The sequence below is a fragment of the Vulpes vulpes genome, chromosome X, assembly GCF_048418805.1.
Source record: "Vulpes vulpes isolate BD-2025 chromosome X, VulVul3, whole genome shotgun sequence".
Classification (NCBI taxonomy): Eukaryota; Metazoa; Chordata; class Mammalia; order Carnivora; family Canidae; genus Vulpes; species Vulpes vulpes.
The window spans coordinates 104,369,798-104,658,155 of NC_132796.1; the positions used below are offsets into that span (position 1 = coordinate 104,369,798).

The following is a 288,358-nucleotide window of genomic DNA, read 5'->3' on the forward strand; positions in this document are numbered from 1 at the left end:
AAGGTTATAACCAACTTGTTTCTCGCAATGTGACTTTGCTCTACCTGCACTGGAATCAAGTGGGATATTTAATAATACAGGTTCTTTTGCTTCATTGAAGATCTTCTGAAGTAAGCTTAGCACTGGGGACTAGGGCTCCCAACGCTTCTTTTGAATTGTCCCAGTAGATTTAAAATTTAAAAATCAATTATGGACGTTCCAAATATGTAAAGGAAAATGGTATATATAAACAGTTACCAGTGTACCCAGCAACTAGTTTTAGCAAATGTTAACATTGACCTTACTTCCTGCAGATCTTTTTTTTTTAAGTTTACTTTAATTGAAGTAATCCCTATACCCAATGTGGGGCTCAAACTCACAGCCCCTGTGGGGAGCCCAGTGTGGGACTCATCCCAGGACCCTGGGATCACGACCTGAGCCAAAGGCAGATGCTCAACCGCTGAGATACCCAGGCATCCCACATATTTTTATTTTTTTATTTTTTAAAAGATTTTATTTATTTATTCATAGAGATGCAGAGAGAGAGAGAGAGAGAGAGAGAGAGAGAGAGAGAGGCAGAGGGAGAAGCAGGCTCCATGCACCGGGAGCCCGACGTGGGATTCGATTCCGGGTCTCCAGGATCGCGCCCTGGACCAAAGGCAGGCGCCAAACCGCTGCGCCACCGGGGCTGCCCTCTTTTTATTTTTAATAAAATGTTACCTATTTTGGCTCAAGTTTCACTCTTCATTCTTTTTTTTTAAAGATTTTATTTCTTTATTTAAGAGAGAGAGAGACAGAGAGGAGGAGGCAGAGGGAGAAGGAGAAGCAGACTTCCCCCTGAGCATGCAGGGAGCCCGACATGGGACTCAATCCCAGGTCTCCAGGATCAGGCCCTGGGCTGAAGGTGGCACTAAACCACTGAGCCACCCAGGCTGCCTGCTTGTTCAGTTTCCCTCATGACAACTATCCCTTAATCTTGCAGTGATCTTCAAAGCATTGTTTTCCAAAATGATTATATAATTTTACATTCTTGCAATCAGGTTCTACTTTCCCATTGCTCCATATCATAGCTATTACATATTTCAGACTTTTAATTTTTATTTTCGTGGGTGTAGAATTTACTTTTCTATGATTCCTAATAAGGTTAAAACATTGAAAAAAAATTTAAAGAGGGAAAGAGAGAGGGTGGGTGGGGGGGGTTAAAGGGAGAGAAGAATCTTAAGCAGGCTCTACGCCCCGCATAGAGCCCAACCAGCACTCCATTATACAACCCTGAGATTATGATCTGAGCTGAAATCAAGAGTCAGATGCTTAATTAACTGAGCTACCCAGGTGCCCCTAAAGCATGTTTTCATATATCGATTGTCCATGCATATTTCCTCTTCTGTGAAGTACTTGCTCATTTCCATTGTCTACTTTTCCACTGGGTTGTCTTTTTGCTATTGATTTGTAAAAGTCTATAATACATGATGGATACTAAACCAATGTTAGCTATATACATTCATGAATATCCCCTTGTACTTTTTTTCAAAGATTTTTATTTATTTATTTATTCATGGGAGACACAGAGAGAGAGGCAGAGCCACAGGCAGAGTGAGAAGCAGGATCCAAGCAGGGAGCCTGATGTGGGACTCGATCCCGGGACTCCAGGATCACGCCCTGGGCCAAAGGCAGACACCAAACCGCTGAGCCACCCAGGGATCCCTGTACTTTTGTTTTTCATCATGGTGTAAAATGTGGTGCATTTTAGGAAATAGCAGTTCTTGATCTTTAAAAGTAAAATATTTTATCTCACTCTCATGTAAAATAAGTCCAGAATTTGGCAGCCCAAGGCTACCATGAAGCTTCACAGTCATTAGAGACCCGGGATTCCACTCTCCTGTTACTTCACCATCTTTAGCTTCCCACCTCATAGTTCAAAATGACTGTTTGTGTGAACTTGGACTAGGCAATAATGGTTTCTTAAATATCAGACTGAGGCCACAAGCAACGAAAGAATAGAAACAAATTGGTCTTCATCAAAATCAAATATTTTGTTCTTCAAAGGACATCATCAAGAAAGTGAAAAGACAACTCCAGAATGAGAGAAAATATTCGCAAGTCATATGTCCAATTAGGGACTTGTATCCAGAATATATAAAGAACTCTTATAATTCAATAACAAAAGGATGAATAACTAAAAATGGACAAATTATGAATAGACAATTCTCCAAAAAAAGATATACAGGGGCACCTGTGTGACTCAGTCAGTTAAGTGTTCGCTTTCAACTCAGGTCATGATCCCAGGGTCCTAGGATGGAGCCCCATGTCAGGCTCCCTGCTCAGCAGGGAGTCTGCTTCTTCCTCCCCCTCTCCCTACTCAGTATTTCTTTCTCATTCTCTCTCTCTCTCAAATAAATAAATAAACAAACAAACAAAATTTCAAAAAAGATATACAAATAGCTAATAAGCTCAAAAAAAGATCCTCAACATTATTGGTGTTCAGGCAAATGCAAATCAAAACCACAATGAGATTCCACTTTACACCCACTAGGATGGCCATAATCAAAAAGACAGATATCGGGGCACCTGGCTGGCTCAGTCAGAAGAGCATACAATTCCTTTTTTTTCCAGATTTTATTTATCTATTTATTTTAGAGAGAGAGTAGGAGCACAACTAGGGGGAAAAGCAGAGAGGGAAGGAGAGAGAATCTGAAGCATATTCCATGATGAGCACAGAGCCTGACAGAGGGCTCAGTCTCATGACCACCAGATCTTGACCTGTGCTAAAACCAAGAATCAGACACCTAACCAACTGACCCACCCAGGTACCCCAAGAGCATGAAATTCCTGATCTCAGGGTCATAAATTAAGCCCCACACTGGGTTTAGAAGTCACTAAAATTTTTTTAACTAAAAAAAACAACAAGATAATAACTAATGTTGGTAAGGATGTGGAGAAACTGTAACCCTCATACATTGTTGGTGTGAATGTCAAATAGTGTAGTTGCTATAAGAAAACAGTTTTACAGTGCCTCAAAATGTTAACAGAGTCACAATATGGCCCAGAAATTCCTCTCCAAGAGGAATAAAAACATATGTATACGTGAAAACTTGTATGCAAATATTAATATCAGTATTAGTCATAACAGCCAAAAAGTTCAAACAATACAATGTTTATCACTTGATGAATGGATAGATAAAATGTTACAGTCAAATATTACTCAGTCATAAACATGAATGAAGTCCTGATACATGCCATATCATGGACAAACCTTGAAAACATACTAACTGAAAGAAGCCAGATACAAAAGATCATATATTATATGATTCTATTTATATGACATGTTCAGAATAGGCAAATCCATACAGACACAGTAGTAGAACGGCAGTTGCCCAGGACTGGGGTGGGGGTTGAGGGGAAACTGGGAGTGACTGCTGATGGCTATGAAGATTTCTTTTAGAGGGAAGTGAAGAAAATGTTCTAAAAATGATTTGGTGATGGTTGCACAAATCTGAATATACTAGAAGTTACTGAACTGTACATTTTAAGTAGGTAAGTTGTATAACATCTGAATTATGTCTCAGCAAAGTTGTTTTTTTTAAGATTTTATTTATTTATTCATGGAGAGACACAGAGAGGCAGAGACACAGGCAGTGGGAGAAGCAGGCTCCATGCAGAAAGCCCGAAGTGTGACTCGACCCTGGAACTCCAGGATCACACCAGCCATCATGTCTGCATTCCAGCCATCAGGAAAAAGGAAGGGGAAATAAAACAACAGTTCACACACACACACACACACACAGTTTATTAGGAAATATTTGTAACATACTAAAAAAATTGAAAGAATAGTATGATGATCTCCTTCATACCCATCATCCAGATTAAATAATTAGTAACATTCTGCCATATTTCACTTGCCTACATTCGTACAGTGGCTGTATTTTTAAAAATAAAATGAGGTGGCTCAGTCAGTGGAACATCTGACTCAGTCTCAGAGCCATGAGTTCAAACTTCATGTTGGGTGTAGAGATTACTTTTTAAAAAATGAAATAAATAAACTGTGTGTAACTCACACATCTTATCACTTCACCCAAAATACTTCAGCATGCCTCTCCTAAAATTAAGGACCTTTTCAACATAACCAAAAATCTATATCACAACCAAGAAAATTAACAATAATTCACTAATACCATCTAATTCTCAGTCCGTGTCAAGACTTTTCAATCATCCCTAAAAATGTGTTTTAGAGATTTTTTTTCAAAGCAGCATCCAATCAAGTTGTCCTTCCTTGAGACTGTAATACTGAATCTGTTTTGAGGCAAAAAAAATCTGAGTGACCGTAAGGTTCTCCATTTGTTTCCCTTCTCTTGGGGATCAACATCCTGCACTGCTTGTTGTCTCAATGTCTGGAAAGAGTTGTTCCATATATTTTATAAAGTTTTCTAGTTGTTTACATTAGGGGAAAAAGTCTATACTACATAATCTTTCATGGGCAGAAGCAGAAATTGGCTTAATCTACTTTTAATTATTCTTCTATATCATGCAACAAGTGAGACCTAATACAATTCATTGTTGTTATAAGGGCTCTTTAGATAATTCAGGATATTGACCTTTTGGTATATATGTTTTAATTTTTTTCCTAGAGGGGACGCCTGGGTGGCTCGGTGGTTAAGTGTCTGCCCTCAGCCCAGGGTGTGATCCTGGAGTCCTAGGATCGAGTCCCACATTGGGCTCCCTGCATGGAGCCTGCTTCTCCCTCTGCCTATGTCTCTGCCTCTCTCTTTGTGTGTCTCTCATGAAAAATAAATAAAATCTTTAAAAAAAATTTTTTTCCTAGTTGTTACTTGCCTTTTATATATTTCTTAACAACTACTATACAAAAGCTTAAAATTTTATAGGTAATGAAATATACCAATCTTTCCCTTTAATATATATACCTTTTATATGCTTAAAATCCTACCTCAAAGTCACTTTAGAAACTTATCCTAGGGAAATTATGGCAAGTTCAGAAGATATATGTTGATGACAATAAAATCAAAATCTGGGGAATCTAGGTGGCTCAGTTAGTTAAGCATCTTCCTTCGGGGCAGCCCAGTGGCTTAGCAGTTTAGCGTTGCCTTCAGCCCAGGGTGTGATCCTGGAGACCCAGGATCGAGTCCCATGTCGGCCTTCCTGCATGGAGTCTGCTTCTCCCTCTGCCTGTGTGTCTGCCTCTCTCTCTCTCTCTTTCTGTGTCTCTCAGGAATAAATAAAATCTTTTTTTTAAAGCAAAAAAAATAATAAAAATTAAAAAAAAAAGCATCTGCCTTCAACTCAGGTCAGGATCCCAGGGTCAACGCTGCCTCAGGCTCCCTGATCAGTGGGAAGTCTGCTTCTCCTCCCTCTCACCCTGCCCCCCACTCATGCTCTTTCTCTCTCTCAGATAAATAAATAAAATCTTTAAAAATAAATAAAATTACAATCCGTAATTTTATTACGAACAACAACAAAAAAATAATTAGGGACACCTGGGTGGTTCAGGGGTTGGGCGCCTGCCTTCAGTTCAGGTCCTGATCCCAGGATCCAGGATCAAGTCCCGCATCTGGCTCCCTGTGAGGAGCCTGCTTCTCTCTCTGCTTGTCTCTGCCTCTCTCTCTCAGTCTGTGTCTCTCATGAATAAATAGATAAATCTTTGGGGGGGAAAATGAATTAATCTAGCCTCATCAAAATAAAAACAGTTCTTCTGTGAAAACCCATTTGAAGAGGGTGAAAAAACAGGCTATAAACAGGACGAAAACATCGCAAACTACATATCTGACGAAGGCCTACTATCTAAAGTACATTTTAAAACTCTCGAAACTCCATAGTTAAGGGGCAGCCTGGGTGGCTCATTGTTTTAGCGCTGCCTTCCGCCCAGGAGGTGATCCTGGAGGCCCGGGATTGAGTCCCACGTCGGGCTCCCTGCATGGAGCCTGTTTCTCCCTCTTTGCCTCTCTCTCTCTCTCTCTCTCTCTCTCTCGTGTCTCTCATGAATAAATAAATAAAATATTTTTAAAAACTCAACAGTTAAAAAAAACGGAATCCAACAGAAAATGGGCAAAAGACATGAACAGATATTTCATGATCTAGAATAGGTAGATGGTAAATAAACACATGAAAAGATAATCAATATCATTAGCCACTAGGGAAATGCAAATTAAAAACCATAGTAAGAAAAAAAAAAACCATAGTAAGATATCACTACACACATATCAGAAGAACTGGAATAAAAAACACTGACAACACCAAATGGTGCTGAGGATGCAGAGATACTGGATCACTCATAATTGGTTGGCGGGAAGGTAAAATGTTGCAACCACTCTGGAAAGTAGTTTGCAGTAGTTTGTACTTGCCATACAACTCAGCAATTACACGCTTGGGCATTTATCACAGAAAAAAAATAAAAACCTATACATGAACCTTCTTAAAAGCTTTATTTGTAGCAGCCCCAAACTAAAACAACTCAAAGGTTCTTCCTCCAACAAGTGAATGGTTAGATAAACTATGGTATATCCAGATCACAGAATCCTACTCAGCAATGAAAAGGACAAATTATTGATACACATGACAACCTGGATGGATCTCAAGGAAAATATTCTGAGTGAAAAAGAAGCCAATCGTAAAAAGTTACATACTGTATTATTTCCTTTATATAACATTCTTGAAATGAGAGGTGCCCAGGGGTCTCACAACACCAGAGGTAAAATACACACGGGAAAAGCTTGACGTCGACAAACAATACAAAGACACATAGTATTATATAGTCTGCTTCTCCAAGAAGTGGTTTTTCTCCTTCTGGAGGAACAACTTGAGAAAACTCATCATATTGATCCCCAATTGAGTCATTAACTTTGCCTTGAAGGTCAAATTTCAGCAGGTACTCTTAAGATGAATGCACAAGCACAAAGTTTTGGAGATATTTTGCTGACAATCTGGCATCCTGTGGTACTTTGGGAGTCACATCTTTCAGCTGTTTCTACTTAGATTTTACCAGAACCCACTTGGCAGCCAATATTGGGAAATCTGTCAAGGAAGGAAAACTCTGCTCTCTCTCCCTTTCTCCACCATCATGGTGTGTGTGGTTGACTATGTTCCTTGCCATGTTTCCTTGCAAGACTTTTGAGATCAAGCAATTCCTGGCCAAGAAACAAAAGCAGAATCGTTCTATTCCCCATTGGATTTGGATAAAACTGGTAAACAAAAAAATCAGGTACAACTCAAAAGGGAGACATTGGACAAGAACCCAGATGGGTCTATAAGGAGTTGCACATGAGATGGTCCACATATCTATGCTGCATCAAGGTCACTAGTGTCTTACTGTATCAAGCTGGAAACATCAGTACTATCTGGACAGCTGGACATGTTTTATTGGGGAAATGATTATTCTCTTTGTTTCTATGCTTCTGCACTCACTAGTAGGTTGTTTCAGCAATAACTAGTGAGAACTTTTGTTTTTAAAAAAAGAAAACTCAGAGGCCTAGAAGACTGACTTATGAAAATCACCAAATTGGATGGCCAGTATGGTCTCCCCATCCCATACTGTAAAGCAGTAGGTGATGATGCAGTCTGGTCACAAAGAATTGACATCATATATGATGGGACTTTCATATATAATGGGCAGAAGATTTTCAGAGATGAATGTGGAAAAACTTTTAGCAAAAGTATATGGTCCAGGGGTGCCTGGCTAGCTCAGTCAGTAGAATATCTGACTCTTGATCTTGAGGTTGAGTTTGAGCCCCACACTGGGTATAGAGATTACTTGAAAAAAAAACACAAAAAGCAAAATACAAAATAGCATATATGATATGACCCTCCTTTTTAAAAATAAATGCTTAAATATGCATAAAATTGAAGACTATGCTGCACCAGGGTGGTTCATCAAGTTAAGCATCTGCCTTCCACTCAGGTCATGATCCCAGCGTCCTGGGATTGAGCCCCATGTCAGGCTCCCTGCTCAGTGGAGAACCTGTTTCTTCCTCTCCCTCTGCCCCTCTGTCCCACCCCTCCACTTATGCACATGTGCAGGCTCTCTACCTCAAATAAAATCTTTTTTAAAAAATTGAATACTGGGGGATCCCTGGGTGGCTCAGTAGTTTAGCGCCTGCCTTTGGCCCAGGGTGTGATCCTGGAGTCCCGGGATCGAGTCCCACATTGGGCTCCCGGCATGGAGCCTGCTTCTCCCTCCTCCTGTGTCTCTGCCTCTCTCTCTCTCTCTCCCTATGTCTAAAATAAATAAATAAATAAATAAATAAATAAATAAATAAATAAACCTTTTAAAAAAATTGAATACTATACCACAGCTATTATCACTAAACACTCATTAGATATTTCTTCATCTTCAGATGCAGAATGTACAGTTAATCATACTCCTCACTTTACCACGCATGTAATCCTACATGAGGACTCTCCTCATATTTTTCCTTCATTCACAAACTCTCCTCACAGACACCCATTCCAATGTGTGTGATAAATCTCATTAAATATCCATGTTCTCTCATAAAGTTTGTAGTGTGCTTTATATGAGTGATATCATGCCATAAATCTTGTTCTCTTTCTTATTCTTTTTTTTTCATTTAACATAATAGTCTTTAGCATCCGGCTTGCTTTGCTGTCTTTCCACCACTACGACTGCCACAGTTCTTGGTAACTTCCATATCTATATGGATGATCAGTCCAACACTGGCTTCTGATTGCCTTGACTTTTCATTTCCAATGATCTTGGTTTTCACTCTCCCCACCCACTCTCATAAGCATATTCGAATACATATCATTACCAAAACTGCACCACCTCTGAAATCTCAAGATCAAATATTCAGCACTCTAAACAAATCTTATAGCTTTCCAGATCATTCATTTCGTACCCCATCCCAACCATCTTGTTTTTTTTAAGATTCTTTTTTTTTTAAGATTTTATTTATTTATTCATGAGAGAGAGAGAGAGAGAGAGAGAGAGAGAGGCAGAGACATAGGCAGAGGGAGAAGCAGGCTCCATGCAGGGAGCCTGATGTGGAACTTGATCCTGAGACCCCAGGATCACACCCTGAGCCGAAGGCAGACGCCCAACCGCTGAGCCACCCAGGCATCCCCCCAACCATCTTGTTATCCACTTAACCCAACACCTCTTTATGGTCCACCACTGCCCTCATGTCACCACTCTCCTTGTTTTCTTTTTAAAGATTTATTTATTTTGAAAGAGAGGCAGCATGAGTGGGCAGAGGGGCAGAGGGAGAGAATCTTTCAAGTATATTCCCTGCTGAGTGAGGAGCCCACCACAAGGCTTGCTGAGGGGCTCGATCCCACAAACCATGAGATCATCACCTGAGCTGAAACCAAGAGTGGGATGTTTAACTAATTCGGTCACCCAGGAGTCCTACCACTCTCCTTGTTAACCAGCCTAGATCCCATGGTCCATTGTTAGAATAATTTCCTTGCAAATTCCCTCACCTTTCTTCTGCCACTCTCCCTCTGCCATAATCTGCCAAAATCCCAACTCTGGCTAAATTCAACTTTATTCTAGCTGAATGTGACCAGAGAAAAACAATAGACTGGATTCATTTCAACTTTACTACTTTACACCTCTCCCTTAAACTTCAGACTCATATATTCAACTGCTTACTTGTCATTTCCACCTGATTGTGGCACATATCTGTGAATATACTAAAAACCATGAATTGTACACTTAACACGGGTTAAATGTGTGGTATATGAATTAGATCTCAATAAATTTGTTGTGTATTTTAAAAAGAAGGAGGAGATAAATTCAACCCATCTCACCACCCTCAAATAGCTGAGATTATTTTTATTTTTAAAAAGAAGGGATGTTACCCACAAGATACCAAGACATACTCTAAGGCTACAATAAGTAAATAAGTGTGGTACTGACTCAAGATTAGGTGAAAACAAATCAGTAGGAAAAAATTGAGGGCCACCCAGAAGCTAATTCATGCCCATGTGGGAATTTGGTATATGATAGCCATGGTATTTTAGATGAATAGGGAAAGATTGCCTCCTCCATAAATGATGTTGAGACAACTGGCTATCCATTGAGAAAAGAGGTAGATCAGCAATTCATACCACAAACAAAAATAAGATTCAGAAGAGATGGATTAAATCCTTATATGTATAAAACTGAAATAAAAACAGAAGAAAATGTAAGAGGATATGTTTGTGCCCTTGGGATAAGGTATTCCCAAAAAGGACCTCTCCCCCAAAAAAGAAATCCAAACCATAAATACAGGGTTCCTTTATACTGCATCCCAGAATCAGGCAGACTCACTGGCATAGCCAAAGCTGTTTTCCCATCTCCTGGCCAGCACATCCTATCATCCAGTTGTGAGGAGAGCTACAGCTGACAGCTTACATCTGCAGCCTTCTCCTTAGACCTGCTCTAGCTGCTGGGGACTCCCTTGCTTTGTAACTTTTTGTTATGGCAGTACCAGAATAGCTACAATTTTACAGACTATCTTCTAGCTCTATAGGTCAGAAGTCCAACATAGGTCTCAGTGGGCTAAAAATCAAGGTGTCAGTAGAATTATGCTCCTTTCTGGGATCCCTGGGTGGCTCAGTGGTTAAGTGCCTGCCTTCAGCCCAGGGTGTGACCCTGGAGTCCTGGGATCGAGTCCCACATCGGGCTCCCTGCATGGAGCCTGCTTCTCCCTCTGCCTGTGTCTCTGCCTCTGTGTATGTGTGTCTTTCATGAATAAATAAATAAAGTTTTTTTAAAAAAAGAACTATGCTCCTTTCTAGAGACTGTAAGAGAGCATCCATTTTTTGGTCTTTTCCAGCCCTTAGAGGCCACCTGCTGCTATGGTCTGAATGTTTGTGCCTGCCCCCTCCCCAATGGTTCACCTATTGAAATCCTAACCCTCAAACATGATGGTAGTAGGAGGTGGGTCCTTCGGGAAGTGAAGAGATCATGAGGGTGGAGCCCTCATGAATGTAACAAGTGTCTTATAAAAGAGACCCCAGAGAGGGGTGCCTGGCTGGCTCAGTTGGTGGAGCATGCAAATATTGATCTTGGGGTTGTGACTTCAAGCCCCATGTTGGGTACAGAGATTACTTGAAAAAATGAAAATAAAAGAGGCCTCGGAGAGCTCTCTAATAATCCCTTCCACCAAGTGAGGACATAGTGTGAAGGCACTGGTGATGAACCAGAAGGAGGGCCTTCACCCAACCATGCTGGCATCTTGATCTTGGACTTTGCAGCCTCCAGAACTGTGAGAAATAAATTTCTGTTGTGAGAAATAAATTACTACCCAATCTGGGGTATTTTACTATAGCAGCCTGAACAAACTAAGACACCTGCATTCCCTGGCTTTCAGCTCTCTTTCTCCATCATCAAAGCTAGCAACAGCAAGTTGAGTCCTCATATCATATCTCTAACCCACTCTTCTGCCCTCTTCTTCCATTTTTGAGAACTTATGTGGCTAGATTGGAACCACCTAGACAATCAAGGATCATTTCCCCATCTTCCTTAATAATATCTGCAAAATCCCTTTTGCCATGTAAGGTAAAAATTCACAAGTCCCAGAGATTAGGACATGGACATCTTGGGGAGGGGTCATTATTTTGCTTAAGCTGAAGAAATACAATTAAAAAAAACAAAAGTGAAGTATTCTCCAAACCCAGAAATCTTTCCCGTAATGGTAGTAGAGAAAGATAACATTTTTATTATTGAACAAACATTAAACCAGAATGTGATGTGCATCATAGGTAATCTACTAAAAGACTGCAAAGACAGAAAAGAAATATCCCCATTTTATATAGCCAAGCAGATACAACCTATTACATACATGTTCTCAAGATTAATGATGGACTACTTCTTAAGGAAGAGTGCCTGACAGCACCATTTGTCACACACACAGCTAATCCTAACTTTACTTTGTAATTGGTATGAATATTTGTGTTAGCTAAATGGCTTTATCAAGATAAGAAATGAACTTTTCAGGGGTACCTGGCTGTCTTAGTTGGTGGAACATGTGACTCTTGATCTTGGGGTTGTGAATCTGAGCCCATGCTGGGTGTAAAAATTACTTAAAAATTTTTTAAAAAACAAAAAATGGGATGCCTGGGTGGCTCAGTGGTTGAGTGTCTGCCTTTTGCTCAGGACGTGATCCCAGGGTTCCGGGATCAAGCGCCGCACTGGGCTCCCCACAGGGAGCCTGCTTCTCCCTCTGCCTATGTCTCTGCCTCTCTCTCTATGTATCTCTCATGAATAAATAAATAAAATCCTTAAAAAGGAATCAGGGGTGCCTGAGTAGCTCAGTCAGTTAAGCATCCGACCCTTGATTGTAGCTCAGGTCATGATCTCAGGATTGTGGGGTGGAGCCCCATGTAGGGCTCTGTGCTGGGCCTAGAATCTGCTTAAGATTCTCTCTCTCCCTCTGCCCCTCCCCCATCTCTAATAAAAAAAAAGAAAAACACAAAAACCAATAAACAAAAAGCCAACTTGTCATATCTTTATGACAGGAAGTGGTTTTGTAACTTGGAGCAAGGTGCCCACTAAAGTTAGGCTTCTACCCACCCACAGAAGCTAGGACATAGCTATCTCTCTAAATATTTTCAAAATATGTATTTATTTACTTGAGAGAGAGTGTGTGCATGTGCACACATAAGCAGGGGAGGTAGGGGCAGAAGGAGAAGGAGAGAAGCTGACTCCCTGCTGAGCACAGAGCTGCATGTCTCCTCTCGGGGTTCAATCTCACAACCCTGAGATCATGACCTGAGCAGAAACCAAGAGTCAGATGCTTAACTGACTGAGCCACCCAGGAGTCCCAGGGGTGTTATCTCTAACTGTTCACATCAAAGAGATATTCCCAGTTCCTTGAGAAAGACACTCCTGAGTCACAAAGCTGACAAAAGGTCTACGTAGTCTTCAAAAGGATTTACATACATTTCAAAGAGATGAGAAATGCTTAAAATTACAAGTTTCTAAAGTAAATGCTTTGAGAAAAGAGAGGGGAGTGAAATCTCATATTTTATTTTCAACAGGGAAAATTTAAGCCCTTTTTTTACAAAATGTGTATTTGTCCCTATAATATCCTCCCTGTGTTTACTATAAAGTAATCACATTAAAAGTTTTTTAATCATCTCCATTAGTTTTTTTCCTTTCTCTGGGGAAGCCATTCTCTGGTTGTAGCCATTGAAATCAAGCATATGCATAGAAAAATACAAAGCAAAGCAATCATTTAAAGTGTGATAGAATAACGGAATTACTAAATTTTTGGAAAGTCAGGATATTATCCACCTTAAGAGAATACTTTGAATATCCTCATACTGGGATCCCTGGGTGGCTCAGCGGTTTAGTGCCTGCCTTCGGCCCAGGGTGTGAGTCCGGAGTCCAGAGATCAAGTCCCACATCGGGCTCCCCGAATGGAGCCGCCTCCTCCTCCTCCTTCTTCTTTTCTCTCTCTCTCTCTCTGTGTCTCTCATAAATAATTAAATTAAATATCTTTTAAAAAATGAGTATCTCATACTATGGTAAACGGTTAAATCAGATTCTTGATCGGCAACAACAAAAAAACTTTTTTGTCATACGTTAATTTTATAAACTATTATGATGCTTTTATTGCTTGTGCTTTCACATTTTTTAAGATTTTATTTATTTATTCATGAGAGACATAGAGAGAGGCAGAGACATGCAGAGGGAGAAGCAGACTCCCTGCGGGGAGCCTGATGCGTCATTCAATCCCAGGACCCCAGGATCCAACCTAAGCCAAAGGCAGACACTCAACCACTGAGCCCCCCAGGTGCCCCTGCTTGTGCTTTCAAATGATTAACTACTGAGTATTATTTTGTAGTTCCTTATGAAATCTTTCCCAATCCAAGACTAAGAGGTTGCTTAACTCAGGAGCCTGATCATTTAAAATTTTAATTAAGATTTTTCCTTTTTGGAGCACCTGTGTGGCTCAGTTGGTTTAGCACGCACCTTCAGCTCAGGTCATGATCCCAGGGTCCTGGGATGGAGATCTGCCTCAGGCTCCCTGCTCCTGCTTTTCTCTCTCCCCCTCCCCCTCCCGACCTCCACTCATGGTCACTCACTCTCTCTCTCTCTCAAATAAATAAATAATATCTTTAAAAGAGAAAGAGTTTTCCTTTTAAGACCAATACATTTCTCCTGAGGTACATCAATTACATATGCAACATCACACTTACATGATAATTTAGGCCCTTTGGTAAATGTTCCATCTTTCCAAATAATCTTTTTCAAATATGAAATGCAAAGATTCCCATGTCCATCATCTACTATCAGTCTTATTATTTTTTAAAGATTTATTTACTTTATTTATTTTAGAGAAATGGGGGGAGGGACAGAGAGAGCGAACCTTCAAGCAGCCTTTCCCCCACTGAGCATGGAGTCCAATGTGGGGCTGGATCCCACAACCCATGAGATCATGACCTGAGCAGAAACCAAGAATCGGATGCTTAACCAAATGAGCCACCCAGGCACCTCTTGAAGTCTTATTATGAGGCACCAGTTCAAGAGCATGGATGGAACTTCTAGTGTTTACTGTACATGTCTCTGATGTCTTAAGTCTTGAGGACACACTAATCCTATGGATCATTTTTCACATTGGTCTAAGTCAGTACTTGTCTTATTATAACAGTCAACTGAATCTATACATAACAGGCATTCATCTTTGTTTATCCATCTATACTGGGACTGGAGAGAACTTCCCTCCCAATGTTCATCTAGTGATATCATATCTGACTTCTGCAATTTCTACCTCTAGATGCCAGCTTTCTGTTTGTCTATTAATTAAATGTTTTGCTTTTCTATTTTCTATATCAACTTTCCAATCAACCAGTTAACAAAACATTTCTGTGTTAAATTTAGAGCTTGAGTACATAGATGCATACTAATCACTTTTACTTTGTTATAATAAAAAATTACTAATAAAGATGGTGCCACTTGTACCACGCCAATAATCAGAATGTTGGATTTGGGGATTCCTGGGTGGCTCAGTGGTTTGGCATCTGCCTTCTGCTCAGGGCATGATCCTGGAGTCCTGGGATCGAGTCCCACATCGGGCTCCCTGCATGGAGCCTGCTTCTCCCTCTGCCTATGTCTCTGCCTCTGTGTGTGTGTGTGTGTGTCTCTCATGAATAAATAAATACAATCTTTTAAAAAAATGTTGGATTTGTTTTTTTGTTTTGTTTTTTTTTTTAAATGTTGGATTTGTAAATCCAGACCATGGCCATACCAAGAGTATGATGTAGAGCGAATCATTACTTGGGAGTGCAGAAAGAAAAACTAGGGTAACGATTCCTGTCTTCTTATTAAGTGGGATTCCTAAACTGAGTGGAATAACCACTGCCATGAGTAGGAGACCTATTTAGCCTCTGAGAATACTAATCAATTTTCTAGACTATCCCTTTTCAGTTGAGTTCAGTATCAATATCCCTTACTCTAGAAAGGTCCTTTGTGGGAACCACAATGCAGCCTTCTGTGTTGCTGACTTCTTGTTAGAAAAGCATGAATACAGCTACATTTCTCCTTTACTTTGAAAGCCATATGGGTGATCAGCAACACTTGAAAGTGTACCTTTCAGCTAGGTGACAGCCCATCTTTCTTTTAGAATACCTTTACAAAGATAAAGTTTCCTGATTGATAGAAATAGACATCTTCAGGCAGGCCCTTCCAGGTTCTATGACCTCAAGTCTTGAGGTTTCTAAGAAAGAGAGGAGCCCTTTTAAGTATTGAACATGATTATGAAAAGCTTCAGTTAAGTCAGGCACAGGACCTGGCCTCAGACCCAAATTCACAGACCTGCCAAACTAAGTTCAAAGGGAGAGAGTCCTTGCTTGCTCACAGAGGTCTCTTTAATTTTTAATTAGGTTCTAGGCCATTTTAACCTGGTAGATTGCTGAGCCTTCCAAAGAGTTTGATTCATTTGCTCTGCATATCCAGAGGACTGAGGCTTACAGGAACCTGCCAACATTGGCATAATTCCTGGACAACAGTAGAAAGAAATAAGATGACTTCCTCTGTCTTAGTCCATATGCTCCAATATCCCAAAAGTGGGAATTATGTGCATGAGGTGAGCCTTTGCCACTGTCTGTACATCAGCTTTTGAAATGGGATAAATTTCATGCCATCTAAACATCATACATATCATAATGAGACAACATCTCTTACTTTCTGCAAACATTAGTTCTATGAAATCCAACTGCCACTAGGCTCCTGGTAAAATTGGTTAGGGAGATCCTCCTGTGCTTACCTTGGGAGTTGTCTGTAAAGAATTCTACAGATAAATAGCACATCTCTTTAATAGATTTTAAATAATTTCATCTTTTTGGTAGACATAGTAAGAGTCAAGTGCCTTTAAAATGGCCTTTTATTCAGATGGTTTTGTTGATGACACCACACTAACTGGGGCATAAAAAGTATTGTCAGGTAATTCCCATAGCCCGGTCAAATTCAGCTTCTTTTTCAATGCATTTGCCCATTTCCTTTTTCTGAAAAACATTATTTATTTCTCACATTTTGTGACTTAACAAAAGTTTCTTATTGTAGGAAGAACAGAGCTTCTAAACTTGGAATTTGCCATGTTTCTATAGCACTTTTGCAGCTGCAGTCAGCAAAATGAACTATTAGGATCTGCACATTCAATTGTAAAGCCCCTAACAAATCAGCTATCAGTTTTCCAGGAGATATTTTTTTTTCCAGAGATAGTTTTATTCCATGAGATTTTTTTTTTTAGCCTAATAAAGGAAAAGTCCTCTACTTTTTTTCTAAGTTGTGCTGTTGCATGACCGGCACCAAATGGGATATCAGATTCATCAATACAGATTAATTAGTGGTAGATTTTATTTGTTGATTTTAAGTCCAGAACTAAGAATTAAAGCTGTAGCAACTGATATTAACCCATCTGTCTGTGTAGGTTTAACTCCAGGCAAAATGTGAGCTTCCAAAGCTGTCTCATAAGTCATCACAAAAGAGGCCTCATGCAGGCCACTTTTAGGCACAGCACATTACTCATTGGTAAATATTATTACACCTGCATTTTGACAAGAACATATAAATCAGGTCAGAGTTTTCAATTTTTGGACTCTCTGATGCTGGGAGAGAGGGTATTATCAATTTCAGTTGTTCAAAAGCCTCTTCAGATTCTAGAAAACAAACCAGAAGGTCTGGAGGATTATCATGCAATTGTTTCATCAGAGATTTTATCTACTCTGCAAAAACTGGAATCCACTGTCTACAGTATTGTACTGGCCTCAAAATTGTCTGAGTTTATTTTAGTAGGCTGTTTTATCTGCAAAATGGGTAGACTCCTAGATTGTCACACTCTGTGGCCAACAGCTGACAAAAGATACACTAAATCTTCTACCTTGGATGAGCAATACTGCAATTTGTCTAGTGAGGCCTTATGCCCTCATAAAGCAAAAAAGTATGACAAAGCCCAAGCATCAATCAGTTTTACATTGCTCTTTGGTTTCTGAGGCTGCCAGCCAACCATCTACATTTTGAAAATTATAGATCCCTCTAGTGGAACAAATTTCTCTAACTTTTTCTGTAAATGATTAGAAAAACAGCAGGGGAGTTTCAAAACCCTTGAGGAATTCTTTGTCATAAATACCAGACTCTCTCATAAGCAAAAACAGACAAGAATTTGGATTCTTCTGCTACTGGAACAGAAAGAAGAAGAAAGGAAGGGAGGAAAGGAGGAAGGGAAGGAGGAAGGGGGAAGGGAGGGAAAGAAGGAGGGAGGGAGGAATAGAGGGAGGAAGGGAGGAAGGGAGGAAGGGAAGGAGGGAAGGAGGAAGTGAGATGCCATGTCAGGTTGCCAGGAGGAAGCACCCTACAACATGACAGATATATTGGTAATGACTTCCCCAAGCCTTTCTCCAAAACCTGTCTAGCTTTTTATTCAGATAGCCAGGGAAAGGGGAATACACAGAACTTTTGAGGTGTATGGCAACCAGGAAGTTAAGTATTCATTGATACCAAGCCCACAGTACTATTGCACTACCCTGTTAGAGAGGGCTTTTTGGGGGTTCAGGCGAATAATAAGGAGATAAGGAATATAAACTCAGATTTCATAATGGGTCCAGCAGTCATCTACATAGCTCCCAGATGAAGAGTTGGAATGAATATATTAGCAGTTATCAGAATCCTTTTTTTTTTTTTTATCAGAATCCTTATATCAGTTCTTGATGTACAGAGTAAGAGCTACTGTAATAGGAAAGGCCCTAGAAGCCCCTGAAGCCCTCCTCCCCCACAAAAATCCTCCAATGATCAAGACAGTAAATAAAAAACAACAACGCATCCCTGGGCAGTGGTGGTGGTGATGACAAAAAAAGTAGTGTCACTCTCAAAACATTAAATGATGCAAGAGTCATGGTCCCCCATCATATCCCCATTTATCCAGTCTGGCACCTGCCCAATAAAAGTCCCAATTATATTTACTGAGCTGGATGTAGTACCTTTACTAGAGCAGATTAACATAGCCTCTGCCAGGTGGTAGGTGGCTATGCATTTGGGAAGATTTACTCTTTCATGCCCAACTGGAAGAAAAATCGAAAAGTTTCCATTCTCATGGAACAGACACCAATATAGACTCACAGTTATATCCCAGGCCTATGTTATTTCTCCTGTCCTCTCTCATAATATAGCACCAAGATACCTACACCATCTAGATATTTCATAGAACATTGTATTGGTCCATCATATTGATGGTATGTTCATTAGATCTGGTGAGTGAAAAGCAAAAGTTCTTTGGATGCCTTAAGACATATGCACTCTAGAGAGGCAGAGATAAACCTTACAAAGATGCAATGATAAGCCACATGAGCGAAGTTCTTAGAGATCTAGTGTCTAGGGAAGGCTGAGACATTTGCTCCAAAGTGATTTTGAACTTTTTTTAAGACTTTATTTATTCATGAGAGAGAGAGAGAGAGAGAGAGACAGAGAGACAGAGAGGCAGAGGGAGAAGCAGGTTCCATGCAGGGAGCCCAACGCGGGACTCAATCCTGGGTCTCCAGGATCAGGCCCTGGGCTGAAGGCGGCGCTAAACCGCTGAGCCAACTGGGCTGCCCTGATTTTGAACTTTGAACCTCCTCCAAGAAAGAGTAAAAAAGCGGACTTCTTCAGGTCTGGAAGCAACTTGTTCTATTCTTGGGAATACCACACTGGTTCATTTATTGGATGATCTACAAGGCCACTAGTTTTGAATGAAGCCCAGAGCAAGAAAGGGCTCTGTAGCAAGTTCAAACTGTAGTAAATGCAAATCTGCCACTTGGGTCAGATGATCCAGAAGTAGTATCTGTGAGGGTTTTTTTTTTTTGTTCTAGCTTGCTTGTTTTGATTTTTTTTAAGATTTTATTTATTTATTCACGAGAAACACACAGAGAGAGAGAGAGAGAGAGAGAGAGAGAGAGAGAGAGAGACATAGGCAGAGGGAGAAGCAGGCTCCATGCAGGGAGCCCAACATGGGACTCGATCCCGGGACCCCAGGATCATGCCCTGGGCCGAAGGCAGATGCTCAGCCACTGAGCCACCCAGGCGTCCCTGTTTTTTGTTTTTTGTTTTTGTTTTTTGTAAGCTCCACACTCAACGTGGAGCTTGAACTCAAAAGTCACATGCTCTTCCAACTGAGCCAGCCAGGTGCACCAAAATGTACCTGAGGTTTAAAAAAGTGTGTGGGACACCTGGGTGGCATAGTTGGTTGGGCGACCGACTCTTGGTTTCAGCTTGGGTCGTGATCTTAGCTCAGTGTCATGGGATCAAGCCCCAAGTCTGGCTCCATGTTCAGCACGGAATCTGCTTGGGATTCCCTCTCCCTCTCTGCCCCTCCCCCTGCTCACTCTCTCTCTAAAATAAATCAATCTTTTTTTAAAAAGTGCTGACCAAGCCAAAAAGGAGCAGTGCAGTGCAGATCCTTAGGGCTCTGGAGCAAGGCCATGCCATCTGGAAGCAGAGAACTATGTATCATTTGAAAAGGAGCTCCTGACATGCTATGGGCCCTGGTAGAGATTGAGCACTGACCTTGGGACATCAAGAGACATCATGTTCCCAGAACTGCTTATCATGAGCTGGGTTCTGTTAGATCTACCCAGTCATAAGTTTGGACAGGCCCAGCAGCAATCCATTGTGAGATAAAGTGATACATGCAGCAGGATTAGGTTCAAGCAGGCCCAGGGGGGCACAAGTAAGCTGCAGGAACAGGTAGTCCAGACACGTGAGTCACCCACCATTGCACTGGTACCTTTCCTTCAACTCGTACCTATGGGCATAGGGAACATGGAGTATCCCTCATGACCATCTGATGTAAAAGGAAAGAGTTCAAACTTGGTTCATGGTTGGGTAGGCTGTTTGGGTTCAAGCTGAAAATGGGCAGCTTGAAAACCCACACTCGAGGAGTTCTATAAAAGCCATGGGCTGAGCTTTTGGTGGTACACTTGATCATCCACTTTGTGTAGAAGTGTCCTGGGGTCATAATATATATTGGTTTATGGTTACAGTGAATGGTTTGAGGTTGGCTGGTCAGGGGCTTGGAAAGATGAAAAGATTGGGGTCAAGGAGGTCTAAGGAAGATGTTATGTGGGTGGACTTAGGACAATAGGCACAACATGAAGGTTTCTGTGTTTTCACATTAACATCCACCAGAGAGCAGAAGCACTAAATGACCAAGGAGACAGGATGACCTGGCCAGTTGATCTCAGCCACAGTGCCAGAGATGGAGGCTACGCATGGGCCAAATAGCACGGTCTTCCTCTTACCAAGGCTGATCCATATATTGTAATGGCCAAATATCTGACCTTCCAGCAAGAGAGACCAACGCGAAATCCCCAATATGGCACCATTCCTTGATGATAGCAACCATGGACTTGGTGTTAGCAACCATTGACTTGGTGTTAATTATATTTGAACCCTTCCCTTTGGAAAGGTCAGTGGTTCATCCTGACAGACTGACACATGTGCCAAGTATGGTATTGCCTTAAGTGCCCACAAGGAAGGGGTCAGCCAGCACCACTATCTACAGGTTCACAGAACATCTGCTCTATCAACATATGCCAAATTCCTAGTCCCAAACTCACAATTCAGCATGTCACTCCTCCTCTCATGGAGGAAAGTAAGTGAAGGACACAGAGAAGCCTCGAGTTTTACTTTAATAAATGTCCCTCTACCTGAAAACTGGGGAATAAGGAGTAACTCCCCTTGTCTCAGGGTGGGTTCCCCAAAAGCAGATGCTGAGATGAAAACTCATGTGCATGCAATTATTTTTTTAGAAATTTATTTTTTTATTTTAGAAAGAATGAACACGGGGAAAAGGGGCAGAGGGAGAGGGAGAGAGAATCTTAAGCAAACTCCCCAATGGGCAGGGAGCCCAATGTGGGGCTGGATCTCACAACCCTGACATCATGACTTGAGCTGAAGTGAGACGCTAAATGTGGGGCTGGATCTCACAACCCTGACATCATGACTTGAGCTGAAGTGAGACGCTAAATAAACTGAGTGCCCCCAGGCGCCCCCATGTATGTGCAATGAACTTCAAAGAAGTGTTCCCAGGAGAACCTGGTAAGAGACTGGAGAAAGCAGAGCAGGAAAGGGGGAAGAAGCTACACAAATGTCTAATGTCTGTTAACATCCCTGTGGAGGATTGCTTCAGCATGATCCACCAGGCGGACTCAAGTGTAATTTTTGCCTCAGTTTGTCTCTACTTGAGCCAAAGGAACCAAGGCTTCATACTCCCACATCGGTCAGTCACCAGGTAAAGACTGTCCATGGCCTGCAGGTGAGCAGGAACAAGATTGTGTCACAGTGAATGTAGATCCATAGGCATTGCCAGCTGTCTGCATGTGCAAGCAAAGCAGCTCCATTAACACTCACAAACACTCCCACAGATGTCTGATTATTTATCTGGGCATCCCATAGCCCAGTCAAGTTGACACGTAAAATTAACAATCTCAAGTACCTTGTGATTTGGAGAATTGGTACTTTTACCTTAAGTTTTCAGATTTATGAGTGACAAGTTGTTCCTGATACTCCCTTTTATCATTTCGATGTCTATAGGATCTAGTTATATCCCTTTTGATTTATGTCTTTTTATCTTTGACAAACTTGCTAGATGTTTATCAATTTTATTATTTTACAAGGATCACTGCTTGTTTCACTGATTTCTCTATTGTTTTCCTGTTTTCGATTTCAGTAATTTTATTTTTAGAGAGTGAGCAGATGGGGGAGGGGAAGAGAGACTGTGAGAGAGACAATCTCAAGCAGGCTCCACGCCCAGCAGAGTTCGATGAATCCCTGAGATCATGACCTAAGCTGAAATCAAGAGTCAGACACTCAGGACACCTGGGTGGCTCAGTGGTTGAGTGTCTGCCTGTGGCTAAGGGCATGACCTTGGAGTCTGGGATCGAGTCCCACATTGAGCTCCCTGTAAGCCTGCTTCTCCCTCTGCCCGTGTCTCTGCCTGTGTGTGTGTGGGGGGGTGTCTCTCGTGAATAAATGAATCTTAAAAAAAATAAAAGAGTCAAACACCCAACTAAGCACCCAGACACTCCTCAATTTCAGTGATTTGGGTTTTTTAAATATTTTATTTATTTATTCATGAGAGACACAGAGAGAGACAGAGACACAGGCAGAGGGAGAAGCAGGCTCCATGCAGGGAGCCCAACGCAGGACTGGATCCCGGGACACCAGGATCACACCCTGGGCTGAAGGCGGCGCTAAACCCCTGGGCCACCAGGGCTGCCCTATTCGTGTTCTTATTTTTATTTCCTTCCTCTACTTCCTTTGGTCTCATTTTGCTTTTTTGTCTTCTAGTTGCTTAATCAAGGAAACTTGTGCTATTGATTTGAGAACTTTCTTCTAGTTTTAAAATTTTTATTCCATGGGACTGTAGAACGGTGTAGTCACTTTGGAAAAGAATTTTGTATTAACTCAAAATGGTACAAATGAGTTACTATATGACCGTGGGTGTATATACCCAGGAGAATTAAAAACGTTCACACAAAAATCTGCACATGAATATTCACAGCAGCATTATTCACAATAACCAATAAAAGTGTAAACTATTCACTGTCCAGCAGTTGTTGAATGGGTAAACAAAATGTGTTATGTCTAAACAATAGATAATTAATAAAAGGAATGAAGTACTGGTAGATGCTACAACACGGATGAACCTTGAAAACATGTTAAGTGAAAAAAGCCTGTCACAAAAAGCCACATATTATAAGGTTTCATCTACATGCAAGAAGAATAGGCAAATCCATGGAAACAGAAAGTAGATTAGTTATTTCTAGGGCCTATGGGCAGAGAGGAATAGAGGGGATGGTAAGTAACTACAAATAGTTAACGGGGTTTGTTTTTGGGGTGATGAAAATAAATTAGTGGTGATGGTTGCTCAACTATGTGAATATACTAAAAACCACTGAATTGCACACTTTAAAAGGGTAAATTATACCTCAATGAAGCTACTATATAAAAAACATTTCCTTTCCAGCACTGCCTTAGATGAATCCCACGTATTTTGGTATGTTGCATTTTCATTTTCATTCAATTCTCTGTATCTTAAAAATTTCTTTGATTTTCTCTTTGGCCCATGGATTACTTAACAGTGCTATAGTTTTATTTGTTACTGATCTCTAGTCTGGTTCCATTATAGTCAGAGAACATACTCGGTGTGGGAGACTGAACAATGCCCCCCCCCCAAAGATGTCCGTCCACTTCTTGATCCTCAGACCCTGTGAATGTTATGTTACATGGAAAAAAAGAGTTAAGGTTGTAGGGGGAATTGAGGTTCCTAACAGTTTACATAAAATAGGGAGATCATTCTAGATCATCCAAATAGGCTCAACTGAACTACATGAGTCCTTAAAAATAGAAGATGGGAGCAGAAAGGCCAGAGATACAACGTTACAAGGACTGAGTCTGCCATTTCTGACTTTGACATATGTAGAAAAGGGGATAGAAATTTAAAAGATTGGTGGCCTCTAGAAGCTGGGAACATCCCCCAGTTTACAGCCTACAAATAACATGGACGTTAATTCTATAACCTATAAGGAAATGAAATCTGTCAACAACCCAAATGAGCACGGAAATGGATCCTCCTGGTTGTTTTCGTTAGTTAGTCCAGTTTTACAAATTGTTTATGGTGGGAAAGTAGGTTTCATACCAATTACTCCATCATCATCAGAGGTGCAAGTTGCTTGGTTTACTATTCTGTTTAATGTTTTAAAAAGTTAAAAATTACAACACACAGGTAGAATCACTAGGGCTTAGTGCTCAGAAATAAAGGTTTAGGTCATACCACCAAGTAAATACCACTATTAACTGAGGTAAAGGGAATATAAAATGGAGATCTAAAGGGAATATAAAATGGAGATCTGGGGTGCCCGGATGGCTCAGTGGGTCAAGCATCTGCCTTCAGCTCAGGTCATGATCCCGGGATCCTGGGATCTAGCCCTGCATCAGGCTCCTTGCTCAGCAGGGAGCCTGCTCCTCCCTCTACCATTCCCCTGCTTGTACTCTCTGGCTGTCACTTTTTTTTCTAATTAAAAAGTAAAAATAAAATGGGAGTCCTAGTTTGCAACAATGTGGCTAAATGCACCAAGATCAGAATCATGGGTAAATATGGGACCTGTTGTGGTGCCTCCCTCAGAAAAATGGTGAAGACCGAAATAAGCCAGCACACCAAGTACATTTGCTCCTTCTGTGGCAAAACCAAGATGAAAAGATGAGCTATGGGGATCTGGCATTGTGGCTCCTGCATAAAAACTACAGCCAGTGCCATCTGGACTTGCAACACTACTTCTGCTGTCACAAAAGCCTGTCATCAGAAGACTGAAGGAGTTAAAGACCAGTAGAAGGTCCATTTGAAACACTGCTAGCCTATAATAAATGGGTTAATTTATAACAAAATTACTTTGGCTTGTTGTTAATTTATTAATTAGATCTTCCAATTTCTTTAAAGATTTTATTTTTCATGAGACACACACACAGAAAGAGGCAAAGACATAGGCAGAGGGAGAAGTAGGCTCCATGTAGGGAGCCCGATGTGGGACTTGATCCCAGGACTTGAGCACTGAACACCCAGGTGTCCCAGATCATCCACTTTGGATTGCATTAACTTTGCTTTCTCAAAGACTTGGAAATTAAAAATCCCTCTAACTTTTATTGGGAAAAAAAGGGAATAAATACCATGGTCTCATGACCAGTTTGCAAAGCAAGTGTTGTAGATTCCATTTGATTTTTGTCCCTTAGCCTATCATATTCCTGTTTCCTCCCACTATTTTATATAGAATATTTGGAGATAGGGGTGTCGGGCTGGCAGTCGATGGAGCATGTGACTCTGGATCTCCAGATTGTGCATTTGAGCTCCACACTGGGTGTAGAGATTACTTAAAAAGGAAATCTTCAGGGACACCTGGGTGGTTCAGTTGGTTAAGCATCTGCCTTCGACTCAGCCCATGATCCCTGGGTTGTGGGATTGAGCCCCGCATCGGCCTCCCTGCTCAGCCAAGAGCCTGCTTCTCCCTCTCCCACTGCCTGCTGCTCCCACTGCTTGAGCTATCAAATAAATAAAATCTTTTAAAAAAAGAATGTTTGGAGATAAATTCAACATCTTTAGTCCATATATTAGAATATGAAATTCCCAGAGATTTTGCACTTGGGAGTGGAGTAAATTATTCATGAAACTCTGAGGTATCTTTCTTTGGGGTGGCCATGAAGCAATAAATTTGGAGATATATGCAAAATAAAGTGTGTTAGGCAGACACATTTCTGGAAGAATATGAGAAAAGTGTATTCATACATTCAACACAAATTTGTTCAACTCCTACTGTCCCAGGCACTCACTCAGGCTTTTGGGATACATTAATAAAACAGGCAAAGTTCCCTGATCTTATAAAGATAGTTCTAATAAAGGAAGATAAAATAAACAATGGGCATAATAAACAGATAAACTATATGGTATGTAAGAAAGTAATAAGCAGGCAGCCCGGGTGTGATCCTGGAGTCCCGGGATAGAGTCCCACATCGGGCTCCCTGCATGGAGCCTGCTCCTCCCTCTGCCTGTGTCTCTTCCTCTCTGTGTGGGTCTCTCATGAATAAATAAATAAAATCTTTTTTATAGGGGAAAAACTAGAGCAAGGCTAAGGTGGAGGATGGGGTAACTGGGTGTTATACTATATATTGGCAAATTGAATTTAAATATTTTTTAAAAACCTAGAGCAGGGTAATGAAGTTCAGGCATGCTGGGAATGGGGGGGGAAGATGGAATGGACAGATGCAGGATAGTCAGGGTAACCCTCATTGAGGGGATGGGCAAGATTTGAGCAGACCTGAGATGAGGGAGTCAAATGAGTATCTGGGGCAAATAGTGGGTCAAAAGTCTAAGCAGGCTCTACTGCGTTCTTTGCTTTGGATAACATGAAAAACTAAAATCAAGGTGTTGGCTGGGCCAGGCTAGTCTCCAGAGCTTCTGGGGAAGAATCTGCTTTCAAGATCATTTGGACTGATGGCAGAATGGAGTTCCTTTTCATTGTTGGCTATCAGCCTGGGGCTGTCTCAGCTTCTAGAGGCTACCTTTATTCCTGACGTGCAGCCACCCTTCCACTTGCAAAAAAGAACACGTGAAATCCTTCTCATGCTCTAACCTCTGATTTCCTCTTTTGCTACCAGAGACAATCTTTTTTTTTTTTTTCTCAATCTTTGCTTTTAAAGAGCTCATGCGATTATAGTGAACCTACCCAGGTAATCTCCCTTTTGATTAACTCAAAGTCAACAGATTAGTAACCTTAATTATAAATGCAAAATCCTTTTTACCTTTATTTTAGTAATCTCCACACCCAATGGTGGGGTTTGAATTCGCAACCCCAAGATCAAGAGAGAAGAGATCTTCTAAAGAGAAGAGCATGTGACTGAGCCAGCCTGATGCCCCCTGCCCCTCTCTTTTACCCTGTAACAGAACACAATCATGACTGTATCACATTCACAGAACTGGGGATTAGGGAGAGAAATCTGGGGAGCCACGCTAGAATCCTGCTTACCAGAGACACAAAAAGTAGAAAACCTGAAGAGACCTAGATCTACTCAGGAAATTAAAACCACCACCAAAAAAACCCCAAATTAACAAAAAGCAGAATCAGATTTAAATACAGAAAACAAACTGATGGTTGCCAGAAGGAAGGATGGGAGGCTGAGCAAATTGGGTGAAGGGGCGTGGGAGGGACAGCCTTGCAGTATGGAATGAATGTCACAGGATTAAAAGGCACAGCATGGGGAACATAGTCAATGACATTGTAATAGCAAGAGCTATGCTTGTGGGAAAGACAGCATAATGTATAAACTTGTCCAATCACTAAGTTGAACACCTGAAACACTGTGTGTCAACTAAAACATAATTTTTAAAATTTTAAAATAAATTTGCAATACAAAAATCTTTTCACAGAGAATTCCAGTCCCAGATTTTAGTGACTTCTATCAGACATTTAAAGACAATACCAATCCTAAACACACCCTTTTGGAAAAGAAGAAACATTTTCTAATTCATTTTATGAGGCCATCATTACCCTTCATACCAATTACCGATTTATTGCCTCTCATCTCCAAATTCACCTTTTGCTTGCTCTATGAAAATGAATCTGGGGGGATGCCTGGGTGGCTTAGCAGTTGAGCATCTGCCAGGGCATGATCCCAGGATGCTGGATCCAGTCCCACATTGGGCTCCCTGCAAGGAGCCTCCTTCTCCCTCTGCCTTTAGCTCTGGGTCTCTCATGAATAAATAAATCTTTAAAAAAAAATGAATCTAGGGAGCCTGGGTGTGGCTCAGTTGGTTAAATCTGACTCCATTTTGGATCAGGCCATGATCTTGGGGTTGTGAGATCAAGCCCTATGTTGGGCTCCATGCTCAGCGGGTCATCAGCTTCAGGATTCTCCCTCTATCCCCCACTCTTTCTTGGTCTCTCAAATAACCTTTCAAAAAAGGAAAATAAATCTGAACCCCTTAAATATTTTCCCTTTGCCAGTTGGTGTGTTAACAGTATGTAAAAGGAAAACTTGTTTCCTCTGTACCACTTTCAATATCTCAGGCCACCAAATGTGGGTTTTTTTCCCCCCACATTGATCCATTCTCTGGCAACAGCTGGGTGGCTGGCAATTCAATTCCATCTGGAGTTAGCGTCTACAAGGGCTCAGTCCCACACAGCTGCCCCACTTAGGATGCCAATCCTAAATCTGGGCCTCCTATACACCAATCAGATTCCTGCTACTCCCTCCTTGGGTTTGGAAATTATCCAGAGCAGCTCACAGAATTCAGGGAAAAAAACTATTCGTGATGAACCATTTATTATAAAGGATAGAACTTAGGAACAGCCAAACTGAAGAGCTGCCTAGGGCAAGGTATGGGAAAGGGCCACGGGGGTATCCGTGCCCCCTCTGGCAGGGTACACCCCCACCCCAGCAACTATGTGTTCAACAACCAAGAGGTTCTCCAAATCCCCTCCCCATTGCATTTTTTTGTGAAGGTTTTACTATGTAGGTATGACTGACTAAACTTTTGGCCACTGGTGCTTGGCTCATCATCCCTTACCCTACCTCCCCTAAGGTCAAGGAGGTGGGGCTGAATTTTAATCCCTTCTAATCACATGGTCAGTTCCTCTGGCAATCAGCTCCCATCCTTAGGGACTTCCAAAATTTTAATATCAAACTTGGGTGTGGCTGAAAGGGGTTTATTAGGAATAAAGGAAAGGCGTTCTTTTTCACCCTTATCAACCTAGAGCTATTTCAGGAACTGAGGACAAAATCCGAAAGATATGCCTTTAACCTTTATCACTCCAGAGCGGTTTCAAGAGCTGGGGATGAAAACCAAAAGATTTCTTAATGTATCATAATACATTAGGTTTTGCCAGTAAAAGGCATTAAACACTACAGGAAGCAAAAGGGTTTTGCTTCCTGGTTCAGGTAGGCTCGTTTGCAGGCTTTTTACAGACTGCTTCTCTGGCATGGGCAACTCCTCCAGGTCTGGCTCCTTGCAGCCTTGGGCCCTTACTGTGCTGAGGCTGTCTAGTGCCTGGCTCCTACAGGGTGCAATGTGCTGCATCTTCCCCAGAAGGCCTCCTGCTGTTTTCTAGCCCAGTACCTGAGACCACCCTCCCAAAGAACAACCTTCTCCATGTACCCCAGAATAGAGTTCTAGTAAATTCTGCAGGTTGGGAAGGGGGACCAGTGACATCTCTAACCGTGGCTCTCCAACCAGGTCTAGGTTTCAGCCCTGGGGCGGTGGCGGGGGGGGGGGGGGGTGTCTATCACTGTCCTTGGTAGGGGGGAGGGGTGTCTTCCTGAGTACTCCATCTCTGCCTTAGTGATTTCGGTCATTCTATTATATCTGGTATTCTTTTATTCTTCAGAGTTCTCTCGGTAATCCCTCATTTCCCCCATCCATGTTAAAACTTTGTTATCAAACCTTCCCTGTTTGATGACGGTGGTTTCTCTTCTGACTGGACCCAAACACCAGACTGACCTAGAAATAGACCCTGGAGTAACAACTGGAGATAGACCCCACAAAAACAGAATTTGAGGATTAGTTTGTGCTTGAGTTCCTTGCAAATGGTAGTAATCCATGGCATGTAGGAGCATCACAATGAATCAAGAAGTGCTAACTTAAACGCATGCTTCACGAGCCCAAATACCTACTACACTTAACCCTTATACTAGTAAGATGACCATAAAGACTGTGGTGTTGGGTGGATTTTTTTTTTTTTTAGTTCACCTGAATGCTTGCAAAGAAAAAAATTACAAGCTCAAGCCCATTAACTGACAGCTCCCAGTCATAGTCTGAGAATCAAAGAACTTCCATGGCAAAAAAAAAAAAAAACTTAGGTCTTGTAGGGATGCCTGGGTGGCTCAGCAGTTGAGGGTCTGCCTTTGGCTCAGGGCATGATCCTGGGGTCTGCAATCAAGTCCCACAATGGGCTCCTTGCAGGGAGACTTTCTCCCTCTGATTCTCTGGGTCTCTCATGAATAAATGAATAAAACCTTTAAAAAAAAAAAAACCTATGTCTTGTAGTCACAGCCGATATTCCTGAAAATCACTGTACAGGGTGCTGAATTACAACAGTCAAATTCAGGCTCACATTAAAGTGCACGCATTGGTAAGGAATGAGACCCTGTGGAACCTCCTCTGTGGACCCAGATAAAACTGACAATCTTTAATGTCCAAGTCATTCTGAATCTCCTCCCATACCAGTTGATGCAGACTACCCTGCAAGGTCTACAAAGAGGCCTTCCTCTGCTTAAAAACCCTATGATAACCTCATGTGGGGCACACTCCTTGAAAGGGGATGCCATTCTCCTCAATATCCAGCACAACCACCTCCGACTGCCATGAGAGTTCTATAACTAGGGTCAAATCTCAGCATGCTCCAGGCAGCCGGCCAGGTATACACCAGAACCCACAAAGAAATCGCTTCCACACCAAACTGAAGTGGATAGACAAAATACGGGAATGCTGACCATTAAATACTATACTTAGAAACAATGGCCTATATACTTGTAGTCTTCAAAAGATGCTGATGAGAAGTCACAACAAAGACATTTAACATAATACCACAGCATTTCAGTAAATTAAAAATACATGCATATAAAACATCAATATACATAAAATGCACTAGAATGGTTGCCACTGGAGAGGGGTAAATGGGAGTGGGAATAAAATGTGAAAGTGAAACGAGAAGGGCACTGTATAGATTAATCATCATAATGTACCAAAAAACTAAGGACTATGACTCAGGAAAAAAAAAAAAAGAACCTTGGCTTATAATAGGGATTTCTAATTCTTCCCCAAGATTCTAACATAAGGTATTGGGCTCCTTCCCCCAATTCTAGCCCTGAAGATGACAGATGATGAAATCTACTACTTGTACAGCATTCACCATGTGCCAGGCACTATTAACTCAACTTAATCCTCATGTTCTGAGATATCCTATGCTAAGAAATAGATCCTCTTCTCCCCATTTGACAGGTGAGAGAATATGGAGAGGTTAAGTGAGGTTAAGTAAACTGCCTAGGGTTACACAACTGGTAATGCTGGAGCTTGAATTCAAACTCAAGGTAGTCTAGATATAACTGAAGAATACCTAAAGACTGGAGAAGGGGAGTCTAGAGCAGAGATGGAGGTCAGGAGACAGCGATCTAAAACTAAAATGGAAGAGGAACAGCACCATGAAAGGCTAGATAAGAAATTTGTCTCCTTTCCCCTCCCCCAACATTACTCTGAAAAGATCCTTCACCTCATTACCATGTTAAGAACAGCGGTGCTGGGATGCCTGGGTGGCTCAGCATCTACCTTCGGCCCAGGGCATGATCCTAGAGTCCTGATTGAGTCCCTCCCCCCCCAATCAGGCTCCCTGCATAGAGCCTCCCTCTCTCTCTCTGCCTATGTCTCTGCTTCTCTGTGTCTCTCATGAATAAATAAATAAAACTCTTAAAAAAACAGCGAGGCCAAGCCAGCTGGAAGTGGATTACATGATGGTAGCACTGAAGCCACTGGGGTTGACAGCATACGTGTACTAAGAGCACACGGGTCCATCAGCTCCCAAAACACACACACACCCCCCAGCCTGACATCTTGAACCAATAAATACACCCTAGACCCTCAAGATAGGAATGTGGCCAAGATTTCCTTGAGGAAATGGGACTATCCCAAGAGGAAAAACATAGTCACTGGCACCAGGGGTTCCCCAAACAGCCCCAACTTTTTCAGAGTTGAAAAACCCTCAGAGCTCATCTCCTACTCTTAAAATCATGAGCATAAACTCACAATTTCCACTTAAAAAAAAGTCTCTAAACATAGAAGATGGAGTCTGAAGTAAAACAAAAACTCATCAACAATAACTTTGAGGTAAAAACATTTCACAGAGGGAGGTGTGGGTGCCTCAGGGGTTGAGCGTAATGCCTTTGGCTCAGGGCATGATTCTGGAGTCCCAAGATCAGGTTCTGCATTAGGCTCCTTGCATGGAGCTTGCTTCTCCTCCCTGTGCCCGTCTCTCTCACAAATAAAATCTTTAAATAAAAAATAATTCTACAAAAAATAACTTTTAAAAATTAGTATTTTTAGACAACATAATATGGAGCTACAATAACCAAGATCAGACACATTAAAAAAAAAAAAAGTAATGGACGTAGGTATACCTGGTTCCTACAAAGACATGGAGATAGTAATTCAACGAAGAGCAATCTTTTCAACAGACTAGAACAGATCCTTATTTTTAAAAAATTCCAACTCTTACCAAAAAAAAAATTCAAATGATTATAGACCTAACAAAGTTATAACTACCAGACTCATAAAACACATACCAATGATAATCTTAGTTTTGACAAATACATCATAATTATGTAAGACATTAAAATTCGGGTGAACTAGGTGTAGATATATAGGAACTCTATGCTATCTGTGCTTTTCTATAAATTTAAAATCACCCCAAAATGAAGTTCATTTTTTAAAAAGTGCTTAACATTAGTCACCAGGGAAATACAAATTAAAATCTCAATGTGATACCACCCCACCCACCCACCAAAAATGGGTAAAATGAAACAGCAGCCAATGTTGGAAAGCAACCAGAAAACCCATAAATTGCCTGCTAAGAGGGCATAAAAATAGTACTCTTGTAACACTATTCAGCACTTTAAAAATTAGAGTCCACTCAGGTACCTCATCAATTTTACTCCAAATTTTATCCAAAAGAAATGGAACTATATGCCCAAAACTTGTATAATATTCATAACATTATTCATAATAGCCCCAAAATAGAAGCCTAGGTGGCTATCAGAACAGATAAACTATATATACTGTAAGCTACACACTGGAATTCTCTGCACCAAAAAGAAACTAATACAACTACATGGCTAAATCTCAAAATCATGCGGACAGTAGCTAAACACAAAAAGTATGTTGGTGTGAGACTGAATTCATAAAGTCCTAAAATATGCAAATCTACCCTGCAACAACAGAAACCTGTGGTCAATGTTTCTCTGGGCCTGGGAGAAGAGACACTAGTAAGGGGCACGCAGGCACTTTTTGGAGGGAAATATTATGCCTCTTGAATAGGTTATACAACTCTTTCCTAACTCCTCAAACAAGATCTATATGCATTACGTTGAAAATAAGTTTTATCTTTTTAAAATACAAATGCTCCTCACCTATCAGAGACACAAATTTAAACCACAAGGAGATACAACGTACCCACCAGAATGGCTACATTTAAAAGTACCACATACTGATATGGGCATGGAGTAAAATGGTACAACTTTGGAAAGGCAACTCCCTAAGAAACTAAGCATCTGTCATAGGATCCTGTACATCCAGCAATTCCACTAAGTGTTTTCATCTGATATGTATACAGACTTGTGTGTAAGAACATTCAATTAGCAACTTTAACAATAGCCAACTGGAAAAGGCCTAGGTCTCCATCAAAAGGTAAACTGCACCAAGCTGACACTTGGCAATAAGGGACTACAGATACACACACAGCAAAATCTCAGAAGCATTTTGCTGATAAAATAAAAAGCCTTATACAAGGCTTCACTTTTGATTGCATTTAGGCAAAACTTGTCTAAATCTTTGAGAAAGGAGGGCAAGAACGGTCTAGGAAGAGTCACAGGGTAACTGGTTAGGTGATAGCAATGTTCTGTGTTTTGCCAAATTTCATGGTATGCCTATTTGAACACTTCAAAGGTTTATTAACAGATTAATCTTCAAAACCTGTAAATATTGAGCTTATTATTGATGCAGGTTTTTAGGGAAGCACAGGTTTTCCTAGAATAATTGGTACGGAGCTAAGAAGTTTATTTACAGGACGATACTCAGGGCTTTATTCTCATCCTAATGCTCAACAGACCTTACTTTCCCACGTGAGGACTTCTCTTCAACTGGCTTTTAATAAGCCAAATACAAGTTTTAGGTGCAGATGAATTTAATGCATCTAACAAGGACCCATAAAAATGGAGGTTGCTCCAGCGATCTGGGCCCATGTCACTAATCTAAACCTGTCAGATGTTTAGATGCACTTAGAGCAAACCTAATACACCAAACAATCCAATTCAGCTTTACCTCCCATACCCTAGGAAAATAAGACCTTATAGCCAACAATATACACCTTTCTGCACATCTTCCAATTCTCTGAAACTCAGTCACGCTTCAAACCCCCCAGAAACAGAGCCTCCACTGTTTTGAGGCCCTGCACTCCAATCCATGGGGTGTCTTCCTTTGAAAAAAGGACAAGTCACTACATTTTTAGTTTTAACAAGTACACCAGGAGTCAGATGTACATAGAACAGTCAATAAAAGCAGAGTTGTCAACACAAAGTACATTAATCAATCATATGGTGCTGGATTTAAACAGAATTGCTAAAGGCCCAAATTGGGATTTCCTACCAAACTGAGCTAAAATGGACTGTTTTTTTCCCCAAGAGTTAAGCAGAAGCACCAGAGTACATCTTTAGTCTTTCAATTTCTAGTTCTTTGATGTCCTTGCTCCCATTCACCTATGCAGGGATAAAGATCTTAAAGGCAATCACCTCAAGATCTACACCTGAAGCTCTCTCCCCTAATAAAGGGGGCCTAGTCACAAAACAGGCCACCTCGATGACTGTTCTATGGCAACTGCTCAAAAGTGCCCTCACTGCATGAGAAGTAGAGTTTGGGGAGGAGGACATATGGAGACCATACTGAAAAGTCTGAAGTCCTTATTACAAAAACTAAAAAGAAAAAGAACCCAGGGGTCACAAAAAAATGCAGGTTAAGTTTTATTAAGTTTCAAATACAAAACATTCCAAAAAGAGAAAAGTGATCTATAATATCTACGTTCTATAATCAACTACCAGTTAAACAAAACATTTTATCATTCTGTCTTACAACCAGTATAAAGCCAGAAGAATGAAGACGGATTCTTTCTTTTTCCAATGGGAGAGTTAAGTCTGCTAGGTCAGTAAACTTTGCCAAATAGCTGAATAGTCGTTTAGGTATGCTTAATTCGAATTTAGTATTTTATGTTTACTATGATTAATTTCTATGTTCTACACTATTTTCAAGATATCTAAAAATCTCCAAAGCCAAAGTCATCAGAAGCACAATCCCAATTAGTTTACATTATTGGAGGATTGAGGAAGACAGCTATGTAAGTGCAATAGCTACTTAAATTTGGTCAATACCCTCATCATGATCTGCAATTACAAGAGCCTGTCCAATGAGGGTTATTACAGTTTTTGGACTATTTCCTACAATTGCCAAGATTAAACATGATAAGCACGGATTTTACTATGAAAACAAAAATCTCAGAAGTTTTCGTACTTCGTTCTAACGCAACAACTCAAATCTTGTTCCTCTGAGAACATTAGCTTTTTATATATACTCAGCTCGGTCTTCAACATGACTGGTTTGCTTCCAAGACAGGTGGTGGGGTTATAGCAGGCTTACAAAACAATACTTAAAAGCCAAGTGGCCCAATTTTGTTTCCAGTCATTTTAGCTATGTTTCCAGTTACTTTAGGTTCCAGACACTACTCCTCCCCTTCTTTTATGACTGAACCCCACTTCTGGGTAAACTACAAATATTCCACTTGCTGAAAAATCCGTTTACTGGATAAAGAGTTACCACTCATGCCTTTCATTTTTCTACTTCAACTTTCTGACAGTCAGTGATAATTAGGAATTGCAGAGTTGTCCCCTAGGACTTTAACAAAATGAAAGCCAAAGCTGTAAAATCCACATAAAGAATCACAAGAACTTACTACCTCCACTTACCAATTTCCTTAACTGCTCCCCTTTATCTGGTCAATTACTTTTTTGAAGTAACTACCACTCCCTAGTTAAGTGCTAACCAACACTGATGCCTTCCCTCTTTAGATCCACAGGAACCCTCGAAGGCAAAAATCTATTGCCTGCACCAAACCAATTCTGATGAGTACTGCTTATGCAACTGTTGTGCCTTATCGACAATCAGCATTCTTCTGCTTCAACAACTCTGTAAAATGAAAAGCATGTGATCAGGTCACAAGACATTGTTTTATACTGGAAATCACTCCCCCTCCCCACCCATTCTTTAAATATATACTTTTTTGTTGCTTTAACTGGCAACAAAACATTCGCTTTAAATTACAAGCTCTAAAATGCAACCAAAAACACTCATTACAATTCCTGCATCACTTTGGGTAATACTGAGTAACTACATCATGCCAACGACGTTACTCCAAGTGGGAATTGAGAACAGTGGCATCTGTTATCCCATTAGTCAATTTGTACTGCGGCTGAAGAGGCACCGTTAATAAGAAGGGTATCCTCTTATAAAATGCACGAAGTTGAAACCTCATGCAAGTGCAGTTTGTTCACATACCAAAACAAACTGTACAGCTCCAATCAATCTCTGCTTATGGGGACTGTATTAAACAAGCTTTATACATTCAAAAATAGCTAATAAAGGGGATTAAGAGGTACAAACTTCCAGTTACAGGATAAATAACTCAGTTGGAAAGTACACCCTAATATAGAAAAAAATGCTAATATTCTGACTGAGCCGCTAATGGAAACATACCTGTTTAAGATAACCTTGCCCTACATTCTAATGGATAAGTTAACCACCAAGTGTTACACATTAGAGCACCTAATTTTATCCTAATCCACAAGACTATACCCCTTCAGAGAAATTTACAAGTATCAGATATGCAAAATGGAAAAGCTATTAAAGCTATTATTACTTACACCTATAAAGGCCACCGCTTTTGAAACTTACCTTAGCATTTGATTTCTCTTGCTGCCAGCTTTATCTAGTGTGAATAAATCAGCACTCCAACCATAATGACCAAAATCCTCAACCTGTAAAAATTAAATAGGTAACTAGTTATCTCCCTTAAAGGAAATTCTTCAAAACTTGCCTACAACTGCTCTTTTCCAGAAAGAAAAGGCAAGTTCAGACTTGCAGCTTAACGTTATTTCATGTTCTACTAATTCTCAAAGTGGTGGAAGATTCACTGGCTTGGGATGGACTGGAATGGCTTAAAATGGTTTAAGTCGCATGGCTTATGGATTCTCATTCTGTTCCAATGGTGCACTGCCATGTTAAATCCATAAGTTGAACGGACAAAACTTATTTGAAGGAATAAGTGCAGTGTAAGGATTTTAGTTGGAGGTCTTCAAGTTTACTATATTCAAGAGCATCTTTTTCAACTTCATGGCTGGACCTGGGTCATGCTGCCTCAGGTTTTGCTTTTTAAAGACCACTTGCAATAGATTTTCTCCATACAGTGTAGTTTCATAGAACTAAAAACAAGTCAGGCATCCAACTAAATGTCAAGTTTGCAATGGCTTACAGGGGCAGAGTGGGACCCCAAACTTAAGCCATTTCCTAAATTGACTAAAAGGCTATTTTGAAAAATGTTAAAACATATGAAGCATGTTTAAAGGTCTTCATCAAAAATACTTAAAAAAAAAAAAGACACCCCCTCCCAAGCCCCAGATCGCTATTGGTAAACAACAGCTGTTATTATTAAGGCCTTTAAGTGTCATACATGCTTTAAAAAAAAAAATCCATGTGTTGAATTTGGAGGACTTCTAATATGCTATCGAACACTTTGCTTTTCCAAAGTTTTTTTTAATCTAGAAAGCATTTCCATTGCCATGAGGTACAGTATGTCTCACTGTACTATGAGGAAGGTAAGTGTTCAATCTCGACTTAGACGGAAAAACTAGTTTGCTTTGCTTACCATCTTTGCTGTTTCACAGGCATTTGATGCTTTAAATCTGATGTGGAATGCTGATAGATTCACTTTTTAGAAGTCATAAGCCTTTGAGAAGTTGGAGATAACTTCATTGCTTATCTATTTTCTCCTTTGCAATCAAGCTGTTCCTTAAAAGTGAGACACTACAGAGTTGCAAAAATTTGAAACAGTAAGAGCAAGCACCGTTTGCAGCTTCATGGTTGGTTTTGGCCAAACTTTTTATTTAGTATTCTGTAGTTGCTTAACACACACTTAAATGGTCTTATTGGGGGAGGGGATAGGGGAGGTTCTTGTAGATTCCCAAGGAAATGTCAGAAAGGCAAAATATGGCCAGCATTATCCATTTGCTTTTTTTGGATTTACTGGGTGAATAGCACTTTCCTTACATAAGCATCTGATCTCAGGTTTTTCATTACTGAGAACATTGAGATTTCAGTTTGAAGACACTCTGAAATCCTAAGAGTAGCATACCCCGACCACCCTCTAATAGCTAGCTTGTTTGTATAGGCAGAAGGATTCACCTCTCCATTTTAGAAGGCTAGATGTTTGTGGAAGGTCTTAGAATTGCTTTGCCTCATTTACTGGGAAAAATCAGATATAGGAAGTGGCCTTTAGGGACACTTTTAACTTGAAAAATTACAACACTAGTACACAAGTCAAGTCTTAACACATTTAACATTTGCTTATTGAAAGCAATGTCATAAAGTCAAATAAGATTAAACAGGTTTTACTTTTTTCCCTCACAAGAACATAAAAATTATGGAAGGGGAACTTAACAAGAAATTTAAAAAAGATAACACAATTTTTCCTTTTAGTAGTCCTTGGGTAGTTATGACAGAAAAGGTTCCACTTTTTTGTTTGTTTTCTTTGAACGGGGATTTTGGTCCAAAGTTTTGTTTTGTTTTTAATATCTGCTTCTGCCTCCCCCTCTATCAGATCGGCTTCCTCCACGGCCACCACCTCTTGGTGCTCCGCGGCTTGAACTGCTGTAGGAATCACGTGGAGGAGGGTACCCCCTTTCCATAGAAGGGGGAAGCCCTCTTTCTTGTCTGCCAACCCGATCACGACCACTTGAGTAGAGATCACTTCGGCTGCTTGAGTAACTGTCTCGACTTCCACCATATCCGTCACGTGAGCTGCTGTAATCATCATAGCGACTGCTTCCACCATAAGATGGCGGGGGCCCTCGTGTAGGTGGAGCACTACGTGAGTTACCTGCAGGGTCAATGGTCAGGTAATATGGCAACACTATAAATTGTATATATACAACATTTAAATCTGAATTTACAGAATTCTTGTATTAAACGTTTACTTTAACTGGGAGGTTTTAAACTCTGCCATTGCTGGCCATTAACAGGGATTTGCTCATCTGCTGAGATACGGAAATTGGATGGGTTTTAATGTTTGTTTGAAAAGATTGAAGACGGTGTGTATTTCAAGAGGATATTCCAGACAGCTTGTTATTTTATAGTAGACACTCAGACACTTTCCAGTGATAAGTTGCAATTTTGAACTGTAGACTTTCCTTCATATTGCAATGGTAAACATTTGATCTTGTTAATAAAATTTTTAAATTGTATTTTCACTGTTGGGGGAAAACACATAAGGCTGCCAATTTAAGCAAGCAAAATCCCCTCCAAAGCAAGCAAACAGCCTCAAAAAAAAAACTTAGAAAAAAACAAAAGCCCCTCACGAAACTAGGAAAAGCCCAGCTGATAACGTTACCCCTTAAAAGCAAGCAAATATCCCTTAAAAAGCAAGCACCACACAGCCTAATAAAGTGGCTCATGAACCTAAAAACTCAAGCTGGTGATATTCAAAGACCCTCAATCAGTATCTTACCATAACTCTCATATGAATCTCTGTAGGAACCTCCACTTGGATGATCTGAATAGTCACGATCACGACCATAGCCATCTCTATCACTAAAGAGAAAAACTTGTTAAGTCACAGGGCAATTTTCAGAGCAATTTTATCTTTTACAGCCAGCTGTGGCAGGCAACAATTATTACTTTACCTATAGCCTCTTGATGGGTAGTCATCACGTGAACTGGAATGACCATAATCACGGTAAGTATAATCTCTTGGTGGTGGTGCATAATCTCTTGTATCACGAGAACTTGGGTAATCTCTGCTTGAATAGCTACAAAAACAAAAAATAACTTGGTTCACGCTTTTGACAAGTTCTCCTTTCAACCTCAATTATCTACTACTACACTTGTCTGTTACCTGTCTTTAGTAGAATATCCATCATCTCTTGGGGACAAATACACATCTCTACGAGAGGGCAGGGGTTCCCTTCGAGGTGGGCCTCCATAACTATCTCTTCCACGTGACACAGGAGCTTAAGGGAAAAAAAATTAACCATTTAAAAAATATATCCAAAAATGGAAAGCTAAAATATGAATTTACATTCAGGCACTGAGGGCAGAGATTCAAATAGGACAGTACAACTAAATCAGAAAGTTTCTTTAAAATTTCCTATTCACAACTTTATTCTTTTCAGTGCTTGTAACTTTATGTACCTAGATCACACCTCAAGTCCATGAGTCCGTTTCATTAACATTTTTATACTTAACATTTAATTAGGTTTTTAATTTTAAAGCATCATTTTTTAAAACTCACTAATCAATCTTTTCTGTTATGGTGGTAGAACATATTATTCAATAAATCTAGCACTTACCTCTTCCTCCCATTCCACTGCTGCTGCGAACTGGTCCTGAAGGGGCAGATCTTTTAGGAGGAGGACCACCACTTCGTGGTGGTGGTCCTCTTTTTACTGGAAGTGGTCCCCTGGAAGAACTCATGTTAAAATTCATGGAATAGCCACCATCATCTGCATTGAAAAAGAAAATAAAAAATGTTAATTCTCACATCAATGAAAGTCATAAAAGTTTCCTTTGCTGTATCAATGACCATTTTGTTTAGTTGGGAAATCTTGCTTTAATTTGCACTTGTCCAAGGGAGTCTATATAGACTAACAAAACTAAGAGTAGTCTAAGCTCCTTCAAAAAAATGGTTTAATTCTTATACACTTAAAATATGTGTTCTGAGAAGTTTTCTGCAAACTTCTTTCACAAACTACCCATATAAGTTGGTTTTCTATGGTTTTAGTTTTTAATATTTAAGTAATCCCAGTGTGGGGCTCAAACTCATGACCTGTGATTAAGTTGTCAGCCAGGCTCTGGTCCATTTTTTTAAACACTAATTTGACTTAGGTAAATGATAAAGGAGTAGGTGTGCTCAATATCAAAAGCTGGAGAATTTGTACCAGGACATAACCAATGCAGATCGGTGTGGAGTTTGCAGTTCATAAATTCTACAAGCCTGAAGTAGACCCAAGTCATTACCCATGTGCCCTCCACGTGAAGGAGGTCCCCTGGTTCCTCCACTTCCTCCTCTTCCGCCTCTAAGACCTCTTGGAGGGCCTCTGCTTCTTGGAGGTGGAGGTGGTCCACGTCTACCACTTTCAAATGATGGTTTTGTGGCTTGTTCTACCTTGATGGCTTTTCCATCTAAGGACTAAACATCAAATTGGTTAATTGCATTAGTATTTAAAGAAATCTCGCAGATATATTCACTATGCATTGTGCCACCAATGTGCCCTCCAAATTCAAGTTTTTAGGTAAATTTAGCTCATCAACTAATCTGAGAAAAGTGATAAAAATATATGGTCACTTTTCCATTGAAAGTTTTTTTTGGGGGGGGGCAAGTATCTTAGAACAGTACTGGTCAGTTGAACCCCAACATAAGGTGACTATCACACTGCTGGTCAATAAAGTTTAAACAGCCAGACAGTCAACTTGTTACCAAATGTGATAACCGAAGAAAAGCCAAGTTGTCAACTCATTTTATGGATTCCAGATAACAATCAGATAATTTTCTGATTTGAAAACACTTAAAAGAGTTTAATCCACAACTTCCCAAAATTTGAAACTACAAAAGGCGAAAATTAGAGGGTTCTGGAAAGGCATACATTCAAACACAACTCAAGACCTACCCTAGACCAAACTTCAATAACAGCATTAAGTTAATTCATTAAGAAACTTTCATAGTGCAATCTCACCTTTCCATTCATGTCTCTGGCTGCATCCTTAGCGTCTGCTGGACTCTCAAAGGTGACAAAAGCAAATCCTCTTGATTTGTTGGTTTCACGATCTTTCATCAATAGAACTTAAAAAAAAAAAAACAGGTTTTTTTTTTTTTTAAACTAGGTGTTACTGTAGTTCAAATTAGGTAAGACAAGTGCACCTACAAAATGTAAGCTCAGAACTTCTTAGAGGACAAAATAATGTATCATTTCAGACAATCAACGCAATTAAATACATCACAGCTTACATTTTTAATTCTAACAGCTCCCTATATAGTTTCAGATAACTCACCTTCCACTATTCGTCCATATTTGCCAAATACTGCTTCAAGGGCTTTTTCATTTGTTTCCGTATTGAGGCCACCAATGAAAAGCTTTCCTGGGCGATCTGCTTCAACCATTTTTCCCCCTGGTGAGAGTCTGTTGAAAAAGAATAGTTTTACCTCCCTATAAAAAGTTCAAGTTCACAGGACACACCTATTTACTGGTACATCTTTCTTGTTTTACTAAAATCATCATTCGTTTTCTAAGCCTCAGCAGGAAACCAATTTAAGTAGTTTACGGATACAGCAGTTTACACTAAACTAGTTAAAAAGGGCCAACTTGGCTAATGCCTTCATCCTTAATCCACCTCGGCAATTTTAATAAAGCAACAGCCACTCAGCATTTGAAAAAGCCATTTTAGTTTAATCCTAGATGTGTTTCCTTTTAAAGATTCAATTATCACATCCCAATTACCCTAATGGTTTTTAAAAAGTGTATCGCCTCATTCAAGGTCACAGACCAGAGGCAAGTCCTCTTCCAAGACCTTTGCCTTTTCTCAATAGGATTCCCTAGTAAATCTAAAGAGAAATTTAAAGTTTGCGCCAAGTTATACCTCCTCTTCTTTACCAGCCCCTGCCCCGCCGAAAAGGTTTAAAAGAAAAAAAAAAAAAAAAAAGGTCTCAGTCTCGTTTCATAATAACGGAAGGTGGAAGCGCGCATCGTATCACTCAACACTCCATGACTGCAGCAGAATCCAATTAAAACCCGTCATTAAAAACCGCGTGGAAAACACAAAATGGCGACACTTGGATTCAACCCAGAAAAACCCACACCGGTCAGGGGAGTAACTTTTGCCATCAGCAGTGGTTGGGAAAATTCAAAGGGCTTCCTTTCCAGGCCGCCAATGAACAAGGACCCGCGTAAAAGCGCACGTGCCCATCCGTAGCGCCAGCGCCATCCCAATGCAGGTACCGCGGCGGTCTGCCCTCGTCCTGTTCCAGCCCCGACCTCCGGCACCGACCCCGCAGGCGGACAGCCAAACTTTCTCGAGAGGCACCGAACGGAACGGCGCTCCCACGTCTGTTTTCCCCGGACGTGCTCGGCTTTAACGAAATAGGTCGGCACCTTTAGGCTCTTAAAATGGCGCCCGCCACCCCCATCTCCAGGGAGATAATCCCAAGTTGTAACGTGGCAAGAAGGTACGAGAAACGGGTGAAGGAAAGAGTAACACGTACCGGAGGGGTGACGACCGTTCCAAGCTCCTATGAGCTCGCCGGCAGGGGCTTCGCAGCAGCTCAGCACGAGTGAGAGCCTCCGGCTCTGAGAGCGGAAGAGGGAAGCCGCTAGCACTACTGCGCAACGAGGGCGAACAAAGGAGACAGCAAACTTTATACTGCCCGGGAACGAGGCTGAAGGACCCGGATGGAAACCGAGCTTAGAATTTGAAACGCAAAGGGAGGGGGAGCGGTTCCCAGCCTCCCATTGGCCGTCCTCTCTGTCACTCACTCCTTGCTCCTCCCCTTTCCCCAGGCCCTCCGCGTTCTGGCCGGCGCCCGTTTCTAACCGATTCCCCAGCCCCCACCCGTGCTCCACAAACCCGCGTTTTTGCTTTCCGCTAGAATGGTTCACGGGCTGCATTTAATACCGAACTGAAATTTATTGCACAGTCTAGGGGGCCAGACACGGTGCTGAACTTTACACTCATGAACTCATTTAATGCTCAAAACAATGTGATGAAGGTACAGACTCCTAACTATGCTAATTTTGCATAAAGGGGAAACAAAGAAGTTTCGATAATAAAATACATCTTCCCAAATATCCTCAACAAGAATTTTTACTGAATGGGGAAAATTCTGGTGAGTGAATATGACTTGGGGGGGGAGTACAGATAGTTACTTCATATAGAACAATTACTGAACACCTACAAATCAAAGGCAGGATCTGGGCTTGGCTGTAAGGATGCAACGCAGAACAAGTGAGACAAGGACAAGGCACGCACTTCGAAGGTAAAACTACCAAATTTGGCAAATAAAATATAGAACGCCCGGTTACGTTTGAATTTCAGATAAATTGTTTCACTCTATGCCCCAAAATGATATACAAAAAAAGTTCTCGTTTAATTCAGATTTAACTGGGCATTGTGTATTTTATCTGTGCCAATCTACTTGTGTTGGAGGGAATTACAAAAATTTAAAATTTTTCTAATTTAAAAACTTACGAAAATATTTTAATACAAATAACAAAACAATATGTGTTGTAATTAGTGCTACAGAGGAAGTAAACTAGGTGCTTGGGTGGACAATGTATGGGAGACTTAGTTTGATTTTAGACGTCACATCAGATCTGAATGGAGAAAAACTAGCCATGGGAAAGCTTTTCAAGGAGAGAGAGAGCATTAAGCAGAAAGTGGAGGAAAGGGTGTGCACATATCAAGAGACAGAAAGAGATCCAGGGTGACAGGAATTTCAGGAGAATAAAGAGAGGGAGCCAAGGAGGTAGATAGAATCTTCGAACCCATTAAAAGACTGCAAAGGGTTAAGTGTGAAAGCAGGGGTACCCCTGGGGCTGTGCCAACAGACCTGGAGAGGATAGGGACTTGAATTTCGGTGGTGGCAGTGGAGATAGGGAGGAAGGAACAATTGTTAGGCGTATGTGGCAGATAGTGTAGACAGAATTTGCTAATGGATCAGATGGGAAAGGGCTGGGATGGAATTAAGGCATCAGAAGTCAGTATGGATGACTAAGTAAGCATCTGGCATAAATGGTGTGGTGGCTACTTACCAAAATGTTTGCAGTGGAGCAAGTTTGGGATGGGGACTGGAGAAATTTGATGCTTAGAGATCAGGGCTAAATTGTCGCTTACAAATGATAATGCAACAATGAAACCACCAGAAAAGAGAACACTGGGGAAAGAAAGCTTAAGATCACACATTATTTTTTTAAAGATTTTATTTAGGGGATCCCTGGGTGGCTCAGCGGTTTCGCGCCTGCCTTTGGCCCAGGGCGCGATTCTGGAGTCTCGGGATTGAGTCCCACATCGGGCTCCCGGCGTGGAGCCTGCTTCTCCCTCCTCTTGTGTCTCTGCCTCTCTCTCTCTCTCTCTCTCTCTGTCTATCATAAATAAATAAATAAATAAATCTTTAAAAAAAAAAGATTTTATTTATTTATTTATTTGAGAGAGCCTGGGCGCGTGCACGAGCAGGGGGGAGGGGCAGAGGAGAGGGAGAAGCAGGTTCCCAGCTGAGCAGAGAACCCCAGGTGGAGCTGGATCCCAGGACACTGGGATTATGACCTAAGCTGAAGGCAGATGCCCAGCCAATTGAGCCACAAAGACGCCCCAAGATCACACATTATTAACTATAAAACAGGTAGAGTGAGAGAAGCAACCAGAAAGAAATCTACTAAAATGTTACCAGTTTATCTTGGTGGGAGTAGGATCTTTTGACAATTGTTACTTTTCTTCTTCACAGTTATAATTACTCTGCCCATGGTGTATTACCGTGTATATCAGGCAGGTGGTAGTTAATAATGTTCAGGTCAGGGCTCTCTGGGTGGTGCAGCGGTTTGGCGCCTGCATTTGGCTCAGGGCGCGATCCTGGAGACCCAGGATTGAATCCCACATCGGGCTCCCGGTGCATGGAGCCTGCTTCTCCCTCTGCCTGTGTCTCTGCTTCTCTCTCTCTGTGACTATCATAAATAAATAAAAAATTAAAAAAAAATAATGTTCAGATCACGGGTAAAAAACCCCAAGGAGTTTTTGGAACCAGCTCTGAATTATTGACATTACTGAAGGGAATAGTACTCAGTAGGGCAAGAATATTTGTTCCTTTATTTCCTAGTCAAATAATGACAAATAAAGCAAAAGTCCTGTCCATTTGTCTTCAGGATTGAGTTATGTAAATTACTGTCTGTGGTGATAGTTGGGAATTGGCTAGTCTGGCAAAAAACACTTAAATGCCAGGCTCAGCAAGCAGTCTGCACCCCCAGGAGGAGTCAGGAGAAATCCCTCCCCCTGGATTGACATGCAATCTCTGTCTCAAATCCAGAGGACCTTAGGACCTTCCCCTAGGCTCTAATTCTCAGCCAGGCCTCCGCCAGTCTAGGGCAGAACGGGGCCAACTCTACAATAAATGTGCCTTTCTCCCTGGGTTTCAAAGAGGGAAATGTGCATCTATGTGGACCATATCAGTCTGGTCGTTGCAATTAGTGCCCAGGAGTATGGGGGTAGAGACAGGACTTCCAAGGACAAGAAGCCAGAGTGGGAACAGTGGGAGGGTTAGTTGAGAGAATGGCAGGAGGGCATCGATATGGCTGTAGTGCATCTTAGGACAGAGAGGACAAAAGAAGAAACTGGAGAGGGAGATGCAGGGCCTACTGACTAGATCCAGGTAGCAATGAAAAGGGGAGCCTTTTTAAGAGGAGGAAGGAGATAATCAGATTTCATCTTAAAGAGATCACTGTGGCTGCTACCTGGAGACTATATTAGGGGAGGGAGGAGCAGGAAGCAAGGTATTACTGATGTAATTCTGGCGAGGAGAGATGGGCCAGCTGAGTGTGAGCAAATCTGGCCAAGGGACAGTCCTCAGAGAAGCAGGTCTCACAAGGCCCAAAAATAATCTCTGAAACCCACCCCTTCCCCTCATGGATCCTCTAGATTTTTCCCTTTGTTTCTTTATTTCTACTTCCTCCTTTGGATTATCATTAAATATAGTTGAATGTTCTCTGTACTATTATTTTTCCCTTGGTCTGGTTGTTTCTCTCCAGATGCCATCTCAATGATGGACTGATAGACAGTCAAGCAATATTACTTCACCATTAGGTATCCTTGAATATGATCAGTGCCAAATAAATGTTGGCTGAATGACTTGCAGGCTCTTTTTATTCTCCATGGCACTTAGTATGAGATGGGTGCGTAACAAGTATTTAATGAATACTATGGTCTTGTCTTAAATTTCAACCTCCCCGTGAAGGGCTCACATTTTTTTTTACTACAACAACCAACAACAAAAAGCCCTCCATAGGGATCCCTAGATGGCTCAGCGATTTGGTGCCTGCCTTCTGCCCAGGGCATGGTCCTGGAGTCCCAGGATCGAGTCCCACGTTGGGCTCCCTGCATGGAGCCTGCTTCTCTCTCTGCCTGTGTCTTTGCCTCTCTCTCTCTCTCTCTGTGTGTGTCTCATGAATAAATAGATAAAATCTTTTTTAAAAAAGCACTCCATAGTTTTAAAATCTTCAAGCAATTGAATGATTAAGAAATAACTCAATTGGGATCCCTGGGTGGCGCAACGGTTTGGCGCCTGCCTTTGGCCCAGGGCGCGATCCTGGAGACCCGGGATCAAATCCCACGTCGGGCTCCCCGTGCATGGAGCCTGCTTCTGTCTCTGCCTCTCTCTCTCTCTCTCTCTCTCTCTCTCTCTCTCTGTGACTACCATAAATAAATAAATAAATAAATAAAGCTACAGCCAATCAATTTAAAAAAAAAAAGAAATAACTCAATTAAAAAATTGTATTTAAAAATCTTTAAAGATTTTATTTATTTATTTGAGAAAGAGAAAGCACAAGCAGGGGGAGGGACAGAGGGAGAACCAGGCTCTGCATTGAGCAGGAAACCCAATGTGGGGCTCCATCCCAGGCCCCTGGGATCATGACCTGAGCTAAAGGCGGACACTCAACCAATTGAGCCAACCAGGCACCCCCCCAAAAAAAGCCTCTTATTTTTTTAAAGATCTTATTTATTCATGAGAGACAGAGAGAGAGAGAGGCAGAGACACAGGCAGAGGGAGAAGCAGACTCCCAGAGGGAGCCTGATGTGGGACTCGATCCCAGGTCTCCAGGATCACACCCTGGGCTGAAGGCGGCACCTGAGCCACCTGGGCTGCCCAAAACTCTTCTTTTAAAGAAGAAACTTCTATCATCAAATTAAGGCTACTCTGAGATGAGTAAATTGAAGCTCTCTGGGCAGGCTTGCATTTTTACATGAAGGGCAGAGGTAAGGTCTCTCTGCATCCACTTGTGCCTGTTTTCCCAATGACAGAAAGATATCCTGCCACATGTTCTAAAAACTTGTTATCTTATGTCAAGCAAGGAAGAAGGGAGGGAAGAATTTTATGTGATTAACGATTGGGAGACTTTCCAAACCACTTAAAGTAGCCACTGTCCAGAAGATAGCCAACTTAGCTACGATAAGCAAGGAACAAAAACTTTTTAAACCAAAGTATAGCTCTAGTATCTTTTTTAAGGGGTTTTTTAAAGATTTTATTTATTTATTCATGAGAACACACAGAGAAGAGAGAGAGACAGACAGAGACAAAGGCAGAGGGAGAAGCAGACTCCATGCAGGGAGCCTGATGTGGGACTCGATCCTGGGTCTCCAGGATCACGCCCTGGGCTGTAGGCAGCGCTAAATCGCTGAGCCACCGGGGCTGCCCTAGCTCTAGTATCTTTACAGAAACTGGCTGATGGGACGCCTGGGTGCCTCAGTGGTTGAGCGTCTGCCTTCAGCCCAGGGTGTGATCCTGGAGTCCCAGGATGGAGTCCCGCATTGGGCTCCCTACATGGAACCTGCTTCTCTCTCTGCCTATGTCTCTGCCTCTCTCTCTGTATGTCTCACGAATAAATAAATAACATCTTAAAAAAAAAAAGAAACTGGCATGAAGGAATGAAGATCCAATTCTACTGGACCTTTCTCCACAATGAAGGAGATAATGAGGTTTGTTTGTTTGTTTTTTTTTTAACCACCACTGAGATCTCATTTATTGCCACAGATGCACAAAATAAATAACTCAACATCACAAAACGTGTTAAATATGGGCCCATTTATACATATGTGGAAAGATGTGAAGCTATATACAAGTATGAGTTTGGGAGTCTGGGCCATTCCCAGGTGGAGGAAAGGAGAGGTAGCACCATTTGTTCCTTACTGTGAGCATGTGCAGAGGGAGCCCTAACAAGGTCCCAAAGGGGAACAGGCTATGAGCTTAGGAAGCAGTCACCATGGAGTAGGGCTGGCCTGTCCCCTCCTAGAGGACACTGGAGCCAGGCCAGAAGCCAGAGCCCTAGAACTGTGGAGGAGGACCAGGCCCATCTGGAGAGGAGGCGAGGTGGGGGCCAGGAGAAAACTACTGCGAGGACCCATCCTGTCTACCTGGTGGCCAGGGCTGGTGTGCTGGGTAGGGATCAGGTGGGAAGAAGGGAGGGGACAGGTGGATGTGCTCCCGGGAGGGAGGGAGGCTCCCTGGCACAGGAGGAAGCCTCCCCGTGGTGGGGTGGTGGGGTGGTGGGGTGGCGTGGCATAGGCGTGGCGGGTGCAGAGCAGCGGGAAAACACGCTCCCCCACGGGGTCCGGCCCCTGGAAGGCGAAGAGTAGGTCTAGGGAGCGGGCGTCAGAGAAGGCTACGCGCCCCGCTCCCAGTCAAGGTCTATGCGGATGCGCCACGGCAGGGGCCCGGCGCCACTCAGCAGGGTGGGGTCAGGGGCGGTGAGGGCCCACAGGTGGCCGCGGGGGTCCTCCACAGCCCACACGGCCCCCGCGGGGCACAGCCCCACGCGGCCCTTGCGGCACAGCGACTCCCCGGCGGCGCCCAAGGCGTAGTGGCCCTTGGCTTCATCCTTGTCCTCTTGTCCTCCCCAGAGGAGTCTGGGCCGCAGGCGGCATCTGCGGTCTCCACCTCCCAGCAGTGCCCGCCAGCCCCAAATCCCTGTGTGCCCAGTACGGGCCGGGCCGGGCCGGGAGCTGATCAAAGCGCGCAGGACCATGGGGGGGGGGGGGGGCGCGGGGGGGCTAGTTGGACACTGCGGTGGTCCGCGAAGACAAGTAGGGGGCGGTGTGCAGTACCCGGGTCCAGGGTCAAATCCACTGCCAGTCTGTGGAGCATGTTTTTGACCACTGGATAGTCTTCAGGGAGGTCATCATCTGAGTTAGATGACTTGGGTGTTGGGACATCAAATCTCCTCCACGTCTTCCTTACATCCTCTCCGCTGGGGTCCAGGCAGCCCATTGTGGGGATGCGGCCCCCTCGGCGCCGGAGATAATGAGTTTTAACCAAATTTAATACGGAGATAATGAGTTTTAACCAAATTTAATACTCGATTAGGGATCCCTGGGTGGCGCAGCGGTTTGGCGCCTGTCTTTGGCCCAGGGCGCGATCCTGGAGACCCAGGATCGAATCCCACGTCGGGCTCCCGGTGTATGGAGCCTGCTTCTCCCTCCGCCTGTGTCTCTGCCTCTCTCTCTCTCCCTCTGTGACTATCATAAATAAAAAAAAAAAAAATTTAATACTCGATTAAAAGGAACTGAAGTATGTCTGAGGAAACATTTCAAATGATGGGATGGAAAACGATGGCTTTTGCAATAAATTGTATTGAGGCACTTACCCATTTGAAGGGGGGGAAATCTGAATTCCCACCATATTTTTTGCTCCGGAATAAATTCCAGCTTAAAGGTTTTTTTAAAAAAAATTATTTATCCATGAGAGACACACAGAAAGAGGCAAAAACACAGGCAGAGTAAGAAACAGGCTACCTGTGGGGAGCCGGATGCAGGACTCCATCCCAGTACCCCAAGATCATGACCTGAGCCAAAGGCAAATGCTCAACCACTGAGCCACCCTTGTGCCCCTAGCTCAAAGATTTAAATGTAAAAGGTAGAACCATAGAAGTAGTAGAAGAAAAATGGGTAGGTGCTTTTATCATCTGGTCAGAAAGACCATCCGTCTATTCATTTATACGCTTCGCAAATACTCATTCAAACACGGTGTCTATTCTGTGCCAGCACTGTCTTAGGTGCTAGGACAGCATCACTGAACAAAAGGCTAAGTAAGAGTGCCTGCCGATCTGGAGCTAACATTTCAGTTACAGGGAAAGACAGTAAACAATCTAAATCAATCAATCCATCAGTGTGTTTGAAGTTGAAAAGTGCTACGTAAGAAATAGAGTGAGGAAGGAAGGTCTGGAGTATGGAATGAAAGGGTGCAACGTTGAAACGGTGGATCACAATGGGCTCCATTAAAGTAATATTTGAAGCAAAGATAAACAAGGGAGTAAACCATGTGGATATCTGAGGGAAAGTATGCTAGAAAGATGGAAGCCTACCAGCCATGTTGTTTTTGTGGGACCCAAGAAATTCAGATAATGTCCCCCACCCCGGCCCCTAGATAAGCACGCCCTGAGGCCTGTAGCCCAAGTCAGTTCCAAGAAAAACCGCAGAGCACGTCCTATATTGGAATGAGGAACTAAGAGCTTGAGAAACTCCCCCACCCTTACTGGAAATCCCCTAGACCAGCCCCTAAAAACCCAGCTATAACCCACCTCGGGGTCCAAGTCCCTGCTCCGCTGTGACGGGTATACTTGGACCCAAGCTCGAGCTTGCTAATAAACCCTCATGTGCTTGCATTGGTGTTGGCTCCTTGGTGGTTTCTCGGATTCGCAATCTTGGGCACAACATTTGGGGGCTCGTCGGGGATCTGAAAGACCCCCAGGACCCCACCCGGAGGGTCCCATGCCTGGTGAGTGCACTCAACTTTTTCTACCTTTTGCGCACATATTTTCTGAGAGTTCCATGCTGTATTTCTACCTGTAGGAATTCCAAACTGTTTTAGGTCAACATTGGCTTAGGCGGACGCGCTGGCAAGCTGTCGACCAGGGGTCTTGGGAGACATCCCTTGCCCCCGCCAGGAGGACGAAGTCCTCATCTGTGAGGAGGGCTGACTGCCATTACGGACAGACAGCCCTTCAGTTTACTTTCTGTTTTGTCTCCGTGGCCGCATTGGAACGTTTGTCTGTGTTACTGTGTCCTTGTTAATCGTCATAACTGTCTGTGCCTTGGTGTGGACTGGGGACATAAGGGGACAGACACAAACCACCCCCCTGTCTCTTATGCTCTCCCACTTCTCGGACATTAGGGAAAGAGGTCATAATCTGAACACAGACATACGGAGAGGGAAATTTCAAACTTACTGCATGTCAGAATGGCCAACCTTTGATGTGGGACGGCCCCGAGAAGGAACTTTCCACCTACAGGTTAAGGCTGTGATCTTCAGTAATAAACCGGACAGCCACCCTGACCAGGTGCCCTACATCCTGGTCTGGCAGGACATGATCGAGAATCCCCCTCCTTGGATAAAACCATTTTTACCCCCCAAAGCAGGACCTACCAAGATTCTAGCCCGGCAAAAGGCAAGGCCGAGAAGGAGACTGACTCTAAGACCAAAACGCCCCTTTATCTGGTCTTGCAGGATCCCTCTCCAGAGGACCTGATTCCCTCGCTGCCCTACCAGGCACCCCATCCCCCTTCCGCCCCTCCATTGAAGGCACCAGGGGCTGCAGAAGGGGCTCCACCCCTCCCTGATGAGGGAGTTCCTGTGCGCTGGCCAGTGGCAGAGACACACCAACAGAGCCACTGGGTGGCCCCACCTCCAAATGTGGGGCTGACTCCACTGCCCTTCCCCTCCGCGCCATGGGGCTTCCCACAGAGAACAACCAATGTTATATTGGCCATTCTCCACCAGTGATTTATATAATTGGAGAACCCATAATGCAAAGTTATCTGATAACCCGAAAGATCTAATCAGGCTTTTAGATACTGTTCTCTTTACCCACCAGCCTACTTGAAATGACTGCCAACAGCTCTTGCAGGTTCTCTTCACCGAAGAGAGATAACGAATTCAGGTGGAAGCCCGGAAGTCTGTCCTGGGAGAGGACAGACAGCCGACTCAAAACCCAGACCTCAGAAACGCTGCCTTCCCCTTATCCCACCCTACCTGGGACTACAACTCCGCTGAAGGTAAGGAGAGACTCCGGGTCTACCGCTAGACTCTAATGGCAGGTTTCAAGGCTACCGCACACAAGCCTACCAATCTGGCCAAGGTATATGATGTGAGAAGGTAAGGATAAGAGTCCAGCAGCCTTCTTAGAGAGAGTCATAGAGGCTTTTAGTCAGTACACCCCTATGAACCCAGAAGCCCCAGAAACAAAGGCTGCAATTATCATGGCTTTTGTTAACCAGGCTGCTCCAGACATCAAAAGAAAATTGCAAAGAGTAGAGAGACTAGGAGAGAAGAGCTTGCAGGACTTAGTAGCAGAAAGACTTTATAATAGAGAAAGTCCAGAAGAACAACAAACTAAACTAAGCGACCGGCAGACCCGAAACCTGGCCAAGATCCTGCTGGCCACAACCATGGATGACCCAAAGGAAAAACAGAGGCACCTCAAGAAGCTGGCTTCAGGGACAGGTAAGGAGGATGGCCCTGGTCCCCATTGGGAGCGCCCTAAACTGAACAAAAACCGATGTGCTTATTGCAAAGAAGAGGGCCACTGGGTGAAAGACTGCCCTAACAAAAGACCTAAGGCCCCTACCAAGATCTTGAAAATGGAGGACCTGGACGACTAGGGGAGTCGGAGTTTGGCACCCCTCCCTGAGCCCAGGGTAACTCTCAGAGTGGAAGAGACCCATAGCCTATCTTTCCAAAAAGCTGGACATGGTGGCTGCTGGGTGGCCCCCATGCTTAAAAATTATTTCTGTGGTGGCCACTATGGTCAAGGATGCAGACAAGCTGACCATGGGGCAAGAACTGTATGTTACCACCCCACATGCTATTGAAGGGGTACTCAAACAGCCCCCAGACCGCTGGATCAGCAATGCTCATCTGACCCATTATCAGAGCCTACTGCTAAACCCCACCAGAATTTTATTCAAGACACCGACAACCCTGAATCCGGCAACGCTACTCCCTAACCCAGACTGAGACCCCGCTCTGCATGACTGTCAAGAAATTTTGGCACAGGTGCACGGAATCAGAGCTGATCTCCAGGACCAGCCACTGCCGAACGTGGATGCCACCTGGTATATGGACGGCAGCAGTTTTGTCCAAGAAGGAATCAGATACGTGGGGGCAGCCGTAACCATGGAAACGGAGACCATCTGGGCAGAGCCATTGGCAGCCGGAACATTGGCTCAATGGGCAGAACTGATCGCACTGGCCAAGGTGCTAACCATGGGAGAAGGTAAATGAATAAACATTTACACCGACAGCAGGTACGCCTTTGCCACCGCTCATATCCACGGAGCCCTTTACAGAAAGGGCTTCTGACAGCAGAAGGAAAGACTATTAAAAACAAAACAAGAGATCCTTGAACTCCTGAGGGCCCTCTGGCTGCCCAAGGCACTAGCTATCATCCATTGTCTGGGACACCAAAAAGCAGATACACTAGTAGCTAGGGGAAACTGGCTAGCCAATTCAAAAGCAAAGGAGGCAGCCCTTTCAGTGACCCAGATCTTAACAACCACACTACCCGATCCGGGGGCACCAACCCTGCTGGACACCCCCAACTATACTGATGCTGACTTACATTGGATCAAACGCTTGCCTATGACCCAATGCTTGCGTGGCTGGTGGAGAGCTGCAGACTCCAGCATCATCCTGCCAGAGGAACTAGGACGGCGAGTCCTATCCAAAATGCATCGGAGTACAGAGGTGTTCCCCACCAAGCACAAAACAGCGCAAATTGTGACCAAAAAGCTGCTGGAGGACATTCTGCCAAGGTATGGATTTTCTTCCAGGATCGGATCTGACAATGGACCAGGGTTCATTTCTAAGGTAACACAGGGAATAGCACAAATACTGGGGGTGGGGGGGGCAGATTGGAAATTACATTGTGCTTACAGACCCCAGAGCTCAGGTCAAGTAGAAAGGTTGAATAGGACATTAAAAGAGACCTTAACTAAATTAGCCTTGGAGACTGGCAGGGACTGGGTGACTTTCCTCCCCTTTGCCCTATATAGGGTGAGGAATTCACCATATAAGATGGGACTGACTCCCTACAAAATCATGTTTGGTATATCCCCACCTATCATTCCTACCCTGAAACCCGAGGTGCTTGCTGAGTTCAATGACCAACAACTTATTTTCTCCCTCCAAATGTTACAAAGAGCCCATGAGCAGGTATGGCCTAAGCTGAGGGCCCTCTACGAGACTGGGCTGCTCCCGGACCCCCATCGATATCAACCATGCAGTTGGGTGTACATGCGGAGACACCAACAGCAGATGCTCCAACTTTGCTGGAAAGGACCCTACATTGTGATCCTGACTATGCCCACCGCTCTCAAGGTCGACGGAATAACTCCCTAGGTCCACTACACCCACATCCGGCTAGCTGATCCACACGCCATGCTCAAGGACTTTGTTCCAGAATGGAAGAGTCAGCCCAACAAGGACAATCTGTGTCAGGCCAGGGGCTCTGCATAGGCACTCCTCCACGCCACTACTAGTGGCTTTTGTCAGGGACCGGGTTACCAGATTCTGTGCGTTACACAGCCTGTAAACAGTACTGGGTATCATCTACCGCCCCAAAACAGTTGGTGGGCCTGTTCTGAGGGATTAAATCCCTGCGCTCATGGACAGGTTATAAACAGAACTGGGGGCTTCTGTGTGCTGGTTCAACTACTCCCTAGAATCATCTCAATGGATGGACCCGGGTACCCACGGGTGAAATCCCATCTCTGTTGTCACCATCGCCACCCTACTAGGAATTGGTTTGGCTGGCACAGGAACAGGTATTGCTTCACTGGCCACCCAAGCTTCCCACTGCAATGGTCAGGGAAGGACTGGCCAGGCAAAAACGAGAGCAAGAGCAGCAACAGGGGTGGTTCGGATCCTGGTTCAATCATTCCCCCTGGCTAATTACCTTGTTGTCCTCCCTAGCTGGCCCCCTCCTCCTCCTCCTCCTCCTCCTTCTGAAGGCAGCAATACCAATCACTGAACTTTCAGGACCCATGATTGGGTCCTGCATTGGGTTCCTCTGAAAAAGGGGGGAATGTGGGACCCAAGAAATTCAGAAAATGTCCCCCACCCCTGGCCCCTAGATAAGCACAGACTTGATCCCAGGACCCTGGGATTATGACCTGAGCCAAAGGCAGAGACTCAACCAACCACTGAGCCACCCAGGTGCCCCAAGTGTAAGGTTCTTATGCAGATTTAAGTCATTACCTTCTCCATTAATAAGAATTTCTAGCAATTTAGAGACATCCTTTTCTTCCTGGTACGCAGTGGGAGACACCCTAACGAATGGAGATTCCCTTATAAATGTTAATATGTCTGGGCCCCTGGGTGGCTCAGCCCGTTAACTGTCTGACTCATGATTTGGGTTCAGGTCATGATCTTAAGGATCCTGAGATGGAGCCTCACATCGGGCTCTGTGCTCAGTCTGGAGTCTGCTTGTCCCTCTCCCTCTGCTCCTCCCCCCATCCCACCCCTGCTCTCTCTATCTCTACAATAAGTAAACAAAAGATTTTTAAAATAAGTAAAAATAAATGTTAATGTGTCTCACAAAAAGGCAACTTCTACTTGGGTTTTTATTTTATTTTTTTATTTTAAAGATTTATTTGTTTATTCGTGAGAGACAGAGAGAGAGACAGAGAGAGAGAGAGAGAGAGGCAGAGACACAGGCAGAGGGAGAAGCAGGCTCCTTACAGGGAGCCCAATGCGGAACTTGATCCCGGATCCTAGAATCACACCCTGAGCCAAAGGCAGATGCTCAACCTCTGAGCCACCCAGGCATCCCCTACTTGGGTTTTTAGAACTTCTCTTGACTTTGCAGTTCTTAAAAAATAATCATCTTAAAATAACCCTTTTGCCAAAGAGGCCTATTTTGAGGTGGCAAATTCTGCTCCTTCGCCTTCTTTTTCTTTCTTTTTTTTTTAATGATTTTATTTATTAATTCATGAGAGAGAGCGAGAGAGAGCAGAGACATAGGAAGAGAGAGAAGCAGACTCCATGTAGGAAGCTGTGTGGAACTCAATCCCAGTACATCAGGATCATGCTGTAAGCTGAAGACAGACGCTCAACCGCTGAGCTATCCAGGTGTCCCTGCTCCCTCACCTTCTACTTGGACTGAAATCAACAGGCTTGAGCAGAGGAGTGACTTACCTATCTTGCCTCATAACAGTATCACATTGGTCACTCTGTCCAGAATACACTGTAGGGAACAAGAGTGAGAACAGGGACCAGTGAGAAGACTATTGTGATAATGCCTGGGATGGAGGTGACAGCAGTGGAGGTGGTGAGAAGTTGTTATGTTCTGGATATACTTTGAAGGTTGAAGCAAAAGGACTTTCTGACACAAAATCCAGGTGGCATGAATAAAAAGACTGATTTATCTGAGTATAAGGGCATTCATTCATTCTCAAATGTCTTTGACAGGCTCATTCTTTTCCAGTAGGTCTTTAAATATTAGAGTTTTTTCCCTCTTATTGCACGATCCTCTCACCTTTTCATTCTGTCCTCTCTCCTTAGGCAATGGTATCCATTACCAGAGTGTCCACTACAATAAATATCCTTATGACTCTGTATTTATATTTCCATGCCAGATCTCTCACTTGAGCTCCTCAACCTGCACATCCAACTTCCTGTCACACATTACCACTTGGCTGCCTCAGGTTCATTACTTCATTCCCTGGCTGAATATTCATCAGATACCTACTATGCATTAGTCACCAAGATTGGGACTTGCATTGTTGGGGAGGAAAAATCTCTGTTCTTCAAGGTTTTTCTGGATGGTTTAAGAATTAAATTGACACGAGACATATTAACAGGAGAAAATCTAATTTAATTATGTCCCTACAGGGAATCCACTAAAAGAAAAAAAGAGAGAGAGAGAGAGAGATTCCAAAGACAGGAAAAGGGAAGTAGGTATGTCATTCTAGACTAAGGAGAAGGCTATAGGAGTCTGGGATTTCAAAGGGAAGGCAGGCAGTTCACAAGGAGATGAAAAAGAGCAAATGTTTGGTAAACAAGTGTTTGCCAGGCTGTACAGAAATGATGGGGCACAGAATTCTAACAGGCTTCACTAAGTTCCTCTCTGTCTCCACCTAGTTCTGAGTTCTACTCTAGTCACCTATGGTGATAGCTCCCTTCCTGGAGCAGGTCCTCTATTTAGATTCTTTTTTTTTAAGATTTATTTATTTATTTATGATAGACAGAGAGAGAGAGGCAGAGACACAGGAGGAGGGAGAAGCAGGCTTAATGCCAGGAGCCCGACGCCGGACTCGATCCCAGGACCCCAGGATCACGCCCTGGGCCAAAGGCAGGTGCTAAACCACTGAGCCACCCAGGGATCCCCCTATTTAGATTCTTTTAAGCAGTTAAGGGGCCAATAGAAAAAAACTTCCTAAGTCCTCTGGTTTTTAAAAATTATTTAGGATCCCTGGGTGGCTCAGTGGTTTAGTGCTTGCCTTCAGCCTAGGGCATGATTCTGGAGTCCTGGGATCGAGTGCCATGTTGGGTTCCCTGCAGGAGCCTGCTTCTCCCTCTGCCTGTGTCTCTACCTCTCTCTCTCTGTGTCTCTCATGAATAAATGGGTAGAATCTTTTAAAAAAATAAAATAAAAACATAAAAATAAAAATTATTTTTTAAAAAAGATTTTGTTTATTCATTTGAGATGAGAGAGGGAGAACAAGGAGGGAGGATGGACAGAGGGAGAAGGAGAAGCAGACTCTCTGCTGAGCAGGAAGCCTGACATGGGGCTCCATTCTAGGACCCTGAGATCATAACCTGAGCTGAAGGCAGATGCTTAAGTGACTGAGCCACTAGGCACCCTGAGTCTTCTGTTTTTGTTTTTGTTTTTTAATAATCAGCACCTGGCTGGCTCAGTCAGTAGACCATGCGACTCCTGATCTTAGGGTCGTGAGTTCAAGCCCCATGTCAGGCATACTTTTTTACTTAAAAAATAAAAATCATCAGCCTAAAGTAACCCATATGCCAGAGAGACACATTTTGGAGTGGCACATTTTGCTTCCCTACAGTATACAGTGGTGAATAAAATGGACTTTGTCCCTGCCCTCATGAAACCTATATTTTAGTTGCAGTGTGTGTGTGTGTGTGTGTGTGTGTGTGTGTGTGTGAAAGAGAGAGAGGGAGAGAGAGAATGAGAGAGATAAAATAGACAAAATAGTGAAAACCACTATGAAGAAAACAGTTGTAGTGAGAGTGAATTTTTTGAAAAGTACATGTGTGCAAGGGGAGGAAACCTACGTACTATAGCCAGGGGAGATCTCTCTGAGGAAATGACATGGAAGCTGAGTATTCTTAACGGTGAGAAATAACCACCCATCGGAAGAACTGTTGGAAGAACATTCTAGATAGCAACAGCATGTGCAGAGGCCCTATGGAGGAAAAGAATTTGATGTGTTTGAAGAACTTAAATGAAGCCCCTTTGGAAAATAGAGATTAAGGAAAATGATGACAAGTGATGTACTTGGAAGATTGGGAAAGTGTCAGATCATCCAGGACCTTGCAAGTCATGCCTAAGATTTGGGGGGGTTTATGTTAAGTACAATAGGAAGCCACCAGAGGACTTCAGTCCAGAAGAAAAACTTGAGCTGATTTGTAGTTTTGAAAGATCACTCTAGCAGCTGAGGAGAGAATGAATTATAAAGGGGCGAGCACACAGGCTGGAAAACCACTTGGGAGTTTAAGGCAGTATTCAGAGCGGCATAGGACACAGTGTACGCTGGGGTAGTGGTTGAGGAGATAGAGAAACGTGGATAGATCAGAAAGATGGTTAGGAAGCTGAAACAATGCAGAATAGCCTACCTAAGTACTAGACCCTGATGCTAAAACGCCTGGTTTGAAGCCAGGCTTTGCCGTGTCCAAACTGTGTGAATTTGGACCAATTACTAATTTCTCTGTACCTCGGTGTCTATATTTACAAAATGAATATAGGGCAGCCTGGGTGGCTCAGCGATTTAGCGCCGCCTTCAGCCTAGGGCGTGATCCTGGAGACCCGGAATCGAGTCCCACATCAGGCTCCCTGCATGGGGCCTGATTCTCCCTCTGCCTGTGTCTCTGCCTTTCTCTCTGTGGCTCTCATGAATAAATAAATAAAATCTGTTTTAAAAAATGCACTTATAAGAAGTGTCAGGATTAAATGAATTTATTTATTTATTTTTTTTAAATGAATTTAAAAATTTTTTTTTATTTATTTATTTTATGATAGTTACAGAGAGAGAGAGAGAGAGGCAGAGACACAGGCAGAGGGAGAAGCAGGCTCCATGCACCGGGAGCCTGATGTGGGATTCGATCCAGGGTCTCCCGGATCGCGCCCTGGGCCAAAGGCGGGCGCCAAACCGCTGCGCCACCCAGGGATCCCATGAATTTAATATATACAATATATTTATAACATTTCCTAGGGAATGGTAAGCATTATATTAAGTGTTAACTATTGACATTGTGATGATTGGCTTTGGGAGGAAGGAATCCATGGTGATGCCATGTTTCTAGCATGAGATACTGGATTTCTTTTTGAGACACTAAGGTGGCAAAACCCATCTTGGGTGAAACCAATAATTTACTTTCCCCATATCTACCGGGAAAAGTGACACAATCCGGTCTGTTATAAAATTCCTGATTACAGACCTCAAGTGATACTTCAGTATTGCCCAGTAATTTTACTACATATCTTTAGCCAATTAACTATCCTACCTACTGATCATTTTTTAGAACATTCTTCACTCTTATCTAACCTCCTAACCCAGCACTACTTCCCTCCTGTCCCAACCTGAACAATATTTGACCTCGGGGTGCCTGGATGGCTCAATTGGTTAGGTGTCTGTCTTTTGCTCTGGTGGTGGTCCCAGGCTCTTTGTTTGGCAGGGGGGCCTGCCTGCTTCTCCCTCTCTCTCTGCCCCCACCCGCATATGTTCTCTCTCTCAAATTAATATATAAAATATTTTTTAAAAACAAAACATTATTTGACCTCAACAATTTTTTGTTGATTTTTTGAAGATTTATTTATTTGAGAGAGAGAGTATGCATGTGTTTGCTAACGAGTGGGGGGAGGGGCATAGGGAAAGAATTTCATGCTGGCTCCCAACCCAGCATGCAGCCGCATGCAGGGATTGATCCCATGACCCTGAGATCATGACTGAGAGCTGATGGCTCAGCCAACTGAGCCACCCAGGTGCCCCAATATCTGACCTCAATTCTTCTTTTGTAGACAAACTAGAAGGCAGTAAATGAGAAACCCCTCATCTTTTGGTTACCAATCATGCATATCTCTACATCTCGACCCATCCTACCTTCCCTCCCTCCCGCTAAATAGGATAGAAGCTCCCACGGAGTAGTTAGCCTCCACCCCCAATAGCCCCATTGACAATGGCTGGGAACTTGTTAGAAATGCAAATTTGCAGACTCCACCTCCAGACTTGCAGAATCCCAAACTGGTGGAGGAAGGGGCAGCAATCAGCGTTTTGACAAGCTCTCCAGGGAACTCTGCTGCACAACCAAGTTGGGGAACCAATGTAATGAAAGAATAGTGGCTCTTCTCATTTAATAAGGCCAGTTCTTCTGCCTGTGTTTTGGACAATGTCCTCCCCTGCTTTCTTGGGGATTTTATGTCATTAATTCTTCTTCTTTTCTTGTGTACATTCATCCATTCCTCAACTGGACCTTTTAATGTGCACATTAAAACATGCACCAGCCTTTCTCATATAGAAACCCCCCTCTGGGGTGTGTGGCTGGCTCAGTTAGTGGAGAATGTTTACTCTTGATCTCAGAGTTGTGAGTTCAAGCCCCACATTGAGCATAGAGGTCGCTTTTTAAAAAAAAGACCCCCCCCCTCCACTCAGTCTTTCATTCTGTTCTGGCTACCACTTGATAATTTTCCTCCTCTCCACAGCCAAACATCTTGAAAGAATTGAGCGGCTGGGACAGTGGGTCATCAGTAGCCGTGTGAGACTCCCATTGCTGGTGGGAAGAAAACTTGGTACAGTCATTTGGGGAGGGAGTTTGGTAGTATCTATGAAAATATTGAAAGGGCAAGCAGTGTCTATGAAAATTTATTTTAAAAAATTATTTATTTATTCATGAGAGGCACAGAGAAAGGCATAGACACAGGCAGAGGGAGAAGCAAGCTCCCGGGGACCCCTGGGTGGCTCAGCGGTTTTGCGCCTGCCTGCCTTTGGTGGGGGGGGGGGGGGGGGGAGGGGTCGTGGTCCTGGAGTCCTGGGATCCAGTCCCGCATCCGGCTCCTGGCATGGAGCCTGCTTCTCCCTCCTCCTGTGTCTCTGCCTCTCTCTCTCTCTCTCTCTCTCTCTCTCTCTCTCTATGTCTATCATAAATAAATAAAAATAAATCTTAAAAAAAAAAGTAGAAGCAGGCTCCCTATGGGGAGCTTGATGCAGGACTCAATCCCAGGACCCAGGGATCATGTCCTGAGCGGAAGGCAGATGCTCAAGGTTGCACTGAGCCACCCAGGCGCCCCTCTATGAAAATTTAAATGAACATATCCTCCTTGTTGCCTTCTCTCCCCAGGCCATTGCATATATGGAGTTTTTTGTGCAGAATTGTTAGTGACTGGGGAAAAAGGTGGAAACAACTTAAATGACTATCAACAGAGGAATGCTGAATAAATAATGATATACTTGTAGTATGTGATATCGGTAGCACATTTGTTAAAACATTGAAGTTGGGATGCCTGGGTGGCTCTGCGGTTGAGCACCTGCCTTTGGCCCGGGGTGTGATTCTGGAGTCCGGGGATCGAGTCCCGCATGGGGCTCCCTGCATGGAGCCTGCTTCTCTCCCTGCCTAGGTCTCTGCCTCTCTGTGTCTCTCATGAATAAAGAAATAAAAATCTTTTTAAAGAAACACTGAAGTACATCATTCTATACATCGTGTTATACTATATGTAATATAGGTACATGTAAAATATGCATAAGTATATGCGTGTATGTATATGCTTGTACATATGTAAAATTATACTACAGATAACAATAACATGTTAATACATAGAAAGGCCAGACCAAACAATTAACAATGGTTGCCTCTGGAAGGTGGGGAATACCAGGATTGGTGGTAGTGGTCAGAGGATTTTAGTCTTCTCTGTAATGTTCTAATTTTGATACAGGAGAAATATATTTCTGTATCACTTATGCAATTAAAAGTTAATCAAATTAAAGAAAGAGTTGTCTCTAGCAACTACCTTCATTTCATCACCTGTTACTCAATGCTCAATCTGCTCCAATCTGGCTTATGTCCTGGTAATTTTCCCTCAGATAGCTCTCTCTCTCATATCTGTGTCACCAAATCAAAAAGATAAGATGTTGCCTGCTATTTTATTTGGCCTTTTTTGTTCTTGACCACTTTCTCCTTGAAACACTCTCTTTCCTTGGCTTCCAAGCCCTTTTATATTTAACATCCACAGTTCTGGTTTCCACCTACCTCTCTGTCTGCTCCTTCTCTAGCAACTCTGCAGCTTATCACTTTCTACTAGATCACAAATTGTTGATATTTTTCAAAGACTGGCTCTAGATCCTCTTCTGCTCTCATTCTCTACTCTCCTATTATGTGATTTCTTTCTATCATCCATAAGCCATCAATTTCCAAATTTGTGGCTGGAAATTTCCATTCCAGAGCTATATATGCATGCTTGAAGTCTCCTTTTGTGAAATCTTGTCATTTGCAAAGACGTGATGGAGCTAGGGGGTATTATGCTAAGCGAAATAAGTCAGTCAGAGAAAGACAAATACCATAGGATTTCACTCAGATGTGAAATTTAAGAAACAAAACAGATGAACATAGGGGAAGGGAAGGAAAAATAAAATGAGATAAAAACAGAGAGGAAGGCAAACCATAAGAGATTCAACTATAGAGAACAGACTGGGAATTGCTAGAGGGGAGGTGGGAGGGGAGGTGGGGTAACTGGGTGAATGGATATTAAGGAGGGCACTTGATGTAATGAGCACCGGGTGTTATATGCAACTGATGAATCACTAAATTTTACCTCTGAAACTAATCATACACTATGTTAACTAAATTGAATTTAAATTTAAAAAAAGAAATCTCCATTTGTATCTCTCAGGGTCTCCTCAGAATATAACAGTTACAAAAAGAACCCTCCTGATCTCTCTCTGTTACCCCAAAACCTGGTGCTCTTCCAATGCCATGCCTCAGTGAATGGCTCCACCATACAGTCACTTGTGCAAGTCAGCAGCCTATGAATCAGCATGACACTTCCCTCTCCCTCTAATCCCTGATATAATCCATCAATCATCAAATCCTATCAGTTTTAACTCCTAAATATTTCATTATGTCCATGGTTAACACTAGGTTAATGCTCTAGTCAAAAGGTTCCTAAAGTTTGTTTTGAGAACTCTGGGGGGATCCGGACACATATCTGGTGCTTAAAAGAAGGTGAAAATTTTGCATAGTACCAAGATATTATGTGCCTTTTTCTTTCTTTCTTTTTTTTTTTTTTAATTTGCATTTATTCTATGCAGAATTTACTCCCGGGCCATAAGTTTTTATTTCTTAGTTTCTTCTGGGATATCTTTTACTTCTGTGCAATCTCCTCTTCTGGTTTAGGAACAATCTGCTCTTTTTCAGTAAGAATCATCTCGATGTGGCAGGGAGAGCCCATGTATGGATTAATCCAGCCATGAGCCCTGTAAGTTCTATGTCACATCTTGGGGGCTTTGTTCATCTGGATGTGCTCAATGACCAGAGAATCTACATCTAAACCCTTAAGTTCAGCATTACTCTCTGCATTTTTAAGCATATGCAGTAAAAATTCAGCACTCTTCTTGGGCCACTGACCCTGTGTTCAGCCCCACTGTTTGGCCTGTGCACATTTACCAACTCCACCATTGTAGCGACGGAATGGCACACACTGCTTCTGCAAGGTGACATCTTTAAGATACTTGGTGGCTTTTTGGATATGCATACCCTTGATGGCCTGGGCAGTTTCACACATGTTCTTAATATGAAAACGAATATTTGAACCTCTCAATTTGCATGATTTTGTAGAGTTTTCTGCGTCCAGCGAGTAGCAAACAATTTTCGGAGGTCACCTCAGGCCACTTGGGGGAAGAATATTATATACCTTTTTCATTCTTATTCTCTTTTGAATATGCAGTAGTCCAGAGGCTATGTGACAGGTGATATCACAATAAATTGAATGCAGAAGTAAGTAGGAGAATCTGGCTATCTTCCATTAAGCCAAACATTAAAGAGATTTTCAAAAATGAAATACAATACCACTCTTCTCACTACTTTCTTTTGTTTTAGAGAATATATGGTTTTTTAAGAACCACTAGGCAATAGTACAGTCAATCCTAATATTTGCATAAGACCATAAAACCCAAAAGAGCCAAAGCATTCTTGAAAAAAAAAACAAAGCTAGAGACCTGATACTCCCTGATTTCAAAGGATACTATAGAGCTACAGTAATCAAAACAGTATGGTATTGGCATAAAAACAGACACTTAGATCAATGGAACAAAATAGAGAGCCCAGAAATAAGCCCAAATATATGTGGTCAATTAATTTATGACAAGGGAGCCAAGAATATAAAATTAGGAAAAGACGGTGTTTTCATTAAATGGTGTTGGGAGAATAAAAGTAGATCACTATTTTACATCATACACAAAAATTAACTCAAAATGGATCAAAGATTTGAATGTAAGATTTGAAACCATGAAACTCTTAGAAGAAAACATAGGCAGTAAGCTCCTTGGCATTGGTCTTGGCAATGATTTTTTGGACCTGACATGAGAAACAAAGGCAATAAAAGCAAAAATAAATAGAACTCGAACTAAAACGCTTTTACAGAGCAAAAAACAAAACAAGACAGAAACCATCAACAAAATGAAAAGGAAACCTACTGAATGAGAGAAAATATTTGCAATTCATATATATATGATAAGGGGCTAATATTTAAAATATATAAAGAACTCATGTAACTTAATAGCAAAAAAATCACAAAACCACTCAAATAATCTGATTAAAAATGGGCAGAGGACTTGAACAGACATTTTCCAAAGAAGATATACAAATAGACAACAGACACATGAAACGATGTTCAATACAACTCATCACCAGGGGAATGCAAATCAAAACCAAATGAGATACCATCCTATACCTGTTAGGATGGGTACTATAAAAAAACCCCAAGAAGTAATAAGTGTAGGCAATGATATGGAGAAAAGGGAACCCTTGTACACTGTTGGTGGAAATGTAAGTTGGTTCAGCCACTGTGGAAAACAGTATAGAGGTCCCTCAAAAAAAATTAAAAGTAGAATGACCATATGATCTAGCAATTCTGTTTCTAGGTGTTTATCCAAAGGAAATGAAAACACTAAAAGATATAGCCCCCCTCCAGTATTCATTGAAGCATTATTCACAATAACTAAGATACAAAAGCAACCTAAATATCCATCAATGGATAAAGAAAATGTGGTATAATATATACAACGGAATATTATTCAGCCTTAATAAAGAAGGAAATCTTGCCATTTGTAACAACATGGATGATCTTGAGGGCATTATGCTAAGTGAAATAAGTCTGACAGGAAAGACAAATACCATATGATCTCACTTGTATGTGGAATGCAAAACAAAAATCAAGAACAACAAAAAACAAACACAAAAAAAAGGCAATAACAAAAAAAAGCTCATGAGTACAGAGTACATATTAGTGGTTGCCAGAGTTGGCGATGTAGGGGTGGCTAAAGTGGGTGTAGGGGGTTAAAAGTACAAATGTGTAGCTATAAAATTAAAAAGTCATGTGGATGTAACTTAAGCATGGTGACTATAGGTAATACTGTATTATATACTTGAAAGTTCTAAGAGAGTAAATCTTAAAAGTTTTCATCATAAGAAAAAAATTTGTTGTGGGGCGGCTGGCTGGCTCCATGGTGGAGCATGTAACTCTTAATCTTGCGGTTGTGAGTTCGAGCCCCATGGTGGGTGTGGAGATTACTTAAAATCTTTAAAAAGATTAAAAAAAAAAAAAAGTAACTATGCGTGGTGATGGATGTTGACCAGATTTATTTTTGTCATCATTTTGCAATGATTTCTGTAATACAGGGATATATGTGTCCTTTGATAACAAGTTGACAGTGCAAAAATATGATTCTTGGTCAAAAACTAAAACTAGGGACGCCTGGGTGGCTCAGTGGTTAAGCGCCTGCTGTCAGCTCAGGGTGTGATCCTGGAGTCCTAGAATCGAGTCCCACGTCAGGCTCCCTGCATGGAGCCTGCTTCTCCCTCTGCCTGTATCTTTGCCTCTCTCTCTCTTTCTGTCTCTCTCTCCCTGTCTCTCTGTCTTTTATGAATAAATAAATAAAAATCTTTTTTAAAAAAACCTAAAACTATTCCCTTTCCCAGAGTATATAAATTACAAGAACAATTACTCAGATGGGGAGCCTACCCTTCAAAGTGTTATACCTGTGAAGTCAAGCTATTTTAATGGCTGCCTTGCTATATGAAAGTGGTAGGTGTGGATAGAAAGAGAAGATCCAGAGTTAACAATTGAATCAGTGCAGGGGTCGGGGGAGCAGGCAGGACTGTAATACAGTGTGAAAGTGACAAATCAGAAGTGTACATAGAATTCAATGGGAACACATTCAAGGGACACTCGATCCAACTCTGTGTGTGGGGGTGTGAAGGAGTGGGATATGTGCAGTGTAGGGGGTTGTCAGGGAACATAAGCTGGGAAAAGTAACTTCCAAATTATGAGCTGAAATACAGGATTTCAGCCAGACTGGGGCACTTGGGTGGCTCAGTGGTTGAGCATCTATCTTCGGCTCAGGTCATGATCCCAGGGCAGAGGAGCCCAATGCGGACCTGATCCCAGGACCCCGGGATCACGACCCGAGCCAAAGGCAGAGGCTGAACCGCTGAGCCACCCAGGCACCCCAATATATAAAATCTTTAAAAAAAAAGATTTCAGCCAGGCAAAAGATGAGAGGCGGTGAGCATCAGCAGAGCATACTAGAACAAGCAACACCAAGGATCAATTTGTTCAAAGGCTAGGGAGAATGGTGTCTTCATGTAACTAAAAGTGATTCTCTGGAGCAGGATCAGAGTGATTGTGGGAGTGGAGCCCCATCCACGCCCCTAGCTTGATGCTGGAGAGGTGTGTGTTGGGGACTGGGGGTTAGGCGGAGCAGGCCTTGTTAAGCAAAATTTGGACTTAATCCTTAGGACAATGGAGAGCCAGTAGGAGAGTTTCTCAATTTTTTTACTTTGAGATAATTTTAGATTTACAGATATACTGCAAAAATAGTACACAGAGGTCTCATATACCCTTCGCTGAGCTTCACTTAATGTGAACATCATACATAACTATAGTACAATGATCAAAGGAAGAAATTAACACCAGTATAATGGTATTAAGTAAACTAAGACTCTATTAGGCTTTCACCAAATTTCTCACTAGTTAAGTAAACTAAGACTCTATTAGGCTTTCACCAAATTTCTTTTTCTATACCCGGGTCCAATCTAGGGCCCCTGCATTACATTGATTTGTGCAGCAAAGGATTTTTTAATTTTAATTTTTTAGAAGTAATTTATAGGGGTGCCTGGGTGGTGGTTGAGTATCTGCCTTTGGCTTAGATCATGATCTCCAGGATCCAGCCCTGCATTGGGCTTCATGCTCAGCAGGGTGTCTCTCTCTCCCACTGCCCCTCTCATCCCCACCTTGTGCTCGAGTTCTTTCTCTCACTTGCTCACTCTCTCTCAAGTAAATAAATAAAATCTTTTAAAAAATAAAGTAATCTCTACACCCAATGTTGGGCTCAAACTCATGACCCTGGGATCAAGAGTAGGATGCTCTACCAACTGAGCCGGCCAGGCACCCCAGTGCAGCAAGGAATTTAAGGGGAGGACCTGATAAATGATTAGATTTACACTATCAGTTTGAAATAAATCTGTTTAGATTTTGGGGAACTGGGAAGGAAAAAGTAAGTCAAGGCAAGAGGCCTAAGGGATAAGCTATACTGACTCTGACAACACACTAAGAAAGGTATAATGTGGTCTCTGGAGCTGGCACCATGGCCTACCATGGCACATTAGTTCTTTTTTTGATGTTCCAAACATCAAACATGGTTTGATGTTAACATGGTTTAAGTAGAACATGATTTCACTGGATCACAGTACTCCTTTGTTCCACTACTTAATTTTGGTATATACACATTGGAGTGAACTGGAAAGAGGATGGGAACTGTCACTTGGATGTCTTTAACTCCAAATGGTTAGAACTGTGGGGAAAATATTAACTATTAAAGACAAACTATTAAAGACCTAATAGTTGTATTCATCTGTTTTACACATTTTCTTTTTTTTTTCTTAAAGATTTTATTTATTTATTTGAGAGAAAGAGAGAGAGAGAGAGAATGAGCTGAGCAGGGAGCCCGTCATGGGTCTTGATCCCAGAACCCTGAGAACATGACCTGAGTCAAAGGCAGATGCTTAACCAACTGAGCCACTCAGCCGCCCTATTTTACACATTTTCTTTTCTTTTTTTTAAAATTTTATTTATTTATTCATGAGAGACACAGAGAGAGGCAGAAACAGAGGGAGAAGCAGGTTCCATGCAGGGAGCCTGATGTGGGACTTGATCCTAGGACCACGGGATCACACCCTGAGCTGAAGGCAGATGCTCAACCGCTGAACCACCCAGGCATCCCTACATTTTCTTTACTGCAACCTGAAGCATCCACTTTGGGGAAGTGCCATTCCTCTCCCTTTCACACTTGTTTGAGTGACACTGGATATCACAAGTTTCATGGTGAAATCTCTCTGTGCACCATTGTCAAGGATAGCTCCTAACTTCAGGAACTTCAGGTTCACCTGCTTCACTCAGTCTTTTACTTGCTTCTTTCATAGTTGATGTAGCTGGAAATTTGACAGCTATGTCATAAAATGATTTTATTTCCTTTTTATTGCCACTGTGCACTTCCTTTTATTTATTTTTTATTTTTTTAATTTTTATTTATTTATGATAGTCACAGAGAGAGAGAGAGAGAGAGGCAGAGACACAGGCAGAGGGAGAAGCAGGTTCCATGCACCGGGAGCCCGACGTAGGATTCGATCCCGGGTCTCCAGGATCGCGCCCTGGGCCAAAGGCAGGCACCAAACCGCTGCACCACCCAGGGATCCCTGCACTTCCTTTTAATACCATTGTATTTTAGAACTAAATTAGATTTCAGGGGACCTGTTTCCTACCCTTGACTTGGTCTTCTATTAGCTGTGTGACCTTGGACTAGCAAACCAACTACTCTTGGCCTCTGTTCCCTCACATAAAATAACTACCCTGCCTACCTCACATGGGCACTGGGAGGATCACATACAAAGGTGGATAGGCAGGCAGCCCGGGTGGCTCAGTGGTTTAGTGCTGCCTTTGGACCAGGGCCTGTTGCTGGAGACTTGGGATCGAGTCCCCTGTCAGACTCCCTGCATGGAGCCTGCTTCTCCCTCTGCCTGTGTCTTTGCCTCTCTCTCTCTCCCTCTCTCTCTGTCTCTCTCTCTCTCTCTGTCTCTCATGAATAAATAAATAAAATCTTTAAAAAAGGTGGATAGGCAAGAACTGTGTAAAATTTACTACTACATAAATAAAGGGGGGTTATCTTGGTTATCAACACTCCCATCTTTGGATTGCATCCTCTTTTGACTTCTAAATGAGGTAAAATATAGAAAAATCCCTGTGGGGGAGCCTGGGTGGTTCAGTCAGTTAAGCACCTGCCTTCTGCTCAGGTCATGATCCCAAGGTTCTGAGATTGAGCCCTTCATCAGACTCCCTGCTCAGCAGGGACCCTGCTTCTCCCTCTCCATTCTGTGCTCTCTCTCTCTCTCTCAAATAAATAAATAAAATCTTTTAAAAATTTTTTGAAAAGAACAAAAGGAGTCAACCTAAAATAATCCACATGCTAAAGACATGCATTTTGGAGTGTCAAATTGTGCTCCCCCAAAAGCAGAATACATTGATTCAAATAAATGAAAAGATGGAAGAATGAAAGCCATGTAACTTACACTGTAGCAGGGATTTTTCTTTTTTCGTTTTCTTTTCTTTCTTTCTTTATTTGACAGACAGAGAGAGAGAGAGAGAGAGAGAGAGAGAGAGAACACAATCAGGGGGAGCAGCAGGCAGAGGGAGAAGGAGAAGCAGACCCCCCTGCTGAGCAGGGAGCCCCATGCAGGGCTGGCTCCCAGGATACTGGGATCATAACCAGCCAAAGGCAGGTGCCCAGGCTCTCCCTTCTTCTCTCTCTCTCTCTTTATAATTGAGTCTTTTTAAAAAAGATTTTTAATTTATTCATGAGACACACACACACAGAGAGGCAGAGACATAGGCAGAGGGAGCAGCAGGCTCCATGCAGGGAGCCCGATGTGGAACTTGATCCCAGGACTCCGGGATCACGCCTTGAGCTGAAGGCAGACGCTCAACCGCCTAGCCACCCAGGCGTCCTACCCTCTTTTTTTCAAAAAAATTTTAAAAGTTTTATTTATGTGTAAGTAATCTCCCCACCCAACATGGGGTTTGAACTCAGGACCCTGAGATCAAGAGGCACATACTCTTCCATCTGAGCCAGCTAGGTGTCCTAGGAAGTTTTTCTTCTTTTTCTTTTTACCTTACCCTTAACCACCTAAAAGAAGCTTGGGGCACCTGGGTGGCTCAGTCAGTTAAGTGTCTGACTATGTTTCAGCTCAGGCCATGATCTCAGGGTCATGAGATAGAGCCGTGTTGGGCTCTTTACTGGGCATGGAACCTGCTTAAGATTCTCTTTCCCTCTCCCTCTTCACCCCCACAAAAGAATCTAGATAGAGGACCTGTTCTAGAAAGGGAGCTATAGCCACAGATAACTATAGTATAACATAATCTAGGCGTGGAAGACAGAGAGGAACTTGGCAAAGTCTGTTAAAATTCTTTTCTGTGTCATTGTTTCTGTATAGCCTGGCAAATGTTTGCTTACAAAACATTTACGCTTTTTCAATTTCTTGTGAATTGAGTGGCTTCCTTTTGAAGCTCCAGGCCCCTACCCCCTTCTCCTTAATTCAGAATGACAAATATACATCATTTTTCTTGTTTTGTTTTTGAAATCTCTCATGTTTTTGTGGATTCCCCGTATGTATGTAATTAAATAAGATTTTTCTCCTGTTAATCTGTTTTATGTCAGTGTAATTCTTAGACCAGTGAAAAGAAACTTGAAGGGTAGGGGCACCTGGGTGGCTTAGTCAGTTGTGCGTCTGCCTTTGACTCTGCTCCAGTTGTGGTCTCAGGGTCCTGGGATTGATCCCTGAGTTGAGGTCTCTGCTTGGCATGGAGTCTGCTTCTCCCTCTCTCCCTCTCTGTCAAATAAGTAAATAAAAAATCTTAAAGAAAAAAAAGAATCTTGAAGGGTAGAGAAAACATTTCTTCTCCAGTATGCTCCTACCAAGTGTCTGGGTCCGTGTTAGGAATATGAAGACAAAAAAAAAAAAAAAAAAAAAAAAAAAAAGGATCCTGTGCTTAAGAAGCTGACTTTCAGTAGAGGGAGAGAGACAAGTAGGCAAATAAAATGAATAATGTATTCTTCACTTTCCACTAAAATATTCCTAATGAAGGGGAAACCCATGTCTCCCTGGAGTTTGGGGCATAGACTACATCAAGAAATTACTTTCTTTGATCTTCTTCTATTTTAAAAGTTTTTGTTTTAATTCCAGTTAACAGAGTGTAATATGAATTTTAGGTGTACAGCATAGTGATTCAACACTGTCACACAACACTTGGTACTCATCACAACAGGTGCCCTCCTTCATCCCCATCACCTATTTCACTCATCCCCCCCCTTCTTATAACCATCAGTTTGTTCTCTATAGTTAAGCCTCTGTTTCTTGGTTTGCCTCTCTCTCTCTCTTGAATTGTATCTTTTAAAAGACTTGCAAATTTTGCACTCCACACCACAATATAGCCTCATGTGCTTTGTTGCTGCCTTTTCCGCCCCCCTCATTATCAAACCAAGGGAGGTTTATTCTGGAAATGCATGACTGATTCAATATTTAAATATCAATGTAATGCATCATATTAATAGTCTTAGTAAGAAATACTGCCAAAACATTGGATAAAGTTCAATATCCAGTCATGATAAAAACGCTCAGTGAACTAGGAAAAGAAAGGAAATTCCTTAACATGATAAAGGGACAAATATAAAAAGCCTATAGCTCTTACCATACTGCATTCAGTTAAAGACTGAATGCTTTCTCCTTGAGATGGAGAACAGATATGGATGTCTTCTCGTACTTCTATTCAATATCCTATTGGAAATCCTATTTAGTGCAAGGCAAGAAAAAGAAATAAAAGGCATAGGGACCGGAAAGGAAGAAATAGAACTGTCTCTAGTTACAGGTGGCAGTCAGGCCTCTGGAAGAGGTCTTCGAATTGGCACATGGGGGAGGGGAGCCTTGGAGTTGGGCAAAGCCAGGCCTGCCTAGTGAATGGTTTGCACAAGGCTGCCCTGGGGCTTCTGCATCTTAGGGGTGGTGGGGGTGGGGAGTAGAAGACAACTCCTAGAGTGCAGGCAGCACAAAGAATCCACCAGAATAAGCCACTTCATTTCAGGCCCAGCAGGTGGTTGGAGCTGGCGAGGATCACACAGTGGGGACACCAGGAGGGCTGCATCTTATTGCTGAGAATGGGGACGTAGCCCTCGGTGATGCTTCATTTCTTGAGTTTAACAGACACGGCCCTGCAGGGAGCTTTAATGGAAGACCTCAGAGCCACAGTCGGAGCTGTAGATGAGGATGATGATGAGGGAAAAAAGGATCACGAATAGGCTGACTGCTGCTCTTTCCTGCTTCAGTCTCTGGCATCTGCGGAGGGGAGGGGGCCAGCGTCCTGTAGGTGAGGTGGGTGGCACACCGGCCCCGGCGGCGGGGAGCGGGGGAGCGGGGTGGGGGGTGGGAGGGTGGCGTGGTACCATCTCCCGCGGTCCCCTCACGAGGCGAGCCGCCTTTGCTCGCTCAGTAGGGCGCCCAGTCCCGCCGCGTACCCGCTCTCGGGGCCTTAGCGCAGCCGCTAGATTCCCCGGGCCCAGGCCGAGGAGGCTGGCGGAACATCCCGTTTATTTTAACACGTACACTTTTTCCATCCAAAGGCTACCAGAGAGGGGTAGAAATGCAGTGGTGAAGCGCAAGATTTTTATTTTTATTTTTATTTTTTTAAATTTATTTATTTATTTATTTATGATAGTCACACAGAGAGAGAGAGAGAAGCAGAGACACAGGCAGAGGGAGAAGCAGGCTCCATGCACCGGGAGCCCGACGTGGGATCCGATCCCGGGTCTCCAGGATCGCGCCCTGGGCCAAAGGCAGGCGCCAAACCGCTGCGCCACCCAGGGATCCCGAGCGCAAGATTTTTATACACGCTCTGGTTCCTTCAAATCGTGACCACCCTACCGCTTCCCGGCTGCCCTTTCCCGTTCCTCTTCACAAACGTGGTGCCCCTTCTGATAACCTTATCCGGTTTTCTAAATCTTTACAAGGGCTGCTCCAGTCCGTGTAGTCAAGTTCATTCTCCCTTCTCGCACAACGCTGCGAATTCTGATCACTGGTACATTTTCTCCTACAACGTTTCCTGCCTCTCTAGTCCCAAGAGTTCACTCGCTAAATTCTGCAGGCCTCTGCTAACCGCCAGCCCTCTCTGCCTTTGTTCTGCCTGCATTTGCCGCCCGCCAATCACCAGAGGACGTAGACCTCTGCGAGTGAGAGAGCCTGGACACTCTGGTGAGGCGCAGTGATCTCAGGAAACAAGTGACCTCTTGTTCTCCAAAGCTCTTGACAGACAAGGAGGAAAAATGATCGGCTCTTCTACTATCTTTGTTGGATGATACCTACAATACTGTCTAGATCCAAATACAAGCACTTTGCATTATAGGACAGCACAAGGAGCAGAAATGGAGGTCGATGACGATTCTTACAGAGGTCGAAAAATAAGATCCCTGCCGCTAAGAGAAAGAAAATTTTCTTTCAAAGACTAAGAGCCACCCTTCCCTCCCCCTCCCTCTTCTTTGGTCTTATACCCTTCCATCCTCCTTCCTCAGACCTGCGCTGTCCAATAGAAATACAGTGCCAGTGAACTGTGGACTTGTGGAATCACTGATGGACACCCGGAATCGATGTAATATTGTGTGTCTACCATACTTCAACAAACATATTTAGGATCAGTCCATCTGGCATTCTCCAGAATGTGATTATTGTGGGTTTTTTTTCTTTGTGTGTGTGTGTGTGTGTGGTTTTCTTTCTTACGTTGATTTTTAAGATTTTTCAGATTATCATTGAATCATAATATAATAAACATATTCTACTGAAATCATAAGTGTAAAATAAATGTTGTGTCTCCCAGATAGGAATGATGCCAGAACTTATTTTACATTGAGTGATACATGTATCATCACAGACAGCATAAAAATATTGAATAGCTGAACTGGTTCATTTGTATGGCTGCATTGCTTTGTTTTGCTGTATTATTTTTGCAGCATCTATTTATATTAAAGTTGCCTTAACAGATAAAAAAAGAAATATGATGCAAGCCACGTGTCATTTTAAATGTTCTGCCAGCCACATTTTATTTTTGTTTATTTATTTTTAAGTAGGCTACAGGCAGTACATGGGGTTTGAACTCACGACCCTGATGTCAAGAGGCTCATGCTCTACCGACTGAGCCAGTCAGGAGCCCCATGCAGCCACATTTTAAAAATAAACAGTTGAACTAAATTTTAATAGTGTTTTATTTAACGCAACTGACCCCAAATATTATCATTTCGACATGCAATCAGTATAAAAACGCAGAGGCTTGCGTTCTTTTATCCATGCTGTCTGTGATGCTGGGTGTGCATTTGACACTTAACGGAACATCAATTTCGGACTGGCTGCATTTCAAGCGCCTAATACCCACCATAGTGGACAGCCTGGCCCCGGAATTCCCCCCTCTCCCCCCTTCTTGTCCCACCACCTGGCAGGGAGAAGTGAGGATGGTGGGGGGCGGCTAACACTGCTACTTTGGGACTGAGGCAAACTCGGGGAGGGCACGACAGCCTATGATGCTGTGATGTTGCGATTATGAGACCTCTCAGCCGGTCTATCCTGTCCCCCTCGCCCTCGCCCCCGCTCCGAGAGTCACCTCCAATCGCGGGAAAGTGCCCGGCTGCGGGTGGGGCACGCGGGGGGGGGGCAGTCTGGGAGGTAAGGTGGAGCGTGGGCTGGGGGAGACTCAGGGGAACCGTACGCATGCGTACTCCGTGAGTTCACAAACAGCCTGGCGTCCTAGCAACGGGTTCCAGGCCACCGTCTCGCCGCAATAACTGGCTTTCCCCAGAGTTCTAGTCCCACTAGTGGTCTCGGCTCGTCCCGGTACGCAGCTCTTCCTTATCGTTTCCTTTTCTCTCCTCTACTGGTTCGATCTCGTCTGTAGTGTGTGTCCCCGAGCCCTGAGCCGGCTCCTCAAATGAGTACTCGTGGTTCCCAAATGGGAACCAACCCTTGCCGCCTCAGGCTCGCCCTCCCAGGGCTGAGGTGGCTCCTGGGGTTGGGCCTGTTTCTGGGGCTTCAGGCCGCCCGCAGCGAGGCCTTCTACCTCCCCGGGTTGGCTCCAGTTAACTTCTGCGAGGCGGCGGCCAGAAAGAATGCAGCCTGCAAGGTGAGGACCAGTGGGAGGCAGTGAGATGTGAGGGGAGGGGTTCAGGTAAGGGTATGGGGCACACCGGGGGAGACCATAGTCGCGAGCTCTTTGCCTCTGACCCAGAACGCCAAAGCCCTCTCTATGACCGTGTGTCTCAGTGTCGCTATCTTTGAGCCTCGCACTTAGAGGATCCGGACCTCTCTTTTTCCCAGATTCTCTTTCCTTCCCTTTTGGCTCCTCCCCTTAGTCTCCGTTCGTCCAACTCCCGCTCAGCTCTTCCTCCGTCCTCATAACTCCTCCTTTCCCCCCAGCATAAAAGTTCTCCTGGCTCTGTCCCTTTCATCTCAGCTTTTCCTCTCCTCCCTCTTGGCTCCGCCCCTCCCTCCTTCCCTTCCCTAAGGCCCCTCCCCTCCCTCCCTCCCTTCCCTCGCAGTCCCTCCCCTCCCTCTCGGACCCGCCCCTCCCCCTAGGCTCCGCCCCATCTCTCGGCTCCACCCCTCGGTCCCTCACTTCTATCACAGCCCCTCCCCTCCCTCTTGGCCACGCCCCGTATCTAGCCCCCGCCCCTCATTCCTCCCTTCCCCTAGACCCCGCCCCTCCTTCTAAGATTCCCCTCTGGGCCCTGCCCCTCCTTCCTGACTCCAGGCTTCTTTCTCTTCCCTCTGGGCACGCCCTCTCTTGCTTCCTTCTAGAAGTGCTCCCTCTCCAACGCCCTTAGGTCCTTTTCTTCCGCCTTCCTCTGAGCTCCTCCCTCACCTCTCTCCTATGGGCTGCTTCTCCATCTCCCTTAGCTCCTCCTCCTCTGTCGCAGCTCCGTACCTTCCCACGCCTTGGCTCTTTCCTCCCCCTGTCTTCTTCCCTTTCCTATTGTCCCCCATGTACTCTCTCCCTTTCAGGACTCACACACTCACTGTGGTCTTTTGTTTTTTTTTTTTTTCAGTTTTTATTTAAATTCCAGCTAGTTCACATACAGTGTTTTATTAGTTTCAGTTGTACAATTTAGTCATCCACACTTCCATGCAAAGACTTGGAGCTCATCACAGGTGCACTCCTTAATCCCCATCGGCTATTTCACTCATTCCCTCACCTACCTCACTGTAGTCTTAGTTACATCCCCACCATGTTTCTGTCACTCCTCACTCCTTCGGTCTCACGCTTTTTACCTCCTTAATTCTTGTTAATGCACTTTGTCTCCCCTGGGCCCTTTACCTGCAAACACCAAGATATTATTTACCGCTCAGACTTGTGAGAATAAAATGAGACAATGTATTGAAAAGCATAGACAATTACACCTAGTGCTCAGTAAGATTTAAATAAATGGTAACTATCATCAGTATTAGGTTTTTTAGGTTTTTAGAGATATCTTTTTTTTCATTAATGTTTATTTAACTCATCTCTACACTCAACTGGAGCTCCATCTCAAGACTCCAAGATCAGGAGTCACATGTTCCTCCCGCTGAAGCTGCCAGGTGTCCCTAGGCGAAGATTTTCTCTCTCTCTCTTTTTTTTTTTTAAGATTTTATTTATTTATTCATGAGAGACACACAGAGAAGGGCAAAGACAAAGGCAGAGGAAGAAGCACGCTCCATGAAGGAAGCCCAATGTGGGACTCAATCCTGGGAATCCGGGATCACGCCCTGACCCAAAGGCAGACACTCAACCTCTGAGCCACCCAGGTGTCCCTTTATCTCATGTATTACCAAGTTCATAGTCAGATTTTCCTAGCTATCCCTGAAATAACTAAACTAGAATCCAATCTAGGACCAGGAATTGCATCTCCTTATTATAGTCTGGTGTTCTTATAAAAGAGATCAGTCTGTTTTTCCTGTGCAATGGCCCTTCTCCTGGGCTTGTCTCTTTGCTGCCTTGTGATAGCATTTAGATGGATTTAATAGTTAAACTTGAAGCCTTTGAAAAGTAATTTGAAATATATATGCCAGTCTAGGGCAACCTGGGTGGCTCAGTGGTTTAGGGCTGCCTTCAGCCCAGGGTGTGATCCTGGAGAGCCGGGATAGAGTCCCACAACAGGCGCCTTGCATGGAGCATGCTTCTCCCTCTGTCTGTGTCTCTGCCTCTCTCTCTCTCTCTTTCTGTGTCTCTCATGAATAAATAAAAAATCTTAAAAAAAAGAAATACGTATCAGTCTACAAAAATGTTCATCCTCCTGATTGTAATGATCTCACTTAGAATCATATACAAGGATAGAGACAGATAAGAGATTTTTTCTGTGAATGTCTCATCTACCTGGGTTTTTTAGTCACATAGTAACCCTCCCTGAAGAGCACCAATATTACCAGTTTTTCATGTATCCTGCTAGGGACTTCATGAATAAATGAACAACTATGTATTTATATTATTCTTTTCCTCTTTTTCTTTTTTACACAAATGGGAGCATACTGTTCTCATCTTCATGTGCCTTTATCATTTAACAATATAGCTTAGAGATCAATTTATATTATTGTGTAAAGAACATCCTTGTTTTTTTTTTAAAAAGATTTTATTTGTTTATTCATGAAAGAGAGAGAGAGAGACAGAGAGAGAGAGGCAGAGACACAGGCAGAGGGAGAAGCAGGCTCCATGCAGGGAGCCCGATGAGGGACTTGATCCCGAGACTATGGGAACATGCCCTGAGCCGAAGGCAGACTCTCAACCGCTGAGCCACCCAGGCATCCCTTTATTTTGTATTATTAATGAGTGCTTTCTTTTCTTTTTGTAGTCATCCATACCACTATTTGTAAATAGATTGGACTCAGCAGAATCTGTTCTACCTTATGAATATAATACGTAAGTTATAAGTATTATAATTATATCTGATATAATTGATATAATTTTGGTTATATCATAACTCCAATATTATTGTGTTAAAATGTGTTTTAAGTTTTTAAAGATAGTGAATGAAAGCCCTGGATATACTAAGAAACATGGTGGTAATTTTATAATAAAAGTAACAGGAACAAAACAATTAGGATAGAAAGCTTTCAGAGTGAGACAAATGCTTAAAAATTTAGGAAGTTGCTTCAACGTGGTTGGAACTGGAGGGTATTATGCTGAGTGAAATAAGTCAATCGGAGAAGGACAAACGTTATATGTTCTCATTTATTTGGGGAAAATAAATAATAGTGAAAGGGAATAGAAGGGAAGGGAGAAGAAATGGGTAAGAAATATCAGAAAGGGAGACAGAACATAAAGACACCTAACTCTGGGAAATGAACTAGGGGTGGTGGAAGGGGAGGAGGGCGGGGGTGGGGTGGGAGTGAGTGGGTGACGGGCACTGAGGGGGGCACTTGACGGGATGAGCACTGGGTGTTATTCTGTATGTTGGCAAATTGAACACCAATAAAAAATAAATTTATTATTAAAAGATTTAGGGAGTTGCTATACTTGATTATTCTAAGAAAAGCAAATCAGAAATTTACTACATTTTGGGCTTTAATAAATCATTGCGGAGTTGTAGTTTTTTTCTAAAACATGGGATATGAAGGTTTATACTAATGTTTTTAATGGATGCAAGTGCTTGGTTTAGTGGTGAGCCAGTATCACATCATCAAGATCAATATCAAGCATTTGAGAATAACAACAGGGATCCCTGGGTGGCGCAGCGGTTTAGCGCCTGCCTTTGGCCCAGGGCACGGTCCTGGAGACCCGGGATCTAATCCTACGTCGGGCATCCCGGTGCATGGAGCCTGTTTCTGTCTCTGCCTCTCTCTCTCTGTGACTATCATAAATAAAAACCACAAAAGAAAAGAGAATAACGACAATGTACTTTATCGAAAAATAATTGTAGCTCCCCTTGGTATTACTTTATTTCCAGTAATTAAACAGAAGTAAAGTCAGATCTAATTTCCATTAAAATACTAGGTTCATTTTTTTAATTTTTATTTATTTATGATAGAGAGAGAGAGAGAGAGAGAGAGAGAGAGAGAGAGAGGCAGAGACACAGGCAGAGGGAGAAGCAGGCTCCATGCACCGGGAGCCCGACATGGGATTCGATCCCGGGTCTCCAGGAATGCGGGCCAAACTGCTGCGCCACCCAGGGATCCCAAAATACTAGGTTTAAATGTAGGGTGTAAGCATGAGCATTTAAAATATTACACAAGCCTACCATTGATTTTTATCTTCTACCATTTTATTTATTTTTTATTTTTAAAGATTTATTTATTTATTTATTTATTTGTTTATTTATTTATTTATTTATTTATTTATTTATTTATTTATTTATGAGACACAGTGAAAGAGAGGCAGAGACACAGGCAGAGGGAGAAGCAGGCTCCATGCAGGGAGCCCTACGTGGGACTTGATCCCTGGTCTCCAGGATTAAGCCCTGGGCCGAAGGCAGGCGCTAAACCGCTGAGCCACCCAGGGATCCCCACTTCTACCATTTTATATTCAATTTTATATATTGACATTTACTTAAAGGTAGTTGTAATTCTTTTCATGTAGTAACCATTTGATTTGTGTGTGAATCTGTGGGCATGTATTTGAGGAGGGATTATGTTGTTAAGTTCCCCTTTGATCTGAACTGATAATAGCAGTTTCTCAATGTCTCAGGTTAGAATTAGTACAGATTTGAAACTGCTCTTTGCTTATTTTTATGTTATTTGAACTTTAACCCTGAAAATACTGTTAGTTTTTTTTAAAGATTTGATTACCTACATTACAAGCATCAAGAGCAGTACCATGAGCTATTTATTTATTTATCCATTCATGAGAGAGACACAGAGAGAGAGAGAGAGAGAGAGGCAGGGACACAGGCAGAGGGAGAAGCAGGCTCCATGCAGGGAGCCCTATGTGGGACTCGATCCCAGGACTTCAGGTTTGTACCCTCGGCAGAAGGCAGGCACTAAACTGCTGAGCCACCCAGGGATCCCTACCATGAGCATTTTAAATAATGAATTCATAGCTATAAGAGGTTAAACAATTTTAAAAGGAATCTATAGTGAGGTCTTTAAATCATAATTAGACACTTTCTGGGTCATGTTTTTAGAAGTATCTACCATTAATGGTGAAGAGGCTTGACAAATTACAAAGATAGATTTCTTTGCTGATTTTTTTTTTAACCTTACCTAAACTTCTCCTCTAGCTTTGACTTCTGTCAAGCATCCGGAAAGAGAAACCCTTCTGAAAATCTTGGACAAGTACTATTTGGAGAACGAATAACATCATCTCCATATAAGGTTATTCAGCGGATCTTATTAAATATTATTTTAAATTGAATCTTTTCAAAACTGTCTACTTAAAGTTGTTGCAGAGTCTTTGTTTTCAAAGGAGGTAGAAGAAAAGGAAAGATAGGATGTGGTGTTGCCAGAAGAATGCATGAAAATGTGCTCTTCAAATTCTCTGCAGTAGGTAGTGGTTCCAGATAAAGATTTTGCCTTTCAAATTTTATTTTTGCTTTGTAAAGAAAAAAAAGTTTACTTTATTGTTCCTGCATATTTTGGGTATGGTGGTATAAGCAGATGTCATTGGACTGTCATTGTCTATTGATTTTACCTTCAATATCTTAATAGATATGAGGATAGAGTAAGGATGTTTTCATAAGCAGTATGATTATGAAGGCATTAACTTTTTTCTTCTTTTTTCCAAATTCATTGAAGTCTACTTGAAGTACAAAAAACTGCACATATTGAAAGTATATGCTTAAAAAAAAAGAAAGTATATGCTTTAGGGGAGGCTGGCTGGCTCAGTCCAAGGAGCATGGGCCTCTTGGTCTTGGGGTCATGAGATTGAGCCCATCATGGGGTGTAGAGATTACTTAAATTAAACTAAACAAAAAGAAGAAAGTATATAGTTCACTCAATTTTAATTTATGTATGCATTTGGGAGACCATCAGGCTTTAGGTTCTTTTTTTTTTTTTAAATATTTGTTTATTTATGATAGACATAGAGAGAGAGAGAGGGAGGCAGAGACACAAGAGGAGGGAGAAGCATGCCGGGAGCCCGACGCGGGACTCGATCCCGGGACTCGGGAGCCCGATGTGGGACTCGATCCCGGGACTCCAGGATTGCGTCCTGGGCCAAAGGCAGGCAGGCGCTAAACCGCTGAGCCACCCGGGATCCTCAGGCTTTAGGTTCTTTTAAAATTATTTATTTTGAAATAATTCTAGATTCACAGGAAGCTACCAAAAAACCATGAACAGGGAGCTGTCATTCATTGTACCTTGTGCCCAAGTTTGCCCAATGATAGCCATCTTGCATGACTGCAGTACGATGGCAAAACCGAGGAATAGGCATTGGTACAGTGCACAGAGCTTATTCAGATTTCACTAGTTTTACCTGTACTCACTGGTGTGTGTATGTATGTGTGTGTGTGTGTCTGTGTGCATGTGTGTGTGAGAGAGAGAATGAGAGAGAGAGAGTGGGGGCGGGGTAGAGGTAGAAAATCCTCAAGCCGACTTCCTGCTGAGTGCAGAGCCTGACAACAGGGCTCGATCTCCCAACCCTGACATCATGACTTGAGCAGAAACCAAGAGTCCGACGCTTAACCAACAGCCATCCAGGTGCCCCTGTCTCCTCTTTCCCCCATTTTCTATTTGGATTGTTTGTCCTTTTACTATTGAGTTTTCAGAATTCCTTATATATCCGAGGTGTGATTCCTTTGTTGCAACAGTAGCTTGCAAATAGTTTTTTCCCAGCCTGTAGCTTGTGTTTTCATCCTCCTTTTTTTTTTTTAAAAGATTTTATTCATTTATTCATGACACACACACACACACACACACACAGAGAATGAGAGAGAGAGAGAGAGAGAGAGGCAGAGACACAGGCAGAGGGAGAAGCAGGCTCCATGCAGGGAGGCCGATGTGGGACTCGATCCCGGGACTCTAGGATCACGCCCTGGGCGGAAGGCAGACACTCAACCGCTGAGCCACCCGGGCTGCCCTTCATCATCCTTTTAAAAAAGATTTTATTTATTTATTCATGAGAGACATAGAGAGAGGCAGAGACCTCGGTAGAGGGAGAAGCAGGCTCTCCGCAGGGGAGTCTGATGCTAGACTCAATCCCAGGACCCCAGGACCATGCTCTGAGCCAAAGGCAGACACTCAACCCCTGAGCCACCCAGACATCCTGCATCATCTTTTTTTTGTTTGTTTGTTTTTAAGATTTTATGTTTGGGGCACCTGGGCTCCTCACTCAGCATTGAGTCTTCTTTTCCATCTCCCTCTGTCCCTACCCCTGCTCATGCTCTCTCTGTCAAATAAATAAAATATTAATTTTTTTTTGTTTTTAACTAATCTCTATACCCAATGTGGGGCTCAAACTCATGATTCTGAGATTAAGAGTAGTATGCTCTACCAACTGAGCCAGCCAAGCAGCCCCATATTTTCATCTTAAGTCTTTCACAGAGCAAACATTAATTTTTATAAGGTCCAATAATTAAGTTTTCTTTTTATGGATTGCGTTTTTGGTGTCAACTCTAAGGAGATGTCATAGGCTTTAGGTCTTAATAAATATTTTCTTTCATGTTTTCTTCTAAAACTTTATAGTTTTAAGTCTGTATATATTTAAGTCTGTGATCTATTTTGAGTTATTTTGTACGAGGTATGAGGTTTGGATCGAAATTACAGGTTTTGGGACAGCCCGGGTGGCTCAGCGGTTTAGCGCCGCCTTCGGCCCGGGGCATGATCCCGGAGACCCCGGATGGAGTCCCACGTCGGGCTCCCTGAGTGGAGCCTGCTTCTCCTTCTGCCTGTGTCTCTGCCTCTCTGTCTCTCTGTCTCTCTGTCTCTCTGTCTCTCTCTCTCATGAATAAAATAAATAAAATCTTTAAAATAAAAAAAATGAAATTACAGGTTTTGTTTTTGGTTTTGATTTTCAGGGTCTTTTGTCTTAAATGTGCAGTTGCTTTAGCACTATCTGTTGAAAAGACTCTCTATCCTTCCTCCACTGAATTGCTTTTGCACCTTCGTCAAAAAATCACACTGACATAGTTGTGTAGACCTATTTCTGGGTTCTCCACTGATCTATTCCTTTGCTCTGTGTGTCAGGCATTAGCTGTTTGATAATTAAAGTAATACAAAATACTCCCATGCAGTACCATTGTCCTAATAGATAAGTGAACTTTTTCAAGAAATGCTGTTCCTTGGAATGAAGAAACATGATGGTATTTAAAAAAAAAAGAAAGAAAGAAAACAGTGTTCTTTTCAGTTGCCAAGAAGAAACTTTTTGGTTAATATTTGTATGATTTCAGGCTATGAGGTGATAACCATAACTATTTTTCATAGTTTCTTTTTGCTCATTATTTCCTGATTGATAACAGTGCTCCTTTACCCTGATAATCCCCCATAGCTAGACTTGTACATGAGAGGTTTCGTAGTAAAAGTATCAAGTATTTTATTATCACTTCTTTGGTAACAGCTCTATTGAGAGACATTCATATGGCAAATAATTCATCCACTTAAAGTGTCCAATTTTTTAAAGTAAGCTCTACAGCCAAGATGGGGCTTAAACTCATAGCCCTGGGATCCAGAGTTGCATCCTCTATTGACAGAGACAGCCAGGCGCCCCTTAAAGTGTCCAATTTAATGTTTTTTAGTATAATCAGTGTTGTGTGATCATCACTACAATGGATTTTATTTCTACTTTTAAGTAAAGGGTTCTATATATATCAAGGTGCTTTTAGGAAGCTACAGTGGATATTATATCCCACCTTATATGTTCTTGAAGAAGGCAAATTCTGCTTAGTGGTAAAAGTATATTATGTGTGTGCGTGTGTGTAGTATAATCATTTCAGATATGAATGGAAATTCAAAGGAGATAGTATTGAGCATGATGGTACACTGAAGTCTCTGAGGGAAAGTTTTATCTATAAGATAAAGTGCTTATTTTGTGATACTTGTTTCATAAAATTTACTCAAATCTTTTACTCTTTTAATACTTTCTTAACAGTTTTCTTTTAACAAAACGGAAACATGTACAAAAGTTTGTGTAAAATCCTATGATACAGAAAATGACAACCACATGAGAAAGCTGGCTTTTTTGAAGAAAGGAATGCAGCTAAATTATCAACATCACTGGTAGGTTTGAGATAACACTGAGATAACATGACTTAATTTTTGAAGTCTTTTCTGAAGTAGTTTTGTTTTTTATGAAGAAGTAGTTTTAATAGATACTTGAAATGGTATGCTATTCTTTGTGACTTTGACTTAAAATTTGAACTTTAATATATGCCAGAAGATATTGGTACTGCTTGGCGTGAAATGGTTGTTAAATCTTTTATTTTTAAAATATTTATATTTAGGATTATTGATAATATGCCAGTAATATGGTGTCAGGATATTGAGGATGGAAGAAAGTACTGCTCACCGGGATTCCCGATAGGATGTTTTATTACCAAAACGGGTGTATCGAAAGATGCTTGCATTATCCATGTAAGTGTTGAGAACTTGTTATAGAAATATAAGAATGTTGCTTCACTTATAATTTGCTTTCTATTATTGTCACTTAGCCAACATTAATGGGACACCTACCATTTTCTAGATTTTGTGCTAGGTGTTGGGAATACAAACTCAAGTACACATGGTCTCTGCCCTCTAGAAGTTCACAGACCTGAGTAAGGAGACAGACCTGTAGACAAATCAGTACAATAAAATATTCTATGATAGGAGACTACAGACAAGGAGGATATAATGGAGAGAATGAAAAAATATTTGTGAAATAAATGGATGGGTGAGCATTTATAGTAGGGGAAATCAGTGTGATCAAGAACTTGGAAATCTGAACCAGGATGCTATGATTGGGGAGCCGAGCATGTCTGTGGTATAAGGTTTAGGGTTTGGGAGGTACAGCTAGAAATGAAACTGAAACAGGGAGTAGTAGGCAGCAGCCAGGTCATGGAGGGAGATCCTCTGTGCTGTGGTAAGGGAAATCGTATTGAATGCCTGTTATGTGCCAGGAGCAATGTTATATTACTTTATACAGTGACTAATTTAATCCTTAGAACAGCGCTATTGCTAGGATCTACTGCTGCCATTTTACGGATGATGAAACTCAGTCTCTGAGAGGTTGTGACATGACTAGAGGCATACAGCTAGTTAAGTGGCAGCAGTAGGACTCCACCTCAGATCTTCTTAGCTTAGCAGTCCCAATCACATTGTTTTGCCTTGTGGTTATCAAACAGTCTCCCCCGGGGCCCTAGACTAACAGGAGTGTCTTGGGGTTGTCATGGAGGATGACTAAAAGGCTGAGTGGCCATGAAAGAGCTCAACCGGGACAGCACTGCTTTCAATCTGCTTTATGTGTGGAGACTTGATGCAGGTCAGCGATGGGGACAAAGTAGACGGGAGAAGGAATAGTATAGGATGACTGCCCAGTTTCTGGCTTGGTTATCTAACTGATGGTACCCTTAACTATTTCTTTCCAGAAAAAAGGGCAATACTTCTTAAATTTCAGTCATTTATGCACTGTCATCTTGACGATTTTTGCCAAATCCGAGGCACCGTATATTATTATTTATTAAATTTTTTGTGTTTATTTTATTTACTTTTATTTATTTTTATTTATTTATTTTTATTTTTTATAATAAATTTATTTTTTATTGGTGTTCAATTTACCAACATGCAGAATAACACCCAGTGCTCATCCCGTCAAGTGCCCCCCCTCAGTGACCGTCACCCATTCACCCCCACCCCCTGCCCTCCTCCCCTTCCACCACCCCTAGTTCATTTCCCAGAGTTAGGAGTCTTTATGTTCTGTCTCCCTTTCTGATATTTCCCACACATTTCTTCTCCCTTCCCTTCTATTCCCTTTCGCTATTATTTATATTTCCCAAATGAATGAGAACATACAATGTTTGTCCTTCTCCGATTGACTTACTTCACTCAGCATAATACCCTCCAGTTCCATCCACGTTGAAGCAAATGGTGGGTATTTGTCGTTTCTAATGGCTGAGTAATATTCCATTGTATATATAGACCACATCTTCTTTATCCATTCATCTTTCGATGGACACCGAGGCTCCTTCCACAGTTTGGTTATTGTGGACATTGCTGCTAGAAACATCGGGGTGCAGGTGTCTCGGAGTTTCATTGCATCTGAATCTTTGGGGTAAATCCCCAACAGTGCAATTGCTGGGTCGTAGGGCAGGTCTATTTTTAACTCTTTGAGGAACCTCCACACAGTTTTCCAGAGTGGCTGCACCAGTTCACATTCCCACCAACAGTGTAAGAGGTTTCCCTTTTCTCTGCATCCTCTCCAACATTTGTGGTTTCCTGCCTTGTTAATGTTCCCCATTCTCACTGGGGTGAGGTGATATCTCATTGTGGTTTTGATTTGTATTTCCCTGATGGCAAGTGATGCAGAGCATTTTCTCATGTGCATGTTGGCCATGTCTATGTCTTCCTCTGTGAGATTTCTCTTCATGTCTTTTTGCCCATTTCAGGATTGGATTGTTTGTTTCTTTGGTGTTGAGTTTAATAAGTTCTTTATAGATCTTGGAAACTAGCCCTTTATCTGATACGTCATTTGCAAATATCTTCTCCCATTCTGTAGGTTGTCTTTTAGTTTTGTTGACTGTATCCTTTGCTGTGCAAAAGCTTCTTATCTTGATGAAGTCCCAATAGTTCATTTTTGCTTTTGTTTCTTTTGCCTTTGTGGATGTATCTTGCAAGAAGTTGCTGTGGCTGGGTTCAAAAAGGGTGTTGCCTGTGTTCTCCTCTAAGATTTTGATGGAATCTTGTCTCACATTTAGATCTTTCATCCATTTTGAGTTTATCTTTGTGTATGGTGAAAGAGAGTGGTCTAGTTTCATTCTTCTGCATATGGATGTCCAATTTTTCCAGCACCATTTATTGAAGAGAGACTGTCTTAAAAAAATGAAGAGTCTTTCTTTCTTCCAATGGATAGTCTTCCCTCCTTTACCGAATATTAGATGACCATAAAGTTCAGGGTCCACTTCTGGGTTCTCTATTCTGTTCCACTGACCTATGTGTCTGTTTTTGTGCCAGTACCACACTGTCTTGATGACCACAGCTTTGTAGTACAACCTGAAATCTGGCATTGTGATTCCCCCAGATATGGTTTTCTTTTTTAAAATTCCCCTGGCTATTCGGGGTCTCTTCTGATTCCACACAAATCTTAAAATAATTTGTTGTAACTCTCTGAAGAAAGTCCATGGTATTTTGATAGGGATTGCATTAAATGTGTAAATTGCCCTGGGTAACATTGACATTTTCACAATATTTATTCTGCCAATCCATGAGCATGGAATATTTTTCCATCTCTTTGTGTCTTCCTCAATTTCTTTCAGAAGTGTTCTATAGTTTTTAGGGTGTAGATCCTTTACCTCTTTGGTTAGGTTTATTCCTAGGTATCTTATGCTTTTGGGTACAATTGTAAATGGGATTGACTCCTGAATTTCTCTTTCTTCAGTCTCATTGTTAGTGTATAGAAATGCCATTGATTTCTGGGCATTGATTTTGTATCCTGCCACGCTACCAAATTGCTGTGTGAGTTCTAGCAATCTTGGGGTGGAGGCTTTTGGGTTTTCTATGTAGAGTATCATGTCATCGGCGAAGAGGGAGAGTTTGACTTCTTCTTTGCCAATTCTTTGCCAATGCCTTTAATGTCTTTTTGTTGTCTGATTGCTGAGGCTAGGACTTCCAGTACTATGTTGAATAGCAGTGGTGAGAGTGGACATCCCTGTCTTGTTCCTGATCTTAGGGGAAAGGCTCCCAGTGCTTCCCCATTGAGAATGATATTTGCAAAAAAAAAAAAAAAAAAAAAAAAAAAGAGAATGATATTTGCTGTGGGCTTTTCGTAGATGGCTTTTAAGATGTCGAGGAATGTTCCCTCTATCCCTACACTCTGAAGGGTTTTGATCAGGAATGGATGCTGTGTTTTGTCAAATGCTTTCTCTGCATCTAATGAGAGAATCATATGATTCTTGGTTTTTCTCTTGCTGATATGATGAATCACATTGATTGTTTTACGAGTGTTGAACCAGCCTTGTGTCCCGGGGATAAATACTACTTGGTCATGGTGAATAATCTTCTTAATGTACTGTTGGATCCTATTGCCTAGTATCTTGTTGAGAATTTTTGCATCCATGTTCATCAGGGATATTGGTCTACAATTCTCCTTTTTGGTGGGGTCTTTGTCTGGTTTTGGTATTAAGGTGATGCTGGCCCCATAGAACGAATTTGGAAGTACTCCATCTCTTTCTATCTTTCCAAACAGCTTTAGTAGAATAGGTATGGTTTCTTCTTTAAACCTTTGATAGAATTCCCCTGGGAAGCCATCTGGCCCTGGACTTTTGTGTCTTGGGAGGTTTTTGATGACTGCTTCAATTTCCTCCCTGGTTATTGGCCTGTTCAGGTTTTCTATTTCTTCCTGTTCCAGTTTTGGTAGTTTGTGGCTTTCCAGGAATGCGTCCATTTCTTCTAGATTGCCTAATTTATTGGCGTATAGCTGTTCATAATGTGTTTTTAAAATCGTTTGTATTTCCTTGGTGTTGTAGTGATCTCTCCTTTCTCATTCATGATTTTATTAATTTGAGTCTTCTCTCTCTTCTTTTTAATAAGGCTGGCTGATGGTTTATCTATCTTATTAATTCTTTCAAAGAACCAACTCCTGGTTTTGTTGATCTGTTCCACAGTTCTACTGGTCTCGATTTCGTTGAGTTCTGCTCGAGTCTTTTTTTTTTTTTTTGAATCTTAATTAAGTCTCTTCTTCTGCTGGGTGTAGGATCTATCTGCTGTTTTTTCTCTAGCTCCTTTATGTGTAGGTTAGCTTTTGTATTTGAGTTTTTTCCAGTTTTTGAATGGATGCTTGTATTGTGATGTATTTCCCCTTAGGACTGCTTTTGCTGCATCCCAAAGATTTTGAACGGTTGTATCTTCATTCTCATTAGTTTCCATGAAGCTTTTTAATTATTCCTTAATTTCCTGGTTGACCCTTTCATCTTTTAGCAGATCTTTTAGCAGACAAAAAAACCACTGGGGAGTATCTTCTGTTTCTGTATACTTTAAGTCCCTTGACTTCCCCTGAACTTGTCAGTTAGTTGGTCTTCTGGGGGAGGGGCCTGCTGTGCTGATTTTCAGGTGTTAGCACTTGGGGGAGCTGCTCTGCCCCCTGCCTGGTGCAGGGCTCAGTGGGGGTTGTTTACTCCGTGAGGCCCCAGGAGGAACAACCCCAGTGGCGGGGTCAGCTCTGGAGCCCTGGATTCAGCCCCCGCAGTAACTACCGAGCTCTCCATCTGCAGGGCCTGGAGGCTCCCGGGCGGGGCCGCTGATCTGCTCAGCTCCAGGCAGGAGCGTCCTTGCTGTCCTGGGCCCTCCCGGCCTCTGCCTGTCCGGGGGGGGAGTCCGGATCCTGGGCTGTGTCCCGGCGCCCTGTGCTCCGGAGCCTGCGCTGTTGGATTCGCGCTCCCGCCCCGCAGCCCCCTCCGCGGAGCCGCCGCCCGAGCCCCTCCGAGCTGCTCCGGGTCCCGCTGTGCGCGCTGCAGCCCTTAGGGAGCTCGGCGCACTCTCCCGGGGCGCAGTTCCTCTGTTACTGTCCCAGGGAGCCCGAGGGCATCCCCGCCCTCCTGGGTCCTGCTCTAACTCCCTGCGGGCCCCTTTCCGCCCGGGAAGGTTGGTGCAGCTCCTGCTCCTCCGGGCCGGGCGGGGCTCTCCTGTTCTGGGGACACTCGCCCCGGCCTCAGCCCGGCTCCTCGCTGGGCCCCTCCCCCTTGGAGGCCTTTTGTGTCTTTATTTCTTTTTCCCCGTCTTCCTACCTTGATAGAAGCGCGAACTCTTCTCACTGTAGCATTCCAGCTGGTCTCTCTTTAAATCTCAGGCCGAATTTGTAGATTTTCAGGATGATTTGAAGGTTATCTAGGTAATTTGGTGGGGACAGGTGATTTGGAGACCCTACTCTTCCACCATCTTGCCCCTCCCTCTGTGTTTAATTTTAGTAATCTCTACACCCACATTGGGGCTTGAACTCTTGACCCCAAGATCAAGAGTCATATGCTCTTCTTACTGAGCCAGCCAGGTGCCCTTGAATTGTTTTTAAAAGATTTTTATTTTTAAGTAATCTCTATACCCAAAGTGGGACTCAAACTTGCAACCTTGAGATCAAGAGTCACGTGCTCTACCAACTGAGACAGCCCAGAGCTCCATTATTTATCTAATTTTGATAATCCATAACAAATTTACTTAGAAAGGAAACTATAATATCCCAGAAAATATAGGTTTAGTGTACTAATATTTTTTTGTTCATCACTTTCAAATATGTAGATATAAAAGTAGAGTAGAAAATACTTTTTCACCTGCTACCTAAAAATCATCTCATCTATCCCCAATGATATGTATTCTTCACAATAGGAAACATTGAGATAGGGAATATGGGAGGAGAAGCAACAAACAACTGCTTAATTGATAATTGATAATTCTTTTAAAGTAAGGGAAAAGGGGTACCCGGCTGGCTCAGGTCATGAGTTCAAGTCCCACGTTGGATGTAGAAATTGCTTAAATAACTAAATAAACTTAAAAAATAAAGTAAAAGAGAATTGGCAGAAGAGAGGAGTTAATGAATAGGAGAAATTTTGATTAATATAGTCTGTGTTTGATACCATATATGAAAATGGGTTCTTTGGGATGATGTAAAAACCACATCTTTGAAGACCAGGTGTGTGAAGAATAAATGGTCCAATAGAATTAAAGAGCTACAGTTGGCCAGGGTAGCAGTGACTTTTATCAACATTTATACATTCACATTGTGCAACCACCTCCCCCATGGTTACAAAATACATGTTTATAAAAACCTCATACTAGGGGATCCCTAGGTGGCTCAGTGGTTTAGTGCCTGCCTTCCGCCCAGGGTGTGATCCTGGAGACCCAGAATCGAGTCCCACATGGGGCTCCCTGCATGGAGCCTGCTTCTCCCTCTGCCTGTGTCTCTGCCTCTTTCTCTCTCTCTAGGTCTCTCATGAATAAATAAATAAAATATTTTTTAAAAAACCTCATACAACCCAGAGGTATAAAGAGTACAAAGTGAGAATCTCTCCATAATCCACCTCAATTTTATTTTATCTTTTTTATTTTATTTTATTTTATTTTATTTTATTTTAAAGATTTATTTATTTATTTATTCATGAGAGACACAGAGAGGCAGAGACACAGGCAGAGGGAGAAGCAGGCTCCATGCAGGGAGCCTGATGTGGGACTGGATCCTGGGTCCCCAGGATCATGCCCTGGGCTAAAGGCAGACGCTAAACTACTGAGCCACCCAGGGATCCCTCCACCTCAATTTTAATAGATTCTTTTTATGGATATGTAATTTCTTAATCTAAGTGGGATTATTTTATATACATATGTAAATAATATATGTATATATATATTTCTGTAATCTACTTCTTTGTTTGTTTTAGAGGTTTATAATGAATTTCTTTCCGTGGTCAATATCTATCTACCTATCTATTCATATATAGATGGAATACAAGAACAAGAAAGGTGCTTATGCTTTTTAGCAGTTTCACAATATTTCATTGTGTGGATGGAACATAATAATTTTTTAAAGGCTCTCTTTTTATTCATTTTTAAAAGTTTATTCACTGGGACACCTGGGTAGTTTAGTCAGTTAAGTGGCCAGCTCTTGATTTTGATTCAGGTCATGATCTCAGGGTGGTGAGATCAAGCCCATTATCAGGCTCTGTGCTCAGTGGGGAGTTGGAGCCTGCTTGAGATTCTCTCCTTCTCCTGCCCCCTCCCCTATTTATTTATAAATAAATAAATCTTTTAAAAGAGTTTATTTATTTTTAAGTAATCTCTACACCCAACGTGGGGCTTGAATTCAAGACCCTGAGATCAAGAGTTGTGTGTTAGACTGAGCCAGTCAGGTGTCCCAATTTTTTTTTCAAGATTTTGTTTATTTATTCATGAGAGACACAGAGAGAAAGGGAGAGGCAGAGACATAGGTAGAGGGAGAAGCAGGCTCCACACAGGGAGCCCGATGTGGGACTCGATCTTGGGTCTCCAGGATCAGGCCCTGGGGCGAAGGCAGTGCTAAACTGCTGAGCCACTGGGGCTGCCCCCAGGTGCCCCAGTTTTTTCATTTTTTGGTAAATATTGAGCCAGCCTCTGGAATGTAATTTTTATCCACTTCATCATGATTAGATGTTTTCAATTTTTGTTATTTTTTTTGTATATTTTTTATTGGGGTTTGATTTGCCAACATATAGCATAACTCCCAATGCTCATCCCATCAAGTGCCCCCCTCAGTGCCTGTCACCCAGTCACCCTATCCCCCCGCCCACCTCCCCTTCCACTACCCCTTGTTCGTTTCCCAGAGTTAGGAGTCTCTCATGTTCTGTCACCCTCTCTGATATTTCCCACTCATTTTCTCTCCTTTCTCCTTTAATCCCTTTCACTATTTTTTATATTCCCTGAATGAATGAAACCATATAATGTTTGTTATTTAATAATGCTGCAGTGAACATTGATTTTTTATTTTTAAAAGCTGTTTTCTTTCTTTAAGATTTTATTTATTTATTAGAGAGAGAGCATGCAGGAGCAGGAGGAGCAGAGGCAGACTCCCCACTGAGTAAGGAGCCTGACGTGAGGCTCGATCCCAGGACCCTGGGACCTGACCTGAGCTGAAGGCTGATGCTTATCTTACTGAGCCACCCAGGGGCCCCTATTTTATTTTTTTTAAATTAAAACATGGTTGATACACAATATTATGTTGGTTTTAACATTGTTTTTTCTCCTTGAGTCTTATCTGTAAAATGGGAATAAGAGTAGTATATACCACATAGGGTTGTTGTGAGGATAGATAGGATGCTACTTATAAAGTGCTTAGAGGGGCACCTGGGTGGCTCAGTGGGTTAAGGGTCTGACTTCAGGGCAGGATCTCAGGGTCCTGGGATCAAGTCCCAGTCGCTCCACGCTCAGTGGCGAGTCTGCTTCTCCCTTTGCACCTCCCTCTACCCCTCTGCACACTCCCTCCTGTCCTCTACTCCTGCTTTCTCTCTGTCTCTCAAATAAAAAAATAAAATCTTAAAGAAAATGAAGTGCTTGGAGCTGTGTCTAAAATATAGTCTGCACTCAATGAATGATAGTTATTGTTGTACAACCATCTGTATACTCTTGTCTAATTATTACCTTAGGATAAGTTTATGTAAGGGTAATTGCTGAGTCAAAGGATATGGGCTTAAAAAAAGCCTTCTTGCTGTGAAATACAGATATGGAAAACCACATAGAACAGATATAAAGTATGATGAATTATTGCAAGGGGGAACACCTTTGTCAACCTCAAGCAGGTCAGGAAGTCGAATGTGGCCAGCCACTCAGAAGATATCCCTACCCATTTACAATATCCTTTTCCTAAAGTAACCACTATTCTAACTTTTATCCTAATCACTTCCTTAAGTTTCTTTTGTAGTTTTAGACACTAAAGGCTAGAATTGAATATATCATATATCTTTTTAAATCTTTTATTATGAGCAATTTCAAACATGTAGAAAAGCTTTATTCATTATATAATGGACACTCATATACCCAGCACCTAGATTCTACCATGAGCATTTAAATTATTTTAGAGTTTTATTTATTTAAGTAATCTGTACACTCAACGTGGGGCTCATACTCATGACCCCAAGATCAAGAGTTGCATGCTCTTTCAACTGAACCAGCGAGGTGCCCCCAATTAGCATTTTAAAGTAGTTGATTTATCACACTTCTATTCATTTGTCCCTGTGTCTTTCATCCAAACAGTGCTGCATGTTCTCTTTTATTTCTTGCAAATTGGCAGATGGATCCAGTGGCCTGATCAGATTCAGGTTTGATCTCTTTGGTGAAGTAAGGTAGTGATACGTTCTTTCATCAAGAGGTGAATGATGTGTCCTTTTGAACAAATGGATTTATTATTATTATTATTATATTTAAGATTTTATTTATTTATTTGAGAGAGAGAGAGATGAAGGGAGCAGGACAGGGGGAGGAGTAGAAGGAGAGGGAGAAGCAGACTCCATGCTGAGTGTGGAGTCTGGCATGGGGCTCAATCCATAACCCTGAGACCATGACCTGAGCTGAAACCAAGAGTTGCACCCCTAACCAACTGAGCCGCCCAGGGTCCCCCCCCCCAAATAGATTTATTATTTAGATCATTTATAAGTTCAAAGAAAAATTGAGAGGCAGATACAGAGATTTTCCATTGACCCCTTGCCCCTACACATGCATAGCCACCCCCCCATGATCAACATCATTTACCAGATTGTGATACATTTGTTACAATTGATAAGCCTATATTCCTATACCGTTATCACCAAGAGAGCAGTTTTCAGTAGAGTTCACTCTTGTTGGTGTACATTTCAGGGGTTTAGACAACTGTATAATGACGTGTATCTACTGTTACATTATCATACTGAGTAGTTACACTGCCCTACAAAGCTTCTGTGTTCTGCCTTCTGCCCATTCATCCCTCCCTCCCCAACCTTGATGTCTTTTTGTCTCTCTTTTTGTTGTGACACATGGATTCATGAATTCTTTTTTTAATTTTTATTTTTTTGATATATTTTATTTAAATTCAATTTACCAACATACAGCATAGGGTTGCAGAAGGCCAGGAGGATCCATGAATTCTTTAGAGGTTGTGTCCACTGGTAATATCTGTCCAGCGCCCTCTACTGACAACACTTCATTCAATGCCTTCTTGCAAAGGAAACATTTTTAAAGGGCCTACGTAATTTTCATAGAGGTGGAAACAATGAATTTGGAGAGGAGAGGCAGTAAGTCAATGACTGGCACACTTTATACCCATATAGTGATGAATGCTGGGATGAAAGAGCCCTCTGCATAGCTCCAGAAAGCTCTGTGAAGTTCTCTTCTTTCTGTAGTCTACCCCACACCATCTCACCCCTGGGTGTCCCTGGACTGTGAACTTTGTCTCTTCCATTCCGGAATACTGCAGGGCTCTGCTTGGGTACCCTTTCCTTGCACCGCAGCCTTGAAATTCTCCCTCGGAAGTCGGCATGAATCAATAGTCGGGCTCCCCTTATTTGTTGCCTTTCTCTTGGTGATCAGTCTCTCTCTTAAGATTTGTTTATTCATTTGAGAGCGAGAGAGAGCACAAGAGAGAGAGGAGGGGCAGAGGGAGAGGGAGAGAAAATCCCAAGCCGACTCCCCACTGAGCTCAGAGCCCAGTGTGGGAGGCTCAATCCCAGGACTCCGAGATCATCAACTAAGCCCAAACCAAGAGTCGATCACTCAACCAACTGAGCCACCCAGGTGCCCCAGTGATCAATCTCTTAATGTTCTTTGTTGTCTGAGGTCTAAAAACTGTTGTTTTAATGTATTTTACCCGTTTTTTAGTTGTTTAAAGTGAAAGGATAAATCTGGTCTTGCATTAGCGTATCATGTCAGGAGGAGGAAGTCTAACTCCCTTGCTTTCTTTTTGCCTACATTTCCTTGGTGTAGCTTTGCCTGTCCCTTCCTAACTTTTCAGAATCTCTTTGTTTTAGGTGTGTCTTTTGTATACAACATATTGTTGAGTTTTGCTTTGTGGTATCTTCTGAAGGCCCCTTTCTTCTTAATAGATGAGTTAAGCCCATTTACATTTACTGATATGACATTTGGTCTCACTTCTGTTACATTATTTTATCATTTGTTTATTATTTTTATATTGCACATTTTATTGATTCTAAAACTCATGTTTTCCCATATTTTAACATTTTTGAAATCAGGATGTGTCCCTTTCAGTTGATGGCTTGTCAAAGTTTAATTGGCAATGTTTTTTTCTCAGCAGTGCATAAAATAATGTTTTTAAAAAATTTATTTGAGAGAGAGAGAGAGAGAGAGAGAGAGTAAATGGGGAAGGGAGAGGGATAGAGGCAAAGGGAGAGAGAGCTCCAAGTAGACTCCCTGCTGAGAGTGGAGCCAAGCTTGGGGCTTGATCCCACAACCCCGAGACCATGACCTGAGCCAAAACCAAGAGTCAGATGTTTAAGTGACTACACCACCCAGGTGCCCCTAAAATAATGCCTTATAATTAGTGGCATTTTAGTTTCCATGAAATGGAATGATTAGTCACCTCTTTCTTTAGAAGGGCTCATGGAGTTTCATGATTATGTGTCTAGTTATAGATTTTTGTTTTGCTTTGTTTTTAATCCTTGTAATTTTTTGAGTTTCTTGGATTGGTGCCTCTTATCAGTTCTGGAATTCTCAGCCATTGTCAGATACTTTCTCCTTTCCTTTTTAGATTCCAATTAAAGCTGTATTAAATGTTTTTATTTTTCTCCTCCATGCCTCTTAATCTCCCTTCTGTATTTTCCATTTTTTTCTGTGCTGTGTTCTGGCCTATCTTCTAGTCTATATATTTTTTTCTTCACTTGTCTCTTCCCGTATAACCATAGACATTGAGAGCACTTGTGATGAACACCGAGCATTTTATGTAAGTGATGAGTCAATAAATTCTACTTCTGAACTAATATTATACTGTATGTTAACTAGAATTGATTGGTTGATTTATTTTTTAAAGGATTTATTTATTTATTTATTTATTTATTTATTTATTTATTTGAGACAGAGACAGAGAGAGAGATGGGGACATAGACAGAGGGATCCCAGGACCCGTGATCATGACCTGAGCCAAAGGCAGATGCTCAACCACTGAGCTACCCAGGTGTCCCTCTAACTAGAATTTAAATAAAAACTAGACAAAAAGAAAAAATGTGTTAATACAGTAACATTCATATCAAACCTATTGAGATTTTGTTCTCACGTTTTCATTTTTTTGAAAAAATATTTTATTTATTCATGAGAGTCACAGAGAGAGAGAGAGAAGCAGAGGCACAGGCAGAGGGAGAAGCAGGCTCCATGCAGGGAGCCTGATGTGGGACTCGATCCTAGGATTCCAGGATCACGCCCTGGGCTGAAGGCAGGCGCTAAACCTCTGAGCCACCCAGGGATCCCTGTTCTCACATTTTCAAGCCCTTTGCCATGATGTCTGATAATCAATTTATAAGTTATTTCATTCATAAACATACCTTGAAAATCCTGACAAAAAAACCTATAGGCATTTAATTTTCTAAAAGATTTTTATTTATTGAAGAGAAAGACAGAAAGAGTAGCAGGCAGAGAGAAAGGGAGAAGCAGGCCCCCTGCCAAGCAGGGAGTCTGATGCGGGACTCCATCTCAGGACCCCAGGACCATGACCTGAGCCGAAGGCAGAGCCCAGCCAGCTGAGCCACCCAGGCACCCAGGCATTGAATTTTTAATTTCAGTGATTAATTTTCTAATTTCTGCAAGTTTTATTTTGTTCATTTGCAAATTTGCTAAGTCATGATTTAATACTTTTCTATTTCATACACATGCTGTCATGGTTGTATTTTACTTCTTTTCAGTATAGTAAATGTAGTTAATTTTAAATCTGCTTTTAATGAGGCGCCTGGGTGGCTCTGTCAGTTAGGTGTCTGACTCTTGATTTTGGCTCAAGAGGGCTTGTGGCTTTGGCTTTGGCTTCCACAGGCTTGTGGAATGGAGCCCCAAGTTGAGCTCCATGCCAGGCTCCATGCTGAGTGTGGAGCCAGCTTGGGATTCTCTCTCTCCCTGCCCCTCTGCACCCCCTTCCTCTCTCTCTCTCTCTCTCTCAGTAAATAAGTAAGTAAGTAAGTAAATATATTTAAATCTGCTTCTGATTATTCCTGGATCTGAAATTTTTGCAAGTTCGTTTCTGCTGGTTCTTGCTCTTGATGCCCTTTTTCCTTGTGTGCTTCATTATTTTGACTGCATATACATGATTCTTAAAAATTGTGGAGGGGCGCCTGGGGGTCTCAGTTGGTTAAGCGACTGACTCTTGATTTTGGCTCAGGTCATGATCTCAGGGTAGTGAGATCGAGCCTTGCATTGGGCTCTGTGCTGAGGGTGGAGCCTGTTCTAGATTCTCTCTCTCTCTCTCTCTCTCTCTCTCTCCCTCTGCTCCTCACCCCACCCCCCAAATTGTTTGTGGAGTTTCTTTGAATCTTAGGATCAAAGTCCTTTCCTCCGGAGAAGATTTTCATTTACTTGTGTAAAGCATCTTTGGAAAATACCAGTCTGGGACCACCTTAAAGCAAATTCACAACTTGAATTTCCTGGGGCCCCTTAGGTGATGGGAATCCAAACTACAAATCTCTGTTAGGGCTGGCTTGTGGCCACAAATGTTCAAGGACAGTTCCCCCACTCCTCTTTTCTGTTTAGCATCAAGGCCGTCTTCCCTACAGTCCCTTGGGAGTGTGGAGAAGGCTTACTTCTGGCTCATCTTTACCCTGAGGGTATTGGTTTTGTGAGGAGTGGGTGGTCTCAGCTTAATGTGCAGAGGGTCTCATTAGCCTTCTCACCTGGGAGGGCCCTTCCAGAGTCCTTTCCTCCTCTTTTATCTAATGAGGCTACCCAAACCTAAGTTCAAGTTTGCCCAGATCAGCAGGTGTCCTCAGGGCAAAAGCAGCATCTGTGCTCCCTCACCCAGCTTACCTCTCTGGCTTCTTTCGTTCCTCCAGAAATTTGGCAAATAGAATTTGCCATGATAGTTCCTTACTTTCTTGTCAGCTCATGTCTTGTTTTTGTCTTTAATTTAAAAGACTTTATTTTTTAGAGCAGAATTAGGTTCACAGCAAAATTAAGAGGAAATGTACAGAGAGTTCTCATACACCCCTGCTGTCATATGTACACAAACTCCTCCATTATCAACCTCCATTACCTGGGTGGTACATTTTTTTAAAGATTCTATTTATTTATTCATGAGAGACACACAAAGAGAGGCAGAGACATAGGCAGACGGGGAAGCTGGCTGGCTTCTTGCAGGGAGGCCAATGCGGAACTTGATCCCGGACCCTGGGATCACACCCTGAACAGAAGGCAGAGGCTCAACTGCTGAGCCCCTAGGGTGGTACATTTTATTTTATTTCTTAAACTTTTTTAAAAAAAGATTTTATTTTATTTTTAAGATTTTATTTATTTATTAGAGAAAGAGAGAGAGAGAGAGAGAGAGAGAGAATGAGCTAGGGGAGGAGCAGAGGGAGAGGAATAAGTAGGCTTTGTGGTGAGCAGGGAGCCCAACTCAGGGCCCGATCTCCCCACACTGAGATTGTGACCTGAGCTGAACTCAAGAGCTAGAGGCCTAAATGCCTGAGCCACCTAGGTGCCCCTAAGAAGATTTTATTTTTAAGTAATCTCTATACACAACATGGGGCACAAACTTATAACTCTGGGATCGGGCGCTGCATCTCTACCAACCGAGCCAGCCAGGCCCCCCAGAGTGATACATTTAATACATTTGATGAACCTATATTGACACCCAATGTCTGTAGTTTACATTAGGGTTTACTTTTTTTTTAAAAAGATTTTATTTATTTATTCATCACACACACACACACACACACACACACACACACACACACACACACAGAGGCAGAGACATAGGCAGAGGGAGAAGCAGGCTCCATGCAGGAAGCCCGATATGGGACTTGATCTCGGGACTCCGGAATCATGTCCTGAGCCAAAGGCAGACACTCAACTGCTGAGCCACCCAGGAGTCTGTAGGGTTTACTTTTGATGTTGTACATTCTATGTTCATGTTGCTTTTATGAAGATCTTTGTTGTATTTACCATTTGTAGTTTTCTGCAGGAGATTTAGCCCAAATTGGATTGGAATTGGAAATCTAGTTGAAGTTTTTAAAGCATAATTTCATTTTTATTCATTTTTATTTTATTTTTTAAAGATTTTATTTATTTATCCATGAGAGACACAGAGAGATGCAGAGAAAGAGGCAGAGACACAAGCAGAGGGAGAAGCAGGCCCCATGCAGGGAGCCCAACATGGGACTCAATCCTGGGTCTCCAGGATCATGACCCGGGCCGAATGCAGGTGCTAAACCACTGAGCCACCCGGGCTGCCCATTTTTATTCATTTTTTAAAAAGATTTTTAAACCTTTACTTATTTGAGAGAGAGAGAGAGAGAGAGAATGAGTAGGAGGAGGGGAGAGGGAGAAGCAGACTCCCCATTGAGAAAGGAGCCCAAGGTGGGACTTGATCCCAGGACTCCGGGATCATGACCTGAGTCAAAGGCAGATGCTTAACTGACTCAGCCACCCAGGTGCTCTTAAAGCGTAATTTTAACATCTAGTAGGAAGGAAACTAACATCTGATGATCTCCTTATTCTGTGCCAGGTGTTGTGCTAGTTCCTTCCCTATAATTTCTCACTTAATCCACGTAACAGTTTTATGAAGTAAGTGATGGTACCCCATTTTAAGAAAACTAAAGCCAAGAAAGACAGACATACAAAAGACTATATGTGGCAAAATCTGAATTGCATTCCAATGTTTTTGTTTTGTTTTGTTTTTAAATTTTTATTTATTTACGATAGTCACAGAGAGAGAGAGGCAGAAACACAGGCAGAGGGAGAAGCAGGCTCCATGCACCAGGAGCCTGATGTGGGATTCAATCCCGGGTCTCCGGGATCGCGCCCTGGGCCAAAGGCAGGCGCCAAACCGCAGCGCCACCCAGGGATCCCCGCATTCCAATGTTTTTTTATCCAAATTCTGTTCTCTTTGCAACATACCAAACTACCTCTTGTATTATTTGAGCCCCTGTAGGATATTAGCTCTTAGGGCATAATTAAGAAGTGCTTGGCACATAATAGAAGTTCAAAAATATTTGCTGAATGAATGAAGCAAAGTTCCTAACCTTGTGATCTACTGGAGAACACAATTGACTAGGGGATGTAAACATGGAAATACACCCACTACAATGTGGTCAGTGACTAAGCTATGAGCTGAGTGCTATGAGAGCACAGAATAAAGAATTCTTTGTAGTCATGTAGCTGACTCTGGAGAGACAAGCAGCATCCAGATCCTAAAGGGCCTTGTTACCACTTTACCTACCATATTGGGTGCTTTATGCCCAAGAGTGGTTGAGATGCTTTCCATGGGTTGATTTAATCTTTACAGCAGCCATTAACATAATAAGTACTGTTATGATCTCTACGTTATAGATGTAGAAACTGAGGCACCGAGAGGGTAAGCAACTTGGTCACACAGGCTAGTACATGCCATACCTGAGCTTTCAGCTTGACTGTGGAGACCACATCCTTAACCACTCTGCTGGGCTGCTTCTATTAGTATATGTCATGGACATCCAATACATGATATACTCTATATTAGTATCTGCAAATCTTGCTGCATTTTATTTCTCTATATGGTGACACCATGTTTCATTTAACTATGTTGATAGTCTTGGTGGTTTCTAGCTCTTTGCGATTATGGACAGCACTGCAGTGAGCAGTACTTACTCTCCACCCCAAGCTGATTGTGACATTCCCCCATAGGATCACTCTCACCCTTTCTCTATCCATTGTACTAAAGGATCTCTAAAATTCCTTCAGGGCCATCACCTTTAATTCTGGAATTTGTAGAGCCATAATTCTTAATCTAGGCGTCCTGCATGTTGTAGATTACTCAATGTGGTAATTGACAAGGTTCATTTGGACTCCTTTTCTGAAGATTGAAGGGCCTGGGTAGTGTAATAGCTAATATTTATTGAAGGTTTCCTATGCCAAGCACTGCACTAAGTACTTTACACACATTGTTCTATTTAATCCTCAACAATTCTATGACCAATCCTATTATGCTCCCCAATTTTTTTAGTTAAAATTTTTTTATAAGTAATCTTTACACCCAATGTGGGGCTCAAACTCATGATCCTGAGATCAGGAGTCACATCCTATACCAACTGGACCAGCCAAGCACCCATATTGTTCCCATTTTTAAAAAGAGGAAACTGAGGCTCAAAGAGGTTAAATAACTTGTCTGTGGTCATATAGCTAGTAAACGCTGTCTGATTGCAAAGCCCTTTGTTTTTGCTAGGGCTGTGCTAAAAACACACTACAAAATGGGTAGCTTAAAACAACAGAAGTTTGGGGCACTCTAGTGGCTCACCAGTCCACTAAGTGTCCGACTGGCTCAAATCATGATTTCAGGGTCCTGGGTTCCAGCCCTGTGTCATTTCCCTGCTCAGTGGGAGTCTGCTTAAGATTCTCTCTCTCTGACACCTAACTCTGGGAAACGAACAAGGGGTGGTGGAAGGGGAGGTGGGCGGGGGTTTGGGATGACTGGGTGACGGGCACTGAGGGGGGCACTTGACAGGATGAGCACTGGGTGTTATGCTATATGTTGGCAAATCGAATCCCAATAAAAATATACAAAAAAAAAAAAGATTCTCTCTTTCCTTCTCCCTCTGCCCTTTCCCCCACTGTGTGCACTCGCATGTTCTCTCTCTCTGAGGTAAATAAAATCTTAAAAGAAAAAACCCAAAAATTTATTGTCTCACAGTTCTGGAAGCCAGAAGTCCAAGATCAAGGTATAGGCAGAGGTGGTTCCTTCTGAGGGTTCCAAGGGAGAATTGGTGGCTGCCAGAGGGGAGGGGAGTGGGGGATGCAAAATAGGTGAAGGGGATTAAGAGGTACAAACTGCCAGTTATAAAATAAATAAGTTATGAATATAAAAAGCATAGAGAATATAACCAATAATATTATAGTAGATCTCATTTTGATTCAATGGTCAGATTTTATATTTTTTAGTTTCTTAGAAAAGTTCAATCTTCTTTAAAATTTCCATTTCTTTTTGCAGTCTGACTTCAACAAAAGTAATACTTTCTACCTCTTCAACCACATTGATATTACTATTACATATCACAAAGAAAGTGAAAGAAATTGGGGTGTTGTAAGATTGGTTGCTGCTAGACTTGACCCCCAAAGGTAATTATAGAATATCTTTTTAATTAGCTTCTTTAATTTAAAAATTAATTCAAATGTAGAAGTTCTCAACTAGAATTTTCATTTTTAAGATACACGTGTAATGTAACCTTAGACGTACAGTTTGAAAAATCAAACAGGCCATTTATTCTCTTCTACCTATAATTAGCATTTGAATACCATGCAGTGTGAGGAAGAATTGGCAGATCTAGAAGGGAATAGACTTATTGAGGGCATCCTGACACTCTTTTCCTTGCTGCCATATGACAAAGAGCTCAGCTTTAGATTTGTGTTTCTTCAGAGGACAGGTCTATTACTGGAGTCTGTTAGGCAGGTATCAGCTGAGTTTTTTTTTTTAATTTTTTATTTATTTATGATAGTCACAGAGAGAGAGAGAGAGAGAGAGAGAGGCAGAGACACAGGCGGAGGGAGAAGCAGGCTCCATGCACCGGGAGCCTGATGTGGGATTCGATCCCGGGTCTCCAGGATCGCGCCCTGGGCCAAAGGCAGGCGCCAAACCGCTGCGCCACCCAGGGATCCCGTATCAGCTGAGTTTAAGGAATAATCTACTAACAGAATTCTCTAGCAGTTAAATAAGCAATCTCAAGAATTAGTGAGTACCTTATCCCTGGAGATTTATAGGAAGAGCCTGGATGGCTCAGCTATTAGAGAGTTTATAATTAGGCATCCATTATAGCGTGTGGTCACTAGTAAGTAAGTGCTGAATGAATTTAATGGACAATCAGCATTGGATAAGAGACTAGACAGGTGACCTTTAATGTTCCAACTAAGATCCTTTGAAACTTCAATTAGAGTTAGAACTCTTCAGACAGAGAGGGAAACATAGCACACAATGTATAAAATCATGGTCCATTATGGGCAAAATATTATAAAACCTAAAGTACTAAGATAGAGGAAAGAAGTTATTCCTTGAAACTTATGTGAGTATATTAAAGAAGGCACATGTTGTATAGTGTTCTGAACTATAGGAAAGGAATTTCTAACTGAAGGAATTAGGAAATTTGGATTTTATTCTCATCTCTCCTGGTTCCATTTTGCAAGCCAACCCTAAGTTCATAGAAATGAATCAGATTTCATTGTTTTTAAGGCTAATGCCTTATTTGACTTCAGCCAAGTTTGTTCTGTCACAGATGGTTCCCAAAGGGAGAGATTAGAGACTGTATTGCACCAAGCTTTTTGACTATGAGTAGGTTAACTTGATGTGTCATAGGCTTAATTTCCTCATCGGTGAAAGGATAGAACTGAATTAGGAGTTTAGAATATGGACCCTGATGTATCAAACTCTGGAAATTTTTATGCGTATTTTATGTGTATTTTTCTAGGCAAAAGTGCCTATGGATTTCATTAAATAGACCCCAAGAGGTGAGGAACGCTGGTACTTTCCAACTCCGGTTTGTCTTAGTAAAAGGATATTCTTTTCAAGTTAATGTCTATATTAAACATTTTGAAGATTATTTACCTTCACAAGGTGTTACACTTAGGAAGTGAAAGAAGAATTAAAGGAATCAGGACATATTTGTGAACAATAGGGAATAAAGATAGTTGCCAAGAGAGGCCAGGAAATACTAGTCATTGTCAAAGGCAATCCCCTATGCTTTTTTTGTGTATGTCACTGACATACATAATGTCAGAATGTCAGGATGATGGACTGCGAGGTCCAACTCAGGATGGCTGCTCATATTCAAAGTCATTAGGTAGTAAACAGGCAAAGTATGATCATCCAGGAAGCTAGTCTCATCAGCTATATGAAAATCAAACTTAAGCTTTACAGTTATATCTCATATTGTCAGATTCAGGTGAAAAAGCCAAGAAAATAATTTTTAGACTTGTATTTATTCTACACTGCCCATAGTAACAGTTTATGTATGCATGCAATAAAACTTTTATCTAATCATTGTAAAGCATTGTAAAGGTCATTTATGTGGGTCCCTTGAGAACAAGGACTATGCTCTATAATTCTTTTTTTTTTTTTTTTAGAATTAGGCAATCTGCTCAAGGTCATAAGAAGTGAGTTAGACCTAATGGCATTCTAGGCCTCCAGTCTTGTGTTTTCTGTTAGGGACTGTACCTAGCTAATTTCCCTGATGGTTACCATGGTTGATAATTTATTTTTCCTAAAATTACTTGCTTCATTTGGCTTTTGGATTACCATACTTTACTGATTTTCTCCTGTCTCACTGGTTGCTTATCAGTCCTCTCATTTCTCCAACATCTTCATGTTGGAAGGCCCCAGAACTGAGTCTTTGAACTTCTTTCTTCTTCATATATACTAACACATTGGTAATCTTATCCTGTCTCATGGTGTTAGATCCCACAACAACTTAGATATGTAAACTTGTATATCTAGCTGTCAACTTGACATGACCATGTGGATGTCTAGTAGGCATTTGAAATTTTTAAAAAATATTTTATTTATTTATTTGGGAGAGAGAGAGTGTACAAGTGGGGGGTGGAAGCAGAGGGAGAATAAGAGGGAGAAGCAGGTTCCCCACTGAGCAGGGAGCCTGACCCAGAGCTGGATCCCAGGACCCTGAGATCATGACCTGAACGAAAGTCTAAAGCTTAACCCACTGAGCCATCCAGGAGCTCTGTCATTTGAAATTTAACATGACTGAACATGAACTTGTAATCTTTCCTCCAACCTGTTTTTCCTGTTGTCTTCTCCATTTCAGCAGATAGCAACTACATTCTTCCAGTCGTTCAGGCCTCCCAACTATGGCAGCACCCTTAACTCCTCTTTATCATTCTTCACTTATACCCTGTATCTATTCCAATCCTTTGGCAGACCATGGGACTCTACTTTTAAAATATAGTCAAGATCCACCCCTTCTCTTCACCTCCACCACGATCATCTTGTCCAGGACAACATTGTTTCTTACCTGACTGATGGCAAAACTCTCCCCAGTCTCCCTGGTACCATCCTTGTCTTCCAGCAGTCTGTTCTCAAGATAGCATTCCTTTTGAGATGTCAGTTCATGTCAACTCTCTGCTCAGAATCTTCCAGTGACTTTCCATCTCACTTAGTAAAGGCCAACATTTTGAAAATGGCCCAGAAGGCCATATATAAGGCCGGTGGTTTAAAATAGGGCTTACATTGATTGGAGATCTTAATACCCTTTTTGCGGCATAATCTCTCTCTTTTGAAATGCAGATATTTCCTATGCTGGATTCAAGGCCCATATTTAAACAGTAAACCTTGATGTGCATTATTATGACATATGTTTTTCTGTAGATGTTAAGTTTTTATCACAAGCCTTCATAGTGATAGTTTCTTTAATTCATAGCTGTTTTATTTTTTATTTTTAAATTTTTTAAAAAGTAGGTTCCACACTCAGTGTGGAGCCCAACGCAAAGCTTGAACTCACAACCCCAAGATCAAGACCTGAGCTGAGATCAAGAGTCGGATGCCTAACTGACTGAGCCACCCAAGCGCCCCAATTCATAGCTATTTAAAAATATATTTAGGCTTTAAATAAAATTCACCCTACAAACACTTAGTAGGAGCATATCATGTGCCAGACACTAGGGTTACAAAAATGAATAGGAGGAGGAGCATGCCAATAACTCCCCAAATTGTGAGTGAATGGCTTTATTGTGCATAAACATGTAGAAATAACAATCCTGTAAGGACTGCATATTAGTCTTTAAACAGAAGTCAAGGGATAAGTTGTATGTTTAGTAAATAATTGAAAAGGGAAGCACTGCTGTTTTCTCCTTTTGATTTCTCTCTCTTTATTCCTCTTTTATTTTTTAAGTGATATTACAGTCTTTTTTTCCATGACCAGGCACTTGTTTGCTTCATCAGTTCTGTCTAATTTCAAACTTCTTTAGTTTTTGTTTTCCACCTTCTATTTTTTATAATCATCCTTTTCAAATACAAAAGGCTTGCATATATTATGTCTTCACTACCTTTCATCAGCTAAGCATGGCATTTTACACAGAGTAGGCCCTCAGATCTCTGGCTGCTTATAAATATGATTCCTGCTTCATCTGTTTGATTTTCTAAGCCTACAGCTAAGATTACAAGATAGGATGTTTAATATATCGAAGAGGGATGAGATGAAAGGTGAGAAATAAAGCCATTTGCTAATAGGACTTTTTAAAAAAATCTATCCACAGGCAAAGAGATAGTTCTTTTTTTTTTTTTTAAAGATTTTATTTTGGGATGCTTGGGTGGCTCACTGGTTTGGTGCCCGCCTTCCGCCCAGGGCGTGATCCTGGAGACCTGGGATCGAGTCCCACGTTGGACTCCCTTCATGGAGCCTGCCTCTCCCTCTGCCTGTGTCTCCGCCTCTCTCTCTCATGAATAAATAAATAAAATATTTTTTAAAAATAAAGATTTTATTTTAAAGTAAACTCTACACCCAACATGGTACATAAGCTTACAATTTTGAGATCAAGAGTTGCATGCTCTACTGATTGAGCCAGCCAGGTGCCCCATGAGAAGCTTCTTAGGGACATGTTTTTCCCTGCTATCCGAAGGTAGAGTGTTCCTACAAAAGCTTTTGGAAGCTGAAATGCCAAAGTGAAGAAGCAATTGACATTGATCTATATGGAAAATTTTGTGAGCATTCTCAGACCCCCCAAGTCACTTCTCTTAGGCTTTTTTTTAAAGATTTTATTTATTCATGAGAGACACTGAGAGAGAGCGGGGGGTGGGGGTGGCAGAGGGAGAAGCAGGCTCCATGCAGGGATCCTGATGTGGGATTCGATCCTGTGTCTCTAGGATTACGCCCTGGGCTGAAGGCAGGCGCTAAGCCGCTGAGCCACCCAAGGATCTCTCTTAGGCTTTTCTGATACCTTAAGACACATCTTGCTAATGGATACCACAAGATAAACCTGAGAGAAAGCACAGGTACTCACATAGTTCAAAGCTCTGGTGGCTTGATAACAAAATGCTGAGTGTGCCATTAGAAATGACAAATACCCAGGATCCCTGGGTGGTGCAGCGGTTTGGCGCCTGCCTTTGGCCCAGGGGACGATCCTGGAGACCCGGGATCGAATCCCACATTGGGCTCCCAGTGCATGGAGCCTGCTTCTCCCTCTGCCTGTGTCTCTGCCTCTCTCTCTCTCTCTGTGACTATCATAAATATATAAAAATTAAAAAAAAAAGAAATGACAAATACCCACCGTTTGCTTCAACGTGGATGGAACTGGAGGGTATTATGCTGAGTGAAATAAGTCAATCCGAGAAGGACAAACATTATATGGTCTCATTCATTTGGGGAATAAAAAATAGTGAAAGGGAATAAAGGGGAAAGGAGAAAAAATGAGTGGGAAGTATTAGAGAGGGAGACAGAACATGAGAGACTCCTAACTCTGGGAAATGAGCAAGGGGTGGTAGAAAGGGAGGTGGGCGGGGGTGGGGGTGACTGGGTGACGGGCACTGAGGGGGGCACTTGATGGGATGAGCACTGGGTGTTATTCTATATGTTGGCAAATTGAACACCAATAAAAAATAAATAAAAAAATGAGTGTGAAGGGGCTTGGGGGGGTGCCACTCTCACTGTTGGGGTGCAAGCTGCCTCTATAATGTCTCCCTGCAAAACCAGTGCTGAATTTTCTTTTTGATTTTTCATAAAAGTGAAAATCCTCTCTGCCTTTCTTTCAGTTAGTGAAAACAGGTGCAAATGTGAATCTTGCATAAAAGTGAAGTGGCATAGAGTGGGCCTCAGAAAAGCGAGGGTACCTGTATTCTGTTTTGAGCAGTATATTGATTCCCATCTGACTGTTAGGGGCATTTAGAAACAAAGGTATTTGAAGTCATAAGAAGTTTTAAATACGAAATATAATGAAAGGCGTATTTTTTCAGTCTGCTATCGTTATGAGCCTGAGTAGCCATGAATTGGAAATTCACAGTGGCAGTTTGGTCTAAAAATACCTCCCCCCTCTTTTATTAGCTATAAGCATTCAGATGAAAACAACCTAACTTGCAGTGGACCCCCTATGGAGATTTCTGGAGAAAATACAGAGAAGTTGAACATAACCTACACTTACTCTGTGAGATTTGAAGTAAGTATTCCCTGCCAGCATCTTGCTTTCGTTCCAAATCAAGTATTTAAATACCATATGCTTCATTAATAGTAAAGCCTTCGTTTTTCATAATCAAAGTTGTATAACACAGCAAAGAGCCCAAGAAAGTAGTTAGGTTCTTTATATTGAAACCCATGAGAGGACAGTCGTTTCAGGAATTCAGTATGAAATCTACCACATTTTAGGAACTGTGTTAGGTAATTTGCTTTTCTCTTATTTCACCTGGAGGTTTGAAAGAAGTACCTGGGAAACCAGAGGGATGGTGCCTGGGGTTGGTGGGCTGGCGGGCTGCTTAAGTGGGACCTTAAATAAAGGACGAATATGTTGTGGAAGAAACAGAAGATAATGTAGTGAAAAAAGCATCCTTTAAAAAAAAAAGATTTTATTTATTTATTTATTTGACAGAAGGCGTGAGGGCAGGGACAGAGGGAGAGGGAGAGAGAATCTCAAGCAGACTCCATGCTGAGCACAGAGACTAATGTGGGGCTCGATCCCTCGACCCTGAGATTGTCACCTGAGCCAAAACCAAGAGTTGGATGCTTAACCATCTGGGCCACACAGGCACCCTGAAAAGAGCATCTTTATTGGTCTCAGACTAATCTGTGGTTCAAACTGAGGCTTGGCCACTTACTAGCTGGGTAAGCTTAGGTAAGTCATCTGATCTCAGGTTCGATTTTTTTCCTCCTGTCATTTCACACTCATTTTCAGAATGAAGACCCTAGCATGACACAGAGCAGGTCCCCAGCATATAGCATTTGTTATTGTTCCTACATCTGTCATTTTTCTCTTGTAAGTAGCTGTTTTTAAGTAGTGGTCTGGATTTTGGGTAGCTAGATAGATATACAGAGTGACTATTGGCATTCTGGGGAATAATCCATCAGCTCTCTGATGCCCATGTTTCCCAAAGGTTTTTCTGGAAATTCGTTGCTTTGTGTTTAATTTATTTCTGCTTTGTATTTTTTTTTAATTTTTATTTATTTATGATAGTCACAGAGAGAGAGGCAGAGACACAGGCGGAGGGAGAAGCAGGCTCCATGCACCAGGAGCCTGATGTGGGATTCGATCCCGGGTCTCCAGGATCGCGCCCCGGGCCAAAGGCAGGCGCCAAACCGCTGCGCCACCCAGGGATCCCCTCTGCTTTGTATTTTAAAAAATGTTATGTGAAAAAAGGATTCTATGATGCAGTTAATTTGGATAATGCTAAGTTAAACAATATGAAAACAATGGCATCAAGAGTACTCATGATGTTAAAAGGCACTGTGAATTTTCCAAAGATGATTATAATACGTGGCATTTCATAGACCATGGCAGGACTCATGGGGTTATAGTGTTCTGTAGAATATACAAGGGAAACACTACACATGGTACCAAAAAATATGCAGCTATGTACAGATGAGATATTACATCTATTGTTTTTACTCATGTGTATGTCATGGACATCTTTCCATGTCAATATATATAGAGTCACATCCTTCTTTTTATTTTATTTATTGCATAGTACCTTTATTTTTTAATTTTTTAAAAGATTTATTTTAAATTTATTTTAGAGAAGGGCATTGGGGAGGGGCAGAGGCAGAGGAAGAGAGAGTCTTAAGCAGACTCCATGCTGAACACAGAGCCCCATATGGGGCTCGATCTCATAACCCTGAGATCATGACCTGAGCTGAAATCAAGCTGCACTACCCCGATGCCCTGTACTCCATTTTATTCGTAATTGATTTAGTTAGTGCACTATCAATAAGAACAACTCAAATATCTGATTTTTAATTATTATAAACAATGCTTTAATGAACATTCTTACTTTTTTCCTTGTGTGATTATCTCCTAAAGTTAACTTCCTAGCGGTAGGATTAGTTAGGTAAAAGAGTGTACATATTTTGATAACACATTGTCAAATGTGTTAAATTCTTGTCCAGACAAATTGCTCAGCCTGAGGATCTGCTGTTTCCTCACACACTCAGCAGTACTAAGTTTTTGTCAGTCTTTCAAAATCTTGCTTCAGAATTTTAATTCTGTGAGTATATCAAAAGAAGATTGATTCATACTAAACAAACTGCTATGGGACCAATGTATAAATCAGAATACCAATTTATTAATTTACACGAAGAACTATACATGCCTAGAGGACCACACCATTCATGTTATCCGGTTAGCACATCTGCCTGTTATAATGATATGTGAGAGAGCAAATATGAATAGGATAGAATAAATGGAAAGTTTCTTGGTGAGCATAGGATCCCCAGAGCAAAGGGAAATGAGTATTAAAAGATGATATTCATGGCACTCTGGTGCTCTGCTTGCCTATGAACTATGGGTTAGGTTCTCTTATCCCTGGACAGTATTAGAGGTGCTTCACCAAAAGATTAACTTTGGGGACTTCCTTTTATAGGGAAAACCTAATTATGATTATATAGATCTATGCATTTCTCTTTTTAATTTTAAAGGACTATATCTCATATTTTTGATCCAGCTTTGATGATACTTGATTTTTGTATAAAGGGCTTATTTCTTAAAGCTTTAGATGTGCCTTCTTGAGACCAAACCCTAATCATATTATTTGGGATTAGATCTCAAATTTCTTTAAACATTTACAAATTTTCCTCGGTTTGTGTCATTTCTATAGATGGCCTGACAACCATTACAACATGATTTTTTCCTAATCTCATTCTTAAAGCCATTCCGGGTTGGGGATACCTTGCTTTTGTCCCTATGTATCACCTATGTGGTTATATCCATTTTATTTTTCTTTAAAGATTTTATTTATTTATTCATGAGAGACACACACACACAGAGGCAGAGACACAGGCAGAGACAGAAGCAGGCTCCATGCAGGGAGCCTGATGTGGGACCTGATCCCGGGACTCCAGGACTACGCCCTGGGTCAAAGGCAGACGCCCAACCACTGAGCCATCCAGGGATCCCCATGGTTATATCCATTTTATAAATGAGGATACCAAAGCCCAGCGAGGGGAAGTAATTTTCTCAGGATCATAGCTGGCAGGAGGTGGAAGTGATATTCAAACTCAGGTCTGTCTAGCCCCCAGACTCATAGCTTCTCTACTCTACCATTCTGGCTTTTTGTATTAAAGGTCTATTCTATTTCCTGTCTGCAGAGTTACTGTGAAGAAAATTAGAAACGTTTATGTTAGAGACGTGTGTGTGTGTGTACTTTAGATTGTCCAGCTAGAGATCAGGATTACCTGATCCTACATCCCGAGGTTTACCCAAAGTAGTATAGTCCAGTCATCCCTCTGATCTCTGGATGAAATACGCAAGTGTAACCTGGGGGAAGAAAGTGAAATACACCCTGAAGAAAGGAAAATAACCCTTCTCCAGTGATTGAGAATATTATTGAGTCTAAGCTACTATCAGCAGTTGATCAAAAAACTGAAGCCCAACATATTTATCACTTATTCATCAGCTGTTAAAAATTTAAATGTAGGAGGACGCCTGGCTGGCTCAGTCGGTAGAGTGACTCTTCATCTCAGGTTTGTGAGATCAAGCCCCACGTTGAGTGTGGAGTCTACTTAAAAAAAGTTAAATGTAGGAACTTTTATGTTTATAGTATAGTAAAAGCCAAGGGAGAGCACATCTAAATTGAGGTTCAGGTTCATACCAGGAGCCTACATGGTACAGTGCTAGTAGACTGTCTGCCTGTCAGGAAGCAACTGTGGCTGTTAAAAGTTGAAGTACAAGTTCAGATGTAGCTATGCCAAAAGGGAGGATTGGGGAAATTTCCTTATTTTGGTTAGGTCCCAACCCCTTGTGTCCTAACAGGTCCATATCCTGGAAGCTCTTCCAGGAGAGGGAATTATTTCCCTCTCCCATGGAAGCTCCTTTAGGGTGCTTAGAAGGCCCTTGGCTTCAAGAAGTGGCACTATGGAAAGAACCAGACATTCCTGAGTTTGAAATCTGGCTCTGACATGTACTCGCTGTGTGAACCTTGGACAGGGTACTTCTCACCTTTTTTCCTAACCTGTAAAATGGGAATAAAATAATCGCCTCCTGTGATTACTATCAGAAATGTGTGAACTAACATAAAAGGTTTAGCATAGGGCCCAGCCCATAGTAGACACACAATGTTTCCTATTCCTTCTTGTGGATACAGGAACATGTGATTTCTTTATTTCTTTATTTATTTTAAAAGATTTTATTTATTTAATCATGAGAGACACACACACACACACAGAGAGAGAGAGAGAGAGAGAGAGAGAGAGAGAGAGAGAGGCAGAAACATAGGTAGAGGGAGAGGCAGGCTCCCTGCAGGGACCATGATGAGAAACTTGATCCCAGGACCCCAGGATCACACTCTGAGCTGAAGGCAGATGCTCAACTGCTGAGCCACCCAGGTGTCCTGGAACATGTGATTTATAAATGTCTCACACAACAGTAGCTCATGCATGCATCTGAACACCAGAATGTTGCTGTTGTAGGTGGAGGAGGTCAGGAGGAGTGGTGATGTATATCTCTAGTGCTGTTCATTTTATTGTCTTGAGTTGAAAAATGCTTTTTTGACCCAGTGATAATAATGATAGATATCAACATTTCCCAAAGTGCATTCCCTGGAACACTAGTCAAATAAGTTTGGAAAATGCTACTTTCTACTACTTCCTTTTTTTAAAAAGATTTTATTTATTCATGAGAGACACAGGGGTGAGGGATGCAGAGGGAGAATCAGGCTCCCCAAGGAGCAGGGAGCCCTATGCAGGACTTGATCCCAGGACCCCAGGATCATGACCTGAGCTGAAGGCTGATGCTTAACTGACTGAGTCAGTCAAGTGCCCTTCTACTACTTCCTTTCTAAGCTTCACAAAGCACATTAGTAAAATATTTAAAAGTCTCCTAATAAAGAAATCTTTTGACTGAGTCTAACTCGGCATTTTACAGCCACACTTGGCTCTGGAGTACTCTTCTGGAGTATAATTTATGTTGCATTGTGGATGCCACTTTGGGTCTCCTAAGTGTATATGGTTGTTGCATCTTAGAGTAGCTCACAGAATCTTATTTAACCTATAACATAGCTTGAGCTTTCAGTAGACAAATAAGAAGCAAAGCTTCATACATTGGTAACTGTAATATAAAAAATAAACTGCATTACGGCTTATGAAGGATTTTGTCAGCTATTCTGTCATCATTTGTTGAATACCTTCAGTGGTAATGACTATTTGAAGTGGAAATTGAATTTGAAAACCACTATTTTTCACCCTCCAATTAAATAGTCGATTCAGGTCAATGTTATCAATGGATGTTAAAATTGGAGGTGAACGGGGATGCCTGGGTGGCTCAGTGGTTGAGCATCTGCCTTTGGCTCAGGGCCTGATCCTGGATTCCTGGGATTGAGTCCCGTATCAGGCTCCTTGCATGGAGCCTGCTTCTCCCTCTGCCTGTTTCTCTGTCTCTCTCTGTGTCTCTCATGAATAAATAAAATCTTAAAAAAAAATTGGATTTGAACAGTTATTGGGAAAACTGGTTCTCACAGTTTTCTCACAGTGGCAAAGTATCACTCCACAGATGACTGATTAATCACAAATGGGAAAGTATAAAAGTAAGTGAGTGGATAATGAAATAAATGAACATGATTTCATACCAGTATCTGTGACTGTAAGCCAGCACTGCAGTGTTCGGGCTAGCCCTCTCCCCTTGTGCATTGGTAACTTTTTTTTTCTGACACTGAGAAACCTGGCCCCTATCATCTACAATATGTGGACTTATTTGTTCAATCTTAGCATACATGTAGTGTCATAACTGATAACCTATACCCCTGTGAGGAACACATTTATTAACGAGAATGCTGCATTTGTATAGCACTTGTTTTGGTAAAGAAATACCTTAGGTTCTCTTATCTTGTACCAAGTCTTTGAAATGTGGCATATATTTTACACCTGCATCTCATCTCACTTAGGACCAGCCACATTGTGAGTGCTGAATAACCACGTGTGATGAGGGGCTACCCCACTGGCAAAGATCTAGACCTTCACATTTCCTGGGAGTTTCCCCTTTGGCCTGTGCTTGTCCATGTTTTCCCTCTTTTTGCTGCTTCTCCATCCCAGCACGGAAAATGCTATCAGGTCCTGCAATATGGATTGATTTCTGGCCCTGGGTTGGGTGAACGACACTGTCTCACCCTCGGGCAGACTGTGGAAGCCTCCCATGTACCTCGGGCACACAGAGTCATTCTCGGGGTCAGCGGGGGAGGGGAGGTGTGATCCTGACACAGGGACCAGGCCCTGGGGGACATGGATGGGAAGCTGAACTTCATGCACGTGTCAAGCCACTTAGAGATATTAGTGCCATGCAGTAGCTGGGGCTCCTCAGCCACCTTGGTTGTGACCTTCATCCTTCTGGCCTTCCTCTATCACCTTAGACCTCCTTGTACCTTCCCTGCAGCCACCTGCAAGCTGCCATTTGGAAGCAGAGCCCATGGTCATCAGCTGAGATTGTGGGCCTGAGCCCCTGGTCAGGCAGCCACTAGCTACAGAAAGGTCCAGAGGCAATATCATTTTTAGTTTAAAAAATTCTGCCTTTTTGGTTTTTTACACAAGCATTTTGTGCACTTTATGCTTTCAGAAAGTGATTCATTTTCCCAAATGGGTATAAAGTTTGGGGTTTGCATTTCAAATTTGTTCAGCAGTTATGGCAGGATGGGTCGTAAAGATTAACATCTGAATGAAAAAAAACATCTGAATGAAGACCTTTTATTCATCCATTTATATGACAAATATTTATCGAGTGCCTGTTATATGCCTGGCATGGGAATTTTTATAAAGTACCTACTTTAACTTTGTTTCTCATAATAGTCCTCTGAAAGCAGGTACTATTTTAAATCTCCATTTTATAGAAAATAAAACTGAGACTCATAGGGGGAGTCATTTGCCCCACATCACCAATGTAAAGGATTATAAACCAAGTTTTGTTTGACTAGAGAGTCCAGGCTCTTAATACCGCATCTGTAATATATGGTGTGACTTTAAAATGGGAAGGCATCATGGTGGGTGAATTGGCCAGGAAGGCTTTATAAGAGAGAGGCCTTGAGCTGGACTTATTTTTTTTATTTTTTAAAATATTTATTTATTCATGAGAGACACAGAGAAAGAGGCAGAGACATAGGCAGAGGAAGAAGCAGTTTCCCTGCAGGGAGCCCGATTTGGAATTCCATCCCAGGATCCTGGGATAAGGACCTGAGCTGAAGGTAGACACTCAACCACTGAGCCACCCAGGTGCCCCACTTACTGTTTTTGTACTACCAACCAAATATTTTTTTGTTTCACTCTAATCCCAGTATTTTTGGCCATGTATGTGAGTTATATAAGCTTTATAGGTGGGGCATCCTGGGACCCTCGCCACATTTATAGCGTTGTTCCCCCCCCCCCCAAAATACATTCTTGATTTGTAGGCAGCATGGGCCACTAACTGAATTGAGAAGCGGAAAATTTTGGAATTTTGGTGCTAGCTGGCCTCAGACTCATAATGTGACCTTGAGTAAGTTCATTTGCCTCTCTGGACTTCAGTTTCTCCATAATAAAATGAGGGCGTTGAAATGGATCAGTAGTTCTCAACCCTATCACATTGATGTCCTTATTTATTTGTTTATTTATTTATTTATTTATTTATTTATTTAAAAATTTTATTTATTTGCCAGAGAGAGAGAGCGTGTGTGTGTATGCAGGGGGAAGGTGGGGGGAAGCAGACTCTGTGCTGAGCTCGGAGCCCCATGTGGGGTCTTGATCCAATTCTGAGTTCCTGACCTGAGCTGAAACCAAGAGTCAGACATGCTCAACTGACTGAACTGCCCAGGCGCCCCTGACGTCCTATTTTAATATCAAATGTTTTTGCAGTTTCCCTTTACTACTGTCAATTTGTATTTATAGGTACTGTATGATTGAACCTGTCTATATGTATGGTTTTAATAAACATCAGTATAACACTGTAATTATAACAAAATAAAAAGAAAATAATTTCAAATAAAATAGCATGTAGTTCATATTTCAGCCCATGTCTGGTGCCTGCGCCAATGTGTATGATCACTGTAATGTGACAGCTGTGGATGCAGATGAATACGAGACTTGTACATTGGTAGCGCAAGTACCACATATTTCCAAATGATGGCATGATATCTTGAAATGTTGATCAATTTTGGTAAAGTTTCAATCCAGGGGTGCCTGGCTGGCTCAGTCGGTAGACCATGCTACTCTCGATCTTGGGGTTGTGAGCTCTATATTGGGGAGAGAGATTACCTGAAAAAATACTGTAAGAAAAGTTTCAAAGCAAGCATAGCACCCTTTCCCCTCAATTTACATGGTAGTTGCATTCCACGAAAAAGTCAATGTATATTAAAAACGTGTAAAGAATACTTTATCTGTGCAATGGAATTAGAATCCAGGCACGGATAATAATCAGCAGCAGTTTTTCACTCACACTACATTGGATGGTGCATTTTGGACGTTTTTCTTAATTCTTTGTGGGGCTGGTCTCTGAGGGCACTGCAGGAAGTCTGGCATTGTATGCTGCATAATTCCAGAAGCATCCCTGCACATTTTCATTATGCCCTCTAGGGGGTGCTGCTCCCCCTGTTGAAAACATCTGGACTAGAAGAAGCCCTAGCTGACTGCCCATTGGATTCTTGGAGGCCCTGCATGTTTGTTGAGTAAGATCCATGGTGAAATATTGTGTCAGGACTCGAGTCCTGTCTTTGTTTCTACCTCTGCTGCTTGTGCCTGTAATATAAACAACACCGAAGACTTGTTTACCTCGTGGGATTTTATGAGAATTGTTATGTCTTATAAACGATTTTGAAACTCTGGTGTGTAAAGAAGCAGAATAACTCAGGAGTTTTTGGTGGGTTACGGAAGTAGGTTCCACCACTTAGTTATCTGTCTGCATTGATCAGTTTGTTCTCAAAGGTGCCTTAGGATCTTTCAGTAGTTTATTTTCTTAGGGAAGAGTAATATGTGTTATGGCCTGTTATTTCCAGCAGATGGCAATGTTTGGTGCAGAACTGTTAGGTTTCACCACTGCAGATTTCTCTAGGCTTTTTTTGTTATTTAAAATCCAAACTGTGGAAGGAGCCTCGGTGTCCATCGAAAGATGAATGGATAAAGAAGATGTGGTTTATGTCTACAATGGAATATTACTCAGCAATTAGAAACGACAAATACCCACCATTTGCTTCAACGTGGATGGAACTGGAGGGTATTATGCTGAGTGAAATAAGTCAATCGGAGAAGGACAAACAGTGTATGTTCTCATTCATTTGGGGAATATGAATAATAGTGAAAGGGAATATAAAGGAAGGGAAAAGAAATGTTGGGAAATATCAGGAAGGGAGACAGAACATAAAGACTCCTAACTCGGGGAAATGAACTAGGGGTGGTGGAAGGGGAGGAGGGCGGGTGTTGGAGGGGAATGGGTGACGGGCACTGAGGTGGACACTTGACGGGATGAGCACTGGGTGTTTTTCTGTATGTTGGTAAATTGAACACCAATAAAAGTTAATTAAAAAAAAATAAAAAAAAATAAAAAATAAAATCCAAACTTCATGTTGCTTATTTGAAAGCATCTCTCCTTTCTGAAAGGCTTGATATGAGTTATCTTGCTTAAGGCAATAGATAGGCTGGTGAAGAAGATGCCTGTAATTCAGATTCATACAAATCAAGTCACATTTCTATAGAAACGATATTAGAATGGTTAGGATACATTCTTTTATGCAATGAGTATTTATCCCTTGATTTGTCTATAAATTCTGATTTCATGATAGGCTTTACATAATAATTTATTTTGAAACAATTTCAGACTACAGAAAGATCGTCAGAACAATACAAAGAACCCCCATAGTCCCTTTGAATCAGATGCCCCAATTGTTACCGTTTAACTCATTTGCTGCTTTGTTCACCCTTCTCTGTGTGTACATTAATATTAGCCTTTTTCTGAATCTTTAGAGAGGTAGGTGTTCTATCATTCCTAAGCACTCCAGTCTTTCCCCTAAAAAGATCACTTTCCGGGCAGCCCGGGTGGCTCAGGGGTTTAGCGCCGCCTTCAGCCCAGGGCGTGATCCTGGAGACCCGAGATCAGGCTCCCTGCGTGGAGCCTGCTTCTCCCTCTGCCTGTGTCTCTGCCTCTCTCTCTCTGTGTCTCTCCTGAATAAATAAAGTCTTAAAAAATAAAAAAATAAAAAGATCACTTTCCTATTAGCATAGCATATAACTAGCACATAACTCTCCAAATCATGCATTGGTATCACATTACCATCCGGTCCACATCCATCCATTCAAATGTCACTGGCTGGCCAACAATGTCACTTTTTCCCTTTGTGGTTTGAGATCCCATCCAGGATTATGTGTTGTTTAGTTCTGATCTCCAATCCAGACCAGTTCTTCCATCTTTCTCTGTCTTTCACATCCTTGAAATTTTTATAAAGACTTTACAATCTGCAGGATGACCATTAATCTGGGTCTGTCTGATGGTTCTTTATGACCAGGCTCAGGCCATACATTCTAGGCAGAGATTATACTGCAGAAGTGATACTGTACATTAGAAGGCACTTGATGTCAACCTACCCCGTCACTGGTAATGTTAACTGTGATCACCTGGTCATTAGGTTTTAACTAAAATCCACTGTTGAATTAAAACCCAATGAAAATCCATCATTTAGATTATTATAAATTTATATATATTTTTAAATTTTAAGATTTTATTTATTCATGAGAGATACGGAGAGAGAGAGAGAGGCAGAGAGACACAGGCAGAGGGAGAAGCAGGCTCCATGCAGGGAGCCCGATGTGGGACTTGATCCTTGGACTCCAGGATCAGGCCCTGGGCTGAAGGCAAATATTAAACTGCTAAGCCACCTGGGGATCCCTAAATTTTTATATTTTTAAGTAGGCTCCACACCCAACGTGTGGCTCAAACTCACAACCCTGAAATCAAGAGTTGCATGCATGCTCTACTGACTGAGCCAGCCAGGTGCCCCTTAGGGTCGTTTTTTTAAAAAGTTGTATACATTAAGGACACCTGGCTGGATGCAGCTCTTGATCTCAGGGTTTTAAGTTCAAGACCCATGCTGGGCATGAAGCTTACTTATTAAAAAAAAAAAAAAGAAAGAAAGAAAGAAAGAAAGAAAGAAAGAAAGAAAGAAAGAAAGAAAGAAAGAAAAGCAGTGCACATTGAGTTTCTCCATCCTCCAATTCTAAACTTCAGAAAAAACACCTAAAAAACACCCAGTTTCAAATAATAAGTCATTTCAAATACTACTTGGTCTATTTGTACCAGCATTTTCCTTTTGCTAAGAGCATGTTATTGATTTGAGGGGTGATTACTCTGTATTAATGGTGTAAGTATTTACTGGGGATTACCAGTTAAGATTTTCATCTACTGGGGATATTTTATAAGAATGCTACTGATATGGGATGTCTGGGTGGCTCAGCGGTTGAGGACCTGCCTTCAGCCCCGGGTGTGATCCTGGAGTCCTGGGATCTAGTCCCGCATCGGGCTCCCTGCATGGAGCCTGCTCCTCCCTCTCTCTGTGTCTCTGCCCCTCTCTCTCTCTCTCTCTCTCCCTCTCTGTGTCTCTCATGAATAAATAAATAAAATCTTTAAAAAAAAGCTACTGACAGTTTGAATTTGATCGCACATCAGGAAAAACAGCCTGATTGTTTAATTGTATTTTTTTGTGGTTTATTCAGTATTGAAAATTACAAAAGTTGAAAACAAAGCATCTTTTATAAACTTATTGCTACTACATCTCAAAACACTTAACATAAAAATGTAGAGTTGCCTGGCTGGCTCAGGCAGAAGAGCACGGGATTCAATCTCAGGGTTGTGAGTTCAAGACCCACATTGGGTGTAGAGATTACTTTAAATAGATGCTCTGTTTTATTTTTAAAATTTTCATTTATCTGAGAGGGAGAGTACGAGCAGGGGGAGGGGCAGGGGGAGAAGGAGGCTCCCCACTGAGCAGAGAGCTCGATGTGGGACTTGGTGTGGGTTCGATCCCAGGATCCTAAGATCACAACCTGAGTCGGAGGCAGAAGCTTAACGGACTGAGTCCTCCAAGTGCCCATAAATAGTCTGTTTTTTTTTTAAAAGATGCTACTTCTGGTGAACAGCAGCAAGCTAAAATTTGTTTCTTCCTAGTCCCTTTCTGCAATGAAAAATACCAGCTAATAAAAAGAAGATAAAATGCCAGGGTTTATCTCATTATTCCATGAAGTGAGCAGTTAAACAACTGGAGAAAGTACATGCAGAATAACTTTCTGTCTGTTTTAGGATTATAACCAGCAAGAAGTCAGTGAAAGTTTGGTCATATAATTGTATATTTTTGTCTTTTTAGGAAAACAAAAACATCAGGTGGGCATCTAGATGGGATTATATTTTGGAGTCCATGCCTCATACTAACATTCAGTGGTTTAGGTGAGTATTTTAGTTAGATCTTTTATTTTTAAGTTTATTTATTTATTTTCAGTAATCTCTACCCCTAACATGGAGCTTGAACTCATGACCCTGAGATCAAGTCATGTGCTCCCCTGACTGAGCCAGCCAGGCCACCCCTAGGTAACATACTTTATGAAATGAAGAATATGTAGCTTGAGTGGGGGAATATATAAATATATAAATATATATATATATATATATATATATATATATATATCTGTATATATAATACAGATTATATAAAATAAAAAAATAAAAATAAATAAATAAATAAAATATTTTATTTATTTTAGAGTGAGAGTGAGCAGGGGGAGGGGAAGGAGAGGGAATGTCAAGCAGACTCCCTGGTCAGTGTGGAGCCTGATGCAGGGCTCATTTCCAGGACCTTGAGATCATAACCTGGGCAGAAATCAAGAGTCAGATGCTTAGCTGACTGAGCCATTAGGCACCCCTGTACATATATATCTTTATTTAGTTTTTATTTTTTATAAAAGATTTTATTTATTTATTCATGAGAGACATGCCAGGAGTCTGATGCGGGACTTGATCCCGGGGTTCAAAAAGTCTGAGTGAAACCGAGAGGGGGCAAAGCAGTGAGCAGCTGGGGTACATGCAGGTTGGGATGCCTCAGAGTTGGAGAAGACAGCCAGGAGAAAGGGCAAGGGATTACAGATGAGAAACCAAAACTCGTCAAGGGGACATTCTGCCAGCAGGTCAGACGACAGAGAGGACTGTGTGGAGATAAGGTGTGCGAGTGAAAGGGGGCTCATTCGGCTGGCCTTCTTGCCCAGGGTCTGTTAGGGGGCCGGGCGCTCTGCTGGGCCCTGGGACAGTGAGAGAGGCCTGCAGGCTTCTGCTCCCACGAAGCTCACTACGCTCTCTGGTGGATTCAGAGTGAAAGTGTTGGATTCCTCAGGAATCTGGTCCAAACCAGAGTGAGACTTTTCAGCCTGAGACGGAGGGATGGACCAGCTGAGAAGGTGGTGATTGGGCATGACTGTGGCAAAGGGCTGAGCAAAGGGCTGAGGTCAGGGTGCTCGATGTGGGATGGAAGATGACTAGAAAAGTAAAACTGTAAGTGAGGAAAGGTGTGATTCTGAGTATGGGCTTTCAAGATGATTTTTTTTTCTATTGCCATTGCCTTTAAAGTGAGAATAGCGGGGTGCCTGAGTAGTACAGTTGGTTAAGCCACAGATTCTTGATTTCAGCTCAGGTCATAATCTCAGGGTCGAAGGATTGAGCCCCATATTGGACTTCATGCTCAGCGGGGAGTCTGCTTGAGATTCTCTCTCCCTTTCCTTCTGCCTCTCCCCTACCCTCACCTGCACTCTCTCTCTCTAAACAAAGAAATCTTTCAAAAAAGTGAGAACAGCATCTCACACTCCTATTTTTCTAGATTTGTTCCTTCTTCTCTTCCTGCTCTCCCTCCTCCTTCTCATCTTCATTATTATGGTCATATTGTAGCTTTTCCACAACGTCTTTTGTTTGGGCAACTGTCCAGGTCCCATTTTGTTACACCCCCAGAAGTCTCTTCAGATAAAATTTATGTAAATGGTTTCTCCAAAGGGACTGTGAAAGCAGAGGGCCTCCAGATACATTGTGGGGACTAATGTCTAGTACTATTGATATTTATAGTGTAATGAAGAACATACTTTAGTTTCTGTCATGAGCTAATTTACTTACATTTAACAGACATTTTAGACATCAATCATATTTTTAGAAAATTTTAATTGAAGTTCAGTTGACGTACAATATTATTAGTTTTGGATGTACCACATATTGATTTGACAGTCCTATACTTTACAAAATGCTTACCGTGATGGGTGTAGTTGCCATCTGTCACCATACGCAGTTATTACAATATTATTGACTATATTCCCTGTACTGTACCTTTCATCCCCAGGGATTGCTTATTTACTTATTTATTTATATCAAAAAGTATAGTTGACACACAATGTTACACTAGTTTCAGGTGTACGACATGGTGATTGGACAAATCTATAGGTTATGCTGTGCTTTGTTCAAGTGTAGCTGCCATCTGACTCCATAGAGCCCTATTACAGCACCATTGACTATATTCCCTATGCCGTACCTTTCAACCCCATGACTTATTCATGCCATTAACTGGGAACCTGCACCTCCCGCTCTCCTTCACCCTTTTTGCCCATCCCTCTAGCCCCCTTCCCCTATGGTAACCACCAGCGACCTGTTTATTTTATAACTGGAAGTGTACCTGCTTCACCTATTTTGGCCTTCCCCACCACCATCTCTACCTTGGCCATTGTAAACCTCAGTCATCTTATTGGCACCTTTCTAAAAACAATGCTGGTCTTTTCAGAGATTCTGGTGAAACTTTGTTGATGTGTCTGGGTTTGGCTGGGTGGTGGGATGGCAGAGGCACTGGTTTTGATTTGGGGATAATTTTTAAGTTTTAGTTTTATTTATTATTTGTTTGCTTATTTATTTTTAAAGGTTTTACTTATTTATTTGATAGACACTGAGCATGCTCGAGTTGGGGGAGGGGCAGAGGGAGAGGGAGGAAGCAGACTCCTGGCTGAGTAGGGAGACAGATGTGGGGCTCGATCCCAGGACCCCAGGATCATGACCCAAGCTGAAGGCAGACACCTAACTGACTGAGCCATCCAAGTGCCCCTAAATTTTAGTTTTAGAAATAGTAAGAGCTGGTACGTAAGTTGTCCATGGGATCATTACCCTAAGCTCATAAAATGATAAAGAGAGTACAACCTTGGTCTGTCAGCTAAGAAGTTAGTCAGCCATTATTTCAACCTTGATTCCTGAATTTTCATTCTCAGTTCCATACTCTGGAACTGAGTTTCTGTTATTGATCTTATACACTTCTTACTTCTTTTTGCGAATGTACTCTTAAAAATAATTCTAAAATCCCCTTAAGAATAATAGTGTTGCTTCTACTGCTTTATTTGTAATACACTTTTGTGGTAGAGCTTTAAGTTCATTTAATATATTGATATATTCAGCACTTGATTTTAAGTTTAACCTTGGAAAACTGATCGAGATAATGATAATTTGAATGTCTTTCTTTTATATGTACACACATTTTCTTTGTCCTGTTCAGGAAAGGAACTTGAGATTTAACTTCTGTCTCTCTTTTTCTTCCTTAAATTTTCCAGTATTATGAATTCCTTTGTTATTGTTCTCTTCTTATCTGGGATGGTGGCTATGATTCTATTAAGGACTCTCCACAGAGACATTATCAGATACAATCAGATAAATCCTGTAAGTAAAAATGCACATATTTGATTCAGCACATATTTAAATGCCTACTCTGCCCAGTTGTCAATATAATATATATATAAAAGATTTTATTTATTTATTCATGAGAGACAGAGAGAGAGAGAGGCAGAGACACAGGCAGAGGGAGAAGCAGGCTCCATGCGGGGAGCCCGACGTGGGACTCCATCCCGGGCCTCCAGGATCAGGCCCTGGGGTGAAGGCGGCACTAAACTGCTGAGCAATCCGGGCTGCTAATATTATATTTTTACTTAGAGTAACACCTTGAATACAGCACATTTTCAATGTCTAGTCATTTTGTCTATTATACCAAATCAGAAATTATGGAGTTGTATAGATCCTTAAAAAGTACAAGTAAGGTTATTAGAGAAGTATTTGTTTTTTTTAATTTTATTTATTTGAGAGAGAGAGAGAGAGCATGAACAAGGGGAGGGGCAGAGGGAGAGAGGGGGAAAAAGACTCCCCACTGAGCAGGGAGCTGGATACAGGGCTTGATCCCAGGACCCTGGGATCATTACCTGAGCCAAAGGCAGTTGCTTAACTGACTGAACCACCCTAGAGAAGTATTTGTTATCAACTCTGGTTCTATTCCTTTTTATGTGTTTCTGAACTTCCAAAATATTATTATTTAAGGTTTTCATTAATTTGGAGCATGAGATAAATGTACTAAACATTGCAAAATACTGTCCTTTAGGTTAAATTTATTTTATCTCATTTATACTGTTTTGACTTATAATCATTTGCATATTGGTGAATTTTAGATCTCTGTAAAATTGGTTGAATTCCTTCTGTATGTTAAATCATTTTGCTTTCTTCATGAAATTAAGCCAGGTATGTGCCCTATATGATCAACACATTCCCCCTAGTGCAAACCATAGAGCTAGGGAGCAATTTATCTATGGCAGGATCACTTACCTTCCAGAGTATCCAAAGTGAGCTATTGGTTTCCAGTTAGTCTGTCTTTAGAGGAAAATTAATTTTCATCTAACTTTCAGAGTTTCGGTAACTTTCTGTAAATAGTGTGTGTTTACCAAAGACTTTCTCATATGCAGGAAGACATCCAGGAGGACTTTGGTTGGAAGCTGGTTCATGGAGATGTATTCAGACCTCCAAAGAGAAGAATGTTGCTGTCGGTTTTCCTGGGCCAAGGAACACAAATTTTGATCATGACATTTGTTACCTTATGTGAGTAGGCTAAGATCAATAGGTATTAAACATTCTTAGTCAACTGCTGGCATATGTTCAATTTTGATCGATGTGCACAAAATGACTTTGAAAATACCTAAAGTTTAAGAAAATGTGGGTTTTATAGTACTTATATTTTCATTTTCTCAAATTAAGGATACAAGTCTGAATGTATTCCTATGTCAAGGACCTTTCAGGGCTTCTTCAGTTCTGAATAATTTATTGTAATGTCCAATACACATATACCTTGCTTTGTAAAAAAGATGCTTTCTTGAAAATCAGCATGAGGGTAGAAGCATATTTTTTATGTGGACTAAGGGAATTCATAATTAACGACTAGCATTTTGAAATATGGTAAGCCTAGGTGCTGGTCTTTAAATGTCTACACAGAATGGCCTCTTTAGTAGTCTTAGAACAGCTGATGAACCCTGGCTGCCTTCATTTATAAGGTAAAAATGGAGCTTGTCAGTTTTTGATAGCCAGAGTGGTGATTTTCATAAACAAAGCTGCTGTAAAAAATATGGCTTATTAGGTGTTTCACATGTCAGTGATAATTTCAAAATTTAGCTCTTGAGGTTACATTTTCCTAAGGTGGAGTCTTGCTTTGATTCTTTTTTTTTTTTTTAATTCCTCACCTCGAATAAGAGGAAGTGGAAGGAAATTTTGGTGTGAAATATGGTTTGCCGTTTAGGGAGTGATAGTGGAGTAGAGAAGAGTGAGTGAGTTTGTTTAATTTGTATTTAAACAGCGAGATTAAAGACTGGACCCAAAGTCTTGGGAACAGACTTCATTTATTTGCCTGCTATTGAAAATCACACCTTTTTCGTTAAGAAAAAATTGTTGTTAGCTAAGTAGGTAACATTCATTCACAGTGTCACTGAAATACTCATACCACAGAATTTCCTTGTGTGCTGTTACACATAATGTGTCTTAATAAAGTGGACCTTTAATTTATTATGAGGTCTTGTGTGCTTCTGAGGCTGTTATTGTCACTGCTTTGATATTTCTTTTCTGTACCTTTAGTTCTGGCCTGCCTCGGCTTTCTTTCCCCCGCCAATCGGGGTGCCCTAATGACCTGTGCTGTTGTGTTATGGATCCTCCTGGGAACTCCTGCTGGATATGTGTCTGCTAGAATGTATAAGAGTAAGCACTGCAACTGTTATCATTCCAGTTAGTTGGTGTGTTAAATGTAGAAATTAAGAGGCCGTAAAAGAAAACATTTAAAAATTGCATGGAGCATTTTAGTTTATTTTTGAAGATTTTATTTATTTCTTCATGAGAGACATAGTGAGAGAGGCAGAGACACAGGCAAAGGAAGAAGCAGGCTCCCTGCAGGGAGCCCAATTGGGAACTCGATCTCAGGACCCTGGGATCATGCCCTGAGTGGAAGGCAGATGCTCAACCACTGAGCCCCACCATGCATGGGGCATTTTAGCCAGCCTCTCAAAATATCATTGTGCTCTAGGTATAAAGTAGTTGTACAGTGAGCTGCATACGTTGCTATAATAACTATTTCTGTCTTTTACTTCCCCAGCCCTTAAAGGTGTTAACTGGAAGACAAACTTTTTGTTGACAGCACTATTGTGTCCTGGGTTAGTATTGCTTCTTCTTTTTTCTCTACACAATTAGACTCTTAGACTCCATCTTGGAAAAATCACTGTACATGATAATGACGAGTAGAAAGGAGATGGGTAACCACTGTGTTTTCTTTAGTGCCAGCATTCTCTCCCTTTGTGGTATCTGCATTCCTTTCATTTATTTGTACATTATAGCCTCCGGTACAAGGAGATGGCCATGGTGCTGCTGTATTTAATTTTGATCTTTGGTTTGGAAGCAGATTTCATAAATGCACATCTTAGTTATACAGCTCACATTATATATTATGTTAGAATGGCAATTTATTTTTTTAAAGATTTTATTTATTCATGAGACACACACACACACACACACACACACACACACACACACACAGAGGCACAGACACAGGCAGAAGGAGAAGCAGGCTCCATCTCATGCAGGGAGCCTGATGTGGGACTCGATCCCAGGTCTCCAGGATCACACCCTGGGCTGAAGGCGGTGCTAAACCGCTGAGCCACCCAGGCTGCCCAGAATGGCAATTTCTGCACTCCCTTGTGTTATTCCCCCTTGTCACTGGCTTCTGTGATCATTTCTTCCCGTTCCCCTAGTTCCTGCAGTGTCGTCAGTGACTGCAGTTCCCAGGTAGAGTCACTGTCCAATTGGGAGTGGGTGGTGCTGCCAGTAGCTCAGTCTGGCCCCTGATTATAGAGATGTGGGACCAGTGGTCACATCAGGGAGCAAGTGTCCGAGGTCACATGGGAAGTCAATGACAGACCCCAGGCTATAGATAAATGAATGTCCCCTCTGCATCCCCTCCCACAGAACCTCACTGATGAAATGCCGACTCAGTTTGGGAGTTTCATCTCCTTAGTCAGCCTGGGCTACCATAACAAAATACCATGGACTGGAGTTGGGGTGGGGTTCAAGAAATAGAAATTTGGTTGCTCACAGTTCTGGCGGCAGGGATGTAGGAGATCAGGGCACCAACAGGGTCTGGTCCTGGTGAGAGTTCTCTTCCTGGCTTGCCGATGATGACTGCCTTACTGTTTCCCCACATGGCAGGAAGAGATGGTGAACTCTCATGTTTCTTCTCATAAAGGCATCGATCTCATCATGAAGGCCCTACTCTCGTGACTCATCTAAGCTTAATCACCTCCCAAAGGCTTGCCTCCAAATCCCATTACATTGTGAATTGGGGCTTCAACATATGAACTGGGTGGGGTGGGGGGGACATAATGTAGCCCTTAGCATGTTTCATTTCCAATATTCTTTCCTTGATATGTTATGAAGGACAGGTTGTTTTTTTTTTTTTTAAGGAAAAATTAGTGGATTATATCTTATTTGTCACATGGTACTTAAATTCCTATTTGTTATGAAATTCCCATGTCCGTGATGCTAGGAGTATGTCACAATAACTGGAAGAGGTCCTATAATGAAAGTTAGACATAGTAAATTCAGTTATATTATATTCTGATCAGTGACAAAGTGAAAGAAAATGCTTTAATAATGTTCTGTGACTGAGTATCATGCAATAAATCATGCAATGCAGTGATGGGTTCTGTAGATCCATAATCATTCATCTCCACATGGCTGGGTTCCCTCAAAACTCCAGGGAAAAAGATATGATCATTGAAAGGATTGAACATTACAAGTTTGCACATTAAATAGAGAAACCTCAGAATTTTTTACATATTTAAACTAAGGACAATATACTCCCTGTTCCCCACCTTGAATAGAGCCATCTGCTTTCCCTATAACTCTTTTCAAGGGGACTGCCAAATTTCTATTCTTTTTTATGGGTGGTCTTTTCTGAGGTGAATGCTTTATTACATTTATGTAAGAAAGTGATGTCCTTGACAATACTTCAGATATTTGTTGCTTCAAGTTCAAGACTCAGATGAATCCAAAACTGAGTAAATTTGGCACAAAGTGCCATTGTGCAAAAGTCATTATACTGGATTGTAATACAAGGGATATTAAATCAAGAGCCAATCAATAAGCCATTCACTATTCTCTGTATTATTTTGTTACTCATTCAACATACTTATTGTGTTTTTGTTTTGTTTTGTTTTTACTAAATTTAAGGCATTATGCTAGGCACTATAGAGGAAAGAAACACAAATTGCCCCTGAAACTCTGCCTTCATGGCTTAAGATGAATAATGACCATTTTTCATCACACAGATGTTCCATCTTATTGTAAAAAGAAGTCACATCATTGAAATAGATGTAAAAGAATTAGAATATGCCATATCACTAAGCTTGATTAGCCAAATTAAATAATTAATGTCTGAAAGGCATTAGCATTTGCAATGCACCAATAGCTGCTTTCATCATGTTTTCTATGGGATCAATTCTGAAGAATGTTTTACACAGAAAAGTTTCAAAATTTGAGAAATCCATAATAACACAGCTCAGGTTTACATGGATTGTGAAATGATGCAGTGTCAAGCCACAGCTTTGTAAAAGTAAAAACAGTTTTGAATTTGAAAAGCAACTGGTAATGGTCGTTGTGTCCTGGGTGGGTTTTTGGGTGTCTGGGGGACAGTAGTGTGAAGGAGACTATTTATATTAGACTTGTCATTCTTTTTTTAGGCTTTTGCATCATATACCACATGCACATGTTAACTTTTTATTTTTATCACTATTATTATTATTATTATTATTTTAAGTAGTCTCTACACCCTAAGATCAAGACTTGAGTTGATATCAAGAGTCAGATGCTTAACTGACTTGCCACCCAAGCACCCCACATATTTTTATTTTTTTAATTTTTAATTTTTAAATTTTTCTTTTTTTGTATATTTTTTTATTGGAGTTCGATTTGCCAACATATAACACCCAGTGCTCATCCCACCTATTTTTAAATAATTTCATTATAAATAACAGTAACAACAACTTATAACTATAAAAGTGGAGAGGTAGTGATAGAAGATACTAGCACAAGCTTTAGCATCACACACACATACACACACGCATATACATGTGCACGCGTGTGCTTGCATGCACCTATGCTCTGCACTCTGGACACACACAGCAGTTCATTTCCCAGTTCTGCCTCCTTGTAGTTACCAGGTCTTGAGCATGTCGTGAAAAATACTGCAATGAACACAGGGGTACAGGCATCTCTTTGAGATCTTTGCCTTCTATTGTGTTCAATAGAGATTTTCTACTGCACCATTTTTATTCCTATGACATTTCTTCTATTTTTTTGAATTATTTTCTTAGTGGTTCCCTTACAGATTACAATTAATGTCTCGATTTATACCAATCTGGTTTGGGTTAATACCAATTTACTTTCAAATTTATATGAAAACTTTGCTTCTATATAGCTCCTTTCCCTCCTCCCTTCTTTTTGCTGTTATTGCCATACAGTTTACATCTTAATACTTTGTATGCTTGTCAACACAGATTTATAATGATTACATTATGCAGTTGTCCTTTAGAGGCAAAAAAAGAGCTTCAAAAATATTTACTGATTATGGGATGTTGGGCAAGTGATTTTACCTCTCTCATCTTGGCTTTCCTCATCTGTACTATGCAAATCATGGTATTAGCTACTTCAAGGTTGTTGTGAGGATTAAATGGGATAATGTGTGTAATGGATTGGAAATGGTGCCTAGCATTAGTGCTAGGTATAAATGGTAGCTGTGGTTATTAGCTACTCTTGACTTCTGCTGTCATGCCTTTGCTCATGCTGTTCCATCTTTTTGTAATCACTTCTTTCCAATCCTCCAATGCCAAATTTTTTTCTTTTTTATGTCCCAGCTCAAATGCCATCACTTCCATGTTCTGGAATGTACAGTGTCTATTATCATTACTATAACACTTATCACAGTGTTCCTTATATTGGAGTTATTTGGGATATGCTTTATCTAATTGTGCATTCTAAAACTCACGAGGGTGAGTACTATGCCTTATTCTTCTATATCTTTCACAGTGTGCAACCAAGTGCCTTATATAGAGGATAAGTCCCTTATATGGAGTAAGTGCTCAGTAAATATCTACTGTATGACTGAATCAAGTGAATAATTTAAAAATGCAGAACAGATTCAATTTCCTAGTTCTGTTAGTAGAACTGAATGCTATTTTAAAGCAAGGCAGGCATGATACAAAGGACATATTTCCCTGAAGTGGCTTAAGGGCTCTCTTAGGTAGATGGGAGAGAGAATCACAAGGTACTGACATTTCTATTTCTTAGAATGTGGTAGATTGACTCATAGTATATAAATGTGCAAGTAGCTCATACACTGCCATAACTGTGCAGTGTAAAAATTTCTTTAGATTTAAAAGTAGAAGCATTTAGGCTAAGGAACACATATGCTCCCTAAAAGAAATTGAAGAAAGGAAGACTATTAAACCATATACTTTTTTTCATGTAACCCCAAAAGTGGTGTGTAGGAAAAGGAAGAGGTAGCATACTTTGATGCTATTTTACAATTAGAAAGAAACAAGTCTGAACTCCAGCACTTACTATTAGGCCCTCAATTTTAGGCAAGTGGCTTTGGGGAAGTCCTATAACCTTCATGATTGTGCATTTCCTTGTCTGTCATGCCTGTGTTGCAGAGTCGTTCAGAGAAGTAAGTGAATTAATGGATTGTGAAATTGTTTTGTGAGCTATAAAGGATGTTTGGTCACTCTTCTGTGTTCCTACTGTTTTATGTTTATCATCTGCTATCGCATTTCCCATGTTGTATTGTAATTTATTTGTTTATCTCTGTCCCCCACTAGGCTGAGCTTTTCAGAGCAAAGGTTTTCATTTATCTTTGAATGCCAGGGCCTAACACATAGGTACTCAATAAATGTTTGATGAATGTGTGAATAAGTGGTTCAGGTAGGAGATGAACCCAGATGACCTCTTCGGTTTCCTTTTAGTTTTGCTGTTTAAGATTCCATGGAAAGGTCTAGAAATAATTAGATATCAACAAAGGAAGAACCATTTAGAATATAAAAACTTGAAACTGAAGGGCAGTCACAGAATTGTTAAACACATATTAACATTCTAGAGTGTACTTTCAAAAGGGAAATTGTTGAGACGGGTTAATTGAGTTTATGTATAAGAAGGGAGGTTATGATTTGTCAAGTGAGAAGTAATTTTTCTGGCCATGGGATGATAACAGCTGAAATGAACCTCTCAAAAGCTAGGAAATTTGGCAGAGGAATATTGTGGCTGAACAAATTCATTAGAGCAGAAAGGTATTAAGAAACATTTGAAGAAGTATGGTTAAATCATAGGAAACCAGACTCCCTTATTAAGATGCCAGAAACTAATGAGACCTAAGGTGGAGGTTTACTGTTGATGCATTTGTTGTTGTTTGAAAAGGCTCCAAACCACAGGAGCAAGTGTGAGCCTTTAAAAGCACAATAGAAGTACCTACTGACATAGGTTTAGTAGGCGGAAGAGATCATATGCCCAGGGGGGAGGGTGAAGCAGATATAGTAAAATGAAGGAAGAAATGGCTGAAGTTGGTTTATAATGAAAGATGCAGAACATCCAAAAAAATGATCCTGAATGAGAAATTGGAGAAAAATAGCAAATAGGAAGGCAGCATTAAATCCTAGAACTGGAATAGACCTTGAGAGAACTGCCAACTAAAGAATTAACCAGAGATTCCCTAAACAGGAGACCTCAGTGCCTTACCTGGTGCATCATGATGTGGCTGATGCCACATTCCCACTCTCTGGTCTTTGATGGAACATCTTGGGGAAGAGAAGATAGATGTGACTGGCAGGGTGGGTTCCCACCATGGAGGCTTTAGGATAGCACAGTGGAATGGAAACAGCTTGCTCTTTAAAGAATCACACACACCTGAATTAGAATCTCAGCTCTGCTTCTTTTCAGCTGTCTGACCTTGAACAAATCACTTAAATATCCCTAAAAGACATTAAGAAGCCTGTGTATTAAAGTAACTCCTATTTTTCACGTGCCTGGGTTGTTCATCTAATTTTTCTTTATTTTTTACCTGTTCATTTTTTTCTTTTTTTCCTCCAGTTCTGTTGAGAAATAATTGACATCCATTACTGTATAAGTTTAAGGCATACAGCATGATGGTTCAGTTTACATATACTATGAAATGGTGACCACAATAGGTTAAGCTCACATCCATCATATCATATAGATACACTAAAAAGGAAGAGAAAGAAGAAAAAGAAAAACAGTTCTCTCCTTGTGATGAGAACTCTTGGGACTGATACTCTTAACAGCTTCTCTATCTATCACAGAGCAGTGTTAGCAGAAGGTATCATGTTGTACATTATGTCCCTAGTATGTACTTATCACTGGAAATTTGTACTTTTGACTAACTTTCTCCCCCCACCCTGGCCCCAGTTGTACCTTTTGACTTACCTTCCTCCCCCAACCCTGGCCCCAGTTAACCACAAGTCCTATATTTTTTATTTATGAGTTTGGTTTGCTTTTATTGTAAAGATTTATTTGAGGGCAGCCCCGGTGGCTCCGCAGTTTAGCGCCGCCTTAAGCCTGGGGTGTGATCCTGGAGACCCAGGATCGAGTCCCATGTTGGGGTCCCTGCATGGAGCCTGCTTCTCCCTCTGCCTGTGTCTCTGCCTCTCTCTCTCTGTGTGCTTCTTATGAATAAATAAATAAAACCTTTTAAAAAAAGATTTACTTGAGAGAGAGTAAAGGGTGAGAGAGAGCGAGCAAGCAAGCGAGTGAGCAGGGGACAGGGAGAAGGAGAGAAAGAGGAAGAGAATCACAAGCAGACCTCCCGCTGAGTGCAGGGGCCCACACCAGGCTGGATCTCACGACCCTGACATCATGACCTTAGCTGGATCTCACGACCCTGACATCATGACCCTAGCCCTAGCTGAGGCTAGGGTCATGATGCTAAACCAACTGAGCCATTCAGACACCCCGAATTTGGTTTGCTTTTTTTTTTTTTTTGTTTGTTTGTTTTTTAGAAAACAGCACTTCTTTTTTTTTTAATTTTTATTTATTTATGATAGTCACAGAGAGAGAGAGAGAGAGGCAGAGACACAGGCAGAGGGAGAAGCAGGCTCCATGCACCGGGAGCCCGACGTGGGATTCGATCCCGGGTCTCCAGGATAGCGCCCTGGGCCAAAGGCAGGCACCAAACCGCCGCGCCACCCAGGGATCCCGAAAACTGCTTTTGTTTTTGTTTTAGATTCCATGTATAAGTGAGATCATATGGTTTTTGTCTTTCTCTAATTCCGTTAGCATAATGCCTTCGAAGTCCATCCATGTTGTTGCAAATGGTAGGATTTCCTCCATTTTTAGGCTGAATAATATTCCTGTATATATATATATACACTACAACTACTTTATCCATTCATCTTTCGATGGGCGCTTAGGGTTTTTTCATTTCCTCTTCTCCCCCGCCCTCCTCCTAATCCTCCTCCTCCTAACACTGTTAAGATATATAATTAGCTTTATGTTCCAATCCTTTTACTGAAATTTTCATTCCCACTGTCATATTTCCAATTCCAAAGAGCTCTTGTATTTCTCACCAGTCCTTAAAATGTCCTCTTGCTTCATGGTTGCAGTGGCTCCTCTGATCTCTCTGAGGTTGTCAATCATAGATTTTTCTTTCTAAAGTTTTTCTTCTGAGCTTTAAGGACCTTCTCTAAGAGACTAGACCTTCAGTCTTCTGCTGGGGCCAGGAAGTTCTTTGGCTCTCCAGGGCCGGGGAGAGAATCTGAAGGTCTGTGAGTGCCTTGGGCTGACTTTCCCGCTTACAGGGGCTTCTGGTTCTACAAACACCTGAACCTTTTCTGGAGTTCTGTAGTATAACTTGAGTTGCCTCTCAGCTTTTCCTACAGACAACTTGGGGTACAGGTTTCCCAGTTCTACTACCTCAGTTACTACTTGTCCATCTGCTGTCTGCTTTCCAAAATTTGTTCCTAATGTCTTCTCTCCTGTATCAGACATCCTTATGTATTCGTGCCCCTTTATTTTTTTTTAAAGATTTTATTTATTTATTCATGAGAGACAGAGAGAGAGAGAGATAGAGAGAGAGAGAGAGAGAGGCAGACAGAGACACAAGCAGAGGGAGAAGCAGGCCCCATGCAGGGAGCCCGATGTGGGACTCGATCCTGGGACTCCAGGATCAGGCCCTGGGCCGAAGGCAGGCACCAAACCTCTGGGCCACCCAGGGATCCCCCTATTCATGCCCCTTTAAAGCTTCTTTACTTTTTTATCAGAGTTTTGAGGAGGGGGCAGAACCGAATGTGTGGTATCAATCTGCCATCTTTAACCAAAGGACTCTCAGTGCTTCATATCTTTTACAGACATAATTTACATTTTAACCATCACCACATCATACAGATGCTCACCACTATGTATCTAGTCTCCTTGTCTCTAGTTTTTCTTCCCTCAGGTCTGTCCTTGGCCATCCTGCAGATCCATCTGCCAGGAAAACTGCACTATGTACCCCAGAGCTTTGAGTGTAAAAACCCTTCAGCTGCTTCCTGATGCTGCCAGCATCAAGTCAACATTCCTTACCCTGATGTGCAAAGCCTCCCACAATCTAGCCTCTGCCCACTTTTTCAACCTCATCTTTTAGGCTTTCAGAAACACTCACATCCATACCCATACCCATACTTACCTGTAGCTTTGACCAAACTTGCCTGGAACAAAACAGGGCACAATAGCTGGGTGTGCCTGGTGATTTATCCAGTAGGTTGAGCAGCTAACTGACATGTTGTGTTTGAGTGACTCATTTAAGCTCTCATTTTAAGTGAACACATGTTGGGCTTGAGGCTCATAGCCCATTTCAGTCTAGGATTCTAAAATCTGTTTTTAGTATATGCATGCTCTTAATCATGTTCACTATATTGCCCATTGAGTTTTTCCATGGTGTATTACTCCACACCTTATTTATTTTCTGCTAGACTCTGGAGGTGCAAAGATGAGTAGGATGTGGAGGTTATGTCTCATAATACACTGCTGTCTTATTATATGGTATTGGGTTTAAGCCCCTGCTGAATGGCTGGGTTTTCACAGTGAGATTTAATATTCTCCTAGGGTTTAGCCTTGTCATTTATTATATCCTTCCCACCAAGAAATGTTCTGACATTCACATCAAGTATGATTATAGCATTTTCCTAAAGGTGTATTGTTTCCTGACAACATTTTTTTCTCCCTAGTATCGTCTTTGTCGACCTCTTCATTATGAACCTGATCCTTTGGGTGGAAGGATCATCAGCCGCCATCTCCTTCAGTACTCTCATAGGTATCCTTGCGATGTGGTTTGGAATTTCTGTACCATTAACATTTTTGGGTGCATACTTTGGAAGCAAGAAAAAGGTAAATTTGTGAAATACTGCTTTTGACCATTGATGTCTGAAATAATACCTCAATGTGTATATACATGTATATACATGGAATGGAAAATATACCATAGGTGAAAACTGTGAAGACTGATCATTTTGGAATAAAAGATTAAAAAAATTTTAAAAATGAAACACAGTAATGCTTCAAAACACACTATTTAATGGGCTTCCCACTTTATGGGTTGTTTATATTTCTGTCTCTCTCTGTTGGATGAAATTAAAGGGATATATTGTTGGAAGGCTGACTAACAAAGTCAGAAAAGTAATAACATTATATAGCAGGGGAAGAAAGCCAAGATACAGTCCGAAAAATGGAGCTGTTCAGTTTATAGATTTGAAGTCAGCCTATTCCATGCATAGGGTAAAGGAGCAGGATACCAAAAAGACTAAATGAGGCCACACTGCAAAAGGATTGTACAAAGATATAGTGTGTTTGCAGGGGAGAAATCAGACAAGATCAAACAGGAGCTGGAGTTCCACACAGAGCAGAAAAAAGAAAAAGGTCTGAAAACTGACACATTTTAAGAGAAATTCTTTTTTTTTTTCAATTTTAATTAAATTGTAGTTAGTGAACATATACTGTAATATTGGTTCCAGGAGTAGAATTTAGTGATTCATCACTTACATCTAACACCCAGTATGCTCATCACAAGTGCCCTCTTTAATGCCCATCCCCCACCCGCTTCCCCCCAGCAACCCTCAGTTTGTTCTCTATTGTTAAGAGTCATGGTTTGCTTCCTTCTCTCTTTTTCTCCTTCTCCTATGTTCATCTGTTTTGCTTCTTAGATTCCACATATGAATGAGATCATATGGCATTTGTCTTTCTCTGACTGGCTTATTTAGCTTAGCATAATATATTCTAGCTCCGTCCACATGGTTGCAAATGGCAAGGTTTCATTATTTTTGATGACTGAGTAATGTTCCATTGTGTCTGTCTATATATATAAAGAGAGAGAGAGACAGATGAATGTCCATTCATCTGGGTTCTTTCTATATTTTGGCTATTGTGGTCATTGCTGCTATAAACATTCAGATGTATGTACCCCTTTGAGTTCGTATTTTTTCTATTCTTTGGGTAAATACCTAGTAGTGCAGTTGCTGGGTTGTAGGGTAGTTCTATATTTTTTAAGATTTTATTTATTTATTTATTTTTATTTATTTATTTATTTGAGAGAGAGAGAGAGAGGGAGCACAAGCAGGGGGAGGGGCAGAAGGAGAGGGAGAAACCGGGAGCCTGATGGAGGGCTTGACCCAGGACCCTGGGATCATGACTGGAGCCAAAGGCAGATGCTTAACTGAACCATCCAGTTGCCCCGGTGGTTCTATTTTTTTTTGTATTTTTTTTATTGGAGTTCTATTTGCCGAAATATAGCATAATACCCAATGCTCATCCCGTCAAGGGCCCCCCTCAGTGCCTGTCACCCAGTCACCCCATCCCTCCGCCCACCTCTCTTTTCACTACCCCTTGTTCGTTTCCCAGAATTAGATGTCTCTCATGTTCTGTCACCCTCACTGATATTTCCCACTCATTTTCTCTCCTTTCCCCTGTATTCCCTTTCACTATTTTTTATATTCCCCAAATGAATGAGACCATATAATGTTTGTTCTTCTCCGATTGACTTATTTCTCCCTCTCCTTCTGCCCCTCCCCCTGCTTGTGCTCCCTCTCTCTCTCTCTCTTAAATAAATAAATAAATAAATAAATAAATAAATAAATAAAATCTTAAAAAATATAAAACTACCCTACAATCCAGCAACTGCACTACTAGGTATTTACTCAAAGAATGAGCTCAGCATAATACCCTCCAGTTCCATCCACGTTGAAGCAAATGGTGGGTGTTTGTTGTTTCTAATGGCTGAGTAATATTCCATTGTATACATAGACCACATCTTCTTTATCCATTCATCTTTTGATGGACACCGAGGCTCCTTCCACAGTGTGACTATTGTGGACATTGCTGCTAAAAACATTGGGGTGCAGGTGTCCTGCCATTTCACTGCATCTGTATCTTTGGGGTAAATCCCCAGCAGTGCAATTGCTGGGTCGTAGGACAGTTCTATTTTTAACTCTTTAAGGAACCTCCACACAGTTTTCCAGAGTGGCTGCACCAGTTCACATTCCCACCAACAGTGCAAGAGGGTTCCCCTTTCTCCACATCCTCTCCAACATTTGTGGTTTCCTGTCTTGTTAATGTTCCCCATTCTCACTGGTGTGAGGTGGTATCTCCTTGTGGTTTTGATTTGTATTTCATGATGATGAGTGATGTTGAACGTCTTTCCATGTGTCTGTTGGCCATCTGGATGTCTTTGGAAAATGTCTCTTCATGTCTTCTGCCCATTTCTTAACTGGATTATTTATCTTTTGGGTGTTGAGCTTGATAAACTCTTCATAGATTTTGGATACTAGCCCTTTATCAGCTATGTCATTTGCAAATAACTTCTGCCATTCTGTAGGCTGCCTTTTAGTTTTGTTGTTTCCTTTGTTGTGCAGAATCTTTGTATCTTGATGAAGTCTCAATAGTTTATTTTTGCCTTTGTTTCCCCTTGCCTTCAGCGACATGTCTAATAAGCGGTTGCTATGGCTGAGCAAAGAAGTTGCTGCCTGTGTTCTCCTCTAGGATTTGATGGTTTCCTGTCTCACATTTAGCTCTTTCATCCATTCTGAGTTTATTTTTGTGTGTGGTGTAAGAAAGTGGTACATTTTCATTCCTCTGCATCTTGCTGTCCAGTTTTCCCAATACCATTTTGTTGAAGAGACTGTCTCTTTTCCAATGGATATTCTTTCCTGTCAAAGGTTAGTTGACCATAGAGTTGAGGGTCCGTTTCTGGGTTCTCTTTTCTGTTCCATGGATCTATGTGTCTGTTTTTTTTTTTTTTTTTTTGTACCAGTACCATGCTGTCTTGATGACTACAGCTTTGTAATATAGCTTGATGTCTGGAACTGTGATGTCTCCAGCTTTTCTTTTCTTTTTCATGATTGCTTTGGTTATTTGGGGTCTTTTGTGGTTCCATACAAATTTTAGGATTGTCTGTTCTAGCTCTGTGAAAAATGCTGTTGGTATTTTGATAGGCATTGCATTATATGTATAGATTTCTTTGGGTAGTATAGACATTTTAACAGTGTTTGTTCTTCCAATCCATGAGCATGGAACATTTTTCCATTTCTTTGTGTTCTCTTCAATTTCTTTCATCAGTGATCTATAGTTTTCAGAGTACAGATCTTTTACCTCTTTGGTTAAGTTTATTCCTAGGTATCTCATTGTTTTTGGTGCAGTTGCAAATGGGATCGATTCCTTGATTTCTTTTTCTGCTGCTTCATTATTGATGTATAGAAATGCAACCGATTTCTATACATTAGTTTTATATCTTGAAACTTTGCCGAATTCATGAATTAATTCTAGCATTTTTTTTTTGGTTGAGTCTTTTGTGTTTTCCACACATTATGAGAGGACTTTTTGAAATTAATTACTTCATATTGGAATAATCACCACAAAACCTTGTCCAGTCTCTCCCTTGAAACTGATAGGAAAGCATAAACATCCTTATTGTCTAGTTGTGTGCTCTCTAGTATCATGGTCACTAGCTGCATGCGACTTTTGAGTGCTTGAGATGTGGCTAGTTCCAAATTGGTAAATGCTGTAAGGAAGTGTAAAAAACACAGTGGATTTTAAACAGAACAACAGAACATAAAACATCTATTTAATAATTTTTATATTGATGACAAATTTAACTGAGAATATTTGGGCATGTTGGAGTGAAATGAATATTTCATAAATTAATTTCACCTGTTTCTTTCACTTTTTAAAATGCAGCTTGTAAAGTATTTAAAACTGGAAGTATGGCTTGCATTACATTTCTATTTCACCGTGTTGGTCTAGCTTCTGACCACATCTCCTGTCCTGATTCAGGATTTCTTATTGTGATTATATGTATATAAATTCACTTCAATTTCATGTCATTCTGATTTTCACTTGATTTCTTTTGGAGCAGTTTAGGTGTCCAGTTCACACAAACCAGATTCCCCGTCATGTTCCTCAGCAGACTTTCTTAACGAAACCACTTTTTGGCATCGTCATTGGTGGCATTTTACCCTTTGGCTGTATTTTCATCCAACTCTTTTTCATTCTAAACAGCATTTGGTGAGTAATGTATCTTCAGAAATCTCTAAAAATCTTAACTGTTGATCAATCAATTTTCCTGTATTTCAAGGAGATTAAATTCTGGTGTGGTAAAACTTCATTTGCTCTCCCCCCCAGCTTTATTCAGGAAATAGCGATCTGACCCCACAGGAATTTCTTAGGGAACTCAGACTTAATTCACAAGTTTTAAAAGACACTTTTTGATGGAAATTTCTATGCGAGTTTCCTTTTTTAAAAGTAATAACCTCTTGTTAAGCCTTTCCAGATGACTTAAAATTGGCTCACACTCTACTTCCCTGAGCCTTTGCAGGGGGTGGGGCAGGGGTGTCCCTTGAAAGGAGGCGCTGAAAGTGGGAAAAAGCAGCCCTGATGTGTATCTCTTTTCCATACTGACCTTCCATGCACGATTTCAGAGTTCCTCTGCTAAAAATACTTTGGGTCTTCATCTGTACTGAGCCGTAAGTAATGTTTTTTTGCTTTCCTTTCTGTCAACTGTTGTTAGCTCTGGTGTCAGGATGCCTACTCCTTACAGCTTTCCTCTTTTTATTTGCCACTTTGAACCTGTCGTGGTTTAAGGATTTTGATCTGTAAAGTAAGAACCCGTACTCTCTGATGAAAGCGCGACAGCTTCAGCTTCTCCAAGTCACTTTTTTCTTAATTCCTGATTCTTGACTGTATTCTGGTTTCAGGAGCAGGTCGAGTGGGGTGGTACTGCAGAGGGAGTTTTGGAGATGGGGCAAAGGCACCATAAAATCAAATGCAGTATCCAGCTGTGTGTGTTTAGGACATTTTTCATCCCAATGCAATCTTTCAGATACAGCTTTCAAGTAATCAAAAGTTAGGCTTAATCATATCATGCACATTAATTGCTCACCTTTTAAACAACATTGTGCCAAATTTGTTTAAAAGATAAGCAATAAAATCTGTCACCTTGTCAGCAAATAAATATTTAACATGCTGCAAAATAGATTATAGCAACTGTGTTTTCCAGATGTTTTTGGTGGGAGAATAATTTTAAAGTGAAAACTGGAAGTCTTCAGACAAGCTTTGTTTCAATGAAAAAGAGTGTGCTGCTGTATGCAACTTTGTATATGTTCATTATCTATAGAGATGATTCTCCCCAAGTCCTGTCCCTTGGCCTTGTGCCCAGGTATATATTCTGCAGGAGATTTTAAAATGGGATATTGATTGGTTCCTCAGTTTCTTTTCTTCAGGAGGCTTTTAAAATTACTCTTCCCAGTTTAGTTAGCTCGGCTCTATAATAACGGGGAAAAAAATGGCTTTCTTCCTCCCAATTCTGACATAAATATAATCCACACATGAAGCTTTAAGAAGAGGTGTGTATGAAAGTATATTTAATAGAATTATGTGTGCTGTGCTATCAAAACCTATTGGGGAAGGCTGCATGTCAATAGACCTTCAAAGGCCAAGGATTTGAGTCTGTGGTTTTCTGTTGTGTAACATAGTTGCTGGTATTCATGGCATTTGCAATTTTCCATTGCTAAAGAGAAAGTGTGGATTAAAATGTGCAGAAAGAAAATTTTAGAGATAATGATGGGTCTCACGTGAATCCTGAATTGCATGAGCAGGGAATTATGGGTAAGTAGCCACACAGATGCGCACCGGACAAGATCTGGCAGAAGTCTGAAGCCACACGGGTCAGGGCATATGTTTTGGGCACCGGATGTATAGATAAAGGTTGGGAATGCATGGCTAAGTTTCGAGAAGTGTGGTCATGTCCTATGTGGATTCGGATCAGGCTTTCCGTGTATTGTGAAGTCAATTTTAAAGCTGTCATTTTCATTTTCAGGTCTCATCAGTTGTACTTCATGTTTGGCTTCCTTTTCTTGGTCTTTCTAATTCTCCTGATTACCTGCTCAGAAGCTACAGTTTTGCTGTGTTATTTCCACTTGTGCGCTGAGGTAAAGACCTAAGAAGTGAACGCATTTTCTGTTTCCAAAACTCGCGTTATTGGAATTAGAAGCCTGTGTTGAGCAAGAAATTGAAACAACTGCTAACTGCATGGTTTCTACAACATGGGATCAGTTTTATATTGTGTTTTACTGATGACACATTTTGATTTTGATGCAGCTATCAAGTTAATGCGACTTTGATGGAAGATTTAAACAGAAAGCAATTTCTCTCTGGCTAGTTACAATAATTGCTGCATAATATTCAGTTAGCATAGAAAAATATAGGGAACTGATTTGATATTTAGACATATAAAAGATCTGGTTCAATGGTGTTTTTTTCTTAACAATTAAAATTTTTACCACGTAGGCTGGCAGTGTGTTTTATGGGTTTGAGATTGCTGCTAAAGGCCCTTTCTCTAATTTTCATTTCATTGCCTTTTGGTTACCATGGACATAAATAACTCTGTTTACCCCACTCCACCCCCATTTTTTTTCTGATGTCATTCTGTATAACTAAGGTGGTAGTGAAAATTATTTTCTTAAATCCCCTACATTTTTCTTGTTTTGGTAGTTAAATGAGACTCTCTAAAGGTGACAATACAAAGTTTAGGGAATGATTATCATATACATGATGTCTTAGAGCATTTTCTTCTTGAGCGATAGGTAAAAGGATTAAAAACTTGAATTTTGTATATGTTATACTTAGCTTCTCATTAATTCTATGATACATTTTTGTCATAGAAAATCTGCAACAATCATGAATGAAATATACACTCATAGGCATATGATGTATATATTTCTATGTCTTAGGTGGGGTACCTGGGTGGCTCAGTCAGTTAAGCATCCAACTCTTGATCTCAGCACAGCTCTTGATCTCAGGGTCATGAGTTCAAGGCCTGCATTGGGCTCCATGCTTTATGTGGAGCCTACTTAAGAGATTAAAAAAGAAATGTTTTGGAGGTTCCCAAGACCACACATACATTTGGCGGTTCACTGGAAGGACTCATGGGACTCAGCACAGAGATGTATGCATGGCTAGGGCTGTTAGAGCCAAAGGATACACAACAGTATCAGCAAGGGGAAAAAAAAAAAACAGGTGAAGCCTGGGGAAATCCATGTACAGTCTTCCTAAGCATTCTCTTTTCCACAAGAAGTTATATCAGGTGTACTCCTTTCTCCAGCAGTAAAAAAATATAGTAATGTATGTGCAATGTTTGGGCCCAAGGAAGCCCATTAGAGACTCCGTATCCAAGGTCTTCATTAGGAGCTAGTCACATAGGCACCCTTTGCCTACCAACTACAAAAATTCCAGACTCCCAAAAGAAAAGCAAGTGCTCATCATAAATCACATTGTTTGTACAGTTTAGGTATAGCAAGTCACTCTTATCAGTCAGGGAATGATTAAATGCCAAATTCCCAGATGTAAGCCAAGGGCCAACCTTGCAAGCAGGCCCCTCTAAAGATAGTAACTTCAGACCTGCTATGTTAACTGTCTTCTGCACTGTAGGTCCCCTTGACCCTTGCTTTTACAAGTGAAATTTCTTTCTTTCTTTCTTTCTTTCTTTCTTTCTTTCTTTCTTTCTTTTGTAGGCTCCACACCCAATATGGGGCTCATACTCATCCTTGAGATCAAGAGTCGCAGGCTCGACCCACTGAGCCAGCTAGGCACCTCTCCAGTTAAATTAGTATCAGTGGGAGTCTGTGGGGCAGGGTGAGGCTAACCTGTGTATTGACCTCAGTCATGGTTCCATGGGTCCTGAATTGAGCTGGGTAAATCAAATCACATTTGCCATCAAGCTCTATCTGAAGTTTCTATACTAACCTATTCCTACCTGGCCTGAGCCATCAATTTAGGCCCAGTGCGGCTTTGGCAGGGAAATTGAAGCGACCTGAAAGCCTTCCAAGGTGGAGGCACTGTCCTGATAGAAAGGATGTGTGCATTACAAGTGCAGACCTTGAGGGCACATGTGGTCTCCCTGGAAACAGAGGGTTTATAAATGTGAAGGCACCCCATGCAGACATATATTAGTCAGTGTCTACCGCATTACATTTCTTATAAAACTTCCCCTTTTATTTCTTTTACTCCATAATCTAACAGGGCCTGCTTTTTTTTTTTAAGATTTTATTTATTCATTCATGACAGACAGAGAGAGAGAGGCAGAGACACAGGCAGAGGGAGAAGCAGGCTCCATGCAGGGAGCCCAGAACGGGGCCTGTTTTGTGTGGTTTGTCATTACAGTAATTGCTAACCCTTTTATAATTAGATTTCACCTAAAAAGTTGTTTTTTTTCTGCTTCTTTTGGCAGGATTACCACTGGTGGTGGAGAGCTTTTTTTACCAGCAGTTTCACGGCTGTTTATCTTTTTATGTATGCGGTTCATTACTTCTTGACCAAACTTCAAATCACTGGCATTGCAAGCATCATTTTATACTTTGGGTACACAATGGTTATGGTCCTGATTTTCTTCCTTTTCACAGGTAACCATAGAATTATTTCGCACATTTCAGACTCTCTGAAGAGACTTGGAGATAGTCCTAATGTAATAACCATCAATTAGCAATTAATGGAAGGAATAGGGAACAAAGTCATCATGTTCATTTTTATGCTTTGGGGATAAAAGATTGCAAAGCCTAGGGAACTGGAGGGACCTTATGTACTTAGCTTCCAGGTTGTCCCTTGTGAATGTCTTTAAACAGTAGGGATGTCTTCCAAAGCACAGAAAGGGTTATGTGTAATCACCTTTGAATAGCCTCCAAGCATAAACATTAACTGGCTTGAATAACTTTTAAATTAGCAAAAATAGATTAAGTAAATGTGTGGTCATATAAGCAATTAGAGGTGGGGGACAAGATGTATACCTCTCAGGATTACTCATTTGGGGTTGTTATTTGGGTTTCAGATGAGATGGCAACTCTCATTTAGATTAATGCTTAACGTAGGTGACAAATTGAATGGTTTTTAAGATGATCCAGTTAGATAAATAATTAAGTTGGAGAGCTTGGAATCCTTTTCAGGATGAGCGAGGCAGCGTTCCACTCTATCTGCCTCACTTTTTTTAAAATATAGAGATTTTATTTTTAAGTAATCTCCATAAACCACATGGGGCTCAAACTTACAACCCCGAGATCGAAGGTCCCATGCTTCACCAACCCAGCCAGCCTGGCGCCCCTCTACTTGCTTCACTTTTAAGTTCTGGTTTTTGCTCAAGTCATATGATGTATGTAGGTCACTTGGACAAATTTCAAGTATTGTCTCTGATTTGAACTCTCAGGTTCAACAGATACGTAAAAATCAACAGTGGAAATTTGTCAGAAATTAGAGACTTAAGTGTAAGTGTTACTTGAGAAACCAAGGCATCTTGGAGATGGCTCATTTTTAAATATTGTATTACCTGTGAACTTCCAGTCTCAACTCCTCAGTACACAGAAGACTGTGCAGGATTCCTCTCATCTCTCCGACACCAGATGTTCTATTTAAACCTGAAGGCCTGAGAATGTCTCACCATTCTAGTCTAACCAGGCTCCTCATATGTTTTGCAGTTTTTCTAACTTTGTATTGAAATAGGCATACAGAGAAGTGCATACAACATATGTGTGCAGCTCAATGAGTTATTGCAAAGTGAACCTACTTTTGTAACTACTGCCAGTGTTAATAAATGGTACATGATCAGCACCCTGAAAGCCACTTCTCTCCACTCACCTTACTCAAAAGCAACCATTCCCCTGACTCTTAGCAGTTCCCCTGACTCTTAGCAGCATGGATTAATTTGACCTGTTTTTGAATTGTGTGTAAATGGAAACCTATAGGATGTACTCTTTTATGTCCGCTTTGTTTTCCTCAGTATTGTCAGTGCGGATCCTCGTGATGCTCTGTGTAGATGTTGTCTACACCCCTCATGTCTTTTTAAAAAGATTTTATTTATTTATTCATGAGAGACGAGAGAGAGAGAGAGAGAGAGAGAGAGAGAGAGAGAGAGAGAGAGAGGCAGAAGCAGGCTCCATGCAGGGAGCCCGATGTGGGACTCGATCCTGGGTTTCCAGGATCACACCCTGGGCCGAATGCAGTGCCAAACCACTGAGCCACTGGGACTGCCCACCCCTCATATCTTTTGTTTTGGATTACTCTCCCAGTGAGTGACTGGATTTTCTATTTGGGTGATGTGCAGTTGGATGTGTCTCACACGGTGATTTCAGGCTTCTGTTTTCTTCAATACTGAGCACTTTGACTCAGGTTGCTTTTTTCTGGGAGTCTTGGATGACGACAGCTTCTTTCCAAAGGTAGATAGAATCTTGAATGGTCACACTGCTGACAGAAATGTCCCATTGGTTGGCTCCACCACTTGCCATCTCTTCTGTCACACCCTACTGGATACTGACTCTTAAAGATTCCCAGTGATCCCTTGACAGATCTAATGGCTTTCTCTAGCTTTCAGTCTCCTTGGATTCTGCAGCTAACTACTTAGCACCTATTCTGTGAAACCCAATGTGATTTGCATCACTCTGGGACTTCCTTTGCTTCCCTTCTTCTTCCTATCACCTTTTTCTAACCTTTATACAAGGTTTAATCTTTAGCGTTTCAGTACCCTCTTTATACCCTCTCCCTTTCAGAGCTCACTAAGTCCCATGGCTTTGTTTACCTCCTCAATGCTGACAGATCCTAAGTCTGTATCCCAGGATATAACCTCTATGCGGTTAGATTCTGAACATTTGCACGTCCCGTTGGTACCGCCAACTCAACACACCCACTCCAGTGAGTGTAGCACTTCCTTTCCACAAGACTGACTCATTTTAATTTCTTTCCATCTTTGACGATTATCTTTTTTTTAAAGATTTATTTATTTATTTGAGAGAGAGAGAGAGAGAGAGAGAGAGCATGGAGAGGAGGGACAGAGCGGGAGGGAGAGAGAGAAGCAGACTCCCTGTGAGTGCAGATCCCTATGGGGGGCTCAATCCCACAACTCCAAATTTACAACCTGAGCTAAAATCAAGAGTCAGATGCTCAACTGGCTGAGCCACCCAGGCATCCCTTTGCCCATCATCTTTTTTTTTTTAAAGGTTTTATTTATTTATTTGAAATAGAATGAGAGAGCAGGAATCGGGGGCGGGGGGAGAGGGGTAGAGGGTGAGGGAGAAGCAGGCTCCCTGCTGAGCAGCAAGCCTAACATGGGGCTTGATCTCATGACCCTGAGATCATGACCTGAGCTGAAATCAAGAGTCGGACACTCAATAGACTGAGCCACCCAGGTGTCTCATGAAGTGTGTTTTTGACATCTGATTTCTAGAACTGTTCTTTAAGAAGCCCTATCTGCTTATAGACCCTTAAATGGCATCTTTTTACATTTCATCATTGTATGTATTTTTTCTATTGAATTACTTTTATTTTTTTCATCATCATTATGTTTTGAGGTTCACAGCAAGAAGCAAGGCTTATTGCTTATGTTCATGTTGTTTCATTTTTGAGGAAGACATCCTTAATTAAATCATTAGTCTTGAGACTATAGATGTACACAAAAATACAGTTATTAATTGCTGATTACTCTTTCTTGCTGTAGACAAACACTTCTGAGAGGATTTTTTAAAAAAATGGCAACTTGAAAATTAGCAATATCCACTCATGTTAAAAATGCTGAGGAGTTTCACACTTATTTAGAATAATTATGCATTCATCCAAAGTTCTTCCTTGTGGTCACCACATTTGTCTTTGGTATTTGGATTCATCTGTGTCATTACAGCAGAAGGATAATATTTCACAGCTGTCATCTTTCAATATTGAGTATTGTGACTGTGTGGAAGATTATTTATATGCTAAGTATATTCCCATGTTGCTACAAATCCTATATTTTTATTTATTTTTTAAAAAAATTATTTATTTAAGCAAAATCTACATAGGGCTTGAACTCATGACCTCGAGATCAAGAGTCACATGGTCTTCCAACTGAGCCAACTAGGCACCCCAAATATTAGTCGTTTATATTTATCATTTGTAAGGCTGTTTAATATATTGAGCAGATTGCTTAACTATTTCTTGCCTATCAAACTTTTTTTTCTGTTTTGAATTATTTCCTTAACATAGTCTGTGAAATGGGATAGCAGGGTCAAAATGCATGAATGTTTTTATGGTTTTTTATGCTCTTCTGCCATTAGCACAGTGTATTGGGTTTCCCTACAACCTTGGCTGGCATCGAGTATTATTGGTGAAAAAACAAACAAAACAAAACCCCAAAAGTGTTTTCTTTTTTGTTACCACAGTACGTCTAAAATGGCATCCCATTGTTTTCTTCCTCTCATTTTTTTTAGATTTTATTTATTTATTCATGAGAGACACAGAGAGAGGAAGAGGCATAGACACAGGCAGAGGGAGAAGCAGGCTTCATGCAGGGAGCCTGATGTGGGACTCGATCCCGGGTCTCCAGGATCACACCCTGGGCTGAAGGTGGCATTAAACCACTGAGCCACCCGGGCTGCCCTTCTTCCTCTCATTTTTTGAGCCAAAGGAAGTGATGTGCATCGTGGCTGGTGTTCCTCTACCCAATTTTCATTTGGCAGCACATTTATAGATTTGTAAACAACATGTCAAAGAAGGATTCAGGGAAGATAAGTCATAGTATATCAACAATATCATTAAAGGGTACCAGGAGGGAAACCTTGTATTGTATAGGCTAAGAAAAATAAATTTAAGTGTGAATGACTTGCCCCAAATCCTAACTGGTTTTAAAAAACTAGTTTAACAGCCGGTTAAGTTAGTGAAAAAAGAAACTAAGTCTGTGCATTACTGAGTAGCTATGCTCTTTTCTGATAGTTTTCCTCTCATTTCTAATGGATGCTCATTGATGGTTCACGTATGGATACTTGGTCTTGATTAGAGGGTAGTTAGTGAATTTTTATTTGAATCAAGTTGTGTTTTAGATATCAACAAATGAGTTAGTCTTTTTTAAAAAGTTTTATTTTTAAGTAATCTCTACACCCAATGTGGGGCTTGAACTTACAACCCTGAGATTGAGTCACATGCTCTATTGAACTGAGCCACCCAGGTGACCCAAATGAGTTAGTCTTGGAAAATGAATTGAAAGAATGTATTTTTATTTTGATAGGAAAGACATAAAATCACAATAACCAATTAAGATGTAACACTTAAGATTCCTTCTTTAAAAGTCTAAAGTGCTAGGTTGTATTATAATAATGGTATTTATAGCCTAATGTAAACCTTGGCATTGCTATTCGGTAGTAAATGAAATCTTTTATGTGATGACGTATATGTTAGGCAAGCAATGAAAAATGTTTGCATTTAGCCATAGTCTATTATTCAGCCATGGTCTATTATCCTAGAGCATTGTTTCTCAACCATGGGTGAATTTGCTTCTTAGGGAACATTTAGCAATATTTGAGACATTTTTAATTGTCATGACTGGAAGAGTGCTAGAAACATCTAGTGAGTAGAGGCCAGGAATTCTGCTAAGCATCCTACTATGTGCAGAACAGCCCTCTACAACAAAGAATTATCTGGCCCAAAATGTCGGTAGTGCCACTGTTAAGAAACCCTGGTCTTGAGTGAACTACTTGTGAACCTCACTTTTACTTAGGAGTAAATGCTATTTTCAAAATACTGTTTTGATTGTCTCAAGAATCAAGTTTATGTTTAGAATCTGAGACTCTGAACCACCAAGCACTGCGCAGTGATTGAAGCCAGTTTGGATAAAGTACAAGGAGCTTTTAAGACCCAGAAGAAGTATTAGCCAAGTGCAGAGTGCTTCTCTGGTGGCTTTCTCACTAAGTGTCTGTGCTTTGAATATATTTTTATTCATTAAAAGAACCTAATGAAGCTCAATATGTTTTGAGAATGTCTACTGTGTAATATTTTATCACTAAATTAAAGTGAAGAATCCATGTTCTCACACAGTGTAAAATGAAATACACTGAGGGAAAAGTCCAATTACCTCAATGCACAAATGTTAGCTGTAGTAGGCCCTTCATGTTTTACTATACCGAGTTGTTTCTGCCTTATTGAAAATTTCAGTTCTAAAGGCCAAAAGATCAAAAAGGATAAAAATCTGTTAATGCCAATTGTTAGCCAACCACCAAATATTTATTAAGCTTCTATGGGCTTGGCAATGTGCTAATAGGGACTTTGTAAACATAGACCTCATACTATTTGCTTTTTGTTGAGTCGACTATATGCCAACTATTTGCATGTATTTATCTCACTTAATTTTCACCTCATTGTCTAATAATTATGAGGTGTTAGGTCATATTCTTCCCATTGTATGGATGAGGACACTGAGACCCAGGAAATTTAAGTGACTTGTTCAAGTTTACCCAGCTAGTAAGTATTGGAGCTATGATTCAGTTGAACCTAGGTTTGTCTGACTCCAAAGTTCATTCTTTTAAATACAACTCTCCATGTCTTCCTCAAGAGAGAGGCACTTTCCTTGAGCTGAGGCTAAACCAACAATCAAAGAATGCCTGTGGAATCTCCTCTGTGGTCCTGTTTGATCAGGTGCACTGCTCTTAATTGGGAGAGTTGAGATTGGTGCACCTAAGACAATGGAATATATCGCCCTTGGGAATAGGTGATGAAAACAGAATACCTCCAGTCTTTTTGCATACCCTTTTGACACTTGTTTCAAAAAAAAAATAGATGCACACTCTTCCAGCTTTCCCTCTATAATAAATTCATTACTTCTTCAATCCCAGCTCGTTTTGGTTTCAGTTTACATCTGTGGACTTAAATGCTAGGTGCTGTAGGAATGAGCAGGATGGAATCCTCTCTATTCTCAAGGATATTGAAAACTTGTGGCTCCCATTGTTTTTCCCAGTGCAAGTAGTTGCAGACATACTCTAACTCTGGGCCCTTTGGTAGCCAGTATTATAGTTTTTAGTATCATGCTAAAACATTTCAAAGGAAAGGAAGCATCCCATTCCCTAATGGTAAGCAGAATCTGCATTCTCTGGCATTCTTGTGTATTTTACATTTTGTGGCATCTCATACCTGAATTTATTTCTACTCCCTGCACCCCAAGCTTTTCCTGTCCAACTGCTGCTCATTCTTTGAGGTCTTTCTACACAAAGCAGTTCATGGTCACCTCAGCCCATGTTGATCGCCCTATCCTAGAACAATCGGGCAGAGTTGGCTTTGAGTCTTAGCTGTATTGCTTATTGGCTGGGTATTGTAAGGCAAGTCAACAGGCTCTCTGAACCTCTGTTTCCTTATAGAATGGTGAAAATCCTAGTACTTAACTCATAGACTTCAACTCACTCTGATCGTACATGTAAGCACTTAGTCCACAGCCAAGCATCTAAGTATTTAATAAACAACAGATATCATTTTCATCATTATTATCATCATTTATTATCATGAAATACAAATTTGGTCACCTCATTCTCTGGCTTATGTATCTTCACTGGCTCCCAGCTGCCTGCCTAATCAAATCCCAGCTTCTTAACTTGGCATTTACTATCTGGCTCTCACCTACTTCTGCAGTCTTTTATCCTATAGGTTTTTTTTTTTTTAATATTCCCTTGTTTCTATTTTTTCTTTTAATATTTTAAAAAATATTTTCAAACTTTATTTATTTATTTTTAAGTCATCTTTATACCCTACAGGGGGCTTGAACTCAGACTCTGAGATCAAGAGTTGCATGCCAGCCAGACACCCTGATGTTCCCTTAATTCTTTGGTCATACACTCTTAACATGCCAATCCCCCTGCCACAGTTCTCACTGTTCCTTAGAACTGTCAGGGCTTAATTGTTCCAGACTTTTATGAGTACTCTTGGCTCTGTCTGGATTACCTGCCTCCCATCCTTAAATGCCTCTGAGTCAAACTTTAGAGAACCTTCTCTGAGATGCCCTCTCCAAATTCTTGCCGTTCATTCAAGAAGTGTATATTGAATATGTACTGTGTGTCAGGCACTAGCCCTAGAGACTGGGGCTTTAGCAGTGAACAAAACTTCATATAAAGGGATGAAGACTTCTATCCTGATGGAGTTTACATTGCCATGCAGTTCATCCAAACAGTTCAGTGTAACATTTGTTGTGTGCCTACAACATGCTCAGCACTCTGCCAAGCACTGGGGGGCGGGGGGGTACCAAACTGAGTAAGGCTTAACCCCTAGCCTCTTGGCTATGGTCTGAGGAGAGAAGGCCTGTGAACAGATCCTTTCCATGCATTGTGACCAGAAGCCTAAAAGTGAAGCTCAGGGTCTTGTGAAGGTGCCGAGCAGGGGTATCCAGCTCAGTCATGGGGAGGGCAAAGGAGGTCAGAGACAGCTTTGCAGGAGAAAGTGCTAGAACAGTGTTGAGGGAAGACTAAGTCTTACAGTTTGAAGGTGGAATTGACAGGCTGAGCAAGGCATGGTATGTGGAGATCTAGATGTGATTTGGGTCTGCTGGAGTTTGAATTTTAAGGCATGGAGTGGCAGGAACAAGTCCTAAAGGAGGAAGCTGTGGCCTAGTCCTGGAGGGCCTTGTGTGCCAACACCAGTGTGGTCTTACATCACATACCTTTGTGGAAATTATTGAAAACCAATACAGCTGATACCCAGGACCCAACCCAAAGCCCCAAATCAGAATCCTTGCTGATGTTTATTTTTAACAGCTTAAAAGGTTTCTGATACACTCAGGGGTTTGAGTGCTTTTGCCATGGGGAGCTATTAAAGGTTTGCAAGTAGAGGCATGACAATCAAGTTTGTGCTTTGGAAATCTCACAGTCACTCTGACCACGTGCAGAATGGGAGAGAGAGACAGACAGACAGATACAGGAGGTAGAGACAAGATTAAAGAGTTTTCTAGAGGAGAGATGAAGAGAATGTGACGTCTGTCAGTGGAGATGTGTGGGATAGCCATCACCTGAGATCATTCCCTGCAAGAGTCCTGTTCTGTCCTTCTCATTACCCAGACAGCAAGGGCCAGGGCCAGAGAAAGTGCTTCATGAATACCGAATCAAACATGACTGAAGGGAGTCAAGGCCCCCAAGACTCTTTTCTCCAAACAAACTTTCTCTTTATTCCTTTGTTTAATGGCTTTAAATACAATTTGAAGAAAACCTTTTGTCTGCATCTTACTGCTGCAAATTCTGAAATTCATGTGTATTGGAATATAGCCCTCACAGTGGCTGTGGAAAGATTCTATTTATTTTAAAATTTTTATTTCTTTATTTACTTATTCATGAGAGGCACACAGAGAGAGGCAGAGATATAGGCAGAGGGAGAAGCAGGCTCCCTGTGGGGAGCCCGATGCGGGACTTGATCTCAGAACCCTGGGATCATGACCTGAGCCAAAGGCAGGTGCTCGAACACTGAGCCACCCAGGCACTCCTGTGGAAAAACTCTTTAAAGGTTTGTTCATCTTGAGTAGAATGTGGTAGACTTTCAAAATGTTTTCTTTAGCTAGTTTCTTCTTCCTTTTCAAGTGTGCATATATAATGACTGCTTTGGGAAAGCCTTCGAAGAAATGTGTTTTGGAGAGCAGTCCCAGGATCAGGCTGTGAATTCTTTTCATTATAGAATTGCAATTAGGGAAAGGGCATGGGGAGAAATGGGCTTCTCTGCTTGTCTTGGACTGCCTCATCAAGATCCTGCATCACCTGACCTAATGATAAAAGGTTATGGAGCTTAAAAAGAATATGGGATGTTCCTAGTATTGGTTTAGTATTTTCTCTAACCTGAGGCAAAAGTAGACAGAGACACCCAAGTGAGCATTCTCTCCCTTCTTGGCTCATCTCTGTCTTTCTGCCCTCAAATCGTAGTACAAGCAATTGAGTTGTTGAAAAAAAAAATTTTCATCTTTCCAGATCCTTTAAGTTGCTTTTCAATTGTGTGGTTCAGTGGCCCTTAGAAGGCACATTTTCCCACCTCTTTTCATACTTATGTTTGTTCACATGAAGGATGAGAGGGAGGGCGTGTGGGAAGGAGAAAGGCAGGCTAGACCAGGGATTCTGAAACCCTGGTTGCATATTAGAATCACCTGGGGAGATTTTCAAAATCTTGATTCTTAGGCTGTATCCCAGATCAATTAAATCAGAATCTCTGGGGGTTGTGATCCAGGCAATAGTAGTTGTTAAATCTCCCTAGATGATTCCAGGGTACAGGCACAATAAACCCCATGTGACGATATCTTTCAAGCCCCAAATCAGAACATGAGTGCTAGCTCTCATTTCTTGAGTGCCTACTCTGATGGGCACCCTAATGTATCTTACCTTTTTTCCTCTGGTCAAGCCTGTTATTTGGGTGGGGATAGAATTCTTCTTCACTTAGGAGGAACAAAGGAGATGGGTAGCTTGCTCTATATCATATAGCTAAGTGCCTGCTACCCCAAAGTCCACTGACTTAGCTCAGCTGCCTGTCAGAACAGTGTGAGAGTTGATGGAACTGTGTTTCGGGTAGGAGACAATTTGGGTATTGTAAGTAAAGCCTCAAAAAGTTGAGAATTCATGGACACTTCAGTAGTTTATGAGGATAGTGTGCAGCAAATTGAAATCAGAAATGTCTTAGATTCAGAGACATGTGTTAGCTACATATTGTCATCTCCTGAACCATTGAAGTTGTTGGATTCAGAAAGGGAAGCTTAACGTAGGAATAGGTATTATCCCCATTTTTCAGTTGAGAGAACTGAGGTTTGGCAAGATTGTCACTTGGCCAAGATCATACAGCTAGTAACCAATGGAGTAGATTCATGTCAATCCAGAGTCCATAATCTTAATCATTATACTACACTGACTCCTGACAAGGAGCTATAAAGGATGGGAGGGAAGTGGCATGATGGCATACTGGATGGAAGTTACTCTGAGCTTGAAAACTGGCAAAGGAAAAGAGACTAAACCATGCCTAAAGCTTTCTGTGACTAACATGTTTTCCTAGATGATTGAATTGTCTTGGGGTGCCCCATTAGATTATAGGATCTGGAAGTTTTCTTTGACCAAGTCATTGAACCTTAATATCATCTGAGAATTGTTTTTATAACATGAACATCAATGAAATCCTATGTTAAATAAAAGCTTGCCCAGAACTGTATCACCCTACATATAAAGGGATCTTCTTTGGTCCACGCTACTATACAGTCTCTAAATTTGTCATTTTTGATGACAATCTTATTTCACTGAGCACTTAGTCCATCATTTAGCCAAGTCACCTATTTGGAGGCATTTGGTTTATTTGTAATTTTTCAATATCATAAATCATAGTGTTAGGAACACCATTTTGCATGTAATTTTTTTCTTCTATGGGGACATTTCTTTAGGGTAAATCTCCAGTAATGGGTTTTTTTTTTTAATAAGACCAAACTTTGATTTATAAAACTAATGTGTGTCCTGAGTATGCAAGTACATAATGGATTATTGCCACTTGTGTTAATAAGTTGATAATGGTTATTTACATTTTCTAAATTGAAGCAAGTTATATAAAGTTTACTATATTAGAAACTAGCCTTGGACCTCTATGTAACCTTTTTCAAATAGAGAACTTAAGCTACTCATTTTTTATTTTTGCTTTGGTTAGAGACCTGCAGCGTTCAATCAAATGGATTCTCACATCCTGTTGCAGGTGGCTGCCTCCAGCCCTGCTGCTCATCCTCTTTGCTCAGCAAGAAAGCCTGGTGATTTTTTATTTGATAATGTATGAGTCTTGAGATTTAGAGAATCAGTAGCCCACCTCAAAACTGAAATGCTTTGCATTTTTGAGAAAGCTACTTTGATTTGATATAGTCTCTGGTTAACAAGGATCTTTTTCATTTTGTTTCAGGGACGACTGGATTTTTTTCTTGTTTCTGGTTTCTTATTAAAATCTACAGTGTGGTGAAAGTGGATTAAAAATGTCCCTAAAGGCTTCCAGGCACATCAATGTTGCTTTTGAATATATACATCTATATCTATGTGAAAATCTATCTATGTATCTATCTATCTATGTATCTATCTATATCTGTGTGTGTGCCTCTTAGTACACATTTTAAATATACAGCATTAAAAAAAATCTCATTGTCTGGCCTCGGTTTATATGACACAAAATACTGATTATGTGGAAAAAACAGGTTGATTTGGAAACAGGTTTATTCTGAGTCAGACTGTCCTGAAAAGATACCATAAAAAGGCTTAATTGAAAGCAATTAGAGCAAGTGAGGCACATTTCTTTACAAAATGAAAGCTGAGCGCACGGGCATTTCAGATGAAATGTTTTTTCTTTTCTTCGTTTTGTTTACAGCATCAGAACTATTGCAAATAAATCTTAGGTAAAATGGGAATTCTTCTAACCTAAGTGGATTGTACAAACTGTATTCCACCCTTGTATTTGGATGACCATTTTATTTTATGTATTTATTCATTTATTTTTAAGAGACTTATTGATTTATTTTTTTTAAAGATTTTATTTATTTATTCATGAGACACACACACACACAGAGAGAGAGAGAGAGAAAGAGAGAGAGAGAGAGAGAGAGAGAGAGAGAGAGAGGCAGAGAGAGAAGCAGGCTCCATGCAAGGAGCCTGATGTGGGACTCGATCCTGGGTCTCCAAGATCACACCCTGGGCTGCAGGCGGCGCTAAACCACTGCGCCACTGGGGCTGCCCTTATTGATTTATTTTAGAGAGAGAGTGGGGCAGAGGGAAAAGGAGGAGGAATCTCCAGCAGACTCTGTGGTGAGCGTGAAGCCTGATGTGAGGCTTGATCCCATGACCCTGAGATCATGACCTGAGCCAAAACCAAGAAGTGGACGCTTAACCCACTGTGCTTCCCAGGAGTCCCTATTTTATTTTTTTATTTTTTATTATTTTTTTAATAATAAATTTATTTTTTATTGGTGTTCAATTTACCAACATACAGAATAATACCCAGTGCTCATCCCGTCAAGTGCCCCTCTCAGTGCCCATCACCCAGTCACCCCCACCCCCGCCCTCCTCCCTTTCCACCACCCCGAGTTCGCTTCCCAGAGTTAGGAGTCTTTATGTTCTGTCTCCCTTTCTGATATTTCCCACACATTTCTTCTCCCTTCCCTTCTATTCCCTTTCACTATTATTTATATTCCCCAAATAAATGAGAACATATAATGTTTGTCCTTCTCCAATTGACTTACTTCACTCAGCATAATTTATTTTTTAAAGTAATCTCTACACCCAACATGGAACTCAAACTCACAACCCTGAAATCCAGAGTCACTTGCTCTACTGACTGAGCCAGTCAGGTGCCCCTGGATGACCATTTTAACAATGCACATTGTTGTTGTTTTTTTAAGAGTTTATTTATTTGTGAGAGAGAGAGCGTGCAGGGTGGGGGGGAGGAGCAGAGGGAGAGGAAGAAGCAGGCTCCACACTGAGCAGGGATCCCTAACTAGGGAGGGGCTTGATCCCAGGACCCTGGGATCGTGACCTGAGCTGAAGGCAGACACTTAACTGGCTGAGCCACCTGGATGCTCCTGCACATTGGTTTAGTGTATAGAGTTTACGAAATGCCGGGTACTGCTGTCTTGTTCCTCAATTAAATCTGCACATTTCTGGTTATTGGTTTTCTTTTTCTGTTTGCTGTCCTTTGAAGGCTGAGAATGTTCAAGTTTGACCTAGCTGTGTGTAGATGAAAAATCTTTGGAGTCAATTTTCTTGGATTTATTTGCTTTGACTAAACAATAGTCAGGTATCAGAACTCCCAAAATGTCGGGAATTCATACAGCAAACATCCTCCAAGCTTGCAAGTTTGGGAGAGCAGCCATGAAAATCATACATTTTTTTGTGATACATTTGATTGATAAATATTGGCCGCATTGGGAAAATGTTTGAGAACCATGTAGGCACAAGCTTCAATTCATGAACATTCTCAAACCTGTCCGTAAGCTGACGAGTACTTTTTTCTGTGTGTGGGAATCAAAGAAACCCTGTAGCTCTTGATGGGGAGATTGGGATGGAGAGGGATGGGGTCACAGAGTAATTCCCTAGCCCGTAGGATGCCTTTTTCTATATTCCAGGATCGGAATTCAAACCCCTGACAAATAGACCTGGGTCCTGGAACAGACCTGTGAGAGAGAGAGTGGCTGTAGAAAGTCAGAGGTGTCTACTGATGGTAGAATTTTCAGATCGTCTCCACCTTCTCCCACTTACTCTCAAAACCAGGCTGAGCCCCATGCTCTGCCTTGGAGGGATTACTGCTGTTCTGAGACTCACTGGAACCAATTCCATTCTCCTCTGACTACTTTGAACTAAGCAGCATTATAGTGAACTTCTGGGGGACTCTTCTCACCTGGTTGGCTGCCTGAGCATTTTATCTAAGCTCATAAGCCTTCCTATTTGCACTGATGGTAGTAGTTTGCTCGAAAGGCAAATGTGTTCAAAGGATGAGCTCTTGCCATTTGTGACACATGGCTGGACCATGACACATGGCTGGACCATGAAAGTATTAGGCTAAGTGAAATAGAGAAAGGCACATACTGTATGATTTCACTCATATGTGGAATCTAAAACACAAAACAAATGAACAAACAAATGGAAACAGACTCATAGGTACAGAGAACAAACTGTTGGTTGCTGGGGGAGGGGGTGATGGGCGAAATAGGTGAAGGGGTTTAAGAAGTACAAACTGCCAGTTATAAAGTTAAGTGATGGAGATGAAAAGTACAGCACAGAGAATACAGTCAAGAATACCGTAATAATGCTGTATGGTGACCGATGGTGACTATACCCATTACGGTGAGCAGCGAGGAACATCCAGAATTGTTGAATCGCTATGTTGCACACCTGAAACTAACATCGCATCGTAGGTCACCTGTCCTTTCATAATAAGTATTAAAAAGAAAAAGAGAGGCAAATTTATTTTTTGCGGTAGGAAAGAGTCACTGCCTAGATGGCCTTCAGGGATTAAGGTGAAGGCAGCTGCGTGCAGTTCTCTATGCTGCCATCTTTGGACATCTTGAAATACAATGTGCAAGTCAGTATTTAGCTGATTTTGGAGTGAAAAATGGAGAAGAACACTTTACTTCAATTGAAACGGAGATGAATAGCTCCCTGAACCTCTCTGAGTGTGGGCCACGAATGCCACTTGGGGAGCATGAGGTGTGCAATTCTTTGAACTGCTGCTGATGAGATGACAGAAGAGCTACGAGTAGGTCAAGCACATCAGCTCCAGAGGAACTTGTGGCCTCTTACATCTTAGACATATTTGACTATCTTGCCTGTGTCCTGTGTGTACATATGTCATGGGTGGTAGTCAAGGTATAATCATTTTCTTACCCCAGGCTCTGGGGAGCATGCGTTGGCCCTCCAGTTCTTCTTCTTTTTTTTTTTTTTAAGATTTTTATTTATTTATTCATGAAAGACACAGAGAGGTAGAGACCTAGACAGAGGGAGAAGCAGGCTCCCTACAGGGAGCCAGATGCAGGATTCAATCCCAGGACTCCAGGATCACACCCTGAGCCAAAGGCAGGTACTCAACCACTGAGCCACCCAGGTGTCCCTGATGTACCCTCCTGTTCTGTAAACCCTGGTGAATTGGGGTTGAGCTGAAGTGGCTGGGACTGGATTGTACCACGGGAGGTGTCTTCGCCCTGAGTGGAGGGGCAGCAGGGGCAGGAGCCCAGTGGGGGTGACCTGGGGTGCTGGGCAGTACTGTGTCCTAAAAATGAAGGCTCTTGCCTCCCCACCCCCTGCTCAAACCTCAGTGCCGTGGTAACAAAGACTGCCATTTGGGAATCCCACCAACCACCTGGCCCTTTTGCCACTCTGCCCACCCCACTGTCACTTTGAAATCTTTTTCGTTCATAGAGGAATAAGGCACATGCCTCTCTTCCACCAAGGCACAGCTCATCAGGATGACTCCCCCATCCCTTTGCATATTTCTTGTATTGGGCAGCATGTTGTGAAATCTTGGAGCCCTTATATTTCATCTAACCATGTAATACAGTTAGTTTATCCCATCTCTTCCTTTCTGGCAAAAGAGACCCAGTTGTGTGTGTTCCTCATTGTTTCCCCACCGACCTCAGCATAATAACCAGATACGCACATTAAAATTAGACTTTATTTAGTATATTTAAGAAGAATACCAAGGACAGATTAACAGCACCTATTTAAGAAACAAAAACATTACTTAATAATTTTTAGTTAAGCCACAAACATCAATCTCTCTGCCTTCTCCAAGCAGGAGTCTTTTATTCCTGTTCAGCAAATAAATAAATAAACAAACAAACAAATAAATAAATAAATAAAAATGCATTGTAACCATTTTAGAAAGGATACAATTACAGTCAACCCACATATGAAACCTTGTCCTTGGGCAGAGTCTCTGTGACTACTGGCCCGTGTAACAGTATTGATTGGTGAATTTGATTGGGGTGTGAAGGGTTTTCTCTTCTTGCTGGGGCAGGAGGACCAAGCCCACCCCTTTTGTGCACCTGAACGTGAGCTGTGCCAATGGGAACTTGGCCCCAGGATTGTCATGTGGCAATCCTTTGAAAAGGCACTTTTAAATTACACATTTTTTTCAAAGGAAAAGGAAAATGTTAAATTCAAAATCGAACAGATTAAAGAGGACTGTTTTTGACTGAAAGTATCTATTGTTTTCAGTCTCAAAGCAGCACTTAAAATTTGGTTATAGAGGCAGTTTTAGAAGTTACTCAATGAGGGTATACATATATACATAGTCTTCTATTTTAATGTTTTTGTTCTTAAAATATAATTAACTCATAGTTCTCTTTGTCTGATGCAAATGCTGTTGAGAGATGACTGTGATATTCTCAAACACCTTAGCCGTGACCCCTGGAGGAGCCCCACTACTTTATTTACCTGTCCGTGCTCTCTCTCATCTCTCAGGCAACCGATCAAAGGAAAACTTGAGAGCAGTCTTTTTCTGGTTTTCGGTGCTGCTCTAGGAGGGGAGGGATTGTCACAATATAGATCTGCTAAATATGCATCCTGTCAGTTCACAGTCAGGGACTAGTTGGGTCTTGAGAGTACAGTATTTTTTTTTTTTATCCTGTGAACAGGACTCCAATAGCCTATCCTGGGGTCTTTGCTCTTTGAGGGGGAAAGGATTGTCTTTTTTGATTTTACATTCTGTACATTCAGCTAATGGACAACAGGCATACCAGTGCCAACCGTGTTGTGGAGAACTGCCATTGAGGACTTCAGCTAAGATGATTAATTCACACTAGTGATCAATTGGACCAGGATAAGTTCTCACCTGTCAGAGACTACCAGAGATTTAAGGAATGAAAGGCACCTGTACCTGCCACCTCACCTTGGAGCCATCTTATACAGCCTATAGTATACACTTTAAAACTGAAATTTTAAAAACGAATGTACTATGTTTTACATCAGAAACTGACCAAGGTGTGGGTCACACATAGAATTCTGCATGCATTTTATTAACTTTACATGGACGTACTATCCATTTTTGAGGATGACACTATCTATGAACACACACAGTCTAATAACTAGCACCTTACCGCCAAGAACACTGGTATTTTATATACAGTTACAGCTTACATTTAGGAGAACTACTACAGAAAGGAACACGCCACTGAAACAGATAAAAATCTCACATTTTTAACATTAAAGTTGTAACACAGATGAAGCAGGGGGGAATCCGTTCAACTTTAAAGCACCAAACTAAAACCAATCTCGTTTTCGACTACATTTTGGAACAAGGGAGATCCAGTAATAAATCCTCAAACATAGCGAGCCTCTTGTGAGTGTAGAAATTACGTGGTTTCCTCTTGGTGTATGTACTTTGAGATCTAGGAGCTTTGGGAAGCAATGATGGGAACGTTTGACTCCTATTGGCAATCCTCATTTACCTGGAGGATTCTTCTATTTACCAAAGAGCAGTGAACTTGCCAGTGACATGGCAGTCAGTGGTCAAGTTCTGTGAATTTTCACTTTCCTACCTCTTCCTCCAGCCAGTCTTGTTGCTTTTAGCAGAAGACTGCTGTAAGCAAGCTGGGCACTTGCCATAGAGGAAGAGCTTGTTTTGTAAGTAACTGGAAAGAATTTCTGACAAGGGCTTCTTTTCTTTTCAAGGTTTAGGCTATGGTCTGCCATTTGTAGCTCACTGCTCTGATTTCCTCCTGTCTGAGCTGGGAGGGGCTCAAGAGCACCTGTCCAGTCCATAGAAAATGAGAAAGATGGAGATAAGGAGGGAGAGGGTTAAAAGCCATGACTGACCAGATTTTCTCTCCTTATCTTGGTAACTGGCTGGCAGCCAACTGTTCCTTTAATCTTTTGTGTGCTCTAGAAGGAAAAGACATTTTGCTTAGAGAAGCCTCTCTTGACAGCATGGGGTTTGTCTTAAAGAGGAACACAGCATAAAACATTACAAGGGGAAAACACTTCTTTTGATTTTTTCCCCTCAAAATATGGGGGAGGGAGGTTGTGAGAGAGAGAGAGAGAAAAAAAAACAGTTCAGTAGTTTAAATTGTGATTCTATGTGTTTCATCCCCACAACCTCTGAGGGTTTTTTTTTTTTTTTATTTTGGAGTGTTCCAATTACCAGCTGATGCATAATTCTTCTCTTCCAAATGCTATGTTTCAGACATTTTTAAGAGCATTTTGGCAAAATCTAAGAATGCCTAGTTTAATCTTGTAAATTATTCTTCAAGGTAGTATGAAAAAATCTTTTGAAGTACCTTTAGCTTAATTGGCTAATTATGTATAAAATAAGGCAATGTTAGGCACCTTATAATTTTATAGGTAAAAGACTTTTTAATGGTTTTTTTTCTGCCATAAGTGGACAGTATCTACAGGATTGGATGTGTCCCCAAAGATGGGTTGTGTTGGTTGCTTTTGGGGTAAGAAACAAGGGGACTATCTCCTCCTAAGTTATAAGATGGAACTTTTCCTTACCTGTTGAATTTGAGGTTGGTATCTCATCATCTCTAAACTGGATTGGAGTTGGGGAGGAGACAGAAAAATACTTTTGACTGCTGGTCACTCCTACCATTCAGTTCTCTCCTTCCCTGTGAATCTGTCAGCTCTGGGTGCAGGGCGGTGTGTGGGGGAACCAATGAAGGAGGTGAGCACACAGAGCTTCCTGGAGGGGCATCAGGGAAAGGGGAGGAGGAGCCTGATGGCAAGAGGTAGGCAGGGAGCTGCGACTTGACTTGTGGTGCCTTCGTGCCTTCAGAAGATGGACCCTTGAATCACAGAAGCCATCGAAGCCCAAGGCTTGCTCCTTATTACTGCCTTCCCAAGCTTTTTGAAATTGGTGTGTTAGTGAAAGCACCTGCGACTCCTTGGCAAACTAGATGCTTTATTATTTTTAAATAAGGAAATCATTAAATTGGAAATCACATCATTTCAAAGCCTGGTTTGTCTGGCCCCTGTACTTTAATGGGATTTTTACTGCACATATGAAGTGGCCTTGGCAAAAGAATACCTCTTTTAAAAACATTTAGGGAAAACGATTGCACATGAGGATCTGTGAGGCTAATGATGACTTTTTTGTGTGCTTTCGGATTTTTCAATGACAAAACAGTATGTGCAGTAAAACCTCATTAAGTTGATAGTGTTTTATTCAAAATAGCACAAAATTTGAAGCAGTCACTAACTCAAGCTAACTAGAGGCCCTATTGTTCATTAAGTAGGAAATGTCAGCAAAGCAGAGTACTCTGAATTTAAAGGTCCTCTTTTCCAGTCTCCTATTTTCAAAACATTTTCACCTTTGAAAAATCCAATTTGCTGTAAATACGGACAATGACTGAAACATGGGAAAAGAGGAATTTTATCAAGGAATTGGGTGAGTCTTGGTGCCCCAGAGAATGTTGTGTGTGCTGTTAAGTGAACTTACCACACGCATACGGGTTCTGGCTCCATTTTGATTTGGGGATTTGGCAATTTTCTCTGTTACGCTTTGAATGGGTTGAGCTTTAAAAATAAAACAAGAAGTTCAGTTTCAACAAAGTATTTGGAGACACTTGTGTTTGAAATTCTCTTTCTTACCCAGGTAAGCAGGTCTGCTCAAAGGACAGGATATCGCTACTTTGAACTGTTTTGACCATGACAGATCTTCCAGGCAATAATACCCCTCCCCTCAGAAGGGGACTGGCTACCCAGGCCACTTCTCCACCCAGATATCCTCTGACAACAGGTCAATATAAGAGTTTGGCAATAAATCAGTATAATAAATTTATGACTATTAATTCACTTTACACATTTTAGTAGAAAAATAAATGGTAGGGCAAGCAGAAATGTCAGCCCACATGTCTTGTCTGAGTGACCACATGCTCCAGGGTAACAAGGTTGGAACGGATAAGATTTTCACGGACATACTGAGTTGACAGGCCAGCTCAATACTGTCTGCATCTATACCCCTCTCCTTCCCTAAATTCTCAACATGGCAATCCCAAACTTCCATGTAGACTGATTCACAGCCCACATGCACTGCTATTTACCTCTCCCCCTTGAGAAGCTCATGTTGGAATCTGTGAGGAGGAAGAGATAAAGAAAAGAGTTCAATGAGCTGGGCATTTACATGAGTGAAGTTTGAGTTATAATATAGACATGGCAATCACACAAGGATGAGGCTAAATTCTGAATATGGATATCTTTATGTACAACCATCTGATGAACCATTTCTCAACCAAATACCCCCTCTGCTCCCTCCACCCACCATAAGGTAAGATTTCTGCATGAACAGGTGACCGGCCATGGAGTTGCTTTGATTTGATCTTCAGGAGGATTGAAAACACTGTCTTGGCCATTTGTGTGTGTGTGTGTGGGGGGGTCTATGTGAAATTGGTCATGTCGATGAGGTCTGTGCCCTCAGAAATACATAGGTAGATCCTGACCCAAAATGATTTTGGGGTTTGAGATAAGAAAAGCCCTTCCTCTTTATTGACCCTGGGGATAATTCAGATATTGAAAAATCTTTCCCAAAGCAATGTATTTCAATAGCAGTAATTAGGATGTGCCTGACCTGAATGCTTCGAGTTTAGGATCGTTTGAAATAGGTCGGATGCTTGCCAGGTATTGCAAAACCACCCTCTCTGCTATTTATGACTCTCTTGTATTTCTCTTCCACATCTGCAGGGAGCTTAAAGGTTTTAGAGAGGGCCACAGGTGGAAAAGACTCATGGGTGTGCCTGGAGGGAGGAAAAATGTTTAGCTTGCCTTACTTGTTCCCATGTGGAGGTCATATTTCTTGTTTGAGATCCCATGGGCACAAGCGAGATTTCTGATGAGCACATCCCTCTTGATTGGCAGTGTGAGTTTTGTAAACTCTTTCGGCCACACCTAGTTGCATTGTTTTTTTTTTTTTTTTCTGGAAATACTGTTTGACCAAAAAGGCCTATTTGGGAACGCTTCCTCCCTCCCCCCCCCCCCCACTAAGTGACTGACAGAGGAGATTTGGAGGATTCTTTTGAGCAATCACAAAGGGAAAATCGTAAAATTAGTGGCACGATTTCTGTCCCACTGTTAATTTGAATAGGATACAGAAAACAGTTTTAGTGTCAATTGACAATTTTCCCTTTGCATGGAATGGCATGGGTCCTAGCCCCTGCATAAACTCAGGGTTTTACAGAAAAAAGCCAACTGTTTAGCCTCATGGATGTGTGTTATTTCTCTAACCTTTCCCTTGGACTACCTTCCCATTTCAAACATGCCCTAATATCCTCTTCTGCTTTTCCAGATCCCTTTAAAGGATCTAGAAACCTTGGTATTTTAACTACTCGATGCCCTTGACTTAGTTTCCATAATAGTCTTTACACCAGATTGTGGGTCTCTTGAGTTCAGATCTTGGCTCATGCATTGATCAGTCAGTTGGGTTCTGCTTCTTGGGCTCCATGAATGATTTGGTCCACTGCTTTTCTTTCAGTTAAACACAGACTGTAGCCCTTTCCCATAATCTCTTGACCCGAGGGCCTAAAAGTCCGGCATCATCTTCCTTCTTCCCCAGAGCAAAAGCCGAAATGCTGTAGCTCTGGGGAGACAGACATAGGTCCAAAGTGGATATCCCTTGTTGCTTTAAGAAATTTAGAGCCTAATAATTTTTCGGGGGGATATCTCAGTCAGAATCCTCAAGTCTGGGCTTTGAGGGGCACACCTGTCAGGGAAGACTCCAGTTCCTACCTCTTCCATATATTTCTCTATCTTGTGGTGAGAAGGATGTGTGCAAGGCCTGTGCCTGAAATGGTATGGGTTGGTGTTACCGGGATTGGGGGTGGTCCACGTCAAACAAAGCTCTTCCCATTTCTGCACTGTGCACAGTCCAAGTTTTGCCTTCGAACTAACTTCAAGGCGAAGTGGCAGAATCATGAGAGGGGACAATCTTGCCTCCAGTCCCACCCTCTGTACCTGCTTCTGTTCCGGGCAGGTCGGGGTGGCTGTCTTCTTTGGGGGGCTTTTCCTTGCAGAAGAACTTCTTTAGCATATCCTGGATTTCCTTCTTGATGGTCTTGTGCATGTAGCCATAGATGTAGGGGTGGATGCAGCACTGCAGGAAAAAAAGCCAGATTATTATGGTGATTACCCACTGGGGTACTTTTGTTTGGACATCCACCCACACGGCCAGAACTGCTAGAAAGCAGTAGGGCCCCAGAGACAGCACGTAGGAGAAAATGATGAGGAAGATCACTTTCGCCGCTTTGCACTGATAACACCTGGGCAGAGGAGGGTCGCTGGTGCTGTTCCGCCGGCTGGGCGGGAGACTTTCTGGAATGTTCACTGCCTCGATGTCATCCTCACTGAAATTGATGTCATCCTCACCAAACTCCACATCATCTTCACCTAAGTCAATGTTGCACTGGCTGACCTCGACGCGGCCCTTGTCTGCCTTCCTGCTGCTGGCAGGTCCGGTGCCTTCGTCCTTGCCCTCCACGCTGCCTTTGCCCAACACCAAGCTGCTCTCTCCAACCTCCTTGCTGCCCTTGGCCGCTGCACTACCAGCACTGCTGTCCATGCTCCCGTTCTGGGCATGCATGCTGCCTGTCTCTGCCTCCACGCTGCCCTCCTTGGCCTTGACCTCACCTCTGTCCTGGCCATGGAACGCATCCTTCCTCTCTCCCTCTTCAACCTCATTCTCCACACGGTCCTTGGCTCGAACCTCCAGGCTGTGGCTCTTGACGTTGTACAGCAGAGCATGCTGCCGCCGCGCTGCACCAAACACCACGGAGTAGCAGGCAATCATGACAACCAGTGGAATGATGATGAAGGACACGACGCTGAGGATGGTGTAGCTGGGGCTGGCCCCCCAGATCATGGAGCAGAGGGCATTGCGCTGGTCGAAGGCAGCCTGGCCCCAACCGTAAAGTGGGGGGGTGCTCTGCAGGATGGCCACTATCCAGGTTCCGTAGAGGAGCATGTAACCCCGGCGCGGGGTCATCTTAGCCGGGTAGGAGAGAGGGTGGATGATGGACAGGTAGCGATCCACGGATACCACCACGATGGTGTTGACGCTGGCAAAGGCGAACAGGTGAGTAAGGCTCACCAGGGCTGTACAGAAGTGGCTGTTGAGGGGCCAGAAGAGAGGCACGGAAGTGGCCACCACCCAGGGGGCCACGAGTGAAATCTGCAGCAGGTCAGTGACGAGGAGGTTAAAGATGAAGCGGTTGGTGACCTGCAGCAGCTGCGGCTTGCGCTGCAACACGAGCGCCAGCACAATGTTGCCGACGAAGGAGGCGGTGAGGAAGACGAGCAGCACGCTCGAGCGGATGATGCCGTGAGCCAGGCTGATGGGCATTTTGGAAAGGGGCATGCACGTGTGGCTGCTGTTGCTCTCCCGGGTGTTATTGGGGCAGGTGGATGTCATGGTGACGGAGGGCGGGTGGCGAGGGGGTGCACTGACCGTAGTCGTGCCTGTGCTGGGGAAGAAAGAAACACCCGGGCCGGGTTAGTCACCCCGCCCAGGGGTGGGGGGGCCGCTTCGGGGACTTCCCGCCCCCCCCCCCCCCCCGCCCCGGACCCCCCCACCTCCCGCGTGGCCCGGGTCCGCGGGAGGGCAGTTTTTCCGAACCTTCTCTTTCCCGTCCCCCTCCCCCTCGGGTCCCTCAGCCTCGCTCTCTCGGGGTCTCGGGGTCCCCCGCACCCGCCCCTCCCGTGGGTGTGCGCGCTCTGCATCTCTTCCCCATTGTCTCTGCGTCTCTCCAGCGATCTCTCGGCTGGCGCATGCGCGTGCGCTGTCTTATGCCCGCGCACTGTCTCTGCCTGTTTACGTGTCGTTTTGTCTCTCCCCAGTGTCCCTTACTAGGGCACTTGTCCTGTGTCTCTTGGGGCGTGTGGCTGAGTCTCACCGTTTTTCTCCAACTCTCTCGCCCGGGTCTCTCACTCTGTCTTGTCTCTCCTTCCCAGTCTCTCGCTAACACGTGCGCACTGTCGTACTCAGTCTGTCATTCTCTCTCCAGCCGCTCTGTCTCCTTGTTACTCCTGTCTGTTCCTCCAGGTCTCAGCCAGTTTCTCGGACTCAGCTCCCCCTCTGACCACCCCCCCACCCCCGCCCAGTTACTCTCTCGCCAGCGCACCTTGTCTGTGGGTGTGTGCGGACCTCTCTCTCTGTCCCTCCCAGCCCATCTCCCGGTCTTGTCCTCATCTCTCCCTCCGTATCTGGCTGGTGCGCTCCCATTTCTCTGTCTCTGCCTGTCACGGTCTGTGTCGCTTGCTAGTACGTGCGCTCCTCAGTCTTTTCCCGGTGCAGCTTCGTGTCTCCCTGTCACAGCCCATCTCCCTGACAATCTCTGTGGGTCCCCAGTGCACCTGTTCAGTATGCCTCGCCGCCTGCGTGTCCCTGTCGGTCTCCGTGGCTCCTCGCGTCTCGCGCTTCCGCGTCTCCCTCTGTCTCCCGCGTGTCTCCCTGCGGCTTCTGTGTCTCCGCGCACTAAGTTCCCTCTCTGTCGCTGCCCGCCCGTCTCTCGCTGCTGCCTCTGAAGATCTACTGCTGTCTCTCCCGGTTGTCACTGTTTCTCGTGGCTCAGGCTATCTCGCTAGCGCGTGCGCTTACAGAGCCGGGTTCTCTGCCTCTCCCTGTGTCCCCGGGACTCTCTCAGAATAGTTTCTTTGTACGTTTCAGTGCGTGTATCTCTGTGTCTCTCCGTGTCTCTCCGACGATCCCTCCCCTCGGTTTTTCTCTGGCCGGATCTCTCTCCAATCTCTATCTCTGGGTTGACTATTTTGCCATGGAAACCAGCTGCCGCCCTGGCTACCGGGGCTCTGGCGGATAAATCTCCTAGTTTCTCAGCGGCGCAGCGGCAGCTGGATGCAGGGAGGATGTCTCCTGCGACCCCCTCGCAATTCGGCCCCCTCCCGGTATCTTCCAGCCCGTCTGGGATCTCTCCTGGTTGGCCACGGAGGTGGGGAAGGGGAGGTCGAGGAGAGCAGGAGAGGAGGCAGGGGTGCCGGGCTGGTGGGAGAGTTCAGAGAGGCAGCGCGGGAGATACTGGGAGGCAGGGAGAGAAAGAGAATTGGGGCGTGGGGAGAGACCCGGAGAGACAGAAAGAGAATGAGAGACAGAGACAGGATGACAACCACCCTGAGAGGCAGAGAAAATGCCGGGAAGAGGGATGGAGAGAACGAATGAGAGACAGCAGGCTAATGAGAGGCAGGAAGAGACGGAGACTGGAAAATCGAAGAGAGACTAAAAAAGAGGGGATGGGGAGCAAGGGGAGAGCTGGGGGCCGCGCGCGATAAGTGCGAGGGCAAAGGCGAGGGCCGCGGGCAGACGAGCGGGGCGCACGGGGGGCTCGGCGCGCCCCAGCGCGGCTGCCGTCGGGCCGCGGCTGAGCGGGCGTCCAGGGCCAGGCAGGCGTGGGGGCCGCGGCTCTGGGAGCGGAGCCAGGCCGCTTACCTGTTGCTGGCTGAGGCGTCGCACCGCGGGAGCTGCGTGCCGCTCCCTTCGGGACTCGCCGCGATCGTCCGGGCGGCCTCCCGAGGCGCCGGCGGCTGGGAGCTCACGGCGGACGCGGGGCGCGGAGGGAGCGGGGCGCCTGAGCCCACACGTCCGGCCCGCGCGCTGCGCTGCAAGCTCTGAGCAGCGGCGACGGGGGCGCACGGCGTCTTAAGGCGGCGCGGGGCCCTCACCTTGCGGCGCCCCCCTCCCCTCGGCCCCCGCCCTCGCCGGTGACGCACGAGGCCGCGGGCGCCAGGAGGAGCGGGGCTGGCGGGTGGGGGGCGCCGCCGCGGACCCCGCTCCCATCTTCTCACCCCGCGGCCCCACCGGGGCGGCCTGAACTTGTCAACAGCTCACAGACTGGGGATTGTCGCCGCGTCGGATTTTCGTGCAAACCTGTGCCTTCCTGCCCCCCGTCCCCCCAACGCCGGATTTCGGGTCACGCCCCGGCTACAGACCTGCACGGTTCTTCCAAACAGGAGCAGAAACCTGGGCCCGATCCTCGAGCCACGACCTTTGAAGAGCCCCCCTCATCTCCACTCCCCTAAAGTAAGAACCACCCCTGGGCCCTAGAGAGGGATTCTGACTTTGTGGTCACCAATTTCCCACAGTTTTTTCTAGCTCCCAGCAAGGGCTAAACAGTAGTTTCCTTCCTGTGAATTTGGGGAACAATCTCGTTGAAAAGAAGCTGCTTAATTAGCCACTATATTATTTGATTGAAGTCTATCTATAAGTCTACACCCCCCCCCCCCCCAGGTACTGTGGTACTGTGTTAAGCCGTTTACCCGGAAAACACCACGGAATCCTTACTTCAGCCTCATGAGATAAGTAGTGCTATTATCTTCATTTTATAGAGACAAAGAGTGATTACCCTACTTGCTCAAGTTCAAATAAATGTTGCACCTGCTTTATGAACCAAGACTTTCTGGTCTCTCCCAAACATATATCGAGTGGTTGCTCTGTGTCATGCCTGGGCAGATACCAGGGCATAGGCATGTTCCCCCAAAACCCCCCAATAAGAAATGGAGGGCCAGGCCTGGGAAGGTATCCCATATCCCACTCCAGGGGTCATTTGCATCTGGTTTCCAAGAGATGGGGAAACTTTTTCTAGGCAGGAACGAAGGAAAAACATGTTCTGCAAGAAGGAGACACAGTGACAGAGATAAGGCTTCCATAGGGAGCTGGGTGACAAGAGAGGCTGCAGCATGGTGAGTGTCAGGAGGTGAGCTGAAAAAATGGGGCAGGGGCCAATCCTGAGGGACCTTAAATGCCAGTCTGGGGACTGGGAACTGTATCCTGAGATACCTAGAAGGCTGGTGAGTATTTGTTTCATTATGAAAAATTTCAAACACACAAAAGTGTAGCGTTAATAAAGTAAACCCCCATGTTCCCACCATTCAGCCTTAACAATGATAAACATATTGCTGTTATTGTTCATGGATGGTTTCTGTGCAGGGCGATGTGATGAGATTTCTGTTTTTCCAGGGTCTTCTAGAAGAAGGGCTGAGTTGGGGGTGGGTGAGACATTGAATGAAGCAAGAGCAGAAAGGAGGCTGTGGCAGGGGACAAGTCTGGTCTTGAGAGGTCACATGGAGGGGGCTCAACAGAGAGACCCACAGACAGGCAAAATTGACAGAGGTGAGAGATAAGGGCATGAGGTGTTGGAGAGGGTTTAGAATGAGCACAAGCTTCTGAGTCGGTTGATGGGCTAGAGAGAGATGGCCCCCCACTCTTGCACCCCATGCCTCCTGGACAGGTAGACAAGGCAGGTATTTTATCAGGCTCCATGATGCTCTTTGGATTTTAAGTCCTACATTTGCTGTAGACCATTTGTTTTTTTTTTTTTCTGCTAGGCCTGATTTTATCTTCCCAAGGTTGAATGGTACAAACCTGGTCGTTTTTCCTGGAGACAGTTTCCATGATAATCGCTCACAGTTATTAATTTCTAGCCTCATGCTGGCCGTGGTGCAGAATCCTGGGTAGCATGCACTGTCAAGTGGCAGTTCACTCAGACTCTGATATTTTAGCATCACTTGGGAGGCAGTCAAGCTGTGAGAAGTGGCCAGAGATAAAGGGCAGGTCAGTCCATCCTGCCCTCTCCTCCTTTCCACTGTGGTTCTGAAGGTTCCCTGGACTGCTGGGACCCGTCAGGGACAGGGCGCAGACCTCGAGGTACATATTAAAAGTGGGTGTCTCAGATGGAGGGCACATTGAGTCTGCAGCTGCACCCCTGGCCACTAGGTGGGATGAGGGGGAGTGGAGGAGCCTGAGTGGGATGAGGCCTCTGCAATTGAGGCCAGTCTGCCTGCAGGAGACAGCAAGAAAGCCAAGGAAGCTCTAGGGAAGAAACCAAAGTCACTTTTTTGTACAGGGAGATATTAGAAGGTTGTAAATCCTCAGGTGTCTGTTTCCTTTTATTCCCTCCAGGCATGAACAGAGTTGGTGTCCTTGAATTTCAAAGGCATTCAAGTATCAGCATCCCAACTGGAGGTATGTGGGGGGGCCTTGGAGAATGTGAATTTGGCTTCAGGCCCTGCAGGCTCTGATTCTGATGGCCTTGGAAGAGCCCTTCAACTGACAAGCTTTGTTAGATTCTGGAGAGGTTCTTTGTGATGAAACAGGGAAAGTTTGGGGTGATGGCACAAAAAACCACCTAGTCCTTTTCCCCACCTTCATAATTCTGTGGCAGGAGAAGTAAGCTTGGGATAGTGGTATTAATGAGGCAGGGCTGGAGAGCAAGAAGCTACTAGAAAGGGCTCTAGGGCCTGATGACAGTTACACACTGCAATGTTGGCCAGCAGCATGCCATCCTGGTCTTCCCAGACTTGTTCCCCTCATCACACTGCCCTGAGGGATGTACTAACTGCTGGATGAGGGAAATCACAGGCCCACGACCCAGCCAGGTATTGGTTCTGGTAACAACGGAGGTGCAGGGGTCCTTGAGTGCCTACCGTGTGCCAAGCACTAATGTTTGCTTTATCCTCTTTAATCCCTGAGGAAACTCTGCAAGTTAGAGATTCAGACAGTATTTTTAGAATCCAAGATATCATATATCATTAAGGAAAAATAGCTGCAAATTTAACTGTCACATCACTCATAGCAATATACCTCTTGATTTCAAAGATGCTAAAATGAAAAAAAAATTTTAAAAAGCACTTTAGAATTGGTGTATAATAGAACCATCCCTGTCCCTACAGAAAGGTTAAATAACTCACCCAAGGCTGCACAGCAAGCAAATGTTGGAGCTGAGAGGTAAAACCTGTTCTAATTGACTCTACCACAGGGACATTTCCTAGATTGCTTCTGGGAAGGCTCAAGAGATACAGCAGAAAGGCTCCCAGAGACCCAGCTCAGAAAAAAAAGTTTGGAATCCAGGTGAATTGCCAGAATTACGGGAAGACAAATGCAGGCACGGTGCTAATTGCTTCTCTTAGTAGGATACATGGCTCCCACAGGTGGTGAAATGACTAAATTAGTTCATCTATATTCGAAGTCACTCTCCTTTTTGCTTTGTGAGTTCATAATAAGTCAATGGGGAATAATATATGGTCTTGTTCTGGAGTGCCTACCCATGAGGGCGTTTTAAGTTTTTCCATGTTATGAGCTGCTCTGGCATTCAGTTTAGGTCAACCTTAGTGGTTGTGTTTGCAAAATCCAAAGGGAATTAAATGCTATCTGGGTGTGAGCTAATATTGCCCACTCTGTGGAGTTGGGCAAGACTGAAGGTGTGGATTTCAAAGCTACGTCTATCCAAATCAAATGGTTTGGAAGAGAATATTGGCAGAAAATAATTGGATGGATTAGAAATGAAGAGCAGGAGACCTGATTTCTAGTCCTAATTCTGTGGCTAGCTTGCTGTGTGACTATGAGAAGATCCCCTTCCCTCTCTTATCTCAGTTTTATTAATCCATCAAATGAGGCCAGGGTGGTGTTCGATAATCTCTAAGGATCTTGTCAGTTTCTGACTTTTGATTCCATCTACTTTCTATCAGGGTATTATTAAAAATCCTCCAAACTAATCCAACTCAAATATTTAAAAACTGAAATCTGGACTTCTGCTTCTGGCCATGAAAGAGTAATAAGGACTGGATTTACCCTTCCACCTTAAACAACTAAAAAAGTGGACAAAATATATGAAATAATGATTTCACATGCTGGAAAACAAGTACAGGACAGTGATCCACAGGAAAAGAGAATTAAATGAGATGAGCCCAGTTTACTATATAGAAAGGGTTTCCAGGTGGGGAACAGAGGCTGAACCTGAAAATCTGCCTAAATCGAGGAGAGACAATTTAGAATTCAGGGATGTGAGGGTGGTTAGAATTTATAAGGTAATATACTAGAGAGGGGCTTGAGAGAGAGAGAGAGAGAGAGAGAGAGCACATGTGAGCACACGTGTACCCCAGGGATCTGTAAAAGGTACCTCTCAAAATTTTTGCCCATTGATTAGCACATGTGTGTGATAAAACTACCTATGGCTGGGGAAAGAATGACTCAAAAGGAATAGGTAGAGTGATTTCTAGAATTCACTGGCTGAATTCCTCAAAAGGAATAGGTAGAGTGATTTCTAGAATTCATATGGCTGGCTATAGCTCAGTTTCCCAAAAGCCAGAGAGAAGACACTTTACAACATATAGGGCATCAGACTGAGTACTCAGAAGAGCATTGCCTTAGTGGTGGAGCCAAATTAACCTTAGTCTAAAGTTTGTTCTGATCTTACACAGCAAAGCTTAAAATCAAGCTTTGAAAGAATTGAACAGTTTCCAAATATCTTTACCACAACCCATAGCAAGACTCAAAAATAATTATTTATTTTTAAATATTTTATTTATTTATTCATCAGAGAGAGAGAGAGAGAGCGCCAGAGACACAGGCAGAGGGAGAAGCAGTCTCCATGCAGGGAACCTGATGTGGGACTTGATCCTGGGTCTCCAGGATCACACCCTGGGCTGAAGGCAGTGCTAAACTGCTGAGCCACCCAGGCTTCCTGACTCAAAAATATTTAAAGGAGTACAGAAATTATTTCATACCCAACAAGATAATATTTGCAAAGTCTAAAATCCAATAAAACGTTACAAGGTAGGCAAAACAGGACAGTATGACCCATGAGAAGAAAACTCCTTACATAGAAACAGACACAGATGATAGGATTGGTAGACAAAGACATTAAAATAGTATTTTTTTAAATAGACTTCATATGGTCAAGAAGGTAGGGGAGAGCATGCACTTGTTAAGGAGAGACACAGAAGGGAGAAAACAGAATATTAATATTAAAGAATATTAATGTCTGAGATGAGAAATACGCTGGATGACCTTATTCCCATGTTAGACACTGTGGAAGGAAACTTTAGTGAACTTGAAGACATAGCAATAGAAACTGTCCGAGATGAAACTGAGAGAAAAAAGAGGAAAAATGAGCAAAGCGACAGTGAGCTTTTGGACAACTTCAGGTGTAATTGAAGTCCCAAAAGTAGTTAGGGAGACAGAAATATTATGTGAAGATATAATAGCCGAAACTTTCCTAAAGGTAATAAAAACTATAAACCCACAGATCCAAGAACCTCAACAAAATTCAAGCACAAGAAATAGCACATCATAATGTGTGTTTCTGCAGATAGTTAATAAGGACTTGGAGAAACTATGACCTTCTTGCACTGCTTTTGTAATGTAAAATAGGGCAGCCACAGTGGAAAGTGGGTTTGGTTAAAAACATGTTAAACACACATCTACCGTATGATCCAATCTTTCCACTCCTAAATCCCCACGAGGGGTGCCTAGGTGGCTCAGTGATTGGGTGTCTACCTTCGACTCAGGGCGTGATCTCAGGATCCAGGATTGAGTCCCGCATCAGGCTCCTTGCAGGGAGCCTACTTCTCTATCTGCCTGTGTCTCTGACTCTCTCTCTGTCTCTCATGAACAAATATTATATGGTCCCATTCATTTGGGGAATATAAAAAATAGTGAAAGGGAATAAAGGGGAAAGGAGAAAAAATGAGTGGGAAATGTCAGAGAGGGAGACAGAACATGAGGGACTCCTGACTCTGGGAAACGAACTAGGGGTGGTGGAAGGGGAGGTGGGTGGGGGCTGGGGGTGACTGGGTGACGGGCACTGAGGGGGGCACTTGATAGGATGAGCACTGAGTGTTATTCTATATGTTGGAAAAAGGAACAAATAAATAAAATCTTTTTTTTTTAAATAAATAAAATCCTAAAAAAAAAGAAATTAGAACGTTTGCCCATGCAGTGGTGTACATGGAATGTTTGTAGTTCCTTGATTTTTAATAGATAAAAACTGGAAACAGTTCTAATGTCTGCCAACAGGCGGATGCTATCTTTGCACCTTGGAATACCGTTCAGCTAAAAGAGAACAAATTGTTGATAGATATGACAACATGGATGAACGTCAGAGTAATTATGCAGAGTGAAAGGAACCACACAAAAAAGAGTACATACTGCATGATTCCATTTACATAACATTTCAGAAATGCAAATGAATTTAAAGTGACATAAAGCAAATCAGTGGTGGCCTTGGGATGGGAGAAGGGAGGGAAGGGGAATGAATTACAAAAGAGATACGAAGAATCTTTTGGCGGTGATGTACAGGTTCATTATCTTCACAGTGGTGATGGTTTTGTGGGTGTATATACCTATGTCAAAACTCATCAGGCTGTACTCTTCAGATATGTGTGGTTTAATCTACATCTATTATACCTAAATAAAACTGTAAATACAAAAGAATCTCTGGAAAAAAAAAACCCAAGGCCAATGGTTTGTGTCTGCAGGATCCCACCTCAAGCATTAATACACAGGCCTTTGTCTGAGGGAACCATCAGGCCTCCCAGCATCCCTGTCTTGGCTGTCATCAGACCACCCTTGTGTTCTAGTAATCAGTGTCTTTGCCCCACCTTCCTTACATGATGGGAACACAATGTGAGCTCTTCTCAGATGCTTGCAGAATCATGTCCATCCCCTCATGGCAGGCTAACAGCACCCATTTACTGAGGACTTCCAGTGTACCTAGCACTTAATGTCTCTGAGCTCACTTAATGAATGCCATGAGACAGGTGCTACCATTAGCCTCCTCTTTTTTTTTTAAAGATTTTATTTATTTATTCATGAGACAGAGAGAGAGAGAGAGAGAGAGAGAGGCAGAGGGAGAAGCAGGCTCCATGCAGGGAGCCCGATGTGGGACTTGATCCCGGTTCTCCAGGATCACGCCCTGGACTGAAGGTGATGCTAAACTGCTGAGCCACCCAGGCTGCCCCATTAGCCTCTTCTAATAGTTGGGGAGCCAAAGCCTTAGGAAGGAGCCATGACTTACTCAAGTCACTCGGGAACAGGCAAGCCTAAAATTTGAATTTAGGACAGAGTCTGACTTTACATTGTGGTAGCTGCTACATGATTTTCCTTCCCAATTGTAAGCAATTTTTAAAACATTTCACTTATGTGCAAGGAACTTTATACACCTCATGTCATCTAATTTCCCAACAGTCTTATGAGATGGATATTGCCAGTATTCCTTATCTTATAGATGAGAAGACTAAGGTTCAGAGAAGCTAAATAATTTGCTCAAAGTCATCCAAGTAGCATGTGGACAACATCAGTGCTCACTCTTTGGTAGCTGCTTTGCTCACTGTCACTCCCAGAGCAGGAAACCCTCTCATCTTTGGAACCACACTTACTCTTCTTGAGTCAACTTGCCCAGAGGCTCAAGACATTCACAATGTGGCTTTGCTGCAGTATCAAGGGGACAGGGGCATTGGGCAGGCCTACCCCATTCTACAACATGTATTCCTTGGGTGGAGGGCTTGGGTGGTTAGAACTGACACATTGCTAATTAGTAGTGAATATTCAGAGTGCCAAACATTTCAAACCTCCCATGACTCTGCATTAAATATCAGGGTCTTTGGGGTTTTCAAAGGCTGACTTACATTTTATTTGTCACTGAAGTAAGGCATTTGGAAATTTGACTTCATAAAACAGTACAAACACTGAGCTTGATGATAGTTAAGAATCAGAAGAGAGCCCTGGAGCCAGTGGGTTGACCAGAGAAAGGGAATTCTAGTGTGCTCAGATGCCTTCCTTGAATAGTTCATGTTGCTTGTGGGTTATTAGCGACGTTGCCAAAATGCCTCAGAATGGAGTCTACAGAAAATAGGAGTATGTTTCCACATTTAGGAAAATATTTCTGCCATGCTCAGATATCAGCATTAGAGGGGGAAAAATCAACCTCCTCAAGCCAAACTGTAATGGCCATATATGTTTTTGAGTTTTTGCCCAAGTGAATGCAAAAGGTGGCACTTTTCTAGAAGATGCTTCTGTGAAATTCTTCAAAAGGAGTACTTAGTGGTTACAGTGAAGTACCTGGAGATAGTCTGTTCTGGTTTGTGAGAGCCGACTGTTAAGTGTTCAGGAATTTGCAAGTGCTTGTTAAAAGTGAAATTATATAAACCTACAGTTAAGTGGAATTACATTCAAAACACAGATAATAAAAAAACCACATCACTTCCTAATGATTTTATCACCTTTTACTATTACCTGTGATCTGGAGGTTATTTATGTCCATTCTATCTGTATGGTGCAAATATGTTATAATGGTGTGCTTCTATACATCTCTTCCTAGCACTGCATCCACTGATACCACATTGGTCACTTGAAATGGGCCAAGAGAATATTTTCACCATGGAAATAATCAAACACTACAAATTTGGATGTTTTTCTCTGAGATCCAGATGTTAAACATTTACCAACACATCACTTTCTGTAGAACGCATTAAATTTTTTATATAGGTTTACTGAGATACAATCATCATGCCATATACCCATTTAAAGTGTAAAATTTAACTGATTTTAGTTTATTCACAGATATGTGCAACCATCACCATGGTCAGTTTTAGAATATTTTCATGACCTCAGAAAGAAACCCTATACCCTTTAGCTAAGAGCCCCATATCCCTCACTCACACTTCCCAGCTTTAACCAACCACTAATCTCCTTTTTGTCTCTATAGAGGTGTCTATTCTGGACATTTCATGTAAATGGGAGTATATAGTATGTAGTATTTTTTGTGACTGGCTTCTTTCACTTAACATAGTGTTTTCAAGGTTCATATATGTTGTGATATCTTTCAGCACTTTGTTCCTTTTTGTGACTAAATAATGTTTTGTTGTATGGGTAGACTACCACTTGCTTATCTGCTCATTAGTTGATGGACACTTGAGCTGTTTCTATCTTTTGGCTATTGCAAATAGTGCTGCTGTGAACATTCACGTACAAGTTTTTGTCTGAACACTTGTTTCCAGTTCTTTTGGGTATGTGTCTTGGAGTGGAATCAGTGGGTCATAGGGTGATGCTGTTTAGCTTGGGATCTGCCAGATTGTTTTCCACAAGAGCTGCACCATTTTACATGTCTACTTGTAGTGCGTTGGGGTTGTGATTTCTGCACATCCTCACCAACACTTTTTATTTCCCCTTTTTTGATTCTAGCCATCCTTGTGGATGTGGGGTGGTAGCTCATTGTAGTTTTGATTTGTATTTCCCTAACGATCTTTTCATGTGTGTGCTGCCATTTGTGTGTCTTTCTTAGAGAAATGCCTATCCAGATCCTCTCGTGGAGCACTTTTAAAATATCCCCAGTCCTCATAACAACCTTGCATGATTCCCATCTTCCAGTTGAGGTAACCGAGACCCTGAAAGCTTGAGCAACTCGTTTCACTTGTGCACAGCTAGAAGTGGAGGTGGGATATGATTGTGTCTAGCTTAAAAGCCCACGTTCCTCCAGGACACCACATTGTTTCCATGATCCTGATCTATTACTGATGCTTAAAGACTAAATGCTCATGTCCAGAGCTTCTGGTTTGAGTCCTGGCTCTGTCCCTTTTCATTCCTCAAAGGAGGAGTGGAGTAGATGATCTCTATGTCACTCCATTGGTCTAATAGCAAAATTGGCCCTTTCATTTTGTATGCAGATGTCCCGAGGATTTGTACAAAGGAGGCTTGATTGCTCCGTGTGTTATTTTGAGTGGTTAATGGGATTCTTTTTCCCAGTGCATTATGTTGCACTTGCCTACACTGATGCTCACCTGCTACTTTTCAGCCCACTCACACAGCCTCTCAGCATCTTCCTGCAGTTTAATCTAAAGAGCTTAACATATTACTACCCAGAAGGGTTGGGTGTTGCCTGGAAACCTGAAGTTTTTACTAGGCTGACTTTCTTCCACAGAATTTTTGAGTAAATCAAATAAGTTAGATCTTCATCAGTGTTCAGGAGGAGGCCATAGAGTCTACACTTCTCCTTAGAGAAAGTCAGGTTTATCCCTGTTTCCTGTCCCCGTGCCCATTGCTTATTCATGATACATACATACTCTCAGTCCCAGAGTGATGTGGCCCCCTATCAAAAAGGTTTGTTTTCACATTCCCTTTTTATTCACGTTTTTCACTGCTTATTCCCTTTTTTACTGCCTAACAATTTCTGATAGATTGGTCAGGCATGCCTTCATCTTGTATAAACTGTTGTCTGCCTGGTCACTGAGCTCATTCTTCGTTACAAAAAGTATGTATTTCCCAGCCTGTGACCTGGGACCTCTTTAGGACTCTACCTTAAGAATGGAAATCATATTGTCAATGTGCCAGCCTTTGTCATGGGAGGTCCTTGGTGAGGACAAATTGCAGCTTCTGATTTGTCCCCGGGAGACACTTTGCCCCTGAGTTCCAGTGAAGGCTGTACTTTTAGCCTACTCTGTAGGCCTTGGACAGCCACAGCATTTGACCCTGTCTAGTCTAGCTCCTTGAGCACTTCTAGTGAGAGCTAGGGAACAGACGTCCCAGTGATATCCCGTGTGGTATCATCTGTTCTCTTCCTGGCCTCCCAAGCATGGCTGTTATCCCAACTGTCAATTGTCCTTGCTGATCATCTTGCTGGTGTTCTTCCTAGACCATTCCTCAAATGGCTCTTGGCTTTGGCTTTCAGGTGCCTTGGCTGGTTTCTCTCCAGTTCCCTTGGTCCTCCTGATTGTTAATTTGCCTTTGTCCTGCCACTTTTGAGTAATGTCTTTGTTCCCTTTGCTTGAGCAAAGGTGACACATTTCCATTGGGGAAGGAGTGCTTTTCCCAGTGCTCGTCTCTCTCTTACTTGGCTACTTGTTGCCCGAGGATAGTTCTTTCCAAGTTTCTGGTATTTTAGATTTTTGCCACATACTGCCCTGGTTTTCCAGTTAGATGTTTTCTAACCCATCTACAGGCCTCTTGAGGTTCTTGGATTACTTAACTTTTTCAAATTCTCTCCTAACAAATGCTCACATTGGGTCAGGGCTCACTTTGCTAGAATGAAGTAAATAGGTGTCAGAGAATCTGACTTCTGGCCTGTCTCAGGCCCAGTTTCCCTACATGAGAGTTAGAAGGCCATTTCCCTTCTCTGGGCTCACTTTCCTCCTTTTCCTGAGGGGACCACCCACAGGAAGGACAGAGATCTATAACTGTGGTTCCATTGACTTTTAATCTGTGCTCTTGTCTGTGAGTAAGGAGTTTGACTGAGTCTTGGGCAAGAGTTTTGAATCCCTCCAGTGTGTGAACCTCAGAGTCAGCATTTCAATCTGGATTGCTGGCTGTGGTTGAGCTGTCTGGCTCTGGTGAAAAGGGTCCTGAAAAAAAAAAAAAGAAAGAAAAGGGTCCTGAAATACCATTCTCAGTTCTACTAGGACCTGCCCTGTACTCTGGCTTTCCAGTCTTTTTCACAATGGTCTGAGAAGCACCACCGATCAACCCTATGTTTTTTTTTTTTTTTGAGAACAGTGTTTCTTAGCTTTTGTTTTTTCTGGATCAGAGACCCCTTTGAAAAGCTGATGAAAGCTAGGGACCCTGTCTACCAAAAAGCGCACATTCCCACATTCCCGTGCACACACATGCACCAGTCAGAACCCAAATGTAGAGTGTTCATAATGTTTGAAGAGAATCCACTGAGTCTGGAGTCTAGGGCGCCTTGGTCAACCTCTGTCCTAGACATTGGCTCCTGGCCTGCACTGAATTCAGCATCTTGCTTGCAACTTGCTTGTGCTCTGACTTTATGCATTAGGACCAGTGTGGGTGATCAACAAACCACCGAATTAAATCTAGAGCCTTGACTGTATTTGGAAGGAGCCATTTCCCCTGGAACAGTAATTCTGTAGCTGAGAGGTTGTGCTAAGCTCTGCCAACAATAATAAGGAGAGGGAATGAGGGCCAAGTGGGCAGATTCTCACAGCATCTCATCTTGGGTCAAGGGGCTTCTCTAGTGGGAGGCTTGCTGGCAGGTGTGGAATGGCTGGGAAGTGCTCCTGTGGTTGGCAAACTGAGGAGGAGTATCCATGCCTTCTCTTATACCAGCCAAAATCTGTGAAAAAAATAGCCAAGTAAAAAGTAAGGTAAAGAGGGAGTTGAGAGGGAAGTGTGTTCAGATGCAAAGTGGCTGTTTGAATGAGGGCGAAGGACTAATGGCTGAAATGGTAGACTTAGAAAGCCAGTGACCTAAAAAAGAAGCAAGCTATGGACAAGTAAATGGTGGTGGGGAGGGAATTTTTTTTAAGCTTTTTCTTTTAAAAGGAGGGAATGTTTTTAAGCAGAACCTCTCTCACACAGGTATTTTATTTCTTGATGGAGCTGTCATGATTTCCTTTGGGAGAGCATGCTCACCTGTGCCGTGGAGCTGCGGAGAAATGTCAGGGGGATGTTGGGATCCAGGGACAGAGATCAGAAGGTGCTGGTCAAAGGGCGCTGGTGTTGCTTGGCGTGTGCAGATCCACCCTTAAGGTACTTGCGTTTGGTCCATTGTGAAGCACTATGTTCATGTTGGAGCCTGAGTTGCGTTGAGGGCAGGCTGTACGCACCGTCCACGGTGAACACATCTGGAGAGTAACTATCTGAGATACGGAGCTTGTGAAAGCCCTGGCTGGACTAGCACCATCAGAGAAAAGCTCCTTGGGAGCCAATAGGCAGAAGAAAAGGGGGCCAGCTAATTGGAATTAATTGTGTCAGCCTTGGATATAGGCTTGGCATCATGAATTTCCTCTTGGCATTGACCCAGCCGAAGAGCTGGAGTGGTGGCTGGAGTGTGACTGGCAGGGGGAAAGTCCTACTTCTCCTGTGGTGTATTCAAGTGGGACAAGCCAATGGGGCTTGGAGGCTGAATAGCGTTTTTTGCTCAAATGCAGCACTTTCCCTGCCTAAGGCAACATGCCATTTCTGTGGGTGGTTGTAGGTGTGCTCATGGGGTGATAACCAGGGAAATGTTTATAATCAACCACTTCAGAGGCGGTAGGGGTGAACTGCCACTGCTGAACCCTTCACCATTACTTCCTTGCCCCACTACAAGCAAGCAGAGGCAGTTTGGGTTGCCCGGAAGTTTTTTTCTCTTTCTTTTTGGGCCTCTCTTATCATCTTCATGGTCAAGGACTTTCAGGATGAGACTTTGAGAGTTGGTCACCAGAGTGAAGGTGCTGAGGACGGGTACCAGGCCTGCTGAATTACTGAACCCTCCAGGTGGCAGGGGCCCTTTGAGTATCTTTAGTCGACATTTAGGTCCATGGGCCTGTTGGAAGACTTTGACTTGTTCTTTAGCTTTTACTGTCCAGTGCTAGACTGGGGTACATGCCGTCACTTTTGCTCATTCTTTTTTTTTTTTTTTTTTTTTTTTTTTTTACTTTTGCTCATTCTTGTTTCAAGGCCATGCTCTGAGTCTCAGACTCAACTGCCAGAGCCACATGCAGAAATATAACAGCTCACGTTATGTTCTATGGGCAATAGGAATGGGGGCTATACAGAATATGCTAGCATCTGCAGTACTGAATTTCTGCTTCTGGCCCAGATAGCCTATTCCACAGCCCCCTTCTCAGGGAACTAGGCTTATATCATTATGTGTTTTGTTTTGTTTTTGTTTGTTTGTTTTGATATGGGCTGCTTGGACCAGGAATGGACACCTGACCCAAGAGTGGTCCCTACCTAGGTTGGCACCAAGGGCTTGGCCCAAGAGTGGCTTTTGTGATCAGCCAGGCCATGCAGAAAGTGCCCTCTGGGATTTGGACCAGAGAACATCAAGAGGCTTGGTCAGTTGGTCATTAGAGGGGCATGGGCAAGAGAGCAGAGGCACCAGGAGAGAGAATGTGGCATGTGAGAAAGAGAAATGGTGAGAGTAGCAGGTCCTCAGAGAAGCCTTAGTTCCTGATGACTTTCAACTTCCAAGCTCCTCCTCTCACTTTTTAATTATTTTTTATTGTGGAAATTATCAAACATATACAAAATTGAAGACAATAGTTTAATAAGCCCCATATACCCATCACCCAGCTTAAGCAATCATCAGAGCCAGTCTTGTTTCGTTTAATTTCTACCCACTCCCTTCTCCTATCCCCTGGAGCACTAAAAGCAAAATGGCTTTATTGAGGCATAATTTACAAACTATAAAACTCACACATTTTAAGTGTAAAACTCAATGGTTTTTAGTAAATTTACAGTTGTACCAATATCACCGTATCACGTTTTAGAAAGTTTTTATCACCCCAATTCCTTGTGCTCATTTCCCTGCACTCTCTTTCCCACCCTGAGCCCCCTGCAACTGCTAATCTGCTTTCTGTATATATTTACCTTTTTTGGACATTTTATATAAATGGAATCATATAATACACAGATTTTGCATCTAGCTTCTTACACTTAGCAAAATGTTTTTCTTTAAAGATTTTATTTATTTATTCATGAGAGAGAGAGAGAGAGAGAGAGAGAGAGAGAGGCAGAGACACAGGCAAAGGGAGAAGCAGGCTCCATGCTGGGAGTCCGACGTGGGACTCCATCCCGGGTCTCCAGGATCAGGCCCTGGGCTGAAGGCAGTGCTAAACTGCTGAGCCACCCGGGCTTCACAGCAAAATGTTTTTGAGGCTGTAGTAGTATCAGTAGTTTTTACATTTTCTTTTGTTGAATAATATTCCATTGTATATGAATATACCACATTTCATTTATCCATTTACCAGTTGATGGAAATTTGGGTTGTTTTCACTTTTTGGCTGTTATCAATAATACTACTATATATATTCACACCCAGAACATTTTCAAGCAAACCTCTGATATCATTTCATCAGTGAATAGAACAGTATGTATCTCTGAATTAAGCACAGAAACCTTAAAAAAAAAAACAACCATAAACACAATGCCATTATCACATATGAAATAATCAACAGTAATTCTTTTATATCACAGGCTATCCATTGAGTATTAAAATTTCCACTTATCTCTTAGATGGCATAGGTTTTTTAAAAAATTATTTACTTAGGGAGAGAGAGAACACAGCAGGGGGAGTGGCAGAGGGAGAGAGAGAAGCAGACTCCTTGCTAAGCAGGGAGTCTGAAGCAGGGTTGGATCCCACAACCCTGAGATCATGACCTGAGCCAAAGGCAGATGCTTAACCGACTGAGCCATCCAGGTGCCCTGATGCCATAGGATTTTTAAAGTTATACAGTTTGTTGGAACCAGGAACTAAATAGGTCTTCAACTGTGATTGCTTGATAAACCTTTTTTATCTACAGGTTCACACATATCCTCTCCCTCCAATTGATGTGTTAAAGAAATGAGATCATTTGTTTTGTAGTGTTTCCCACAGTCTGGATCTTACTGATTGCATCCCTGTGATGTCTTGTAATATGTTCTTCTGTCCTTTGTGTTTCCTGTAAATTGGTAGCTGGATTGATGCTTCATCAAACTCATGTTAGCCTTTTGGCAAGACTTCTTCATAGATGGTGTTGTGTGCTTCCATCAGAAGATGCATGGTGTCTCTCTTTGTGATGTTAACAGTCACTGGGGATCGTTAACTAGATTTACTTATTCGCGAGGTGGACAATTTTCTGAATGGAACCCGAATGAGATCCTGTCCTTTTCAACAAAAGTACCTTAGCTGGTTTGAGGGACTCATGTTCAAGCTGAGACAGCAGCTCAGCAATATTGGGGGGGGGGGGGCGGAATCTGGAAACTCTGGAGCTTTCTTAAGTGCGTGTGCTTTGGATGGAGTACCATACCATGGTCTAGCAAGAAGAAATCCCAACTCTGTAGGCCTTCCTCTGTGTCTTAGTTTGGGCTGCTATCACAGAAGAGAGATTAAACATCAGACCTGTATTTCTCATAGTTCTGAAGGCTGGGAAATCCAAGATCAAGGCAGATTTAGTGTCTGGAAGGAACCCGTTTTCTGGTTCATCAACAGGACCACGATGTCTTCTCATTGTGTCCTCACATGGCAGAGAGGGTGAGGGAACTCTCTGGAGTCTCTTTTATAAGGGCATTAACCTCAGTTCATGAGGGCTCCACCCTCATGACCTAATCACCTCCCAAAGGCCTCACTTCCAACTACTGTCACATTGGGGATTAGGATTTCCACCTATGGATTCTGGAGAGACACAAGCATTAAGACTATAACACTCCATCTCTTCACTTATTGGGCTTTGTAATATCCATGCTGCCTTGTTGCTTTTCGAATTTCCAATATCCCCTCTACTCTTCTGCCTTTTCCATCATGTTCCTTCATCAGTCCTTGCTTTCTCCCCCTCACTGCTCATCTTTCCATTTCTTACCAGTAACAGCCAGTTTGGGTACTGCATTATGGGGAAAAGAGAGAGAGAGAGAGGGAGAGATCCAGCCCAGCACATCTGATTGCTACACAACACTACTCTAAGCACATTCTAGCAAATGATGGGGAAGATGGGAATTTGCCAGACAGCAGTGTTTCCTATTAGTATTAATTTGTATCTAGCTTTCTATAGCATATATGCCTACCTGTTATCAAAATACAGTGCAAAGGGATCCCTGGGTGGCGCTGCGGTTTGGCGCCTGCCTTTGGCCCGGGGCGCGATCCTGGAGACCTGGGATCAAATCCCACGTCGGGCTCCCGGTGCATGGAGCCTGCTTCTCCCTCTGCCTGTGTCTCTGCCTCTCTTTCTCTCTCTGTGTGACTATCATGAATAAATAAATAAAATCTTTAAAAAAAAATACAGTGCAAAATAAAAAAAAGAGAAGAGGGAGGGAGAGAGGCAAACCAAGAAACAGACTCTTAACTCTAGAGAATACTACTGGTTATGAGAGGGGAGAGAGTGTGTGGGGGGAAATAGGTGATGAGGATGAAGGAGGGCACTTGTGATGAGCACTGACGGATGTATGAATGTGTGGAATCGCTACACTCTACAACTGAACTCATATTACACTGTATGCTAACTAGCTGGAATTTAAATAAAAACTTTAAAAAGAGACAAAACAGGGATCCAAACAAGAAGAGAGGATGCCACGAACATGGTATTGTGCGAAGGAGATGATTCACATTTTCACAATTACTGTTTTCTTTTTATAAACTATAGCTGTCAGCGGGCCTCACTGTTTTCAGTAAACAAACCTAAAAACTAGAAGGAAAAGCAAACAGGGCCACCTTGTTTAATTGGTGGAAAGTAATAGATGTTGTAAGTAGAGATGCAGTCATAATTCAATTTCACAACTCCCTGAGAGCCGCTGCGTGCCCAGGGCTGACATGGCCTCTGCTCTTGTGGTTCTCGCCAGCTCAACGGGGAACGAATACACGCATGAGAGAATCAGAGAGCAGGAGGTGGAGATGAGCAAGTTGCTACAGAATGGCTCCTACAGTAAGTGCTGCAGGGAGGTCAGAGGCTGGAGAAGCTAATGTGGGCAGAAGGAGCTGGTACAGCCTTTTGGAAGGAGGTAAGACCCTGGCATCAGCAGCTCATACCTGTGTGCTTGGTGCCACCTCTCAACCACTGGATGCTTTTCCCTTCTGCTGGGCTCTGGAAGCAGATCTCACAAATGCCGCCAAGAACACATGCCTGAGATTCTGCAAGAAGAGGCTCTAGGTGTCTGGGGCCACTCGTGGCTCTGGTTGTGTGCGATCCCTTCCTCACTCAAGTGGGGACGTTTCCTTCAACTGATGGGAGACACACCACTGAGAGGGCACTGGAGGAATGTTTGGAGGGTTGTTTCTAAGTGAAAAGGGATTAGAGCCTGAGTTATTTTTAGGAATTCATATGCATACTTCTAGCTCTGATATTTCCTGCTGGCTTGGAGGAGTGTGTAAGCAGCCTTTTGGACAGCTGTGTTCCCCATCAGGGAGGCCTTGCATACAGTGAAAGAACGTGGTTTCTGTGTGAACTTAGGTTGTACACTCCGTGAGTTGCAGTTTCTCCAGCTGTAAAGTGGGGCTAAGGATGCCTTGTGGGACTCCTTTGGGGATCAAGTGAGATGATCCATGTGAAAATACTCAGCAGCGATGGCAAGTAGAAGGTGCTGTTTTGATGTCTGCGCGGCGGTTCTGTGGCGTCCCCCACAGGAATCCCTCCTTGGTATGGGGCACCATTGTATCTCTGAGGCGGAGTGTACCTCAGGACCAGAGCCAGCCCTGAGGAGTTGGGAGGTGCCCCGGGAGGGGGTCTGATGGCAGCTGCTCCTGCTCGGCAGTTTAATATGACATTTGGTTGCGCTCCCGTAGGTGTTATGGATGCTTCCCCCTCCTTCATTTGCGTTTTGCTGGGTTGTCATTAGATAGTATCTGACCGGGTGTTCCGGAGAAGTGCAGGACTGCTTGAGGCAGCCTGGGGGCGGTGCAGGCTACGAGCGGCGGTTTGGGCGGTCTAGGGGAGGCTCATTCAGGTCCCCACCCTCCCGGAGGGCCCCAACGCCCCGACCTTGCCCAGCTCTTGGCGCAAGCAAGCCTTGCGTACGGCGCCCTCTGGTGCCCCCGCGCTGTCAGTGCGCCGGCGCCGGCGCCCGCGCCCAGAGCTGGCCAGACCCGCAGAGAGGTAACTGCGAAGACCTCGCCACTGCCCCGCGCCTCCACCTCCACCCCGGAGTCCTCCGGGATGCACAGAACGCCGACCCGAGGGGCGCTTCAAGGCTTTCATTTCATTAGCCAAAGTGTGCCTTTGACGGGGCGCTCCCTGGCCGCGGGTCCCGGCCGCGCCCGCCCCCCAAGGGCGCCATCCCCTGTCGGTGGCAGAGCCTGCAGCGCAGCGCCGCCAAGGGGACCCCCGCGCCCCGCACCCAGCGCGGCCGCCGGCTCCCATCTCGCGGCGCCCCAGCGGCTGTGGTCGGCCGCCCCCACCACCATTTTCGTTCGGGGAAGTACGGGGAGGAGAAAGGGGGGGCTTATCGCTCTGCAGCGTATTCATAACTAAATGTCAGCTGCAGCCCCGGGCATCGCCCCATCTTTTCGGAAGCCAGGAAGATGCCCGCGTGTCCGTAGAGCGTGGGCGCTGCTGGTTAGAAAGCCCGGTATTTGATCAGACGTAGAAATTGATTTCCACCCCCGCGCAGCCTCTGCCTATTGCATGGCAAACTATTCAAGTAAACTGGATTTAACAAAGGGAAAATAAATTTGCAAGGGCCTGCTGTGCCGAAATGTGGGTTGCTCTCGGCACTGGAGCTTAATGAGGGCTGAATTATTGTTAATACGTGGACAAAATTGATCGTGCATCATTAATACTTTTGAAAGGCAACATTCCAGCCGTTGTTACCTCTTCCCTTCTGCAAATGTGGATGAGATTCAAAATGTGTGCCTGGATCGCCTGTGTGTTTTGAACGGCAATCTAATTATCATTCGCTTCTGAATTTGGCTACAGGGCTTTGTAACACCGGCCTTCATTTCCCTCTTGCTCATTCAGTGTTCTTAACACCACCGAGATTTCTCTTCACTCCCTCCTAAGGAGTTGTGGTATTGAAGAGCAGAGACTGAGAGGATATGTATTCATCCCTTCAAATGTTAAAATGTTTTTAACAGCAAAAGTAAGAAAAAGAATTATTATTGTCTCAATTATGGCATTATCTTCTCTTACTTGATTTCCACCCCCCCTTTTATATAAACGCAGCAGGACAGGTTTATCACAAGTAGAGCGTTCCAATTCAGTACCCATCATCAAATGTGTTTTCTGTGAAAGGCAGATCTGTAAGACGCTGGAGAGAGAGAATGATGAGAAAAATACAATTGCAAGAAACAATTGTGTGCCACATTTAAGAAGCACTTGTGTGTATCTTCTTAAATCTATTTCTTCTTTTATTTCTTACATAGCCCCTATATTTTTAATTTTATTGTTGTAAATGTGCAAACTTCACAGTTCAAACTTGATTTCTTCTGCTAGTGTTCAAATGCTTGCTTCCCTTCATAACTGTGCAACCTCCTTGTAATGGGGAGAACTAGGAGGGAATACCAGGCTAAATAGTGAGGAAGATGCCCACTGTTCAGGACTTAGCAGAGGCCCATATGCATTTAGACTAGAAGGGCGTGGGCAGGACCCCTGGCAGAAGTAAGTAGACAGCCTAGGGGGTAGAACTCTGCTTTGGTTGTTTGTTCTGTTTACTTGGTCTTTTTGGAAGATTGGATTGGTTGGAAAAACCTTAGGCTGGACTCCCAGAAAAAGCCACTGGGTATTTCCTTGATATTACTAGTACTTTTAAAGGTGGGAGGGATGAAGGGAGTGGTCTGGCCTCTCCGTGTTCCTGCTCTTTTTTTAAAATAATAAATTTATTTTTTATTGGTGTTCAATTTGCCAACATACAGAATAACACCCAGTGCTCATCCCGTCAAGTGCCCCCCTCAGTGCCCGTCACCCATTCACCCCCATCCCCCGCCCTCCTCCCCTTCCACCACCCCTAGTTTGTTTCCCAGAGTTAGGAGTCTTTATCTTCTGTCTCCCTTTCTGATATTTCCTACCCATTTCTTCTCCCTTCCCTTCTATTCCCTTTCACTATTATTTATATTCCCCAAATGAATGAGAACATATAATGTTTGTCCTTCTCCGATTGACTTATTTCACTCAGCATAATACCCTCCAGTTCCTGCTCTTGATCTCCAGGCCTGATTGTGAGGGACTGGGGGATACTGGGGACACCTAGGAATTAAAGCTTTATTATTATTATTTTTTTATTTATGATAGTCACACACACAGAGAGAGAGAGAGAGAGGCAGAGACATAGGCAGAGGGAGAAGCAGGCTCCATGCACCGGGAGCCCGATGTGGGATTCGATCCCGGGTCTCCAGGATCGCGCCCTGGGCCAAAGGCAGGCGCCAAACTGCTGCGCCACCCAGGGATCCCGGAATTAAAGCTTTAAACCTCAGTTCTGCCAAGTGCTAGTACTGCAAGTACTTCTTTGATTCTGACCTTAAGTTTCCTTATGTGGAAAAGGAGCACAACAACCTGTCGAACTGAGTGGGGATCAGAGGGGTTCATCAAATTGGCAGCTCATAGGGAGGGTTCAAGTTATTTTTGTCCTTTCTGTTTTGTTGAAATGGTAACTCCTGAGAAGTTGGGCATGCACGTGTGTGTGTGTGTGTGTGTGTGTGTGTAGAAGGGGAAAGGAAAGAGGGTAAAAGAAGTCTTCCATTAGAGGAAAGACATACCATGCTCATGGATTGGAACAACTAATATTATTAAAATGCCCATACTACCCAAAGCAATCTACAGATTCAATGCAATCCCTATAAAAAAACCAATAGCATTTTCCACAGAGCTAGAACAAATAATCCCAAACGTGTATGGAACCACAAGAACTCCTGAAAAGCCAAAGCAGTCTGGAGAAAGAACAACAAAGCTGGAGGTATCACAATCCCAGGTATCAAACTCTACTACAAAGTTATAGTAATCAAAACAGTATGGTACTGGTACCAAAACAGATGCATAAATCAATAGAACAGAATAGAGAGCCCAGAAACAAACCCACACCTATATGGTCAATTAATCTACAACAAAGGAGACAAGAATTTACAATGGAGAAAAGACAGTCTCTTCAACAAATGGTGCTGGGAAAACTGGACAGCTACATACAAAAGAATGAAACTAGACCACTTTCTTATGCCAGAAGCAAAAACAAACTCAAAATGGATTAAAGATATAAACGTAAGACCTGAAACCATGAAACTCCTAAGTGAAAACATAGGCAGTGAACTCTTAGACATTGATCTTAGCAATATTTTTGGATCTGTCTCCTTAGGCATGGGCAAGAAAAGCAAAAATAAATAATTGGGACTACATCAAATCAAAAAGCTTTTGCACAGCGAATGAAGTTATCTATAAAATGACAAGGCAACCTATTTAATGGGAGAAGATATTTGCAAATGATATATCCTATAAGAGGTTAATATCCAAAATATATGAAGAACTCATACAACTCAACACCAAAACACAATCCAATTAAAAAAAATGGGCAGAAGACCCAAATAGGTATTTTTCTAAAGAAGACATCCAGATGGCCAACAGACACATGAAAAGATGCTCAACATCACTCATCATCAGGGAAATGCAAATCAAAAACACAAAATGAGATATTGCCTCACATCAGTCAGAATGGCTAGTATCAAAAAGACAAGAAATAACATGTGTTGTTGAGAATGTAGAGAAAAGGGAACCCTTGTACACTGTTGGTGGGAAGGTAAATTGGTGCAGCCACTGTGGAAAACAGTATGATGTTTCCTCAAAAAATTAAACTTTAAAAAAAAAGATTTTTATTTATTCATGAGAGACATACACAGAGGGAGAGAGGCAGAGACACAGGCAGAGGGAGAAGCAGGCTCCATGCAGGGGGCCTGATGTGGGACTCGATCCCAGGTCGCCAGGATCAGGCCCTGGGCTGAAGGCGGCACTAAGCCGCTGAGCCACCTGGGCTGCACATCCTCAAAAAATTAAATAGAGAACTACCCTATAATCCAGAAACCCCATGTCTGGGTAAAACAAAAACATTACTTTGAAAAGATAAGTACACCCCCTATGTTCATTACAGCATTATTTACAATAGCCATGATACAGAAGCAGCCTAAGTGTCCATCCATAGATGAATGGACAAAAAAGGTGTAGTACACACACACACACACACACAGTAGAATATGACTCAGCCATGAAAAAGAATGAAATCAGGCCATTTTCAGCAACATGGATGGAACAAGAGGGTATAAAATGAAATAAGTCAGTCAGAGAAAGACACATACCATATGATTTCACTTATATGTGGAATCTAAAAAACAAAACATGAACAAACAAACAAACAGAAACAGACTCATAGTTACTGAGAGCAAATCCGTAGTTGCCAATGGAAAGGGAGATTAGGGGATGGGCAAAAAGGTGAAGGATACTGAGGTACAAACTTCTAGTTGTAAAAGAGAAGATGAAAAGTGTAGCATAGGGAATATAGTCAATAATATTGCAATAGCTTTTTATGGTGACAGATGGTAACTAGACTTACCGTAGTGATCATTTTGTAATGTATATAAATGCTGACTCACTTTGCCGTACACCTGAAATTAATGTAATATTGTATGACAACTATACTCCAACAATAAAAAAGAAACCTTCCATTAAAATTCCTTTCATGTAGGAAGAGTGAGGTGCAGTGTCTCCTAGGAGAGAGAGAAGAGCACTCATGTTCAATGGGGACTAAAGCCAGGGTGAGCACTGTGATAGAATGGAAATATTTCTGAGTTTATCAACCCATGGGCAAGGCTGGATTAGATTGCTGAGGACTTTTCCTGAAGCCAACAGGATGCTGAGCCATCATCAAGTCTACCAGTAATGCATAAGGAAAACAATCTCCAAAACAATGAGAAGCACTGCAACCAAGGCAGGAAGAATGGAAGTTAGACCTCGAAATAACTCTGTGAGTGAGGGCTGTGATCAGCGTTTGGCAAAGGAAGAAAATGAAATACCATTCTGTGGAAATACAGTATTTCTGAAGAGCCCTGTCTGGATGCCTTTGGAAGTGCCTTTTCACTTCACATTCTCACATAAATACAGATTTCTCCTTTCTGTTTTCACTGGAAGCTAAATGGTTATCTTCTATGTAGGATTAGACTGAAAAAGAGAGATTTCCAGAATCAAAGTTCCCTCTTTCCCAAATGATATTAGCAGTCCCAGAGTGGATTTTATTGAGGGAAGCTTTTTATTCATACATTCACTTATAGATACACACCAAATGCCTGATCATCAGGAAGATTTTAATCTTCACAAGGCAACAAGCAGTTTTGGTTTCTATGGCATTTGTCAATACCATTCCCACTCTACAAGGTTCTTACAGAATCTTCATTTCTATAAAACCTACTTAGGGCTTCATTCCTAACGCTGCCACTTTTTTGTTGTTGGTGGTCAAATGTGAGATGGCTATGGTATTAACAAAGCTTTCCTGGACAACATCATCTCCTTTTTTCAAGGATTAACTATACCAGGGTAGCTGTGCCATTGCAGCTTTTTAAAACTCTTTATTAGGATTTCTGTACAGATGATGGCTCTGAACATTGTATTCTTTTCTGCCAGGCTAGAAAAGTAAGCTTTTGCAAATATACTTAAGGGGAAATTAATTTGTAACTAAGTGGGAGTGGGGGAGGTATGTGATGTGTTATATAAGCTTCTAAAATGTCTTGTTCCCTCATGTATACAGTTGTGAAAATACCCTTTTATGACTAAAAGTTGATTTCTTCTGGAGGTGGGGTTAGTTTTCATTAGAAAATTAGAAATGTGATGGTATGTCTTATATTAGTTATTAATTAATTAATTAATTAATAAAATCTCTTTTATTGTGGTTGCCCCCAGGAGGGTTGAACCAACTCTTTGTCCCAAATTGGTTTTGAAGTTGAGGCTGATGATCCCATACATACACCAAGGTGATATGAAAAAGCTATTATTCATATCATGAGACTTACTGGAGAGAGCAGGGCAGGCTCCCAAGCTGGTCCATGTAGCTTGAACAAAGGAAGAGGCTAATGGATTTGGGTTTATTGTGGTTACGGTGTAGGGTAGGGATGAGGGTTTCCATGCTTGGACTTAGATTTTGATAGTTTGATCTTCCCTGTCAGCACAAGGGGAGGGAACATCCAGGCTCTTTATGGGCTTGCTCAAATGTGGGACAAAGGGCAAAGGGGGAGTAAAGCTTGACAGAGTCAGCAATCAAACATAAAAAATGGAATCAGACTTTATTACAATTCACCTCTGATGTTTCACAGGTGACTGAATTGTGCCCTACTTCACTTATTTGAATTTGAACTTGTTTAAGTAAGCCACTATGGTACTCTATGAGACCTGTAGCTTGCAACCAATAAGAGAAGTGAATATTTCATTCGATACCTTATTGAAGAGCCCAGCATTGTATAGGCTATAGAAGTGACAAAAATGCCTCATTCACTATCAATGATATCTGAAACTCTGAAGAGGATAAGGAGTGTCTTGCTGAGACCTTGTATTGTGGTGTTAAATACATGCCAAGATACCTGTGACCTTGATTTATATTTTGGGTATCTGTGAGGCAATAAATTCCCAGCGTTCCTTACCCCAAAGGGGGCAACCTTGGATAAGGAATTGATGCCACTGGTCACACCAGATGGCCAGACCATTGGCAATAGGCAGAGAGTCTATAAAAATGTGCAGATGGGACTGACTGTTGGCCAGGTATTGTCTATTGTTAGGATGATTGCCTGAAGTTTGGCTAATTTTGCTGACAGTGTAGTCCTGTCTTTGCTTAAGGACATCCAGGTTAGGTGATAGACAGCGGCTTTCCAGCAGCACTGCTGAATGTAAAGGGTACAAATTCCTTTTTCTGATCACTCAGTTGATCCCAAGAAGCTCCCTGGGTGGTCATGGAGTATAATAGATGGATAATCTTTTTCAGCACCACTGTATCTGCCAGAAGACTGAGGACAGGAGTGTCCTGCTTCTTGTAGGTGAGATATACCAGAGGGCCAGTTTTGGCTCCATCATGCACATATCATTTTCATTTCATAAGGAGTATGAAAGTATCATTTTCATTTCATTGCCTCCATGATCAAAAGAATATTGAGTCACTTGTAAGAGTCTCCGTCTTCAGAAGGGCTCTATGCAGCCAGCATTTGTTGCTCTAATGATGTGTAGCATGAAGCTGAGGAGAATAGGTTTTTTTTGTACCAGAGAAAAACCAGTTTTTTTTGCAGAGACAACTTTTGGGTATTATGAGTGGTCCAGAAACTTCGAAGGTAGGAGAGAGGTTGCTACAGTGAAGAGATTACTCTACAGAGAGGAGGTTGCTCTACAGTGAAGGGATCTCTGGAGGACACTGATGGGAGTGCCTCTTGTATTATAGAGCCTTTTTTTGAGGGAATCCCATTCAAGATGAGGTGATTTCTAAGTATCAGCATAAAGTGGGCTGAGGTAAAAATTATAAACAAGGAACATGTTGCCTCTAGAACCCAATCATGTCTAAACAATCCTTGGCTTGTTTTAATGATGTGGGTGCTGAGAAGGTCAATATTTGTTTCCCAACAGTGTCTGTGATGGAGTGGCCTTCACTGACCAAATGATTCCCAGTAATTTGACTAAAGGGCATATTCTTGTATTCTGTGTGGGGCAATGGCTCATCACCTCTTGTGAGCTCCTTTAATTATTTGAATGTCTTGAATGAGTGTGTCAAGTGAATTGCTTTGGAGAGGGTTTCATCAATGTGATATCATACCTCTGCTCTCAGGGAAAGTTGGATGCCTGCAAAGATTGTGTGCAATGGCATGGCTGTTGAGATACTGCCTTTATAGCTGGGTAAAAGCTTACTCTGTCTCTCTGAAGATGAGGGCAAACCTCAACTAAGAGACTATTGAAAAAGGCACTGAATAGAACATATTCACCAAATCTACAATAGCAAAAGATTTTCCATTTGTTGATTGGAAGGAGTCAGTAATTTCAATAATATTGGATATGTATGTCAGAGGTGTATAAAAAAGAATTTAACCTTGTCCAAAGACAGGTTCAGCCTTTGCGCTTGGCTTCTTGGAAGTAATATCTAAGCCCTTGAAATGACATGACTAATGGGAATATCTTTGCTCTGGGGCATTGGGCTGCACCAACAATGTGATTTAGGGTGGGGGCTTTGTGTCAGTTGATCTCTGGAAGGAGTGGATATTGAAGTTGGCCACATGGATGGCCAACTAGCCTTATGTGATCAAGCCCCAACAAGGACTTTGGACTGAAGGCTCAGGTGAGCTTCCCTGATTAGCAATACCCTATGTGTATTGTCACATTATCGATGCCAGGAAAGCAATACTGTCCATGACTCTGTGGAGAGAGGACAACCAGAAGCTCCATATTTGGAACTTTCCTGGACTTCGCTTCATGCATCTCTTTCCTTGGCTGGTTTTAGTCCATCTTCTTTTACTGTAATAAACTATAACTGTGAGTATAACAGCTTTCAGTTAACTCTATGAGTTCTTTTTTTTTTTTTAAGTTTATTTATTTTTTATTTATTTAAGTAATCTCTACACCCAACTGGGGCCTGAACTCAGGACCTCAAGATCAAGAGTCACATGCTCTACTCACTGAGCCATCTAAGCACCGCTCTGTGAGTTCTTCTAGTGAATTACTGAAGCTGAGTGTGGTCGCAAGAACCCTTAAGCTTGTAATTGGTGTCATAGGTGAAGGCAGTCTTGCAGACTGTGCTCCCTCTAACTTTGGAGGGGTCTCAATCAGCAGTACCATGTAGTTAAGTTTGAAGCAATCCACTGCTAGGCACTATTCATTTTAATGAGGCTTGAACACTGGCTAATTTGGGCTATTGGCTATTATTCATTATTTTTAAATAGCAGGGAAGAAGTTCATGTGATTCTATTTTTAGCAAGGCAATTGTGAATACCAAATATTTAATTTTATATCAGTGTATTACTTTTTGGGTTGGAGTGTCTGTGCCCTCTATGGGCATGGATGAATATGGGAAATTTAGCCAAGACAGTAGTTCTGATGATTAAGGTGAGGCATACCTTTTTGTCCTTTATTTTATGTTTGGTAACTCCCCTAAGAATATAGAGGATACCTTGTTTAACTTTAGTGAGATCCCCAGGTATAACTGTAATTTGAGCCTTGGTATCAATTAGGCTATGAAAGTTTGCCAATTGTTGCATTTAAGCACTTGTTAATTTAGGATGTATGTTTTAGAAGTGCAAAAGTCATTCATTACCCTATTATTTTCCTGATGTGTAAGTTATTCTAGTAAAATTTAGATCTATAATTGAGTCAAATTTCAGGCTTCTGTTTCATTTTCTCTTTCCTCCCTGTGTATGAAAAAAAATTTTAATATATTTTTTATAGATTTTATTTATTTATTCATGAGAGACACACAGAGAGGCAGAGACACAGGCAGAGGGAAAAGCAGGTTCCCTATGGGGAGCCTGATGTGGAACTCTATCTCAGGACCCCAGGATCACACCCTGAGTTGAAGGTAGATGCTCAACCACTGAGCCACTCAGGTGTCCCATGAAAACATTTTGTACTTCATTTTTTGTTTTGGGTTACTGGATATACTTCATGTTGAGGGAATTCTCTCTACCCTGGTTATGTTTATACGTTTATTCCTCTAAAGAGCCTCAAATCAATATTATCAAGTGTAGAGACCTTTCTTTTGGCAATTGTTTTATTTGTTCTAGAGACTCTGGGCTTAAATTGAGTTTGAATGAATCTTTTGGCATCTTGACCAGCTGTGGCACTAAATAGAACTTAAAGTCTTCATTGGTCCAATAGAGTGATGGTGTGTCCTCTGGTTCTTTAAGATGGGTAGGATAAAGCATTCAGGGTTCTTCTCATAAGGGTCTATGCCATGGGGCTACCATGAGTTTCTCCCCTATAATTCTGGGGACCAGAATCTCTGTTTCACCAGAGACATTTAGGGCCCTAATGAGCCATCTGCTTTTAGGAGTGTGATTTCAGCACTCCACATGGTGGTGATTTTTCCTCACACAAGTGGCCACGCATGACCATGATGTTGCACATGATATCAGCCTTTTTCCTGAACACTTTATGAAATAGGACCAATGCCTAGTAGAAACACAATCAGTGGTCACAGAGTAAGAGTCATTCCCCTGAGTCTAGGATCAGTCATAGCTTGCTTAGAAATTGAAATACATGATTTGATCTGAGACAGAAGTGTCTAACCCAGTGCTACATTAAGAAGGGCCCCAATCCCATCCATACTCTTATCCCTACATGCAACACTTCTGACTTGGGTTGGTCATATCTACAACCAAGGCTTGCTAGGACTTATTAAATGCAATGACTATCGCAATACAAGCATCGATTCAAAAACTGGAAAGAACTCAAATACAAAAGCTAACCTTACACATAAAGGAGCTAGAGAAAAAACAGCAGATAGATTCTACACCCAGCAGAAGAAGAGAGTTAATTAAGATTCGAGCAGAACTCAACGAAAACGAGACCAGAAGAACTGTGGAACAGATCAACAAAACCAGGAGTTGGTTCTTTGAAAGAATTAATAAGATAGATAAACCATCAGCCAGCCTTATTAAAAAGAAGAGAGAGAAGACTCAAATTAATAAAATCATGAATGAGAAAGGAGAGATCACTACCAACACCAAGGTAATACAAACGATTTTAAAAACATATTATGAACAGCTCTACGCCAATAAATTAGGCAATCTAGAAGAAATGGACGCATTCCTGGAAAGCCACAAACTACCAAAACTGGAACAGGAAGAAATAGAAAACCTGAACAGGCCAATAACCAGGGAGGAAATTGAAGCAGTCATCAAAAACCTCCCAAGACACAAAAGTCCAGGGCCAGATGGCTTCCCAGGGGAATTCTATCAAACGTTTAAAGAAGAAACCATACCTGTTTTACTAAAGCTATTTGGAAAGATAGAAAGAGTTCGAGTACTTCCAAATTCGTTCTATGAGGCCAGCATCACCTTAATTCCAAAACCAGACAAAGACCTCACCAAAAAGGAGAATTACAGACCAATATCCCTGATGAACATGGATGCAAAAATTCTCAACAAGATACTAGCCAATAGGATCCAACAGTACATTAAGAAAATTATTCACCATGACCAAGTAGGATTTATCCCTGGGACACAAGGCTGGTTCAACACTCGTAAAACCATCAATGTGATTCATCATATCAGCAAGAGAAAAACCAAGAACCATATGATACTCTCATTAGATGCAGAGAAAGCATTTGACAAAATACAGCATCCATTCCTGATCAAAACTCTTCAGAGTGTAGGGATAGAGGGAACATTCCTCGACGTCTTAAAAGCCATCTACAAAAAGCCCACAGCAAATATCATTCTCAATGGGGAAGCACTGGGAGCCTTTCCCCTAAGATCAGGAACAAGACAGGGATGTCCACTCTCACCACTGCTATTCAACATAGTACTAGAAGTCCTCGCCTCAGCAATCAGACAACAAAAAGACATTAAAGGCATTCAAATTGGCAAAGAAGAAGTCAAACTCTCCCTCTTCGTCAATGACATGATACTCTACATAGAAAACCCAGAAGCCTCCACCCCAAGATTGCTAGAACTCATACAGCAATTTGGTAGCATGGCAGGATACAAAATCAATGGCCAGAAATCAATGGCATTTCTATACACTAACAATGAGACTGAAGAAAGAGAAATTCAGGAGTCAATCCCATTTACAATTGAACCCAAAAGCATAAGATACCTAGGAATAAACCTAACCAAAGAGGTAAAGGATCTAGACCCTAAAAACTATAGAACACTTCTGAAAGAAATTGAGGAAGACACAAAGAGATGGAAAAATATTCCATGCTCATGGATTGGCAGAATAAATATTGTGAAAATGTCAATGTTACCCAGGGCAATTTACACGTTTAATGCAATCCCTATCAAAATACCATGGACTTTCTTCAGAGAGTTAGAACAAATTATTTTAAGATTTGTTTGGAATCAGAAAAGACCCCGAATAGCCAGGGGAATTTTAAAAAAGAAAACCATTGTGTCATCACAATGCCAGATTTCAGGTGGTACTACAAAGTTGTGGTCATCAAGACAGTGTGGTACTGGCACAAAAACAGACACATAGATCAATGGAACAGAATAGAGAACCCAGAAGGAGATCCTGAACTTTATGGTCAACTAATATTCGATAAAGGAGGAAAGACTATCCACTGGAAGAAAGACAGTCTCTTCAATTTATGGTGCTGGGAAAATTGGACATCCATATGCAGAAGAAGGAAACTAGACCACTCTCTTTCACCATACACAAAGATAAACTCAAAATGGATGAAAGATCTAAATGTGAGACAAGAGCCCATCAAAATCTTAGAGGAGAACACAGGCAACACCCACCCCCTTTTTTTTTTAACTCAGCCACAGTGACTTCTTGCAAGATACATCCACGAAGGCAAAAGAAACAAAAGCAAAAATGAACTATTGGGACTTCATCAAGATAAGAAGCTTTTGCACAGGAAAGGATACAGTCAACAAAACTAAAAGACAACCTACAGAATGGGAGAAGATATTTGCAAATGACGTATCAGATAAAGGGCTAGTTTCCAAGATCTATAAAGAACTTATTAAACTCAACACCAAAGAAACAAACAGTCCAATCATGAAATGGGCAAAAGACATGAAGAGAAATCTCACAGAGGAAGACATAGACATGGCCAACATGCACATGAGAAAATGCTCTGCATCACTTGCCATTAGGGAAATACAAATCAAAACCACAATGAGATACCACCTCACACCAGTGAGAATGGGGAACATTAACAAGGCAGGAAACCACAAATGTTGGAGAGGATGTGGAGAAAAGGGAACCCTCTTACATTGTTGGTTGGGAATGTGAACTGGTGCAGCCACTCTGGAAAACTGTGTGGAGGTTCCTCAAAGAGTTAAAAATAGACCTGCCCTACAACCCAGCAATTGCACTGTTGGGGATTTACCCCAAAGATTCAGATGCAATGAAACGCCGAGACACCTGCACCCCGATGTTTATAGCAGGAATGTCCACAATAACCAAACTGTGGAAGGAGCCTCGGTGTCCATCGAAAGATGAATGGATAAAGAAGATGTGGTTTATGTATACAATGGAATATTACTCAGCCATTAGAAACGACAAATACCCACCATTTGCTTCAACGTGGTTGGAACTGGAAGGTATTATGTGAGTGAAGTAAGTCAATCGGAGAAGGACAAACATTGTATGTTCTCATTCATTTGGGGAATATAATTAATAGTGAAAGGGATTATAAGAGAAGGGAGAAGAAATGTGCGGGAAATATCAGAAAGGGAGATGGAACATAAAGACTCCTAACTCTGGGAAACGAACTAGGGGTGATGGAAGGGGAGGAGGGCGGGGGTGGGGGTGAATGTGTGATGGGCACTGAGGGGGGCACTTGACGGGATGAGCACTGGGTGTTATTCTGTATGTTGGTAAATTGAACACCAATAAAAAATACATTTATTATTAAAAAAATAAATGCAATGACTACTCTAATGCAAGCTCACTAACAGGCAGCAGGCAGCAGTGCATACTTGCCAGCTGGTTGTGGATCCAGTTAGTAAGCTGAGAGCAATAGAAGAAAGACCTCCAGGAGCCAGTGGTCATCTCTTTGATCATCCAGCTGTAAACACCAGTTGTCTTGAGGTTCCTCCACAGAAGGCAGGACCAAGCCCCCTACTCACACCCAAAGTCAATTCAGATCTTGAGGACGATGATGTCACACATGGTAAAGCCTATTATTCACATCATGAGGTTTTCTGGGGAGAGTAAGGCAGACATTCAAGCCCATCCATTTAGCCTGAATGAAGAAGGTGTGACTGGCTCAGGTGTTAATTGTGAGGATGGGGCTGGGGTGAAGATTCTGGCATGAACGTAGGTTTGGATGTTTTGATTTGAACTTTCTCACCAGGACCAAGGGACAGAGTGTCCAGGCTTTCTTATTGCCTTGATAGATGTGGGACCAAAGGGGAGGAGGGAAAAGAAGCTTGAAAGCTGTCAGCAGGCAAATATCAAAAATGGAACTAGACTTTTTGTTACAGTTGCCCTGTCACTTCACATGATATATTGCATTTATAAATACAGTTAGTGGGGAACGTAATATCAATAAAGTGATGACACTGCCAAATTACTTCAAGGGAAAATATCACATGTTAAATTCAGAAAAAGTCAGTTCGGAGACAAAAATGATCACACCCCATAGGAGTGAAAACAGAGTTATGGGATGAAATGACTTTGGCCAAAGCTGAAGAAAATGGGGCATTCATTGGCTGTGCCATGCTCAGTTCCTGGGGGCCCCCAAACTGCTGAGAGAAAATAAATTCCAAGAACTATCCCATTTAATACATTCTCAAGGAAGGTCGAGGTTTTCAAAAAGTCCTTTGTTTACACTTAATCTCCAAGCTCTCTGTGTTTCTGATTCCTTTCTGTCTCTAAGCTAATCAATTTGAGGTAGCCAGATTGCTCTCTCTCAAGATCCACTGTCCAATATGGTTCCCATACCATGGCTGTATGGCTATTAAGCACTTGGCATGTGGCTAGTATGAATTGAATTGCGCTGAAAATATAAAGTACAAAGACATAGATTTTGTATTCCTTTTTTAGGGCTACTATAACAAAATACCACAAACGGGTGGCTTAAACAATAGAAATGTATCGTCTCCCAGTTCCAGAGGCTAGACATCCAAGACCCAAGGTAGGCAGGGTTGGTTCTTTTGGAGAGCTGTGAGGAAGAATCTGCTCCAGGCCTCTCCTCTAGCTTCTGGTGGCTTGCGGGCCGCCTTTGGCATTCCTTGGCTTCTGCAGCATCACCCCAATCTCTGCCTTCTTCTTTACATGGCCCTCTCTCTTTGTATCTGTGTCTGTATCCAAATTTTCCCTTTTTAGGAGGGCAACAGTCATATTGGGTGAGAGTCCACCCTCACAAACTCATTTTAATGTGATCATTGGCAAAGACCCTGTTTCCAAATAAGATCACATTCACAGGTACTAGGGGATAGGATTTCAACATCCTTTTGGGGTCTACCAATCAACCTATAACAGATTTCAAAGATCTGATTTGGTAAAAAAGAATGTAAAAGATCTCATTAATAATTTTTTTGTTCGTTACATGTTGAAATGATATGAAGTATTGGGGGCTATATAAAATATACATTAAAATTAATGATACCATTTTCTTTTGATTTTTAAGAATGTGGCTACTAGAAAAATTTGAAATTACCTATGTGGTTTGCATTTGTGGCACAAATTCTATTAGATAAGACTTCCCTAAAGCAGAGGTTGGCAGACTGTGGCCTAAATCTTGCTCAATGAGTGTTTTATACTTAAAGTTTTACTGGAATGCAGCCATGTTCATTCATGTATATATTGTTTATGGCTGCTTTCATGCCACAACAGCAGATTTGGTTCATTGTAACAGAGATGATATGGCCTACAAAGCCCTGAAAGTTACTATCTGACCTTGTACAGAGGAAGGTTGCTGACATCTGCTCTAAACAATGCCTCCAGTACTGTCATTTCCCTGCTTCCGAACCAACAGTGTCTCCTATTGCTTGGTGGAGATCCTCCAGCCAGCTAGCCCTGGCCCCCCCTTATATCACCACCCTCTCTCACTGTTCAGAGAGAGAGGAGAGGAAGCTCTTTTGGACCAAGAGCTGTGCTACTGGCTCTTCTTAAAGATTCCACACTGCTGAGCCACTATCTGGCACTCTAGGGCCATAAGAGATGTTCATAGAATTAATTGCAAATAGGCACTTGGTAGGGCATGGGGAAGAGTTGACTCTGAACAGAGCTGAGCTTTCCTGGGCTTCCACTGCCTCCCATCAGATGTGTGTAGGAAAAACCACATCAAGGTGGTTTTGGATTCCATCTGCAGGCACTGTAGGGTCCGTAGATTTCAGCTATTACTGCCGCTTTGGCTGACTGCAGCTACCTTTTATTGGGAGCTGACCATGTGCCAGACCTTTTGCTAAACATCTTTTTTCATGTAATCTTCTCAAGCCAAGGAAGTCAGTACAGGCAGTTCCACTAGAACTCTTGTTTTGAAAGATGTGAATTCGTCCTAATGCTATTGACATATTAGGGAACAATTTGAGCATGAACTTCGTGTTTTCTCATGCATGATCTCTTCCATAAGAAACCCTGGGTGAGCACAGGAAACTGCACCCAGCTGGAAGGCACCATATAGGGATACACAATGCATGTGTGTGTGCATGTGTGTGCACAAACAACCCCTGAACACCTAGCAGCTCTCTCATTTCCCCACGTATGATAGGAGCCACAGATGCTGCTACAATTTTTGTCCCATTTCAGACCTCCTTCCCCCACCTGGCAAGAATTCACAAGCTGCAGCAATTCCAACCTTTTTTGCACAAGCAGACTCCAGGTCTTTTTAAAAGGTGCCACATTTATTGTAGTATTTATGTTTTACTTGACCATTTAACATGCGTGAAATTGTGATACTGTTATTAGGTTCCTATCTTTTTTTTTTAATTTTACTTATTTATTTATGATAGTCACAGAGAGAGAGAGAGAGGCAGAGACATAGGCAGAGGGAGAAGCAGGCTCCATGCACCGGGAGCCCGATGTGGGATTCGATCCCGGGTCTCCAGGATCACGCCCTGGGCCAAAGGCAGGCGCCAAACCGCTGCGCCACCCAGGGATCCCCAGGTTCCTATCTTTTAAAATATGTTGCTGATGAAGTTTTTGAGCATTGTGCCTCTAAACTTATTTTTTCCCCATAAGTCCTGTGGCTCTTATTTTTTATTTTATTTTTATTTTTTATTTTTTTAATTTTTTTATTAATAAATTAATTTTTATTGGTGTTCAATTTACCAACATACAGAAAAACACCCAGTGCTCATCCCGTCAAGTGTCCCCCTCAGTGCCCGTCACCCATTCCCCCCCACCCCCCGCCCTCCTCCCCTTCCACCACCCCTAGTTCGTTTCCCAGAGTTAGGAGTCTTTATGTTCTGTCTCCCTTCCTGATATTTCCCAACATTTCTTCTCCCTTCCCTTATATTCCCTTTCACTATTATTTATATTCCCCAAATGAATGAGAACATACACTGTTTGTCCTTCTCCGATTGACTTACTTCACTCAGCATAATACCCTCCAGTTCCATCCATGTTGAAGCATTATTTTATTTTTAAAAGTTATTTATTTACTTATTCATGAGAGACACACACACAGAGAGGCAGAGACATAGGCAGACTCCCTGCGTGGAGCCTGATGCAGGACTCTATTCCAGGATCCTGGGATCATACCCTGAGCTAAAGGCAGATGCTCAACCACTGAAGCACCCAGGTGTGCTTTGTCCTATGGCTTTTAATGCACAATTTTACACAGCATGTTAATTTTCGGAACACGTACGTCACATTATAGCAGTAGTGACTATACTATAATTACTCCCATTTTGCAGGTGGTAAAACTGAGGTCTTTAAAGGCAAAGTGATTTGTTCAAGATCACACAACTCGGAGGTTTCGGAGCTAGATTTTGCATCCAGATCTCTCTGACTCCATAGCTTAAGCTCTTAACTACCCCACCCCCCACTGTATTGATTTATAGCCCATAAAATAAACTACTTTTAGCTACCCAAGTTTCTCAAACAAATATTGGAGAGTTCGGTAGAAAGTAGGCAAGAACCTTTAGTTTACTTCTTGTGATTGTTTTGTCTTGTTTTGTTGTTGCTCAGGGTTTTAACAAATAGACCTCAGGGTTTTACTGCTTTCTACACTTTTCCACTTGCAGTACTGAGGCAGAGTGGAGATTGGGAGGAGTGAGTGAACAGGAACCTCTTAGAGGGCTGGAGAGGAAATCAATTCTCTCCTTGCCTGGAGATGCAAACATAATGGAAAGATCTGGGCGTCATAGGAGACCATAGAGTGAGTCAGCAAATCAATGCTGGTTTGTTTTTTGAAAGCTAATGTGATGCTGTGATGTGTAATAATAACAGGAATACAACCTTGCAGGAATCATAAAATATAACTATTTAGCATTGATCGGGCCTTATTCAAGTGGCGTAATCAGCTTGGGGTCTGTAATTGAAGACGGAAGGGAAGAAGTTACAGAGGACTGTTGTGGCTTGTCCCTCAATCCTGTGCACTGCAAGGACACTGCACATAGACTCACCCCCCCCCCAACAGCCGCAGTGGATGTTGCAGTGATGTCATACAGAGCCTATAGGCTCTGGGAGTGAAAGATGGGGGCAGGGATGGGGTGGGAATGGTTTGCTAGGAGGCAGAGAGCCTGAGTGGCAAAGGGAGAGAAAGGGGTTAGACCAAGGTAAGCCAAAAAGCTGGACACTAGGCAGGGTGGCTGCAAAGGGACACAGAGTTAACTCCAACCTCAGTCAGGAAGCATTGTTTACACTTATGGCTGCGGAGTCGGGGTGGGTTTGGCAAGGCAGAATCAGAACATATGGCTAGGTTAGGACTAGCGTGTGGAGTTAGGACAGAGGGCTGGACTTGATTGCTAAATCTCCAAAGTTCTTGGTTGTTTAAAAATGAAATTATTGGTTCAAAAAAATCTGAATACAAAAGCAATGTATAATTATTGTAGGGACTTCAGAACATAAGAGAAAGCAAAAGAAAAAAGACTGGGGAAAAAAAAGACTGGGGATCCCTGGGTGGCTCAGCGGTTTAGTGCCTTCCTTCAGCTCAGGGCGTCATCCTGGAGACCCGGGATCAAGTCCCACATCAGGCTCCCTGCATGGAGCCCGCGTCTCCCTCTGCCTGTGTCTCTGCCTCTCTCTTTCTCTCTGTATCTCTCATGAATAAATAAATATAATCTTAGAAAAAAGAAAAAAGACTGATTCCTTCTTATTCTATCACTCAGAGATAAGGTGCTGGTAATATGCTGGTGTTTTTTCTCCCAGTCTTTTTTCCAGATGTGTGCAAAAGTCTACCTGAAGTAATACTGTATTGTTAAAAATCTTAGCCTTTGGGATCAGATCGCCTGGGTTTGAATCCTAGCTCTGCCATTTAGTAACTCTGTGTCCTTGAGCAAAATCACTTATCCTTTTGGACTTTCAACTTTCTCATCTGTAAAAATTGGGATATCAGTAACTGTCTCACAAGGATTGTGGTAAAGGTTAACAGGGTGTGTATGTATCAACATGAGCTTGATACGTTGTGAGAGCACTCAATTATTTTAGTCACTCACTGACTATATTTATATGATATGTATATGATATTTATTAATTTAGTGATTATTTATTGAGCCAGGCACTGTTCTAGGCACTGTATATACAGCAATAAATTATAACATAAACATGTCCATATTGCATATGTGGTTTTGTGTTTTGTTCTCTCTACTAAATTATATCATTAGCATTTTCCCATGTCATTAAACACGGTGCTATTGAAAATACCAGTTTCATTGGCTGCATTGTATTCTCTTATCTTAGTTACCCAACTCCCCATTATTGGACATTTTGGTTGTCTATTTTGTTCACCATTATAGGTGGGTATCATTGTACATATTTCTTTTTCTAGATTTTGTCCCCTCCTCCATAGGATCAGTTGCCAGAATGGGCATTTCTAAATCTAAGTCTTATGACACAGAGAGCCAAATTGCTTTTCAGAAAGGTTTTACCAATTTCCATCATCTTGGTTAGATGTTTCCCTCTGCCTAACCAGTGTGGGACATTCTGGGTATGAAACATTTGTTTGTTTAGCCAGTTGAGTACTGCTCTGCCACAGTGAGGTGTTGGTAATGCACATGTACAGGGCAATGGCAAGGTGAAATTATCCTATGGGCCTTTCTCCCCATCATCCTTCTCTTTTGGTGGTGTTCTTGTTCTCCCCCATGGACCTAAAGCATTTTCATGAAGGAAGCAGATGTGATGTGCCACTAACACTTCAGTGGGAATGAATTGGATGTACCAGGCATTGTGGCATTTAAAGTATACTCAGGAACCCAGAGAAAGGCATTTCTGATGTTGGTATTTGAGGCATTTGGGCACCATGATGGGAGAGAGGCACTCTCTGCTACAGCACATTGCAGCACTTAAACAATTGCCTTCTCTTTGCATGAAAGTGAATTAGGTATTATCTTTGCCTCCAGGAGCTTGCTCTTTAGTAGAGAAGACTAGAAAAGCATTCATAACTGTACTCCAGCTAGACTGTGATATATGTCTAGAGAGAAAGGTGATATGGTTTCCTGATAGTCTGGGCACAGGGTGTAGGTGCACAAAGAGAATTAAGGGTGCACCAAGGACAGGGAAAATACTTTTGTAGGTGTTAGGTTGTGTCTTGCAAAACACCCAGAAAGCTGTGTTCCCAGGGGCATTATATATCATTGTGTATCTCTTGTCATACACAAAGACATCTGGCTTAGGGAGCAAGGGGGTGGCGACTTAATATAACCCATATTTCATTTACCATGCTCATGTAAACTGGAACAGGGTCCTGTGTATGTAGGGGGGCAAGGGGCACCTTTGAAACTTGCACACAGATGGAGTATGAGCAAGTATTGGCCCTGTATGCACTCAGTGGAAGGGTAATAATGAATGAGAGTAAGCTGGTTGGATGATCTCATAACTTCTAGAGAACACAAACTCTTAGAAGACTGGACTGTTCCTCAGGTGATCCTGAGCCATCATCTAGAGGGGGTATCCCCACTTGAGAGCCACTGCCAAGGCAATTGGAAGACATCATCAGGCAATGTCATGATCTGCTTTGTGGTTCAGAATAGGCACTGTGGTTGCTGCAAATTCTTTGATACAGCTCCCATTGGAAGGTGGTGTTTATATCCTCTCCTGACAAAACTGGTTGTAGTGACAACTTTGACCAGTAAGTTATAAGGGGAATGATGCTATGTGACTTCCAAGGCTAGACATAGAAGGGCATTCAGTTTTCACTATGTTCATTTGAACATTAATTTTTGGAAACCAAATCAACATGTAAGAAATCTGGCTTCCCCAAGACTAGCTGTGAGGAAGCCCAGGGCACATGGAGAGGACACATTAAGGCCCTGGTTGACAGTCCCGGCTGAACCCATCTTTTAAATTATCCCAGGCCAGTGCCAGATGTATGAGTGAAGAAGCCTCCAGATGATTCCAGTTCACAAATTTTCAACTCTCCTCTCTGCTGAGACCTCAGACATCAAGGATTAGAGAAAAGCCCTCCCCTAAATCCTGGCCCCTGGAATCTATAGACACAACGAAACAGTTGTTTTTACACCACCAAGTGTTATATTTGGGGAGGCTTTTGGATGTAGCAATAGATAGCTGGAAAAGTCACTCTAACTCTCTGTAGAGAAGGGAATGAATGGAGCTAGAGTACACTTGGAGAGATCAGTTAGGAGCAGCTGCTGTAGTCAGGGTAGCCTGAGCTAAGGTTGTGAAAGAGGAGATAGAGAAGGGCATATGCACTTGAGAAATAGGCAGGAGGTAAAATCAAATGTGCTTAGTGATGGGATGGATGTAAAGGAGACAAGTCCTGGATGACTCTAGGTTCTTGCTTGACTAGTTATATGATAAAATCTTTAAAGAGATGGGAAAGACCAAGGGAGGAGTGGGGCAGTGGTGAAGATTTGGGAATTGTGAGTCCTGTTTTGGGCCTCTAAGAAGCTCTTGGAGTGGTCTTGACAAAATCTGGTAGTGGCTGGGAGTTGGTCATTTGCAAAAAGGAAAGAAAGGAAAAGAGGGGCCAGATCCAGGACCAATTAAAGAGGCAGTGTCAACAGGACTTAAAAATCGATTAGATTCGGGCAGCCCGGGTGGCTCAGTGGTTTAGTGCTGCTTTCAGCCCAGGGTGTGATCCTGGAGACCTGGGATTGAGTCTTGCATTGGGCTTCCTGCATGGAGCCTGCTTCTCCCTCTGCCTGTGTCTGTGCCCCTCTCTCTCTGTATCTCTCATGAATAAATAAATAAAATCTTTTAAAAAATCGATTAGATTCTTACAACACAGAAAACACAAACCATAGAAGAAAGACAAAAATAATAGGGCAGATTTCATCAAAATTTGTGACTTCCTCTCACCAAATTGAACCATTTAGAAAATGAATAGTTAAGTCAAAGACTAGGAATAAATATTCACAACACTAAGACAAAGGGCTGGTATCCAGAATATATAAAGAACTCTTATGACTCAATAATAAGACACATAACCCAATTAGAAATGGGCAAATGATTCGAACAGATATCTCCCAAAGGGAGGATAATACAAATGGCTGGTGAGCACATAAGAAGGTGCTCAGCATTATTAGTCATTAGAGAAATGCAAATCAAAACAATGGACACCACTGTACAGTCACTGGATTGGATAAAATTAAAACAACTGACAATGCCACATGTGGGCAAAGATGTGGAACAATTGGCATATTCATATTCTGTCAATGGGAATGTAAAATGGGACAGTCACTTTGGAAAAAAATCTGGCAGTTCATATTTAACCAAGTATACGCCTACCCACTGACCCAGCAATCCCCCTTTTAGGCATTTTCTCATGAGAAATGACATGGAAGCATATTTCCACAAAGACACTTGTAAAAGAATGCCCATACCAGCTGTATTCATAATGACCTCCATCTGGAAACAACCCAAACATTTGTCCATCATCTGGTGAAGGGATAAACAAAATGTGGCCTCATCATATATGGGAGTTCTACTCAGCAATAAAAAGGAATGAACAAGTGCATAGATGAATTTCTATGAAAGTGAAATAAGTCTTATCCAAAAGAGTACAATGCTGTATGTTGACTTTTACCTGAAGTACTAGAATAGGCCTCAGTGAAAACAATCACACCAGTGGTTGCCAAGGAGGGGTGTGTGTGTGCACCCACACACGCATGATGGAGCTTCCTAAGTGGTTGATAGGGGTGTGCATTATCCTGGTGTGTGCATGAGTCCAAATTCATTGAATATTATACTTATGGGCAGCCTGGGTGGCTCAGTGGTTTAGCGCTGCCTTCAGCCCAGGGCGTAATACTGGGGATCCGGTTATCGAGTCCCATGTCGGGCTTCCTGCATGGAGCCTGCTTCTCCCTCTGCCTGTGTCTCTGCCTCTCTCTGTATCTCATGAATAAATAAATAAAATCTTTTTTAAAAGAATATTATACTTAAGATTTGCACATTTCTCCGTATAAATTTTACTTATAAAAATCATAAGCAAACAGGTGATGGGCTATGGGTGCCAGAGACGGGACCTACCATGAGAAATCGTGGTGAGTTGGGTACCATAAAGGCTGGAAAGCCCCTCCCTTACAGCAGCAGCTTGGATTCAGTGGTTGCAACTGGTGATGCCTGGGATCTCTTATTGGGAATTACCACAGGAGCAAGTGATTGGTCTCTGGCATGAAAACTACCTTCATTGATCTGACCAAAGAGCTACCTACTCCAGTTCAGGGAAAGTCCACGGTTACACAGTGATGCACAAGAGCTATTATTCTTGCTTTGCTCTTAAAATATGGGAATAGCCACTCAGAAGATGACTTTCTTTCTAAGGTGAGAAACATTCCCAGTGAACTTCAATTACTCCAATTCTCCTGGGTTCTACTCCTGTGCCCTCCTCGCAGTTAACTGTTCTCTCCCACTCTGAACAAAGCAGTTGTTAGCCCTCTCATTTGCCCAAGGACTTCCTATTATGATCCGTCCAAACACAACGAGGGAGAAAGCTCTTACTGTTGCATAATTATTTTCAGTAATTAGTAGGGCCAGGGAGTAGGAAATGACTTTAATGTCTGTGGCTTACTAACATGACTCTGCTTTATCTGCAGCTCCCCTCTCATGCAAAAGTTCAGAGTCCCACAGGCACGCTCACATAACAACAGTAAAAAGAGCTTTCTGAGAAATAGGTGGGCTCACAAGAGATTCAGCCCAGGGGACACTGGGGAAAGTGCGACCTGCTTATGGGCAGCCCTGGTTAGGTTTGAGTTTTGTTTCCCATTACTCCTAATGAATGATCCAAGCTATTCCCTTTGCTCTGTGGTTTCTTCCCTGCTTCTTCCGTCAGGGAAGCCAAGAGGTTGAGGAATTGGGCAATTCCCAGTAAGGTTGTAGGGGTTACATATGGTGATTCTAGATGTCAGGCTGGTGAGTTTCAGATTGAAGTCAGTAGAAACTGAGTTTCTGGCGAGTAGGAGAGGCTGGGTTAACCCGTCTTTTTTTTAAGATTTTGTTTATTTATTCATGAGAGGGAGAGAAAGAGAGAGAGAGAGAGAGAGAGAGAGAGAGAGAGAAGCAGAGACACAGGCAGAGGGAGAAGCAGGGAGCCCGATGTGGGACTTGATCTCTGAACCCGGGATCATGCCCTGAGCCGAAGGCAGGTGCTAAACCGCTGAGCCACCCAGGGATCCTGAACCCCAGTCTTTTTTGATGTATGCAAAGGAATGCGCCTGTTAACCTGGAGTACTTACTGGGGAGAGAGTGCTAACATGACGAGAATTTCAGGCAGTGAGGCAGCCGGTAATTGCCCCCAGAGGGTCAAAGAGCATGATGCCCTGAAGATGCTGCGTGTTGATGGGCCAGTGAAGACGTGGGTCCTGATACGGCTGTTCTGATAGCCCCTCTGTCTCTCTCTCATCACCTACAGTGACTATAGCTGCCTTTCTTATTCAGCCGTAAGACAACAAATGTTCATGCGTCAGCATCTAGAGGGAGCACTGAGAGTCAAGAAGCTGGGTTCTAGGCCAAGGCCCCTTGCTAACCATCTGAATTACTTGGAGCAATAACATTCTGCATCTTAGCCTCATCATTTAGAAAGTGACGAGGGTAGCACCAATCTTGGCTAGTCCCTCCTGGGTTATTGTGAGCAGAAATGTGGAATAACACATGGCAAAGTATTTCATGAAACTATAGTATCAATGTAAGCTGGTATCTGTGGAATACTGGCCTCATACAGTGTGTACATGAACAACCAATGATAATGGGTTATTAGTGAGCTTTTTATGCTGGAATTGGGCATAAATAATTTGGGGGGGGTAGCTGGAATGAAATAGTTTAGCCATGGCTCCAGCTAATTGCCAGCCAGTATACATCTGTGAGCCCCAAGGGGTAAATGCAATCTTATTGCCAGATGGGCTCTAGGATTTGAATGGCCACCAGCCAAGGAGCTGCCAGTTGGTGGTTTACATGTAGTAAAGGAGCCATGCTACATACATATTGAACCCCATCTCTCTTTTACTACTACATGTTGGCAAACATGTGTCTTCCTCCTGGGAAGCAGGAGCTACATGCAAGAATCTGCATGTGAACCGGAGGGAGCTGATGTCTGGGGAGACATGGGCTGAGGGGTACAGCTAGCTCTGAGTCACAGGGCTTGGTATACCACTCAGCAGGATTGGGAGGTGGGGTTGCTGGTTAACCAGCTGCTTTGCCTAGTAGATGTGTCTCACATGCAGGGAAGATGCATGCTTCAAGGGAGGAGAACACAGCGAAATATCCTTATTGCTAAATTGCACTCCATGCAGTTAGAAGTATCCTTGTTGATCAAGAAGCAGTTTGGGATCTTGCAGTTTCTCTCAGCAACCACATGACCTTAGATTATCACTGCATTGGAGACGATGTCCCCTTACATTTATAAATTACTTTATAGTCTGCCTGCATCTTAGAGCACTTGGTAAGTAGTGTCGCATCCTCTTATCTTGATTTGGAGTGTTGCAACAGCCTTGTGCAGCGGGTACTGTGATTTTCCTGCATTCTACTGATAGTTCAGAGAGGTGAAGCGACTTGCCTCAGGGTCACACAGCTAGAAAAGAAAAGAGCTAGGACTTAAACCTGTGTGACGCAGCAGTAACAAAGAATCCTGGGGTTAGTGTGCCGTACAAGCCAATTTCAGCTGTATTACAGGCTGGGGGAAAGATACATTGGTACATTAAAAGAACACCTATTTTCCTAAAGAACAGGGAAGATGATTACTGTTGGTTATGACATCTGGCCAGTTTTAGGGTTAAATAATCACTATTACCATTATTATTTAGGGTTAAATATCACTATTACCATTATTTAATATTAGTGACTTTGTTCATGTGACCCTTTTCTCTCTGCCTCCCTGCTCAGCCCCGTCCTCTAAGAGCAAATGCCGTTGTCCCTAGAGGAAAACCGACCAGCTGCCTCTGCTGGTCCATTGAGGCATTTGGGACTGTCCCAGGATGGGGAGAGGAAAAGAAGGCAAATCGAGTGCCTCTTTTGGCTAATGAGTCTCACTATCAATATGTAAGTGAATGCCTTCCGTGCAAGGCAAGGGAAAATTTCTTATAGAGTACATTACTGAATCAACACTGAGAGATGGGATTGGCCACATGGACAGGCTGAAAAATCTCTTAGTGATGACAAAGGAGTAGGACTACATACATTTCCTATTGACTTTCCTGAAGATGTACACAGATTTGCTCAATAGTCCTAAATAAGTTACAGGCTTGGGAATGGATTTCTGGTTTGTCTCATCATCATAAAAACTTCATTAAGTTGAAGCATGGATTCAGCAGCCCTCCCAGGGCTGTCCGAAGAGCCGTGAACTGACAAAGTCTTTCATCAATGCATGCTCTGAATGGTGGTCAATTAAAATGTAGAAAATTTGTGCTGCCTCTTAAGATGGGCACACAGGGAATCTTCAGCAATATCTGTGTAGTATATTGAAGGGCTGAAGCATTTCATGTAAAGGTGGATTAGATGTCTGCTGTGGTACAAAGGAAGGAAGGGTACTCTCTAATGGTGTCCGCAGGGGCGACAGCTCTCGTCACTTGGCCCTGGGGCCGCTGATAGGTTCAGGAATGTCACTTGGACCTCTAAACTAACACGTGGTGTTTTGAAGAGAGGTGCAAGGGGGAGAAAAAGAGCCTGGTCTCAGGTAGTAGTGCCAGACAAGCTCATGTGAAATTACTTTTTCTCAAACTTGATGTTTTCACAAACTGCGGCAGCAGCAGCAAAGGCAGCCTTTGAGAGATATTGTGTTCATGCTCTGTGATTCGCTAGTGGTAGGCAACATGCCCTGCTGCAAAAGATAGCAAATTGGGAATGTTCTCTCTCTGGCTGGTGGTCCCCAGAGAGCTGGGGAAAATGCAAGTCCCTCATTATCAAGCTGAGGTTTCACGGGACCCATCTAGAAGCAAATTCACCAAGAATCAAGAGTCTCTATGGAAGGAAAATAATACAACATAGGAAAAAAGGATTTGTTTTTTGCATCCAGCCATTCAGCTTTCTAAGCTAGGGCTTCCTGTTTTTATTTACAGGAGGGAGGAGCTGAATGTATTTAAATTTATGTTGCATTAGTATTGCTAAAGAATTTCTTGATGCAGATGTATCCTGTTGAAGAGGTGAATGTGCACCAAGTACAGGTAATGTTTCCCGGACATTGCTAACTTTCTTGCAGTGCTTATTACAACATTTCATTGGCATATAACATGATTTGGACTTTGTCGAGAGCTCAGGCTACATGTCAAACAAATTTTTCTCCCTTGAGGAATGTTAAAAGCCAGACTGAGGAAGAGAATGGGTAAAGAGCTCTTAGAGGCTTGCATACTCACAAACACAAATAAAGGCTATATGCGCCTTCACTGGGATAAAGGCAGCCTAGTGGGAGGAGAAACCCTGGGGAAGAAATTGAGCATTTCCAGTTCATGCAAGAATGTTAATTTCACACACTAATGAGAATATTATAGGTACATTTTGTGTACAATGTGCTTTTCACACCAGATCCTCAGTTGGGTATCTCAGCTGGGTTTTGCTTCAGTTTGTTACCTTATAAAGTTAAACACAGATCTAAGGCAGTCACAGCGACTCCAGGCTAACCGGTAGCAGCACCGACTCCAGGCTAACCGGTAGCAGCACCTCAGGCCATCTGCTAGAGGTCTGTGAGAGGTCCTTCAGATGACTGTCAGAGGGGGGGGGGGGAGACTGGGTGCGTGAGGATGAGAAGTGAGGAGGGGAAGGTGGTGGAAGCCTTCAAGAGCCCAGTGAGTCTCTGATACATTGCCCACAACGATGGCTCCCTGGGTTATTCAGGGTGAGATTTTCAGTGGGATCTGAGGGCAGGTGTTAGACTTCACTAGTGCCTCTGATAAGTGGCTCCGTCCACTGTTGGCTTTACTTGAAAAGAACATCGTGAAACCCTTTTTCCCTCTCATTGCTTGTTTATTACAGTGCTCTCAGGCATTTCGAAGGCAATATATAATCCAAGGGATATGATATGACATTTGATTATGGCATCAGTCCCATTCAGGATGGCTTCCGGTTTTCTTTCACATTTTCCCATGGGCTAGCCATAGGTTGGCCATCTGTGGCTCAGGTTATCTTGAAGCACCCCTTTCTTTGCAACTCCCATGTCCAGAAAGTCTCTCATTGATGGTAGGTGGGTATAATATCCTCAGCCCCCAAATAACAACTCCTCTTCGTGTCTGTGTGGCACTCCAATGCAAAAAGCTTGGCACTTCATGAGAGTGTTAAATTAAAGTGCTGTGCTATTTGCATGAAGGTAATTGATCCATGAAACATACATCTTACTTAGGCAATGTGGTTTGGTACATCAAGCTTATGTTTGAGATGATTACTTCCTGAGCAATAAATATGCTAGAATATTTTATCAGTTGGAGCAGGAGAGACACCTGAAATATGAATTTAAAGGTAGTGGCAAGGATGACCAACTGGCGGCTGGTTTGCCATTGCCCATTTATCTCTAAGCAGCCACTTGGCAAAGGGCTTTGCTCTCTCCTCTCACAGACATACATCAGACAGAGTAGGAATAGAGTTTTATACCAGCAATTAATTTATTCCTGGAGTCAACAGTTCCAACCAGAGGAGAGTTGCAGTGAGAAGTGGTTTGTTTCTTGGTTCATGTGAATAACTCTCAGGGAGTCAGTTGGATTCTGGCCACTCCAAAGCAAAGGCCAACCAGCAACTGGTTTTCACTAAGGTCCCCTCCAGAATCTGTGAATGTCTGCTGGCGGAGACAAACTTTCTGGGACTTACCATTATATTTAAAGGGAAAAAGTCTGTTTTTTTTTTTTTTAATTCAGACGAGAACTTCTTGATTTCTTGTTGCCTGTTTGCCATGAGATTTTGAAAAGGCAAACCAGATGCTAGATGTTGAGGAGGAGGAAGCAACCCAATTGTCAAATTGCATTCAGAGCCTATCGCACATTGCTTCGAATCTCCTCAGTGGTGACAAATTTTTGTCCTCTGAGAACAGGCTATATTTGAACAGCTAAAAGTCATTAGAGCCCACACTGGTGAATAAGGTGGGTGATCATGCTTGGCAATGAATGTTTTGGATTTAGAAATGAGCTGTATCTCTCCGGTAAGGAGACACATTTTTGTATGTGGCTTCAAAGTGAGCTTTGGAGGCAGTTCAAATAAAGAGAGCCAGAAATGTTGCAACACTAGGGCAGTGTTTCCATCTTTGGACTCAGTGTGTGTCCTCCTGTGGGTGCAACTCAGAGTGTCTTCTTTCACTTGAATACAAAAGTTCTGCTGGTTGGTTGAAAAAGAGAAGCCGCATTTTACTTTGTTGTCATACATTGTATGAATGTGGATTATAACACCTGGAGCTCTTTTTCACATTTTCTCAAGTCTGAGAACAGAATTCTTAGTGGCAACATGGGGGAACAGAAAGATAGTGGCCTTTGAAATCAGAACAGACCCAGTTCTACTTACAAACTGTGTTAAGTTTTGTTAAGTTTTTCCTCATCTGTAAAGTGGGGTGACACAATATCTATTTCACAACACTTTTTATGCATGTTAAAGCAAAGCCACATACATAAAGGATTTTTTTTTTAATTTTTTTTTTAAATTAATTTTTATTGGTGTTCAATTTACCAACATACAGAAAAACACCCAGTGCTCATCCCGTCAAGTGTCCACCTCAGTGCCCGTCACCCATTCCCCTCCAACACCCGCCCTCCTCCCCCTCCACCACCCCTAGTTCGTTTCCCCGAGTTAGGAGTCTTTATGTTCTGTCTCCCTTCCTGATATTTCCCAACATTTCTTCTCCCTTCCTTTATATTCCCTTTCACTATTATTCATATTCCCCAAATGAATGAGAACATACACTGTTTGTCATAAAGGATTTAGTACTGTGCCTGGTGCATATTAGGGGCTCAATCAGTTGTTGCTATTAATATCATTATCACTGATATTACATCACGGTCATTATCACCACCATGATGACCACTGTTACTGTCGTTACTACAATTAAGCAGAGATCCAGTGTAGAGAAATAATTGAGAGTCTATTATGGGAGAATCCACTGGTAAGATGGCACCGCTCTCGATGGAGGATATGGGAACGGAGAAGGTATGGAGGAAGGAGAGGCAAAAGAAGTCAATGAATCCAGGGACATTTTGAGGGCACAGTGAAGGTGATTTGGGCTCATGCATCTCCATCTGTTTCTGAGCTTTCCATTTTTAGCAGGATATGTTTGTTTTTCAGGGAAGTTGGTAATAAGAGATTTGTTTAGAGTTTATTATGCAAATGGTGAGAGGTCAAAAACCCATATTGATGTTCTCTTCAATTAGGCTGGGAATATTTATGACATTTAGACAATTAACTGCCTTGTTTACACAAATACTGTGATAAATGAAAACATCTCAGGCTGGCCAGAAACAACCACCACCACCATCAGCAACACACACACACACACACACACACACACACACACACACACTCAACAAGGTGAGATTTGAGCCAGAGCTGAGTCCCCTTTTCTCTCCCAGCCATTCTCTGCTTATCAATTTCATGCTGTTTGGTCACTTTGCCTCGGAGTCCCTCTTTTTTTGCTGATGAGTTTCACAGTAATGAGAATATTTAAAGGTAGGCTCTGGGGTTTTAAATGTGATGGGGTTTTAAATATTTAAATATTATGAACATGTTTCATATGCATACAGTGACTCAGTTGATCCACGAGCTTAGTCAAAAGCTCACGTGGAGTGATTTTGACAGAGCGCCTGGTAACAAGGGGAGATGGGTGAGAAAAGCAGCTGCAAATTCCCATGTGCTGTTCCTTAGAGGAAGTTGAACATTGCTAAATATCATATGGGAAGCAGTTGGTGGGAAAATGCTTGTCTCATGTGCTTCTGCTTCCTTAGCCTCCCGCCCTGAAGGAAAACTCAGTAGTAGGATCATGAATACAAAGCTGCAGAAATCATGCTCATGGAAGAGAGACATATGTGTTGAGCAGTGGGCCTTCCTTGGAAGTGAAAGGCATTGTGGGAAATGTCTGGGTCAGTTGAATTCCTGCCACTCCACGGAGGCCCTCTCATCGCTATGGAATCTGCACCGTCTATTTTTTTTATTTTAATTTTTTAATTTTACTATAAAAGTCAGTTTATTTTCCCTTCCTGTGTTTCATATTTTCCCTTTTTTGTCAGTAATGAGGAATTAACTGATTGGAAATTTCCTTGATTAAATAACATGAACAAGTTCATAAACACACCACATTTTATTTTATTTTTTTTAAAGATTTTTATTTATTCATTCATGAGAGACAGAGAGAGAGAGGCAGAGACACAGGCAGAGGGAGAAGCAGGCTCCACGCACGGGGAGCCCGACGTGGGATTCGATCCCGGGTCTCCAGGATCGCGCCCTGGGCCAAAGGCAGGCGCCAAACCGCTGCGCCACCCAGGGATCCCCAACACACCACATTTTAGAGTATAAAGCAAGAAGTTGAAAAATATTCCCTAACCCAACACAAATCAAGCAGCCCTCCAAATTGCACATTTCCCCCCAAGTTCATGTCCATAATTTAAAATACATATACAGAATGACCTAAAAATATTGATAATTAGTACAGAATTCACAGCCTTGAAGACATACGTGCTTCAAACTGCTAATGGATAGATACCTATCCCCAGGCCCTAGTAACCCATTCCTGTGATTCAAGGTCATATACTTAATGCCTTACTAGGACAAGAGGTCTGTCCTCTGTCTCTAATTCTAGTCTTCTGCTGAGGTAACTCAAGGAACCTGGTTGTGAGAAAGATCAACTCTCTGAAAACAGGGCTAAGCAGATTAGCATCCTAGTGGATCCTAATGTTCCCAAAGAGCAAATCTGGAGTTGAGTACTTCAGTCGTGAGCTACACCTTGGAATGTTCATGACAACTGATGATGCACCTTATGGTTCTTGAAACGAAGACTGTGTAGTTCCAGGAATTGAATTTTGAATGAAGACAGAAGAGAACGAGGTGACAATAATTTGAAGGTATTTCTGCTTCTGGAGGTGAATAACTTTAGATCAGGTAGAGTGACTGAGCCAATCACCATGTAGTGTGGTTTTCCCACCACAGTTAACAAAGAGAGTCTTTGTCCAAGGCAGGCTTACACTTGATCCAGCTTGAGCACACTACCAGGATTTGATGCTTCAAAGATGAGTGACTGCTCTTTGCAAACTCATTATCAAAGCAAAATCCAATGCTCCCTTCCTATTCGTGGAGCCCGTCATTGATGCAAACCATGTGCAACTGTCTCGTGGCCACTCAACTTTCTAGGCTGGAGAATTAAGGTCCAAGTCCAAGATAGTATTTCCGGTTAAAAGGATAAATTTCAACAGGCCAAATAAAGAGGCTGGCAGATTCATGGGCCAATCAGTACATTTATGAAACAGTGAAAATCATCCACAATAACTCATGTAGTGTAGAAAAACAGCCTGGCCTTCACCACTGGTCAATATCTCAAGTGGCTGACATTGTTGAAAGAGGCTTGACAATCTGAGGTTTTGTTGGAGCTCTTAAGACGACCCCCAAATAAGGTGAATTTAAAAAAATAATAGTCCTGATGTGTCTCCCATTGTTCTTTTCTTCTGTGGGCAACACTCACTCACTCAATACGTGAGCTTGTCATCTTTGCATAAGATAGCAGATTTCCCTCACTGTTAATGACGAGATAAACAAAGTTGTACAACTTGTCATGAGAATGAAAAAGTAGAACACCCATAATCCCAGATTGTCCTGGATCAAAGACACTAAGTCCTGGCCCACCACAGCTCCAATGCTTCCAGTTCCATCAACAATTCCTGTGACAGTCGCCAAAGCCTCACTGCTCCCTTGGATCAGCTCTTGGCGACCCAGGTCCACAGAAATAGCAGAACTAATCATTTTAGAAGGTCCACCGATAAAAAATACTGTAACTGCCATCAGAAGTGCATTAAAGGATTTATCGTTTGGAGAATGGCTATACCCAACTAGGGACCCAATGGCCAGAAGTAGACTGAGAGCTAAAACGGGTGCTCTCTTCTGTAATACATCAGAGATGAAACCTTGCAAAGTCCCACCTATAATTCTTCCAACATTGTACCAAATGGACAGCTTGTCAGCTTCAGCCTCCTTCCATCCGAAGTTGTTACTCGGATAAAAGGGTAACCAGAAGAAGAAGGAGTAATTTACTAACTTCAAGCAGGCATAGGCCAGTGAGTATGGTATAACTCCAGGAAGACAACAGGCCTGATAAAAGCTTATTGCCTTGACTTGGGTAATAGTACTGCCTTCTTGGATGGAATAATTAGGCTAATATTCATCTTCGTTTTCAGCATCATTAATCAATGACCTGTGTGAGTCCTCTTCAAAATTTTCTTCTGCCTCAATGCCTGGGAGACTGATTTCTTCTGGTGACACCAGGAGCCCAAAGAAGATGATGATTCCACCAGCAAACTGCACAGCCGCTGTCACCAGAAAGGCATACTTATAACCGTATTGCAGAACAGAAGAAGCTAGGCATGCTCCCAAAATATTGCCCACTGAAGCACAGGCACTCCAGAGACCAAAAACAACTCCTCGTCCAGCTCTCCCAAACCAGTTGCCCATAACAGCAACCACACAGGGCCAATCAGTAGACTGAAGCAGGCGATTTACAATCCACAGGCAGCAGTAGAGTCCCTTGTTGTAGAAATGCAGCCATTCTGTGACAGTGCCAAAGACAAACACTACCAGTGCAGAAGAGCACATGCCAAAAGATAGAACCCATCATAAATTAAGCCGATCTCCAACAATTCCACTGATGAAAAGGCCCACAGCATTAAGAGAAGAGGAAAATAGTATCCAGTGTCCCAAGGAAAAGTGTGGCTTCCTCTGCGCTGAGAAACAAATGGTTGCGCTCCAGATCTCTACAGGCAGGCTAACTGACTTGTTAAAAGTACTTGGGGTCCACTGCTTAGAGATACTGACTTTGACATTGCTAAAAGTTTTTCTTGATGCATGGAGCAACGAATAACTGAAGAAGGTAAGCAGGAACACAACAGCATGATGATGGCTGAACCGGGAGAACAGAGTTCCTCTTTAAAAAATATTTGGCCAGGCCATAGTCTTCCTGACCTTCCTTCTCACCTCTGACCTTAAAGTTTGGACAGTGAATTATTTACATCATTTCTTCTTTCCGAGACCCGCCACAATCACCTCGCTGCAGCCCACCGTCCGACTAGCTCGGCTCCACTGCCCACAGCCCCTCGCGGCGCCACCACCTCACCCACGGCTCCGTGGCCACGGTTCTATTTTTTTTTTTATTGTGGGAGAAACTACATAACATAAAACTTACCACCCTAACTATTTGTCAGTGTACAGTTCAGTGGTGTTAAGTACATTCACATTGTTGTGCAACAGAGCTCTAGAATTTTTTGCCTTACAAAACTGAAACTTTAATGACCCTGTTAAATGACTCCCTGATCCTCCTTCTCATCAGCCCCTGGCAGCTACCATTCTACTTCCTGTTCCTATGAGTTTGACCACTTATTTATTTATTTAATATTTTATTTATGAGAGACACACAGAGGCAGAGACATAGGCAGAGGGAGAAGCAGGCTCCATGCAGGAAGCCCAATGTGGGACTCAATCCTGGGAGCGTGGGATTCACGCCGAAGGCAGACGCTCAACTGCTGAGCCACCCAGGCATCCCTTGACCACTTTATTTACTTATTTATTTAAGACTTCATTTATTTATTCATGAGAGACACACAGAGAGAGGCAGAGACAGAAGCAGGTTCTCCACGGGAAGTTCGATATGGGACTCGATCCCAGGACCCCAGGATCACAACCTGAGCCAAAGGCAGATGCTCAACCACTCAGCCACCCAGGCACCCCAAGTTTGACCACTTTAGATACCTCATAAAAGTGGAATCATACAGTATTTGTCTGACTCTAACTGGCTTATTTCACTTAGCAGAATGTCTTCGAGATCCATCCATGTTGTAGTATGTCAGAATTTCACTCCTTTTTCAGGCTGAATGGTATTCTGTTGTATGGACTTACCACATTTTCTTTATCCATTTGTCATAAATGAACATTTAGGTGTGTATCTTCTCATTTTAAGGGGACCTTACCTCACTGCCCCTGATTTCCACACAGTGTAAAATGCCAAAAGAAAAAGCCCTGAAGGTAGTTAGGGAAATTATGTCACAAGGGTTGGCAAAATGAGAGAAGAGAGAAGAACATTATTTAATTCACCATGGTCTTGCATGCTGAAATAAACCTACTAGCTATACTATTTTGAGCTATACGTTTAAAAACTATAAATCAAAAATATGTTGGGGGCACCTGTGTGGCTCATTGGTTGAGCATCTGCCTTCGGCAGATCATGAGCCTGGAGTCCTGGGATCGAGTTCCCATCAGGCTCCTGCATCAGAGCCTGCTTCTCCCTCTGCCTGTATCTCTGCCTCTCTTTCTCTGTCTCTCATGAATAAAAAAAAAGTCTTAAAAATGTGTTAGGCACAGGACCTCCAAATCTTAATTTTCATAGATACTGGAACCCTTCTTTATTGTTGACACCACTTCTAGAAACTAATGAACAGGGTTTAATCCTTGTAAGATTTAGTTGATGAATTCTGTGATATGAAGAGAGAATGAGGGTGAAAATATCTAGCACAGGGGCCAGTGGCAGAGGAGGCTCAATAAATGTTGATCAAAATAATAGTTGACATACTGTTACCTATTTCATTAATGGGGATTGTGTACCTTCTACAGGCAAGGCCTTGTGGAGCAGTCAATATAAAAAACAGTTGGCAAGTGCAGGAAGGTAAAGAATGATGAATTAACATAGCTACAATTTTTTGAGCAAGGCAAAACCAACTGAGAGACAAATTTAACAAAGGCTGTTTATTCATAAACTTGTTGCAGTAACTTTCATATCACTGGGGGTACACAAGTGTTAGAAAGGAGAGAGTTTTGTAGAGTAGAAAAGAGAAAGTGCTGAAATGGTTTCTGATGGGCCAGCATTTGATTAGTATGAAAATTTTGGAAGCAAGGACAACTTTCTAATTGGTCTTCAGGTATAGCTAACAGTTCCTGATTGGCTGCAAGGAGGTAAGCAAGCATTTTAGGGACATTTTGAAAGAGGAAGGATTATTCAGTGCTAAGGGTGGAAGACTGTGGCTGGAGGTTTCCTGGAGCAAGTGGGGCTTGAGGGGGTGTGTTCTTGTGGTCAGACTGTCATCCGGGTCCTTATGGTAGATGACTGCCATCACAAGAAGTTGTATGCCAGGTTCCTTGCATATGTTAAATCATTCTACTCAGTGGAACCCAACTGGAAAAGACAGTTACCATTTTTGGCCTAATTTTAAAATGAGAAAACTCAAGTACAGAGGGAGTCAATAATTTGTCCATAGGCACACAGCTAGTAAGTAGTGGAGCCAGGACGTGAATCCCCTGCTCTGAACCCTTTTGCAATATTCTCTAGAAAAGGTGATCTATGGGTGAGAGGTGTTGGAAAGAAGGGACATTGGTTTGTTATAGAAGAGAAGGCTAAGTTGTATATGTGGTGGGGAGGCATTTGCTCTTATTAAAATAATCTTCATCATCATCCCATTAAACAATATTTATTAAATGTCTTGACACCATCTGCCGAATGATACCTTTGGGATCTCAGAAGAAGTAATAGATTTGTTTTTCTCAGCAAAAAGAAGAGCATTTTGTGATTTTTTTTTTTTGGTTTGGTTATGCATTTCTTCCCCTATTTGAAGATAATTCAACTTTAGTTTTCTTCAATTGCTATTGCTTCCAAAGGGGAAAATGAAAAACAATTGCAGATCAAAATGCTTCCCAGCATCAGTAATTGGCACTGTCATTTCTCAGAAGTCCCAATAAAAGATAGGGAAGAAAAGCTTCTTGGGCCAGTAAAAAAAAAGAGAGGGGACATCTTTCTTTTTTTTTTTGTAAAGATTTAGAGAGAGAGAGCAAGCAAGCATGAGCAGGAGGGGCAGAAAGACAGGGAGAGAGAATTTCAAGCAGACTTAACACTGAGCATGGAGTCCAACCCAGGGCTAGATCCCACAATTCCAAGATTCCGATCTGAGCCAAAACCAAGAGTTGGATGCTCAGTCAACTGTGCCACCCAGGTGCCTCAGAGAGGGGGCATCTCATCACAGGCATCTAAGCCTGGCTTAGATGACCTTGATTTTGGATTTGATGAGAGGAAGGCAAAATGGCATGCTTTAAAGTTAATGCATTCTGCTAAGTTCAGTCCAGGGCCCTAACCAGTGGGGCTTGCTCAGGAAGTTTCTGCCTTCCATTTGCCTTGGAGTAAGTAGTGCGAACTCTAACAGGTGCCAAGAAGGAATGAAGAAGCCAAGTTGTTCTTCTGTCCCACCTGTAGGGTATTTCTCAGATTGTTTTGGGGCAATAAGGAAAGAATTTCCATTCTGGAAACAACCACAGCTACAATTTTGACCACAGCATCAAAACAAGGAATTCAAAGCTGTAGGCAGTCTTTATTATTATTATTTTTTTGTCTACATGCGCAGGCTTGTCCCACTCATTTTCCCTCTCTATGTACCAGTGTTAACACCCTTTCTGCCTAAGGACCTCTAATAGATAGCGTGGGTGGCTGGAACTTCAGGTGGACAGGGATGCTTGGGGATTTTGAATGTTCACGGTGCCTTGAGAAGGGCACGTGTCTTGTTTGAATCCTCAGAAGAACTGAGTGGGGGTAGGTACTGTTATTAACATTCTCATTTTACAGATGAAGAAATTGGGCCTCTGAGAAGTTATGTAATATACTTAAGGTCACACAGCATGGGGTGAGGTTGGACTCAAACCCAGGTCTGTGTACTCCGTTGAACCTGATGTTTGGGGATTTGTCTCTGACTCAGACTCCTGATTTTCACGTTAAAAACTACAACCTGCTCCTTAGAAGACACATAAATTCTGCTTAAAGGCATGTGTACAACAGAAATTCTTGAGACCTTGAGGGAGTTGGTTTGAAAAAGCTGAAACAAATCCACAGCTGATTAGCAGCCTCCTCCCAGCTTGGGAGACTTGGCCCTTCAGTGGAAAGCAGGGGTGTGAGCAAGGCATGTCAAGTACAGATACTTCAGTGGATGTGCAATGACAGTTGAGAGAAAGAAAACAGGTCCCAAAGAGACCATACCAAGGAGGATCGGGAAGTTATCTTTGAACTGATTTCATTTACTCTGCTCATTTTACTAATGGGGAAACTGAGGCTAAGACCATGCAAGCAGGGTTAGCAGGTAAGTTAGTGGCAGATCTTGCACTTGACTCTGGGTCTTTTGGCCCCAGAACTCTGTTCACTTGAGCATCCTGCCTGACTTTGCCTTGAGCTATTTCTTCTTCTTCCCTGAACAACATTGCTAGTGACAAGAACTGGTGGCTGCAGACCTGGGAGCTAGAGTGGGTCGTTCTGTACTTTGTGAAGACAGAGGGCAGAGAGAAGTGAGGACTGTTTCTCTGAGCCAGCTTCGAGGAGTTGGAGCCGAAACAGTACTGCTAATTACATTTTGCTGCACTGAAATGGCATTACCAATTTGACTCAGCTGAAAAACTTAAGAAGGTGTAGAATGTTGTCTGTCACAAAGCGGCCATTTGATGCTAGTGCCTGATACTTAAATGTAGCCTGCAGTACAAATAGGGGTGCTTGTGGACACCTTAGGCAAGTTCCAAGTGACTCTTGTCTCTGTTACAGAACCCAAGCACTGCGGGATACAATTATCAACATTTTTCTTCTGATGAGTCTGATTAATCCATACATACAGTTGAGCATACTCCTTATTAGCAATCCCCATATGGACACTGCACAGAGGTACTTTGATTCCTCCTATCGAATGTCGTAAGGTTTTCAGAGAAAGTTCAATACAGCTCTGCAAACAGGGTCAGAAAAGATCAGCTCACGAAGGTTTCTCCTGGCAGTATTTGCTTTCTATTGCACATATGTTCCTTGCACAGCATCTTATGAAAAATCCACCCCCTCCCACCTTGAAGAAATATAAAGAGCAGGTCTGGAGAGACAGAGGGAGCATTTTGTAAAGGCCTCTTTATCCTAAGTTTTGCATTTACACCTCATTTCTTTGCATGCTCTGGACGGTTGGGCCTGTGCTAATTGGTACAGATGCTTTGACATTTAAATGATTGAGTAGCAGGTGGAGCAGCTGATGGGGGACAAGACCTCTGGGAAAGCCAGGGACGTGGCTGTTGGGGAGGGCGGGGAATTTGAGGAGCCTGGAGTCTTCTAGAAGCTAACAAGGAGCAGTAAAGCTCCCTGCCCTGCTTCCCCCTCCCCCCCCCCCGCCAGTCCTTGGTGCTCACAAAGCCACACAGATTTTTTTCAGCAACCCTTACAACCTAGAGCCACCGAATAACGTTGGCATAGGTCCATTTCCAGGAAGCCTGAACTATGAAAGCCAAGATTTTCACAAAAGTTATTCGAAGGCATTTTTTTTTTCCTGTCCAAAAGGTGATTTGCTTTAAAAGAAGAGTAAACACAAGGAATTGTTTTTTTTAAATTTTTTTAAATTTTATTTATTTATGATAGGCACACAGTGAGAGAGAGAGAAGCAGAGACATAGGCAGAGGGAGAAGCAGGCTCCATGCACCGGGAGCCCGACGTGGGATTCGATCCTGGGTCTCCAGGATCGTGCCCCGGGCCAAAGGCAGGCGCCAAACCGCTGCGCCACCCAGGGATCCCAGGAATTGTTTCTTAAAACCAAGTCTTGGGATACCTGGGTGGCTCAGCGGTTGAGTGTCTGCCTTCGGCTCAGGGCGTGATCCTGGGATCTGGGATCGAGTCCTACATTGGGCCCCTTGCGGAGAGCCTGATTCTCCCTCTGCCTATGTCTCTGCCTGTCTCCCTCTCTGTCTCTCATGAATAAATAAATAAAAATCTTTTAAAAAACACAAAAAACCAAGTTGCTCTACCATGGTAGTATCATTGTGGTTGATGTGTACCATGAGACTGATGGTGAGGGCTGGGGTGGGCATGCTCTTAGTACTGGATTGAAGTTTCACATGATTCAAACAGAGGTTTAAGCATAGTCGGAGTTGACCCTATGGTCATTGGTGTCATTCTCATTCATTCGCACGTGGCCCCACTTCCGGAAATGGCAGAGAGCGTGGGAGGTCCAGCTAGAGATGTGGGGATAGCAAGGACTCCTAAGTTGCTCAGGAGAGCAAAGACAAAATGTCCCATATATCAGAGATTTCACTGTTGATAGACATTAGGATGCACTTTGCATTTGGTGGGTGGTAGTAGGGAAGATCAAGGCAGAAAAAAGGATGGTAGAGAGGGAAGTCAGAACCCTAAGTCAAACCTGTGACTTACTGCGTGACCTTGAGCAATCCATTAACCTCAATAAGAGATTGGATTAGATTCTTGTCACTCCAGGAGTGGTCCACAGACACAGCAGAATCTTCATCATCTGGTTGCTTGTTAAAAATGCAGCCTCTGCCCCAAACCTACCGAATCAAAATTTGCATTTTAACAAGACCTGTTAAAATTTAAGAAGCACTGGACTAAATAGCTGGGTCTTCATCCTGGCCATATGTTAGAATAATCTAGCGAGTTTCTAATGCATGCTGATGCCTGGGTGCCAGCTCATACCAGTTACTCTAGACTCTCCTCAGCTGATTCTATTGTATTTTATTTGTTTTAATAAACATTCATATAGTTCTTACTTATATGGCAGACATTTCAAGTGCTTTACAAATATTTACTTGTTTAGTCCTCACTAGTGCCTTATGAAGAGTGTACTATTCCCATTTTACAGATGAGTAAACTGAGGAACAAGGTTTCTGCTTAAGGTCAAACAAGCATTTTGGCTTTAGTGTCCATGTACTACACTCCCAAGCTATGGATTAGATAAACACTAAGGTCTGATCCAGCTCTAGCACTCAGCTTCTACAAGTTTCCAAACTTTGTAGCTGAGGGTTTAAAATTGGGAAAAAAACAGAAACCGGAAGAGCTGAAATGCTGCTGTATTTCTGGTATTTGAATGTGGGATTTTGTATGGTGGCAGCATAGAGTGGCTTTCCTTGGGTTTCTCTCACTCTTCTTCTTTTTTTAAGTTATAAATCTCTAAACTTCCATAGTATGATTATTTTTTTAAATTTAAATTCAATTTGCCAACATATAGTATAATACCCAGTGCTCATCCCATCAAGTGCCCTCCTTAGTGCCCATCATCCAGTTACCCCATCTGCCCCCACCTCCCCTTCTGCAACCTTTGTTTGTTTCCCAGAGTTAGGGGTCTCTCATGGTCTGCCTCCCTCTCTAATTTTTCCCACTCAGTTCCCCTCCTTTCCCTTATAATCCCTTTCACTATTTCTTATATTCCATGTATGCTCTCACTCTTCTTCTCAGACTCCTCAGTGGGCATCCTTTCCTCCATTCATTCCTTAAATGTTAATGTCCCTAGGGATGTTTCCTCAGCTTCAGTCTTTTTCTGGAGTTCCCAAACTCCATAGACAATGGCCTCTTTTACACTTCATCTGGATGTCTATGGACACCTCAAATCCAGTGTCTCTAAGACTGACTCCATCATCTTTCTTAAAAACTGTTCGTTCTCCTGTGTTCTGGATCAAAGTGAATGATCTCACCATCCACTACATCACCAAACTAAAAATCTGGGACTTGAGACTCTTCTTGTTCTTTCATTTCTTTGAATTCAAGATGACTCCCAAATCTCTGGACCAAAACTCATTCCTTTTTTTTAAAATAATAAATTTATTTTTTATTGGTGTTCAATTTGCCAACATACAGAATAACACCCAGTGCCCATCCCATCAAGTGCCCCCCTCAGTGCCCATCACCCATTCACCCCACCCCCCACCCCCCTCCCCTTCCACCACCCCTAGTTCGTTTCCCAGAGTTAGGAGTCTTTATATTCTGTCTCCCTTTCTGATATTTCCCACACATTTCTTCTCCCTTCCCTTATATTCCCTTTCAGAACTCATTCCTCAACTACAAATCTGTAAATCCAACTGGCTACTACTTAGCATGTCCATCTAGATGACCAACAGGTATTCCAGATTCACCAAGTCTCAAACAAGGTTTACTATTTATCCCCCTCATAAAATTTGCATCTCTTACTCAGAGTTTAGATGTATGAGGTGTGGGAGAAGGAGGACACAAGGGTAAGATCCAGATTTCCATCTTAGACCTTTGGGCTTAGAGTTGGCATTCACTGAGATGGAATGATTGAGGGAGAGGCAGGTTTATCAGTATAGCGAGATGTAGAGTGGGGGGAAATGTGGTGGATTGAGAGCTTGGTTTATTTTGAGATCCAAGTGGAGATGTTAAGCAGGCAGTAGGATACATGAGCCTGGACCTAGGACAGAGGTTGGGGCTTGGGCTCAAAATATAAATTGGAGAATCATTTTTGTAAGGACGTTTTTGCTAAATAAGATCACCTTTGGAGAAAATGTAGAAAAGAGAAGAGAGTCCAAGACTCAGTCCTGGGTTATTACATTTCTAAGTTGGGAAAAGGAGAAAATGAGTCTGATAAAAGGAGAGAGGCCAGAGAGGTCGGTGAAAACTCTGGGGAGTGAGGAGTACCAGAAGCCAAAGGAGGAGAGAATTTCAAGAAGGAGGGAGCAGTTGTTGGTTCAATGCTGCTGAGACATTAAGATGTTGAGGACTGGGGCGCCTGGATGGCTCACTTGGTTAAAACATCTGACTCTTGATTTCGGCTCAGGTCATAATCTTAGGGTCATGAGATCGAGCCCCATGCCAGGCTCTGTGCTGGCCATGGGGCCTCCTTAAGATTCTCTCTCTACCTCTGCTCCTCCCTGTGTATGCGCACGTGCTCTCTCTCTCTTAAAAAATGTTGAGGACCAAAAATTGACTATTGGATTAGAATTTTTTGTTTACCTTTTTAATTTAATTTTTTGAGTATAGTTGACACACAATGTTACATTAGCTTAATGTGTACACAGTGATCTGACAAGTTTTTATGTTATGCTGTGCCCACCACAAACGTAGCTACCCTCTGTCCCCCATACAGTGCTATAATAGTACCATTGACTATATTCCCTATGCTGTGCCTTTTATTCCCATGATTTCTTCATTCCATAACTGGAAGGCTGTATCTTCCTCCCTGCTTCACCCATTTTGCCCATCTCCCCACAGCCCCCCAGCAATCATCAGTTCTCTGTAGCTCTGTATTTATAGATCTCATTCAGCTTTTTGTTTTTTTCCTTGTTTTGTTTTGTTTAGATTACCCATATGAGTGAAATAGTATAGTATTTCTTTCTCAATCTGGCTTTTTTCCCTTAGCATAATACCTTCTAGGTCCACCCATGTTGTCACAAATGGCATGACCTCATCCCTTTTTATGGCTGTGTAATCTTCCAGTGATAGAGAGAGAGAGAGAAAGAGAGAGAGTTCATGTATACTACATCTTTCTTATCTGTATATCTATTGATGGACACTTAGGTTGCTTCCATTATTTCACTATTGTCAATACTGATACAGTAATCATAGGGATCCATATGTACAGAATGGCTGTACAAGTTTGCATTCCCACCAATAGTGTAAAAGGGTTCCCCTTTTCCCACATCCTTTCCAACATCTATTGTTTCTTGTGTTGTTAATTTTAGCCATTCTGACAAGTGTGAGATGGTATCTCATCGTGGTTTTGATTTGCATTTCTCTGATGCTGAGTGATGTTGAGCATCTTTTCATGTGTCTGTTGGCCATCTGGATGTCTTCCTTGGAAAAATGTTTTTTCAGGTCCTTTGCCCATTTTTAAATTGAATTGGTTAGGGGTATTTTTTGGTATTAAGATCTTTATATATTTTGGATATTAATCTCTTATTGGATACATAATTTGCAAATATCTTCTTCCATTCAGTAGGTTAGCCTTTTGTTTTGTTGATGCTTTCCTTTCCCGTGCAAAAGCTTTTTATTTTGCTGTAGTCCCAATAGTTTATTTTTGCTTTTGTTTCCCTTGCCAGAGGAGACCCTTCTAGAAAAATGCTTCCATGGTCAATGTCAAAGAAATGACTGCCTGTGTTCTCTTGTAGGAATTTTATGGGTTCAGGTCTCAAATTTAAGTCTCTTTTTATTTTGAGTTTATTTTTTTGTATGATTTTAGAAAGTGGTCGAATTTCTGAATCACTATTTTGTACATCTGAACTAATATTACTCTATATGTTAACTCACTGGAATCTGAATAAAAGCTAAAAAAACAGAAAGTGGTCCAATTTCATTCTTTTACATGTAGCTGTCTGTCCAGTTTTCCCAGAACCATTTATTGAAGAGAAATTCCCCAGTGTATATTTTTCCTTTGTTGTAAGTTATTTGATCATATAAACATGGGTTTGTTTCTGGGCTCTCTTTTCTATTCAGTTGATCTATAAGTCTATTTTTGTGCTAATACTATACTGTTTTGATTACTCTAGCTTTGTAGTATATCTTGAAATCTGGAACTGTGGTACCTCCAGCTTTTTCTTTTTCAAGATTGCTTTGGCTATTTAGATGTTTTTGTGGTTCCATAAGAGTTTAGTATTATGAAAAATGCTGTTAGTATTTTGATAGAGATTGCACTGAATCTGTAGATTGCTTTGGTTAGTATGGATATTTTAACAATATTCTTCCATGATCATTTTTTATGTCATCTTCAATTTCTTTTATTAATGTGTTATATTTTTCAGAGTATAGCTCTTTCACTTCTTTGGTTGAGTTTATTATTCTGAGACATTTTATTATTTTTGCTGAAATTGTAAATGGAGTTGTTGAAAATGGACCATTGGATTTAAGGGAACAGAATTGCCTGGGAGGAAGAGTATTAATACAGAGAGTGAGGCAGGAATGCTCAGGGTCTTAAGAGGAATAAGAATCATTAGATTTTCCTTGAATGTAGAATATGTGAAGGGGAGATACGGTTGAAAATGTTGACTGGGAACGAAATGGTAGAAGGCTATGGATGTCAGGCTAAGGAATTTTATTTTGCAGGCAGTATGGGACACTGTGAGGCATTTGAGTAGGGGTAAGTCATGGGGTGGTGTTGCAGGTGGTGGTGGGTGGCATGATCAGACATGCATTTTGGAAGGTGTATCTGGAGATGGACCATGAGAGCTTTTCTTTTCCTCTGAAGAGGAAAAGGCAGTAAAATATTTCCCATCCATTTGGACAGGTAATAAGTTGCAATGAAAAATCTATTCAAATACTCAGCAAAGCAGGTTCGGTCTTATCCTTTCACTGTTCTACAGAGCTTCAGTTGGCATAGCCATAGTCTTAGGTGAGTGCCAGGCAGTGCCCTGGCTCTTAGTCATTTCCAAGCAGCAGTCAACAGGGTCAGGAAGATAAGTGTCTTCCCTTTCTATGCCCAGATCTGATGGAGAGCACCCAGACACTTAGATCCTGGGGAAAGTTACGTATTTTGGCACCAAAGTCCTGATTTTAACTTTCCTTAGTTTTCCTGTATTATGGTCACATATTTCAGGTCCTTAAACTCAGGATAGTTATTGCAGCCAATTACAATAGCAATTTCCCTCAAGATACTGACTTTATGAATGTGCAAATGGCACATTCATAATTACATTATTTTTGTGTATCAATATAAAATACAAAGAATCATCTAATTTGTTACTGACAAGAGTTAAGTTTTAGAGAATCTAAAATAAATTTGTGAAAAAATTAAATGACTTTTTATATTATTGTTCTTTTAGAACCAAAATAGCTGTCACCTGTGATTGAAAATCACACCTGATTGGCTGGTATCAGCATTTGGGTTTGGAGTGAGGCAATTGGAAAAAAGAGCCCTAACACATGTTTTATAATATTTTTTTTCAATCATTTTTCTGCATTATCCTTTGATCAGGGAATAGGTTGTGGTTTTCTGTGCTGAAAATATTTTGGTCTTCTCTTTTCCCAGCAGAGGCCTCTCTCTTCTGTTTATGATTCATGTACTTCATAACATTTCCAGATACTACTGCTGAACATTAAACTAATGCCATTTGGGGACCACGCTTAAGACCTAGAACTTTGGTTGGAGGGGAGGGATTGGATGAGATGGATGAATTTCCTATTAGTGTTCAGAAGTGAGAGTTTCACTGTAATATATAAGGAATGCCAGTAATGTCATGAAATTTATTTTGACTTTTAAGCTTGGGAACAGTATAGGTTGCATCTAAGGATGCTCCCATTCCTCAAAAGCTGGAGAGAAGCAAACTTTCTTTGGGATCTGCCTTCAGAGCCAGTTTATGAACCAAACAAGAGAACCAGGTTTTATTGCTTTAGAGTCACAGGTGGTGTTTTTTTTTTTTAAACCAAAGTAGTATTGTTTATCTTTCCAGTCCTGGCCCCATCACCACCCTACACTACAGGTCCCAATAACTTGGTTCCAAATAACTTATGACTGTAAAAACTGAAACCCATCCTTAATGGATGAAGATGTGCAATCAGGAGTGATGTGCAATCTCCTCCAATTGAGGAGATTGGAAGGTTGGGCTGGAGGTCCTGAAGGCAGTTTCCAGGAGCTATTCACATACTTTAGATTTTCTCTGGAGAGTGGAAGGCCTCAAAAGGAGGTAAGCATAGCAAGAAGTACACTCAGTCAATGGTTAAGTTCTGATATCACCTTCTCTTAGGATTGAAAAAATATATTGAACTTTATTGGATTTTTTCCTATTATAAAAGTAGTTGATGTTCATTGTGGAGATTCTGTTTTTATTTACTTATTTTCAAAGATGTATGTATCCATTTTAGAGGGGAAAGAGGATGGAGGGAGGGGCTGAGGGAGATAATCTCTCAAGCAAACTCTCCAGTCAGCTTAGAGTCTGATGCAGGGCTCCATCTCACAACCCTGGGATCCTAACCTGAGCCAAAACCAAGAGTCGACTGCTCAATCAACTGAGCAACTTAGATGCCCCTCATTGTGGAAAATTTAAAACACAACCATAATGAAGAAAATGCAACTTGTTAATAATCCTTCCTCTCCAGAGATAGTCCCTGCTAACATTTTTCTGGTTATTTTCCAAGACAGTTTTAGACATAAGACACCCTCACAAATATCCATCCATTGTTAAGCCCTGTCAGTTTTTCTTATTTCTACTTCCACTGTTGGTACCATGATCCAAACATTTCCTTCTCTTGCTTGGACAAAGACAACAGCTCCCTGACTGGGATCCTTGCCTCCACCTTTGCCCTTATCCAAACCATTGTCCCTTCTGTAGCTATTATGGCCTTTTTGAAACACAATGACATTATCCCTCTCCCCTCCTTCTCAGAGCTCCCCTTAAATAGTCCTATTGTTTCTAGGATAAAGGACAAATGTCTATAGCCAACAGTAGCTATTTACTAGAACACTCATGCCACTTCGCCTCATTGAGGCCCTCCTCATTTTTATGTGGTTGAGTACCTGCCCTGCCTGCCTTGGTCTGGCAGAAATTTTTCATGTTGGGAACAAAGGGAGAACACTTTTGGAATTGAACAATGCCCAAATTTGCTCTCATGGTCTTGCCTTGCTCTCCCACCTTTTCCAGTATCTGTCTCCTCTTAGTCCTTACTGATCCTCTGCTTTATCTTACTGATCTCCAGACTACAATAGCCCATTTCCTGATGTGATTCCAGGGTTGTGCACCTTTTTTGGCCTCTGACATCTAAATTTTGTTCTCTTCTTTGTCTATTGGCACCTGCCTTTCCTTTCCTGGGAGTACATAAAAGTCTCAGGAAGGCAATGGGTTTTCCAAAATTATGGAATGAGAATTGTATGTCCTTTTTTTTAAAGATTGTATTTATTTATTTGAGAGAGAGAATGAACAAGAGAGCATGAGCAGGGGGAGAGACAGATGGAGAGAGAGAAGCAGACTCCCCTCTAAGCTAGGATCCCAGGACTTGAGCTGAAGGCAGACACTTAACTGACTGAGCCACCCAGGTTCCCCAAGGGAGTTGTATACTCTTTCAGTGGTAAGCTGCTCAGCAATAAAAATAAGTGAACTGAGAGGCACCTGAATGCAGTCGGTTGGGTTTCTGACTCTTGATTTTGGCTCAGGTTGTGAACTCAGGGTTGTGAGATTGAATCCCACATTGGGCTTCATGCTCAGCATAGAGTCTGCTTGAGATTCTCTTTCCCTCTCCTTCTGCCCCTCCCACTTGTGCACTCCCTCTCTTTCCAAAATAAATAAATAAATCTTTAAAAAAATGAATGAACTGATGCATGCAATAGCATGGACAAATATCAAAAATATGTTGAGTGAAAGGAAAAGACACAAAAGATTACATACCATGATTCCATTTATAAGAAGTTATAGAATAAAAAAAATCTCATCTATGGTAAAAAAAAAATCAAATCAAAAAGAAGAAGTAAAGATTGCTTCTACTGGATTAGTAGGGAAGCATGAGGAAACTTACTAGGATGCAAATATTCTATACCTTGTTAGAAGTTTAGGTCATATGGGTTTATGCATTTGTCAAAATTAATTGAATGGTACACATGAGATGTGTGCATTGGACCTTTTATAAATTTTCTCTAAAGAAAAGAACCACAAGCAAATGTTAAATCCGGGTTACAAATGCATACTGTAGTGTTTAGTGGTAAAAAAAAATACTAATTTTTGCAACTAACTTTGAAATGCATCCAAAAATAAGTTGATTGATGGATAGGTATATGATAAAGTAAACATATCAAGATATTCATTGCATAATAGAGGTGATACATATATGTGTATGTTCATTGTATAATTCTTTCAAACATTTTCTTTATTTTTGTAATAAAAATATTGGGGAAAATGCTCTAGACTGAAGATCTCTCTGCACTATGAAATTTTTTGTAAAGTAAATGAACTGGAAATGATTGAATACTGGAAATAATTTGCAATGAATTTGTCTGTTTTAGAATATAGAGGGTATTTTGAAAGTAAGGCCCACCTATAACGGTATCATGGGTATATAGGTCAAGAAACAAGGTTGTAGCAAAATTCTTACACCAGCCTTAGAATGCTGGATACCAGGGAGATATTTTGCAAGTAAGTAAGGAACAGAATCCAATATGTGTGTGTCTGTGTAGAGGGGGATTAGTGCTTCCTGACTCAGAGTCCAATATAAAACAGGCTTCCCCTCCAAACACCAGGCTCAAAAGGAGATGAATGAATTTGTCATAGGCACTGGACTCACTGCTTCAGAATGAGATTGTTTCAGAAGTTAGGAGATGAGTTGCTTTGATTTTTAGGGGTAACATTAGGGAGGAAAGATAGGAAGGAACAAAAATGCTCAGAGTTTCTGAAAACCCTTCCTGATCTTCAACATTCTTTTATTTACTTATTCATGAGAGACACAGAGAGAGGCAGAGACATAGGCAGAGGAAGAAGCAGGCTCCATGCAGGGAACCCGATATGGGACTCGATCAACATTCTGGGAGTTCTGCTAGACAGTATGAGGGCAGGGACTCAGTCTGTCTTGTTCAACATGATTTCCTTGGCATTCAACAACAAATAACCACTAAATATGCAAATGTTTGACTGAATGGATTGAATTTGTTGATTCTTATGTACCTAACTTCTATTTGGTTTTATGTTTATGCTGGACAACAAACATGCCCTGGGACTCTCCCAGGCAATCTGGGATGTGTATGGTTCCTTCCCTTGACCATCATCTTGGGTAAGCTTTAAAGCTCTCTTAAAGTCTATCATCCAGTGATGTGGCATGTTTTAGATGGATGATAAACTGCAGGTCTAAGAGAGTGCGAGCAGAGGTCATCTAGCCATCTATCAGAACCAACTGATAAAGAGCATCTGCTGTGTAGGCAGGACTGTTTGGTCACCATCAACCACTTCTCTCTCTCCCTTACACACGCATGTGTGCACATACAGGTGCATGTACAAGTAGGGTGACTGGCAGCAGCTTCATCTTCTAATGTACTAAGGGTAGCTTATAATCACTGAGCACTTGCTCATTGTGCTAAGCACTTCTCATACCTTAGGTTGTACTGGATATTTTTTTTATATTTATGTCTCATTTGTGGAAAGCTTCCGTATTTAGTGATTGCTAAAGTATTTATCATCTTACTTGATCCTCACAGCAATACAGAGATGTAGGCATTACTATTCCAGTTGCCAGATGAGAAACCAAGGGTCAGAGAGGTCAAAGAGCTTGCAGGTAACTGCTAGAAATGGGATGTAAATCCAAGTTTAAGACTCCAAATTCTGGGATCCCTGGGTGGCTCAACGGTTTAGTGCCTGCCTTTGGACCAGGGCATGATCCTGGAGTCTCGGGATTGAGTCCCACATCAGACTCCCTGCGTGGAGCCTGCTTCTCCCTCTGCTGTGTCTCTGCCTCTCTCTCTCTCTCTCTCTCTCTCTCTCCTTCTCTCTCTGTGTGTGTGTGTGTGTGCTTATGAATAAATAAATAAAGCCTTAAAAAAAGACTCCAAATTCTGTATGTTGTGATACTACATCTGATTAATGGATAATTTACCAAATATTTGCAGGTTAGTCCTATGTGCCAAATGCCATGCTATGTGCTAGGAGCCCAAATGTGTAGTGGGCTCAAGCTATGAAAAAGACAGAAACATTCTCTATCTCCAAGAGCTTGCCCTTTAGTGGGAGAGACATGCACACAAACACATTATTTGAATATTGAAGCCTAGATACCATATTATATTTAAATAGTAATTAATGAAATCCACAATAGCATTATGTGAAATAATATGAACTATATTTATATATTGTTTTATATTTCTATTTATAAATAACTATGTGGAGGATTTCAAAGTACTGAGGGAACAGAATAGAGGGGAAGTAGGGAAGGTTTCACAGAGAAGGCAAAAGTTCTTATGTACCAGACTAAGGAGTTGGGACTTAAACCAGTAGGTAATAGGGAGCCATCAAAGAATTTTTATCATGAGATTGAAAAATTTATGGTGCATTTTGAAAAACCCATTGACTCTGCATAGAGAATGAATTGAGGTAGGAGGTAGGGAAGTGGGAGAAGCAGACCCAGGTGAGAGATAAAATCCAAAGTCTATAATTCAGACTTCCGTTTCATTCTACGTAGAATGGGAAGCCGTTTGGAGGATTTTAAGAAGGGATGTAATATCTGATTTGTATGTAAACTGTTCTAGTGTTTTTTTTTAAAGATTTTATTTACTTATTCATGAGAGACACAGAGAGAGGCAGAGACATAGGCAGAGGAAGAAGCAGGCTCCATGCAGGGAACCCGATATGGGACTTGATCCCTGGACTCCAGGATCACTCCCTGAGCTGAAAGCAGACGCTTAACTGCTGAGCCACCCAGGCATCCCTGTTCTAGTGTTCTTAATACCACACATACACATACAAAGAAGTGAAGGGGCACAAGGAAACTTTTGGAGGTGATGGATATATTTATTGCCTTGATTGTGGTGATGATTTCATGGGTATATGTGTATGTCCAATTCATCAAATTGTATACATTATATATATGCAATTTTTGGGTATAACAGTTATATATCCACAAAACTTTAAAAAATAGAAAATTTACAAAACAAAGAAGAGGGTTGCCTGCTTGGCCCAGTTGGTAGAGCATGTCACTTTTGATCTCAGGATTGTGAATCCAAGCCTCACATTGGATGTGAAGTCTATTAAAAAAAAAAAAAAGAGGGTACACAACAAGAGTTACAGAATAAATTTGATATAACTCATAACCTCACCTCATTGAATAAATAATCCTTACTATTTTAGTATGTTTATATAGTATGAACACATTCAGATATGCACAGCTAAATATTTATAAAAGTTGGGATAATATGCTTGCAATTTTGTTAATATTCTTTATTAAAATTTAGCTCAATTCTATTTGTTTTAACTTATTGTATTTTAACATTTATTTTATTATTTATTGAAGTATAATTATCATACAGTGTTGTATTAATTTCAGGTGTACAATATAACGATTCAACAATTCTATACATTTCTCAGTACTCATCACAATAGGTATACTCTTAATTTTCTTTATCTATTTCATTGATCCCCTCTACCACCCTCCCATTCAGCAACCACCAGTTTATTATTTGTATTTAAGAGTCTGTTTTTTTAAAACAATCTCTTTTTTGTCTTTTTTAAATTCCACATATGAATGAAGTCATGGTATTGGTCTTTCTCTGACTTATTTCACTTAGCGCTATACCCTCTAGGTCCGTTCATGTTGTTGAACATAAGATCTCATGCACTCCTATGTTTATAGCAGCATTATTTACAGTAGCCATGATATGGAAGCAACCAAAGTGTCCATTGATAGATGAATGGATAAAGATAGACACACACACACACACACACACAGTGGAATATTAGCCATAAAAAGAATGAGATCTTGCCATTTGCAACAACATGCATGGATCTAGAGGCTATTATGCTAAGTTAACTTAATATTTGTAGTGCCAACTATGATGAGTACTAAGAGTAGAAAAATATGTAAGACCCAGCTCCAAATCTCCAGGATTTTGCATTCTAGTGGAAGAAATGGATATGATTACAACAAAGTATATGACAGTATTTGAAGAGCCATTTTTTTTTTTTTTGCAGAATAAAACCAGTGATATGAAAGCTTAAGAAAAAAGATCCCTTGGGATGTTATGTGGAAGATGGACTGGGAAGGGCAGGCATAGGTAGAAGTGGGAAGATTAATAAGAAGATTACTGTCGCAGTCCAGGTAGTATGTCTTGGATTATGTTAGCAGCTCGTACTACGTTAGTGACAGTGGAGCTGGTCAAAGTGAATGGATCTGAGAAATATTTAGGAAATAGAATTGATGAAATTGGTAGTTGACTGTGGGGTTTAAATAGAGGGAGGAATAAAGGATATCACCCAGATTTATGGCTTTAGAATGGAGTGGAAGATGGTGCCATTTACTAAGGTGGGATATGTAGGAAGAGAATGAGACATCTGCCATGTGAAAGAAAGTGGCAATTGGCAAAGATTTTCAGGAAGGAATACCTTCTGAAATTTTAAATACACACCAATGATTTTGGTAGTACATAGAGGTTGTGCAAGAATGTAATTACACTGGAAAAGGTCTTCAGTTTCCAGAATCACTACCAATAGTTTAGAGTGTATTATTTACTATTGTCTTCTCTAAGAGAGTTATCAACCCAACCATGGCAGTGTTGCAATCATCCAGGCCAAGCTCTTTGTTTTACTAAGACCCGGGGAGAAGTGATTTGCACAAGATTACATTGCTAGTTATAGTAGGTCTAGGTCTAGAAGCCAATTCTCTTTACTCCTGGCTTTATTTTCTTTCTCCTGCACAGTTTCTTTCTTTCTCAGCCATAGAACATGAATTGACTATGTTCCTGGTTCTTTTTTCCCTGTCTCCTTAGAACCATTTTCTTAGCCTAAAGCATACATGTATAAGGGAATGTCAGAGAAATTCCATCTAATTTCTTTCTGATCAGGCCATAAGTCTTTTTTGTTTATGAATATACATTTAAAAAAAAGATTTTATTTTAAGTAATCTGTACACTGAGCCAGCCGGGTGCCCCCTTTGAATCTGATAAACCTGCCATTGCAGGGCCAGTTGTTCCTCTGGCGGTGAGGAGTGTTTCAAATTGCACCTGAACTCCAGTCTTCTCAAAAATAGTCATAGGCCTAAGGGCTCTAGCCTTGTCATTCTGGAGTTTTGATTAGTCTGGTGTTAAACCACTTGTCTTTTTCTAAACTGAAGGTGCCTTCTAAGCATCTTACCATATGTCAAGGTTGCTCCATGAGTTGACCATTGATTTTGCAGTCTCTCTGTCAGATGAGAAATTTTTTATCATTTCCTACCACCTAAGTGCAAGTCTACTTTCATGGTAGCTCAGTGCCCTAGTTTGGCCTCCTTTGAAGCTTATTTGCAATGAAGCTTTCTTTCACCTTGACCATCTTTACTGTTGAGGGAAATGGACTCTAGGTGTAATGTATGGGCAGACTTACCAGATTATCCAATTCCATCTGTACCGCAGATCATTTAACCCCACAAAATTAACAAGTATGGACATTCACAGTGCCTGGTATAAGCTATCTTTTATTGAGTGTTTGTATGAGCCAGAAACTATGCTAACCACATACCCATCCTTCTGGAACCTACTTGAAGAGTGTTATTGGTTGAATTGTGTCCCCCTAAAATTCACATGTTGAAATGCTAAATCCAAGTACCTCAGATTGTGACTCTTTGGAGATGTGATTGTTATGGTGATAATCAAGTTAAAATGAAGTCATCAGATTATGCCATACTTCCATATGACTAGTGTCCTTATAAAAAGAGAAAACTTGGAGGCAGACATGCATAAAGAGAAGATTATGTGAAGACAAAGGAGGAAGACAACCATGTACCAGGCAAGAAGAGAGGTCTGGAACAGATCCTTCCCTCACAGACCTTGGATGGTACCAGAGTTGCCAACAGCTTGATCTGAAGACTTCTGGCCTCCAGGACTGGGAGACAATAGATTTCTGTTGTTTCAGCCACTCAGTTTGTGGCTTTGTTACATCCTACACTTACTTGATGTGGATACAAAAGTTTCCCTGTGAAAACATATGGAGCACTACAAGGGAGTGCTATTATTACCCGTACAGATAGGTAAGCTGATGTACAGGAAAGTAAGTGGCATGTACAAGGTCACCACATAAGGGCAGAGCTGGGATTTGAACCCGGCTCAGGCTGAACTCCAAGCCTGCTCTCTCCCAGGGTCTCAAGGTAGTCCACAAAAGGATGCCTTGTTATTGCATTATCCTAAAGAGTTAAATCACCACTGAAATGTACCCCCTCCCATTGTAAGACTGCAGAGCAATACAAATGGTCATTGAAAACCATATGAAAATTCTTTTGGCTTTTCAGAACTCTTTTTTTTTTTGGGAGACAAGGAAAAGGAGTTGCTGGGAGATAGATGTACTTATTACTGAGATATTGTTCCGGGGGCACCCAGAGCAATATTTCAGAGCCTAAAGCTGTCAAGTCAATATTACCCTCCTCTCCCCCAGAATTGGCTTCTTCAGTCATTGTCCCTCCCTGCGATGTGGAGCCCTGGGACACAGTCATTCACTAGGATACTTCCTGAGACTGGTTAGGCCAGCACAATCTGATTTTTTCCCTTTGCTTCATGTTGGAAAGTGATGGAAAGGCACAATAGACACTAAATCACTTCTGCTCCACATGCTTCAGGGCGGGTTTTAAGTTACTTTCTTTGCAACAGCAGAGCCTAAACTAACTTGATGTGGATACAAACGTTTTTCTGTGGAAACATATTGAGCTTATTAGAGACTCTCCCAGGGTAGGACAACAGTTTGGATTATGTAGCAAAACATTTCAAACCAAGTGCTATGTGTTAATGGTCTACATAAACGTGATGATTAGATAAAAGGGGCTTTTGGAGTTATGCTTGAAGACACTAATTAAATCCACATCAACAAGTCAACATATTGGTCTCATATGGATTGGAGCACTCTGGAAATGCTTCTTTTGTTTCGATACCATTAATTAAATTCACACTTTGCTGATATTGAATGGTTACCTTAAAACACAGAAGGCAAGAGTTGAAGCTTTGAACAGTACTTCTGAGTGCATTTCCATGAAGCTGAGTAAATTAGAACAGTTTTTCTTTTCAAGGAGCTAATTGCCTAGAATTTCCAAAATTTCATGGCAAATAGTGAACGGTTGATTCTTTCTCAACAAATTCAATCCAAATGATGCATGCTTTTACTTAACTGCTACTGGCTTAACTGCAGTTTTAAATTATTCTCAATGCAGAGGCAATAAAGTATTTCAGTAAATACGTCTCAGAGGAGAAGTTAGGAGGAAAAAGCACAAGTATTCCCAGTAGCCACTGTTCAGGTCACTGTTTGAAACCACAAGGCACATGTCGAAGAATTATGACCTGCCACAGGCAGTATTTTTCACAGTTGGAAGTTTATAAATATCTCAAGGGTCTGAAGAAAGGACTCCAAACAGAAAGTGAGTATACCCTATGGGGATACTTCATTTGAAAACTAAATATCTGTGGCCTTGTCTTGTCAACAAAATTGGATTTCTCGCTGTTATTATGTTGTTTCCACTTAGAACTGATTTAGAATGGAAATCTAGGGAGAAAAAGCACGTGGGTAGAGTTGTCAAGATGGCTGTACCTTAACAGCGGAAGCCGCTGGCTGAAATGAAGGAATTCATTTCCTGACAGTCCTCCGCCTTACCTTTGGCTCCCCAAATCATGAGTTGTGAATGGCCACACAGATTTGCTCATTTTGCTCAGCTTGAAAAAAAGTAATCCTAGTTTTACAATACTAAGATGGAGAATTACATTCACTTTGGTAGATATTGATCTAGTGATGATTATGTGTGCAAAGCCCTGCACTTGATGCTGGTGAGGTGGTGGGGAGAGGAGGCAGAGTGGTGGAGGTGACAAGGTGAACAAGATGACATTTATTGAATGCATCCAATGCACCAGGCACATTTCTAAGCACTTAAAAATCTATTACTTAAAAAAAATCTATTACTTAATTTGGTGACTCGTAGGTAGGCACTATTTGCATCTCTATTTTACGGATGAGGAAACAGGCTCAGAGAAATTGAGTAACTGCTGCTCTTATTCTTTGCTGGCTCATCTTCCTGACCTCCTAATTCTGGAGTGCCCTGGGGCTTACCCTTGGGACCTCTTCTTGGTCTATGCTCATTCCCATGGTGTTCTCATTTAGTTTCATGGTTTTAGACACCACCTAGCGATTTGATAGGCATCTCAGACTTATGTCTTCAATGAAGTTCCTGATCTTCCCTCTTCCCTAAAAGTGCTCCCTGACTTATCTTCCAAGTCTGAGTTGATGGGAACACCATTCTGTCTGTTCAGAGGCCAAAAACATTTTATCTCACATCTTCAAAATATATCTAGAATCTGATTACATCTGTTCATCTCCATGGCTATTTTGGCCTGAGCGAGTATCCCCTCTTGCTTGCTCTCCATGCTTCCTCTCTTGTCCCCTATTGCTGCATAATAAAATACCACAAACTTGACTTAAAGCAACACTCATCCATTGTCTCACAGCTCTGTATGTCAGAAGTCTGTGGGTCTTGGCTGAGTTGGCTGCTTAGAGTCTCATAAGGCCAAAGTCAAGGTGTCAGTCAGACAGGATTCTTATGTAGAAATTTGGGGGGAGGATCTACTTCTAAGCTCATTCAGATAATTTTGGCTGTAGGTCCAAGGTCCCCATTTTCTTGCTGGTTGCTGGATGGAGGGGGTCATTCCTAAAGTTAACCCACATTTCTTCTCATGTAGCTTCCTATATCTTCAAAGCCAGCAATGGTATTCTAAATATCCCTTGTGTTTCAAATCTCTCTGAATTCCTCTCCTGCTAGTGGCCGGAAAAAAACTTCTACTTTTAGAGGTTTCACTTGACAGTCAGGTCCACCCAGATGATCCTCATATTTTAAGGTCAATTGATTTGGGACTTCAATTCCATCAGAAAAATCTTTTTGCAACTGTACCCAGATTAACATTTGATTGAATAAGCATGAATTATTATTCTACAGTGCTTCCTCCACCCAGCAGCCAGTGTTATCCTGTCCAAATGTAAACCACATCCTGTCATTTCTCTACTCAAAATCCTCCAGTGACCCTGAGGTCATCCAGAGGAAAAGCCAAAGTCCTTACCATGTCTTTCAAGGCCCTTCATGACCTGGACTCTGCCCCTTACCATGCTGACTTAATCTCCTACTTTCTCCCTCACATTTACCCTCCTGTTCACTTATTTTCTTTCTAGCTATACTGAAATGCTTCAAGCATGGTCCCATTCCAGGGTCTTTCTTCATGCTCTTTCATCAGCTTGGGATGACTTTCCCCTTGATAACTACATGACTAGTGGCTTCATTACCTCAGTATTTCAACTGGCACTTTCTTAGTGAGGCCTTCTTTGACAACTTTATTTATTTATTTATTTATTTTAATAAATTTATTTTTTATTGGTGTTCAATTTACCAACATACAGAATAACACCCAGTGCTCATCCCGTCAAGTGCTCCCCTCAATGCCCGTCACCCATTCACCCCACCCCCCACCCTCCTCCCCTTCCACCATCCCTAGTTCGTTTCCCAGTTAGGAGTCTCTCATGTTCTGTCTCCTTTTCTGATATTTCCCACACATTTCTTCTCCCTTTCCTTATACTCCCTTTCACTATTATTTATATTCCCCAAATGAATGAGAACATATAATGTTTGTCCTTCTCCGATTGACTTATTTCACTCAGCATAATACCCTCCAGTTCCATCCACGTTGAAGCAAATGGTGGGTATTTGTCATTTCTAATGGCTGAGGAATATTCCATTGTATACATAAACCACATCTTCTTTATCCATTCATCTTTCGATGGACACCGAGGCTCCTTCGACAGTTTGGTTATTGTGGACATTGCTGCTAGAAACATCGGGGTGCAGGTGTCCCGGCGTTTCATTGCATCTGTATCTTTGGGGTAAATCCCCAACAGTGCAATTGCTGGGTCGTAAGGCAGGTCTATTTTTAACTCTTTGAGGAACCTCCACACAGTTTTTCAGAGTGGCTGCACCAGTTCACATTCCTACCAACAGTGTAAGAGGGTTCCCTTTTCTCCGAATCCTCTCCAACATTTGTGGTTTCCTGCCTTGTTAATTTTCCCCATTCTCACTGGTGTGAGGTGGTATCTCATTGTGGTTTTGATTTGTATTTCCCTGATGGCAAGTGATGCAGAGCATTTTCTTATGTGCATGTTGGCCATGTCCATGTCTTCCTCTGTGAGATTTCTCTTCATGTCTTTGACAGCTCTATTTAAAATTGCATCCCACCCTATGGTTTCTAACCCACCTTCCCTGCTTCATTTTCCTCCAGATCCCTTATTACTATCTAACACAAGATATGTAAATATATAAGATACATCTCACTCTTGTTTACTGTTTGTCATTCTCCCTAGAATCTAAGTCCCACAAGGGGCTTTGTTTACTGCTGCTTACCTAGTACCTGGTACTGTTTCTGGAAAATAGCAGGCACTCAAGAGATATGTATCAGATGAATGACATAAAGGAGCTTGCCCAAGGTCAAACACTAGTAAGTGAGAGTTGGAACTTGAACATGAAACACATGCTGCCTCCCTGGATCTCAGAATCTAATAGTGGTAAGGGCAAAGGTGTACATGATTAGGACTATAATACATGATGTTCTAAGGAAAATAACATAGAGGAGGTGCCAACCAGTGATTCTAGAGTTTCCAAGGATAGAGAATATGAGGCTAGAAATTCAGGCTGGGGACATTTGTGAAGTAATATCTGGCTGGGGGGAATCACAAGTAGTATTATGGAGGCACCTCGGTGGCTTAGTCAGTTAAGCATCTGACTCTTGGTTTCAGCTCAGGTCATGATCTCGGGGTCGTGAGATCAAGCCCCACATTGGGCTCCATGCTCAGCAGGGAATCTGCTTGAGATTCTCTCTCTCCTTCTGCACCTCCCCCATCTCTCCCTCAAAAGAATAATATCATTATGAAACAGAAGAGGAGAAGATGCACAGAGAAGAATGTGATGTTAGGATTAGAAACAAATTGGAGTAATGAAGCCACAAGCTAGGGAAAGACAAGGAATGCGAGGCAGCCACTAGAAGCTGGAAGATATTCTTTTCTAGAGCTTCCAGGAGGAATGTAGCCCTGCCAGCACATTGATTTCAGACTTCTGGCCTCCAGAGCTATGAGAGAATAAAGTTCTGTTACCAGGTCTATGGTAATTTGTTATGGTAGCTACAGGAAACTGCTGAATGAGATCTGAAAGATGGGTAAGATTGCTGTGGATTTTATGCTACACTCTCTCAATCCCCTTTGAAGTCTGAAGGACCCATTCACCCAGCTTTTGGAGTCTGCTAAATACCAGTCTTCAACTGCCAGCCCTTTATAAGAATTGCCTCTGTTGAAGAGAAGATCCTGATCAAGGTCAGGCCCCTTTCTTGGGGACAGCTTGCATCCAGTGACTAGGTATCAATCGATGTGTGACAAATTACTACACACTTAGTAGCTTCAAACAACACATTTATTATCTTTAGTTTCTCTAAGTCAGGAGTCTTGGGATGGCTTAACTGGGTTTTTGACTTAAGGTCTTACAAGGATACATTCAGGACCTTAGCCGGGCGGCATTCTCATCTAGGAGCTTGACTGGGGAAGAATCTACTTCCCATTGCTTATTGATGTCAGAGCTCTAGGTTAGCTACTCAGGATCACTTTGTTCCAGTTTTAGGGCTTGAGATGTTCTGGACTACGCAGATGATCCTAAGCAGGGCTGTAATCTACATGAGGTATGGATTATTTCCAGTTCATGCCTATGCTACCTAGTATTTAATCTTTTAAGGTTCCAACCCTAGATGAGGGGTGGCTTATGGAGCTCCACTTTTTATGGATCCTTGACTCCAACTTTTGTTCCTTTAGCACTGTCCACAATGTTGCTCACCTCATAGGCACTTATTTTATATTGGCAAAAGCCCCATGGGCAAAAGTGGAACAAATACTTCTCTGGGTCTTCTGATCCAAGCCTGGATCTAGGCTCAGTAATTCTATACTGTTTTATTAGTTCCTTGATAATTTTAGGAGTGTGTTTTTAAAAAGATTTAGAGAGAGAGAGCAAGCACAGTGGGAGGGGCAGAGGAAGAGAGGAAGGGAGAGAGAGAGAGAGAGAGAGAGAGAATCTCAAGCAGATTCTGTGCTGAGCATGGAGCCTGATGTGGGGCTCAGTCTCATGACTCTGAGATCATGACCTGAGCCAAAACCAAGAATTGGATGCTTAACAAATTGCACCACCCACATACCTCGTGGGAATGTGTTCTTTTGAAAGTATTTTTTCTTAGTTTTTTTTTTTTCCAGTGGAAGGGTAGCTCTGAATTATCTCATTTGCCAGTGATCAGTAACAGAATTGTATATTTAAGATTTTTATCTCTTAAACAAAGATCTGTGTAACTCTTTCTCTGAAAAGGAAACCATTATTCTGAATTTGGTTTTTATCATTTTATACATTAGGTACATAGATGCATATCCTCCTGTATAGCATTATTTTTTATGTTAAAAAATTTTAAACCTGACATATTACATCATTCTTCAATTTTCATTTTTTTCTGTTCAATGTGGTTTTTGAGATTTAACCATTTTGTTACATGTAGTGCTAGTGCATTAATTTTAATTGCTTCATAGTATTCCATTATATGACTGTACACAATTTTCTCATTCATTCTCCTATTGATGGACATCAGGATTATTTCGTGTGTGTGTGTGTGTGTGTGTGTGTGTGTGTGTGTGTTTTATGGTTTAAAAGTGTAATCTCCTAGGGCAGCCCAGATGGCTCAGTGGTTTAGTGCTGCCTTCAGCCCAGGATGTGATCCTGAAGACCCAGGATCGAATCCCACGTCGGGCTCCCTGCATGGAGCCTGCTTCTCCCTCTCCCTCTGCCTGTGTCTCTGCCTCTCTTTCTCACTGTGTCTCTCATGAATAAATAAATAAAATCTTTAAAAATATGTAATCTCCTCCAAAAAGATTGATGTAGGCAATGGTAGTTATCTCCAGCCTATCTACTTAACCAAGCATTTGTATCTGTTTTAATGAAGATTAGGAAGCAGTACTTCTTAGGCAAAAGAAAGGCTGAGATGAAAGTTTCATGCCTGCAAATATCCTAAAGAAGTTTAAATTTTTCAGTTGACAGATGAAAACCAGAACCTGATCTCTTTGTAAAACTCTGAGTAAAAACTTATCAAAACTGATAGAGAAAATTGGGGCCCTTATCGTTATCTAAGGGTGTTAAGTGTACACTGTGCATGGTGCTGAGTTAGGCAGAGGACAGAGCTGATCATGTGGCTGTGATACTAGGTGTAAGAGGGCTTGCTTTTGAGAAAGTTTTGCATGGTACATAGTGGACAGATGTGCATTCCAGACATTTTTCTTCTACTTTTAAGCTGGACCATCATGTGTGAGTCTGTTTGACTTACTTACCCGTATCAGTGTTTTGCAATCTTTTAAAATACTTGCTCTTTTCTGATAAATTTTAAAATCTGATACCTCATTTCACAGTGCTTTATCATCCTTTGCTTTTCCCCAACATTTTCTTATGAAAAATTTCAAACATACAGAAAAGTTGAAGGAAATTCATAGTGAAAAGCCACATAACCACCATTGGGTTTTATAATGAACATTTTGCTATTTAGGGGTTATTATATATCTCTTCCATCTATGTCTCTTTTCATCCATCAATCCATTTTATGTTTTTTCTTTAATGCATTGGAAAGTAAGTTGCAGATGCCAGCACACATCACCTCTAAACACTTCAGCATGAATATCATCAAGTTCAATATTTGTTTTTGTTTTTAATCAAAGTAAGATTTACATACAGTGAAATGTAGCAATCTCAAGAGTACTATTTTATGAGGTTTGATATATGCACACACCATGTAATATAAACTCCTATCAAGACCTAGAACATTACCAGGATTCCAGAAATTTCCCTCATGCTCCTTCACAGTTAATCCCTGCTTTCGTTTTGCAGATCAACAATTTTTCTGACTTTTCTACCATATATTAGTCACTTTTGGAAAACTTTTTATTTGGAAATAATTCTAAACTTACAGAAAAGTTGCAAGAAAAATAATACTATAAAGAACACTCAAATACCCTTAACCCAGATTCACCTATCATTAACATTTTACCTCGTTTGCTCTTTTTTATATGTGTATAGATAATTTTTTTCTGAAACATTTGAGATTAAGTGATATGTAACCATAGATCAGTTTTTGTGGTTTTAGAACTTCACAGAAATGGAATGTTTTAACTTTCTAAAGTTTTATTAAAAATTTTAAAATAGTTAAAAAATTAATAGTACTGTAAGATTTTTAATAAAAAACAGTAGCCACTTCTAACTATTCCCACCAATTAGTCCTCTCCCTAAGAGTCAACCCTTTTAACTCTCTTAGCTATTTCTTGTGGTAGTTGCTTCCTTATTCATAAAATAGGCTTATGTTATTTTTTATTTTAGCAATCTTAGGTATTACCTAGTCATTTTACATCTTGGTAGATTTATTCATTCAACAATTATTTTTTTGAGTGAACATAATATGTTTTCATTTTACCTGGGTAAATATGGATGAGTGGGACTGCTGGGCTATATCGTCTATGTGTGTTCAATTTTTTAAGAAACTGACAAATTCATTTGTAAAGTGTCTGTACCCTTTTGCATTCTTAATAGCAGTGTGTGAGTTCCAGTTGCTCTACATCCTCACCAGTACTTACTATTCATTTTATCCATTCTAATAGGTGTGTTAAAGTATCTCATTGTGGTTTTCATTTTCATTTCCCTAATGAGTTTGAGCATATTTTTACGTGCTTATAGCCATTTTTAGAAATAATCTTTGGCAAAATGTCTATGCAAATATTTTTGCCATTTCTCTTCACAATAGGAAACAAACTGAGGGTTGCAGGAGGGGAGGTTGGCGGGGGGAGTGGGGTAACTGGGTGACCGGCATTAAGGAGGGCACTCATAATGAGCACTGGGTATTATATACAACTGATGAATCACTAAATTCTACCCTTGAAACTAATAATATACTTTATGTTAACTATAATTTAAACAAAATGTTGAAAGAAAAAATAAAAATGTAGTTTAATTTTTAAATTACATTTTAAGAGTTCCTTATATATTCTAGAAACACGTCCTTTGTTGAATATAGGGTTTACAAATATTTTCTCCCAGTCTCTGAGTTGTCTTGTCTTTTTTTGTTCAAATATATTTTATTTTTTAATTAAAAATTATTTAAATTCAAGTAATATATAATGTATTATTGGCTTTAGAGGTAGAGGTCAATGATTTATCAGTGCTCGTTACATCATGTGCCCTCCTTAATGTTCATCACCCAGTTACTCCATCCCCCCCCTTCCCTCCTGCAACCTTCACTTTGTTTCCTATGATTAAGAGCCTCCTATGGTTTATCTCACTCCCTGATTTCATCTTAATTCTTTTCCTGTCTTCCCCTATGATCCTGTTTTGTTTCTTAAATTCCACATATGAGTGAGATCATATGTTAATTGTTTTATCTGATTAACATATTTAGCTTAGCATAATACCCTCTAGTTCCATCCATGATGTTGCAAATGGCAAGATTTCAATTTTTTTTTATGACTGAGTAGTAATCCATTGTGTATATATATCACCTCTTTATCCATTCATCTGTCAATGCACATCTGAGCTCTTTCCATAGTTTGGCTATTGTGGACATTGCTGCTATAAATATTGAGGTGTAGGTACCCCTTCGGATCACTGCATTGTATCTTTGGGATAAACACCCAGTAGTGCAACTGCTGGGTCATAGGGTAGTTTTATTTTTGACTTCTTGAGGAATCTCCATACTGTTTTCCAGAGTGGCTGTACCAGCTTGCATTTCCACCAACAGTGTGAGAGTGTTCCCCTTTCTGTGAGTTGTCTTTTCATTGTCTTAACAGTAGCTTTAGCAAAGGAGAAGTTTATAATTTTGATGAAATCTTATTTATCATTTTTTTCTTGTATGGATTATGCTTTTGGTCCTGTATCTAATAACTAATTGCAAAAGCCAAGGTCACAAAGATTTTTTGGTGTCTTCTAAAATGTTTATAGCTTTATATTTCATATGTAGGCTTATGATCTATTTTAAGTTAATTTTTGTATAAGGTATGAGGTTTAGGTCTATCATAACTTTTTTGGCACATGGATATCCAATTGTTCTAGCACCATTTATTGTCCTTTCCCCCATTGAATTTCCTTTGCCCAAAATCAATTGGTCATATTCGTGTGAGTCTATTTCTGAATTCTGCTTTGTGTTCCAGTGATCTATACGTGTATCTCTCTCTCTCTCTTTTTTCTGAGTTAACTACTATTAACCCTGTGCATGCTCCCAGGGATATTCTCTGTATATATAGCTATATATGTAAATATTTTTCTTTTTGTATTTTCTGAAATAGTCATATAATTTGCACACAGTTCTGTATCTTGCTTTCTATAATTTAACTTTATATCATGGAGGTGAATTTCTATGAGCTCATTCCAATTAGAACTATCTCATTTAGTTTAATGGTAGCAAAATATTCCACTGTATGGGTGTACCATAATTTATTTAACCAATTTTCTATGCTGAATACGTAGGTTGCTTTCAAACCTTTGCTTTACAAATAATTTTCAGTGCATAGCATTGAACACATTTTATTTTATTTTAAAGATTTTATTTATTTATTTATTCGCGAGAGAGAGAGAGAGAGAGAGAGAGAGAGAGAGAGAGAGAGAGGCAAGACATAGGCAGAGGGAGAAGCAGGCTCCATGCAGGTAGCCTAACGTGGGACTCAATCCCGGGTCTCCAGGATCCCGCCCTGGGCTGAAGGCGGCACTAAACTGCTAAGCCACCAGGGCTGCCCCACATTGAACACATTTTAATCTACACATGCTTGATTATGCCTGGAGGATTTGTTCCTAGAAATGGAATTCCTGGGTCACTGGATATGTGCATTTTATATTTTTATAGATTTTAATAAGTTTCCCCCTAAAGACTGTTAAGACTTATTCTTCGGGACGTCTGGGTGGCTCAGTGGTTTAGTAGCTGCCTTCAGCCCAGGGCATGATCCTGGAGTCCCTGGATCGAATCCCATGTCAGGCTCCCTGCATGGAGCCTACTTCTCCCTCTGCCTGTGTCTCTGCCTCTCTCTCTCTCTCTCTCTCTCTCTCTCATAAATAAATAAAATAAAAAAAGACTTACTCTTCTATCAACAGTGTATTAGAACCTACAACTATTTGGTTGATTAATCTTCAACAAAGCAGGAAAGAATATCCAATAGAAAAAAGACAGTCTCTTCAACAAGTGATATTGGGAAAACTGGACAGCAAGTTGTGAAAGAATTAAACTGGACCACTGTCTTACACCATACACAAAAATAAAGTAAAGGATTTTAGGATTTAGGTCTTTAGGATTAAAGACCTAAATGTGAGACAGGAAACCATTAAAATCTTAGAGAAGAACACTGGCAGTAACCTCTTTCGCATCGGCCATACCAACTTCTTACTAGATATGTCTCCTGAGGCAAGGGAAACAAAAGCAAAAATAAACTATTGGAATTTTAAAATAAATATTCCAATAAACTATTGGAATTTTATCAAAATAAAAAGCTTCTTCTGCACAGTGAGGGAAACCATCAACATAACTAAAAGTAACCTACAGAATGGAAGAAGATACTTGCAAATGACATATCTGATAAAGGATTAGTAATGAAAATATGTAAGGGACTTATAAAATGCAACACCCAGCACACCAAATAATCCAATTTAAAATGGGCAGAAGACATGAATAGACATTTTTACAAAGAAAACACCTAAATGGCCAACAGATACATGAAAAGATGCTCAACATCACTCATCATCATGGAAATAAAAATCAAAACTACAATGAGATATCACCTCACACCTGTCAGAATGGCTGAAATTAACTCCACAAGAAACAGTACATGTTGGCAAGGATGTGGAGAAAGGGGAACCCTCTTGCACTGTTGGTGCAAATGCAAACTGATGCAGCCACTGTGGAAAATAGTATGGAGTTTTCTCAGGTAGTTAAGAATAGAATTACTCTACCATCCAGCAATTGTACTACTATGTATTTACCTGAAGAATATGAAAATACTAATTCAAAGGGATACATGAACCCTGATGTTTATAGCAGCATTATCTGCAATAGCCAAATTTTGGGAAGAACCCAAATGTCTATTGCCTGATGAATGGATAAAGAAGAAGTGGTATATATATATATATATAGTGGAATATTACTAAGCCATCAAAAAGAATGAAATCTTGCCGGTGGAATATTACTAAGCCATCAAAAAGAATGAAATCTTGCCATTTGCAATAACATGGATAGAGCTAAAGGGTGTTAGGCTAAGCAAAATCAACCAGTCAGAGAAAGACAAATACTACGTGATTTCATTCATATGTGAAATTTAAGAAACAAAATAATCATGGGGGAAAAAAAGAAAGAGGCAAACCAAGAAACAAACTCTTAACTATAGAGAACAAACTGATAGAAACCAGAAAGGAGCTGGGTGGGGGGATGGGTAAAATAGGAGATGGGGATGAAGGAGTACACTTGTGAGGAGCACTGAGTGTTGCATGGAATTGTTGAATCACTATATTGTACACCTGAAACTAATATTACATTGTATGGTAACTAATTGGAATTTAAATAAAAACTAAAAATAAAAAAACAATGTATTAGAATGTCCATTTCCCCCATACATTATGCATTTTTGTCTTTGTTAATCTGATAGGTAAAAATTCATATCTTATTTGATTTAAATGTATGTTTCTCTTATTATGAGTGAGGTTGAGTATTTTTTCATATATTTAAGAGTCTTGTCTTCATACTATTTTCCTATTTATAGGGTTTTTATTCTTTATTGATTTTACACACACACACACACACACACACACACACACACACACACACACAGATTCCTTTGCCCATGATATATTGTAATAGTTAGGAATATTTTTGGTGACGAGTTGTAAGAAACCTGATAATAGTGGCTATATTAGCTTGCTAGGGCTGCCATAAGAAAATATCACAGAGTGGGTGGTTTAAATAACAGAAATTAATTTTCTCATAGTTTTGGAAAATGAAAATTCAAGATCAAGGTGCCAGCAAGGTTGGTTTCTTCTGTGATTTCTTTCCTCGGCTTGCAGATAGTCACCTTCCCAATGTGTCTTCACATGATCTTTTCTCTGTGAGTGTGTATCCCTGGTTTCTCTCTTTTTTTTCTTATAAGGACACTGGTACTATTGGATTAGGGCCCTACCCTTATGACTTGATTAACTGTAATTCCTTCTTTAAAGGCCCTATGTAAAAACGAGTCACAAATACAGACAAATTTCTATAGATCTTAAGGCTCAAGAGTAATCTTCTTTGTCCAAATACTCTGCCCTCCAGATCCATTGGGATAGCATTGTTACCTTCCCAGCCTTGGGCAGTGGCCATGTGCTAGAGGAACTGGGCAGCAGCAACATAGACTACAGAAAATGAGGATAATACAGCCTTATATCCTTAGTCTATGATGGCAGTGCAGGCTTACTGATCTCTGAATCACTTTCAGGGCAATTCTTCCCTTTTCTTTCTTTTTTTTTTAATTCTTTACTTTTCTTGAGGGAAGACACATGTTCACTGCTGGATAGCTCTTTTGTCCTGTCCTGTAGAATCCTGGAAGTCTGACTGCATTTCTTCATGTTAGCCTGTTTCTGTCCTCTTTACTGTAAGCTGCTGATATTTCTGCTGATATAACTCCTATGTTAGCTATCACTATTCCCAGCTTCTGCTGAGATGGCTGAGTAAATCTATGAAGAGCACTCATACTCTCTTTATCAAATGATTTTTCAGCCACACACTTATGTTCTCTTCAGAATTTGCTTTCGTATCTTTTGTAATATGGATAGGCTGAGAATTTTCTAAATCTTCAAGTTCTAATTCCTTTTTGCTTAACAATTATTTCAATTTATCTCTCTCCTCTCTTATTTTGCTAAAAACAATAAGGAGAAACCAGCCTGCACCTTCAATACTTTGCTTAGAAATATCAGTTAAATATACAAGTATATCACTTTTAAATTTTTTTTTCACAGAACACTGGATTATGATTCAGCCATGTTCTTTGCTACAAGGACCACCTCTCCTCTAGTTATGTCATTTGCAAACAGAGATAGACTTATTTCTTCTTCTCCAGTATGGATGCCTCTTCTTTTTTGTTGCTTAATTACCCTAACTAGAATCTCCAGTACAATATTGAGTAGACAGTGGCAAGAGTGAGTATCCTTTTTTTCTTCTTGATCTCAGAGGAGGGAAGATTTCATTCTTTCAACATTATGTATGATGTCAGATGTGAATTTTCCTAGATGCCCTTAATCAGACTGAGGAATTTCACTTCTATTCCTAATTTGTTGTGTTTCTTTTCTTTTCTTTTTTATCATGAAAGGGTTTTGGTTTTGTCAAAATACTTTTCTGTACCTGCTGAGATGATTGTGTACTTTTTGTCCTTTATTCTTTTAATATAGTATATTACATCAAGTGATTTTCTATTATTTTTTAAAAGATTTTATTTATTTATGAGAGAGAGAGAGAGAGAGAGAGAGAGAGAGAGAGACATAGGCAGAGGGAGAAGCAGACTCCATGCAGGGACCCCAATGTGGGACTCGATCCCGGGACTCCAGGATCATGCCCTGGGCTGAAGGCAGCCACTAAACCGCTGAGCCACCCCGGGATCCCATGGTTTTCTATTATTGAGCCAACCTTGCATTCTTGGGTTAAGTCTCACTCAATCATGGTGTAGAATACTTTGTATATGTTGCTGGATGAAGTCAGCTGGTGTTTTGTGGTGAATTTTTGCATATATATTTATGAGAGATATTGGTTTGTGGTTTTCCTTTCTTTTGAAGCCTTTGTCTTGTTTAGTATCAGGGTAATACTGGCCTCATATAATGAGTTGGAAAGTATCTCCTCCTCTTTAGATGCTGTTTTTTCATAGAGCATGTGCAGAGGCACTGATATGGGAAGATGTTTGGCATAATTGAACATCCAGGTGGCCAATGTGGATGGAGTGTAGCAAGCAAAGGAAAGAGTGGTAGGAAATGTGTTTGGAAGGCAAGGATCTTTGTGGGCCTGGAAGTGGACTTTGGCTTTTACTCTGACCAAGATAGGGAACCACTGGAGAGTTTTATAAAGAGGAGTGATTTGGGTAGGTCTTCAGAGTATCACTGATGACTCTGTTCAGAATAAGTTGTAATGGGGCAAGGATGAAAGATGCATAATCAACTAAGTGATTATCCCAATAATCCAAATGAGAGATGAAGATGGCCTTGCTGAGGGTGGGGGCAATGGAGGCAATGATAAATAGTAGGATTAAATATCTCATGATCCTTGGTTGTTTGTATATATTTAGGAGTGAGGCACAAAAACACTTATTGGAAGTCTGTGTAGGTGAAGATTATTGACAGGTAGTCTACAATGAAGGGTGGTTAGGCAAGGAGCCAGAATTTTCCACTAGGACCCTCAAATCTCACATGTAAGTAAAGATCTTTTTTGCTCAGATAGGCCAGTTTCTCAAAAAGATAAATTCTTCCATATCTTGGGGGGAAACATTTTATATAAGCCTAGATACTGTCGTTTTGGAAGCCTAGCAGAAGTGAACCTGTGGTGGAGGGTGGGAATGGTTTCACAGTTTCGGGAACAGATTTTCAAGACATTTTGTCTTAAGACTTACCCCTGCTCTCCAGTATACCTGGTGTCTTTGACATTCTGACTCTATCCATTTAATGTTTTCAGAGATAAAACCTTTAGTTTCTTACCAGTCTGCTTTGGATGTGGTGGAGACCTCAGAGAATATTCAGTCCATATACAAATATTCAACCAATCTCCTGTTTTCAGTTTTGAACTTCACCCCTGCCTTACTGGTATCTCTTAGGGGTTTCTCAAAACAGAATAGCTGGTTTTTGTCTAGCATCCTTTTCAGCAGGCATTTAAAGTTATAGCTTCCTCCTCTCTGCTCTACTTCCAAGAATGCTTGAAATCTTTCACTCACTGATAGATTTTCTCTTAATCTTTTCGGTCCTTATGGGTTTCTTCCTTTTTCATTTCTTTGCTATAATTTTGGGAATCCTTAGGAAGGACAGGAGATAAATATGTGCTGTCAACCCTAGCATCTTTAACTAGGTGAATATACTTTTTTCATATTTTATATGACCCTCTGCAGATTTTGGTTTCCTTTCCTCACACTGAGGAACATTGATCTATTATATTGGTCATCTGTCATGGGGTTTTAGGGCTCTACTTTACAGATAGATATACTTGAGTTCAGTTTCTAGTTATGCTATTTACTAGCTGTGTGACCATGGAAAAATCACTTAAGTTCCTTGAGCCTCAGTTTCTTTGTATTTAAAATCAGAGTGATAATTATTATGCCATATCAAGGAGATGTTATAATTTCTAAATGAGATAATTTATGTAAATCTCTTAGCACAGACTTTGGTCCATGCTCAATAACAATTATGTATTACTATTGAGTCTTTCTTTGCAAGTCCTCTTTAACTTTTTCTTTTCTTTGGATACAGCTTTTATTTTTTATTTAAATTTTTATTGAAAAATGTGGCAAATTCGATTTGCCAACATATAGTATAACACCCAGTGCTCATCCTGACAAGTGCCCTCCTCAGTGCCCGTCATTCAGTCACCCCATCCCCCCGCCCACCTCCCCTTCCACTACCCTTTACTTGTTTCCCATAGTTAAGAGAAAATGAGTGGGAAAAATTAGAGAGGGTGACAAAACATGAGGGACTCTTTAACTTTTTAATCAATGCTTCCCCTTCTTCTGGGAAGGAGAATAATTTGATGGGAATAGGGTATGCTTAAATTCTATAGGCCATGACCACACTAGGCTATGATTCTGTAAGTTGTATCTGTTCTTTATGAATTCAAGGAGACCTGCTTAGCAAGAGTATGAATATTGCCTACTTAATCTCAGCACATGGTAACATTGATAATCTTTATTCATTTGGTCGTTTACTCTTTAATTCATTTGTCCAACATTTGTTGGGCTCTTCCTATGTGTTGGGCATTGTGTTGCTGAGAGTTAATGAGGACGAGTCTCAGCCAAGCAGGTAGAGTTCTTGTCCTTAAGGACATAACAGTCCAATGGGGTAGTCAGATGAGGAAAGGCAATTTAGAAACAGTGTGATTGTGCTGTAATGCACACACAGGCTGCTGTGATTAAATGTGTTTAATGTCCGTGCCTTTCACTGTAAGAGCAAAGACCTCATATATCTTGTTTATTACCATTGTCCCAGTGCCTAGCATCATTCCTACCACATATAATATACTGATTAAAAATTTTTGTTATTGAATGAATGATGTACAATGAAATTTTTCCTTGAAAAGGTTATACAGAAAAGGTTGTACTTGCAAAATTTCCTTTCATGTTTTTCCCCCTGAAATTTTCTTTATTTTATTTTTTATAATAAATTTATTTATTATTGGTGTTCAATTTACCAACATACAGAATAACACCCAGTGCTCATCCCGTCAAGTGCCCCCCTCAGTGCCTGTCACCCATTTACCCCCACCCCCCCTCCCCTTCCACCACCCCTAGATCGTTTCCCAGAGTTAGGAGTCTCTCATGTTCTGTTTCCCTTTCTGATATTTCCCACACGTTTCTTCTCCCTTCCCTTATATTCCCTTTCACTATTATTTATATTCCCCAAATGAATGAGAACATATGTTTGTTCTTCTCCGATTGACTTACTTCACTCAGCATAATACCCTCCAGTTCCATCCATGTTGAAGCAAATGGTGGGTATTTGTCATGTCTAATGGCTGAGTAATATTCCATTGTATACATAAACCACATCTTCTTTATCCATTCATCTTTCGATGGACACCGAGGCTCCTTCCACAGTTTGGTTATTGTGGACATTGCTGCTAGAAACATCGGGGTGCAGGTGTCTTGGAGTTTCATTGCATCTGAATCTTTGGGGTAAATCCCCAACAGTGCAATTGCTGGGTCGTAGGGCAGGTCTATTTTTAACTCTTTGAGGAACTTCCACACAGTTTTTCAGAGTGGCTGCACCAGTTCACATTCGTACCAACAGTGTAAGAGGGTTCCCTTTTCTCCGAATCCCCTCCAAAACTTGTGGTTTCCTGCCTTGTTAATTTTCCCCATTCTCACTGGTGTGAGGTGGTATCTCATTGTGGTTTTGATTTGTATTTCCCTGATGGCAAGTGATGCGGACCATTTTCTCATGTGCATGTTGGCCATGTCTATGTCTCCCTCTGTGAGATTTCTCTTCATGTCTTTTGTCCATTTCATGATTGGATTGTTTGTTTCCTTGGCGTTGAGTTTAATAAGTTCTTTATAGATCTTGGAAACTAGCCCTTTATCTGATACGTCATTTGCAAATATCTTCTCCCATTCTGGAGGTTGTCTTTTAGTTTTGTTGACTGTATCCTTTACTGTGGAAAAGCTTCTTATCTTGATGAAGTCCCAATAGTTCATTTTTGCTTTTGTTTCTTTTGCCTTCGTGGATGTATCTTGCAAGAAGTCACTGTGGCTGAGTTAAAAAAAAAAAAGGGGGGGGGTGTTGCCTGTGTTCTCTTCTATGATTTTGATGGGCTCTTGTCTCACATTTAGATCTTTCATCCATTTTGAGTTTATCTTTGTGTATGGTGAAAGAGAGTGGTCTAGTTTCCTTCTTCTGCATGTGGATGTCCAATTTTCCCAGCACCATTTATTGAAGAGACTGTCATTCTTCCAATGGATAGTCTTCCCTCCTTTTTCGAATATTAGTCGACCATAAAGTTGAGGGTCCACTTCTGGGTTCTCTATTCTGTTCCATTGAACTATGTGTCTGTTTTTGTGCCAGTACCACACTGTCTTGATGATCACAACCTGAAATCTGGCATTGTGATGGCTCCAGATATAGTTGTCTTTTTTAAAATTCCCCTGGCTATTCGGGGTCTTTTCTGAGTCCAAACAAATCTTAAATAATTTGTTCTAACTCTCTGAAGAAAGTCCATGGTATTTTGATAGGGATTGCATTAAACGTGTAAATTGCCCTGGGTAACATTGACATTTTCACAATATTAATTCTGCCAATCCATGAGCATGGAATATTTTTCCATCTCTTTGTGTCTTTGTCAATTTCTTTCACAAGTGTTCTATAGTTTTTAGGATCTAGATCCTTTACCTCTTTGGTTAGGTTTATTCCTAGGTATCTTATGCTTTTGGGTGCAATTGTAAATGGGATTGACTCCTTAATTTCTCTTTCGTCAGTCTCATTGTTAGTGTATAGAAATGCCATTGATTTCTGGGCATTGATTTTGTATCCTACCATGCTACCAAATTGCTCTATGAGTTCTAGCAATCTTGGGGTGGAGGCTTCTGGGTTTTTTATGTAGAGTATCATGTCATCGGCGAGAGGGAGAGTTTGACTTCTTCTTTGCCAATTTGAATGCCTTTAATGTCTTTTTGTTGTCTGATTGCTGAGACTAGGACTTCCAGTACTATGTTGAATAGCAGTGGTGAGAGTGGACATCCCTGTCTTGTTCCTGATCTTAGGGGAAAGGCTCCCAGTGCTTCCCTATTGAGAATGATATTTGCTATGGGCTTTTTGTAGATGGCTTTAAAGATGTTGAGGAATGTTCCCTCTATCCCTACACTCTGAAGAGTTTTGATCAGGAATGGATGCTGTATTTTGTCAAATGCTTTCTCTGCATCTATTGAGAGGATCATATGGTTCTTGGTTTTTCTCTTGCTGATATGATGAATCACATTGATTGTTTTACGAGTGTTGAACCAGCCTTGTGTCCCAGGGATAAATCCCACTTGGTCATGATGAATAATTTTCTTAATGTACTGTTGGATCCGATTGGCTAGTATCTTGTTGAGAATTTTTGCATCCATGTTCATCAGGGATATTGGTCTGTAATTCTCCTTTTTGTTGGGGTCTTTGTCTGGTTTTGGAATTAAGGTGATGCTGGCCTTATAGAACGAATTTGGAAGTACTCCATCTCTTTCAATCTTTCCAAACAGCTTTAGTAGAACAGGTATGGTTTCTTCTTTAAACGTTTGATAGAATTCCCCTGGGAAGCCATCTGGCCCTGGACTTTTGTGTCTTGGGAGGTTTTTGATGACTGCTTCAATTTCCTCCCTAGTTATTGGCCTGTTCAGGTTTTCTATTTCTTCCTGTTCCAGTTTTGGTAGTTTGTGGCTTTCCAAGAATGCGTCCATTTCTTCTAGATTTCCTAATTTATTGGCGTAGAGCTGTTCATAATATGTTTTTAAAATCGTTTGTATTTCCTTGGTGTTGGTAGTGATCTCTCCTTCTCATTCATGAATTTATTAATTTGAGTCTTCTCTCTCTTCTTTTAATAAGGCTGGCTAATGGTTTATCTATCTTATTAATTCTTTCAAAGAACCAACTCCTGGTTCTGTTGATCTGTTCCACAGTTCTTCTGGTCTTGATTTCATTGAGTTCTGCTTGAATCTTTATTAACTCTCTTCTTCTGCTGGATGTAGGATCTCTTTGCTGTTTTTTCTCTAGCTCCTTTAGGTGTAAGGTTAGCTTTTGTATTTGAGTTATTTCCAGTTTTTGAATGGATGCTCATATTGTGATGTATTTCCCCCTTAGGACTGCTTTTGCTGCATCCCAAAGGTTTTGATCGGTTGTATCTTCATTCTCATTAGTTTCCATGAATCTTTTTATTTATTCCTTAATTTCCTGGTTGACCCTTTCATCTTTTAGCAGGACGGTCCTTAACCTCCACGTGTTTGAGGTCCTTCCAAACTTCTTGTTGTGATTTAGTTCTAATTTCAAGGCATTATGGTCTGAGAATATACAGGGGACGATCCCAATCTTTTGGTATCGGTTCAGACCCGATTTGTGACCCAGTATGTGGTCTATTCTGGAGAAAGTTCCATGTGCACTTGAGAAGAATGTGTATTCAGTTGAGTTTGGATGTAAAGTTCTGTAGATATCTCTGAAATCCATCTGGTCCAGTGTATCATTTAAAGCTCTCGTTTCTTTGGAGATGTTGTGCTTAGAAGAGCTATCGAGTATCGAAAGAGCTAGATTGAAGTCACCAAGTATAAGTGTATTATTATCTAAGTATTTCTTCACTTTGGTTATTAATTGATTTATATATTTGGCAGCTCCCACATTCAGGGCATATATATTGAGGATTGTTAAGTCCTCTTGTTGGATAGATCCTTTAAGTATGACATAGTGTCCCTCTTCATCTCTCACTACAGTCTTCGGGGTAAATTTTAGTTTATCTGATATTAGGATGGCTACCCCTGCTTTCTTTTGAGGACCATTTGAATGGTAAATGGTTCTCCAACCTTTTATTTTCAGGCTTTAGGTGTCCTTCTGTCTAAAATGAGTCTCTTGTAGACAGCAAATAGATGGGTCCTGCTTTTTTATCCAGTCTGAAACCCTGCACCTTTTGATGGGGTCATTAAGCCCGTTCACATTCAGAGTTACTATTGACAGATATGAGTTTCGTGTCATCATGATATCTATTCAGTCCTTGTTTTTGTGGATTGTTTCATTGGACTTCTTTTAAAGGGGAATTTTAAGAGTCCCCCTTAAAATTTCTTGCAGAGCTGGTTTGGAGGTCACATATTCTTTCAGTTCCTGCCTGTCTTGGAAGCTCTTTATCTCTCCTTCCATTCTGAATGAGAGCCTTGCTGGATAAAGTATTCTTGGTTGCATGGTCTTCTCATTTCGGACCCTGAATATATCCTGCCACCCCTTTCTGGTCTGCCAGGTCTCTGTGGAGAGGTCTGCTGTTACCCTAATACTCCTCCCCATAAAAGTCAGGGATTTCTTGTCTCTTGCTGCTTTAAGGATCTTCTCTTTATCTTTGGAATTTGCAAGCTTAACTATTAAATGTCGAGGTGTTGAACGGTTTTTATTGATTTTAGGGGGGATCTCTCTATTTCCTGCATCTGAATGCCTGTTTCCCTTCCTAGATTAGGAAAGTTTTCAGCTATGATTTGTTCAAATACATATTCTGGCCCTCTCTCCCTTTCGGCACCCTCGGGAACCCCAATTAAATGTAGGTTTTTCTTCCTCAGGCTGTCGTTTATTTCCCTTAATCTATCTTCATGGTCTTTAATTGTTTGTCTCTTTTTTCCTCAGTTTCCCTCTTTGCCATCAACTTGTCTTTTATGTCACTCACTCGTTCTTCCACCTCGTTAACCCTCGTCGTTAGGACTTCTAGTTTGGATAGCATCTCATTCAATTGATTTTTAATTTCTGCCTGATTAGATCTAAATTCTACAGTCATGAAGTCTCTTGAGTTCTTTATGCTTTTTTCTAGAGCCACCAGTAGCTGTATAATAGTGCTTCTGAATTGGCTTTCTGACATTGAATTGTGATCCAGATTTTGTAACTCTGTGGGAGAGAGGGCTGTTTCTGATTCTTTCTTTTGAGGTGAGGTTTTCCTTCTAGTCATTTTGCTCAGTGCAGAGTGGCCAAAAACAAGTTGTATTGGGAAAAGGAGAAAAAGAGAGGAGAGAAAGAAGGAAAGAAAAGAGAAAAAGAAAAAAGAAAAAGAGGAAGAAAAAAAGAAAAAAGAGAAGAAAAAGAGAAAGAAAAAGAAAGAAAGGGGAAAAAGGGGGTGGGGGAAGCAAAGAAATCAAAAAGCAAAAAAAAAAAAAAAAAAAAAAAAAAAAAAAACCACGGGGGAGTATCTTCTGAATCTGTATACTTTACTTCCCCTGGAACTTGTCCGTCTAGTTGGTCTTCTGGGGGAGGGGCCTGTGTGCTGATTTTCAGGTGTTAGCACTTGGGGGAGCTGCTCTGCCCCCTGCCTGGTGCAGGGCTAAGTGGGGGTTGTTTACCCTGTGAGGCCCCAGGAGGAACAGCCACAGTGGCGGGGCCAGCGCTGGAGCCCTGGATTCAGCCCCCACAGTAGCTCCAGGGCTCTCCGTCTGCAGGACCTGGTTGCTCCGGGGTGGGCCGTTGATCTGCTCAGCCCCGGGCAGGAGCGTCCTTGCTGTCCTGGGTCCTCTTGGCCTCTGCCTGTTCCGGGGGGAGGCTGGATCCTGGGCTGTGTCCTTGGTGCCCTGTGCTCCGGGGCCTGCGCTGTTGGATTCGCGCTCCTGCCCCGCAGCCCCCTCCGCGGAGCCGCCGCCCGAGCCCCTCCGAGCTGCTCCGGGTCCCGCTGTGCGCGCTGCAGCCCTTAGGGAGCTCGGCGCATCTCCCGGGGGCAGGTGTCTGTTACTGTCCCAGGGAGCCCGAGGGCATCCCCGCCCTCCTGGGTCCTGCTCTAACTCCCTGCGAGCCCCTTTCCGTGGGGAAGATTGGTGAAGCTCCTGCTCCTCCGGGACGGGGCTCTCCTGTCCTGGGGACACTCGCCCCGGCCTTAGCCGGGCTCCTCGGGGGGCCCCTCCCCTTGGAGGCCTTTTGTGTCTTTATTTCCCCCCCCCCCCCGTCTTCCTACCTTGATAGAAGCGCGAACTCTTCTCACTGTAGCATTCCAGCTGTTCTCTCTTTAAACCTCAGGCCAAATTCGTAGATTTTCAGGATGATTTGAAGGTTATCTAGGTAATTTGGTGGGGACAGGTGATTTGGGGACCCTACTCTTCCGCCATCTTGCCCCTCCTCCTTTCCTTTCATGTTTACAGAGGAGAACATTTTTACAATGAATGTGTGTTTAATTAAGCAGTGAGTGAATGAATATTTGCAGAGGTAAAAGGAAGTACATCTCAATTTAACAAGCGTTCCTTGAGTTCCAGTTATGTGCCAAGGCACAGTACATGGCATGGGAGATTCCAAGATGAATAAGATATGGTCTATGCCCTTGAAGAGCTCCAAGTCTAGTCTGGAGACAGACAAGTGAATAGTCAGTTATAGTACAGTATGATAAAGGCCATAAATAAACCTCAAATCAGATGTGAATCCTAAGCTTTAGAGCTTGGGTAAGGCTAGAATCATTAACCACGATTTTGAAGATATATTCCATTTTCTACAATAAGATTCAGCAGGGAAACAATTGCTTAAAGAATCTATAATATTTTTTCAGATAAAGTGTAGAAATCATATTATTGGTAATGGCAATAGAGTAGAGAAGAAAATGGAATGAAGAATAATATCTAAATAAGCTATCGTTATATAAGAAATAGAGTCATTTAGTGGTTAAGTGATGTTAGGAAGTTCTCTTGGCAGTCACTTTTGGAAAAGATTGATAAAAAACACACCAAGAATGCCAGTTAATACCATCATTATTTACTTAGTATAAATTTACAATAATAAGAAAATATGTTCATGAAAATAAAACAGCATCTAAGGAATTGATTGTAATTTTCATCTTTATTTTTGTGCATCATTTTCCTTTAAAAAACAAACAAATCAGTTTATTGCTTTACCATAGGAAACAGGGACTGTTTAATAAAGAAGGTATACTTATAGGAAAAACAAATAACTATGGCTTAGAAGTTGCCACTTTGTTTTAACAAAAAGAGCTTAACAAACTGAAAAAAATCAACAACTCTTCTTAGATCCTTTCAGAGGAATGAAGTCATAGGGCAAACTGCTGGTCCCAAAATTGGAAAGATAAAAAGACATATTTAGGGAATCACAACTTGATGAAGCAGAAACCCACAAGGAGAAACCTCCATGAACCCAGGACTTGGTAAGAAAAGTTGAAAAGCTGAACTGTAATCAATGAATTACAGTTATAGTAAACTCTGATGGAGGCTCAGTGTGGACGACTCTAAGAGTTAAAAACTCCAGAGGGACCTAGCCATAGCGGAATCTCCCAAACTTTTGTGAGTTTTACTTCCAGGAGCTTGACCAGGTCCTCACAGTGAATATTGGAGAGGAATCACTGCATGTTTCTGGCAGGTGGAGGGGAAAATAAAACAATTTTTAATCCACCAGAGCATTCTGTTCTTCTTAATAAGGTCTGCCCTCAGGAGAAACTATATGTAAGGGCTTTAATGGAAAAACTAGATAACAGAACAGATTAGTAATGTAAACAGAAATTCTAAGAAAGTATAAAAAATAAAAGCTAGAAATAAGAATGCTGTAGCAGAAAGAAAGAATTCCTTTGATGGGCTCATTCGTAGATTAGACACAGCTGAGGAAAGAATTTCTGAACTTGACAGTATGATGCAGACTCCCCATTGAGCATTTTATGATTTCATTTTCTCTCCTCAATTAAAACCGCAAAAGGTAGGGATGCCTGGGTGGCTCAGTGGGTTAAGTGCCCAACTCCTGATTTCAGCTCAGGTCATGACCTCAGAGTTGTGAGATGGAGCTCCATGTTGGGCTCCCTGCTAGGTAGGGAGTCTGCCTCTCTCCCTTTCCATCTGCCCCTCCCTCTACGTTTGTTCTCTATCAAATAAATAAAATCTTTAACAAAATTTTAAGAAACTGAAAAACGTAGGTCCAGCAGTCACAATTCTGTGTATATATCCAAAGGAATTAGAATCAGGATTATTGAAGAGATACCTGTACTCCCATGATCATTGAAGCATTATTCACAATAAGTAAGGCATGGAAGCAACCTAAATGTCCAACAATGGATGAATGGATAAAGAAAATGTGATATGTACATACAGTGGAATGTTATTCAACCTTAGAAAAGAAGGAAACTCTGCTATTTGTGACAACATGAATGAAGCTAGAGGACATTATGCGAAGTGAAACAAGCCAGGCACAGAAGAATAAATACTACTTGAACCCAATTGTATGAGGACTCTAAAATCAAGCTTCATAGTCTAACTCAAAGAATCAAAGAGTAGAATGGTGGTTTCTCAGGGTTTGGGGAAGGAGAAAATGGGGGAGGTATTAGTAAAAGGTTGCAAAGTTTCAGTTATACAAGATGAATAAGTTCTAGAGATATACTGTAGCATAAAACCTATAGTTAACAATACAGTATTGTATACTTATGAATTTTCTAAGAGGAATAGATCATAAGTATTTTGTTTCTAACAAAAATAAAAAAGAAAGAAAACTTTTGGAGGTGATGAATATGTTTATAGCACAGACTGTGGTGATGGCTCCATGGATGTATACTTATTTCCAGACTCATTAAGTTGTACAAGTTAAATATGTACAGCCTTTTGTATGTCAATTATATCGCAACAAAATTGTTTTAAAAGACCACAAAAGGCAGAAAAAGTATGGAAGGCAAAAATAGGAGCAAAGACTAAGGACAACAAATAGAAAACAGTAACAAATATGGCAGATAGTAATTCAACTATATCAATAATCATTTTAAATGTCAGTAGCTTAAATATACAAATTAAAAGATAGAGATGGTCAGAGTGGATCAAACAAGACCCAACTATGTGTTTTCTACAAAAATCTACTTAAATACTGAGACACATATAGATTATAAGTAAAATGCTGTAAAAATTTACCATGTTGATACTAATCAAAACAAAGCAGGAATATCTCAATTTCAGATACAGCAGACTGCAGAGCAAGGAAAGTTAGTTATCAGGGATAAAGAGGGATATAGCATAATTATAGAGGAGTTTAATACTTCAGGAAGACATAATAATTCTTATTGTGTATACACCTAACAACAGAGTGTCAAAATACATGAGGCAAAAACTGATAGAACTGCAAGGAGAAATATATGAATCTGCTATTATAGTTGGAGACTTCAACACAACTCTATCAGAAATGGGCAGATTCAGGAGGCAGAAAATCAATGAGGACATGGTTGAACTTAATAGCATCATTAGTCAACTGGATATGGTTGACATCTATAGACTACTTCATTCAATAGCAGCAGATAACCTATTCTTCTCAAAATCACATGGAACATCACCAAGATAGACCACATTTGGGGTCATAAAACATACCTTAACAAATTTAAAAGAATAGAAATCATACAGTGTCTACTTTCAGATGACCAAAATGGAATTAAACTAGAAATCAGTAACAGAAAGACAGGTGGAAAATCCCCCAAATGCTTAAAGATTAAGCAAGGTACTTCTAAACAACACAAAGACGAAATCTCAAGAGGAATTTAAAAATATTTTGCACTAAATGAAATGGAAAATACAATATATCAAAATTCATGGGATGCAGTGAAAGCAGAGCTTAGAGGGAAACTTAAAGCATTGAATACATATATTAGAAAAAAGGAAAGATCTTAAGTCAATAATCTAAGCTTCTACTTTAGGAAACTAGAAATAGAAGAACAAATTAAATCCCAAGTAAGCAGATGAAAAGAAAGAGTAAAAATTAGAATAGACATAAGTAAAATAAAACCTAGAAAATCAATAGAGAATATCAATGGAAGCAAAAGTAGTTCTTTGAAAAGAACAATAAAATCATAAGCCTCTAGTCAGCTAATTAAGACAAAAAGAGAGAAGTCATAAATTACTAATATGAGAAATGAAAGAGGGGACATCACTGAAGATTCCACGGATGTTAAAGGGATAATAAAATAATATATTTTTATTTTTTAAGGATTTTATTTATTTATGAGAGAGAGAGCGTGCACAATGGGGGGGGGGGGGAAGAGTAGAGGGACAAGCAGGCACTCCCTGCTGAGTGGGGAGCCTGACATGAGACTCGATCTCAGGACCCTGAAATCATGACCTGAGCCAAAGTAGACACTTAACCAACTGAGCAACCTAGGCATTGCAGAAGGATAATAAAATATTATGAACAACGATATGCCCACAAATTTGATAACCTAGTGAAATTGGATCAATTCCTTGAAAGACACAATCTGTCAATACTCACAGAAGAAGAAATAGACAAAATAAATAGGGCCATGATAATTAAAGACATTGAATTAATAATTAATATATTTTAAACATAAAGTAGGAGGCCAAATGGATTCACTGGTGAATTATACCAAACATTTAGGGAAGAAATCATATCAGTTCTTTACAGTTTTTTTTTTCCCAGAAGATGGAAGCAGAGGTAATACCTTGTAACTTATTCTATGAGGCCAGATTTACCCTAATACCAAAACCAGATGAAGACATTGCAGGAAGAGAAAACTACAGACCAGTATCTCTTGTGAACATACATACAAAAATTCTCAATAAAATAACAGTAAATTGAGTTCAACAATGTACAAAAAGATTTATACACCATAAACAAGTGGGATTAATTTGAGGTATGCAAGGCCAGTTTAACACTGAGAAATCAATTAATGTAGTTAATTGATCAAATTAGGCTAAAGAAGAAATATCACATGATCATATCAATAGATGCAGAAAAAGCATTTCACAAAATCCAACCCTTGCTAATGATAAAAACTCTGAGTAAAGTAGGAATAGAGGGAAAAGTCCTCAACCTGAAAAAGAGCATCTACAAAAAACCTATAGTTAACTTTATGCTTAGTGGTGAGAAACTCAAAGCTTTCCTACTATGATAAGGAATGAGACAAGGATGTCCCCTCTCACAACTGCTTTTCAATATCATACTGGAAGTCCTACCTAAATCTATAAGACAAGAAAAGGAAATAATAGGTATATAGATTGGGAATGAGGAAATCAAATTATTTTTATTTGCAGATGACATGATTGTCTACGTAGTGAATCCAAAAGAATTGACAAAAAACCCTCCTGGAACTAATAAATATAGCAAGGTTGATGAATACAAGGTTAATATACAAAAGTCAGTTGCCTTCCTAAATACCCTTAAAGAAAAAGTAGAATTCAAAATAAAGACATATTACCATCTTACCATATACATAATGAGATCCAAAATGAAATACTTTAGATTGAAATATGATGCCAGAGGTCCCTGTTGGGCTAACCAAGACTTTCTTATAAGCTGCACCGATGTATAAGATCTATACAATCTATATGTACAAGATATACATGAGGAAAACTATAAAACTCTGATGCAAGATAGTAAACAAATGGTGAGATATTTCATGTTCATGGATAGAAAGACTCAGTATTGTCAAGATGTCAGTTCTTCTCAACTTGATATAGAGATTCAATGTAATCCAATCAAAATCCCACCCATCAAGTTATTTTGTGGATATTGACAAACTGATTCTGATTCTAAAATCTATTATGGAGAGGCAAAAGACCAAGAATAGCCAATTAAATATTAAAGGAGAACAAAGTCAGAAGACTAACACTACCTGACTTCAAGACTTATTATAAATTATATACATATTATTATAATCAAGGCAATGGAGGTATTGGTGAAAAGATAGACAAATACATTAGTGGAACAGGAGACAGCCCAGAATTAGACCCACATAAAATATGGTCAACTGATTTTTAACAAAGGAGCAAAGGCAATAAAATGGAGCAAAGATAATCTTTTCAACAAGTGGTGCTAGAACAATAGAACATCGGCATGCAACAACAACAACGCAGATCTTACAACTTTCAGAAAAATAAGTCCAAATGAATCACAGACCCAAATATAAAATACAAAATTATAAATTCTACATTGGGATATGTGGTTAGAGGTATGCATGGGGGGGACCATGGGAACCCAGAGGAGATGACCCAAATGGCCTTAATGGAGGAACAGGTTAGGAAGGGCTTTCTGAAATGAGTGATGCCCTGCTATTAAGCATAGTACTAGAAGTCCTAGCCTCCGCAATCAGACAACAAAAAGAAATAAAACGCATTCACATTGTCAAAGAAGTCAAACTCTCCCTCTTCTCAGATGACATGATACTGTACATAGAAAACCTAAAAGACTCCACCCCAAAATTGCTAGAACACATACAGCAATTCAGCAATGTGGCAGGATACAAAATCAATGCCCAGAAATCAGTGGCATTTCTATACACCAACAATGAACTGAATAAAGAGAAATTAAAGAGGCAATCTCATTTACAACTGCACCCAAAAGGGTCAGATACCTAGGAAAAAACCTAACCAAAGAGGTAAAGGATCTATACCCTCAAAATGACAGAACACTTCTGAAAGACATTGAGGGAGACACAAAGAGATGGAAAAATATTCCATGCTCATGGATTGGAAGAATATTGTGAACATGTCAATGCTATCCAGGGCAATTTACCCATTTAATGCAATCCCTATCAAAATACCATGGACTTTCTTTACAGAGTTGGAACAAATCATCTTAAGATTTGTGTGGAATCAGAAAAGACCCCGAATAGCCAGGGGAATATTGAAAAAGAAAACCAGAGCTGCGGCATCACAATGCCGGATTTCAAGTTGTACTACAAAGCTGTGACCATCAAGACAGTGTGGTACTGGCACAAAAACAGACATATAGATCCATGGAACAGAATAGAGAACCCAGAAATGGGTCCTCAACTCTATGGTCAACTAATATTCAACAAAGCAGAAAAGACCATCCACTGGGATAAGGACAATCTCTTCAATAAATGGTGCTGGGAAAATTGGACAGCCACATACAGAAGAAGATTAAACTAGACCATTCTCTTACACCATACACAAAGATAAACTCAAAATGGATGAAAGATCTAAATGTGAGAGAAGAATCCATCAAAATCCTAGAGGAGAACACAGGCAACGTCCTTTCTGAACTTGGCCACAGCAACTTCTTGCAAGATACATCTATGAACACAAGGGAAACAAAAGCAAAAATGAACTATTGGGACTTCATCAAGAGAAAAAGCTTCTGCATAGCAAAAGAAACAGTCAACAAAACTCAAAGACAACCTACAGAATGGGAGAAGATATTTGCAAATGACCTAACAGATAAAGGGCTAGTATCCAAGATTTATAAAGAACTTATTAACTCAACACCCAAGAAACAAATAATCCATTCATGAAATGGGCAAAAGACATAAACAGAAATTTCACCAAAGAAGACATAGACATGGCCAACAAGCACATGAGAAAATGTTCCACATCACTTTCCATCAGGGAAATACAAATCAAAACCATAATGAGATACCGCCTCACACCAGTGAGAATGGTGAAAATTAACAAGACAGGAAACAACAAATGTTGGACAGGATGTGGAGAAGGGGGAACCCTCCCACTGTTGGTGGGAATGTGAACTTCTATTGTATAGCCACTCTGGAAAACTGTGTGGAGGTTCCTCAAAGAGTTAAAAATAGAGCTACCCTATGACACAGCATTTGCACTGCTGGAGATTTACCCCAAAGATACAGATGCAGGGAAAAGCCGAGACACCTGCACCCCAATGTTTATAGCAGCAATGTCCACAGTAGCCAAATTGTGGAGGGAGCCTCGTTGTCCATGGAAAGATGAATGGATAAAGAAGAAGTGGTCTATCTATACAATGGAATATTACTCAGCCATTAGAAACGACAAATACCCACCATTTGCTTCGTTGTGGATGGAATTGGAGGGTATTATGCTGAGTGAAATAAGTCAATCATAGAAGGAAAATCATTATATGGTTTCACTCATATGGAGAATATAAAAAAATAGTGAAAGGGATTATAGGGGAAAGGAGGGAAAATGAGTGGGAAAAATCAGAGAGGGTGGCAGAACATGAGACCCCTAACTCTGGAAAATGAACAAGGGGTAGTGGAAGGGGAGGTGGGTGGGGGGATGGGGTGACTGGGTTACGGGCACTGAGGGGGGCACTTGACAGGATGAGCACTGGGTGTTATACTATATGTTGGAAAATGAACTCCAACAAAAAAATATACAAAAAAAAAAAAAAAAGAAAAATAAATGAGTGATGCCTGAGATGATACCTGAAGGTTTACTAGGTGAGAAGATTAAGAGGTGGTGGCATGAACAAACACCTGGAGGTGCCCAAGCCCTATTATGTCAAACTATAGGGCATTTTAAACTTTGGATTAGCTAGCCAAAGTATTCTCAGCAAACTCGTCTGCTTCACCATTTCATTCCATCTCTAATCTAGCAAACCCATTGATTTCCTGTCCTTATACAGAAAAGATTTGTTTCCTCTTCTGTTCTTTGACCTAGGTATTTCCTCTGTTTAGAACATCTTATATTTTTACCCCTCAATGCCATTTCTTTTCTTTCACCTTCTTTATAACGTTATCTCAAGCTTTCTTCATCTAGAAACTCCTCTCTAATTAATTCTAACCAACTCTCATCATCTCATACCCAGTTTCATTTTACCACTTTTTGATATGGGCTTAGTGGATGGATTCGAAACCCGATCCTAATTGTGACCTTTCAGAATTATGGTTCATAAGAAATTTCCTTAATATCATAATTACTAACTTAATGGAGACAAGCCTCTAAGAGAGTCGTGGTAAAGGACCTAAAGAGGTCAAAGATGTGTGGTCCTTAGCACAGTGCCTGGAACAGATTAAATCCTAAATAAATAGCATTTACGATTGGTGTAATTATTGGTTATTGTTCTCAAATTGTTTCAAATGTGTGTGTTTTAGCTTTCAGGGTTATCTCTGAGACTGTTACAGGCAGGAACTCAGTCTTTGTTCAGCATGGCTTCACACTATTTTGTACAAATATGTACTCAAAATATTAATTTCTTGCTTGCCTAATTACCTGATTGGTTAAATTTAACACTCTATCTCTGAAGACATTTTTTTCAAGAATTTATCCCAATAGTTAATTTTGCTGATGGATGGAAATCTTTCGTTTGAATTGAGAGTAAATCTAGCATGGATTTATTATATACCTGCCCATCATTAACTGAGTGCTATCGAAGGATGCAGATACTAATAGGTATAATAACTATGTAGGGCAGGAAGTGTGACCCTCCCTGAAAGTTGAAGAAACTAAGGCTCAAAGAGGTGAAAATGTTGTCCATGGTTTCATCTCCCATAGTTAATGAGATATTAAATAGGACCATAATCCAGGCATTCTGCCCTATAGTTCTGTGCTCTTCCCACACACCACGTGGCCTTTCTAGAGCCCTTTCATGGGCCTCTGGGGGCTTCTAGTCTGGTGAGAAAATAAGACCCTTGCAGAGGAGAGTGTGAAAACAATAGGAGCCAGCAGTGCCTTACTCTTTGACATCAGTTACAGATTGTCAGTGAATCTGTAATGTTTAGTAGGTTCATTGTGCATCTCAATTGCCCACGCTACTTCCTTAGTGCTGTCACTCACTCCAGGGGTCTCCAAGGAGACAGTGCACATTCTGGCAGTCAGCTCTTGGCACCTCCACCTTTATATTTTTACAAAGATTATAATGCTAGGTTCATTCTCTCAGCTTTGAGGTATTGTTTTATATAAATCTGGCCCTTTGGTTCATAGGAGAGTGAAAACAGGGCTCCAGTGTCACCAAACCACAATGCTCCCAGAGTTTGAGGACTGAAAACAGAAGATGTAAAGAAATATAGCCTTTGCCCCCACTACAATTACTAATTCTGGGGTCATATTAAATAGACAGATGACCTAGTGAACATCTAGGAACTGTCTTAATCCACCACATTATTTACCCTTTCTTGAAAGCCAATGGTGGGAGTGAGGGAGCAGGTGGAAGTGAGAAGGAGGTTGTTGGAGGCACAGTAATTAAGAATAAGACCCCAATTCGAGTACCCATCCTGCCTCTCCCTGGCATTATGAATTTGGGCAGGTACTCAGCCTCTCTGAATTTCTATTTCCTTATCTGTAAAAATGCCAGTTCTTTTTATTTGGAAAGCAATGAAAAAGGGGTAGCCACAGAACAAGACTAAGATTAAGTTTAGGAACCACTGAAGATAAAAAAAAATGATCCAAAGGGTAGCAAGATTACAGAAGTGGCAGGTGATGAAAAGCAAGGGGGTGGGCGCTTAGAAAGGCAAGTGACAAATAGCTCCACAGAGAGGAAAATGCAGAAGAGACATTTAGAATTGGCCAGAAGCAGTCCACCGAGGACCTCAGGGGGAGTTTCCATGGAGTGCTGAGAAGAACCAGATTGCATGGGCTTGAGTAGGGAATGGATGCTGGAGAAATAAGATGGTGAGATCCCCCTCTCCTCTAGGCATGTAAGGCACACCATGGGAGAGTGGTTGCTTCTTAGTGTTGTGATGGCCATGCACTCGGGAAGATGACTGACTGTTTCCTGTTTTCTAGTCCGGTTCTAGACCTTATCTCTTTATTTCCCCTTCAGAATCTCTATTTCCTCATCGGAAAAAGACAAAAGTTCATTATTGCTTTCATAGGTTTTAGAATATTGAAGGAGACAATGCATGTAAAATGCTGGCCTACAGAATAAAATGATTCAATGTTAGCTGCTATTATTGTATTATTATTTTGTTTTAGGGCATTATTACTACTTTATCATTTTATTATTATGTTTTAATTATTACATAGAAGAGCAAGTAAAAAATGGTTTGAATTGTAAGTAGCTCAAGGTGGGGGGATATAGGAGTCTAGTAGCCAAAACTATGCCAAATTCTGTGCTGATGGGCATATTGGAGCAAGGCAGACAGTGCCCTTGCCCTCCTGGATTGTATGAACTAGCTGGGGAGTCATGCCAAGGAGGCTGTGCTGAGGGTTAGGACAGGGGAAGCAGGGGTGCTTGTTGCAGGAACTCCTCCCTTGCCCAACCGGACCACCATCTTTGGAAGAGAAACTCTGGATACAGGAAGTAATGTTGGATCTACATGTTTCTATTAGAGGAGGACTCTAGCATATCTATTAGAGATTATTTAATTGGCTGATATTAACTGGCCTGAGGAAGGATCTAGAAATGGCTCAACCTGTTTAATTTTAAATAAATAAATAAATAAATAAATAAATAAATAAATAAATCGTAATGTGAATGCTCTTAGAACAGTCTCTGAAACTTATTATGAATAAAATCACTATAATAACAATATGGAGTCTTCCATAGCAAACCATTAGAGAAATTCCATTTTCTGTCAGCAAACACAATTTAAGCACTTAACAGTTAAGCTTCTTAAGATTCATAGCTGACTAGGGAGCAATTAGGACTGGATTTTAATGAATACACATGAACTCAGGGGTTTCTGCCAGAAAGAAAGGCTAAGTTTGTAAGTGAGGGAAATGGCTTTTGGATTTAATTTAGAATATCACTTAGACATCTTCTCGGATTAAAACACAATCAAACAAATCCTTAACTTATGCACTAATTACAACATTCTCTATTCTTCTCCTCATTCACAACACCTTTGTCATTCAGTTTGACAAGCAAAATGCATGGCGGGGAGCTATTGCTGATTTTTAAAATGACTATTATAAAGTTAAATTGATCAGCCATGCAACAGAAATAGAACCCTCTCCCCCCAAAAAAACCCACCTAGTTTGATTAATTAATTTGTGTGTTCTGATCAACTCTGGCACTTTGGAATTCAGCATCTTTAGAATCTGAGTTTAAAGGGGAAGAAACTAAAATGAAAAGAAGTAGGCACTGAATGGTTTTTGCACATGACTACTTTTTAGAGTTATAAATTCCTCCTTCCCAGTTGCCTGGAACTTCTGTAGCCAATGTTTGTTAGCTCTTATGTTAGCTCTTAACCACGTTGTCTATTTTAGGATCCCTACAGTGTGCAAAGTTCTATACCTAATTATTTCTTAGAGTCTCTATGAGTTCTTCTGCTTAGAAACACAGTTTAGGTATATATGTCAGTTTGGATCAGCTGGGAATACAAGATAGAGTTTGAAGGGTAGGACAGCTATTCAGAGTAATGTCCACGAAAGATAAATGGGAGAAGGGGCTGGAGTAGGCAGGGAGAGCCTTCAGATCATAATGTTGATCTGATACCTATGAGGGGAGGGAGGGAAGGAAGGAAAATTGAGCATGAAAAACCTCAGACATCAGTGTAGCTGATGGAAAGTCTTGGCCAGCCCAACAGACACCTCTGGCACCAAAATTTCCCATAGAGGAAGTCCATGTTGGGCAGAACTGGTCCAGCCCTAAGATCCAATCTCCCTATCTTTCTCAGTCACTGGCTGGGGAGTCCGGGAAGAGCAGGGTCTCAGCTCAAATGCTGCAGCAGATCTCTAAGGCACTGCAGCTGGAGGCTTTCAGCTTGTGTTCCTGGCAGGATCAACCATTGCTTCCCGGTGGAGATCCCTACCACTCACCTCCATTGCTGCCAGAGGAATGCATCTAGATTACAGATGTACAAGACTGCCCAGGCATACAGTTCAGGATTTGGTGTTTGAAATGACACACTTGGAAAAGGATATTCCCAGTGCTTTGTGGATACATCAGAACTCAGAACTAGGTGAACAGCTTCCATTGGGAAAATTCTACTGTAGTCAATCATATTGAATGTAGAGTCCTTCACTAAGATTTTAGTAGGGTTACTTAGTAAGTATATAAATTAAAAACCTCAAGAGTAACTGAACTTATTGACTTCATTTTAAAAAGGATTTGAAACTTCAGACATATAGAAATGTTTAAATATGCCAAGTAGCAGTCTTTTACCATTTAAAGTACAAGGTGATCCAGCCTGCTAAAAACAGATAAGTTTGCAAAGAACTTTTCCTTAATTATGAAAGTCACATCTGATTTACATGAAGGGGTTTATTGCATGAGTAGTTTATAATGTTTTAATGTTTAGAATGCCTATTTTCTCTGAGTCCCTATGTATAATCAGGCACAAGTTTATTTTTCTCAGACTTAATGGGAAATGCATGTTAATCACCAGGTACACTATATTCCCCGTGATTTATCACTTACAAGTCCTCAAGATAGCCACAGGAGACACTGCTTTGATGCCCATTTTATGGACACGGTGCCTGAGAGTGAGAATTTAAGTAGCTGCCTTAGCTTTTTCTGATAGAAACTGTCAGGATCTAGGTCTGTCAGATTCTGGAGACTGCATGTCCAAGCACTATATCACACTACCTATTATTATAAATTAAATAGAGAAATTTTTATTTACAGGAAAATAATAGATCTGTTAGTATCTGCAATAATTTGTGCCTTCTTAAAATGCCTCTTCATTTCGTTTTGTTGTTGATTTTAAGTGGGATCATCTGTTTACTAAAATGAACAAATTATATAGTTCCCCAAAATAAGCAAGTTATAGTTCACTAAAATGAACCAATGGCCAGCTCCCTTAAATTATACGCCAAATTTTGTGTGCAGGAAGACTTTTCTGGTGAGAGAGTCTATAGATTTAACCAAATTCAAATGTAACCAAAGAGATTTGACCCATAGGTTATTTAAAGTTCTTTAGATTCCAACTATCTGGGGATCTTGCTGTTATCCGTTACTGATTTCTAGTTCGATTTTTCATTCTGGTTTAATAATACACTCTGCATGATTTAAGTTCTAAATTTTTAAAGTTTATTTTATGGCCCAGGATATGGTCTATATTGGTATTTGTTTCATGGGCACTTGAAAAGAATTTGGATTATGTTGTTGCTGAGTAGAGTGTTATACAAATTTTGATTAGATTTTGTTGGTTGATGGTATTGTCTTCTATATCCTTGCTGATTTTTCTAGATATTCTATCAGTTTTTGAGAAGGCATGTTGGATTTTCCAACTATAATTGTCAATTTGTTTATTTTTTCAGTTCTATCAGCTTTGGCCTTGTGTATTTAACAGCTCTGTTATTTGATGCATACACATTTTTGACTGCTGTGTCCTTGTTGTGGATTGACCCTCTTTTCATTATATAATATCCTGTCTCTGGTAATTTTCTTTGATCTCAAGTCTACTTTATCTGATATTAATGCAGTTACTTGTGCTTTCCTTTGTATGATATATCTTTTTTATGCTTTTGTTCTCAACCTATCTATATTATTAATTTTGAAATAAGTTTCTTTGGATGGCATAGAGTTGGATAATGTTTTTAAATACACTCCATCGGGATCCCTGGGTGGCGCAGCGGTTTGGCGCCTGCCTTTGGCCCAGGGCGCGATCCTGGAGACCCGGGATCGAATCCCATGTCGGGCTCCCGGTGCATGGAGCCTGCTTCTCCCTCTGCCTGTGTCTCTGCCTCTCTCTCTCTCTCTCTCTCTGTGACTATCATAAATAAAAAAAAAAAAATTAAATACACTCCGTCAATTTCTGTCTTTTAATTGGTGAATTTACACCATTTCACATTTCATGTAATTATTAATAAGTTAGGGCTGAAGTCTACTATTTTATTTTTTGTTTTGCTTGTTCTCTTTGCTTTTCATCTCTATTTTCTTTTTCCTGCCTCCCTGTGTGTTATGTGAACATTTTTTATAATTTCATTTTTATTAATATTTAGTGTTTTTAAGTGCATATCTCTCTGTGTGTATAGCTTTTTTAGTGATTGCTCTAGATAGTACATTTTATATAAACATAATATTGTAATCTGTTGGTGGTATCATTTTATCCATTAGAATGAAGTATAGAGACCATACCTCCCTTCATACCCCTTTACCCTACCCCATTTATAATATAATTATCTTAAATATTTCCTCTACCTATTTATAATCACATCAGACAGTGCTATAATTTTGCTTCAACCATTAATGTAATTTAGAAAAATCAAAAGGAGTTGGAAGGTGTTTTTTTTTTTTTTTTTTTTTACTTCCTGTGTTCTTCCCTCCTTTCTCATATCTTAAGGTTCCTTATTTATCATTCCATTTCTGTTTAGAAAGCTTTCTTTAGCTATTCTATTAAGATAGATTTGCTGGTGAAAAATTCTTAGTTTTCCTTAATCTTAAAATGTTTTGATTTAGGGATCCCTGGGTGGCGCAGCGGTTTGGCGCCTGCCTTTGGCCCAGGGCGCGATCCTGGAGACCCGGGATCGAATCCCACATCGGGCTCCCGGTGCATGGAGCCTGCTTCTTCCTCTGCCTGTGTCTCTGCCTCTCTCTCTCTCTCTGTGACTATCATAAATAAATAAAAATTAAAAAAAAATGTTTTGATTTACTCTTTATTCCTGAAGAATGTTTTTGCTGGGTATAGGTTTATAGCTTTGCAGTTTTTGAAAAATATTGTGTCACTTATTTCTGGCCTCCATGGTTTCTGATAAGAAATATGCTGTCAGAACATGAGAGACTTCTAACTCTGGGAAACGAACAAGGGGTGGTGGAAAGGGAGGTGGGTGGGGGGTTGGGGTGACTGGGTGATGGGGCACTGAGGAGTGCACTTGATGGGATGAACACTGGGGGTTACACTATATGTTGGCAAATAAAACCCCAATAGAAATATACAAAAAATAAATATACTGTCATTAGAATTATGTTCCTTCTATAGGATAGGTGTCATTTTTCTCTGGTCAATTTCAAAGTTTTTTTTTGTCTTTAGTTTTCAGAAGTTTAATTATGATATGTTGTGGCATGGATTTCTTTGGGTTTATTCTGTTTGTGTTTTGTTCAGCTTCTTTTTTTATTTTTTTAAGTAGTCTCCATGCCCATGGAGCCCAATATGGAGCTCAAACTCACAATCCTGAGATCAAGATCTGAGGTGAGATCAAGGTCAGGTGCTCAACTGACTAAGTCATCCAGGCGCCCCTTGCTCAACTTCTTTAACCTGTAAGTTTATGCCTCAATATTTGTAAAGTTTTCAGCCATTATTTCCTCAAGTATTTTTTTAGCTCTACCCTTTTTCTTTTCTCCTTCTACAACTCTGATGATATGAATGTTAGATATTTTATTATATTGCCATAGGTCCCTGGAGCTGTGTTTATTTTTTAGTCTACATTTTCTCTGTTCAATTCACTTGAGTAATTTCTATCGTTCTATCTTTCAAGTCCACTGATTCTTTCCCTGTCACCTCCATCTTGCTGTTGAGCCTATGTGCTGAGCCTTTAATTTTGCTTACTGTATTTTTCAGTTTCAAACATGTTCATTTGGTTTTTATCACCTTCAATTTCTTTGCTGAGACATTCTATTTATTTTCTGGGGCTTTCTATTTTTCCATTTGTTTTAAGAATGTTTGTAATTGCTCCTTGAAGCACTTTAGATGATGGTTGTTTTAAAGACTTTGTCAGATAATTCTCACATTTCTGTCATTTTGGTGTTGGCAACCATCCATTGTCTTTATTCATTCAGTTTGAAATCCTCCTGATTGTTGATATGAGCAGTGATTTTTTTTTATCAAACCTGGTCAGTTTTATATTTTAAGACTGTAGGTATTATTTAAGTCTTCTGTTTTAGTTGACCTTTTCTCTTTTTTTTCAGTGGGAGATTTATTTATTTATTTATTTATTTATTTATTTATTATTTATTATTTATTTATTTATTTTATTTATTTTAATTGGAGTTCAGTTTGCCAACATATTGCATATTACCCAGTGCTCATCCCCTCAAGTGCCCCCCTCAGTGCCTGTCACCCAGTCACCCCAACCACCCGCCCACCTCCCTTTACACTACCCCTTGTTTGTTTCCCAGAGTTAGGTGTCTCTCATGTTCTGCCATCCTCACTGATATTTTCACGCATCTTCTCTCCTTTCCCCTTTATTACCTTTTACTATTTTTTATATTCCCCAAATGAATGAATCATATAATGTTTGTCCTTCTCCGGTTGACTTATTTCACTCAGCATAATACCCTCCAGTTCCATCCACGTTGAAGCAAATTGTGGGTATTTGTTGTTTCTAATGGCTGAGTAATATTCCATTGTATAGATAGACCACTTCTTCTTTTTTTTAATATTTTATTTATTTATTCAGCAGAGAGAGAGAGAGAGAGAGAGAGAGAGAGGCAGAGACACAGGCAGAGGGAGAAGCAGGCTCCATGCAGGGAGCCCGACTCGATGGTGGGACTCGATACCGGGTCTCTAGGATCACACCCTTGGCTGAAGGCAGGTGCCGAACCACTGAGCCACCCAGGGATCCCCAGACCACTTCTTCTTTATCCATTCATCTTTCCATGGACACCAAGGCTCCTTCCACAGTTTGGCTATTATGGACATTGCTGCTATAAACATTGGGGTGCAGGTGTCTCAACTTTTCACCGCATCTGTATCTTTGGAGTAAATCCCCAGCAGTGCAATTACTAGGTTGTAGGCAGTTGTATTTTTAACTCTTTGAGGAACCTCCACACAGTTTTCCAGAGTGGCTGTTCCCATTCCCACCAACAGTGGGAGGGTTCCCCCTTCTCCACATCCTCTCCCACATTTGTTGTTTCCTGTCTTGTTAATTTTCACCGTTCTCACTGGTGTGAGGTGGTATCTCATTGTGGTTTTGATTTGTATTTCCCTGATGGCTAGTGATGCGAAGCATTTTCTCATGTGCTTGTTGGCCATGTCTATGTCTTCTTTGGTGAAATTTCTGTTTATGTCTTTTGCCCATTTCATGAATGGATTATTTGTTTCTTGGGTGTTGAGTTAATAAGTTCTTTATAAATCTTGGATACTAGCCCTTTATCTGTTAGGTCATTTGCAAATATCTTCTCCCATTCTGTAGGTTGTCTTTGAGTTTTGTTGACTGTTTCTTTTGCTATGCAGAAGCTTTTTCTCTTGATGAAGTCCCAATAGTTCATTTTTGCTTTTGTTTCCCTTGTGTTCATAGATGTATCTTGCAAGAAGTTGCTGTGGCCAAGTTCAGAAAGGACGTTGCCTGTGTTCTCTTCTAGGATTTTGATGGATTCTTCTCTCACATTTAGATCTTTCATCCATTTTGAGTTTATCTTTGTGTATGATGTAGGAGAATGGTCTAGTTTCATTCTTCTGCATGTGGCTGTCCAGTTTTCCCAGTACTTTTTATTGAAGAGACTGTCCTTTTTCCAGTGGATAGTCTTTCCTAATTTCTTGAATATTAGTTGACCATAGAGTTGAGGACCTATTTCTGGGTTCTCTATTCTGTTCCATGGATCTATGTGTCTGTTTTTGTGCCAGTACCACACTGTCTTGATCATCACAGCTTTGTAGTACAACCTGAAATCTGGCATTGTGATGCCCCCAGCTATGGTTTTCTTTTTTAATATTCCCCTGGTTATTCGAGGTGTTTTCTGATTCCATACAAATCTTGAGATGATTTTTTTCCAACTCTCTGAAGAAAGCCAATGGTATTTTGATAGGGATGGCATTAAATGGGTAAATTGCCCTGGATAGCATTGACACTTTCACAATATTAATTCTTCCAATCCAAGAGCATGGAATATTTTTCCATCTCTTTGTGTCTTCTTCAAAATCTTTCAGAAGTTTTCTGTCATTTTGAGGGTATAGATCCTTTACCTCTTTGGTTAGGTTTATTCCTAGGTATACTATGCTTTTGGGTGCAATTGTCAATGGGATTGACTCCTTGATTTCTCTTCCTTCAGTCTCATTGTTGGTGTATAGAAATGCCACTGATTTCTGGGCATTGATTTTGTATCCTGCCACACTGATGAATTGCTGTATGAGTTCTAACAATCTTGGGATGGAGTCTTTTGGGTTTCTATGTACAGTATCATGTCATCTGAGAAGAGGGAGAGTTTGACTTCTTCTTTGACAATTTGAATACCTTTTATTTCTTTTTGTTGTCTGATTGCTGAGGCTAGGACTTCTAGTACTATGTTAAATATCAGTAGTGAGAGTGGACACCCTGTCGTGTTTCTCATCTTCGGGGAAAGGGTCCCAGTGTTTCCCCATTGAGAATTATATTTGCTGTGGGCTTTTCCTAGATGACTTTTAAGATGCTGAGGAAAGTTCCCTCTATCCCTACACTCTGAAGAGTTTTGATCAGGAATGGATGCTGTATTTTGTCAAATGCTTTCTCCGCATCTATGGAGAAGATCATATGGTTCTTGTTTTTTCTCTTGTTGATATGATCTATCACATTGATTGCTTTAAGAGTGTTGAACCAGCCTTGCATCCCGGGGATAAATCCCACTTGGTCATGGTAAATAATCTTCTTAATGTACTGTTGGATCCTATTGGCTAGTATCTTGTTGAGAATTTTTGCATCTGTGTTCGTCAGGGATATTGGTCTACAATTCTCCTTTTTGGTGGGGTCTTTGTCTGGTTTTGGAATTAAGGTGATGCTGGCCTCGTAAAACAAGTTTGGAAGTATTCCATCCCTTTCTATCTTTCGGAACAGCTTTAGTAGAATAGGTATTGTTTCTCCTACAAACGTTTGATAGAATTCCCCTGGGAAGCCATCTGGCCCTGGACTCTTGTGTCTTGGGAGGTTTTTGATGACTGCTTCAATGTCTTCTCTGGTTATTGGCCTATTCAGGTTTTCTATTTCTTCCTTTTCCAGGTTTGGTAGTTTGTGGTTTTCCAGAAATGTATTCATTCCTTCCAGATTGCCTAATTTATTGGTATATAGCTGCTCAAATATGTTTTTTCAAAATCGTTTGTATTTCCTTGGTATTGGTGGTGATCTCTCCTTTTTCATTTGTGATTTTATTAATTTGAGTCTTTTCTCTTTTGTTTTTAATAAGGCTGGCTAATGGTTTATCTATATTATTAATT

At 41.5% G+C, this 288,358-nt stretch overlaps 3 protein-coding genes, 2 long non-coding RNA genes, 1 other non-coding gene and 2 pseudogenes across 8 annotated transcripts; 3 read left to right on the plus strand and 5 right to left on the minus strand.

Annotated features, from left to right (window-relative positions):
* Positions 1 to 34,719: 34,719 nt before the first annotated feature.
* Positions 34,720 to 43,556, minus strand: RBMX (RNA binding motif protein X-linked). 2 transcript variants are annotated; one of them, XM_025987832.2, is made up of 11 exons: positions 43,288 to 43,556; positions 42,081 to 42,208; positions 41,765 to 41,871; positions 41,049 to 41,220; positions 40,382 to 40,534; positions 39,928 to 40,042; positions 39,716 to 39,841; positions 39,541 to 39,623; positions 37,684 to 38,913; positions 36,714 to 36,796; positions 34,720 to 35,948 (listed from the first exon to the last, which is right to left on the minus strand). In XM_025987832.2, the coding sequence occupies exons 2-9, from the start codon at positions 42,187 to 42,189 to the stop codon at positions 38,603 to 38,605; spliced, it is 1,176 nt and encodes a 391-aa protein (XP_025843617.1). In that variant the 5' UTR covers positions 42,190 to 42,208; positions 43,288 to 43,556; the 3' UTR covers positions 34,720 to 35,948; positions 36,714 to 36,796; positions 37,684 to 38,602. The 2 variants fall into 2 exon arrangements, with proteins under 2 accessions (XP_025843617.1, XP_025843616.1); XM_025987831.2 differs by having other exon boundaries at positions 36,714 to 38,913; positions 43,288 to 43,477.
* Positions 41,961 to 42,032, minus strand: LOC112911370 (small nucleolar RNA SNORD61). Its single transcript, XR_003233362.1, has one exon. It is a non-coding gene; the product is annotated as a small nucleolar RNA SNORD61 (small nucleolar RNA).
* Positions 43,557 to 49,040: 5,484 nt separating the features above from the next.
* Positions 49,041 to 50,079, minus strand: LOC112911364 (RING finger protein 39-like; annotated as a pseudogene).
* Positions 50,080 to 51,361: 1,282 nt separating this feature from the next.
* On the plus strand, positions 51,362 to 57,204 carry LOC140596073 (uncharacterized). The gene is made up of 3 exons (XR_011998104.1): positions 51,362 to 51,555; positions 52,676 to 54,590; positions 54,978 to 57,204. It is a non-coding gene; the product is annotated as an uncharacterized lncRNA (long non-coding RNA).
* Positions 57,205 to 76,116: 18,912 nt separating this feature from the next.
* Positions 76,117 to 158,007, plus strand: LOC112911362 (transmembrane 9 superfamily member 2-like). Its single transcript, XM_072744897.1, has 17 exons — positions 76,117 to 76,492; positions 79,191 to 79,258; positions 81,555 to 81,648; positions 85,358 to 85,485; positions 85,710 to 85,839; positions 104,051 to 104,178; positions 110,097 to 110,208; positions 122,555 to 122,634; positions 125,805 to 125,910; positions 126,978 to 127,110; positions 128,134 to 128,253; positions 128,645 to 128,702; positions 137,811 to 137,970; positions 141,986 to 142,134; positions 143,945 to 144,056; positions 146,354 to 146,525; positions 157,780 to 158,007. Exons 1-17 carry the CDS (start codon positions 76,301 to 76,303, stop codon positions 157,845 to 157,847), a joined length of 2,010 nt encoding a protein of 669 aa, XP_072600998.1. The 5' UTR covers positions 76,117 to 76,300; the 3' UTR covers positions 157,848 to 158,007.
* Positions 158,008 to 165,240: 7,233 nt separating this feature from the next.
* On the minus strand, positions 165,241 to 171,974 carry GPR101 (G protein-coupled receptor 101). 2 transcript variants are annotated; one of them, XM_072744125.1, is made up of 2 exons: positions 171,781 to 171,974; positions 165,241 to 169,804 (listed from the first exon to the last, which is right to left on the minus strand). In XM_072744125.1, the coding sequence occupies exon 2, from the start codon at positions 169,750 to 169,752 to the stop codon at positions 168,238 to 168,240; it is 1,515 nt and encodes a 504-aa protein (XP_072600226.1). In that variant the 5' UTR covers positions 169,753 to 169,804; positions 171,781 to 171,974; the 3' UTR covers positions 165,241 to 168,237. The 2 variants fall into 2 exon arrangements, with proteins under 2 accessions (XP_072600226.1, XP_025843633.1); XM_025987848.2 differs by lacking the exon at positions 171,781 to 171,974 and adding an exon at positions 170,694 to 170,986.
* A 200-nt stretch (positions 171,975 to 172,174) lies between these two features.
* Positions 172,175 to 189,531, plus strand: LOC140596205 (uncharacterized). Its single transcript, XR_011998240.1, has 3 exons — positions 172,175 to 172,371; positions 174,250 to 174,312; positions 189,373 to 189,531. It is a non-coding gene; the product is annotated as an uncharacterized lncRNA (long non-coding RNA).
* Positions 189,532 to 223,313: 33,782 nt separating this feature from the next.
* Positions 223,314 to 224,871, minus strand: LOC112911355 (sugar phosphate exchanger 3 pseudogene; annotated as a pseudogene).
* Positions 224,872 to 288,358: the final 63,487 nt, after the last annotated feature.

What these genes read in the sequence shown, in the direction of transcription:
- RBMX (XM_025987832.2), bottom strand. Translation starts at nt 42,189, where the DNA reads ATGGTTGAAGCAGATCGCCCAGGAAAGCTTTTCATTGGTGGCCTCAAT. An exon ending in ATATGGACGAATAGTGGAAG is followed by an intron (nt 41,872 to 42,080) that starts GTGAGTTATCTG and finishes TTTTTTTTTAAG; the next exon opens with TTCTATTGATGAAAGATCGT. An exon ending in TTCACGTGGAGGGCACATGG is followed by an intron (nt 40,535 to 41,048) that starts GTAATGACTTGG and finishes TTTTCAATGCAG; the next exon opens with ATGATGGTGGCTATTCCATG.
- LOC112911362 (XM_072744897.1), top strand. Translation starts at nt 76,301, where the DNA reads ATGAGTACTCGTGGTTCCCAAATGGGAACCAACCCTTGCCGCCTCAGG. An exon ending in GTCTGCTAGAATGTATAAGA is followed by an intron (nt 128,254 to 128,644) that starts GTAAGCACTGCA and finishes TTACTTCCCCAG; the next exon opens with CCCTTAAAGGTGTTAACTGG. An exon ending in ACAGCACTATTGTGTCCTGG is followed by an intron (nt 128,703 to 137,810) that starts GTTAGTATTGCT and finishes TTTTCTCCCTAG; the next exon opens with TATCGTCTTTGTCGACCTCT.
- GPR101 (XM_072744125.1), bottom strand. Translation starts at nt 169,752, where the DNA reads ATGACATCCACCTGCCCCAATAACACCCGGGAGAGCAACAGCAGCCAC.